This window comes from Furipterus horrens, unplaced genomic scaffold, assembly GCF_987537825.1.
Source record: "Furipterus horrens unplaced genomic scaffold, mFurHor1.1.pri manual_scaffold_7, whole genome shotgun sequence".
Lineage (NCBI taxonomy): Eukaryota > Metazoa > Chordata > Mammalia > Chiroptera > Furipteridae > Furipterus > Furipterus horrens.
The window spans coordinates 5,308,227-5,588,752 of record NW_028327177.1 but is presented as its reverse complement, the minus strand read 5'-3'; the positions used below and the strand labels follow the sequence as shown (position 1 = coordinate 5,588,752).

The window sequence follows — 280,526 nt, the reverse complement described above, 5'->3', positions numbered from 1 at the left end:
CCATTTTATAGATTAACACTGTGTGCTTTTGTATGAAAAATATATATAATTGAATAGTATAAGAGAAGAAGATATATATTCGTTTGCACTCACGCAGAACAGACTTTGCTGTACAGAACTCCATGGTTCTCTGTGATGTATCCGTGCATGTTCTGCATGGAAAGGACGGCCATCTCACCTAACGCCTGCCGCCCCTTTCTCTTGTCTGTTTGTAAACTGTTGTTGGCGTTTTGTGGGGACCCAGTAGACCTCTGTATACCCTAGGTTACAGGGCCGGTCTTTGTAACAGTGATTCCCAAGAAGTGGGTCTTTCTCTTGGTTTGCCCCTCCCAGGAGGTCCTGCACAGGGTGGGCGTGATACTGTATTGTGGCCAGTTGTGAGGCCGGAAGTGCAGGACTTGCTGATGTCCGCTGTATTGCCATATTTTTGTAGATGTATAAAATTCTTAATAAACTGTTCGTCACCCTCGTGGTGCTGTATACTGTTGCTTATACCGCCCTTTTTTCTTAGCATTGGATAGTTAACGTTTAAGTCTCCCTCCTATGCTGGCCTTGTTCTCGCTCATAGGAGTTTGATCGTCATTGGAGCTGGCCTGCCTGCGCGCGCGCACACACACACGCGCGTGTATGCACACACACAAACACACACACTTACTGCCTAATACTTCAGAACTCAATATCTTTTAGAATAGCTCAACGCTTTACCGGCAGTTAACTTCCCCTCAGAACAGTTCTCGTTTTGTCTGAAACTGGGACTCATTTGTCTTATCCACGGCAATATATGTAATAAATTTAATGAACTAAGTTTTTGAAATGTAGGAGTTCACTGTGCAATTCATATGTAATCAATAAAACAAAGTCAAAATACTTGTGCACAAGTACGTTTTTATGATAGCTATTATTACATTTATTAAATAAACTTGAGTATTTTGCTGTCGTTAAACATGAAAAACCTCAGTGAAAAATCAGGTGACCACGTGGGTTCATCCTCACCTCCCCAGCAGGGTCCGACCAGGGCTGCTGGCCGCGTGAGGCCGGACTAAGGCGACGTTGGGGTGGGGACTTGGGAGAGAACAGCTCCTCCATGTCAGTCTCCACGTCGCTGTTCACAGCCCCCACCCCCCACGTCCTGCAAGTTACATGAAGCCTCCCTCCCAAAGAGTGGCTGCCCCGGGCCCTCTGCCGCCTGCGCGGAGCAGTGAGTCTTCACCGTGGCGGGACGAGAGACTTTGCTTTCACTGTCTCTTCCCATCTCACTTTGTAATCTGTTCATGCACCAGTAGCCACACTTCTTAAAGACGCGAAGCCAGAGGAGGAAAGAAACATTGATTCGCATGTTTATTGAGCCTCCGTAGTGCAGGGCAGGAAGTAGAGAACCACACCGGCTCTGCGCACCCCCCCCCCCCACGCACATGCAAACGCGCGCTGAGGAGCACCCGAATGTCTGCGCAGAGGCCTCGCTGCCCCTCCTTCCCTTGGAGCCTCTGCTCAGAGGAGGACCGAGGAGGAGACGGAGGCCCACAGACGTCACGTAGCGAGAGAAACGGGGTGCGCTCGCCACCTTCTGTGGGGCTCTATCTGGGGCCATGTTGTGGTCTGGCCCCCGCGGGACCCAGGGACTTCCCCAGAAATCTCCTGGTCCTTCTCAGGGGCACCACGTGGGGCAGGACCTCCTCGCTGTTCTCCTCGGAGCTGGAGCCCAGGGAGGACGCGGAAGGCCGCCCTTGCACGCCGTCCTCGCAGGGGAGCTGGCGGCCCTGGCAGCCCGGCCGGCCCGCCGACTTGAGGCTCTGGTTGAAGAAGGCGGAGGCCATGCACTCGGCCGCGGTCTGGTCGCAGGCGCAGAGCAGCTTGGCGCACGGGCTCTGCCCCACACCTGCGGGGCGAGCACAGGTGGCAGGCGTGAGGCGCGGCGCCCAGCACACCCCGACTCCGCGGCTGGGGCTGTGCCCCGCTTGCTTCTCCTGATGGCCGCCCCCTCCTGGTCCGGAAGGCTTCCTTGAGCCCCCAGGCTCCATGGAGCATCCTCCCTGCAAACTCGCCTCGATTGAGTCCCTACCCTAGTTCCTTTTTTCTTTCCTACCCTCTCTCTTGAATGTTTTGGTTGCACTCAGTGGGGGTGGGGGTGGTAGCATGTGTGGCTCATGCGGAATGTGTTTCAAGGTGCTTAGACATAGGTAAGCGTTCTGCAAATACCCTCGTTATCTGGAGTTTTCAAAGATGTGTCTGGTCTGTGGCCTCGTTTTCACCTGACCCTGCCATGCGGTATCCATCCGTCAGCTCGGCCAGGGGTTTTCTCATCGCACTGACCCTCCAGATCTCGCACACTGGCTTTCACATTGACCCCAGACACGCGTGTCATGTCAGCAGCAGGAAGAGAAGCTCAGAGTGACACGCATAAGCCTGCTTCCGGGAGCATCTCAGCCCTTCCGCCCCGTGCTGTGTCAGGACAGCACAGAGCAGGCTCCGGATCCCCTCATGTCTCATCGCCTGTCACCTGCAGCAGGTACGGGACATCGGGTTCAGAGCTCACAGGGGGTCGGACTGGTGCCCTGAAGCTTCATGGGAGTTCAAGCTCCCAATGCATGTTCCTGGATTCTGTAAGGCCAGAGGGACCGGGGAGCCTTCAGCTGGGCAGGTGAGACCTCCCGGCATGACTGCATCAAGGACGGTATAATCTGATTCTGTCACTCATGGGCTCTCAACCTACCGCTGCACGGCCCCTCGGCCCCTGTAGGACAGAATGTCAGTTTCAGTCTTGGGGTTACCACCTGGTACCTGTCCATTTCCCCAGCCTCATCTTGCACTTTAAGAGTCTCCCTGAACCCACTTTCTCGGCTGGCAACACAGAACGCCGTGTTGACCCGACATTGCCAGGAGTCCTCAAATGCCACCATGCTTCTCCCTTCCCTTTTCTTGGGACCTCCACACCAGCATGGCCATCCTGTTAAGATGTCACCTCACTGCTTTTTCTGACTCTTCCCAAATGCTCCAGCCTCACTGCTATACTCAGCAGGCTCCAACCCACTTTACCCAAGATCCAGGATACCTGTCCTCCCTGTTAGCACTTGGGACGTGAGATTAGAAAGTCACTGGCTTGTCTCTCTTCCCTCCAGGCTCTGAGGGATTTGAGGCGGGAATCGCACATGCTCACTGTTTTCCTAGTTCCTGATGACGTTTGTTGGGTAAGTGGGTAGTTGAGGGGATGGATGGATGGGTGGATCAGTGACACGTAAGCACTAAGCTCCCAGGAGGTGAGAGACACACATGACCCTACAAGGCAGGACAGACAGCACGGAGGTGCATGCAATGTGCAAAGGAAGGAAGGGGGGAGGGGGGCTGACCCCGCCAGGGGCTTCCCCATACGAAAATGCAGATGAGAACCAGCCAGGCATTTCCTTCTAAACTGCAGAGCATCCAGGAAATGCAACCGCTGATGAGGAAGAGGAAATGGAGCGGAGAATGTAGACGGGGCCCGAGCTAAATGCAAGCCTCCGTCTGCTGAGCGTGAAGATACGCAGGGGCGTGCGGCAGTGTCCAGCTGTCCCTGCTGAGGCCCTGAACAGGGACAAAGGAGCCTACAGCTTCCAGGATAGAAAGCAATGGAGCTGCAGGCCCACCTGTCCCTTCAGCCAGGGCCATTGTCCCCCCTTATGGGGTCGCTCGGCAGCTCTCCCTTGGGAAGAGGTTCTGCTTAGGAAAAGAGCTCCACTGGAATGGCTCAAGGTCTGAGGCATGTGGCGTTCCCCCCGAAGCCCAGCTCTATCACTGACTTCTGCCTGTGGGACCCGGGACCTCGTCCCCGCCTCTGTAACCTGGGGAGACTCCTAGTGCTGTGTCCTCACGGTTCTGAGGATGAACTCCGCTAACACACAGCAAAAGCTTGGAACAGCACATGGTGGGAACTCCCTGCGCACGGTGGGCACTCCCCGCGCACAGGCTTTGATATCTGTTCCCAGCCTGCACCACACCAGCTCTGTGATTTTAGGCAGCTGAGGCAGCCTCTCCAACTTGAGTCTCCTCCTCAGTTCAATAGGAGCACTAATGGGTGCCTCCAAGTTAATAATATTAGGTCATGTGTTTGATGAAAAAGTTCCCCGGGGTGGGGTGGGTGTGGGGACACTGGGGAAGCGTCTATACACACGCGCTGTGGTCATAACCTTGACCTGAATGAAGGAAGACCTCTGTGCGCAGGCCCACAGCACTTACACTTGGGTGCGCCGTCCGTGCACCCCACCGAGGACCGAGGAAGCCTCTCGAGCAGGCAGCCCAGCCTCCTCGCCTGCCGCAGGCAGCAGCGGTGAGACCAGCAGCACCTAGGACCAAGGAGAACCCTTGACTGCCCGGAGCTCGCAGCTGCCCCAGGCGCTCCGCGCGGCCGCTGCTGCCACACTCCCTGCGGCACTGAGGGAAGCCAGTGCCCCCTTCCCAGTCTCCGCAGGCTGATGTGTCCACACGCCAGGGGCCACCACGCCCGCCGCTCAGGGTGCCCGCTGCACAAAGCTGCCACCTCCGAGTGTCGTCGCTGGCCCAGAGCCAAGGCTCAAGAAATGGGGGCTCGATGCACACAACATGGATGAATAAAGTAACAAATCATGGAGTCAGGGAAAATCCTCCAGGAGCAGTAAATATAAAATTTAGGTATGAAATCCATCAGCTACACTTAAAAGTTGTTGAGACCCTCATTTTGAAGTGGCCTCTGATAGAACAAAACAAGTCAACTGGAGGCCTGACGGAGAGGGGCCCGTGTGGGCGATAAGCCCCCCTGAGTGACACAGTGCGGGCACCGAGCTCTCTGTGAGGCCTAAAGTGACGGCCCAGGCAGAGGAGGGCTGTCACCTCTCACTGCAGGGAGCATCCACGCCCCGGCCTGCCACCCCCACGGGGCCCTCTCTACCTGTCCAGGGCGTCTGCAGGTTCGCCTTGCCCCTCTTGCCCGCAGTAACAGCCGTAAGACTCAAACTCCTCTGGGCACCGGGATGTCATACAAAAGAGCATCTCTCCCAGCTGTGGCATCACCTGTGCGTTGTCCTCACTTCCCAGGTGCAGGAAGGTGACCCTGTCACACGCTGATAAGAAACAAGGACTCAGGAAAGCCAGAAACCCCAGGACAGCACTCGTGGAAGTGGGGCAGGGGACGGGTGAGAGCGCGGTCAGGGGCTTCCTTCCCCGGCCCGGCCTCCGCAGCTGCACCCACAAGCCAGTCCATCCCTGAGTCTCATCGGCAAGGGGCAGGCACCTTCAAGTGGCACCAGCCTGACAAGGCCACGTGTGTTACAGTGGCTTTGGTAAGCAGCTAACCAGAGGATCCCGAGGTGGGAGAGGACGGACACTCCTCTGCCTGCTTCTGCTCACCTTTTCCAGTTGTCAGCACGGGACCACTTTTGACAGATGACACAGCCAACCCCGAAGATTTATTGCCAGCAGGAACAACGGTGACACCTCTAGCTGTGGCAGCGACCTCTGCAAACCCTGAAAACGCACAACTTTACGCTCCGTATTCAAAAAGTGGCCGGAGAAGAGCAGATGCACACAAGGTCAAGGTCAAAGGCAGACAGGTATTTCCGAACAGCAAAGCACCGGGACAGTGTCCTCAGACTGGGTTTGCAGGCGTCAGAGCAGAGTCTCAGGGATCCGGGAAAGCTACACGGATCCCACAATTTCTGTGATAACCTGAAACCTGCCAGGAGTCTGTGCTGGACCTTTCGGATGACATCTCATGACTGAGAGCCATCACCCTTGGGCCTGCATTTGTATTGTGTTCAGTCTCATGCACCTGCCAAGTAAAGCCCCCATTGCGGTATTAATAAGAGATGAGAATGATGGAGAAATTAAGCCAACTCATGGCCCACGATAATGTGGGCAAGCAAAGCTGTTCAAACCCTTCAAACCCCACAACGGCTTCTCATCAGACTCAGAATCAAGTGCAGGGTCCCCACCGTGGCCGGCAAGGCTGCCGTGACCAGGCTCTCCCTCCCTCACACAGGTTCTCCGGCTCTCCCGTCAGTCAGCCCCACCTGCCTTCCGGCTGGAGGCAGCTGGGCACCCGGACTGGTCTGGTCCCGACAAAGGGGGCAGCAGAAGCCATGCCCCACTGTCAGCGGACTGAGGAGATCGGAAGAAAATATCTTCAAATACTGAAAGTGGCTATTTTATAATGTGAAATTGCAGGTGATGTAAATAGAAAACAAAACAGAGCTCTCTCTATTTCTTTTCAAGGCATCTCCTTAGCAGGTAAGCTTCCACTTCTTTCTATGAATGGGTCCATCTTTAAATTTCATTTGACTACCTTTTTCAGACACTCTAAAAGTGAACTGTCTTCCTGATTTCTTCCATTTTGAGTTTGGCATCTTTTCTCTAAGGCTTCCCTGGAACACACCGGACTTACACGTGTGTAAGGAGGCAGCAACCTAGTCAAAGGCGGGAGAAGCCAAGTGGGCTTACCTGGCGGGGTTGTGGTCCTCACGGCTGCTGTGCCTTCCTGGTCTTGGAGTGGTTCTGCTCCCAAAAAAGAGAGATGGGGTGAGTATCACCCCCAGCCTGTCCCACCTTCTTCTCCAGAGGCAGCTGCCGTCCACTGGGCTCAGGAGGCAACGGGGCCTTTACTCTGCCCCTGGGGGCCTCCCAGGAGAGCTGGTGTTTGCGGGGTCACCACCAAGTCAGAAGGAGATGTCCCCCCATACACACATACAGGGGCTTGCTGGAATGCTCAGCTGCAGGTAAGTCTGTTGAAATCTTTTTTTTTTTTGAACAGAGAAGAAGGAGGCAGAAGAACCTTGTGATTCCCTTAGCTTGCTACATGGCTCCAGGAAGGCAGCTGAGCCTCTGTGTCTCTGTGAAATGAGTTTGGTGTGTGTTTGTGTGTGTGTGTGTGTGTGTGTGTGTGTGTGTATGTGTTTTAAACGGTAATTAAGCTGATACTATGCTACAGACTGAATGTCTGTGTCCCGCCTGGTCCACAAGTTGGAATCTTAGCCCCTAATGCAGTGGTGTTAGGAGGTGGGCCTTTGAGGTGATGAGGTCATGAGGATGGAGCCCTGGTGAATGGTATTAGTGCCCTGTAATGGGACACCAGAGAGCTCCCTGGTCCCTTCCAGCATATGAGGACACAGCAGGAAGACAGCCATCTATGAATCAGGAGGGCCCTCACTAGACCCTGGACTTCCAGCCTCCCTGTCTGTGAGAAATACGTTTCTGCTGTGTATAAGCCATGCAGTCAGGGGCACTTTGTTATAGCAGCCTGAAGAGACTGAGGCTTACTACACGCCACATACAGCCCTAAGGGCTTTGCTCGTATTAACTTAATAACAGTCCCATGAGTGAGTACAATGCTCATCCCCTTTCAGTGATGAGAAAGGTGACACCAGGGAAGTGAGGTCACTTGCTCAAAGTCACAGAGCTAGAAAGTGGCAGAATGCAAACCCAGGTCACCTGCTAAAGTTGACCCTCTGAACCACTGTCTAGGTTACTGTTTTACTGCTGGCTGACCCACAAAGAGCTGGAGGTGGTCACTCCAAAATGCTTTGGAGAGGAAGGAAGTGCCTTAACTTCTATGTATCAGAGGTCAAGATGATGGTGGAGTTATGCGAACGTCAGTCACAGGCGTTTATTGAGGGGACACAAACACCCGGCAAAGAGAAACTGGTTAGTTCTAAGCTGGGGCAGAAGGTCCTCTTCAAAGGCAAAGTGTGGAGATTCAGAAGGAAAGGAGAACCACGCTGCAGCACTCCAGGCAAATGAGTGTACCTCTCGGAGCTTCTCCTTCACCTGTAAAGTGGGGGTGACGATGGGCCTCCCAGGACCAGGGGAGCATAACTCACAGAACGTTGTGTGTAGGGGCTTAGAAACATGCTAGCACATCAAGGTCCTCAACAATGTCACTGTCCTGTAACCGTTCTTAGTCATTAGTACGCAGTGATTATCAGTGATTTATACTTATGAATAAAGTCTCCGTGGTTATTAATCACCACAAGCAACGTAAGTGGTTGGGTTCTTCTTAGCTTAGATATTTTTAGGCTAGGGATGGTTCTCCGTGAGTCCCTATCATATAATGGAAAGAACACAAGTCTTATAGCGTTGTGGCTGGGGGGAGAGACCAGTCCGATGAATCACTTGCTGAGTGGCTTGGAACTTTTAACCCCCCAGAGCCTCGGTTGCCTACCTTATCTCCAAAATGTTACGATAATATTTTGTCAGGGTCCTAACAGAGAATGGTCACTGAACTGAACACAAATATTTATTTATATGGTGTTTCTCCTCTGCTGTCCTCACGCTGAGGTCCCCTTGACTTACTTGTCCTGGAGATTGTGGTCACTTGGTCACCTCTGGTCTCAGCAGACACTGCGAAGAGAAACCACCCAATCATCAATCAGTTGTCAAGGATCAGTCCAGCTCCGCACCGTAGCCAGGCCGGGGTCCCCTGTCAGCAAAGTGGGTTGGGGGCTGAGGGACGGAGGAGACAAGGTGGCCGTGGCAGTCTGATCGGGGGTTGGTCCGTCTGCACATTGGTGCTCAATTCAGGTCTGATTCAGTGGGCAAGGGGCCAGATTGGGGTCAGTCTTGTGTTCAGGTTAAGAAACCAGCCAATGGGAGAAAGAGCCATTATTTACCCTGATGGGGTCAGAGCCTTGGGCAGGGAGTTTATTCTAGAAGGAAGGAAGGACCCATCGGAGGCCCGAATTCGAGCCCCACTGCTCGGCACCGTGTCTTGGACAACCTCTTTCTCCATCCCAATTGACCATCTCAGTGTGACGGTTCATAAGGTTGGGGGGCATTAAACGAGATTCTGTGTTTTAAGCGAGTCACCTAGTGTCCTGCGTGTGGTCTGGGGGCATGGGCTGTTTTTACAGTTCCACTAGAATTTCTGGAAGAAGATGTTGGTTGAGAATCTTCCCATACTCTCTCTCATTTAATCTTCTGCCACAGTAAAGGCCAAGTATAATCGTCCCTTTTCAGGGGTTAGTTAACTATGGTCTGGCCCTTGGCATGTTTTTGTAAATAAAGTTTTATTGGCACATGGCTGTCTGGTTACGGATTGGCTACAGCTGCTCTCCTGCGACCAGGGCAGAGTGGAGTCACTGTTACAGAGACCCTATGTCTAAAGTATTTGTTACCTCACTTTTTACCGAGGGCTGGCCGACCCCTGCTTTACGCTTGGAGAGGCTGAGCCACTCTGCCAACGTCACACGGGTGAAAAACGGGAGAGTCTGGATTCTATCCCCGATCTGCCCGCCACCAACATGTAACTGCTTCATCATGTGGCAGTGACAACACCTGCAGGCCCTACAGCTTTTCCTCACAAACTGTCCCACCTGCGCCCAGGTGCCTGAGTGGTGACGCTGCACTTGGGCCGCCATCTCCCCGGGAGGGCATCTGTGTGCGTTGGGGGCAGAGGTGCACATGTCCTGTAGGTGTGTGCAGCCACTCCCCTTCCCCAGGGACACCCCGGATGCCTCGGGGAACCTTGTCGCCTTGCTGTGTTTCCCAGGTTCGTGCTGAGGACTGCGGAACGTGTACCAGCTGGGGCTGATTTGGGGGTTATCTGATGGGCCGCCAAGCCTGCAGCATCTTCCTTAATTTAGAATGGAAGTCGCTGAGCGTGGTTACCGCTCGGGCAGGGCGTACGGTGAAGCTTTGGTGTGGCGTAGGGGCCACTTCTCTGGGCCTGGGGCCCCAGGCACGGGCTGTCCCGGAGCTGCTGAGGACGAGCTGCCCGCGGACACGGACCCAGTCGGGGGTGAGCCACACCACAGGCCTCTGCTTCTGTCCTCACTGCGGCCACAGCAGCCGCAGAGGGGAGACATAAGCCAGCGTCTAGGGGGACGCTGGGCATGGTGGTCTCCCTGAGGGGTGGGGTTGCCAGACTGAACAAATAAAAACAGGATGCCCAGCTGAATCTGGATTTCAGATGAGTGACGAGTACTTTCTTCATCTAAGTGTGTCCCGGAAGTGGCACGGGACACACTTATACTCAAATGTTGTTTTCTGTTCATGCGAAGTTCAGCTTAGATGGCTGAAGGCGGGCGTTCTGCGCCTTATCTGACAATCGTGCTGAGCTGGGAGTTGGCGTGCGGAGAAAGCTGAACGAGCAGAGGCTTGGGGTCAGGAGGAGGGAGCGGAGGTTCTGGAACGTACTGAAGCCGATGCATTGCAGACGCAGGCAGGGGCACTTGAGGGGAGGTAATCCAACGAGCAGCCTGAGGCTACAATCAGAAGGGGCATTGGGGTCACACGCCTGTCCTTCTGCGCTCACCTTCTCCTGAGAGGGCCACCAGGCTGGCGTCTGTGGGCTCCGCAGGTTCCCCTGAAAATAAGAGAGCCCCCCATCAGCAGCCAGTGATGGACACAGGGTCCATGCCAAGGTCCAAGGGTCTCAACCAAGGACAGGCTGGGCGGGGCTTATGAGACCCAGGGCGGAGGGCGCTGTTCCTCTGTCTTAGGGTTTCCTGCCTCTTCTGTGCCTCCCAAGGGTGCCCCCAAAGCCCAAGCTCAGGAGGGACTCCAGGTGGCTCTGGGTTCTGGTAGAGGACGTGACATTACTGAACACAGGCTGTGACGATGGAAGGGCTATGGGCCCTGAAGGGTGGTGGCTGTGGAGCGTGCTATCCTGACTGGGGAAGATCTCTGTTCTAAGGGGAGGCGGGATGGCAGAGAAAAAAGATGCTGGACGCAGAGAACACCTGGAGATGCAACACACATGCACAGATACATGTGACCATGTGTACACGCCTATGTACAAACCCACACCCATGTGCACACACACGCATGCACATGCCACATCATGTGTGCACACACCCAGAAAGCCAACACACCTGCCCATATCCGCTCCCTCTTTACCAAACGCTGCAGGGCGATTTCCGAGAAAACAAGGGACGCTCTGCAAAGGTGCGCCTCGAACTCCCCACCCCTGCTGGGACTGAGGGCTCATGGGAACTTTGGTAAACAGGGAATAACAGGCATATACTGCATGGGTACCAGCCGGCTCCCATCAGTAGTCTGGCCCCTCAGGAGGCCTTACCTCCGGGCAGAAGGGTCGTCAGCTCCTTCCTGCTGGTTGTCTCTGCAAAGGAAACCCATAGAGAGCAGTGGGCGCGTGGAATGTGAGGAGGAGCTGGACTTGGCATCTGAAGATACACAGCACCCACACGAGGGCCCCACACCAGCTCCTGCCCCCAGCGGCAACCCCGCCAAGGACGCAGGGCCAGGCCCTTCCTACCCGGAGGCTGAGCCAGGCAGAAGGAGGTGTCCAGCAGGTTCAGGGAGGAGTTGATCGTGGACTGGGCCAAGCACTCTATGGCAGCCTTGTCGCAGCTACACAGCAGGTGCTCGCAAGTGTCCCTGGACTCTGTGCACGGAGCGAGGACAGTGCCGGCTGGAAGACCTCCCTCGGAGTCCCAGGAGGTACTGCAAGCTCTGGAGCAGAACCCTTGCTCTGCCCCACTCACACCCCGCGCGTGCTGTGGCCTCCTCATCTCCTATACCTGCTCCGTCTCTCCAGCGGCCGGGAGGGGTCCAGTCTGGGCCCATACACCCCCCTTTTCTTTCACACACCGGACTCATCGGGCCTTCTTGTGGGCTCTGCCTTCAACCCGTTTAGAGTCTGTCCACATATCCCCATTTCCACGTCACTCTCCCGAGCCACTCCATCGCATCTTGTGTGGGTTACATCAGTGGCCTCCTAACAACCCCCCGCCTCTCTCCCCCCACTCCCCTGCTGCTCAGGCTGTTCTCACCAAGGAGCCAGAACAGTTCTTTGGAAACTCGGGTCACACCATCATGCCACATTTGTGTGTGTGTGTGTTTTCAGAACCTCCCAACTCAAAGTCAAAGCCACTGATCCCGCTCCTTCTCAGATCTCATGTCTTTCTCCCTTACTGCCCCGCCCCCTATTCCTGACTCACTGGCCCCTGTTTCTCAGACACACCAGGCATCTCGAGCCTCAGGGTCCCCGTATGCTGTTTCATCCATCCGCACAGCTCTTCTCCCGGATTCACCTCATCTCTGCCATTGCTCAGCTGTCAGCTTCTCTGGGATACTTCCCTTGACCTTGCATCTTACCTAGGTGCCTCCCCACCAGCCTCCCTGTGCCTTTCCCTGATTGATCGTCCTCCACAGCCCTTGTCACTGTCTAATAGACTGTATCATTTGTTTATGATATTTTCAGTGTTTGACAACCATGGTGAAATTCCAGAATGTCAGCATGTCCACAATGTCTAGACACTTGTCTTGGCCTTGGTGTAGGTGCTCAGTACATTCCTGATGAATGAATGAATGAATGAATGAATGAATAGTGCTTTCAGTGTTCACTGTGGACCTCACCTAGTGATTTACACCCACGACTCTCCTCACATCTTTCTGGAAGCTCCTTACTCCAGCTCGGCCATGTCACCTGGCCTGTGGAGTCAGTCTCACCGGGAGTCAAACCCTGGCTCTGGCACTTGACAGCTGTGTGGCTTTGAACAAGCTACTTAGCTTCTCTGTGCTTTCCTCTCCTTCTCTGAAGGCTGGGGACAATGACCCCACCTAACAGGGTTCTCTAGGAGATCAGAGTTGCTGTGTGCAAAGCAGATGGCACACAGTAGGCACTTATTCAGGGGGGCTCCAAGATAGTGCCCCCAACACGCCATGATCCTCTTTCCTCTCTGCCTTTGCCTGTTATGCTCCTTCTGCCCCAAGACATGAAACAAAATTCCTGGAGTCACACAGCGAGCAAGGTGGACAGCTGATTCCTACAAACAACCATGACAGCCCTCTTCATCCATCACGGCGTCTCCCTCCACGTCCACCACTGCGTTCTTAACATGCACCAGTCACCATGGTAACCCTTTTAGGAGCATCATTTAATTTTCATAACAAGTCTCTGAGGCAGATTTCCTCCTCCCCATTGTGAGGTTCAGAGGAGGTAATAACTGCCCCAATGTCACACGATACGGGAGTGGCAAACTATTTTCCCCTCTCAAGTCCCCAGGGTTGCTACAGGTACCGAAGTGGCGAGTCAAACCGTCTGCTGACTAACTATTGTGTCAACCCGAAAGGCGTTTATTGCACATCTGCCGTGCAAGGTCAAGATGCCATGGAACCAGCCCTAATGAAGCCCTAAGTGTACATGATAATGATGTCAATGGTGATGATGATGAAGGTGAACTCCAGGAGCCCTTGGCCTGGGTCACTGGGGCCTCTGAGCTGTCACCTCTCACCAGCCCCCCTGGGACACCTGGAAGTGCTCACCGCATGTGACCTTCTTGGTGACACAGTTGACATCTGTGCTAATCTTGGTGGGGTCCTGCAGGCAGTCCATCTCGGCAGCCTCCTCATAGCACCTTCGGTGCTGGAAGCAGCAGCTGGGGTGGAAAGGGCAAGGGTCAAGGTGGAAGTGTGGGCTGGGGTCAGGTCAGGAGGGAGGCAGGCAGCCTGTGGTTGCCCCATGTGTCTGGACGGTTCCTGGCGGTGACCTGTTTCAGACACTCGGTGCGCTCACACACACATGCGCATATGTAATATTTGAATTATATTGCCTATGCAGCAGGTGCTGTTACGATTACGAGCCTTTACATATGTGGGGACTGAGACACATGGGACTCTGTAACTTGCTAAGGTCAAGGTTGGTCACAGAGCGTGGCTGGCATTCAATGTGGTCAGGTGGCACCAGCACACAGGAGGGCGCTCAAAAAATGGTAGCAATTATTTTTTGCAAGCTGGTGTGCAAGTCCAAAGTGGCAAATAACCCGTCCTCCAGGAATTTGAAAATCCCCAACCCCATCAACTGCGCTGTGTAACATAATTGAAGTTGAGCAGAACCCACGATCCTGCCAGTTCCTCACCATCAGCACTTTGATCATTCTTTTTGGGTTGGAGACAGTTGATGAATTACTGCTTCATTTCTTTGACTCCTAGGTTTTCAAGGTGTTTTAATAATTAAAGGAAGTGGGAAGGGAGGACCCAAAAGGAAAACGTTGCCAGAACCGGCCCTGGCACCCTGCCCCGTACAGAACCAGCCTCTCCCTTTCTGAATGTCACTGAACTGGCTCCAGGAGTTGGCTTGCTCACGGTCCCAGAAGTGGGACACTGCCCTTGTGCTCCAGTGGTGACCTGTACCCCCTCTTGGAGATTTGGAGATGGGACAGAGCTGTGTTTTAATTCCAAAGCCATCCGTCCTTGTCAGTCAAGGACATATTACTTTCTAATCAATTCATTTATTTATTTTTCAGCTCCGAAAAGCAATTGGAAGTTGACCACCTAGTCAATCCGTTAATTGATTGAGTTCTATGTGCCAAGTGCTGGGGTCCGTGCTGGGCCACAGAGGAATACTGCTGTGCAGGTCCTCCTTACAGGAGGTTGAGTGGAGTGGGAGACAGGTGTGTCCACACAGCCTCCCATATCACGGGAGCAAGAAAGGAGAGCCCAGATGTTTGGGGAGCCCAGAGGTTGCCCTGGCGCACTCACAGGTGGGTCCTAGAGGAGAAACGCCAGGGAGAACACTGGCTGCTCCGTGGAAGTGGGGGTGTCCTTTCCACTTCCGTGAGTCTGCGTAGATGAGAGAACACGCACACCCTCACACTGGGTCTGGGTACCAGCGGGGCGGGGACGTGGTTCTTGGAGCAGAGTTGAGACCTGGGTCCAATTTCCTGCTTCCATAATACTGCTGCTGCTGCTGTTGCTATGGTTACAGCTACTGTTACTACTAGTAGTAGTAGTACTCCTGCTGCTGCTGTTGCTATGGTTACAGCTACTGTTACTACTAGTAGTAGTAGTAGTACTCCTGCTGCTGCTGTTGCTATGGTTACAGCTACTGTTACTACTAGTAGTAGTAGTACTCCTGCTGCTGCTGTTGCTATGGTTACAGCTACTGTTACTACTAGTAGTAATAGTAGTACTCCTATTGCTGCTGCTGTTGCTATGGTTACAGCTACTGTTACTACTAGTAGTAATAGTAGTACTCCTATTGCTGCTGCTGTTGCTATCATTACAGCTACTGTTACTACTACTAGTAGTAGTACTCCTCCTACTGCTGTTGCTATGGTTATAGCTACTGTTACTACTAGTAGTAGTAGTAGTACTCCTCCTACTGCTGCTAGTACTGCTGCTGCTGTGCTGGCACTACTATCACTACTACTGTTACTATTAAAGTGACAGCAGATACTATGCCCGCTGTTACAACCAGCACGTGGCGTTGGATGCCCATCACTACCACTGCTCCACCACTACGGGTCTGCAAAGATGGTTACTACGGCTGCTGCTGCTATTGATACTGCTGTCATTAGTGACTGTCGCTGCTTCTACTCCAGCCCTATTACAGCTCTTCCTGTCACTCAATCACTAATAGTCTTGAATTCTTAATCAGCCAGACAGGATCCCAAACTCTTTCACTTGTATGTGGCCATTTAACCCTAAATGAGAACTTTATCATGTTGGCATTATTATTATCTCCATTTTATAGGTAAGAAACTAGAGCACAAAGAAATTAAATAATGTGCTTTGGGTCACAGAGCCCATAGGAACAGAGGATTGGAATTACTGGGTCATAGGCCATATATCTAAAAACTAACAGATTCCACCAGTTTTTCCTAAAGGACCCTCCTGCTACCAGTGTCTGTTTGGCATATCCTTGCTAACACTTGATGCTTCTAAGATTTTAAATTTGATCGCCAATCTGATAGGTAAAAGATGGTATCTTGTTTTAATCCATTCCCCTTGTATGTGGGGAAGGAGGACACCCTTATCGGGCACTTATTTATATTTTCCCTGTATTCCCACTAGATACATACCTCTTTGAGGCAGGGATAGTGTTCTGTTTATATTAAGCATGGTGTTCACATATCATCGGCATGTGGTACATATTTGTTGAAAATTGAGCAGAAACTTAGCCTGAATTAAAACTAATTCTCGGGGTTTTATTATGCTTAAGAGTCACCTGGACAGCTTGTTTAAAATCCAGACTCCCAGGTTCTCCCTAAAGGTGATCTGAGCCAATAGCCCTGGGGTGGGTCTCTGGAATCTGCGTTTTAGCAAGCATCTGGGTGGCTCTGGTACAGCTGGACCTATACTCTGAGAAACTAAAATAAAGCTTTGCATATCAGACGCCACATAGGATCTTGATGACATCCTAGGACATGAGCAGATCACAGATTAACTGCAATTTAAGGATGAGAAGACAGCCACCTGGCAGGTAAGTCATGGAATTGAGATACCGTCTGAGTCCCCAGTCCAGGGCGCTTTCTGTGTCCCCGCTCTGCCCAGTGCCAGCCGGACCGCTGCACCCCCCGCCCCCCGCCCCCGCCGGGGTCCCGCTCACCTGTCAGTCTCGTCCACGGGCAGCCCTTCCATCTCAAACCTGCACGTGCACCCATAGTCCTCCAGGTCTCGGGGGCAGAGACCGGCCACGCACTTCATGCCGCTGACGAACTGGAGCAGCGCGGGGAAGTTGGTGAAGACGGCCTGCAGCCAGGTGAAGTGGGAGCCCAGGCAGTCTGCGGGGGGAGGGCAGGGCGGGCGCTGGGGGCGAGGGACCCCGACCCGCGGCTTCCTACAGCCGGAGCGGATGGTGCCTCGTCCACCTGCTAAGTGCCTACGGTGTACTCAGGCCTGTGCCAGACTATTCGGGTGAAGTAGGTTTATAAGATGGGGTCCCTGCTGGTTGCCCACCTAACAGGTATTATCCCTTCTTCCCTCCCAACCAAACTGAGCAGTATTCGAGGAAGGTGAGTCATCTCCCCAAGTCCCTGGGGAGGTCACACTGTCACTCTCAGGTGGTCATGGTCATCCCATGCTTCCATGGTACGCTAGGGCTGAGCATGGAACCCAGATCTAGCCAAAACGACTTAATGGAAAGCCTATTAGAGGCTTTGGAAAATATTGTTTTCCCTAATAAAGAACAAAGGCATTTAAGAAGATCCTTTTCATCTACACTGTTGTCCTTCCTGGAATGTGGGTGACGATACACTGGCTGGAACTGCAGCAACCACATTGCAACCATGAGGTCCCAAGCCTGACGCTGGGAAACCCATATGCCCAGGGGAGCAGTGGGGCCGGACAGAAGGCACCTGCTGGGTCCCAGACCTGCATCAAACTGCTGCCCTAGTCCTGGTACCTTCGGATGGCTTATGTGAGATAGTTAAATATCTTTATTCTTTAAGTCACTGTCAGTTCTCTGATGAATCCCAAATGATGGAATGCTGCCACCAGAGAACTGTAAGTCAGTGCAGGAAGAGAAAGGGTACAGACTGTAGTAATTTGGGGCACCTACCATGTCCCCCAAACTGTTCTAGAAACAGCACAACAGAGTGATGCTCTAGAAAGTATCCACTTTGTCTCCCATCTCATAAACCTCGTGTTAATCCCATACTGTCACCTCCATTTCACAGGTAAAGACACTGAAGGTCAGAGCCACGCCCGAGGTATCCGCCAGCAATGACGACTTGCCCTGAACAAAAATGCTCTTGAAAACAAAGTGGCAAGAAGACGGTATCCAGGTCTTTGGTGCTCGACCCCGTGCCCACCCCGTCTCCACTCTCTGCCTTTCTGACTGGGAGGGCCATTGAGGGCGAGTGGGGTAATCCCATTGCTCTGACTGCAGGGTGCAGGGTCGCAAGAGGCAGCTTGGGGGGACCTAGAGATGCCTGTGAGGACCAGTGCCACCATGACGGTTCCACTTCCTTCCGATCTCACTGGAACTTCCTTCCCATGTTTTATTTCCGAACACCCTAATCAAAAGCACGAAGACATGATTCTACGCTGAGGAAAGCCACTCTTTGTGTGTGTATGTGTGTGTTTGTGTAAATACACATTTTCACTCAAACATAGGCACCTACACGCGGTCACATAGACAGTTCGGTGCAGTCTCTGCCCAGGATTGCCTAATACAGAAGCAGTTCAGGATCTCCTGGCTCATGTCCTTCATGTTATAATCTTATAGTTTGAGTAATTTAAGTCAATGATAGAAACCATTGTGATAATTAATCGTTGCTTGGTAGCTATATTATTGATAAGTGGAGTACTTGACACCCATTGGAATTCTTAGTGCTTACGTATAGTTATTAGTTGGGGAGAGAAAATAAAATTACGTCGGTGTAGGGAGACTAGGCTCTGGACTCAAGAGGAGAACTCTGTGGCCTTGGGCAAGTCACTTAACTTCCTTACCTGTAAAACGGGGCTACCGTTCCCCTCCTGACCAGGCTGTGGTCACACTAACCTATGAAGTTACCCTACAACTCAGGGAGGCGCCCTGCTATAAGATGGCACTTCTCTGCTCAGAACGAGGATCACACTGTTTGGAGCTTGCTGGAGAGGCCATGGGAGCCCCGAGGGCAGAGACCAAGGTCATTTCCTGAAATTCCCCACCCCCCACACACACACACGCGCACCATGCTCGGGCACCTGGGGGACCAAAGCAAGCTCAGACTTACCAAAAATTTCAGTCGTACTTTCCACGTTTTTAAACATGCCGTTGAAGAACGTGGTATCTATGTGGAAGGAAGAGAAAACCAATTACAGAGCCTGGTTTCTCCCCTTGCCTGCCCACCCGCGGGGTGAAGAGTAAGTAAAAGCCCTTTCTCTTTCTCTAGGGATAGATTTGACCTTGGGCTAACTTTCTCGTGACACAAGTTACCATAGAAACCTGATAAGATGAAGCAACACCTATGTTACCCGACAACATTGCTAATGATTTAAAAAAACAAACCTGGGTGGTAAGATGTACCTGGGCTGGTGGGAACTATAGGTGAACTGTGAGTACCAGATGGGGTGACTCTTGCCATTAGGCATGTCCTGGGCATCCTAGAACCTGTAGCTATGACGTTGTTACGAGAGATACTGATGCCTCTGGAGAATGAAGCTTCTAGGCCAGGGAGGGCCCTGGTGCGGCTGTTACCTGGGGCTCCTGGACTCCGTGCTGTGTTGTCACTGTTAGGCTGCTGTCCCCAAAGAGGGATGGCTGCCATGACCTACTGGCACAGCTTCCTGGCCTAGATCCTTCTAAGTGCCAAGTGTGGCCCATGAGTTTAAAGGCCTACTTAGGACCCCTGGTGGGCACTGCACTCCCCATGGGGATTATGCCATTGGAGAGAGAGGCCACTTGTCATTTGGGTCTGGGGGGGACCGATCACTTCGCCCGCAGGGATCATGCACGAATCATTTGGTTGGCTCAGCTCACCTCCTGAGAGGCTGGATGTGAACCTCTAATTCAGGGCTGACATACAGCTGGTTCACTACGCACTAAGTTCTCCGGTGATATCCATGTAAGAACCTGCCTGAGAACCCCTCATAATCCACCCCGAGGAAAGCATTCCCTTCCCCAAGGGACGTTATGGGTCCTCTGGTGACAGTCCTACATCATCTGTCCGTGGTCATTCTGCTTTCAGAAGCTCAGAGCTCAGTTTGGAGCTAAAATACCAGTTACCTCTAACCCTTGTGATGGGACTATTCACTTCCATCTAGGTTCCCCTCCCAGCTGACATCTCTCTTTTGATGGGAATTTTTAGTCTTTTGTCTCAGGAGAGAGCCACGGTGGGGCAGACAGCAGGGCTGACTGTTGAGGGAGAGGCTTTTGAACCCCGTTACCTGCAGACGTCACAGCAGTAAGTGGTTGTAGGGATATTCGGAAGGGGCTGTTTTCTCTGCCGATAGCTAGACAACTTTCTACCGAGCCCGTCTCCTAAGAAAAGTTCAAAGAATACTTACTGAAAGTTTTTGAGAATCCTGGAGGCAGCTCCTGAGGACGGTGGGGCGTGTCCAGAGGGTGGCTCCCTGGGGAGGGGGAAGGAGGAAGCAGGATTGTTAGAACGCTGTCCCCGCCAGGCGGCTGGGCCAGGGCTGGAGGTGACAGCTGGCTGGTGGCTGAATGCACGTCAGTGCAATCCTTTGCATATCTTTCCAGTCCCTGCCATGTGCTAGGTCTTGGTGGTAGCTGTTGAAGAAACGCAGACTTTCCAAGCAGGTGAGGACTTCAGTTCCGTCTGAGGGCTTGTCCCAGAGTCCAGGGAATAACTGCCCAGGAAACCACCTGATAGCTTACCAGCCAACAGCTAATACTCCCGCAGCAACGGTAAAATAGCGCTGCCCCTTTGATCATGACTTTGCTGGTGTTCCTCGTGCAGCGGGTCATTACGTTCCTGTTCTGGAGGGGAGCAGTCGGCGCTATCACGGACATGTGCCAATAGGGGGTTTGGGCCCCCACACACTCCTCCCTACTTTCAGGATATGGACGCCCACACGGTTTCATTAGCAACCGAGAAAGTCACCCTGTAATTTGAATTGTTTATCTCAGAGGGCTGGATTACTTCACTCCAGCATCCCAGAAGGAGGGGGCTGGGGGGTGAGGAGACTGGAGGTCAGAGGAAACTAAGGACAAACTTCGCCAGAATAAAATTGGTTCTGGTTTGGTGAGAGGAGAAGGGGACTGGCACTCAGGCTGTTCCTGCTTCCGTTTGCACACGCCACTGCCTCTCGCCCTCTGCCCGACGCTGTGGGTGCGTGTTACAGTGTTTCGTGGACAATGAAGTTGAGGCTCCTAGGCTCTCCTTGCTCGGGTCCCGCCCAACTCTGCCGGACCTCCTCCTATCTTGACCCTTATCTCCTGCGATGCTGAAAAGCTTACATGGATAACAAGCGATCCTCTTGTACTGTCTATTAACTTGGGTCATAGTCAAAATAAGTGATCAATAGAATTTGTGGATCCATTCCACCTCACTCTCACCGTTGTGTTTGGAAGGGGACCTTAGAGGGAAGGACCAGTGTGTTGGTCTCGAGTTCACCTGAATACGGGGAAGGGAGAGAAGGATGCCTGGGTAGCCAGTGATGCCCATTACTGCAGGGCCCAGCCCGCTGCAGGAAGGAGAGCAGTGAGCTGGGGCACTGGAGAGCTACACAAGCATGCAGCCGAGAAAGAAGATCTGATGGCACCAGAAGACTCAGATTCAAAGCCAAGACTCCAAGTGAACTTGAAATTACTACCCCAGGCTGCCAAGAAGTTTGCTTCAGTGACCAGATTTTGGTGGCATGGGACCCAAGTTTAGAAACGTGGGGGTGCAAGTTTTCACTGGCCATACCTACAAAATGGGAAAATTAGCTGCTACCTGTCAGGAAGGCCACTCCAAGGTCACCAGCAAACCAAGGGACAGTAGCCCATGAGCAAAGGGGAGGGGGACGCTACCAGGTAGGGAGAAGGTTACTCGCCTTACCTTTGGTCTTCCTGGTTCTCTACCTCATCTTTCATGCACTATGCAGTGTGCTCAGAAGTATCAGCGGAATTTAATCTATAGCTTATCACTAATGTTTGACTTCCATCACTCGGTAGGTAAGGGGATAAAGTAGTCATGAGCGGATCAGATGAAACTTGACAATACGTCCCAGAGTTTGGGTTAAACATACTAAGCCAGAAGTACAGTGTAAAATACCAGGACTCACCCACACCTGGGGCCACCAGCATCCCTAGGAGCAGAAGCACAGCCATCGCAGAAGAGCACAGAGCGGGACTGAGGTGTCAACAGGAGCAACCTGCTGGGGGAGAAGCCAGCGGAATGTGACAGGCGTGCTTTCAGAGACCCCACAGGTGCCCTGTCCCACCAGGCAACGAGGTCAGAGGAGAGAACCTGAAAGGCTTTCAGTCCCAGCTATGCCCCTAACGAACGCTACGCCCTCAGAGAGACTCAATTTCTCCATCTGGAAAATGGACACTTCACTGGGTGCTCTTGGAGGACATGTTTCATTCATTCGTTCATTCATTCATTCATTCACTCATTCATTCATTCAGTGGTCCTTTATTGTATGTCGGACACGTTGCAGGGACCCGGAAAAGCACGGTGAGGAAAACACACGCCTCACCTGTGACTTGTTCACAGGCTAATGGGGAAGGGAGGCAATTTAGCAAGTGCTCTACTTTGACTTTGGCCAATTGAATTTTAAATAACCCATGCACGACGGTCCGGCAGCATTCTGCATACCTGTGTAGCAGGCTGACTTTGAACCATCGTACCAACATCACATGATGTGAATAGATTTGGCCACGGCGTGGCAGTGCTGCCTGGTAGCAAATTGTTCTCCACCTCGCTTCCTTCCCTCGGTTTTTCAGCAATTGGGAGGCCTCGCTGCTGTCCCAGGGGTTAGAGAGATGCGACTCGGGGGCAGCCAGCAGGGAGGCGGCGCGGTGGGCAAGGTCCAGGACCCCGGCACACCTCGATCGCAGCTGCCCTGGGCTCAGGTCAGCGGTGTGAGCTCCAGGGGGCACGTGGTGCGCTCAACAGTGTTTCATGGTAAGGAGCAAATGTAAGGAGCAGAGGGATTTGGGAATGATGGTAGCTTCCCGCGAATGTCACGCCTTGAAGAATGTTAGATAGTTGACTGTGACTATTCCGCTTTCGAGCATAGTTTTAGGACCACGTGTGAGTGACAAGGCAGCGGGGACCTGATACCCCGGTGGCACGCGCGGGGCTGCTGGGTACGGTTGTGCATGCTGTGCGATCAGCAAAATGTCGCACCGAGCGAGCGAGCGAGCGAGCGAGCGAGCGGGGGCTGAAATGCAGCCGGTGCTGCGCTCCCCGGCTCGCCCCCGGCAGCCAGCAGGGAGCCGAAGTTCGCTTCCCCCACGGCAGAGGCTGCCCGCGCCCCGCGGCCACGCGTAAGCACCCAGGGCTGCGGCGCGCAGGCGGCCCGGAGGGCGGGGCTGGGTGCTGAGGAAGGCGTTCCCGAGGGGTGGGGGTTCCTTGGGCTCCTCCCTCGGCTCAAGCCCTCGCTCCTGTTCTGGTTCTGAGCTGACTCTGCTCAGGCGTATGCTCTGCTGACAGCCGTTTGGAGCCACACGATTTCTTTCTTAGGGCAGGTTAACCTTCAAGGTTAGGCAGGCTCTCTGTTCTGCGGAGGTTCAGGTCTCAACGACTCCGTGCCGCGGCCGTGAACCCAGGCTGAAAACCAACGGCCGGGGCGGGGGCGTCTCCAGGCGGAAGGCGGCATGCGCTGGAAAGCCTGCGCAGGGGCGAGTGGCCGCTGGCCTTTCAGACGACCCCATGGAAGTCCCACCCATTTGACTGAGGCCGATGTCCCTCCCTGGCACCTCGAAGTCAGGGTTTTTTTATTGTGACCATCACGTAATGAAAGAAGCCAGGCTGTCTGCGCTCGGAAGAGGCACTGGAATCATTTAGTCCAGACTCTCCCTTCCCCGATGAGATCGCTGGGCGCAGAGACTGCGAGTTAGGAGGGTAATGCCCCCTTCTCAGCCGGGGCTCGTTATCACGACGGTACCCGCCTATCAGGTCGTGGGGGGACCTGAACGAGTTAATCCAGGCCGGACGTTTACAGCGGAGCCTGATGGACGGCGATGGCTCAGAGAGCATCAGCCATGACAGCCGCTGTGTCGGGCACTCGGTGGCGATTCAATAGCTAGTAGCTGCGACCCGAAACCCCCAGTTCCCTGTTTGAGTTGGAGCCCCCGTTTGGTGACACAAGGAGGGTGATCAGTTTAGTGCAGTGAGTGACGCTCATCCCAGGGCACATTCCCCTGGTGTGTCCTGATGCCCGGGGGGTGAGGATTATTGGAATTGCAAATATGTTTATTGGATTTTGAGGCATATATTTATTAGAATGCAAATGAGGAAAAGTGACCTTACTAGAGACACAACTCCGACTCAGCTGTTTTTTGTTTTTTGTTTTTTTCCTTTAATGGGTTATAGGAGAGCGGAGTGGGAAGTTAGTGTTTAATGGGGACAGAGTTGCAGTTTGGAAAATGAGGAAGTTCTGGAGATGATGGTGGTCACGGATGCACAGCGCAGTGAATGCACTTAATGCCACTGACCCGGACACTGAAAAGTGGCTAAAATGGTCAATATTTCACGCATATTTTCCCACAAAAAGAAAGAATTCAGACCTTATTTCTCTAAACACGCCCTTTCATGTCCCGGGCTCTTCTTGGTATTGGGCGCTATCTCAAGCTTTCTCCACGCAGCAGCTTGTAAGGAAACTAGAACTGGGACCATCACACACCTCACTGTTTAGATGGGAAGCTGAGGCTCAGAGAGGCCCGGTAACCGGCCGAGGCCGCCTTCACCGAGAGGCACCATGGCAGGTGCCCCAGACTCAGGATTCTAACTGAGGACAGCTGGTCCGTGGGTGTCACCCTGAACAGCCATGCTGACCGTCAAATGCAAAACCGGCAGCCGGGCCATTAGGCACCATCTTGGGTGACACTTGCTTGGGGGGCCCCTCAGGATGGCCTGCCAACTCGATGGGACATAGTGCAACCCTGAGGCTGACGACCCCAGCTGAGAGCTAAGAAAGGAGGGGGGGAATGTGGGTGTAGCCGTGAGCAGCCATGTGGGAGGCCCCTATCAGGGGGACATGCACATTAGGGTCTGGGGGACAGACGGCCAGGGCAGCTGCTGAAAGCCAGCACCTTCTGTTGGTTGATTCAGGGGCCCTCGGGTGCAGGGCTGTGTCCACCTGGGGGAAGGATGCCTTTTCCTCATTTGCCCAAGGAAGCTGCTGAGCTGTTGGGGGCCCCAGTGCAGGGCAGGGGGAGCGGTGCTGTCCTGTGGGACGGAGGGGTCCCCAGGCCTCCCCTGGGTCTGCATACACTGCAGCCCTGGTTCACCAGGCTTTACCTGATGACCGATTCCGCACAGGGCAGGCACTGTCTGAGAGCAAGGCCTTTCTAGATGGGCAGACCTGGTGGGGTGGGGGGGCCCAGGCTCTGCCTTTCCCTCCAGGGCCCCGGGGCTGCCTGGAACTCACATTATGGGCAGTAAAATGCCCCCGTGGTGGTTCTCCATCAGGGCATCGTGAGGGTTAGCTGGATAACCCTTGCCCATGGGGAGCACCGTGCTCAGGAAGGCCAGCCGTAATTAGTGAAGATTCTATTTCCACACAGGTGCCCCGGGGGTAGTCCATGGTCCACACAGACGCAGGACCCTCATGGGCAGCTGTTTTGCCAGGTAATCCCACTAAGTGTCGCTTCTCTGGCATCACCTCTCCCTTTACAAGGGCTCAGGCTGCCTGGGGTTCTAGCTCCATCCTCGAGTGGCAGCCAAGTCCCAGATGCCCTTTGAGAGGGTCCCCCTCTCTCCTTTCTCTGTCCAGCTCTCCGTCCTTCTCTTCTTCTCTCTTTCCTTCCCTCTCTCCTGACTCCCTCTCTTCTTCCATCCACCTTTATTCTCCCTCTCTGTCCTTCCCTTTCTTCCTCCACCCTTGCCCCCTCCCTCCGTCCCTCCCTTCCTCTATGGCTCCCCAACCCCATCAGGAAAAGGGGTGCCTACCGTGCAGGTCCCACTGGAAAGCAGTTGGATGTATGATCCTCGGCTTGAAACAAGATGGACACTGAGTCCTTTATACGCCAAGGAAAGACCCTTGGTCATGTGACCCCCCTCCCCCCCTCTCACCTACAGGGCAGCCTTTCATGAACACCGGACAGGTGGGCTGCCTCTGAGGGGGAGGAGGCTTCATAAAGCTATGGCTCGGAGCAGGTGCAGGCTCCATTGTAAGAAGCCCCATCCAGAGCCTCAGGGAAACCCAGGCTCTAATCAGAGAACAAGGGCTCCCCTGTTCTGCGCCTCCGCACCTCAAAGGCTCAGAGGCCCAGGGATTATGTCTGGGGTCATCAGGGGAGCCTGGGGATGACAGGTGGATGAAAGTCACCCAGGCGCTCCTGCTGGAAAGAGGGCTGGCTTTGTCTGGTCTGGTTAATTCTTCAGCAAGAAGATTTCTGGGGTAACTCTTACCTGTTCCTGGCCTCAGGCCTGGGAATCTGATACCTCGCTCCTTTAGGGGTTTTCTGCCCAAGCTCTGGGGTGGAGTGAGATGGGGCTTTATAATCACACATCTTAGGTTCCGCTGGGGGGCCTCGTTACTCATTGCCTGTGGGACCCTGAGCATCACCGCTCAGTCTCAGCTCCCGAGTCCCTTAAACAGAGACAATCCCACTAGGATGGTGGGCAAGAGGTGAGCCAGGCCAAGTGTGTGGGACGGTGGGGGTGCTCAGTAAGTCTGAGCTCCTCTTCTCCTCTTCACGGCCCCTATGAGCACGGTGCCCTTTCCAGATTTTCCCAAGGAGAGCAAACGTGTATCGAGTGCCTGTTATGTTCTTACAGGATTTTGTCCATACCGTCCCTACAGCAGCAGGATGGAACCTCAGCTCCATTTCCCAGAAGGGACAAATGGTGTCATCGAGGTGGAGGCGTCTGTCCCAGCGCACAGGTGACGGGACCGTCCTTGGCTTGGAGGTTAGCCTGGCTGCGAACCCTGTGAGTTGTTCGGTACCATCAGCTTCCTGGACCGCCAGGGCTTGTCCAACGGTGAGGTCTGGGGAGAGCTGCGCCCTTACAGAGAGCACTGAAGGGTTTCTTTGGATAATTAACTGTCCTTGTGCATTGAAGTTTTTGTTTATAGATCGCGGATTGTTGTCCAGGACATCACATGCTTTCAGGAATGAAGCTACGTTGCCCCAGTCCTTTCTCACTAGCAGAGAAGACACACGATCTCCAAAACCATTTAGTCAGTGGGGATATATGGCCCCATGAGCAAAATTCATCCTTCGAGCATCTTCAGAGCAAAACTCCTGCTCAGGGCTAAGGCATGACAACAGCCTGCACAGTGATGTTGTCCCAGACATTTCGTGGGATTTGTGAAGGTTCATTTCTTCCCCCGCGTCTACAACAGGATATTTCAACCCTGTCACGATCGATAGTTTGGGCCACATGATTGTGGTGGGGGCGTCCTGTGCATTGTTGGACGTTTAGTGGCATCCTGGTCCTTTACCCACTAGATACTGGCAGGTCTCCCTCTCCAGGCTGTGACAGACAAGAGTGTCTCTAGAAGTTGCCAAACGTCCCTTGGGGTGCAAATAACCGCTGACGGAGAACCGCTGGCCTCCAGTGTCTCCGGAGCTCTGGTCTTCCTCTTCTCTGGGCGGCATAGGGGGAGGGGGTGGGTTTGACAAGACCTCAGGCCTGAGAGAATAAAGGCTGCTGCATGAGAGTTTAAAATTAGAAACGGTACCAGGAGAGCTCCTGATTCTGACACGAACCCACAACACAAGGGCCCCTGTTCAGAAATAGGAAGACGTAGCCCGGTGCGCACGCGAACACACGGGAACTCACACGGGGACTAAGAAACGCACTCATAATAGCTCTTCCTCCCCTCCCCCTCTCCCCCTCCCCCTTCACCTGCTTCCCCTTTCTCCTCGCACATCTCCACCACCCCTCTTCCCCGTCCCTCTCTCCCCTTCCTTCCCCCCCTCCTCCCTTGCCTATTTAGCTTGTCTTTTGGGCATGAATGATACGGACAGACGTGCACCTGCGCCTTTGTCTCCAAGAAGAATCCTGTTTAATGATGTTACACGTGTAGCTGCAGTCTGTCATTAGCCGGGGACAGTAACTGTCCCATCTCTTCTACCTCATCAGTGAAGCCCTGGTGGGCACACATGCACGAATTAGGAGGCACTCTGGTGTGGTAGCACCACATTGCTTTAAGCATTTCCCCAATCAGAACGTATGCATCTCAGAATGGAAGGGCACCCCCTCCCCCTTTAAACTCAGGGAGACCATGGGCTCCAGGCTCTGGTCAGTTTGCTTTGGCTGCAGTTGTAAGTGGCTGGTGTGACCCTAGCAAACCAGTCCCTTGTGGTCCTCTGAGCCTTTGTCTCTATGCGAGGTCAGACCTCTGCATGGGACTCAGAGGTCCTCTACCCTTGGGCGTTTACAAGTTATAGACATGCTCACTCATTATCCCCCAAAGTATGGGGCAGCAGGGCCCAAGCAGACTTTTCCCACAAGCAGAGAGCTGGGTGTTGGGACTAAGTCATCAGTCCGTCCTCCACACTCCCCGATGACAAATTACTCTTGGGGGAACCTCCAGGATCCTTTCCTGTAAAAGGACCTTAACTAATAGACACTTCATCCTTCAGAGAGGGTTTAGTCAGGTTAACCCACCCCTGATGAATGGTGCTGATTCCTATCCAGAAATGGGTCCCTTTGCCCTAGGAAATTTATTCTCTCCCCCTTGGCTTTACAAACTAGGGAGTCCTTTGCAGGCTGCCAAATCATGACCATAGGTATTTATGTGCTCAATATTTGAATCACTCTGAGCATCTCTCAGGTTCTGGAGATTAAAAATAAATTTTCTATGTTTGACCAGACATGGAAGTGTCTGGGTGCTTCTCTCCCCAAACTTCAAGCTCTAAGTTCTTAAGAACCCCTGTTCACAGGTAGTTCAGGGGCCCTCAAGTGTCTTCTGATGGGGGAACATTGCTTCTACTTGGATGGCAAATGGACAGTGACTTTTCTAGCCAAAGGGCAGGCCTACATCATAAAGGGGTGGAAAATTGATGGCTAGGCAGTGTGCTAAGGCAGGAGACTGTGTTACTGGAGGAAGACCGGTCTGGAAATAGGTTCTTCCGCAGTATCACAGGAAAGGAGTTTCAGGGACACCAGGCAGGAGGATTTGTGCGACAGTGGCCAGATTTATTAGCGCGACCTTGAAAAGACGGATGCGGTAGCGAGGCACTTCCCCCGCACTCCGTTGGCAGCCTGCGTCCACTGACCCACGCACGACCAAGAGGTTCAGCCCTGTCTCGCTGCAGGAGAAATCCAGCTTCCAGGGCCGCAGGCCTGCACCCCTGCCCGCCAGCACCAGGAGGGCGCAGAACTGCGGTTGTCACCCTGGCACCCAGAGCTCTGGTGGCCCGGCAGTCTCTGCTCCAGGCTGCGCTCTGGCCTGCGGGGCTGACAAAAGGAGACTGGGGTCTTCGCTCAGCTTCCCGACATTTCCCTGGGCTTCGGGGAGAGCAGGCTTTCTTTCCAACTCTCCGGGCTCTTTCCTGGCTTTTCTCCGGCTCGCGTCCTTATCCTCTCTGATCTTTTCCCAGGTTTCCCCAGGTTTGTCTGCTCCCCACCATGGTCGCCATCTTGGCTTCTACGGCACATGTTCCCTCAGCAGTTCCCCCTCCCCCTGGGGTGGCTGCAAAGCTGCCATGTCCTACTTAATCGGGCTTAATGTCTGATTCCATTGGCTCCATTCCTTTGTTAATAGCTAACTCACTAGCTAACTACTGTAACAATTGGAGCAAGACCCAGAGGCATGTTGAGGGGAAAGCTGTCCCCATGGTGAGGAACTAAGGGGTCCTCTCAGAGCCACTGGAGAGAACAAACCTACTTAGTAGTGCTCTGCAAAGAGGCTGGATCGAGGGGCCTGGTGTGATAAAGGGGACACTTTCGTGTGTGGGTGTGTCAGCATTGCTAGGCATTCAAACCCTGCAGCTTCCAGAAAGGTCTGGCCTTGCGCCGCCGCTGGGAGATGACCGCTAACGCTTGGGACACCCCCCTGACGAGAGCGTCCGTGTGCCTGGGCCTTTGGGCCATGCCGGAGAAGCTGAGCTCACAGTGTGACTTGCAGTGGGGGCCCTGGGTCACGCTGTGGTGGCCTGACCTCCGGAGCGGCTGGAGGTCGGGTAACTGAGGTCAGCCATGGGGGCCCTTCATGCCTACATGGATGGCCCCCAATAAAAACCCAGGACACTGTGGCTCAGATGAGTTTTCTGCTTGAGGCTACTCCAATCATGTGGTCACACATCACCGCCGGGAGAATAAGTCCTGTCGGAGAAGCTCTGCCGGGCGAGGACAGCTCTCCGCCCCTGTGACCCTTGTTGATCTTGCTCTGCATCCTTTGCTGTGATAAATGGTTAGTGTCAATACAGCCACTGTCCTGAGTTCTGTGAGCCCTGTTCGTGCGTCGCCGAAGCCGAGGGTGTTTGTGGGGACCCCCACACACAGACGAAGAGTCAAGATGAGACACCAACAAAGACAGCCCTCTGCACCTCCTCCTGAGGGAAGAGCTCCATCACCTCCAACTCTGAGGGGCTTGCAAGGCTATCTGGGTGCCGTGGTACCACAAGCCTGATGAGCTGTACGTAACCGAGTCTGAATGAGCTGCGTGGAGAAACCCCATGCGACTCTCACCAGAACACGGGTTCAGTGTTCCTCACTCAGCCTTTTGCTGACTCCCTAAGGTCCCAGGTTTAGCTCACTCCGGGTGCTGTGTCAGTCCAGTGCCCAGGCAGGTTTGTGCATGCTGGGGGGCGGGGGGGTCCCCTTCTGCCTTGTCTCCAGTCTCAGAATTGCTGCAAGCATCTTGGGAGTTTCTTGAGCACAGATAGTAGGCTTCTATGACCTTGGGCAGGCAGGAGAGTTGGCAGGATTCCTTCCTGGGAGCCGTCTAACATGTGCCCTTGCAACTTCAATATCTTCCACGGATTCGCAGGAGAGAGAGGAATGCTGTTTCCACAAAGAACCTCTTTCAATTAACTGATAATCTAGCTGAAGCCTGGGTGGGTTCTTGCAAAGGCAGCCAGCGGGGGCTGGGGCCAGGAGGAGGAGACGTTGCCCACTCTATTGTTAGGGCCTGGTGTGTTTTCAAGGCCTCACACAGACTTGCAAATATTCTCAAGGCATCTTTGTCTTAAGGCTGGGGGAAACAAAGAGAGAGAGAGAAGAAGAAGATGGAACTCAAGTACTGAGAAGGAATTTCCACAAAGATGTAAATCCTGACAGCACCCTGCTCTTCCGGAGGGCAAGTGTGTGCAGTGCTCTGGGCAGGAGCTACCCAGACTCCGTTCCTTCCACGTGCACAGTTAGGAAGAACGGGGGCAGGATCCCCTTGCTCGGTGGCAGCTGAGTTGAGCTGAAAGCAGCCTCCATTTTTCCGTTCTCTGTCCAGCAATGTTTTCTAATACCCGGCTGCACCTACCTCATCTCCCTGGTGGGCATAAAACTAATCTAAACTCATTCCTGCATCGTTCAGTAAATGTAAGATGTTGTTTGTGCAGTGATTTTAATGTGACAGGAACCAAAGAAGGGCTATTGAGTTATAAGTAGTTGGCAATTCCTCAGTTCTGCCTACAGCAAGTGAGGGAGTTCTGTTTGACCGCTGAGTCCCGGTGCTCCACTCCCAAGGCTTGGCTTTTGTGCTGGGAAGGAAAAATGGTGATGATAGGAAGAGGAGGCAGGAGAAGTGGGGGACAGATTTGCATAAGAAATAAGCGAATGAGTCCCTGGCTGGGTAGCTTAATTGGTTAGAGTTAGAATGTTGTCCCTATATGCCAAGGTTGCAGATTTGATGGCTGGTCAGGGCACATGCAAGGATCAACCAATGAATGCACAGATCATTAGGGTACATTGGTCTCTCTCTCTCTCTCTCTCTCTCTCTCTCTCTCTCTCTCTCTCCCTCCCTTTCTCTCTCTCTCTCTCTTTCTCTCTCTCTCGCTCTCTTTCTCTCTCTCTCTCTCAAATCAATACATTTAAATAAATTTAATGAAATAAGGGAATGTGTTTGAGAGGAAAGAAAGTATAAGGCAAAAGAAAATGAAAATAAACAGAGGATGCATCTGGAAACCAAGAGGCAAGCCAGAAAGCTTGATGTTAGGGGAGTTGTTCAGAGGTAAGTTGGGAAGCAGAGCTTAGCTAAAGGCTTTGAGATCGTAGCTGTAGGAAGTGAGAACTCAAGGGGGCAAGAGAATAAGAAGAGTTTCTAAGAAGTGCTGACATGGTGTTCATTTGTTGTTCCTTAAGAACAACAAGGAAGGAATTGGCCACTGAACTTTCTGTTTATGTAAAGGTTGCCCAAACGGAGCCATGTGAGCACCTGGCGTATGTCCGGGTTACCTTAAAGAGCCATTGTTCAGAGCTCACTCTAGTTTCATGACTTTTAGAAAAGCAGAGGCCCTTGACCATCTGGGTAGATGCCCCAGTGAAATGGCCAAACATTGGCTTTAAGACCGGGTAGACTTGATCGGCCATGTGTGTCTGCAGGAGCGGGAGAGAAACGAAGCTGAGGCCATGCGCCTTGGCGAGAAGTGGCTTCGATGCCACGAGGACGTGTGGAGAGGCACCACACACCCCCGCCAGCAGCTCACGCTGCCTCTGCTTCCTGAATCACTTGTACACACTTGCTTTGGTCAGGAGTTGGAGCTTCTCTGTGGGGGTTGTCTTCCATGTGATTCTTCAGTGTTTCTTTGTAGTTTTAGCTTACATGGGACTCAGGAAGGAGAGAGTCGTGCACAGGAAACAACAGTGCTTGCTCTGGCTAATGCCTGCTTTTTTTTTAATACCTTATTGCAAACATCAAGCTGTTAGGTGAAGGGGGATCGGTAATACCTCTGACTCTTTTTGTCTAGATTAGTGATGACTACTGAGTCACTGGCCCCTGCTCAAGCAGGAAAATTACTCAGAGTTCTAGAACCTTGTCACAGATGCATGTATTACCGAGTTACAACATAGCTGAGCTGTGTACTTACTGCGGGAATAGGACACCCTCTTTGCCTTCTGACAGATGTATGTCGCGTTCTTCAGAAACCAGGAATAGTATTCCAGGCAGTACCTAAAGAGTTAAACCAGAGTTGAGAGTCAGCACTCTCTTCTGTGGCTGTGGGAAGACAAGCAGAATTTAAAGTCATAACGGACAATTCCTCACAGCAAGGAACCCCCTCTTCAGCTTCACAGGGTGTGGGAGGAGAGGTACAGAATGAGTAAGAAAAAGTGTGAACTTTGGAGGCAGAAACTCTTCTTTTCAGTCCTAGCACCACTGCTTACTAGGACTTTGGGTTGACGACTTAATTCTCCGGGCCCTAACTTTTTAAATCTATAAATGAAAGGCAATAACAGAATCTACACTTGGGAGGATTAAATGAGATCACATTTGCAAAGTCCCTGTGTAGTGCCAGGCTTGTCCTAGGTGCTCAGTGAAGAAGGATCTCCATTTCTTTTTTTTGGGGGGGGGGGGGGGCATTATCGTTAAAAATGCAGCAACTGCTCTGCACAACAATATCCTGCTCCCAGCTGGTGCCCGCACAGCAGCTTCAAAGGGCGGCAAGAAGCCAATATCAATCACAGAATCAGGGGGAAGGATTTGCATGGCAGGCCACGTGGCTCGCTCACTGTGGACTCAGAATCTACTTCCTTTTCAATCCCTCGCCTGATATAAGAGGAGGGTGGGCCCAGGGTTCTCTAAGTTCTCTTCCATCTGCATCATTCTGTGACCCTAACACACTCTGGGGTGCAGCTAACGACTCAAGAAAGTTAGCTGTAAAGATTTCCCAGGTCTTCCACCCTCAATTTAAAACCGAGGAAACTGAGGCTCAGAGATAAGTGCATTTGCCCAAGGACACTTTGCTTTCAAGTGGGAGAGCTGGATTCTTTCCCAGGAAAGCCACTCCGCTCCAGAGCACACTTCTGTTCTACTAAGCAGCGAGACCGATACGAGTCAGCAGCCGGCCGGGAAAAACAGAACCCAGGTGGTTCTAGAGAGGGAATTCAATACTGGGAATTAGTTGTGAAGGGGTTAGAAGAACTCTGACTTATAAAGGGGTTAGAGAAAGACAAAAGGGAAATGTTGTTTAAAGTAGAAATAAAGGGGGAGAAGATCCTTGGCTTCTCCCCTCCTCTGCCCTTCAGTCCCCTGCCAACATCATCCTCTGAATGACCTTCCAGGAGGCGGGCTACAGAGGCCTTCTGGGAAACGTGAAATGTACCAGTCAGCATCCCTGCCCCCGCCACATTGCAGAGCAGACCAGAGAAAATGCAGAGTGGATCTGAGCGTTGAGTGGCATTATGAACATCGCCAGGGCTACTTCTGTGGCGAGTGTGTGACCTCATACTCTCAAGGCGACATCTCAGTACCTTGACATATCAAGCTTGGTCAACAGCTGCCATGACCGCTGGGTATCAGGCTACAACATATCAAGGATGCTAGAGGCAGGGTTCCCACGTGGCTGTGAGAGTGGAGAAGGGGCAACGCATGGCCCAGCTTACCTCACAGCCCCCACCCTGGGGTCCCTCCTCTGGCTCATGCAGAGGCATTGCTGGAAAAATCGACACAGCTCCATCAGGCAAGGGTTGAGCTTCTGGCCGGCCAGGGAGACAGGAGCAGCTGTCATGGCCCCCTCCCTGAGCAGCTGCCGAGGACACCCTGGAAGACACAATCCTAGACCACTCAAATCAACAAACATATGAGAGCTATCTTCCCTCTGACTGATATCATGCTAGGAGAAAAGAGTCCTGCCCCTGATCTCAGATGGCTGAGACACACACGTGAGCATGGCGGCGCTGCACCGCTGCCCAGCAAAGCTGCTGTGGCAGGTCTGAGACACAGAGGGGCGGGAAAGGGGGCAGGCAGGTCCTGGAGGAAATCAGAGGAGGTTTTCCTGAGGAGTAAGTACGAAACGAGGACCTCAAACATCGAACAGGCTTTGGAATTAGGTAGCTCTGGGTTCCACACTGAGTCACTTTTCCATATGTAGGACTCAACTAACATCGCTCAATGAAGATAACATGATCTATCCTGCAGAATCATTGCACAGGAGTAAAGATAGGCCTACCCCAGTGCCTGGCACACAGTGAGAACTCAATAAATACTTATTGAGTGAAAGAATGAGTGAATTTCAAAAGCTTCGTGGCGCACGGTGCCTGTGAATGGGCAGAACCATTTTCTGGAAGATGCCAGAACCCCATTATTTTATACTTTTATTTCCCTTTAGATGGATGGGTGGGTGGATATATATTCAAATGAAGATATACTCATATAGATCCAGGGAGGTATAGAAGGCAAAGTTCTTTGAAAAAGACAGTCACTCTGGGAAAAATGGAAGGCAGCAGGAGAAGGGGAAGAGCAAGGAGGAGCTGGCCTGACGCCGTGACAGAAGCCACCAGCGGGCGTCCGCAGGAGCTGAGCAGTAAGAGCAGGGCCTGTGGACCTCGCTCATTCACGGGGTTGCCGGGAGTCGGAGCAGACTCAGTGGCGTGTAACAACGAAGACACAGATACAGAAACCTTGTTTTCTCAAGGTCAGTCCGACAACCGCCGCCATCTGCATGGCGAGTGGGTTTGTTTCGCATCCCCTGGGGAAGAAAGGACTGTAATGTCCTACGGTGGCATCAACGTGTCTTTGTGTCTGCAAGGCCTGCTCACCGCAGCGGAGAGCGGCTGCGGCCGACCTGGGGTGATAAGGAAGAGGAGGCTGTGTGCAGGCCCCGGCGATTTAATAATGCCCTGTTGACACACGACTGAATGGTCTGGGGACATTCAGGAAACCAGGTAGAAAGGCATCCAGGACTGGGAGGGGCCTGACGGCCCAGCCAGCTGTGAAGGCCTCACTTCGTATCAATTTCTCCCTTATGGAGACTGGCTCAAAGAAAGAGGAGCGTGGGACTTCCCAAAGCTGGGGAAATGCTGCACAAACCAGAGAAACAACTCAGATCCAAGCCCAGGAAAGGGTTTCCTCTAGAATTTCAGAAGAATTAAGGGTGCAGGGGTGGGGAAGACTGGGTGTCCTTTAAAACAGAAAAAAAAAAAAAAACCGAAAACAAAAAACGGGCGTTGCATTTGGAGTCATTCGCCCCCCCCCTGCTTCTGCTCACATCATGCCCATGAGAAAAACCACCTCCATCTGCAAAGCCCACAGCATGTTCTCAATAGGTGTTCACTCAATACAAGTTGACTGAATTAAATTATACGGCGCTCTATAGTTCCAAATCACTTCCACGCACATGATCTTGCTTCAGACAAAGCCCTGTGGGAAGGAGGGACACCCTTAGTGCCCATACGATTAGTATTCTTGCTCTACAGCCGAGGGCACTGAATTCTGGAAGCTGAGTGCTGGGGGCCACCTCACCAGTAAACAGACCTACGATCTGGGTCCCAGCAATCTGACTAAATTGATCAAACAAACCTTTTTATTATACTGTGCAACCTCATTCAAAACATACAAAAGCAACAGGAGTGGCAGGGCGCTGGTACGTACTTGAAACTTGAACTTGGTGGGGTCCAGGGACCAGGGCTGGCTCTTCTTCAGGGGCAAATGGCCGTGGGAGATCACCTACAAGGAGCAAGAATGGCCTCAAGAAATCCGAATGATATGGCCCTAGCTTATACACACAAGCAGAGAATCACAGCCCCTGAAGGGTAAAGAGTTCTTGAAACCTGCAGGAAAATTGTGGCCAGGAAAGAGTAGTGCTTTATCCAAGATCTGAGGGCAACGAAACAGCATAGCAAGGCTTAGCTCTCCTGCCTGTTCTCCTGATAGAACCAATGAGGCACCATCACCAGCTTAGGCCGCCTACGGGCACCCCATCCCACTGCTCCCCTGCCCCTAAGCTGGGTGTTCTTGACTGTGGTATGGGATGGCTCTTTCCAGCACAGGTTCTTACCTGTCTGTGGGTACCTGGGGGCTGGGGCCTTGGTCGGACTCGAAGTCTGCGTGCCAGGGGTGACTGTCCCTGGGAGGAGAAGAGAGAGAGGTGAGCCTGTGCTTCTCAGGACACCTGACTGGGAGCAGAGGCCCCAGGCCACCGGCCCTGCCCCGTGCATCCCATGTTGGTTATCAAGCCAGGTACCAGGCAGGGCACTGAGGACACAGCATGAGTAGGAAATGGGACCCACAGCAGAGGCCAGTCCCGGCAGTAGCTGCAACAGCGTGCGCTGGCACCGTGGGAAACCCACTAATGCTGGGCACTGCGCGGGGGGTGCCGTGGTGCTGCCCAGGCGGGGTCCAAGCACGGCTGCTCCTGGGCGAAGAGGAGAGGGCCTGCTTTTCGTTCCCCTGAGTCTCGTGTACACACTCACTCCATCCCCACCCTGTCCTCTTCGTGGCAGAGCAAGGGTGCGTCTGAACGATCCTTTAGATCACAAAGTCCTGGCTTAAGGGTCACAGGCCACGACCTTTGCTGTCACGGTCCTGGCCTTTGGCAAAACCAGCCAATCAGCCTCCTCAGAGGGAATAAGGGAGAAGAAGCCAAAACAGGCAATGTCACTGGTGGTAGGGAAGGGGTGAGGCTGGCATGCCATGGGAACACGGGAGGTGGGCACCCAGTTCAGCTGGGGTGGGGGTTTGGAGGCAGGTGACATCCTCTTTGAGACAGAAGGGACACATGGATTAGTGAGGGGATTCTGTCTTCCAGGCAGAAGACAGGGAGCAACAGCAAAGGCCCAGAGAAGGGAGCGGGGCATGGCTTGGCTTGGCTGGGATCTAGCGTGTGATGTGGAGGGGCGAAGTGGGGGGTCTGAGAGTGGGGCTAAGTGACACTGCTTAGTACTTCTGCTCCTCTGCTGGGACCGTGGGTGAGGCAGCGCTGACTTTATCTGACTTCTGCTCTGTGTGGCCCCTGTGTTAGCACAGAGATGGGCAGCAGAACATATCTACCAACGATGACTACAGGCCCCCTCTGGGTCATCAGCATCTTCCTTTGCTTCCTGTGAGCCCCTGAACGCAGAAGCGGGCAGTGGGTGCTTGCTGCCTGGGTGTGTTTCTAGAAACTGAGCAGCCTTAACAACACCCCAAACGCAGAGCTTCCCTGTCTGTGATTGTTATTTACAGTTTGACTAAGTGACCGCAGAATCGTAGAGGAGTCAAGCTGAAAGGGACTTGGGGTTACAAGCAGACTCATGCTCTCTTTTGGCAGGTGTCCTGCCTGTCGCTATTCTCTCCAAAGTGTGTCTGCGGCAGCCGGCCACCACGCTGCTGCTGCGGGTGCAGAAATACAGGTGGCAGTTGCCCTTGACTGAGTCATTCCACGATGCTGCGTGCTGATCTGAACACTGCACAGACGTCACCTGACTCAGTCATCACAGCCACTCTGGAAGGCTGACATCATCTCCTCCGTTCTGAAGATGACAAAACGAGGACTCAGAAAGACCAAGAAAACTTCATCAGGACACAGAGCCATGGCCGAGTGAGGATTTCAGTGTGGCTGTGTCAGAAATAAAGACCAGAGCTCACGCGCTCAGGGCTGTGCTGGCTGCCGCTGGCCCGCGCACGTTAGCCTTTCTTTTTCCCCATCAGTTATGCAACTCACCACTGAAGACTCTCATCCTTGTTTTTCCAGATCTATCTGTGTAACTGACATTCTGAGCGTGTGGTCAAAGCTTTATATTTATGCCCATTAAAAGTCATTGACTCCTTCCCGTCCCTTTCTTAAGAAATTCAGGTAATTCCACAAACTTTTAAGGAAAACCTAGTGTGTTTCAGGGGAACTGGAGTTGAAGAACACAGGCCCTTGAGGAGAGCATGGCCCACAGGGGAGGAAGGTCAAGTTCACGGACACTGACAGCCAGGAATGGTGACCTACCTTCCACTGACTGGGAGCGTGGCAGGAGGGCCTCTTGCTGCAGATACCAGAGGTAGTGAGTTTTAAAATAAATAAGCGTTTTTTGTATAATTATAGGATTAGAAAATATAGAAAATTCACAGCTTTGGAGTGAAGAAAAGTGAAAATCTTATCTACTTCCCAGATATAGTCAAGGTTAATATATTATGAATTTCTTTTCAGTCTTATTTTGTTTTGTGTTTTATTTTCTCTGTATTTTTATTACATGCACACATACATACACACATAAGTACATATACATACTAGAGTTAAATCCCACTTGTTAATTTTTCAAGTGCCTTCAAGAGCCCAACCCTTCCACGTATTACATGAGTATATATTAATGCTCTATATTTATGTGTGTAATTAATGTATATGTGATATTATACTGCATGTACATGATATATATGTAATTGATATAATAACATTAATATATAGTATTTCCATGCCAAAAAGCAGTTGCATTTTCTGGAGTGGACAATGTTGGCTTCTTGTGGTCACTCACTCAATGGACAGTGAAAAGGTGAAAGGGAGAAAAAGTTGGCAAGAAGGCCCATCAAAGAGAGAGAGGGGGTGACAGGGTCCTGTGAGGAGGGGGTTTTCATCCCTTCCTTCCTTCATTCAGAGGTGGGAAGAAAGGGATGGGGTACAGAAAAGGAGAAGAGAGGGTTTGCACTGTGATTATTAACTGCGTTGCTAACTTATACACCATTACTTTTCGGCATGTGTATTATATTTCACAAATGTAGAAACAGGTGCTAAATTTAGTTTAAAAATGAGGCACTTGGGAGGGAACAGCCCCCCTTACCTGAGGTTGGGGTGGTCCGGAACGGGCTGCCCTGCGTCCCTGCAGGGGGCTCAGGAAGGCTCCCTGTGGCCCAGGTCTGCTCAGGTGGCTCCGCGTGCTGCGTCTCTGCAGGCGATGTCACCTCCCTGGTGGTCTGAGCCCAGGGCCCAGGCGGGCTGGAAGCCCAGGCCTGTCTGTGGGCTGTCGCCCTCCCGGTAGCTGCACAAGGGACAGTCACAAGGCATTTATGTGCTTCACCACTTTGGTGAGGATATAAAATGGACAAGACACTGAAATGTAATCACAGGGTAAATGCAACGTGTAGGCAAAATATAGACAATCTAGGGCCTTCACCACAACCAAGAATCAGTATAAATGGACCAAACTAAACGTTATTTTTCTAACTACCAATTTGTTAAAAATCTCCAAATCCCTGGGACACCCAAGAGATCAGCTGGAGTGTGTGAGGACAGTGGGCTCTGGCAACATGATTTCTAACCATGTGGTGCAGCGGAAAGGTTCTGGGGTTCGAGGTGATGGACCTGGAGGAGTGAAGTCTGCTCCTGCTTCTTCCATGCTGCAAACCTGGGGACAAGTTACTGAACTCTTTTTAGCTTTATCACTGAAATGGAGCTGTTAAGAATAATATCCGACAGCATCGCAGGACTGTGATTAAGACAAATCTTCCCTCACAGGGCTTTTAAAGAACTGCCAGAGTCTCCCTTGTTCATGCCCATGGTAGGAATTAAAGTTCACTTTTTCAAGTTTTACAAAACGAATCCCCGTGGGGGATTTTAAAGCTCTAAGTTGAGTTGAGAACAGTTGCCATCTTCAAAATATTCAGATATCTTTCCCAGAACATGGTATATTGCTTCACTTATTTAAATATGCTTGATACTTTCATTAAAGTCTTGTAGTTTTCCTTACATAGGAATCTAGCCAGGGATTTTATCATTTCGCTTGCCTTTGGCAATCACACCTTTATTACGCTGTCAAGCTTTCTAATTGTGCATGTCATGATGCTGGCTGTGGTACTAAGGACTTTTCTAGTTAATGAAGTTGAGTTCTGTTCCCCATTCTTGTTTCCCTGCTGCTTTTTATTGTTTTCATTTGAGACCATAATGTATTTCCCCCCCTGATCAGTCCACCCCTATAGCTGCCTCGTGCGATAGTACAATAACCGCCTCTCACGGTAGTAGCTGCTTCTCACCTTAGTGCCTCACAAGGACCCTCTGGCCTTCGCAGCAGCCTGTTGTCACATTATCTGACTGGGTAGTTGCCTTTCACGTTATTGCCCAGCTGCATGGCCGCCTGGCTGCCTGGCATGGGATTTGGGGGATTCTACCGGAACATGTGTGTGCATGTTTTAACCTGTGATTGAATTTATTTGGGTTACATTAGTTAATGAGATGATATAGGTTTCCGGTGAACAGTTCTATAACACCTCGTCTACATAGTGTGTTGTGTGTTCGCCACCCCAATCAGGTCTCCTTCCAGCATCACGTGTCCCCCTTTACCCTCTCCTACCTGCCTCCCCTCCCACCCCTTTCCTCTGGGAATCACCGCTCTATTGTCTGCGTCTATGAGGTGTTTCTGTTGTTTTATTTATTTATTTTTTGCTTCCTCCCTTCACCTTTTTCACCCAGCCCCCCTCCCCCTCCCCTCTGATAGCTGTCCGTCTGTTTTCTGTGTCTATGAGTTTGTCTCTAGTTTGTTTGTTAGTTTATTCTGTTCATCAGGTTCCACATGTAACTGCAATCACGTGGCGCCTGTCTGCCTGTCTCTGACTGGCTCGCCCCACCCAGCACAATACTCTCCAGGTCCATCCACATCTCCGCAAAAGAGTTTCTGCTTTTTCACAGCTGCATAGTATCCCATCGAGTAAATGTACCACAGCTTTTTATCCACTCATCTACCGATGGACACGTGGGTTGATTCCAGACCTTGGCAATTGTAAATAATGCTGCTGTGAACACAGAGGTGCTTCTGTTCTTTTGAATTACTGTTTCGGGTTTCTTTCAATAAATTCCAAGAAGTGGCATCACTGGGTCAGAAGGCAGTTCCATTTTTAATTCTTTGAAGTATCTCCATACTTCTTTCCACAGTGGCTGCCCCAGTCTGCATTCCCACCAGCAGTGCAAAAGGGCTCCCCTTTCTCCACACCCTGGCCAGCACCTGCTGTGTTTTGGTTTGTTAATGACGGCCGGCCGTTCTGACAGATGTGAGGTGTTATCTCATTGTGGTTTGAATTTGCAATTCTCTGATGACTAGTGACATTGAGTATCTTTTCATATATCTGTTGGCCATTTGTCTGTCCTCTTTGGAGAAGTGTCTGTTCAGGTCCTTTGTCCACTTTTTAATTGAATTGTCTGTATTATTGGTGTTGCGTTTTATAAGTTCTCTATAAAATTTGGATAGTAATCCCTTATCAGATATATCAGCAAATATGCTCTCCCATTCAATGGGTTGTCTTTTCATTTTGTTGACAGTTTCCTTTGCTGTGCGAAAACTTGATAGTTTGGTGTAGTCCCATTTATTTATATTTCTCTTTTGTTTCTCTTGCCCAAGGAGATACATCAGAAAAAAAATGTTGCTGCGAGAAACGTCTGAGATTTTACTGCCTATGTTTTCTTCTAGGTCTGCTGCCTGACTCTTCATCAATTCTTACCTCTGTGGGGAAGCCCTTCCCTGCGTTCTGCAGGACAGTGACTCTTTTAGGCTGGATCATAACTATCTGTTTACTTGCCTACATCTCTTTCCCTGGCCTGTGTGTGGGCTCAGGAAGGAGAGGGAGCATTGACAGAGCTGTGCTGTTAACAGCTAGCCTGGGAAGGAATGGATGGATGCGTGAATTCTGCTGGCTCTGGCCCATGGCTGGGACTCACTGAGACAGTCCTCACTCTTGCTGAAAGAGTTAGCTCAGTTGTATCTCATTCCCAAATAGGATAAGCGCGCCTTTTGTGTCTTCGGTGACACCACTGATCGTGTCCTCAGAGATGGTGGGGAAGGAGGAACCCCCTGGCCCACCATCAGCGGTCGCTTTCCACGCCGGCATCATCATGAACATAGTCTTGGCATCATTACCCAGCCGGCCACAAGTTAACCTACCCCGGCCATGAAATGTTGACTGCACTTCACCATTCAGTGTGAATGTCAGGAGAGCTGTTGCTGAGTGCGCTTTGCGGAAATAAAAATACCTTTTTTCTACAATATAGTCCAAGTATGTAAGATATCCTCATTGGGGGATGCTGGGTGAGGGTCCTAGGGAACTCTGTACTATATTTGCAACTTCTTGTGAGTATAAAACTATTTCAAAGTTTCAATTATTTCAAAATTTAAAAAATCATACAAATGAATGTTAGAAGAACATATATCCATACTTGTCTTGGCTTGTTCTATGGAACCCATAGTGGCTCATGTTGATGTCTTATTCAAGGGGGACTGAAGAAGAAAGGGGCCAGTAAAGAAAGGGAAAGGGGGGGATTTCACTCCTTTAGGGGAGGGAGCCTAGAGGGAACAGGGGGTCAGAACAGGGTGGGAAAGCTTCTTACCCAAGCCTGGGAGGGTGGGGGAGATGCTGCCTGGCGTGGCTGTGACCTTGGTAAGAAGTTCCGGCAGCCTATCTATGTTCACGGTCTGCTCTCCCTCTGAGGGATGTGTTGTCTCCATCCTGGGAGAGGTTCTCAGAGAAGACACACTGGTGCTCCAGGCTGTGTGTGGAGGGCTTGTCCTTGGTTGTGTTTGCTCACTGGTGGGTGTCAGCTTGGAAGTCACGGCCGCCCCTCTGGTGGCTGTACATTCAAGGAGACAGTCATAACAGTTTTAAAATATTTGTCACTTTGGACATAAAGAACTGTTGTGTCACTGAGAGGTCATCCATCCCACAGCAAATATTCAGAATGCAGAGATTTGAACCTTACTTGGACCAGCGCTGTTTGTCACCAAAAAGAGGGTTTCTTTTTGAATGACAAATTAGTCTAAAATATCAGTGTCTGAAAAAGCCATGTGAAGAAGCACAGTGAACAGAATGCAGAGTTGTCAGAAAAAAAGTGTAAGGCAATAGGGAGCAGAGAGGACTATGGAAAAACAGGGGAAAGGTGTCCCTCCTGCTGGGGGCAGCAGCTACTCAACACCAGTTTTTTTGTTGCCATGGGTGAGGGGAGTATCCAGGGTTGCCAGATCTTTGGATATATATATCGCAACATATATATATATTCAAACATGTTTTAAATGGTAAAATCCTTCTGTTTTCACACAGTATAGCTAAATAAAATACTGCGGGCAGCAGTCTTCAGTTTGCGAGGAGGAACCCTGGCCTGCAGACTCTAGAGCAGGAGTTTGGGAGGTTCACACTCACCCAGGACACCAGACAGGCTGCTGGTGAATGTGTAACTGACAACCGGAGACTCCTCCGCCATCTCCCAGAAGTCAGAAAAGTTCCTTCCTGCAAAAACCCCACCAGGAGGTTCCATCTCAGGCTTGTCTGATGGTGGCTGGGTTTAATTTTCAGCCCAGAGAGCTTGTCAAAGACTAAGCTGGGGGCTCACCCGACTTTCCTGTCATCACACAGATGAAGATACAGTCGGATTCATTCGTCTGACTCACTGTAAGACAAGAGCACACAGCAACACTTAGCAGTGGGTCTGGAGATGGGAAGTCTTCAGTCGAAATGAAAACTTAGCTAGAAACTTGGGGGCAGCCTTGATTGTCTGGGGGTCTGGTGGGGTGCAGTATAATGTAATGGCTGAGGGTACAGACTCTGGGGTCAGTCTCCTCAGTTACAACATTGCTCAGCCACCTACTGGCTATGAAACAAGAGTGAACTGCTGGGCTTCTCTAGGACTCAGTTTACCCATCTCTAAAATTACGAACGTTCTAATCCCACAGTCCCTTATTTGCAGTTTCCAAATTCCCAAATCCCTGTGAGATGGAAGGTTTTGTGTCATTTTGGTACCAAAACTGATTTGGTGGCCAAAGCTGACTTGACAGACATGACTGGTAGTCTTTATCCCACGTGGTGTAAAGGGTCAGCCCTTCTGCTAAATTAATACGGTGTCTTGATGGCAGTGTGCTGTCCTGGATGCTGTCAGAGGTCATGGGTGGTGCAGATACCCTATTAGACCTTCAAAAGTCTGAAAACTTCTGAGTTCCTAAATCTGTGGGTCCCCTTGGGACTGTGGGCGTGTAGCCGCATCACTGACAGGGCAGCTGTGATGACCCAAGGACACGTGCGTGAAGCTCTAAGTTTGGTGTGTGGTATATAGAAAAGCTCAGTGAAGTCATAATAATTATCATTGTTGCCACGGTGCTACTGTTATTCTATGAATTCGCATAGTGACCAAGAGCATGAACCTGAGGCCCAGATCGCCTGGGTTAGAATTCTGTGTCTGCAGAATGACATTGGGCAGGTTACCTAACACTTCTGGGGCAGTTTCCTCACTGGTGAAGTGGGGATCAACACAGTAGCTATGACCTGGCAAGGGGGTAGTGGGGTCCCAGTGAGGGAAACACATGGTAAGCCCTCAGAACAGGGGTCCCCAACACTGGGCCTGCAGACCAGTACTGGTCCGTGGACAGTTAGGAACCAGGCCACACAGCGGGAAGTGAGCGGTGGGCTATTGAGCGAAGCTTCACTCACCTCCTGCCTCCCTGGACCTCCCATCCCCCACCTCCACCCCACCCTGCCCCACCCCCATCTGTGGAAAAATTATCTTCCATGAAACTGGTCCCTGGTGCCAAAACTGTTGGGGACCGCTGCCTTAGCAGACTCCCTGGCACTGAAGAGCATTTATTATTTCTTCTCTTTCTCCCTGTCTCCCTCTTCTAAAACAGGAGCGTCTCCATTGCGTAGTGAACTATCCTGCTGAGACCAAGCACTGGACTGTGAAACAGATCTGTGCTTTGCAAAGTGGGTCCCCAGGGGACTGGGAATTGTCTGCAGGTTATATGGAGCCGCCTTACAAATGAGGAATGTCTTCGTAGTACGTCAGATAGGGCTTTAGGCTCCACATACCTAAATCTGAATTCTGAACAACTTTGGAGCAAAACAGCCAACCTCCCTGAACCTCAGTGTTCTCATCTTTAAAACGGGAGCACAACACGCTCACAGACACTGTCGTCCTGAGTCCGACTAGATTTCCACCAGCTCTCGGCCTTGGGCTGTTCCTGCGATGGTTTGAGCACCAGGAACAGCTCCGATGGGAAGGGGGAAACCTAAGATGCTGGCGATGGAAACTGGACAGACCGATTGTCTAAATAAAACTTCCACCAACGTTCCTGGCAGCCTGGCCTGCGGCAGGGGCGGGGGAGCCACTCCATCTGATTACACTCCATGACAGACGCCAAATCCCACATTTGCTGAGCATTCTCCAGGTACACACACCTGAGAGGATGGAGGTTGACTTAAAAATCTCTGTGAGGTAGCTGGTAGAGTTTCCAATGAAGTCCACCAGCAGGGCTGTGAAGTCTGCAAGACAGATGGAGGAGGTTTACATTTCTGAGACTTGGTTTCCCTTTCGGAGACTTGAGGGGGACGGATGATTGAATTGGGATATTTCGGAGTAGATTTTACAAGTTTGATTTAGTTCCATGATTTGAGGACTATTAACAATGATAGAGAGGACTTCCGGCCAAGATGGAGGCTTAGACAGACACGCTAGGTCTCCCTCTACAACTAGAGAGGAATACAACTACTTCAAAACAAAGGATAACTAGAAATTCCAGAAAATAAAACTACACGGAAGCCCAACATATGAAGTTATAAACCAGCGGTGCCATTCGGGCAGGTAAGAGTTAAAGAGGGCAAAGCTGTTTGCGGAGCGGAGGGCGGCGAAAAATCCCGGCGGCAGTCAAGCCCCTGGCGGTGCGAGACCCCAGCGCTGGGGAGAGCGGCCACCGCATCGCCTTGAACAGTGAGGCCCAGGGGGGCGGGAGGACGGATCCCGGTCTCCTAGCGGAATATCTGTGTGAATCCATTTTGGACCCCCGCCCCCAAAGAAAGAAAGCACCACAGGGCTGCGAAATAGGTCGCAGACAGGCGCCAGTCGCTGACTTGTGACGCCAAACGGCGCCGGTCGCTGGGTCATTACGAGTACACAGGCACTGCCCCCGACAGCCGGCCCAAGAAAACAAAACGCATCTGTCAAAATGAGGCAGACAACTATAGAAATACCGGTGACACAGCTCACCAGGCAGCAGATAGAGAACCTGACAGATGAACAGATAAGAAACCTGTCAGAGGCTCAGTTCTGGGCCATTGTTATCAGGTGGCTTACAGAATTCACAAAAGAGCAGGAAAAAGATAAGAAAGAAGCGAAAAACATTCATAACGAAAGGAACAAAACCGCATACGAGATAGATGGTGAGAAAAAAAAATCCAGAGTTCATTTCAACAAACTGGAATATGGAGAAGGAACAAGCAGTCAACCAATGCAGCGAGAGGAAATGGGAAGCAACAATGAGAGGATCAGAAACCTCTGGGACAGCTATAAAAGGTCCAACATAAGAATCATTGGTTTGCCAGAGAATGAGGAAGATGAACTAGAACTTGAAAAATTGAGTGAAAATATAATAAAGGAGAACTTCCCAGACTTGGGGAAGGGAATAGACTTGCAGGTCCAGGAAGCAAGGAGAGTTCCCAAGAGACTGGACCCAGGGAGAACCACTCCAAGACACATTATAATCAAAATGTCAAAAATTAAAGATAAAGAGAGAATCTTAAAAGCAGCAAGAGAGAAGAAAAGAATTATGTACAAAGGGGTCCCAATTAGACTATCAGCAGACTTCTCAAGGGAAACCCTACAGGCAAGAAGGGACTGGCAAGAAATATTCAAAGTAATGAAAATCCAAAACCTACAACCACGAATACTCTATCCAGCGAAACTGTCATTCAGAATAGAAGGACAGAGAAAGTGTTTCCAGGACAAAATAAAACTGAAAGAGTTCATTAGATCCAAACCACTGTTATATGAGATGTTAAAGGGACTGGTTTAAAAAACAGAAGCTAAGGAGATGAAACAAAGGCAAACTAAACAGGCAACGAGAGTGGAAAAAGAACTGTGGGTACGGGAAGCATATTGGGGGGAGGTCAACAGGGAGGGGGAATGGGGAAAGGGAGGGAGATGATATAGGAATTGGGGATCAAGGTAGGAGGGAATGGAATAGACGGAGAGAGGTTGGGAGGAACTGTATGCACAACTAATGGGCATAATCTAAAAGGGGGGGACAACTGGAGTGAGGGGGGCCACCGGGTGGAGGGGAGCAGAGGGAAGGGAAATTGGCACAAATGTAATATTTTAATCAATAAAACACATTAAATCTGAAAAAAAAAAAACAATGATAGAGAGAAATACCATGAATTATTATTTTTTTAATCATAATTTCAGGCAGGCAGAAAACTTCGAGACCCACCATGTTAATCTCCCCTCTCCGCCATTGCCCTCTTCCCGCAAATCCTTCTCTGCCAATCCCAGACTGCTGGTAGGGCCATGCTGTTGAATAATGGCTTTTCTGATTTGTGCCCCGCCCCCTTTATCCCATAAACTCCTATGTGATCTGCAACACCCTCCCTGTCTCAGCCCACAATTCCGAGCTCATTTCCCGTGACGCTCCACCCTGGTATACTCGCCCCAGCACACTGGCCCCTCCACTCTCCCTCTGCCCCCTGGGCTCTTGCCTGGAACCCTCTGTCCCCAGGTGTCACGGGGCTGCCCGCCCACTTCTTACAGTCACTCCTGAATCGTCACCTCATTAAAGAAGACTTCACTGGCCACACACAGCAGCCCTCCCCACTACACGTCCCTGCGCACAAGGTCTCCTGCTGTATTGTTCTCATTAGCCGACATACTGTGTGTCTGCTCTTTATTAATTTATTCTCTGTCCCTCCTGCAGAACCCAAGCTCTATCAGAGTGGGGGTGCCCTCTTTGCTCAGTGTGGCACCCCCAAATGCACCAGAGTATCTGCATTCAATAAAGAACAGGTGAATGAATGAATTAGTGGTGAGAGAGTCGTTTTTAGTTTTGTTTTTCAGGGTCGTCTAAATATAAGAAACATGTAATACTTTTCACTTTTAATTTGAAAAATTTTACATGACTCTCAATAAAAAAAATAAGGTAATCCAAGGCCCCCTTGCTCCATACTTTTCCACTCAAAAACACACACTCCAATCTTCTCCTCAGAGGTCACCACCCATCCGGTGTCCACATATGTATTTTTTTTTCATTAGTGGATCTTGCATTCTGCGTATTATTCTGTAACTTTCTTTTTCTAATTCAAGGTGTCACGGAAGTTTTTTCACATGGAGGCCAAACCTGGCCACACCCCTTCATTTATATTGTTTATGATGGTTTTCAGAGGTGTCTACTGCAGATTATTTAACAATTTTCCAAAGGACGGATACTTCGCTCATTCTCAGGTTTTGCTATTCAAATAATATGCATGAGCATCTTGTTCTTTCTGCTCTGTGCAGACGTAACTTGCTGGGACAAATTATTTAAGCCTAATAGACATCGCTTCATTTTTCTGTCTTACTCTAAGAAGAACAAAGGAATTCCAATATCTCTCAAACAGCACACGTGGAGTCAGGAGAGCAGCCAGCTTCCTGCATCGTCCCTCCCACCTGACAGGTCGTCCTCGGTCTGCTTCTCCACCCGGGAGCCCACCTGACAGGTCATTGGTCCGGTTGTTCACACAGTAGCAGTACCGCATGGGGAACTTGGCCGGGTCCACCGTCTTCAGGTTGGAAACTGGGAAGAGAAACAGTCTGCACAGCAGTCCTGACACACAGCCTGACCCACCGCTCACCGTTGTCACCACCAAGAGGCACTTACTGTTGTAAATGGCCACAGAAAACTTGTGGAAGGCGAAGGAGCTGTAGGAAGTGATGCTCAGCAGGGAGAAGAATTTCTTGTTATCTGCCAATGATATCGAAATAAAGAAACAGACAAACATCTGCTAACAACAGATAACAAATTCGCAAACATCATAGAAATGAATAATACAATGAACACATAATAAAATAGCCATACAAGTAAATCACATAAAAGCAAGTTAAAACATGCAGAAGCACACGTCACTTGGCTATGTGTCCTGCCCTGTCAGGAGGCTCTGGCAGGTCTCTCTCGAGATAGTTACGTTCAGCAACGCTGGCACCTGTGGCTTGTTCAGGACACAGTTCGCTCTCAAAGTGCTGGTGAACCTACTTCCTCAGGGGGTTTCCACTCGGGTCGTGAGTCAGGCAGACAGCACGGTCTCCACTCTGAGCACAGAGACGCAGGGACGCGGAGGAGTGGCGTGTCTGGCCCACGTCCCAGAGAGCCCAGAAACGAAGCTGGCCCGAGGACCCAAATACGCCTGGACCACCCTCTGGGGAGAGGTTACCTTTTAAAGCTCTGCTCAGCATCCCGTTCACCACCTGCGTGAGGTTCAGTGCAGACAGGTCGACCGACCTCGCAGGCAGCTCTGGAAGAGAAACGGGGTCCCCTCATTTCCAGCGCCCAGGCAGGCGCGCCCCCTCTTTGCCCATGTTCTGAACTCTCCTCCAGTGCCCCTTGTGCTGGCACTAGGAGCGGGCAGGGGAAAGGCAGTTCCTGTCCCCAGCAGGGCACAGCCAGCAGCGTGCACTGTGACGAGTCAGAGGAGCGAGGTGGCATCTGGGAGCAGCACAGGAACACGTACTGTAGGGAACACTTTATCCCTGCGTTGGAGAGAGTGGAGATCGGCGGGACATGCTTACATGTGTATAAGGAGAGGTCAAGGACACGGCTCAAGTCCTCGCTATGCTGGATTGGGAAGTAACCACCTTGTTCGACAGAGGAGCTCAGACCTTGCTGGGCATTGGCATCCCTGGGAAGATATATATTTTTTTCATACCAGAATTCTGATGCTTGGGTTCCATCCACAGGGATTCAGATTTAATAGGGCTGCGATATGGCCCAGATATCAATCGATCGACCAATCACTCATCGGCCCGACATTGGTAGTGTGCAGCTAGGTGGAAAGAGGCTGCCGGGTCAAAATCTGCCGTCGCCCAGCTCTTCCCTGAAGCTTTGGCAGCAACAGCTTTTACTTAACATTCAGACAACCATGTGGCTAACGCGGTGGGAAGTTTGGAGCAATGCTGTTTTCTCGCTGTGGGGCTGGAGTGGGAGGCAGATAAGTGGGGCAATTCCTGTGGCGTCCTGGGGACTTCGGGGGGACTCGCTATGGTACCCAGAAGATCCCCTCCCCCCACCTCTTCCTGCCTCTCCTCTCCTCTAAGGCCAGACGCTGGGAAGAGAAAAGGCTTCCGGGAAGAAATGGGGGCCCCGACCCCGAGCCCCGCTGTCTGGAGGAGCCCAGGAGGCCCCTTACTCCAGGGTCCTCAGGTCAGTGACCAGGAGAATCATGGGGGACAATGTGAAAAAGCTGAGGTCAGTCTCTGCCCGAGATTCTAGTCTCCCTGGGCTGTGTGTGGCCTTGAAATGCACATTTTAATAATAAGAGAGGCGATTCCAAGCAGGGGGACTAATCCAGCCCACCCCTTTACTGAGTTAGGAAATCGGGGCTCAGAGAAGAAAAGAAGCTTGCCCAAATTTGCACAACTGAGGAGTGACAGAGGGGTCGGGTCCCACTTCCTAGACCTCAGAGCACCGGCCTTTCTGAAACATCAGGCCACTTGCCTGCTCAGAAGAGTTCAGGGCATCAAAGTGTAAAAGATCAAAGGAAATTTTGAAATGCCAAAGGCATTCAGTCACTCTTTATTCATCCAATAAATGCCCACCCAGAGCCAAGGGGAGTCCTAGGTGCTGGGTGTAAGAGGCCAAGGAAAGGGACCAGGTCTCCACCTCTGTGGCGCTTCCTGTCTGTGGCTCCGGTGGGAGGAGGGGGAGTCCCGTGGAATCGCACGTGAGGAGCATCAGGCAGGCAACAACGAAATGCCATGAGCACCTCTGTCAGGGCACCCCGCCTGGTCAGAGGCCCCCATGGAAGGGACAGAAAGCCGAGACCTGGAAGGCTCACTGTTTTAGATGAGACGTCATTTAATCACAGAGCATTTGTTACAATGACAGTTGCCATGATTAGTTTTCATGCTGTATTCCCATGGGGAAGTGCCTTATGCCCATTCTATAGACGGACAAACCAAGGCCCAGAGAGGCTGGAAAACATCAGGGTTTGAGGCGGGTCTGGTTACCTGTTGCACCGAGGAAAGCTCCAGTTTTTTCCTTCTGGGCTTCTTTATTTCCAGACCCTGAAATACAAGTTCTCATGAATAAAACAGTATCGTGGAAGCACAGCCTCGCACAACTTACCGCATTCTGACAAGTCATCTTCTCATATTTCCTTTAAAGGGTGAGGAGACTGAGAAACAGGAAGTGACGTTCCTAATTCCCACATCCAGCTGGTGGCCCTGTTCCCCACCCCCCCAGCCCCTGGCACTCGCCTTTCTTCTTTCTGCTTCTATGAGTTTGACTATTTTAGACCCATGTGAGTGAAATCACATATATTTGTCCTTCTGTGTCTGATTCCAGTTAGCATAATGTCTTCCAGGTCCACTTACGTTGTTGTACATGGCCGGATCGCCTTTTTTAGGGCTGAATACTATTCCATGGGGTGTAAATACTAAGCTTTCTTTATCCATTCATCTGTGAGTGGACTCTTAGGTTGTTCCCTGCTTTTCAAGTACCCTGTTGAAAGTCAGGTGCAGTCAATCTGGCGTTTCACTGATTACCAGGCTTTCTGGTTAAATACTGGAGCTTTGGGTTTAGAGGTCAGTAGGGGCTGTGGATCCCCTTCTTGACAATATGGCCCTGGGGGATGCTGGCCCTGTGACAGCATCTGAGCCATGCACTTACGATCAAGCGGCTCAGGATGAAAGCTGTCAAACAAGCTGTGCTCTGGTGTGAGAGAGTTTGCTCTCTCCTCTCAGGGGCTCTGAGTGGCACTGGCCCATGTAGTCCACAGCCTCGGCCACGGTGAGACCTCGGGAGGCACTGACCGCCCTTGCTTGTTACCTGGCCAGGAAGCAAGGACCTGCAGATGAGGGACTGGGGTCGTCTGGCGTTCGGGATCTCCAGGCAACAGGGATGCTATGGGTTGCGGGGCCTTCAGAGTCCCTACACCTGTCAAGCTGTCTTCCTTACAGAGCTTTTCATAAATGCAACTCCTCTCCCCCAAATAATTATTTTTACTACTCTTTTTATAATTACAAACCCGTGGGTGGGTTTCGATAACAATATTTGAAGTGTGAATTAAACACCCCTGAAGCAGGGATTTCTGAAAGGATGTTATGCAGAAGCATTTTTCAATAAGTTTTCAGACAAATCCTCTTAAACTATTCTCTTTTTGGATTAAAATACCACCATTGTAGTAACTTTAAATAGAAGGTATTGGCACTTTCCGTACTTATTCAGCCTAGTGTTGTCACTGCCTTTATCCTTTGATTACCTGTAGAGCAGAATTGTTGTTAGCACTTCAAGAGGAGAAAATCTGAGGCTCAAGTAGAGAAAGTATTTATTGAAATTACTCTCTTTAGGCACAAGAAATCGGTATAACTAGTATCCTAGGGGGCAGGTGTGGTGGGTTGGGGAGTCATTTTAACTTTATATACTTTGTACCATCTGCATTTTGAACCACATAAATGTATAAATTAAAAATAAATGACAGTTTTCTTCTGGCCAAGATGGAGGCCTATACAGACACGCTGCATCTCCCTCCAGAACTAAGAAGGAACACAACTACCTCAAGAGTAGAGACAACCAGAAGTTCCAGAAAATCGAGCTGCACGCAAGTCCAACAAACAAAGATATAAAGAAGAAATACTCATCCAGACAGTAGGGGGGTGGAGCCGGAGCGGAGAGGATGCGGTGTGATGGCGGCAGCTGTGGGAGTGGCAGGCTGCTGGAAAGTGCAGTCACACATTTTAAAAAGTCAGGAGGGATACCTGGGGAGCACTCCCAGCTCCTCACTGGATCGTGCAGCTCATGGTCCCAGCACCAGGGAAAATCAAGCCTCATTGCTTCTGACTGTGCAAACCAGTGGGGGTTGGGGCAGAGGCAGAAACTGCCAGTCTCTCAGCTGAGTCCGCTTGTTTAAAGGGCCCCATAGTCCTAGAATGTCCGAAGACCCACCCACTCCAGGGATGACGGCCAAGGCAACAGCAAGAGACATGCCAGTCCCATACGGAAGTGGGAGAAGTGCCTGGAAAAGGGGTGAGTGCAGAGCAAGTGGCATTGTTTCCTCTCAAACCCCTCCCCCACACAGTGCCACAACATGGTGAAACAGGTCACCCTGTACTGACCAATCCCTAAGGCTCCACCCCTTACAAGTAACAGGTGCGGTAGCTCTACCTAAGACACAGAGGTAAACAGATATAGGAGCCTGTCAAGATGAGGAGAGAGAGAAGTATGGCCCAAAAGGGGGAATGGATCAAGGTTCCAGTGGGAGAACTAAGTGAGGAGGAGATAGCCAACCTAACAGACGAGGTGACAGCTAACCTAACAGATGCAGAATTCCAAACACTGGTCATAAAGATGCTCACAGACTTGACAGATATGCTTGAGTACGGCAAACACATAAGAGAAGAATTGAAGGCTATGCTAAGTGAAACGAAGGAAAATCCACACAAAACCAATGGTGAAGGGAAGGAAACCAGGGTTAAAATCAATGATTTGGAACATAAGGAGGAAAAAAATAGTCAACCAGTACTGAATGAGGAAACAAGAATTTTTAAAAAATGAGGAGAGCCTTAGGAACCTCTGGGACAACTTTAAACTTGCCAACATCTGAATCACAGGGGTGCCAGAAGGAGAAGAGGAAGAGCAAGAAATTGAAAGCTTATGTGAGAAAATAATGAAGAAAAACTCCTCAAATTTGGTAAAGGAAATAGACATACGAGTCCAGGAAGCACAGAGAGTCCCAAACAAGCTAGACCCACAGAGGACCACACCAAGACACATAATCATTAAAATGCCAAAGGTGAAAGATAGAGAATCTTAAAAGCAACAAGAGAAAAGCGGAGAGTTACCTACAAAGGGGTGCCTGTAGGACTGTCAGCTTATTTCTCAAAAGAAACTTTGCAGGCAAGAAGGGGCTGGCAAGAGGTATTCGAGGTGATGAAAAGCAAGGACTTACAACCAAGACTACTCTGTCCAGCAAAGCTATCATTTAGAATGGAAGGGCAGATAAAGTGCTTCCCAGACAAGGAAAAACTAAAGGAGTTCATCATCACCAAGCCATTATTATATGAAATGTCAAAGGGGCTTACTTAAGAAAAAGAAGATTAAAATTATGAACATTGAAATGAGAAAAAACTCACAACTATCAACAACTGAGTCTAAAAAATAAAAACAAAATCCAACTAAGCAAACCAGAACAGGAATGGAATCACAGGTATGGGGATCATTGGAGGGTTTATCAGCTGGGAGGGGGAGGGGGAGAAATGGGGAAATGGTGCAGGGATTAAGAAGCATAATTGGCTGGTACAAAATGAACAGGGGGAAGTTAAGAATAGTATAGGAAAGGGTGAAGCCAAAGAACTTATATGGACGACCCATGGACATGAACTAAGTGGGGTGGGATTGCTGGAGGGAAGGGTGGTACTGGGCAGAGGAGACCAAAGGAAAAAGAAATTGGGACAACTGTAACAACATAATCAATAAAATATACTTTGAAAAAATAAATGACATTTTAAAATTAAAGAGTAATTCCTATCTCATGTCCCCAAAGCAAAATCAGGTAAAAAAAATATCCTGAATGTTTAGCAAAAAGTTTAGAGCAGAAGCCCAGCCCCTCATCCTCAGTGTCCTCTACATTGAAATGTATTCACCATCTTGCTGCCCAGCCAATTCCAGACCATCAAAAAAGAAAAAAGGCAAAGTAGGATGAAATTATTACAAAGGTGATGATGGCATATAACAATACCTCCCATTATGAAATCTTTTATTGCTCATAAAATGTCATGTTCTTCGTGGATTCAATAAGGTCACAAGAATCCAGGAGTTCCATGAACCATAAAGCAATGAGCAGCTCATACAAGCTGCCACTCTGACTGTTAGAGCTTGAGCTATAGATACAGTCCCCATTCTACAGGCAGAGAAGCCAAGGAATTGGTGGCCCAAGGCAGAGTGAGCTAGGGAGGAGCACCTGCGCATTTACCTGTTGTAGGTAGGAAAGTCATCGCCTTTTCCTTCTTAGCTTCTCCTTTAATAGCAGACACTAAAATAAAGAAAGTTTTCATCAGAAAAATTATAACCCAGACACAACCTTAGAGAGAATTAATCCAAAATACTCATGTTAAAGATGAGAAAATTATGATCTGGAATGGTGGAGCAACTTGCTGAAAATCCCACACATAGTTTGTTCATTCATTCGATCATGCAGTCATCAAATATTTATTGGCCAACTCTAATAATACTAATTATTGGATGATTTCAGGAGAGGGCAGAAAGGAGGGAGGAACTTGGAAGGGGACATGATGAGATTTATGGAAAGATCAGGCAGGCTGGTGAGTGGGGAATGGATCACGGAGAGACGAGAGGAGAAGCAGGAAGGGGAAGTGAACAATGGGACAAGATTGGTGGCAGTGGAGGTGAAGGTGATTCTGTCGCATAAATGACACTATTGCAAAACGTTAAGGGAAAAAACCGGAAATGGGGACTTTCTTATTGCCATTTCAGTCAAGCTCATTTAGGCTTCTGGCTTGAAATATTGGGTGGCTGCTGCCAGTCTGTAACGCACAATGAATGCCCACACTCAGGATAGAGAGCAGACCCTTCTGGAACTCTGACCAGACCCACCTGTGTTCCAAAGGGACAGGACACATGCGAGGCCCACGCACAGCCTCCCCGGAGCACCGTGGACCAGGAAGCCTGGCATGTTTGTGATAGTCTCAGTCTCCTGGAGCCCAGCAACAAGCAGCTGGAAGAAACAGGGCGGATTCCTGTTCACATGGATTCAGAATACTCTTGAGGACACTGTGTGAGGAGTCCTTAGCAATCCGTTCTGAAAAGGCTCTGTATACTTAGAATAGGTAAACAGGTGACAAATGAACCCCCTAATCTCATTGGCTTCATTCAACACCAAAAGCTGATGTCTTGTGTGTAGCCCACAGTCGCCGCAGCATACTGCTGGGGACTCGGCTCCGTGCAGGCACTCGGGGACCTTGGCTTAGGGGGCCTCTGCTGTCTTGTCTGTAGTTCTCCACCTGGTCCTTGGGGCCTCTTTCATTACTGACTTATTGTGCAGCAGGAGGGAGAGAGCTGGAGGGTCATGTACCAGCTCTTCAATGCTCTGACAGGGAGTGACACACTCACTTTTATTTTTTTACGGCCCAGGCCAGAATTACTGAGGTGGCCCCGCATAATGGCAGGAGATCTGGGCACAGAAAAGGGGTGTGCCTGCCTCTTCAGGGAGAATCGATGTCTCTCCCATGGTTTTCCAGCTGTGTAGGTGGGAAATACCCTCCAAATACAACCGCTTATACATAGGAAAACATTTAATATATGAGAGTACGTGAGTGCTCACACTTTCTTCTCTGCAGCGCTGCGTGTCCCAGCGATCCTCCTGGGAAGATGCTGTGCAGACTCAGCATGACAGGCACAGCTGCAAAGCTGAGACTAATGAGGATAATGGTGACAACTTACTGAGTGCCTTCTGAGTGCCAGACACCACACAGAATGCTGTCTGATGCATCGTCACTTAAGAACCACAACATCTCTATGTGTCAGTATTAATGGAATTCCTGTTTACCATACAGGCTGCACAGACTTGACTTGAAAAGAGCAGGAATTGGCCATTGGTGGAGAATGAAATAGATCTGGAAGGTGAATGGGGGAGGGGAGAAAAGTCAAGAGAAAGGGGAGTTGAGGAAAATGTCACGGCAAATTACATTTTAAGGAGTTCTGCTTTCCGTTTGGGATGGACCCACCTTTGGAGTTTTATTGAAAGGTCCTAGTAAACATTTAAATTGCTTTTTAAATTATTGGTAGATAGCGGTGTCCAGATGCCACCCTGGCAGAGACAGGCCTTACAAGGCAGCGAGGGTTTTAGATGCATTTGGTCTGTAAACCTGTCTTTTGTCAGTTGAATTTGCAGGCCCTTTGCCTCTGAAGCTAAGAGCGCAGAGGAGACTCTCCAACAGTATCGTTTTAGCCTTCATTTTTAGGTCTCCTCTTTTATTTTCTTCTCCTTTCAAAAAAAATTCATCTCATGGTCATGTACAGTAACGGGCATTTTATGGATCTAGTAAGCTACGGCTATTTCAATTTCATGTGCATTTATCAGAATTGTGTTCACTGGTGCCTCACAAAATGCTCAGAACTTTTAAGTCACATTTATTACGATAAACATTTAAAATAATTGTAGAAAAAATTCCTCTCTGTTACTTTACTTTCGCAATCATCTTGTGAGAGAGACACTGATACTCTGATTCCATAAGAGAAGGACCCGGGAACAAGAGGCGGAGCCCCTTGCTTATGGTCACATGGCTCCTAAGTGGGGCAGCTGGGCTTTGAACTGGAGTCCCTCAGATACTAAAGTGCGTGTCCTTTTTCACCACGTATCACTCTATTCCCCTGCCCATCGAAATACCATCCTGGACTCCCACCAATGGGCCTGGTGTTGAAAACAGAGTCGATTATTGCAAGACACTTCGGGGGACGGAAGGCATTAGAAGCGCGGTCACACGCCCAGAAGAAGGGCTGCAAAGTGCCGCTGTGACCAGTGAGCCAAGAATCCGCCCAAGAGCCTTGTGAAGCGAATTCACAGGCTGCCCGCGTTTCACTGGCAACAGCCCTGGGGCTGCGGGTGTGAGTCGTAAGAACAAAGCCTCTGGAGCAGCGGTTCTCAACCTGTGGGTCGCAACCCCTTTGGGGGTCGAACGACCCTTTCACAGGGGTCGCCTAAGACCATCGGAAAACACATATACAATTACATATTGTTTTTGTGATTCATCAGTATGCTTTAATTATGTTCAATTTGTAACAATGAAAATACCTCCTGCCTATCAGATATTTACATTACGATTCATAACAGTAGCAAAATGACAGTTACGAAGTAGCAACGAAAATAATTTTATGGTTGGGGGTCCCCAGCACAGGAGGAGCTGTATTAAAGGGTCGTGGCATCAGGGGGGTTGAGAACCGCTGCTCTGGAGCCTTCATGAAACATGGTGCTAATTGCAATTCACAAGGACCACCCAGCAGCCCTGGGTAGTTTAGCCGATCAGGTAAACCTGCCTTCTTCACAGTGCTTCGCAGCCAAAGGAAGGATGCCCGAGCAGACGCAGAATAATTACAGCGTTCAGTGGAGAGGCGAGCGCGCCTCCCGGAGCTCCATCTCCGGCGGGCCAGCCACAGGGAGAGGCTGCACCTGCTCGGGATGTCACGATGGTCCATTCATTCAGCAGCGTCAGCCTCTGCTCCCTCTACCTGAGGAGGACCCAGGGGCTCGGAGATGCCCGACCACTTGCCCACGGTCCTCAAACAGGTGAGTGGCCGCCCAGACCTCACACCCTGGCAGCCGGCTCCCAGGCTTGAGAGTCAGCTCTGGAGGGGGAGGTCCTGCCTTTTTTCAAAAATAGTTAATGTAGAAAAAGGGGGGAAGAATCTAGTGTTTGTTGACCGTCAGATATACCAGGAATTGTCCATGTGGTCACCCACTGGTCCTCGAAGAAAACCTACTTAGTTGCAATTATCCTTATTTTATAGGTTGAGGAAACTAAGACTCAGACAAGTGAAGTCTTAGCCTAAGTCTATGTAGATACTGGGGTGACAGAAACACCCAGATTCCTCATGTCTCTCAGCGTCCAGGGACCCAAAGCTTGGGCACGAGAGCAGGTGTGCTCTTAGCTGGCTCCGCGCTTTGGGGAGGAGAGGAAGCCAAAGGGTTTTAAAATATTGACAGTATATGACTTACCTGTCTCCCGAGCAGGATAATGACTTCAAAGAGTTTAAGCAGCCAGAAGGATTAACAGCTAAGCCAGAGCTGCGGGGTTTATATGAGTTCTTAGTGAAAGATACAGAGGATGGGGGTAGGGGAAGACTCAATAACTTTGCTTTAAACCCTCCAGGAGGGTGAGAAACGGAATAATAATCCTACCAAGAACTCAGAGCGGGGAAACAAGATCAAGTCCATTGGCGAAAACCCCCGTGCTGTGGGCTGAATGGAACGGTGAGTGGAATGACAAAGCAGCGATTCAGCAGAGGATGGGAGCTCTCTTCTGACGGTAATTACGGGTATTGAAGGAGCAGAGCAGGATAACGAAGTGATGATTTCCCCTTCCTGTTGTAAAGGTCTGGGAACCAAGTGTCACCTGGCCTGTGGGCCAGCTGAGGCCCTGCTTGTACCTTTTAGCAGGTGCTCAGAGCAGAAGGACTCAAAGGGGTTTACGCTGTTAAAGTCGGAAAAAGTCAGAAGGACGGCATTTAGTGACACATAGAAATGATATGAAATTCAAATTTCAGCACCTACAAATAAAGTTTTATTGGAACATTGCCATGCTCATTCATTTGCATACTCTCTAAGGCTACTTGTGCTACCTCGGCGGACTTGTGTAGCTGTGACAGAGGCCCTGTGGCCCACACAGCCTGAGATGCTGACCCTCTGGCCCTTTATAGAACAAGTTCGCCAACTCCTGGCCTAGAAGAGCCTGCACCGTCAGATGCCTTCTGCTTGTAGCACCCAAGTTCAAGGTTGGGCTTCCTTGTCTGGGCTTCTGGAATTCTTGCTAACTTGTCACCTCCGACCACTCTTGGCTCCCTGAATGAATGTCCCTTATATCAGCCACAGAGATCTTTTTTAAACAGCTTTGTTGAGGTATAATTTACATACTATTAAATTCACCCATCTTAAGGGCACAATTCAATGGACTTCTCTAATTTGACAAGTTGCATAACCATCCTCAGGACCTAGTTTTAGAATATTTTTGTCACTCAGTAAGATTCTTTGTGCCCATTTGAAGTTCATCCTCTCACCCATCCCCAGTTCCAGGCACCCATCTGCTTTCCATCTCAATAGATTTGTCAGTGACAATATCCCTCCTGACTCATCTCCCTGCTTCTGCCCCTGCCTCCTTCAGCGTTCTCCATACAGAAGCCAGAGAACTTGTCTTTGTCACAAATCAGATCTTGTCCCCCTTCCCTCAAAGCCTTGCAGGGACTTCCTGTCTGACTCAGAGTAAAAGCAAAGATCCTTATAATGGCCCAGGAGGCCCTTCATGACCTGCCCCTGTTACTACCCTAATTTTATCTCTTGCTCCTCTTCGCTCTGCTAATGCCACTGGCCTGAGGCTGACCTGCCCGGGACCAGAAGATAAACTGCGGGCAATGTTTCCATATTTGATGGGCAGGCAGGACTCAAGGACAATTGGACTTAGCCCAGGGGAGACCTCAGCTTACATGTCTTCAGTGTGGGGAAGTCATTGGGTCCTGGGTCAACTGGATGCTCAGGCTCATTGTTGGAAAGCAACATGAGGAACAATAGCTGTTCCCAGGGGTATCTGGGATGTGAGGCTGTGAATGGACTCGCCCCATTTGTGCAAATGGAAAGGGATTTTCTCAGGGATATAACTTGTAGGCTCTTTCTTAGTCTGTCCTGCAGAGACTGGGGGTGGGGGAGTTCTGCTGGGGAGGGGGAAGTGGATGCAGAGCAGATGCTCCTCTCGTAACGGTGAAGTCAGCCACAGGCCTGCGCTGTGACTGATGTGGACCTCAGAGCTGGATCATGACCTTGAATGAGAAGAGCAGCCACCTACTCTGGTTCCTAGAGGCTACAAGCACTGTTTTACCAATGAATCGTGCCCATGGGCATCATGATGAGCCTGCTCAGTGCTGGCTAACTTTGTCCTTTGACCTAGAGCGTGAATTGTGGCAACCTGGCTGGGGTTTCGTTTACCTTTGTGTATGTAGGGATGGCACCCAAACCCGAATGCCCTCCGCCCACCTGAGCGGCTCACCTGCAGTTGCCCTAGACAGGTCATAGCACACTGACAGCCCCCCACCTCTACCGCTCATGCCTTCCTGCCCCTCTGCCTTAGGGCTTCAGCGCCTGGGAGCGAGCTTGGCTGTCCCAGGAAAACCTGATGGAGGAAGACATTTAAAGCCCCAGGGGCATCACCTTCAACCCGAGAGGAGCAGGAGTGAGTGGGTGAATGGCCCAGACTCCTGCCTCAAGGTGGAAATTGGCTTTGGTACATTTACGTGTTTTCTTAGAGGGCTCCTGGTAGATTGGGCTGACTCACCCTCTACTGGCCTTTCCACTCCCTGTCCCATTGGCCCTGCTCTCTCAGCTGTGTCTCCTGAGCTCATTTTCCAAATAAACTATCGTCACCCAACATCTTTCCTCTCTTCTTGCGGCAACCCAACTTAGGCAGCCTGGCCTGTGGGCACAGGATACTGCCCAAAGCTGTCACTCGCTGACCCTTTGCTGTGCGCTGGATCCTAAGGTCTCTACCGATGGCAATCCAGATAATGACCTTTCAAGGTAGATAGTATTCTCCCCACTTCACTGACGATAAATTACGGCACAACCATGTTGAGGAAGTCTCCGAGGTTCCCCACCCACCTCCCTCTTCTCATGAGGAAACACCCCTCCCCACTGCACTGACAATTGCTAATTTCCTCCCCACTGACAGCCTCTCTGACTCGTCCGTTCTTGTTCCTCCCCGGTGGTTCCGGAGATGAAGCTTCTCCAAGGGAAGTCCCCTGAGGCTCAGGGGCAGGAGGGCCCGGGTTCTGTTTGTGGCTCTTCCACTTACTAGGATCTGCCGTTGGACACGTCTCTTTATGTTTCTGGACCTCGATCTCCTCATCTATAGAGTGGGAGTAATAACGCCTTAAAACTGTAGTAACTGCCTAAGAGTATTATTAAACTCTGTACGCCCGCAGTCTGCTCAGGGGCTGTTTCTGAGGAAATGTGTCATCTTTCGCATTCAATTCATTTCTTCCTCTGGTCTTTACTCCGGCAATGGTTTCTTTCAGGTTTATTCTCTCCCTCGCCACTGCCTCTTTTCTCACATTTTACAAATATATTCAAGTCTTCCTTATTCCCCTCCTGCAATCAATAACAAACTGTCTTTTCTCATCAGTCCGTGTCACCATCCAAGCAAATAACATTCTGCCACATAACCATTGAAATGTCTGTTTATTAATAAGAGGTGCAATATTTACTTGTTTTGACAGAGAACATAAAAAATCAGGTAAGAATTATTTGCATAATATATATGGAAATCAACCTATTAAAGTGTTCAAATATTGGACAGAGCCGGAATATAAAGTACACATACAATTTAAAAATTACAGGAAATGACATTATAAAGAGCACTAAAGGCCACTTGTGGAATGTTCCCATGGAAGCCAGAATGTGAAGAAAGCCTGCTTGTAGCATGGACGCAAACTCAGGGAGCAAGGCACCAGAATTCTATGCCATCAAAGGGGGTTGAAGAAATTACAAACCAAAATCAAATACAGTGGATTCATGATTTCTGTCGCTGCTACATTAGAAAGAGGAAAAGAAAAAGAATAGCCATAACCCGTTGAAAGCCACGTAGAGAGCAATTAATGATCGACAACTCAGAGGAAGTTGGTGTCCTACAGCGATTTTCAAGATGGTGCAGAACCTACCTCGTGTCTCCAGCAGCAAAATCTCTGACACCTGACAAAGTGGATTCGCCAGTCATGAACTCGGCCTCCCTCCTGGCCTCGTAACCCTCACGGGTGGAGAGTGGAGCCACTCTCCCCTCCCTTGAAAAAGTATTCAGAGGGGGAAGAAGCACCCCGTTACCAGATGAGATTGGCTTCCACTGGGAACTTCCATTTCTCACCGTTGAGAAAGAGAAGCACAACCGACTGTTCTGAGTGGCCTCCCAGAGCTCCGAAGACTCACCTGTGTCCACAGCTTTGCAAAGACCTGAAATAAAGGTACAGTCTAGAGATAAAAGACCAGAGTCAGGAGGGCTATTTGAACTTGTTTGCTTAAGACAATGACAGGAGATCCGCGGAGACTGAGAAGAACGGGCGCTTGAGGGATTATCTGCAGCTACACAGAACTTCAAGAGCTAATGGGCTCCAACATAAAGCAGGTAATTTATGTGGCATTATATTCTGTCACCGACAGTGGAATCACTCAGAGGAACGGGCAGGACCCACTGACTAGCCAACGACCGGAATCACTCTTGTCTCCAGGGAAGCAGGGGGTCTGTGATCATTTTACTACAAAGTTGACCAGACAGAGGAGGGCAAGGCATGGTCAAGGACCACAGGGCACAATTTGGGAGCATTTCCATTGACCTGGGAGGCTCGGGTGGGGGGAGAATGAGCTTTGGGGGGACACGGGCTTTGGTTATGATCCCAGATCTATTCTTACAATGAGTGACTTCGGGCAGGCTGTTTTCCCTCTCGGCTTCAGTTTCTTTATCTGTAACATGGCAACAATGCACCTCCCCCAGGGGGCTGCCGTGAGGATGGCATGGAGTCAAGAGAGAGAACTGTCACATTGTAGGTGACTTGTAAAGAGAGCTCTGGGTCAGTCTCTCTCCCCTTCCCTGGCCTTCGTCTTGCCGGCAGAGGATGGAACAGTGAAAGAAAACAGGCTCAGTTTTCCGGACTCCTAGGCATCAAATTTTTGTTCATTTGACAAACCTAAGAGGAATTACAAATATATTCCTAAGCGCTGGGCTAGTCTTTTGACTGCTTAATTGCTATACTCAGGTTATTCGTCTATAAAGCTCATTTTGCCTTATTTTCCCTGGAAACTTATTTTAACCCCAGAACAGTGCTATGTGGAGGATAAGAAGACTTCGGGGGGAGACTGCTTTTAAAATTAGTGGGTCAACTACCGCTGTCCACGAAGTTGACCACTCTTTTGTCCATGTCTTAGGAGTTTCTAGTTCGGTCTGATTTAGGGGATCTGAACTTCCTGCTACTGGGGTTAACAAGGGCTGCTGGGAAGCCCGCCAGACTCTGGCACATCTCTTCCAAGAGGAACATAAGTGGAAACCACTATGGAAATCCACCTTTGAGCCGACAGAGGCCTGTTTACTTCCTAAAGTGACTTCCTAGTTACACCGAAGTAAGATGCCTTACATCGAATCCTGTTTGCTTCTTTGCAGCTTTTGGCGAAGACCTCAGTGTACCAGGTTGTGACCTGGGCAAACGGGGCCTTCTCTGGGACAAAGCAGGAGGAACCAGGCTGTGCTCTGGCGAGATCAGAGATCCCAGCACAAACAACATCTGTGGTAGAACCGGCAACCTGGGGTCACAAGTATCGCCGCCCCCCCCCCCAAATCACATCCCATATTCTAAAATCAATCCCATCCACATTTTTAAAAGGGAAAATCCTGTTAAATTGGCTTATAGACGAGGATATCGTCTGAGGCATCACTCTGGAGCTAAATGAGCCCAAACAGTGGGCCAGAGAGCTGAGCCAGTCCAAGCCTGGCAGGGCAGAGTGGAGGGAAGGGGAAGGAGGGACGTTTCTTCTGCCAAGTGTAGGGCGGCCAATTACATTGCAGAGAAGTCCAAAGGAATGTGTCTCAGTTAGCAGTTTCTAGAGTGGCCAGGGAGGCTTCCTTCATCTCCTGGGCGCAACAGCAATACTTGGTTCTCACTGTTATTTCTCTTCTAGCTTCTGGTCCCCAACACCTGCACCAGGCGTTGGGCGATGTGGGTTCTCTCGTCACTCTGCCGCCCCAATCACTCCGCCATCACTGCGGGGGACTCTCTGTGCTCGACCTCTGCTTCTGCACCATCAACGTCTCCTCTTGCATCTCTAAGAATATGAATTTATATCTCCCTGCATCTATGCTAATACATCGCACTACCAGTTACAGTTTCCCTCCAGGGTTGCTGCTGAAGTGGGGGCTGTTAACGCCTGTGAACAAAAGCCCCTGGGGATAGTTTGAGAGAGCAAGCTTGGGTACTTCTGGAAGTGCTCCGTTCCCTGGTAGGGTGTTGTCTGACAGACAGCGTGGCCTGGTTGGTTTTCCTCATTGAGACCACTAGTTCCTTTCTATTTAATTCTTTCTGTTATTTGGCTTTACCTCCTACAAATCATCCTTTGACAGAATGGTGCAACACCTGGTATTTTATGTCCAGTGGGATGGTTACAGCCCAGCCTCTGGGATGCAACAGGTCTTCCCTTCGTTCCAGCATCCCGCTCTCATTTGGATGGGAAAGTAAACACTTTTATTTATAAAGACGTACTTATTTGAAGAGCAATTGTAAAAGTGCCCGATTTTGTTATGTAATAATTGGGATTGTATCTCTGCCACTGTTTATGAAAAAAAATGGTGTAAATTTCGAGTTTAAAATTAATAGCAAAGACTGAGGCAGTGGAGTCCACACTGAAAACAAAGGAACACGTTTAACAATCCCCAGTATATGGCTGTCACTGTACTGGGGGCTTTATATATATTGATTGTCTCATTGAAAAACCAAAACAGGTCAGAAAAGTCCAACACTTCTGAATGTCCAGAAACTTACATTTCATCCAAGTCATCCCTACATCCTTCCTACCTCTCGGACATTTCCATGACTGGTTTCCAAGACCACCCGAGCTATGCAGATACCCTGGTTCCTAACATGTTCTAACCTTGGGCATCGGTGAGTTGCTACCTGCTGCCTTGTTGAGGGCATTGTTAGTTCGGTTTTGAATACCGTAATACCAGTAAGACATTTGGATTGATTTGAATACAAGAAAGGACTTAGAGTCTTTTAAAAAGTTCATTTTGAAATAAGCAAGCCTTCAAGGACTAGTAAGCATATGGGAAAATTCTTAAGAATGCCTGGGGTTCAGAAAGCAAAAGAAGTCCTTGTGATTCTGGATGCCTGGGGAGCACATTCACAGAAAACAAAGACCAGCTCCGTGGCACCTTCCGGGGCACCCCCAGGGGCACACACCTTTCTCTTGAGGCCAATGCTGTGTCTTTGCTGGTACCATAGCTGTTCCTGGTCAACACAGTTGGATGAAAAGTAGCCCAGCTGCTGGCCTGAACTCAATCCTAGTAGGGACTGAGAGAGGAAGAGGAAGCTGTTTTCTAATTTTTCAAGAACCTTTCTAGGTACATTAGAACCTTCTTCTTGTACATCCTATCTGGGACTATCAAGTCCAAAGCATGGAACTCAAACTCAAAGTCCCCATCCAATCCATGCAGTCTTCCTTGAGTTGACGGGGTCATTACTGTTTTGATACTGAATTTTTGCTCTCAATTTCTTCCATGTTCAGCCTTCTAATGATTCCAAGCTAGGAAGCATTCCTCTCTGTACAGAGCTATCTTCGGTGGTGAAAGCAGATACTTGCCACTTTGGGCAGACATTATCATTTGAAGGAATCTCTGATATCTGCAGCTACCAAATTTCTAGCTTTTTGATAGCAGCAACTGTGGTTTCCTTAGTTCTGAATTTCAAATGTGTTGCCTAGTGCCTTGTGGGCAGCTTAATAAATTTTGTGAATGAATAAATAAATGTTTTTATTACATTGTCATTACAGCGGCATCAAATAATGAAAATGATTTTGGCAAATTATGAGTAGATCCTGTTCATTAGGATTTTCTACAAGTAATTATTCTTTCAATTTACAGTATCCAAGACCTGCCTTGAACAAAATAGGCAAGGCATAATGTCTAACTGTCCCTCCATTAGTTAATTTTGAACTAGAGCATACCTTGGGGCTTTCTAGATATGTTTTCATGAAAACTAGAGCTGCATAATAATGTCATGTCTCATGAGTCTAAGCTCTCAGTTCCCAGAAAAAGTATAGTTAGTGAACAGGACTTTTTCAATTTGGTGTTTTTCTTTCTTTTTCTCCTACAACTTTTAAAACCTTTTTTGTGTTTCCTTGTGTGCTGGTATTTGATAGGCAGAACTCACACTTGGTCTCAAGTACTTTCTTCTCAACCCAATAAACCCCCCTGTCACCGACCGTTTGGAAAGTAGATTGAGCTCATTTGGATCCTGCTAAAACATGGCCTCTTAAACTCTTCATATATCATATTGTGACACACAGAGACTGAGTACATATAATGAGATCATAATTTCACCGAAGAAAATCATCCCTAGTTGTTATGATAGAATTAACTTGTCACCATTTCAGGGGATTCTGCCCAACCCGCAATTTCCCGGGCAAACTTCAGAACCACTGGTATATCTGAAAGAGTATAATCTCCATGTTATTAACCAAGTCTGCTGGGTCGTTGCAACAGATCATGCTGTCCTTCTGTCTGACAGAAAGATCTCTGTAGCGGCAGACATTTTCTCCCCATAACTATGTTCCATCCTAGACCTTGAACTTCTTCATCAATGCCAGCCACATTGGTGATGTTGTCTAGGGGCAGGTAAATGGAGCAGGTTTGGTTTGCTCTTCTGGGAAGACACACACACACACACACACACACACACACACACGTATGTATATATAACTGCATTAATATGAAATATCATCATCATCATGGTATCAGGAAAAAAACAGATATATATTTTAAATGGGATATCAAAGCAAAATATTCCAGAAGATCATTTTTCTCTTGTTTTCTTAGATGGGAAAAAATAGCTCTCAGGAGTCTTATCCCTTATTCATTCATGAAAAAGGTACCTGGTCTGTGTCTGCACTGATAATGATAACATACTACATGTCAGAGACATGGTGGTAAGAAAACAAATCCAATCCCTACCATCCTGGCCTTAGGATCCAGCAGGGAACCCAGCCTGCCCCCTGTGGTTTGGGAAAGAAAACCAGCTCCAATCCTTCTCGGTTCTCAGAAGAACCGAAGGCAGTCCTCTCTGGGCCCCTGGTAACTATTGTTAGCTTGGGGGTGAGAAAGCCTCACTCCTCCAGCCGAGAACTCCGCTGAGTTCCTGGAGAATGCATCTCTTTGTAAGATATGAAGGCCAGTAGGTTCCGCAAGAATATGAGTAAGTTAGGAAAAATAATGGGTGCCCTTGTGGGGTGTTTGATTCATCCTCCATTTGTTGTTGTTACAAATAACTCATATATATAAAGAAGAATGCAGTAACATGTTAGATGGTAGGTGGCTCGGCCATTTCTGGTGAACGATTCCAGGAAGGTTTGAATCAAGAACCAAGCCCTAGGGAAGGGGCATAGGATTTCTTAGGTCAGCAACTCTGGTGGCACTTTCAGGCATATTGAAGGGCGCTGAGAGGGGAGCCAAGTGATCCATGTCCTTTGCCTTTCGGATTGCTGGAAGTCAATGGCAAATACAGGGGAGGGAGTTTCATGTCCGAAGGGCATGATCATCCTGTGTATCTCGCCCCTCAGACTTCAAGATCAACACTTATCTATTCATAGGACTCTCCATGTAGAACGCCCTTCCTACCTCTCATACCGCCTGCCCTTGGCCAGCGACTCAGGCTTCGGTTGCAAGTTCCAGAAGTCAGGAACTAACCCTTCATTAGCACTGTATTCTAAGCCTTTTGTGCGGTACCTGTTGCGTTATAGAAGTGGTTCCTCTCTCCCACAGAATACAAAGGCCACTGCATTAGGTAATGATGAAACCGTCAACCAGATGTCTGCCACAGCTATGCGGACAAGACTATGAGGACGCACAGCGGTGCACTTACATGGAGACATTTGTTTAGGCCATTTCAATCAGCTTGATGGTTACCATGGTGACCATCCACAACCAGTGCCTAGCTGTGCGGAAGGGGGAGACAATCATACTGCAGAAGAGTCATTTAGCTAATACAGCCCGAACCTAACAGGAACCATTTCCATCAAAGTGTTTCAGAGAGTAGCAGAAGCTTAATAAGTAGTTGTACCTGCACACTTGACCACAGTCCCCCAGGTTGTGCGCTGACACTTCAGCTAGTCTTATGGTTACATGTACTTCAAAGATCTGGAGGAGTAAAAATGGATGGTTCTGGAAATTTTGCCTATGTGCATATTAATAAATGTTGTCGCTTGCTTGTATTCTCTTTTTCTGGGTCCCAAATACAATGCATCAGTAAGCACATTTTGCAAATAAAAGCTGACCACCCCTCCCCTTGGCTAAATGTGTGGTAAGTACTTTCCACAGGACGTAGCGTACGGGTACCCTGGTATAATTTCCGGGTCCCATTGCATAAAGGGTGGGGTGGTGTGGTCAGAGGAGACCAGGTAATGGCGGAGTCAGATGACTAGGTTTTGAGTGCCAGCTCCCCAGGGAACAACGGGGTAGCCCTGGGCATGTCACTCTACCTCAGCTTTACACAGAGGGATGTGGGCCAGGTCATTCCTGTGCCCTTCGATGCCAATTTCTAGTTGAGATGGATATTTTGTCTAAGGTTCATGGGGAGAGATGGGAGTTGGAACCTCATTCTGAAGGCATTGACCTTAGCTCCTGCACAGAGGGCCACCCCGCTTCAGATAACTTTCACAATCTTTGGCTACCCGAATTGGGGACTTTCTAAATCTCTTGTGTGTTTTCTCCCTGCCAATTCATAACTCCTCTGAAATGCTACCTCAGGAGTACTGCCACTTTTGTTACAGATGAGGAAACTGAGGCATGGCACCAGACAGTGGCAGACCAACTGAGGTCCTTCTGAGGGCTTCTAGGAGGTTCTGCCAGTTTTGGCTTTAATAAAATCATGGTTAAGATTCTTGGTTTTGGAGATGTGAGACGCTCTCACTCCTTTCCTGACATTTTAGCTCAGGAGGCAACCTCACCGGTATGCAATGTGTTTCTGTTGAGACCATTATCTGCTTGCTTTGTAAAACAGTTAAAATCAATCATCGGCATGTTTTACAGAAAGACGTGGGGATCTGAGAAATAACGTAAAGCACTTCCCTGCTTACGTAACCAAAAACCAAACCAGCCAACCAAACGGACAAACACAACAGCTCGTCATTAATTTCTCCCTGCCCTGGTCCAATCAGGAGTAAGCGTGTGAACGGCAGATAAGTGTGATCCTAGAAGAGGTTAGCAGTACCATTTATATAGTGTACAGTCATGCAAACCATGCGGCAAAGGAAGCGGCTTCACTGTGGTGACGTGGGGGATAGGCCATCACGTGCATGCACATGTTCGATGCAGCCACTGGTGACCTCACTGGTGCGTGTTGCATGTGAGAGCAAGTGAGCTATACAAAGTCTGTCTACATTACAAGGAGTCAGCCCAGGACGCCCTTTACGTGGGCTTGGTGGGAGGGGTCCATACGGAATCCGAAATCCCGTCCCCTGTGGACGACAGAGGCATGGAGCCACTCGGGGTGAACGGCTCTGTGTCTGTGTCCGTCTCCCCCTCGGCGAGGTACCGTTTCTCCCTCATCCAGCTCGAGCCCCCGCTCGGGCCAAACACGTCGTCTCTGTCTTGGGAGATGCTGAAGCCACTTGGAGACCGCTCCAGCTCCTCGTGGTTGACTGACATGAGGGACAGGGGTGTGTCGCTGTCCCGTGTGATGCTGCGTCTCTGCCGCGGGGAGACCCGGTCCGAGCAGGGGTCAGCTGGGGACGGGTGGCTCACCCGAGAGTCTAGAAGAGTCACGATGGGCAGGACAGTGGGCCTTTCCACAGACGGTGCTGTCAAGGAGCCCTGGGCTGCCTGACCCCTCCCAGAACTGGGTCCTCCTCGGGGCAGGTTCACGGGGCCGTGGGCAAAGAACCCACAGGGGCCGACTCTGTCGATGGGCACCTGGTGGCAGCTGTAGGGAGGCTCGGGGGGGCCTGTCTTGGAATAGTTGCAAATGATGGTTTTCAAGTCAGAATCCCTGTCGCCCTCTTTCTTCTCCACGGCCGGTGAGGAGGCGCCCCTGGTCGGGTCATACTCCGTCGCGTGCACCTGCAGCCGTTCCATGTGCTGCAGGTGCATGTCCACGAGGAAATCCAGCTTCCTCCCCATGTCATGGACCTGGAAGATACAAGGAAGCAGGCGTCACTGCTCTCTCTGGGCGCCGGGAACTTGTCCTTGGTTGGGAGGAAATACAACAGCGGTTAATTTTCAGAAAGGGAGAGTGTTCTTGCAAGTCCTAACACTAACGGCAGCTAATGGCCCCGTGACTCCTCATTTCAAGGCCTGCGCATGTATCAGTGCAGATCTAGAAACAACCCAGGCAACCCGGGCAAAGGCTGGAAGCAGAGAGAGTTCGAGGACGAGCGTGACAGGGCTTCTTTGTTCCCGAGGAGGAGGACGTGGCCTTGAAGCTGGCTGTGTGGGTTAAGAAGCGGGAGTCCTTGGTCTGCAAACGTTCCCTTAGACAGAAGCATGGGGACTGTTAGCATGACGCTCCTGCGTGGTGATGGTAGCCGCTAAGGTGCGGGGCAGCGGTGAGCGAGGACTGGGCTGCTCAGGCCTAGCAACGCCGGAGGAAACTGTACTGGGATAAGCTGCGTCTGCTCCTGCCTTGCCATCTGGGCATTTATTTAATCTCTGTGAGTGCATATCCAGGTGTGTGTGCAGGCGTGCGTGCGCGCGCGCCCGTGAAAGAGACGTGCTCACCCTGACAAGGCATACTCACCTGCAAGCAATGTGGGCAGGTGTATCACCCCCTCTAACAGAATTAGGTAATGGCTGAGGTGGTATCCGAGCCTAGGGGTAACTACGGCCATTATAGCAGTTAGCAAGTCTCTGACTCTGCTTTGTGCACTTTAAAGATATTGCTTCATTTAATTTTTCACAACCACCCTATGGAGTGAATACTATTATTATCTCTCTTTTGCAGATGAGGGAACAGAGGCACTAGCAGATGAAGTAACTTGTCAAAAGTCACAGAGCTGGTCAATAGAAGAGCTAAGATTTTTAAAAATATACATAAATTAAAATTTAAAAATGAAAAATGATATTCTTGATAGGCCAAAAAAGAATAATCATGGAACTTTTCTCTCACCTCTCCTGCACAGATCCAATTTTGGGTTATGAATCAAATAAAGGGATGGACAGGAATCCTGATGGAAATCGACAGTACCACTGACCTAGTGTAAAGTCTGGTACCCTGGGCTACAGGATCCAGGGAAAGGCGGGAAGGGAATGAACATTTTTTAAGGGAACACCGTGAAGCCCGTGAGAAGAGCGGCGCCCGTTGGTTAGTGCATACCGCACGCCAGCTGGTACTCTAGGTAACTCATTTACTTTTCTCAGCAGCTGTAGGAAGTGCCCCAATCCCCATTTTACAGATGAGGATACTGTGGCCCAGGACAATGTATTAATGTGCATGTGATCGGCCAGCCAGTAAATGCGAAATCAGGCACGGGATGTCTGCATTCTTTCTGGAATGGTAGATACCCAAGTACGTTACCGACCTACGGGGGGAAAGGGATGCTGGGAAATAAGTTGTATACGCTGGTTCCTTAGTGAAGGAAAGGAGAGACTTACCTGTCTTTCAACTTTCACAAACTTGCCCATCATGCTTTGGTCTTCGGTTTCTGATGTAGCTGCTCTGGCTACATACGGCTCGTTCCTAGGAAAGAGCAACAGCCCTGTAAGACTGTTAGACATGGTTTTGCTTTGCAAGGTCATTTCAGCTCGGTGGGCTGTGGTCCCCGGAGACAGTATTCCCACACTCAGCCTTGTGCCCACCCCATTCTGGAGGCACACGGGAGTCAAGTCACTGAATAAACCACCTGACTGTGCCCCAGTGTTGACTCCTTGAAATGACTTTCCTGTGCCTTCCGTCTCAGATTGCTGCTTGAGAGCGTGGTGGGCTGTGGGGAAAGGGCGATCTAATCTCTAAAATTCTGTACTGTGCGGGTCAATATTTCATCGGCTCCACTTTGTTAAGAGTGGAAATCAGAGGCAGAATCTAGAAAAGGGTGTGAAAGACCCTGGAGGGACTGGGGCCTGAATGCGTGCTGCCTCTGCGCCTTGGCAACGCACAGGTGACCTCTATCAAAGGGCCGGTTGACTTTAATGTTGTTAGGCTCCACCTGTGGGGGAGCCGGGCTCCTCCTGCTCAAAACCACTCATGGGAGCCACTTTCTGGGTGGCTGATTTCCTCCCCAGGCTCCCAGCCCCTGCTCAGCCCGGGCCTCCCTGTGGGTGAGCCACCTTGAATTGTGTCCCCTCCAGCCCACCCGTGTTTTTCTCATCCCACACAGGGCTCTACAACATTTAGGTCATCTCAGAAAAGGGGTTTTCACTTAAAATCTGGCTAATCAGCTTTTCTTGAAAAATAGACCATCTGGAAACAGGATCATCATCCGTAAAATTAGCAACAACTGTACAGAGGGACGGTTACCTCCTTTGGATGGGAGACGTGCCTCCTAGATCCTCCCAGTCCACCATTTCCAATCCGATCCCCAAGACTGATGCTAAAGGTCTGATGTTTTGCCTTTCTTTATACCAAGGAGCCTTATTATTATGTGGTACCTAATATTTCTTATGCCTTACTCCCTTTACTCGTTTATATTATCTTCCCTGACGACATCTGGGAATGAAGATGTGTATATTCGACTGAAGATGGTGGCCAAGACATGGAGTCAACCTAAGTGTCCTTTGAGGGATGATTAGGTAAAGACGTGGCCCGTGTATACGACGAGACACTCCTCAGCCACAGGAGAGGATGAAACGCTGCCATTTGTGACAACATGGGTCTTGAGAAGATCACGCTAAGGGCAAGGACCATATGATTTCACTCATAGGCGGGGTATAAAATAGAAAGCAACAAATGAACAAAACCAGTCAACTCACAGAGACAAACAGCAGTATGGTGGTTACAGAAGGGAAGGGGGTAGGGAGGAGGGAGAGGGTGGAGGGGGTCAAATTCATAGTGACAGAGGGAGACGTGACTCTGGGTGGTGGGGCACACAGTGCCATATACAGATGATGTGTCACAGAATTGTCCACTTGAAACATACAATGTTATTAACCGATGTCACCCCAATAAATTTACTAAACAAAAGAAGTGTGAATACAGGCAGTGGACTTTCTAAAAGATGCTCCTTGTTCTTCAGGACCTATAAAAGGGACATTTTCAAACTGCCTGGGCAGAGCAGAGCTGCTCTGTGGAGGGACTGAGCTCTGCCTGGTTCATGGCCTGCGGGCCCTGACAGCTGATACCCTTCTCCAGGTTTGTTCTGGGATGAGAGTCAATCCCTCGCGGCAACTACGCAGGAAAAGCCAGAACAGCTGACCAGGAACGCCTCAGGATCTGCTAATCTGAAGTATTCTTTTGGCTCCAATAAAACCCATAAATATCCTCTCGTTTTTTAAAAAAGAAACCATTATTTTCATTTTCAATAACCATAAAAATGTATCATCCACGAGGTCTGGGCAGAGGAACGGTAAGTCTTGCACAGAAACCTTTAAGAGAGCCTTCCAACTCTCTCCCTTTTATCTGGGGGACTGGCAACCTCACTCAACGATAAAGGAATCATTGAGACTTGGGGGCGGGGACACGCCCCGGGCTGTGGCCCCGTACAGCCTGTCAGTCAATGTCCACAGACCCCACCTGGGAGACTGCTGGGACGGGTAGGTGAACGCGGCCCCTTTCTGAGACTTCTTATGTTTTGGAGTAGACGGCGGTCCGGGGGTGAAAATCATATCTATTCTGGAAGAGAGCACACAATCAGGGAGATTAAATGATGATGAGGCTCACATGTGCAGAGAGGAAAGCCATTCGTTCTGATCGCTCTTTGGTCAGGTGTGGGGTTGGGATACAGAATTAAAGGGAAAAAGAGAGCGGGGGACAGAGAGAGAAACAAAGAAAGAAAAACAGAACTTCTCATCTCAATGCATTATCGTTTTGTTGGGTTTTTTTGGCCCGGGGGTGCCAAGGGCATGTCCCCGCCCCAGGGGACAGAGAGGCAGCCAACCCATGGAGACAAGGTGGGGGTGGCACCTCATTTCGTGTAGGAAACGTCAGGTGTGTCGCTGGCCTGTCTGGTCTTCCAGCTCCTTTACGCCTCCCCAAAACGGCCAGCGAGGCAGCTTTTCCCGCTAAACCCTGGGCTCGTTCTCAGCTGTGCAGACCTCTGCTGCTCGGCAGGCCCCTCTGGCCACGGACACTGGCTCCGCACCCCACTTCCCCCACTGCGTGGGGCACCAGCTCCCCGTCCGTGCAGCTCCGAACACAACAAGAGACAGAGGTCCCCACGAACTGCAGAGCTGAGCAGGGCTGGGACGTGGGAGCAGCCCTGGAGGCTCGTCACAGGCCCGGGACCGCTAAGCCCAGGCGTCCCGACGGAGCCACAGTCCGTCACTCGGTCGGTGTCCGCAAACCCAGCTGATCCTCTCCTGACGGCACCAGGGGCTGGATGGCCCTTCCTTTCTCCGCGGCTCCTCCACTGTCGGTGTCGCTGGGACCACGCGATTAGTCACCCAGGCAGTCAGCCTTCAGCCAGGACTCACGGAAACATATTGGCAGATAATGATCAAAAAGTGTAAAGGTCCACCTTCCGTTCAGATGGGCTGATACTTTGGAGTTGGTACGACCCGGATGCCATGCTCCTCTGGTCTCTCAGAGAAGCCATATTTGCGTGAGTCACAGCATGTTGGGCTCAGAGCTTGTTCACACGCCCACGTGTCAAGAAGGCACTGAGTAGCGATGGCCCAACACTATGCTAGGCAGTCACAGCTGCTTCTTCAGTTCAAGGTGGTAAAGCAAGGTCACAAATGAGCATTCCTCTATCCAATGGCTTTGTTAACTTCCGACTCATCGAGTGTGATGGTCCTAGTGACTCTATGGGACACCCCATGCGAGGTGAAGAAATATTACTCAGATGAAGAGACCGAGGGCCAGAGAGGACCTGACTCATGTCCATTTGAAATTTCAGAGAATGAGCTTCAAGTAGGACTTTGTTTTCCTAACATCAGCTCTATGGCTCCTGACAGCATATTCTCCTTTATGTTTTACATGGTTTTCCATTTTTAAGAAGATGTTACAATTAATTAAAAATTCAATAAATCTAAGAAGTAGAAAAAAAATCACACATGGACTCACCACCTATTATACAGCCACTGAAATCCTTTGGGGGCAATCCTACTCCCTTTCTCTAGGCCCACTAATGGGAGAATGTGTGTGTTGTGTGTATTATGGAGTAAAAGTATGTGTGTATGTTTTTGTGATCATATTGTACATATATTCATTAATATCCTCACAAGATCTAGGCATAGTGTGTGTGTGTGTATTTATATATATATACATGCATATATATATAATGATATATATAACTTTAAATATAATTTTTATATACAAATATATATTCATATATAAGTATATATAAGATCGTCGTCGTCGGCAGCCGTCCGTCTCGAGAGACGATGGTGTAGCTTCTTAAGAGTCTATCTGCACCGCCGAGAATGGCTGTGCAGTCCGACTCGGGAGTGACATCGTATCTGTCTCCTCTCGTGTTGAATCGACATCTTGCGATGACGCTGAAGCTACAGAGCCTGGGCAGGGTGATATGGAGGGTCTGCTGTTGCCCATGCAGCAGACCCCCCCTCTCTTCGCAGCTGAAGGGTCCAAGGGAAAGATGGAGTCAATACAGCTTGGCTTCAGGTGCGCCGCAGGAGTTGCCGGTGTTGACTACAACGTCAAACCGCCTTAGGGACTCCGGCTCCGGATTTTCTGTCAGGGTTTACTCCCTTAGCCTTTCCCCTGAAGAGGTATGCCGCAAGGCAGCGGAGGTTTTTTGGAGTCAGAGTTTTCCTTCTCTGATGTGCCCTGACTGGAAGATCGAACCAGCGACACTTAGCTCGCAGGCCGACGCTCAATCCACTGAGCTAAACCAGCCAGGGCCATATATAAGATATACTTATATATAAATATATACTTATAAATAAATATAATCATACATATACATATGCACATGTATAAGTGTGCATATCTCTGTATGAGTGTATTATTAGTAATTATGTTATGGATATAGTCACAGATTATAAAATGTTTTCACCTCTCTCTCTATTTCTGCAAATGTCACTTGATGGCTACATCCCTTTAAGGAGAGCAGGTGCTGTGCTTTCCTTGATCATCATTCTGTGACGGAGGAGGTGCGGTTGTCAGAGACAATAGGGGCTTTGTAACCAGGCAAACGTGGTGTGCACATTCCAGCTCTGCCACCTACTAGCTGGGTAATTTTGGGCACGTCCTTTGTGCTTTGAGCTTTCGTTTCATTGTTGGTAAAGCGGCACCTGCAATGCACTACCTTACGGGGTAACAAGGGATTAGACACAGGTAGGCAGAGCACCCAGGTGGTCCACAAAAATGGTGGCGGTTGGGTATTGATGCTGTTGCCATAGTTTTGCTATAGTAAATAACACCTGATGCACATTTTTTTAATATGTTGAAAAATTTATGTTTAGAATTAGCCAGGTGGACTCAGTTTAGATGATTCCGATTTTGCTGGCAACATCCAAAACATACCAGTCAGGGGCCGGCCGGACACTTGCGTTCTCGCCATGAGGCCTCATCAGGATGTTGCCCTTGGCCATGCCAATGTCACAGAGCTTTCTCCCAGCCTGGCTGATCTAGAGCTGGTTGGCTCTGACGTCCACCATGTCTCGTTGGACATATTTGTTCTTAACATTTCTCCCCTGCATGTTGGATTGTTTCTGAATGCCTTTCAGCCTCCACTCTCAGGGTCAGAGGGCTGATTCCGCAGCGGTCAGGATGCAACTGTCTTACCTCATCTGAAGGTACTTGATCCTGGAAAGCATGTCAAGGTGTCCTGCGGAATACTGCTCAATCACATCCTTCACGTCGTAAGGCCTCAAAGTCTCCTTGAATTTTTTTTTATAGAGACGGAATTGTAAAATTCTGTAAGGTGAAGTAGAGACATTTGTGTGTCATGTGTAGAGATGGAAGGAAAATGTAAGCAAAGACTAGCAAGCTCAGGGGTGGTAGGGGAGAAAAGAACCAAAGAGAAAAGGACTTCAGGCTCCAATTCCTGGTCCGGGTCCTAGCCTTTCAAACCACACAGAGTAGGCTGGTTAGAACCTTTCCTTTGTGACCACTTCCCTTCAATCACCTGTATAATAACAAAATCACAGTAACACTAAAAGCTAACATTTACTGAGCATTCATTGCTGACACTGAGCTAAGTATTCCACGAACAATCTGCTAATAGATCCATTTGGGGGTGGGGAGACCGAGGCCCAGAGGGCATGAGCATCTTCCCAGGGCCATGTGCTAATCACGCCGGAGCTGTCCTCGCACCCATGTCTGCAGGCTGAGAAGGTCGTGCTCAGAATCACAGTGTCACACTGCTCGCTGTCCCTTTGAGGACGGATGACAGCTCTCTTCCTGAATAGCCTCTTTAATTCTTTGGCTGGTAAGCTCCTCATAAAAAAAGAGAAACTATCAAAGGGTAGCTGAATGAATAAGAAAACAGGATCCATATATATGCTGCCTCCAAGATTACTCTATCCAGCAAAGCTATCATTTGGAATGGAAGGGCAGATGAAGTGCTTCCCAGACAAGATAAAACTAAAGGAGTTCATCACCACCAAGCCATTATTATATGAAATGTCAAAGGGACTTACTTAAGAAAAAGGAGATCAAAATTACGAACACCAAAATGACAACAAACTCACAACTATCAACAACTGAATCTAAAAGATAAAAACAAAATCCAACTAAGCAAACCAGAATAGGAACAGAATCATAGGTATGGGGATCATTTGGAGGGTTATCAGCTGGGAGGGGGAGGGGGAGAAATGGGGAAATGGTGCAGGGAGTAAGAAGCATAACCGGTTGGTACAAAATAGACAGAAGGAAGTTGAGAATAACATAGGAAAGTGTGAAGCCAAAGAACTTATGTGCACGACCCATGGACATGAACTAAGGGGGGTGGGATTGCTGGGAGAAGGGGGGCACTGGGCAGAGGGGAGCAAAGGGGAAAAAATTGGAACAGCTGTAACAGCATAATCAATAAAATATACTTTTTCTTTAAAAAAAAGAGAAACTGTCATCTGTTCCCCAAGTTCTCTCAAGGGACATCCAGAACTCATAGATGGTAAATGCTTACCTCCACCTTCCCGGGAACCAATAATGTCACCCCAGATGGCTAATGCTCATTGACAACCCCATCCTGAGCTCAGCTGTCACTGAGACGGTGCCAACTAACACCCCGAACCCCAGGTCAGTGATAGGAACTGCCACCGACCCCGGGTCCTCCCATCTAGTGCTTGCACAGGCCTTTATTTATTTTTTTTTTAATAATTTATTTTTATTTGTTTGTTTTCCGAGAGAGGGAAAAGGAGAAAGAGGGAGAGAAACATCACTGTGTGGTTGCCTCTCACTCCCGAACTCAACTGGGGACCTGACGTGCAACCTAGTCATGTGCCCTGACTGGGAATCGAACCAGCGACACTTGGCTCACAGGCTGATGCTCAATCCACTGAGCCACAGCAGCCAGGGCTTTGCACAGGCCTTTTTTATGGTACATTCAAAGTGCATTTTGTTTGTCGTAGCCCATGGCTCCAGCCCCTAAACACTATCTGACGTGTTGATTAAACCATCCAATTTCCTAGCCATCCTTTTCAATGCTGTGTCATTTAATGAGCCTGCCCTTTGCATCCCTCCATCTACAGGGGTGTCAGAACTATGGCTCGAAGGCCAGACCTGGCCCACTGCCTGCATTTGAAAGTAGAGTTATGTTGAAGCAGAGCCACACCCATTCATTTATGTTCTGTCAACAGCACTACAAAGTCAGCGTTGAATACAGGCAACAGAGACCTTTGGACCGCAACGCTGGAAATATTTATCGTCTGGCTCTTTATTAAAAAAAAAAATTGCCCATCCTGAACTAAGACATCAATGACGATGCTAAAGAGGACAGAGCAGAAGCCAGACCACGGAGCATCCCAGCAGAGGGCGAGGCCTCCCTCCTGGGTGACGCACATCCATTCCATGGATCTTCTCTGAATAAGCTCACTGAGCCGGTTAGGAAGCCAGCCACACCTCTGTCACATTGTGCCTGACGGTGTCATGAGAAAGCAGGTCAACAGCCTTGCTGAGGTCCACATATTATAGGACCCCCGTGTTTCCCTGATCGGCTGACTGGGAACCTTGCTGCAAAAAGCTGACGAGTTCTTTGAGAACCAACATAGTTTCTAGGGTTCACTGCCACCATTGTGGGATCCTTATAAGCCCAGATCCTGATCAGAGTTTTTTTGAGGAGTAGCATGTTTTCATGTTCATATAGAATTCTAAAGTGAAACAGAAATAGCCAGAGGGGAGTCTAGTCTCATCTGATACAGACAAAAAAAAAAAAAAAAAAAGAAAGAAAGAAATCCGATAATTGATTATCTTGCTAAAAATTCAAATTAAAAAGAACTAGACGGATGAAGACCAGAAAAGCTATTTTGAGTAAGAGGCCTATCCAGGAAGAAAATTCCATATTATCATACCCACTGCCCCCACCCCAACATCCTTTAAGACAGACAGTGGCCAAAGCCAGCAAGGAGCACAACAGTTGGAAATAGTGTCAGGACCCCACGGGGCACTTTTGTCAACCAGCGAGCAAGAGCCCCCCATGATGACCTGCTGATGTACAAATCGTTTGCCCCCAGGCAGTGCCCTCTGTAGGATGTTGACCTACTGTCGCATCTAACGCAGGGGCTTCCTGACCGCTTTCCCAAAGCCAAGAGCACTTGACAGAGCCATGGCCTGTGGTGTGGAGCTGGGGCCTGGGGAGACCCACAGGGAGGCAGGTGTGGGGTGGCCTTACCTGACAGCTCGGATAACAACCTTCAGGGTGGGGATCATGTCCTCAACAGCAAAGTCACCCCCGTAGTCCCTGTCTTCTGCCGCGGGATCGCCTGTCCCGGCATCTGGGAGGGAGACACGTGTATCAGTGGCAGGCCACAGCACCTGGAAGGGCGCGGGGACCTAGTTTGGTCACAGCCTTCCACGCTCAACCTCCAGGGTCTTTGTTCCCACTTCCAGGGACCCTGCAGCATTCTCCAGCGGTGACATCGCTCAGTCTTTGCCAGCAGCCCCCTCCTATGACCCAGGAGTCCCAGTCCGAGGGGCCCACAGTTCGGAACTGTTGGTGGGGGGAGAAGCCCGGGAGGGAGGCGACGTGAGCCCCGGGTTCCAGAGGGGCTTGGAGGTGGCAGAGGGTACACAGGCCCACCTGCGTTAGTTCGGATTCTTGCTCAGTCAACTCATTAGCCTTGTGACCTTGGGGAGGTCACTTTCTGAGCCCTGCTCAGCTCCTACAGCCCTTGAAGGGGTGCTAAAGTCCCTGGTCCCTCTAGGGGTGCTAAAGTCCCTGGTCCCCATCCTTCAGGAGGACCTGCATGCCAATGCACTCATCACTGCCACCCTAGCAACCTGGGTGAGCGGTCCGTAAGCTCCCTGCCGGGTCTGCGCAGATGCACGGGGTGATTACCGCCAGGAGAACAGCCACCTGGGAGGCCCCTGCGCTGTGGGTGGTGGGGACAAGTCATAGATGCCTCCAGCCCAGGGACAGAAATGGGATGAAGTGGAAAGCCGGTTCGGGGAGGGTAGGGACTGGGTTACTTTGCAGACTGGAGCGTCCGTTGGGGGCGGGGGAGGGTGGGAAGGGGACTGGGAGCCCCGGTGTGGTCTCAGGGCAGGGGGAGAGGAAGGAAGGCCTTACCTTCGGAACTCTGCCAGAAAGCGTAGGCTTTCATGCGGAAGGCAGTGCGGAAACGCTCTTTATTGTTTAAGCCCACAGGCTTTGGTTCTTTAGGAGGGCTTTCTTCTATGGCATCTACATTCAGAGGGGTAAATAGCTTTCCTTTAGTATTGCTACCACGAGGATTAGAAAGCCGAACCCGATCCAAGAGACCCAGCTTTTGGCTACAAAATAAGCAAAAGTGAACAATTTTCCTCCTTAAGTGCAGGCTCTCGGAATTCCCCGTCCCTCTCCACAAAGACTCTCACACTCTCCTCCACGCCTGAATGGACGGGTGCCCTCCATGCTAACTGGGGCAGGGCTGGGTTCGGACCCTAGCTGGACAGTTTACTAGCGATTACGCTGGGGCATGTTTCTGGACTCCTCTGGACTTGGGTTTCCTCCTATGTTTAAGCGGAGCTTCAACGAAAAATGCTAACTTGTAGTCACATGCAGCAAAGCTCCATCCCTTCTCCAGTCCCACCGCCTCGGCCTCAGCAACTTCCTGTGAACGACACGCTGCCCAGACAGCAACTTGCCCAGGAAAAGCCTAATCGGATATTCCTTGAGCAGAATTAAGTAACATAAATTGCATGAAGCTGGTACCATAACCTGGTGTCCACAGACACCCTTCCACGTATAGAACTTAGGGGGTGTCCATAAGCTTGGACGGGGAAAACAGGGTCCCTTCAACTGACTGACATCTAACTGAAATTTAGCATGTCTTTCCCTATTACGATGTAGGTAATAAGCCCCAGTCATATCCTGAATGCCCCAGTCATAAGCTGTGACTTCCCACAACAGAAATCACAGATCACGTCCTATCCTGTTATCTCCAGGGACTGCTGTGCTTGTCACAGCTCCAAAGTTACAGTAGCATTCAGCCTGCCATCAGGCGTTGTCCCCAGATTTGTTGCGGAGAAGCACGTACATACATGATCACATCTCGGATGTTTAAATATTGTGATGGTTATGTTTCAATATAGTGTTGCCCCCTACACACCTTGGGTTTAACGGTGCAGGTTCACGTAGAGTGGATTTGTAAAAATAAATATACAGTTGGCCCTCTGCATTCCCCTGGTTTCCCCTCTACAGATTCAACCGACTGAGGATCAAAACAGTATTTTTGATCTGTACTTGGGAATCCACAGATATGGCGGGCAACTGTGGGCGCTGACCTTTGCCATTTCATATAAGGAGCTTGACCTGGAACCGATCCCCGTGGATACCAGAGATGACTATGGTTACATTTTGGGGAGTCAAAAAGTCACATGTGGATTTTTGGCCATGAGGGTCACATACCCCAGCCTCCGTGCTATTCAAGGGTCCACTGTAATCAGTTTCTTTGGTAACCACATGCATTTTATTTATGGATTCAAAATTGTTATTCTGAGAAAGGGTCCCTGGACGTCGTCCTACCGCCCAAAACATTCTTGGCACGAAAAAGCAGTTAACGAGTCCAACGCAAAGTTCTCCTGGTGCAAAATGAGCTGTGCCTTGAAGTCCGGCTCTGCCCTTCAGCATCTGGGTGAACTTGGAACTTGGGCACATACATCCCTGAGCCTCCGTTACCTCAACTTGAAAATAGGGAGAAGCACTCCTGCTTCACCCGATTGCTATGGGATGATGTCGGTCAGGTCTGGGCTTAGAGCCTGGCACATAGTAGGTGCTCTATAAATATGAATTTCTTCCTTCTATTTCTCAGCCCTGCGGGCGGGAGGAGTGAAGTCCTTCGTGTGCGGTACACCCCAGAGAGGAGCCACACTGCACGTCTTCACCCATCAGTGTACTCAGCTCAGCGGCTGCCCTTCCGTCACCCACACAGGCTTATCCCACAGTAGGGGCGCCATGCAGTCGTGGAACGATGGCACAAGCAAATGAATCTGCACTGACCCGAGGTAATTTGGCGTTTCTAAAGGGGGTGTCTGGTTGTCACAGCCGTGTGCTTAGTGCCAAAAGCTGCTGACGTCTTTGTGCTGTGGTGTGGTGAGGAGGTCATGGGTGCTGGAGCTGCAGAGGAGGCGGGGTCACCCCCCAACCAAGCAGGTGCCCGATGCTCTCCGAGTACCAGGTCCTCGTGCGCTAAGTGAGTCTAACAACACCTGCTTCCTAGAGGCCTGGGGAGCGCGACACAGGATAGCACCCGTCATGTCCCTGGCCTTCAGCCTGGCCCTGAGAACGCACAGATAAATGAGTGAACAGACGCCTGAAGCCTTGTTAGTCCTGATCTCCTTGGGGCTGCTCTCTCTCCCCCAGCACTGCTACAAGAATAAGCCGCCCGGCGTCAAGTCAGAGAAACTCCAATACTCAGAGAGTCCACTTTCCCTGACCTGAAGTCACAGTTTTCCAACCTGCTTTCCCCACCGGAAGCAGATGAATGGCTGAAAATATCAGGGTCCGTGGGCTAAAGAGTGGATCAGGCGGGAACTTGACCGAACACACACGGAAGACTTTCCTACCTGCGAGTAAGTAAAAGGGGACTGCACACCAGTCACTTCTCAGGCCCCCTTCTTCCTGGCCGCTGCCTGCATGTCGTGAGCGTCTGTCATCGTCATCCCACGCTCACCAAGCCCTTGCTGGCCCCCCCAAGCCTCCTCCTGTGTGGCTGGGTACACACAGGCCCTACAGCCGGTCACCCACTTCTTGCCTTTTCAGAGACCTCGTTCTCCTCTGCCCTTTAAAACTGCCTGAGCAGCAGCCCCTTGGATATTATGAACCCGCCTCTGCTCCAAAGACACGCTGTGCTTTCCTCTGTCACAGAGTTTAACGTCCCGTGGGGGGACAGTGCATTCCCACGTCTGCCCCACCCCACTGGATGGTGCGGTCCCACCAACCGAAGACTCTGCCCGCTTGTGTCTCTGAACCCAGCACACGCCCCTGCTGGGCACAGCCCAGTGTGCCAGGCGCGGCAAAGATCCTGGGCTCCAGGGCAGTAGCAGCCCGGGTGGGACAGTCCTGAGGAGGACGTGCCCTAGGACACCGGGCTCCTCCTCTCTGCTTCCTCTCATGCACGACAATGACAATCGGCCCCCGCTTCCCAGGGCTGATCAAGGGTTAAGGGAGGACTGCGTGGGGAGTGCTGAGCCACTGCCCAGGATGCGAGGAGCCTTCCAGAAGACGCTGGCTGTCATCATTGTCTCCGTAAAAAATCCTCTTCCCGCATCGGCAGGAGATGGCTAATGGTGTGTGAAAAGGATGGATAAAATTTCCCAGGCCACAAAAAAAAAAAGGTCATCTTTTTTTAATAAACTGAAATAAGTTCTTAGGATTTATGTATTATTTTACAGTCCTCCTTTTAATTTATTTTTATTTTTCTATTAAAGTTGACGACATTCTGTATCATATTATTTTACAGTACGCCTTCACGCTGGTCTCAGACACTCCCCATTGTCACTGATCTTGACCTTGACAGGAGATAAGTATATGAGGACTTAATTCCAGATAAACTAAGCAAGACAAAGGTAATGGCAGCCACTCTGTCCTGACAGGAAATCTCAGCATAAGTGCTGACTGTGGGGAAGATAATGAGAGGAATCTCTAGGTTCTATCTGGGCTGATTTCGGGTTTCGCTTGTTTGGCATTTAAATGGCTCATTGCAACCTCTAACAGTCTGAACAGCTGTGGCTGCATTCACTTAATACCCCGCTGGTCACAGACAGTGGGTTCCGTCAGCAATCGGAGTCTGGATGTGCTGGGCACCATTCAGAAACCTCGGCTCCAAATGGTCGCCATCGCATCTAAGAGGCTTGCGGAATTCTCCCTCCAGCAAAGAGGGCGATGCGCTTACTTCTTAATTGTGTTGCCTGAACTCTAAGACCCCACGCGATAATCAGGTGCGAGGCAAAGTGCACCCCTGAAAATCAGAACGCATCTCTGCCTCTCTCGATATGGATTCACACTGCCCCGTTCAGGCCTTGGGCTTGGAGGTGCGGCTAGTCTGGCAAGAAACTGACATCAGATTTCCTTGGAAAGCCGGGGTCCCTGGTTGGTTAAGTACAGACAGACAATTTTAAAACATGGCTTAGAAAAGCTGAAACTAAATGGATTGGGGATAGAAAAGTAAAATCAGGATCTTCTGTCCTGGCAGAGGTAGCTCAGGTCCTGGACTCCCAGCTCAGGTCTCAGCCCCAGGAAAGTCCAGCCACAACTCTGGGCAGGTCCCTGACTTCACAAGTCCTGGCCTTTGCATCTGTTGGGACCTGTCCCTAAGAAAACCTTCCTCCCTTTTTCATCTGCAGGACTCTGACGCTTTATCTGACATTTGGCCAGACTTACTAGAAAGTACTGAGGTCTCCCCAGAACCAATCTGCTTCTCATGGCCCAGGTAGCCTGCAGTTTACTCTCAGAAACTCCTGTGTTTAGTTTTCAATCAGTTCATAATCCAGAGGGAATGGGATGCTATAAATCAGCACCCCACCCCCATGTCCCAAAGGGAAAAACTGAGACTAAGCCCTAGGACAGGTTGGGAATCACTCTGAGGTCAAACAAAATTGGTCCAAGTATCGTCTCTGCATCTCAGTCCCTCACAGCCTGGCACCGGCGCTGCAGAGTCTCGATGGCGGAACAAACTAAGAGTGATGGGATTGGGTCCAAGGCTCTTAGCTTTGCTCTGGGTAACAATTTTCTCATCAGTAAAATGAGGGGCTTGGCTTAATTGAGCTTCCCATTCCTATATACCTCGAACAGTCATTGATTCGAGGGCACGGAAGAGATTTATTGCCAACCTCATTCTATCACACCGTGAGATGAATTTCACATGGCTGATGTCACCGGGGGAGGCAAAGTGTGAATTACAGCGTCTGACCAAATACGCCTTCACTCCATAGCATACCCTGGCTTTGAGCCGTTCCCTGCCTCCACAGCTCCCTCTCACGGTAGGGACTCCAGCTACAGGAGCCAAGAAAAGGCAGGAGAACACAGAACAACGGACTGGGTTAACGGTCCCCAACGATTGTGAGGATCGGCACAGTAGCTGGGTCCAAGAACTACACAAATGGACCAACTGGATCTGAGTCCTACACTTACTCCAGTCTGAGCTCCAAGACTTTGAGCAAGTCACCTGCCTCTTGGAACCTCAGTTTTCTCCTGTGAAAGGAGAATTAAAAATAGTGTCCACTCATGGGCTCACTATGAGGGCGACATGTGTTTAGGACTGTACCCGGCAAACGGTAAGCATGCTTTATAAATGATTGTTATTATACCTGGATTCTCTGATGCAAAGAATGACCGTCTACTAAACTTGACAGCTTTGCTTTGGGAAAGACATAATGCAAGACAGGATAAAAAAGCTGCTGTTCAGACTGAACTGTTTGAAAGTGCAAAGTGAACAACTGGGCTCAAGCCAACAGTTATTATCAACAGTTGCAGTTTTTAAAATTCGAAAAATGCTTGTTTCTATCAGACAAATGCCCCTACTCATCAACAGCGCTGCACTTGCAATGAATAGTTATGACTGATGTAGAAAATGATGCACCTACCACAAAATATCAGTCTTTCCTGGTATAGTCTATAGAATAAACGAGGCTCGGTGTGGTTGATTGCTGATGTCCTGTAATGCAATATTATTCTGAGGGAATGTGAGATTTCATGGGTAGAACCGATACCTGTCAGGGGCAACTGTAATTTTTGTCTGCTCTATGTTTCATCTCCATCCCTCAGGAAAAAGGACCGTATTCTATTTGGGAGCAGATTCCTCTCATTTCAACCAAGTGACTAACAGGAGCTGCCAAGCGTAGCACTGTGAGCTCACCCCCTCTCGCTCTAACAGGGGAACACAGGACCCAGAGTTGGGCTGGCAGTAGCCTCTTACTCTCTGAGCCATTGGGATGGTCCAGGGTGCACACATGACACACAGTGGGCCCACCTAAGTGCTCCCCTGGGAGTTTGTGAACTGGAGCTGGGTGAAGGCAAAGGAAATCGTGTACGATCCTGGGGCTGCCTGCACCCACACTTCATCAGGATGGCGAAAGCCAGCTGAAAGAGTGAGATCAAAAAGAGAAGCAGGCGAGAGAGAAATCCCAGGAGGTCCCACTCCTTATTTCCCAGGGCTCCCATTGTGTCTGATGGGTGCCCATGGAGCCACGACCGATTCCTCCTAGTCCCAGCTGGATTAAGTCGGGTGTATGACGCTTGTAGGATAGAGTTTGTCCACGCATGCATCCACCCGTCCCTCCATCCACCCACTTTTTCCAGTAAGCCTCCCAATGCATCTCTCTGGGGCTTCATATACCCAGTGCACAGTGCTATTTTGCCTGCATGGTCCAGTTTGGCTGACTTCTGTCCCTGTCTGTATAGAAAAGTCTCTAAAGACAGATTTAGTAATTTGCAGTAGCAACACCTGGGTGATTTAAAACCCTGCCGGGCATGAGAGAAGGATGGGAAAGGGCACCCACTGGGAGGCCTGAGACCTAGACCGTGCAACCCTTGGAGCTGCTGGGCTCTGTAACTTGGGGTGATCCTCCCCATTGGGAGGCCTTGGGTTCTGTAAAAACGCCTGGAAGAGGGTCTCTGAGGTGTCCTTCCACTCTGCCTTAGCGAGCCACGAGCCGCTGCCGGCCCTCTAGCGGATGTCCCTGATACGGCCATGGCCAGTCCTCCAGCCTCCTCTACAGTCTCCCCTGGTGCCCCTACATCCCAACAGAGTCCAGGGGAGAAATGCTCATCCATTTGAAACGGGCGCAAAGAAGGCAGAAGCTGAACAGCGTTCCTGCGTGGGAGTGAGCCGGCTCTGTCTGTAACGTTCTTCAAGGTGGGGTTACAGAGGGGATGGGGCACCACGGGCCCCCTTGGAAAGGACTTGACCCTGTTTCCCAAAGACCACTGTCCTTAAGTGGGTCCCCTACAAGTTGGTCCAGGGTCCTGCCACCTCTTCTGCCCAAATCCCATCAGATCTGGAGAACCGCAGTTGACCTTAATGTCTAGAAGACTCATTGCAAGGTCCCTGAGAAGTTTGTCCACAATAATAGATTATAAATATATATGGTTTAATGTGATGTTGGCAGGAGATGGTCTTTCTTTACAGTCTCAAGTGGGATCCACGATCACCCTGATATTGTGGCATCTTCTTGAGAAGGACAGAGAGGAAGGGATAGAGAAGCACTCAGAACCCGGAAGCTCCACCTATATGAGTGTGCTTCACTGGGGAAACTTCCAGTTGTGGGGACCATAAGTTATAGTCTTGACTCACTGTTTAAAAAACAATCTGTGAGCCCCAGAAGTAAATGAAGTGAAATATCATGGTCTTAGTATTCGGACCTGAGTGTGAATATTGGTCTTTCCACTCAGTTAGCTGGGTGACCCAGAGGGAGTAACTCACCCTCTCCGAGCCCTAATCTCTTCAGCCCCAAAATGAGGAGATAAGGATGCACTGTGGTTGGGAGGACCAAGTGAGATAACATGGACAGGGCTCCAGGCACAGAATCCGGCCCCAAGGGGAAACTCAGGAGGTGGCTGTTGCTATGATCACTGCTAAGGTGTCCTCAGGTAGATTAACATAAGGATGGCACAGGGAATCGTGGTCCCCAAACTGTGTGTGACCAGCATGGCCGCCCGGGAACCTCCACCGTACAGAACTGGAGCCTCGCTCCCCACACAGTGACGGGAAGAAGAAATTCATAATCAGAAACATACCTGGCTGCCGATTCCAGCTGTTCTTTCCTGTAAGGAGATGAGGGGGAGAAAAAATAAAGCATAGATTACATGGAACCCTCTCCCCCAAAGTCGCCCCAAAGCTCCCGTTTAATGAAGATAAAGGACAGAGTGGAACTTGAGGACAAGATGGAGAGTCTGGATGGAGGGGCTCCCCATGCTAGACCCCAGGCCCCTGCTGCTTGGAGCTCCAAGGTTCCCAGCTCTTCATTCACTTACTTCTCCGGAAAACAGTGGCTGAGAACCTTCTCTGCCCCAGGCCTGGTGCTGAGCCCAGGGGACAGGCCAGGACACTAGGAATCTCACAATTTATCAGCTACACACCCACCACTCTGTCAACACCATCACAGTCACAGCTGACATCATCATTGCAAATACTACTGAGCAATAATCCATGGGCGGATACTATTTTAAGTGCTTTTTATGGAACAACTCATTTAATCCTCACGACAACCCTAGGAAGTAAGTATTACTACCATCCCCACTTTCCTGATGAGAAAGCCGAGGCACAGAGAGGTTAAGGAAATTGCTCAGGGTCTCACAGGTAGGAAGCAGCAGAGCTGGGACTCAAACCCAGGCCACAAGGCCTCACGTGCTAGGCCTCGAATTCCCTGCCTCTTCTCTCTGCCTGGGATAGTGGTGCTCACCCTTCCGGTTCCATCCTGCATTTCTTATCTCACTCCCCAGGGTCTACACTGAGCCCGTCCCGTCACATGTGGGACTGTTCTCAGGTCACAGTGTGTTGTAATTACGTGGTAGTCCATGAACGGTGGACAGAGTCTGTTCTTTTTTAGTTCTAAAATCTAAGCATCCCATACCCTGGCACGTGGTAAGTGCACAATAAAAACTGAATAAATAATTGGCCTCGCCCTGGGACCTGAGTGCAGGGAGAGGAGTTGGGGAGAAGAGAGGCATCATGACAGCGGAGTAAAGGGACCAGCTGGAGAGTGAGAAAGTTCTAGCTCCAGGTTCAGCTCAACACCCAGGTCCAGTGTGGCCTTGGGCCTCTGACCCAGTTCCTCTCCTGAAGCACGTGGACGGAAAACGCTCTGATGTTCTAGAATTCTCTGGGCCTCTGACCCCAGGAGAAGTAGAGGAGGAAAGGGTGAGGGGACGGGCTGGGGGACGGTAGGAGCGGAAGGACTGGGGAGCAGTGTTAAAGAATGAGGGGCCTCGCCCCCCATGCCTTCCTCTTCTCCAGGACAATGAGTTCACTCATGCCTCCTCTAGCATGCCACCTCCGCACCTGCCCACCTGCCCAGCCCGTAGCCCCCACTCACCTCTCAGTGAGATCTGCCCCAGGGTCCCGCCTTGAAACCCATCTCTTACCCCTGGCCCCACCCTCTGGCTTCCCTCTGTGCTGACTGATGAAGGGTCCCTGCTCTGACGACAGCCAATCCTCGGAGCCCACGGCCTCTGCGCTGCTCTCCGCTGGTCCTCCCCTCCCCACTGCGCCCGCCCTCATCCCGCTCCGCTAGACCAGCCACAGCCGCCACCTGCACTCGCTGGCCCCGCCTGCTCACTTCCATGCCACTCCGTGTCGGGTGGCTTCTGCGCCCACTGCTCCACCGACATGGCCCCAGTCAAAGCCCCAACGCCAAGTGGGAACATCCAGTGGGCACTCCTGGGCCCTGTCTTCACCGTCCTTGTCACAGGATGAGCACAGGGACCCCCTTCCTGCTCGCTGTTACATCCCCAATGACTCCCGCAGTGCCTAGCACATAAGAGGTGCTCAGTAAATCCTTGCTGAATGAGAGACTAGAATCATGAATAGGAGGCTTGTACCCAGAGAGGGTGGTCTAGACCTGCTGTCATTCGCTTTCTAGGGCCGGAACTGGGGGGCTTAGTGTCCCCCTTTCCCACTTTGTCTCCTTGTGCTGTAGCACCAGCTTCCTTCCAGAGCCAACCAGCAGAGATTAAGCACCTACCGGGGGCCAGGTACTAAGACAGGTATTTTCCCACATTTTATCCAACCCGACCCTCCCGGCAATAATCTTCAAAAATGGGTACTATTCTCCCACTAAGCCTTGCTGCGTCTTAACTTTCCCGTTCTCTCCGTAAATCACCCTTTCATCTGGGAGGATATAATGGCCTTTGGCATCAGAGCTGGGTTCTGATCTGTGTTCCATCGCTTACTAGCCGGGTGACATGAGAGAAGCTAATTAATCTCCAGTGCTTCATCCTATAAAAGCTGGGATTATGAAAAACGGACTTATCCATTCTGCTGTCTTCCAGGACATTCTAAAGACGAAACGAGACAGCAGGCGTGACCGCAGAGCCCACATTACGTGGCCACAGGAAGGATTACCGCATACCCTCCCCTCTATCCACCGCCAAGCACGCCAATAATCCTGACCCTGGTCATCCGGAACAAGTCCTGGTTACACAATGAATTAACTGGGACATTTTGATCAAGTCACTTTTACTTCTTGGGCCTACGTGTCCTCTTCTAATTTAGTTCCAATAGCGAAAGATTCCAGAGCTACGCTTTTCAATATGGTGGCCACAAGTCACAAATGGCTGCTAAGGTCAGAATGAAGCAAAATTAAAAATCTAGCTCCTCAGTTGCACCGGTAACGGCCGGATGCGCAATAGCCACATGTGGCCACGCGGTCACCACGCTGGGCAGCACAGCTGTAGACGGCCCTCCCACCGCTGTTAGGGACCCGGTCAGTGTGCACGCCCTCCTGCTGATGGAAAGCAACATCTGGTTTTCAATGTCTGCTCCCATCTCTACCTGCACAAAGGAAGGGTCAGTCTGTCAACCCCCCAGTTGCACCTTCTCAGACCCCTGCTGCCTGATTGCACCAAGTCCCCCCAGCCCCCCTGGCCAGCAGATCAGGAGACCTGGGTTTGGTCTCAGCTGTGCCCAACACAACGTGTGGCCTCGAACAAGTTCTTGAATTTCTGGGGACCTCAGTTTCTTCTCATATGAAATTGGATTCGGCCTTGAAATGTTCTGAGGTTCTTTGCAATTCAAAAACAATGAGTTTATAGACTTTTAAATTGTAAGAAAAGAAAAACAAAAAGGGACCAGCATCGTCCATCACTTCCAGCCCCAAACACATAGACACTTACAAATTAACAAAGGACTACCCTGAGCTGGAAACTCTGGTACGCACCACTCCTAGAAACGGGTGCTACATCTCCCTCATTTAACATCTTTGGGAGAACTGTAAAAGGGTGCAGCCACCATGGAAAAGAGTCTGGCAGTTTCTCGAAAAGTTAAACATAGAGTAACCGATTCCACTCCCAGGTGTACGCCTGAGAGCATTGAAAACCTATGTCAACCCAACATCATAGCCAGAAGGTGCATGCAGCCCACACGTCCATCAGTTGATAAATGGATAAACAAATGGGGCATGTAAAATGGAATATTATTCAGCCATAAAAAAGGAATAAAGATCTGATACACATGATAACATGGGTGAAACTTGAAAACATCACACTAAGTGAAATAAACCATACATAAAAGGACACATATTGTGTGGCTTCATTTTTGTATGAAATATTAAGAATGGGAAGAATACACAGAAGATTGATTCACGTTTGCAGGGGCTGGGTGGGGGGAAGAGAACGCAGGAGTAACTGCTATATGTATATGTGAATACACTAAAAACCACTGAATTGTCCGCTTTATAAAGTAACTTCTATGGTATGTGAGATATATCTCAATAAAGTTGTTATTTTAATAAAAACATCATTAAAAACAAAAGCAGTGTATGATCAACCACTTCTTTGCCATTAAACATGTGGAATGAGCTGGAATTTAGAGGTATTCTTTTGGAAGGGCCTGCCTTGTTTCAGAATGGTTGATAAGTGAATTTCTCAAGTGACTTTACCCTTTTGTCCTTGAGAAAAAAAAAAGAAGAAAGAGTGTTCTCTGTTAGTTTCCAAGACGTTCTCATATCACAGCAGCTGTCTGCAGCACACTGCACTCCTCCAAGTCCCTGACAGCTATGTCAATACGTTGTTTATAATAAGTCAACCCAAAAGAATGGGCCTGTTGCCAAGATCTTGGTATGCATAGCGAATGGAAATCATCTTGGTTCTGTATTCAATGTGGCTGCACATGTTGTTTTTGAGTTCAAGGTCACTCTGTTCTCTTAAGGAGGAGTCACCTGCCATCCTAAGGAGACTCTTGCTACACTAAAGAAGACTGATTCTATGCCAAACCTGAGAAGGTTACAGCAACGATAGAACTTTAGAATCAAAAGGAGCCCCGGAGGTCATTTCTGTGAACAAGTAAGTCTAATTACAAGTAAGAAGACACAGGCAGGAAACCCACACTTGACCGCTCATTTACCGGAGCCTCGTTTCTCCTCATCTCCTTCACGCTTACAAGTCATCAGTCCCTGAGTTATCCCCCCCCACCTTTGCTTGTTCCCTCTCAGGTCCTCTCTCTACCTAGTGCTTTTCCTTTGGTCTAAGTCCTTATTTCCTCTCACCCTGAATCCTGCAATCATTTGCTAGCTGATCTCCTTGCCTACAATCTTGAGCTTGTCTAACCCATCCCACACTCCTTCCTGTCATCTTCCTGAAACACAGATCTGGTCATGTCATTCCATGGTCTCGTGACTTCCTTTGCCTTCAGGGCCAAGGTTAGACTCCTTCACAAGTTACCTGGGGCCTCCGTGGTCTGGCCTAGCGCTTAGCATATACAAGGGGCTCAAAAATAGTGGTTGACTGGATGCTCAAATACAAAGAGTCCCATGCCCCTGGAACTTCTGGGGAGGGACAGAATGACCGCAGGGGAGGCAGGAGATGCAAGCTGGGGCCTGACCTTTCAGGCCGTGCGGGGCACAGTCAGGATTTGAATATTTTTGTCACGGTCGTCTACTGGAAGGTTTGATGCAGGGAAATGAGTCAGCTGAATCCAAATCTCTTGGGTTTCCTTAAATCTTGACCACAACCTGGGGATGGGATGAAGGGGTAACTCAGGCCAAGTTCAGCCACTGCTCTTGGGTTCTGTAATGAATACGTGGGAGGGCGGGATGAGAACAGAAGGAGCCACCTGCCTAGTACTGGGTCACACTGTGGTCCAGGAAACCAGAGACGCTCGGCAGAAACGCACTTCAGAGCAGGCCGTAGCCCCAGCTGTGAAGCTGAGGGTCCCTCCACTTTCCCTCCCAATTCAGGAATGTAAGCGGTCCCGCACTCTCTCCACGTACTCAGACACCCGAGCTCAGGATTGCAGTATCTAAGTCCTGGAAAGGAACCCTCTGTTTCAGCGGCCCACGGGGTGAAAAGCCATGGACTGGGGGCCTCCAGGTGCGGCTGCTCTGTGAAACGTGGGCCGGGAAGTCCAGCACTTCTGAGCCCCAGTTCTGTCATCTGTGAAAGGCGCCAGGTGACACCTGCCCCTCAGCCTGCCTCCATGGGCACACCCTGGGCCACCGTGTCGGAATCACCATGGGACTTGTACCACACCAACGCCACCTGCATCACATCACATAGCCTCCCACTTCCATGGGAACGCACCTCACAGGTGAGAAGCTCTGACTTACTGCGTCGGGTGCCAGTGAGGATTAAATGAGATCGGACCGTGGAGACTTCTCCCCCCTGGCCGTTCCCAGCGTGCAGTGTGGCAGCGGGCGTAGGCTGGGCCAGGTGGGGGGGGGGGTGTTCAGAGTTGCTAGGGCGGACCCTCACACTGACTCCCCACTTCCTCAGCCTCTGGTCTTGCTCAAACATTGATCAGACCTTCCCTTATTGGCCACTCCACGTGGTCTAGCTGGTAACCCCAGGTGACACTCTGCATCATCCGGGTTTTTAAAAAATATATTGATGCCGGGTCCCCTCCCTGGGGATTCTGATGAATCACCCCAGAGTGTGGCCTGGGCACTGGGACTTCCTCAGCTCCCCGGTGATTCTACTGTGTGGTCCGCGACACCCACGCAGACCCACAGGAGGGTGGTCGGTCACGCCCTGAGTGTGCAGGGGGTCACCACTTGCCTGAAGAACGGAAAAGAGACGACAGACTCATAGAACCTCCACGTCGCCACGAGGTCAATTCTGTTGGGATTGGTAGCGTAGTACCTCCAGGCAGCCTGGGGGTGGGGGGAGAAAGGAGGGACCTGGTGTCACCCCAAACTTTCACACAGGACCGCATAGTCTCAAGACACAGTTTAAGCCCTTGACTCCTGAGTGTTTAAATGAGCATTGGGGCCACACCCAGAGAAGCCAGGGTCTGGCTTTCTGTAGCTCCTCCCGGTAGACAGACTTGCTTACCCCACCGTCTCGGAGCTGCCTGAGGTAGGGGCGGGCAGGGGGTGAGTTGCCGTGGAGGGAGAGGAGTGTGGGTACCAAAGCCCTGAGAGGGGCAGGGACTACTCTTGTTGCAGGTTCCCCAGGACACTCAAATAGGTAGGAAGACAAATTTTGTCTGTTGTGCTGCTTTTGGGTACAAGAGACAGCTGGAGACGGAGCTTTGAATAACATGCCGGAACCACTGGGATACTGGGATGGTTTGGGGTTTGGGGGATAAGGGGATGGACTCTTGGTGACTAGGAATGGCCTGGAAATGACAGTGCGTAGGGTTACACCACACACCACTCAGCATCAGGCCCACAGGGACACTCACTATAACTGGACACATGTTCACGAGGGGGCGGTCATGCAGACGTGCAGTCCCATGTGGCGACTGTCCTGTCCTCTGTGCTCCCAGCAGCCCGCAAAGCCATGGAGCAGGAAGTCCCCCTGAGGAGGGACTGCTTCTGCCTTTGTCCCCAACCCCCAGCCCATGATGGGGGAGTGATGGAAATGGAAAGCTGGCAGGCACCCAGCAGGACGAATGGGTGAATTGCCCGATATTTTGCGTGTGTGAGGCGTCTCTCCCCGTCCTGGGTTATGGGCTCTCTAGCTTTGGCAAACGTGAGGGGCCACAGCTCCTCGTAGGTGACTGGCTAAGCTCCTGGACTCTACTAGGCCGACTCTTCCTGGTGCGTCCCCAGATCAAGACTGGGGTGGGGAGCAGCAGGAGCCAAATTCTCCACTGCAACGTAAGATGTAAAATGGCAGATGGGTTGGTGTCTGAGTTCTGTGTCTATTTCCTGATTGGCTTAGAACCTGAATGGGAGACTGATAGGGTTGTCACAAAGTATCCCCAGAGACAGGCCACACAGATAATCACAGAAACACCTGCAAACCACTCACAAGCACGCACGGTCCTGGGTCTGGTCCCAGTTCACCGGCATGCCCTCTCCTGCACACACAAACACACAGACACACACGGGCACTCACATGCATTCACACGTGGCACACACACACACACATGTGCATGCACACACACACCACACATACCCACCCCACAGATCTTCATCCATCCAGTCCCCCCCACGGGCCTACAGACAGACCTGAATGAGCTCAGCAGCGGGCTTCCTCCTTTTCTCAAAGTGCTTCTGGCGGTGCTGCTCCTGCACCTTGAGGGCCAGCCCGGAGCCCAGGATGCCCTGGAGGGAGAAGCCGGGCCCCGGGTCAGCCCCAGCGGACTCTCCGGGCCCCACGCCCGCACCCAGGCCCGCAGCGACAGCGCCGAGTGATGGGGAGCGGGGAGAGACCCTTCCTTCTCCTGCGGGGAGTAGGTGGCTGAATGAAGTGGAGCCTTGAAGTCAGGAAGGCCTGCCTCTGACGCTTCAGTGGCCCTTTGCTCGGCCACTTCGGCCACTCGGCCACGGGAGACCCAGGGCAAGCCCGCTCTCTGCTGCGGCTCTGGTTCCTGCCCACGGAAGTGGGTGACAGCACCTGCCTCGGGACGGTGGGAAGGAACAAGTGACGTGGCGCGCAGGAGGCGCTCAGGAGCTGCCTGGTGAGGGGCGTGACAGGGCACCCGTGCCCAGTGAAGGGGAGTGGAACCTAAAAGCACTGTCCCGCTTCACCCATCACATGAGGCTCTTCCTAGAGCTGGGATTTCCCAGAAGGGTGAGGTTTTGATGTCCGGGGCAGACTCGCATGTGGATTAAATGCATGAGCGCACATCTGCTTTGACTTGGGGGACAGAACAGCATCTCATTCCCACAGCCCCGCCCTCACCCGGGGCAGGTGAGGAAACGGACTCAGAAAGGTCACGTGCCCAAGGTCAGGCAGCCCCAGGGAGGGCTGCAACGGAGGGGGAGCATCCCCAACCCCAGGACGGGAGGGGAAGGGGGTGGACGCGGACCGTTAGCTGAGAAGGTTCTTCACCTCCGAGAGGAAGAGCCAGGGTACAGGCCCACGACCCAGGGGCCTCGAGACCTCAGCAGCTTTACTGACCCAGTGAAACCGCAGGCTTCTTGCCTGGAAAATGGAGGGACGCATAGCACCAACCCCCTCGTGTTGTCATGGGACTCAATGGGGTGGTACAAGGGGACGCATTTGGCAGGACTCTGGCGCACAGGAAGCCCCACGAGTGTCCTGCTTGTCGTGTGTGATTACGCTGATTTCACACTTAGGGCCCTGGGCTTGGGGAACTAATGCTATTGGGAGTCAAGATCGCTTTGAAGGAAAAGCATTTTTTTTAACATAAACAAGCAGATGACGGGGCTGGGGAAGGGAGCGCACCGGCAAGGACCGGCAGTGTGCGAGAGACACATACTGTGGTAACTGCGGTGTCACACGGGTACTAGACCTCGCGGGGTGACCACTGACACGGCTCATCCCTATGCTGCCCACCTGAAACTAATGCAATAATATATGTTGACTGTAACTGAAAATTAAAAAAAAAAATTTAGAAGAAAAAATAGGTGAGTGAAAGACATCGTCTCAGCCCCCAAGCTGCTCAGTTTCCCGGGCAGGCAGGTGGGAACCCAGCAATCCCAGCTCGGGGTCAGAGACGCCTGTCCGGGGTTGCGCCCTGAGCAGGGAGTGGCTGACCCGTCTACAGAAGGCAGTGCCGGCACGGGGCCTCGGAGGAGGTGCTTGGAGTCATCACTGCCGGCAAAGGGGCCCGCACAGCCCAGGGCGACAGGCAGGGTGCCCGGCGCTGGGGGGTGGCTAGTGAGTGGACGGGGCTGGACTTCAGGGCACGGCAGGACGGCAGGCGAGGCCGGGGCCAGCTGGGAGGGCCGCACACTGACGGTACTCACCGCTGGAAGGGCAAAAAAGGAGACGCCGATTAAGGAGAAGGTGGCCGCGATCAGACGGCCCTCCCACGTCTTGGGTGTCTTGTCTCCGTAGCCGATGGTGGCCAGTGTGATCTGAAGAGAGGAGGGCTCGGATGTAGGGCTCCCCAGGCAGAGGGAAACTGGGGGGCTGTTCACTGAGCCCACCCATGGGTCTTTGTGCTGAGCCAGGTGGGCGCTGCAGCCGTTGAGAACAGGATCCCCGCGGGACAAAAGCTACCAAGGAGGAAGGAGCTGCCAAGCGGGACCTGAGGCCTGTCTCTGAGTTACGATTTCCTGCCTATAGTCAATCGCTCAGCAAACATGTCAATGACCGCAGGCACGTTTGCGCACATACATGCACACACATGTATGTGTTTGTGTGTGGTTTTGTAGGCGGCATGTGTGCTTGTGAGTGCATTCACATGTATTGTGTACATACGTGTGTGTGTCTAATGTCTGCTGTGGGCCGGGTATCCCTGTGTGTGCTTATATGTGTCGGTTATCAGTGTGCATGCCCTTCTGAGCACAGAAGGCAGGCTGTCAGAGCAGGCAGTGGTGAGTAGCCTAGAGTTCAAATTCCAGGGCAACTCCTAACTGGCTCAGCGGTCTTCCTTGGATTAGCTACTTAACTGCTTCATGCCTCAGTTTCCCTATTTTTAAAAAGGGTCTAATAACCATTGCTTGAGTTTAAATATGTTAATAAAGGTAAAGCCCTTAGAGCCAGGCTCTGGAGCGAAGTAGCCTTCACTGGGTGCTACCCTGGTACCCTGTGTCCCTGCAGCTGTGGGGCTGTGCATGTTTGAAGGTCAGTGTCACGTGTGTGCATCTGTCACTATGCCTACACATGCGTGGCTGCTAACAGCCTACAACTAATGAGGTGAGGTCTCTAGTGACCATGGGACCAGACTCTTCCGAGCCCTGGCTTCTTACAAACACTGGAAATCCTGTTTGTTCACTGTTCACAGCTGGTGGGGGCATCTGGGTGGAAAATGGAGGGTGTCCAGCCCCCACCTGTGGCTGCAGAAGGCAGCTGCCCAGGCGGCCCCCACCTCTCTCTGCTGTAACAGTCCACCCCTGGGTGTGTGTGTGGGGGGCTTTGACTCACAAGGCCCCACCAAAGGGCGTCTGCATAGGTCTCAAACTCCTCCTTCATCTCTCCTCCTTGCGCATCCACCTCCGGCACGTCTTTCTCGACCAGGTAGACAAGAAATGAGGACAGGATGAGCGTCAGGAACCCAATGTACCAGGCGGTGATGAGCTCCTGGGGAGCAGGCAGAGGACAAGGGAAAGGCTCACAGGTGGCCGTGGGATGGACGCTGGAGGCAGACACCCTGGAGCTGGATGGAGTCCAGCTTTACCAGCTCTGTGACCGTGGGCAAGCGATTCACCTCCTCTGGCCCTCGCCTCCCATCCCTGTAAAATGGAGTCACTAACATGGCCGCTGTTTGCACCATTCACACAATGAGGGCGTGGCTGTCAGAGGAGAGGATTTCCTCCTGCGGGGACCTTGCGAACACAGCTCAAGAGGCTTCCCCAGGAGGCGAGAAGGCCTAACTGCGGCCTCGGAGACAAGGCTCAGGACCCGGGAGACTGGAGTCCATGCAGGGCGGGGCAGAAGCGAACTCGGCTCTCCTGGGAAACCAACATCAAGGGGCAGCGAGCGTGTACAGTAGACAGAGCTGCGGACAGGGCCCCAGCCTGCCACCAAGGGACCGCAGGACCCCGGGCAAATGACCCCTCCTCCTCAGCCTCAGTTTCCTCACTTTTAAATGAAGTTCCAGAAAGTAACATATGTATTGCTGGTGGAATGCACAGCTTTTGTGTTAGTCACTTATTGATTGAAATCATATCAAAAACCTATTAGGTCATGCCTATTAGCACATGATCGACTAGGACACATAAGAGAGAGCTGTCTGCAAAAAATATATATTAAGGAATAGTAAGGACGGCAAGAGGATGGCAAAGACGGCACCGGGAATTTCAGACACTTGGCCGTGACCACCTCTCAGGCTGTTCTCTCATTCCTTTCCAACGTCAAGGCCGAGCGTGGTGGCTCGGGCGGGAAGAAAGTCAAGGTTATTGGCACACACGATCTGGAGATTAAGCCTGTCGTTCCTGGTGAGTCCCCAGAGAACAAAACTGTTCATATCAATAGACTTCATCTCTCTGACTGTCTGCGGCCAGTCACCTGGCCTTCTGGGTCACTGGGAGGTCGCTGGCAGCTCGCTTCCTGCCTCCCTTTGTGCCTTTGCTGACATTGGTCTCGCTGCCTGAGCTACTCTTCCCCAAGGGACCAAGCAGGGCGTCATCGTGCCACCTTCAGGCTCCTGTCACCTCCATTGTGAAACTGTCCTGGATGTTTGCTCCCCCAAGGAGAGACGGGGTTTATCCCCAGTCCCTCTAAGCCTTTGCTCTTTTCCAAACAGGCTTCTCTCAGTGCCTAACACTTCGTCTCGCTCAGGTGCTGTCGGGTCTGAGTTCCGCCAGGGCCTGAGTGCACGGTGCACACGTGTGCGCTCACGTCACGGCAGAGGCAGCTTGGTGCAGAGGGGGCACGCGACCCGCCGGCTGTTCCCCTCTTCCGGTGTCTGCCCTGCAGGGGGTCCAAGAAGGGAGGCACGAATGGGCTCAGCCTCCCACACTCATGTCTGAGCACGAGCTGCCAGCCTTGCTGCACGTGGTCTAGTGTTCCTCTGCGTTTTCCTATCCCCTGACCCCTAAACGTGTCAGAAGGTTCAGCTGGTGCTCAACCAGAGAAGCAGCGTATGCACAGAAAAACTGGCTGTGTTGGACTATAAGAAGCGGCATAATGGTCACTGATGAGGAGCAGACATGTGTCTCAGTTCTGCGCTCTGCAGTCCTTTACAAGGCTATTCGGGGCAATTCTGCCTCTACGTGATTTTCACCAGCAGCTCTGTGGCCGGGTCTGTGGCTGGCTCCTGGTGTCTGGCACATACCCAAGCCCCCTGCAGTCAGGTTGGGGCTGGGGGACTGGGGTCTAGCCACCGTGGGGAGTGACGGGCACAATGTCCATCCCTCAGGATGCTCCAGGCCCCTCTTCCCTTGTCTCAGTGACGCCAGGCTCACGTTCAAGACCGATGGGGACCACCCAGCCCACATCAGACATTGCGTGTTTGAAAAGTCATCAACATTTTTGTGCTTGGTTGTGGAGATGCCAAGGTTTTCCCTGCCTGAGCCGGGACACGGGGTTCTCCTTCACTCGCCAGGGCCCAGCGAAGGCAGGGATGTTAAACCAAAGTGGTACCTAAGGTTTGGGCTGACAGGGAGCCCTCTGCCTGCCTCAGTTCCCATACCTGCTCAAGTGCAGGGGACTCTGGGAGGGGCCCAGACTAAGTCCCCCCATCCTGGCTTCTCATTTCCCTTGGAGAGGTGAGCTCCACCATGACCAGCAGCAAACCACGGAACGTGGGCTCTGGAGCCGAACTGCCTGGTGTGTGCCCCTCTGCATGACCTTGGGCAGGTGCTTCCTCCTTCTGAACCTGCTTCCTTATCAGTATAACGAGGAAACAATCACGCCCGACTCCTGGCGTGAGCTAATCCGTGTTCTAGGTGCTGATCTGCAGCAGCGGAACCACCTCCATGAGCCGGGTGTGGCCTGAGTGCTTTTCACCAGAGGCGAGGGCAAGATGGTTCCCCTTTCATCCATGCAGGAACCAAGCCCCAGAGACGTTACAGAAAATCTCCGAGGGAACAACAGTGGCATTTGGATTCCTAACAGTCTTCATGATTCCGGAACCTTCTCCTCTCATCCCACGTTACCTTGCATTAGCTTAGTCCATCCTCTCAACAACCCACAGGTAGAGGCAGTATGATCCCGTGTCAGAAATGAGGCAACTGCAGGTCCAACAGGGTCGGGTGACAGGTTGTTTACATCTAGGGGAGCTGAGACTGGAGCCCGGGCCTGCCTGCTTCTGCCTGCGGCAGAGCACCTGCTTAGGCCCCACCCCCCTCCCTGCCCCTCACTGTCATCATCTGCAGTGTCACAGAACACCCCCCCCCCTTTGGGAACACCGTACTGGAGGGGACGCCATGGAAGGGCACGGGGGTGGGAAGCCCACGGGATCTCGGGGCCTCTCCGGCGGGCACCTACTTTGCTGTGGGCGCAGATGGCCGACCCCAGGAGCTTCCAGGTGCCGCCCCTCCGGTCCATCCGCAGCATGCGCAGGATCTGCAGGAAGCGCAGGCTCCGCAGGGACGTGGCCAGGACATTGCCCTGGTTGCCCACGGCGACCACGGGCACGGAGGCAATCAGCACGAAGATGTCTGGGAACAAGGACAAGGGGCCAGTGACCAGAGCTGTCCTGGGCTCCGGCGGTGCCATCGCAGCACCCAAGCGTGTGGCAAGCCCTGCCGTGTTAAATCATGACATCAACCCCACATGGTAAGTAGGGTTATTCTCCTGTGACAGAGGAGGACACGTGGGACATAAGGTGGAGTTGAAGCCACCCAGCACATTTTGCTGATGAAAGGAGAATCTGCTGGAACGGAGGGGAGGAACAGAATGGCAGAACTCAAACACTTGGAGGGAGTCAGAGCAGTTACGATGAAGCAAACACTTTGACAGGTAGTGAGCGCCCCATGGTTAGAGGTATGCGAGCAGTCTGCGTGGCCGGCTGAAGGCTGCTGCCAGGGGACTGGAGGGCATGTTGGGCCAGAGGCCTTTGGAGGGTCCTTCCAGCCCTGACATTCTGTGGCCCTGCAACTTCAGGCATCCCTGGGATTTGATGCTCTGAGTCCCCAAACCATCTCTGCAGCAGATTCTGTCAAGTCGCCCTATGATTTTAGTAGGATCTTCAGATAGGAATGTATGGGCCCACATAGCACCAACAGGGTGAGGGAGCGTTTTCACCTTCTCTGCCACCAGGGTGCCTGCACCCGAGTGACGGGGCTCAGGGACACGGCCTCAAAGCAGCTTTTGGGTCAGACACAGCGGTGTGGTGGTGGTGGGGAGGGCACCAGGTTTATCCAAACCTGGGCGTCAGGATGGAATAGGCGACTTCCTGCCTGTGTGACTGCTACATGACTCAGCTCCGTGCGCCTCAGTTTCCACCTCTGGAAAATGGGCATAACACGTTCCTGCAGAGGCAGTTCTCAACCTGCAATGGTGTCACGCCTGCCACCCCCACTGCGACCAGTCTGGAAACGCACGGGCAATGGGTCGTCACCATGACCGGGGTGCTGCACGCTTAGGGACTGGGGTGTGCAACACCCAGCAACGGGCTGGCCTTTTCACAGCCCGAGCACCAGGAGGGCCCCCAGCCCACGAAGAATCACTGCCCTGTGCTGTAGTTATGAGGAGCAGGCACAGAAAGGGGAACTCAGCAGCCGGAAGATGGGCGCTCACAGAGGTGGGGTGAGAGGCTGGCCTGGCCTCCACAGAGCCCCATGAATTCCCAGAAGCCGAGTGTCTGCTGAGAACGTCCTCAGAAAAAAAAGGCACCGATGGACGGGGACTCGGGCCCCGGCAGACCCGGGCACGGGGCTTACCCAACATGCACAGGGGCTTCCTGGCAAACTTCAGCCGTCCCCGCCAGCCTTTGTACCGGCAGCAGCAGCCCGCAGCCCAGATCCTCAAAGCAAACTCGGCTCCGAAGATGAAAATCGCGAATGTCTCCTGCGTTGAAGGAACAGGGAGAGACGCGGATTACCCGGGACCCAGGCGTGGTCACTGCTCTGCTGGTGGCAGGGAGAGGGGACAGGTGTCCTCCACATGGGCGGGACAGCTCCTGTCTTCATGCCGACGGGCTAACGGTCCCTAACATTCGGGCTTGCAAAGGGATTACTCATTCTTTTCCCTATATTTCTGTCCCAATGGATCATTTAAAAAATCTCTCTCATGTATTAAACGTCTCTAAGAAGTGCAGTTGGGTTGAAAAGAGGTTTCAATGAAATTGTCTACTGACCTCACCAGCGCCTGGCCCCTGGTACTGCTAAGTGTGGCTGATGTCACTCAGCATGGCTCCTGGGCCAGGTGCCACCCGCACTGAGTGTTTCATATTATCTGCATTTTACGTTTTGAGAAACCAAGGAAAGGAATGTCCAACAAGTTTCTCAGGGCTCCGAAGTGGCCAAGAAAGAACCCCAGGCTGGGGCCGCAGCTTGGAGCTCACAGCGTAAGCCCCAGGCTGCCTCCTAGGACGCCGGGTCAGGTCCCCCCCTCCTGTGCCTTCTGTTGGTCAGGCAGGGCACCTTTGCCCCCCTCTCTCTGTGGTAGCCTTTCTGGGACCCTGGGGAGTTTCTGCTCCACAGTGACCCCAGCAACCTAGTTCCCGGGAACTGGATTCACCCATTCAGGTCAGCTACAGGCCATGAGGATCAGACTGTAAACACCTGCCTTCAAGAAACCCACTGTTTTGGGGGGCCAAGGACGGTATGTCAGCATGAGGCAAAGGTTCTGCTATTCCGGGAGCCCTAACTGGGGAGGGGGGCTGGCACTCTCCCTTGAAGAGGTGGGCTAACTCCTCATTCAGCAAGAGTGTGGTCATTCAAAGGGCCCAGGACCCGTGCTCTCGGGGGCTGCAGAAGGAACCGGTCCTTCCTGGGGCCTCTGCCTGGTGCAGAGGAGGCTGCATCCAGCCCATCAGCCTTGGCTGCTCACCTGACATTTTCACGGATTTCAGGCGAGGATGTGAGGAAACTGAGTTGGGGCATTAGCTAACTGGCTGAGAATGCTGGTCCCACTCTCTCCCCACCCCCCAGGGTGGAGAATGGAAAGTAAAAATAGGCAGAGGACCTGGGAGGGACGATGGGAAGTTTTATGTCAAAATGGGATTTGCACTTGGCCTTGCATGGAGTAAGAGATCCTCGGGGTTTACGAAGAAAAAGCAAAGTCTGGGTTTCCAATGGAACGTGCCTTGGTGTTCCCTCTCGGAGGACTGCGAAGCTGTGCTTTAGAATTTAACGAACGTGCATTGGTTTTTGCTCTGATCTTATCTCTGATCTGGAATAAGAAATGGCACTCCCCACTCCACCTGTGCCCCCGGCAGACCTGACTGTTTGACCCCGGCATTGCTTTCTCTTGGGCCTGGACTTGGCCGGAGGCCCCAGGGAGCCAAATCCAACTGGGCAGAGCTGCACCCAAAGGCACCCTCCTTGTCTTCGCTGTGGAAGTCCAACCAGAAGCATCGAGCCCAGTAGCACAGAACCACGGCGGGTCTGCGGTCTCACCAGCAACAGAAGCCAGTCTCCCGAAACAGTCTCGTACTCCTTGAATGTGGTCAGGACGGCCAGAATCAAGCACCCCAGGACGATCAGGAACCTAGAAGGGAAGGAAGAAGAACACTAAGGTAAAGTGTCGAGTCCTGGCTGCTCTGTGGCCAGACAGGGGAAGGTGACAGACGGCAGGATGAAGCTAGAACCTCCATCGGACATGGCGTGGGTTCTGTGCGATTCCATTTAACTGCCCAACAAAGTGTAAGGCAGGTCGGGTTAACATTCCAGCTAAAGAAAGCAAGGTCGGGAGGGGTCAGACGCTGTGCATATTTCTACTTTACCAGCGAGTGGAATCGATTAGTTTGTTGGCATTCAAACTAGGTCTTCTGGTTCCAACCCTAGGGGTTGCAGACCCACCCGCCCCAAAGACCAAAAGTTATCACAAACGTTAGTAAATCATCAGGAATGTGAATAAATTAATAACATATCCTGCACTTATAGGGCAGTAATTTTCAAATATATGAAGAAGTTCTTGGTGCAAAGAAAACACAAACTCATTCCAAAAATGGATCAGTTCAGCGAAGGCCTCCATCACCCGTCTTAGTGTGTTTGGCTGTTGTTGTTTTACAGTTAACACGTCTCAAGGGAATAAGCGCTTTCCACTGGGGAATCTTCAGAAGTGTTTGTAAAATTACAAAGCATTCTTCGCACTAGAAGACATTGGAGCCCCCACACTGAATGATGCAGGACGCTGGTCCTTGGCAAGTCACAGAGGAGCAGCCGGTTCGTGCTCCTGCCCCAGCAAAAGCTCTTGGGCACAGAACCTGGTTTGATCTTCTCCTTTTGCCAGGGGTATAGACCTTTCATGACCCGACCTTGCCCTTCTCACAGCCTTGTTCGCTGCTTCCCCCTCCCAGGCCGGCCCTACCCAACGACAGCATTTCCTCAAACTCTTCGAGCCTGTGGGCTGTTTTGATGCTTCTCTTCCCCACCCACTGCCTCCACAATCCCCTTCCTCCTCTTGCTAATGTCTTGGGAGTGCCAGTCATGATCGCTTCCGGATCTTTTCATGACCCAGCTGCTCAGTGCATGTTTCCCTGGGGGATCCCTCCCTCGACATCAGAGAACCCCTGATGCGTTTCCATTCCAGTCCTGACAATGACCTATGACCGCTTTATAATCATTTGCTTGCACTGTGTAGTAAATGAAACATACTACCCTAACACCTGACACTGGAATCCCTCGTAGGGCCTTTGTCTAGTGAGACAGTTTATGCATCCAGATGAGGTGGAAGTCACAACCCTAAAGACACAAGACTCACAAACTTCTCAGCAATCACAATTAAGAAGTTGGAGACAGAGTTGGTCTTGAGGGCTGGGAATAATAAGAGGATATCACCTAGTCACATGCTGAAGATTCTGAAGAACGAGATTGTCTAAAATTTTAAGTTTGTGGTCCCGCAATGCAAACCATCGACCACCAGCCCTGTGTGAGTGGCTTTGCCTTCAGTAAGTATCAAACACGGAGCTGAAGCCTGTGGCTGGGGAGGAAGAACAGCTCAGTGACCCGCAGCTGACTAACTCGGAGAGAACTGAAGCCAGACTATAAAACTCTATCTACACCTCCTATCTGGGACGTATGTAAATCCTGGGAAGAGTCTACGGGGTGTGTGTATGGTGGGCATACCCTAGGGTTGCTCCCAATGAGTCATGCCCTGGTATCAATATAACCCCCGTCCTTGAGTGCAGGTGGCACTTTTGACTTGCTTCTAACAACAGAAGAAGGCAAAGATGATGTGCTGTCGCTCCTCGGTTAGGCTGCGTTACGCAGCGAAGGCAATGAGATAGCACCCTGGTGATCGCGTTCCTTTATGTGAGACTCAATCTTAGCAGAACGGAGCGAGAGACTCTCGTGCTGGCCTTGGCGTGAGCTGCCATGTGGTGAAGGGGCCAGGAGAGCCGCAACGCAAGAAACCGTGGTGGCCTCTAGGACCCAGAGGAGCACCCAGCGGATGGCCAGCACGTAAGTGGGACTCAGTCTTACAACCACAAGGACCAACCATCAGGCGAGCTTGAAGGAGAACTTCCAAGCTCCAGAAGGGAACACAGCCCAGCCTTTGTGAGGCCCCAGGCTGAGGACTCAATTAAGCTGTGCCCAGACGCCCAACCCATGGAAACGGTGACATAGTAAACATGTTTCATTACAAGTCACTAATGCATCCAGCTTTATGGAGCAAGGTAACCCCACCCCACCCCGTCCATCAGATCACGTCTGGGCGGCACTCGTGTGTCCCGTCTATGAGACGTCACTCCGTGGGGACGGAGACTGCCTTCTTTCTCTCTGTACGCCTGCGACCAGCTCAAAGTCTGCCACTTGCTAAGAACCCGCAAGTGTTTGGAGAATGGATAAAAACGACTTCAGAGATGAGCAACTGCCTTTTTGTCAGGAAAAATGCAAAAGGTTTAAGGTGGTTCTGGAGAGACCGAGGGGATTGAAGGGCTTTGCAGGCCAAATGAAGGGTCTGGACTTCATTCTGCAGATGATCTTTTAAATATATATATATATCCATATCCATGCCCATATCATCTATATCTATATTTACATTCATATCTATATCAACATCCATATCCATAGCTATACCATGCACATCTGTATCTGTATATACATGCCGATATCTCTCTCTATATATACATCATCTACATCCATATCCATATCTATACCTATATCATGTACCACTGTATCATATATATATATATATGTATATATATATATACATATATATATATATATATATACATCGGCAGCGGCGGCAGCCGTCCGTCTCGAGAGACGATGGTGTAGCTTCTTAAGAGTCTATCTGCACCGCCGAGAATGGCTGTGCAGTCCGACTCGGGAGTGACACGGTATCTGTCTCCTCCCGTGTTGAATCGACATCTTGCGATGACGCTGGAGTGTCCTCTCCAGTGAAGCTGAAGCTACAGAGCCTGGGCAGGGTGATATGGAGGGTCTGCTGTTGCCCATGCAGCAGACCCCCCCTCTCTTCGCAGCTGAAGGGTCCAAGGGAAAGACGGAGTCAATACAGCTTGGCTTCAGGTGCGCCGCAGGAGTTGCCGGTGTTGACTACAACGTCAAACCGCCTTAGGGACTCCGGCTCCGGATTTTCTGTCGGGGTTTACTCCCTTAGCCTTTCCCCTGAAGAGGTATGCCGCAAGGCAGCGGAGGTTTTTTGGAGTCAGAGTTTTCCTTCTCTGATGTGCCCTGACTGGAAGATCGAACCAGCGACACTTAGCTCACAGGCCGATGCTCAATCCACTGAGCCAAACCAGCCAGGGCTATATATATATATATGTCAGTATTTTTATTATCTATGTCTCTATTGACGAAGACTGCCAGCAGTCAGAAGACTGCTGTCACAGGCTGGTGAGAGAGGATGAGGGCTGAACTGGAGAGGTGACAAGGGCCCCGGTGGTCCCAGCAGGACTTGCGACTCCTGGGATGTGGAGGCCCAGCAAGAGGAGCACCTGCAGGGTCTCGGGCGTGGGTGACCGGGGGGACAAGGGCTGGTCACAGACATCAGGACCGATCAACCATACTGTGGACCTGATGAGTTTGAGGTCCCCGTGGAAAGAACCAGCAGGCTGATCGAAGAGGTCGGGGTTAGGGTCCTCCATGCCACCAGCATCGGCGGGGAGGGTGCAGAATCGGGCTTCCGCCAGCGGGGGGCAGCAAACGCCCGGCGAGCTCCCCATTTCCTCACCCACAAGGAATGGAACCTGGGGCTTCGCTTCTGAGATCTGGGGACAATCATTCATTTATTGAGCCAAATGCATCAAGGAAGTTCCTTCACCCGAGAAGAGGAAGCGCTTCTTGGCTTCTTGCTTACTTCAATTTACTCTTAAAATATGAACTTGATTTCAGGGTGGAAGCCAGCTCCGTGTGGCTGGACGCAGTCACCCCTCGCCTCCTGTCTGGCTCCCCGCGCCTCCCCGATTACTCCTTTCCTCCTCTGGCAGGTCGGTTTCCTTCTCTGCGTCCTGACTGTTGCCTTCGCCCCCCTTTTCTGTCACTGCCCCCTATCCCTCGCTTCTTTTCCACTCCTTCCCGACCCCTTCCTCTCTCCTCTTCCTCCTCCTTTCCTCTCTCCTTGCCCAGCACCTCCCTCCCCCACGCCCACCTCCACCCCAACCAGGACCAGACGGGCAGGACTGAGCCAGGGGCCGTGGGTGGAATCTTGGGCAGAGCCAACAGCTGCCCTTCTCTCTGCTGGGTCCTGGCTGTCCTGGCAAAGGAGCCAGCCAGTCAGGGTCAAGGGTCTCAGACGTGCCCTTAAGCCAGACACAGCCTCCTACACACTCCCACCCAGGTGGGGGGCAGAGGGCGGGAGGAAACGGACTGGAGAAACAGCCCTGTAGCTGCGCCTGGTGTCTCCAGGGTAAGGTCCAGGGCCCGGGACAAGGATGGGGCCGTGCACAAACTCTGCCTAGCCAGGCGAAGACAGGACCGACGGCGGGACAGCCTGTCCTGATCCTCAGCCGCCACCACGGGTCCCTGCTCTCCAGCAGAAGACGAAACCCACGGCTCCGCATGGGAAATGCCTCAGAGGTAAAGCACCCACTGGGCGCCAGGCACTTCCTTGTTTCCTGCGTCAGCACGAGCGCTTCTGGGAATCACACTGCCCAGCCCGATCTACCTCCAGCTCTGCTGCGGGTGACTCAGGCAGGAGCTTGGAGAAGCCCCTTCCTCTCCCCAGGCCTCTGTGTCTGCGACTGTGACAGGAGAGGATTGAGAAAGATGATCCCAAAGGCCCGCAGGGCAGTACCTGGGGGGTCCAGCCTGGGAAGACAAACAGGCTGGAGTTCCCAACTCGGGGGTCAATCGCCACCTAGGGGGCTGTTTCCTCACCTGTAAATGGGAATGACCAGGGCTCCTAACACAGGGTGTTGTGAGAAAGAAAGGAACTTCTGCCATCACTCACCACCTAGGGGGCTGTTTCCTCACTTGTAAATGGGAATGACCAGGGTGCCTAACACAGGGTGTTGTGAGAAAGAAAGAAGCCGATGCTGGTGCAGGACGCAGGCCAATGCCTGCTAGCGATGGCAGGAGTGAATCTTAGCTCAGAGGGTCCAGCCGATGACTGAGGCCCACGTGGCTGATGGAACGTTTGCCATTTCCTCAGGCCTGGGATTCCTTATTTATAATGGGCAAATCAACTAAAACCTGGAAGAAGCCGTAGCTGGAGGCTGTCTGCGTCCCATGATGCACTGCACCATCTACACCAGTCTGAGTCATCACCTGGCTGCTTCTGCGGGACTCCTGGTCACTATTCTTGGATCCATCCACCCTCCAAAAGAAGACCATGGTCATTCTGGGGGGCTGGGAAGGGCGGAGGCCTCTGCCTGAGGACAGGGTGATCAGTCTTCTCCAGAACAAGCAGTTCTGTCCCATGCCTCTGGCCTCCTCCACACTAGCAATATCATCAGCTGAAATACACAGTCCCATTAACACCGTTGCCAACACACCCCATCCAGCACCCGTGTTCAAGTGACACTTCAGATACAGGTGATTCTATCCAAGCTCTGGCAGGTCACATTCTTGTCTCCCTAAGGGCTGGAGATAGGAGCCATTAGGTCCATACTGCCTACTCCAACAGGATACGTGGGCCAGGCTGAGTGGCAAACAGGGAGAGCCAAGCAAGTGGAGAGATGCAGGCCATCTCTCGATGGTTCCTTTTTCCTTCCAGAACAAGCCATCTCTCGATGGTTCCTTTTTCCTTCCAGAACAAGCCATCTCTCTGTCACATCCTGAGATGTTAAGGTCAAGCTGGTCCCCAGCCCCCTCTCCCCAGGAATGGCAATCAACTCATCCTGAGCAGCAGGCTTCCCGAGTATCGGGACTTGCTAGGGACTGCTATATCTGCAAAGCATGCTTACCAACAGAGCACTTTTAATCAACATGTAAAAACTGTATTTGAAGACGGTAGGCGCCATAAAGTGATGTGCGGTTGTATTTCGAGCATCTTCTTCATGTTGCAAACACCTGTCACGTTCTTCTCATAACCAGCACTGAAAGGGAAAAAGGAAAGATCCGGGGATCTAATTGGACCAGGCAGACTTGAAGATGGTCTCCGGGGATCCTCGCCTCCTGCAAGTCGCACATGTGGTTAATTCCCACTGCTGAAAGGTGGCTGGGACCTGGGATGAGTTTCTAACCCGCAGAATACAGTGGGATGTCATTTCTGTGATTAGTTACAAAAGCTGTAACTGTCATCTTGCTGGTGGGCTGTCTCTTGCTGGTTTTGACGAAGCAAGCTGCCGTGCCATGCTGGAGAGCCCACGTGGTGTGGAACCAAATGTGGCTTTCAGCCAACAGCCAGCGAGGAACGGAGACGCTCAGTCCAACAGCCTTCAAGGAACTGAATTCCTCCAACAACCACAAGAGGGAGCTCGGGAGAGAGTCCTTCCCCAGTCTCGCCTTCAGATGCACCCCCAGCCCCGGCTGATACCCTCACTGTAGCCTTTGGGAGAGGCCCTGGGCACAAGACCCAGGTAAGCCGTGCCTGGATTCCTGATGCACATAAACGGAGGTAATCAATGTGTGCGGTGCTCAGCTGCTAAGCTTTGTGGTAGTCTGTGTGCAGTAACAGAAAACTCACCACCCGGGAGCCAGATAACCTTGGGCAGGTTTGTTTTTCTGAACCTCAGTTTTTCACCTGTAACACAGGAGTGACACCTCAAAGGATTTTCATTATCTTTACCCCAGTCCTTGGAGCTCAGAGATTGCACAGCACAGCGAAAATCCTTACGGCTAAAAAGCACTTCTCCGGAGAGGTATCCTTGCAAACACCCTTGACGATTTCACAGCAGCCTGGATCTTCAGTCTGCAGAGCTCTGCAGGTCAGTCCCTGCCTCCCCATGAGGTACAGCATCCAAAAGTACAGTGTGAACCGTGTGCAGAGTCCAAAGGCAGAACGTACAACAGAGTCAGGATGTCATGGAGTCGATGGATATGATGATGAAGAGCTGCCGTACATACAGCAAAGCCATGAACATGTGTCAATCTCCCCGGAACAACGGAAGACAAATCAACCGCTATTCCAAAGGATTGAAGTTCCCATACATTCCTTCCTCCCGAATGTTGAGAAAACAAACGGTTAAGTCATATTGTATTATTGTGTCATTTTGGCATAAAAAAAAAATCTCTCCAAATTAACACTTGATTTAGTCTTTGTTCATGCTAACAATTAGAGGATTGTTACAATTATAACCTAAATTTTGTTGACTGTGATACAGAATCAACATTTTCAATTACATTTTTGTGATAAAGTGCTAAGAAGATGCTTTTCTTCACTGTCTGGTATGAAGTGTGGCTCCATTTTTGGCAGATTCCCTTTAAGTAAATAGTCACCGATTCCCATTAACTGTGCAATAAAGAGACCCTCTGAACCTACCTCAGGGATTAGCATGTGGATCAAAGGAGAATCACGTGCGTGAACCGCCTAGAATTCTAGCCATAGGAGGCGTTCATCAGATGCTACTTTCTTACCTCTTTCCTTCTCACACCTAAGGCTTAGAGAGGAGAGTAAAAATATTGCCTGTACTCACCCTCTGACCCACGCGTTCCCCATCCACAAATTCAGCCAACCATGAATCAAAAATATTTGGGAAAAAATGTTAGGTTGTTGCTGACATGCACTATGTAGTGAGGCCTCCCATCTCTGTGTCTGTATTAAATACATACAGACCTCTTTCTTCTCACTATTCCCTCAACAATACAGTCTAACGACTATTTACACAGTATTTACATTGGTTTAGGTATCGTAAGTAATCTAGAGATGATTTTAAGTATACCGGAGGAGGTGTCTCTGTTATATGCAAATAGTGCATTTCCTGTAAGGGACTTGAGCATCCCTGGGTTTTGGTATCCACGGGGGTCCTGAAAACAATCTCCTACAGATGCCAAGGGAAAACTGCATATAGCAAAAATCGGTTTTCTCTAAAAACTTCCATATTCTTGAAATGAGCCAAGAAAATAAGAATAGGACTCATAAATAAGCATTCACAAACCTCTGTCTGGATCTTTATCTATACCTATCTCTGTCCAATCTGTAGCTACCTGCTTCTGTCTGTACATTTTCTGATGCCACAGCCACTGCTCTTTGATCATATATGGACTGTGGCTGCTTTTGTGGCCTGGGGAGAGTAGTTGCCCCAGAAACCATCTGGCCCCTGAGCCTGAAATATTCATAATCCATCAGTTCCTTAAGAAAAAGTCTCTTAACTACTGATCTAAGCTAGAAGCCAAGGGCATTTGAACTCAGTCAGCACCATGGAAGGCATGGTGCGTGGCTCATGCGGTGCAGAAAATATATGCACAACTTAAAAATAAGAGACTTCCTCTTAAAAAATACCCCTGTTGATTGGATACCAAAATATTTAATACAACCAGAGGAACAAAATAGGGGCATACTGATGTTTGTGGAGGCAAAGAAATACACATTTAGGGAAAAGAATACAAATTACGAATAGAAATTAGCACAGGGCCTGCATCGTAAGCTTCGTTAGTTTCATGGTCAATCTGCCTCTGGAAACATCTGTGCAAGTTTCATGGTATAACATTTCCATGCACTTCTTGAGTGTCCCGTCTCCTCATTAATGGTTTTTAAACAAGTCAGCCGCCCTCTCTGAACTCACAGTTACTGTCTCAGGAGCATATTCATGAATGATACTGTGTTCCTTTAGGCTTCAAGGAAAACTTCACAATGTGACCAAGGGTCATGGAGACCTCCTGTCAGGGAACAGCCTGGGCCCTGGGGCTAGACATGGCAGGGTCTCAAGTCCAGCCTCACCACGGGGTTTCTGCTTTCTCATCTGTAGTAGGACTAAAGCGCCTGACTCCTAAGAGGATTCAGTGAGACAAGAGATATAAAATGCTACAGGCAGACAGTCACTGGTCCTTGCCTTCTCATTGCTGACACTCATGTCCACTTACAAAATATTTTAAATTGAGAGCATAAATTTAGAAATGAATTTAAATTTTGACTACACTATTTACTGCTGTGTGGCTTCAGGTCAGTAACTTAACCTCTCTGATCCTCCAATCCCTTGCGTTCATTATGGGGAAAATTATTCAACCTCACAGGGTTGCTGTGAATTCTACATGTGCCTCAGTTTCTACATCTGTAAAATGGGAATTATAATATGCTAAGGCTAGTGCTTGATAAATGTTAGCAATTATTATTATTACGAATATGACTGTTTTTTTTTTTTATTCCATAAAACACAGTGCCTGGGAAATTTATAATTTCTCAATAACTAGAAACAACTGTTATTATTACAATACATTTGGAATTCATGAACCATGTATCATCTTTAGTTAAGTCTACCAAGAAATACTTACCCTGGCTGGTTTGGTTCAGTGGATTGAGCGTCGGCCTGCAAGCTAAGTGTCGCTGGTTCGATCTTCCAGTCAGGGCACATCAGAGAAGGAAAACTCTGACTCCAAAAAACCTCCGCTGCCTTGCGGCATACCTCTTCAGGGGAAAGGCTAAGGGAGTAAACCCCGACAGAAAATCCGGAGCCGGAGTCCCTAAGGCAGTTTGACGTTGTAGTCAACACCGGCAACTCCTGCGGCGCACCTGAAGCCAAGCTGTATTGACTCCGTCTTTCCCTTGGACCCTTCAGCTGCGAAGAGAGGGGGGGTCTGCTGCATGGGCAACAGCAGACCCTCCATATCACCCTGCCCAGGCTCTGTAGCTTCAGCTTCACTGGAGAGGACACTCCAACGACATCGCAAGATGTCGATTCAACACGGGAGGAGACAGATACCGTGTCACTCCCGAGTCGGACTGCACAGCCATTCTCGGCGGTGCAGATAGACTCTTAAGAAGCTACACCATCGTCTCGAGACGGACGGCTGCCGACGACCAAGAAATACTATAACTTTTCATTCCCTCTCAAACACAGTTAATTGTAAGACTCATAACTGTACAGACAACTGAAGAAAGCAAAACTGCCCATTAAATCATTACAGTCATCGACTGTATTTCACCGTCCTCGTTTCAGAGATGTTAAAATGGGTGCAAATATGCATTTAGCATTGATGGAACAGAGGCAGATAACCAAGTCCTCGAGAACAAAGCCTTCAACTGGACTAGGTGCTAAGATGACTTTGGGTGTGTGGGAGGGACTGGGGGCTGCTCCTACATCCCCAGGCCCAGCAGGGCACCAACATTCAAGTGTGGTCCCACATTTATCTGGCCCACACCCTTCTATTCTTATCGAAGCTGTTACAGCCCTGACTTTGTTTGCGTCTCCACACATTTCACATCTTCCATTTCACAGGAACGAAAAGTCCCATGCTTTCAGAACTAAACTTCTGGGGCTCCCCTGGGGGAGCAGAATGATATGAGCCAGGTGCTGGGATTTGGGGCCCCTATAGGTGTCCCTTCATTTCTGGATTAACCCTAATGGCACCTCTATTTATAAAGACCTGGCTTTGAATCGGATTCTCTTTCTTGTGAGCTGACTTCCAGCAAGAAACTCCATCTTTTACAAGTGAATGAAGCCTTCCACCAAAGGACTAAGGTCCCTCTTCTGGGGCCTCCAGCTGAGGTCCAGAGGTTCTGGCAGATAAGGGAGCAAATCTTCCCAGCAGCTCTGAAATTATTGCAAGCCGGCATTCACCTTGGTCACCCGCAGAGGGGCCAGTCCTTCCGGCCGCCTTCCGGCTGCAGACCATGGGGAAGATGCCAGTGTGGAAGTGGTGGGCTACTTACTTCTCTTACCATACGTACCCTGGAGACTTTTCACATTCAGCTATAACAACGGGTCCTCTCAGACCCAAACCAAAAGGCGTAAACATCTTATATTTTCCGATCCCATTAGCATGTTCCTACCAATGTCCCCACTGTTTCTGCGGAGAGCCAGGCACAGATGCAAAATAATATCTGGGTCCTCTGCTATTTTCCCCCTCAGATTTGTTCTCTCTCTCTTTTTGGAAATCTCATTAGAATGGAAACATTTAGTGGCTTCAAGTTTCCAAAATGAGAGTAATTAAAAAAAAAAAAAACCAAAAAAACAGTGTGCTTCACACTGGTAATGTCGTGACAGACACATCTGTCTGCCCAGCTGCAGGGTACACACAATAGCCATCAGGGCTGATTGTGTTTCGCAATTTCCCTGTCTCCCTGAGCCCCAAGTCGGTATATAAATGCTCCTGGATTTTATATGCACTCACTCCGTCCTTCATTCCGTGCACGTGCCTGGGGCAATCACTCTGTACCGAGCCCTGTGTCAAGGTACAGAGCGGACCCGGGACTTGGTTCTGCCCTCGAGATACTTCTGGTACATACAGATCAATTATTCCAGGGGAGGGACCCCAGCATGCAGGTGGCGTGGATGAGGATGGTCAGGGGCACCTTAATAAGTTCCTAGGGGTTACCAGCTCTTAGCTACAATTTCAAAAACACACAGTTCCCTGGGGCTTTGAGACGCCCTCCCTGTCACTCATTTCCAAGGTCAGTCACTTAGGGCATAAAAATGCAAGATCATTCACCAGCCATGGGGCTGTTAGGAGTTACCTCAAGACTGGGTGCACCTGGCTGTACTGATTCCAATGCCTAGGACCAACTCTGTAAACTGAGGCACACTATTTACTCTGGGTGGGGGTGCTGAGGACATGAGGCATGGTCGGGCACGTTTTCTGACATGGAGGAAAAGAGGGATGGGGCGGGAAAGGGTTACTAGGGTCAGGAAATTTGGTTTCAAGTTCTTGCCACCAACTACCTGGGCGATCCTGGGCCCATGGACTCTGAGCCTCAGTCTCCTCCTCTGCACAATGGGTCTAACCCACCATTTTGGAAGATGGCGCCAGTCGTCTTCCCCAAGTGCTCTGGCAAATGCTGCTGGACAAGAAAAAGGGAAGACCAGGAAGGGCGGTGTGAGGTCAGAGAACCAGGAGGACACCTTGCAGAGAGGTCAGAGGGTCACTGACACGTGAGACTCACAGGGCCAGTGACCGCGAAACCCCACTGCCTGCCATCCTTAAAGGAGACGGGTCTGACAGAATGACTCCCGCAAGTCGCCTGTCTGCCCCCTGCTGGCCCCCATGCCCCTGTCACTGAACCCCGAGGCCCTGCTCTGTGTACGCTCAGGCCTGTCCGCCTCCTCTCCACGTGCTTGAAGGCCCCAACGCCCCTGCTGCAAATCTACGTCACTGACCTGTTCTAGATCCGGAACGTAGAGAGAGATTGGATGGACCTGAGATGAAGACCCACTATGTGCTGGACAATGTGCTGGAACTGTGCACACGTGCTCTCCTTGACTCTCCCACCAGGGCCCCCAGATTTCTCATGATCATGTTCTTTAACCCCGGCCTCCTAAGACAGAACTTCAAGCGTCTTTGCCGTCCTGGTCCTTCTCTGCTGGACACGTTCCACCCTCTGTGTACACTGACTCAGTGACCCTTAGGTCCACACGTACACACAAGGGTGCTCTGACCACGTACAGTGCAGGCCACACGCCCACTTCTGCGTGGCCAGGCACGACGGTCCCTTTTAGAAGAGGACCCTTCCTGGGTAAAGACTCCCCTGGACACCTTTTCGGGCTGCAGACAGGTTCTCCTGTCCTCACTCCGCTTTATCTCCATGGATGTCACCGTCCATCCCCCTGGGCTGTGACACCAGCTTTTCCCACGTACTTGGGGTGCCTCTCTCTGCGCCTGCCCCACCCCTGGGATCTGCTCCATACACGACCCTGCAGGCAGCCACCGGGTGACGACCTGGGGCTGGGGACAGAGGACTCCTGCGTGCTCCTCCTTCTGGTCACACCACAGCCTACTCTGACAGCTCCTGAATTTGGGGCCCGTGCGTGGCACTGGTGACTTTTCAGACTGAACTCATGGGACACTGACCCAGATTTTTTTCACATTTATTGTGAAATCGTGAGTCACTTACCAGGATGTGTGTAAGTGACTTCTTCCTGAACCTTGGCAGAGGCCTTGGCATGTACCTTAGCTCAAGTTCATCTGCTTCGCCCTCGCCCTTATCGTAGCTGCTGCCGTCCGCTGGAAACTCAGTTCTGCTGCGGGAGCATGAACTGTCCTGTCCAGTGTCGCTATCTGAAGGTTTGGTCATCTTCCCACTGATGAAGGAGCTGCCCTCCTTCCTACCCAACCCTTCCCGGGGGAAGAAGGATTCTGGCCTGGGTTTCTCCCTCCCCTCAATCCCCCAGAGCCTGTCTGCTGGAGACAGCTTGCCAGCTTGGCAGGACTGGCCTTTTCATCTTTCCGTGTCTGAGAGTAGCTGCTGGTAACACGCCAGGATCAGGGCTCACAGACCCAAACGCATGCCAGTCACGGTCACTCAGCTCCTGCGAGGCGACATCATGCCCTTGACCCTGGGCCGGTGGCAAAGCTGGCCCTTGGTCTGTCTGTCCCTCACTTCCAGGTCACAGGCTCAGAGGATGTGGACAGAGAGCTTCCCAGGGGGGCCCATCCGAAGGCCAGCCACCCATCCAGTTGGCTGTCGCAAGCCCTGGTCTGAAACCACCCTAACTGCAGTGATGAAGACCCCGACCCACTTCTCAAGGCCCCCGCCACCCCACAGGGCTCTGAGGGAAACCGAGCAATCAGTGTTCGTGGAGGCTGCGTGATGGGGCTGCATGGAAAATGTGTCGTGAATCCATCATTTCAAATAGAATTTTTTTTCTCTCTCTTTAGAGATGAGGACACTGAGTTTTCTCCTTGAAATGAGGACGAGAGAAAAACACACAGACAGAAGGAAAATATGCAGAATGACTCAGAACTGAGGTGCCCAGCTAACACACTGCGCGCAGGTAAAGATGAAGTGAGGTGTGGGGGGAGGGGCAGTGAAGAGACCCTGCAGTGGAGGCAGGGACCCATGTTCTAGTCCTGGCTCTGCCCCGACCACCCGGGTGACCCAGGGCAAGTCACTTTACCTGTGTGAGTTACAACTTCCTCCTGGCAACTAGAGAGTTTCTGTAGACCCTGTCCAGTCCTAATACTCATACCTAGACCACAAGCTAAGTGACAGCTGTGCTCCCCAAAACCTGGCTAAACCTTTCCCCCACTGAAGCTGATTTTAAGTAAAATGAGCTAATATTTCTTCATCTTTTTCTCCCCCTGCCCCTCCATTTCCTTCCCTCCCTTCTCTTGTTTACTTCCTTCTTTTAGGAGCAAAATCCTTTCTTCGAGAACAATGTTATGCTGAAGGCTAATAAATATAACAGAAGAAAGGGAGGTGGCTTTCTGGGGGGAATGATCCCTGTTTGTCAATCCCTGACAACCCCCGCCTCCCTTCCCCTCATCCCTCCACACACGCAGTTGGCAGCGTTTGCAAAAACACTCGAATAGGCTATTTCCTTAATTGAAAGAGTCCTTGTTTGGATGAATGTTCTGCCTGGGAAAGCAAAAATGGCTTGATCACATGTGGGCTCCCAAGGAACTTCCACGTCATTAACTCATTTCCTCTTCTCTAGGAGCCCCTCAGGCTGAGGGATTTGCCTCATGCCACAGGTGAGGAGACCTGGGTAAGCAGCCCATGGGAACTGCTTTATCTGTGATGCAGCAGAGGGCAGGAAGTGCCCACCGGGTGGGGGCGGGGCTCCCCAGTGACCGATGGGTGGCGTGAGATGGGTGAAGACCCGCTTCCTGGCTGGGTCGGATCAGCTCTGAGCTGTAACTCACATTCCGGAGCTCCCTGTGGGATCAGGTTGAAGCTACTCCCTTAGGGGATGTTACTGAAATTGTCCCTTGGTTTATATTCCATACCTTAGAGTTGGATTTGGGGGACCCTGATGTAAGATGAAGGGGAGACTTGAAACTGAGGGTCCATAATTAGCAGTAAACAGAACGATTCTGAGAATGTCAAAAAAAGCACCAATAGCCACATTTCTCTGTGTAAGGAGTTGCATTTCACAGAAGAGCTGTGGGCTAGGAGGCCTGAGAAAGGGAAGATGACAAGCTTTAAACAGGAAAGAGGGCCGGACCACATGGAAATATAAAACAATGACGACAACAAAAACAGCAATAACAATACACTTCAATCGTCCGGAAGCTCAGGAACATTTGCTCCATGCCCAACTGCCTTGTGCGTGTGGCATTCCGAAGGGCGTCAGGGGAGAAGGGTGCTGTGCTCCAGGTCCGGGACGTCACACGCATCAGTGGGGAAACACCGACCCCTTCACAGGGTGGCGTCTGGGCAGGACTTCTCCGCCAGAGGACACCAGGCAGACATGGCCAGGCTCCAGCCCCATCCTTGAGCAGCGCGGGCGAAGGGACGTGGTGTTACAGGGTTGAAACAAATTCTACTGGGGTCTCAAAGAACAGGGAACCTCAGCTGACACCCGGTGTCGCAATTTTGATTACAAAGACCCCAGTGGAAAGGACAAGTGCACAAATGGCTCTTAATGGGGTACCGAGAGATCGTGGAGCTTTCTGGAGGGAGCGAGCCCAGCCCTTCATTTAGAGATTAGCATCTTAGGAAGCCTTTAGTAGCTCTATCCTCCCAGAAAGCACAGAGAGGGCAGGTGGAGAGCAGGAGGCTGGTGGTACTCCAGAGCATGCATGTCCTAAATGGGTTAAGAAACAGGGGGGAGCAGGAGCCAGGTCATAGGACCCTCAAGAGCCAACTGCTAAACCCTCAGGCATTTGGGGGGCTGCAGTGAAACACAGCTGGCATTAAAAACTAAGTTATGTCAACTTGCAGTGAAATTAATTGTATTAAAACGAAGGTGATAAAGGCTCAAAACTCATCACTACCTAATTATTTGACATTTCACTGTTCTCTGTGTCACTGAGGTTATTTATGTCCCGGGTGAGCAGTATGGCAGACATATAATGATGCATATTTTTTTCCCTGTGTTCAGTGGTGTCATGCTGGTAGTTTGAAATTGACCATGGTGGGATTATTTATGCCACAGAAATCAGCAAACACAGCACATCAGGGCTCTGCCCTGACCCTGCTCAGAGATGGCTGTTGGCTATTTACCAGCATACAACAGGACAAAGGTCCTAAATGGTTAACCAGACAGTGTGCAGAGGGAAGAAATAAAATGACATCATTCTTTCACCCAGCCCCTCTTACTGATAACCTACTGTGTGCAATGCGTGGGGATGTGCAGTCACGGCTTTTCTGTAGCTGGGTGTAGCTCAGTCGATGCTTACTGACTGGGCTAACTGGGAAGGAAAATCCTGGGTGTTCCAACTATTGAGCACCTTCCATAAGTACATTTCGATGATTTCCCACCTCATCTGCAACTCTGGCTCCGACTAATAGTTCACAAGGAGCTGCCAAGGAGAGGCCCGGCCAGGGCCGCTTCAATAAATAGATCAGGGTCATTTACAAGCAGCCCACTGAGGGTTTGCATGTAGATGGCCTTACCAGGCTCCTTGAGAAAGAGTCTGGTCTCCTAAGGGGGTTAAATTTTTTAGTCTTGTTTGTGGTATTAATCTGCTTAGCCAGGTGTGTAGTTGTGGGTGCAAAGACCTTGCAAAATGGGTCTTTTTCTTGAAACCTAAATGAGGGAGGTTTCATGAACCCTATCAAAATGACCATAGCCTTAGCCGGTATCCCAAGGAAAATATATCTCTGCCCCATTGAGGTCCGTTAACCCTGGTATAACCTACCCGATGGGGAATGGAATAGAAAAATGGATAAACACCAGGCATGCTGCCCACATAGGAGGTGGCGAGCACAGGTGGAACTCACAGGATGGGGCATACAATCAGAAATGAACAAGCCCAGTCATGGTGCAGCCCTACCGCCCAGGATCGCACCTGCCCGTGCCGGGTGCCCAGCACTGCTGCCGAATGAATGAACGTTCCTACGCCATGATTCTAGCCACGGTTTGGATGAAAAAGGGTCTTCTCGGGACAGTGGACAGAAAACAGTCATAGAAGAAAAGAAGGGAGGGAGGCGGATCTGTAACAAGAGTTAGACTCTCTCCATATATGTCTCATGGAATCCTCACAGACATCTGGGAGGTTTTATTGCCCCCATTTTACGGATGAGAAAAACTAAGGCCAATCAGCCTTCCCAGTGCCTCACAGGTAGGAAAGGCAGAGGGCAGCCAAAATCTGGTCTGTTTTTGCCTCGAAATCCATGTTCTTTCCATGTACTATGAAATGGTGAACTTCTCCTGGAAATACCCAGTTTAAAAAGAAAATATTCCCTCGCCATCCAGAAAATATACATTTCCCTTACTGGGGAAACAGAATATTAACACATCACACCAGAAACACAATAACGGCCGGACAAGCCCTCCTCACTTCCCTCCCCTTTCCTTGACCACAGAGGAATGGGGTGTGTGTGTGTGTGCTGCTGACTTTTATTTTCTGAAACACTGACTTCTGCTTCAGCAGTAATCTTGGTGCTAAACTCTGCTGAGAGCATCTCTGTGCCAGCCGCCTCTCTGTCAGCTGAGTCAGAGGCCCCCGCAGGAGCCTGAGAAAATGCAGAGAGGAAAGCGACTTGGCGGAGGTCAATGCCGGCAGACAGAACACCAGGGGCCTGAGTGCAGACCCCCGTCTCGAAGCCGTTTTCCCTCTGACAGGTCCTGCAGCCCCAGCGCGCACAGCGAAACGCACATCTGACTCCGCAGGCCTGGGGTGACGCCAAGGTCTCAGGTGGCGAGGGAGGAGCGGGTCCCCTGCGCGCTGCCTGAGTCGGGCCCAGAGGCACTGCTGAGCCGGTTTCCTAGTGCTCGTACCCCTGGGAGGGGTCGGTTTTCAGTTCACGCTCTTGGTTGGTAGAATCTCCAGCTCCGCAACCACGCTGGGGACCGAACCCGCGCGGTGGGCGCCGTCCGTCCCTGCTGGGGTCTGGCTGGCTGCCTCCCGCCCTCCCCTCCGTCTCTGGGCCATGGTGCTGCTTCCTCGGGAGCTCCGTGACTCCCCGGCTCTCCTCTCAGCCCCCACACTGCAGCTACCACTGCGGATCCATGGTCTCCGAGCCCGCAGTCCTGGCCCCCCAAAGCCAGCTGCCACGAACAGTCACTGGGAGCTGTTTAAATGTAAATCTGATGATGTCACCCTAGTTCAAACCAGGGGAGGGCAGCAGCCCCCTGCCTGGCCCCAGATCCTCTTTAACAGAGAGCTTTTCTCTGCTGTGGACATGGTGGCGCAACCCAAGACGTAATTGAAAAGAAAACAAAAGATTGTGCTGCTCAAAAGAAGGAAGAATGGCTCTGACCAATCCAATGTGCTCATTTTCTTCCGTTTCACAGAGGAGGGGAGCGACTCTGCGGGAGGCCCCCGCCCCCGCCGGGGGTCCCGGGAAGTAACCGCGGGAGCAGCTTGCAGCCCCAGCCCCCGTCGGTATTTCCCTCGGGGCTCTGGTTCCCCCTCCAGCGCACCAGCTGCTCCTCACAAACCACGTTCTTTGCATTTCCCCCGGGGCCTGCTTTCCTGAGATCCACCAAACGAGTCCCTGCACTGGCCGAGAGCGAAATACTCAGGCCTGCGTGTCCCTCCAAATCTGCTCCCTGCGATTCCAGGCACGGAGAGGAGCAGAGAGGCGTGCAGACTCCGAGGCTGTCTTCATAAGCAGCCCGTCGTGGACTTGACCCGCGGCTTGGCCATGAGATCCCAAGCTTAGGGACAATGAGGCATAAATAAGCAGCAAGGACCCCAGCCGGCACTTGCTGCCTCAAACTGGAGGCAGAATCTTGAAGGCTTGAGAGAAGCCCCATGGCAAAGGTAAGCTGCTGCTCAGGATAAAGCGAACGCAGAAGCTGAGAGAAATTAGTACTCTGGGCCCTGAGCCGATGGACGTTTTTTTCCCCAAAGTATTACTCTTTTCAAAAAATATCAAGAATATTTTATGATGAGGGAAATTCCTCCTTTAATCACAGAGTTCATCAAAGAAAGCCTTTGTTTACCTAATTCATAGAGGCTTACGAGACTCCCTAACATTGGTTAATTCCCACATTGGCCCACTGATCCCAAAACCATCCAGGATAAGCTTGTTCGCAGTGGCTCAGTGAATATTCTTGGAGTGAATACGGATGTAGTGAAGCAACAGTAGCTACTTGGTACAGAACTGCTTGCTAAGTTGAATGGTCAAGTTAGATCTAGAGAAGGGAGGCTCAGGGGGGCCTTACAGGAGGGAGGGTGCTCTCCCCGGGCTTTGGGCTGGTGGAGAAGATTGGGAGGAGCCCAAGAAGAGCAAGGTCTGGAGGCAGGGAGACGTGTCTCCTTTGCTAGAAACAGTCAAGGGCATCTGGCTGGAAGAGAAAGCCAAGAGCCACGTGTAGGACAGATTCAAGTCTAAACCAAGCACCCCAATGCCAGTGCACTAAGCCATGGGGAGGCTCAGGACAGTAACTCCTACGGGCGGGACGTCCCTGTGGGTGGCATACAAGGGGACTTCAGTCGTGTTAATATCATTATGCGTTTAATGTGGATTTGAAAAAACATATCATTGGGCACATCAGATACCTAACTTCGAAGACAGGACTCCGTAGGTTCGGGCTACAGTTATGGACACAAGAGCCAGTGCACTTACATAAGAAGAAAAATAGTCAATCAATACCAGCTTGAAGGTGACAAAGATCATAAAGATGAGCAGGAGTGATCGATAACTGACAAACTTGTCAAAGGACAGGCTGGGTGTGAAAGAGCTCTGCTAATTCTGCCTGTCCACTCACAGGGTGGGAATTCATCCGTCCACAAAACAGAGGCATGAGATGCTACAGACGACAATGACTGACTTCTCGGGGAAGGAGGGAGGGAGGGAGGGAGGGAGGGAGGGAGGGAGGGAGGGAGGCAGCAGGGAGGGAGGGAAGGAGGGGAGGAGGGAGAGAAGGAGGGAAGCAGGGAGGGAGGGAGGGAGGGAGGGAGGGAGGCAGCAGGGAGGGAGGGAAGGAGGGGAGGAGGGAGAGAAGGAGGGAAGCAGGGAGGGAGTTTTCTAAGGACCTAACAGGCACCAAACAACGAGGCGGCCTGGGGATTCAGAGAGCTGCGAGCTGCCCAGGTTCCTCTCTAAGAGAGCTTGCTGCCCCGAGGTGGCAGGCCGCTTTGCAGACAGCTGCGATCCCAGGTCAGAAACATTCTTATGGAAATGTGACCAAAGCACAGGGACCCGTAGGAGCCATAAAGAGTGAGGACAGCTTGCAGAGGTAGAGACACTTGAGTTTAGCCCCTTTTGCCAGAAGGGGCTATGGTTTGCGTTAATTACAGCTAAGGTGTTCAAGGAATCCTAGTGCATGATTCCCAAGGTCCTGTGATCACTGAGAAAGCCCACGGGTCACCAAGTACCATCACCTTTTCCGCAGTGAATGACGTCAACCTTTAGTGCGCAGGACCATGCCCTGCAGAACTTCTTTTCAAATGGTACAACCTACTGAACAAAACAACCCAATGAGCAAGACAGAACCAGAGGCATGGAAACAGGGAACAGACTGACAGTGACCAGAGGGGAGGGGGCAGGGGGAGAAGGGGGGAAGGAAGGGGAAGGGTCTAGTCAAGAAACAAGTATTAATGACCCACGGACATGGACAATGGGGTGGGGATTGACTGTGGGAGCAGGGGTGGGAGGGGAGGGGAGGGCAAGGTGAGAAAATGGGGACAACTGTAATTGAACAACAATAAACTTTGAAAAATGAAGGGGAAAAAATGGCCCATTCTGAGTCTCCCCTGTAGACTCTGATACTGTGCACCAGGAAGGCGGTTGAGTTCATCTGAAATTTTAATAGGCCCTGAGGGACTCCGATGCGCTCCCTGGCACCTCCACACTTCCACAGACAAACTGCAGAGGGCGGGGACCTGATTCTGATGCCTCAGTGTGGGGCACAGTGACTGGCCTATGGAGCAGGTGTTGAAGGAATGTGGCTAAACATAAAAAGATCAATAAATTATTAAAATCCAATAACAAATCTCAGTCCCAGATAATATTGTTTCCAAGTGAATTTAAGTTATTGATTTAAAATTTACACTAGCATTTTTCCAGAAAGTAATGGAGATGGCTCATAATTAAAATCTCAACACACACAGATACGCACAGAATACACTGCTTTTTAAACTTTAATTTTATGGACTGAGTAGCCCAGGCTCAGGCTGAGGGCTGGTGGGCCTGCCTTCTGGCTGTGGAGACTCTAAGGGTCCACGTGGCCTTGAAAGTGAGGAAACGTTCTTCTGAAGGACAGCCTACCTCTCCCCGCCCCGATTCTGCCCTGGCTCCCTACATCCTGCTCTCAGTTAAGAGGAATCTAACACACTAACTTGTCCGTCTGCAGGAACATCGTGTGCCCTCAAGAACAGACCTGAGGCGTGCTTTCTCATCCTGCCATTCTGTCTCTGAAAAGTGTTAAAATTAGAATTATTATGGCTACTTGTGTCAAAGGGAACAGGATAATCCTTTTTCTGAGTGGCTGAAAAATGAACTCATCTGCAGTCTGTGTGCAACTCAAATACCTGGATCCAGATGCTTTCTGAGTTTTCAACAACACTCTCTGAACTTCCTATTCTCCCCACTAGAATCTTCTTGGCCTAGCATCAGCTACAGGAAAGTCATTCAATTAAGTGGAATAAGGAAGGAAAGAAGGAAAGAAGGAAGGACGGGAGGAAGGAAGGAAGGAAGGAGGGAAGGAAGGGAGGAAGGAAGGGAGGAAGGAAGGAAGGAAGGAAGGAAGGAGGGAAGGAAGGGAGGAAGGAAGGAAGGAAGGAAGGAGGGAAGGAAGGGAGGAAGGAAGGAAGGAAGAAAGGAAGGAAGGAAGGAGGGAAGGAAGGGAGGAAGGAAGGAAGGAAGGAAGGAAGGAAGGAAGGAAGGAAGGAGGGAAGGAAGGAGGGAAGGAAGGAAGGAAGGAAGGAAGGAAGGAAGGAAGGAAGGAAAGAAGGAAGGAAGGAAGGAAGGACAGAAGGGTTAGGTCCAGTATTGAGTGTCTACTGTTCCAAGCACTATGCTAGGCACTAATAGGCTGATGGGCAGAGCAGACATGGTCCCTGCCCTGCCTGGGCTTACAGCTTTCAGGACAAGGCCGCACTAATCAAGTATTTATGGCAAAGATAGAAACAGGATGGACCCACCAGTTCGTCCACTGTTTGCCCGTCAGGAAGTGACTAGGTGTGATTCCCAGCAGCGCGTGCTCTGTGTGAGCCCCAGGAGGGAAAACTACTCTCTGTCGGTAGAAGCAATGGCACGCCTAAATGAAAAGAACTCAGAAAACATCTTCACACTTCTAACGGGGATGGGGTGCATCCCACACAAAAGTAGTGAGTGCAGAGAGCCGCGGGGGGAGTATTTACGCCGCAGAGAGTGGCAGATGTGACCAGTCAGGGCCTTTCTTCGAGACTAGTGATTAAATACTGACCCATATGCTGCTGGCTCCAGAGTCCAGGCAAACAGCCTGAGGGCCTGAGTGGATCCAGAATCTAGAACCAGAGCTGTACTCGGGAGGTAATGTGGTTCCCCCGCCCCGCCTGACCTCAGCAGGGAGATCCAGCTGTCACATAGGGGGGATGGCAGCCGGGGAAGAAGCACCCTAACGACGGCTTCCTGCCCTGAGGGTCTATATCCCTACGCTAGAAGGAGTCATGCAGGAGTTTAACACATTGTACGTGGGTGTTTTGTGCCACACATTACGGTGGGAGCAGGAAATGTTTTGAAATACGTGCGTGAATTTTGTCATTACGTAAAATCACTATCGATTGAGCACTACTTTGAATGTTCTTTATGAAACTTTGATTTTCTTACCTTAGAATGTACTCTCATCGTCATTATGAAAGCTAAAGACACTCTATGCACCGTTGGCGAAAAGTGTAGTTTTCCGTGTCCCGCGTGATGAAGACCGTGGTGGGGGAGAGTGCGCTGTAGCCTAGTACTTCCTTCTCCTGTGTGCGTTGTCCCCACTGCCCTGAGGCTGCGCGGTTTTCTTAAACGAAATGAAATATCCCAACGTCCAGGTGTTCCGTGCCCCGCGAACTTCAGATATTGCTTAGACTCAGAGATGTTCAGAGGAGGCACGGCCAAGTTCACACAGAAATTAAAAACGAGACTGTGTTCAGGGCCTGCAAACAGTGACTAAGGCGCATCTGATGAGCTCTCCCCCGCTCAGACAAAATCATGTTGACAACGTCAAAGCCACTGCCATGAGCCAGAGGGAACGCCTATGAACCTGTCTTACCTTCAGTGAAGAGCCAGGCAGGTTTGCCTCTGGGGGGCCTTGTCTGATTTACACAGACTAAGTTCACATGACTTCGCTACCATTGGGTTTTTCTTTTCAAGAGTCCAAAATGCTCAGGCCTCAAAGTGACAGAGAAATAATTTTATTGAAAAGTGTGGACATTGAGCTACCATCCTGCATGAATAATTCATTTATTTATCCATCCGGTCATTCATTTATTATGGCAAAATATTTTCAGAGCGCCTACTGTGTGTCTGGCATAGCATCAGTCCCAGGACACAGAGTGCAAGAGAGACGGTCCTTTCTTTCAAGGAGCTTACAATCTAGCACCTGTTTCAGAGAGTTGTTGGGGCTTGGCAATGAATTCCTTCATGGAAACTCTTAGAAAACTGTAAAACCCAGTGAACACTCAAAAAAAAAAAAATGTAGCTCTTACTCGTATTGGGTTCTGACCAAAAGTGAGACAAGAGAACCTTTTCAGTTCGCTGTGGGCAAAGGCAGGAGGAGGGTGCTCTTGGGGGCAGTACTGGGGGAGGGATCTGTCCCAGCCACGGGGTGTCTGGCAGTCCAGGAGCATCCCCTCAGCTGACCTGGAAAGAAGGGAAGAGGAGGCGGACCGAGAAGGAAGAAGAGGAGTTCTGTGAGTCAGAGCTGAGGAGATAGAGGCCAAGCCCTAAGGAGCCCTGTGCGTCCTGCTAAGGAGTTGAGCCTTTATCTTGCAGAGAACAGGAGGCCGTTGAAGGTGATGGCATCCAGGACACATCTCTGTGACATCAGAAGTCACTTGGAGCTGAAGACATTTGAGAAGCGAAAGATGCAGAAAAAGGCTTTCTCTGAACACTGCCCACCCTGCAAACCTCATCTGCCTGGAAGCAGGGCTTTCCAAAAGAATTCAACTGCCCTAAATCCTCCTTTAAGAAAAGCTTCCCGTTCTGGGGAAAAGATGAAATCCACCACCAGAGACTAGAATTCAGCATTGAGGGGAGAAACTACATAAACAAACATTGTCCCGAAAAGATCGCAGCTGCCAGCTAGTCTCCTAAGGGCCCATTTATCTCTCCCCAAGGTCACTTCTTTTTCCACAGGGGCCCTTCCCCCCTCTCCCGTTCTCCTATTAAGATGGTATATAAGCCCCACTTTCTTTGAGCTACATGTTCTGCAAGCTTCTGCAGAATGCAGGAGAAAGCTTGTTTTTTCTCCTGTGAATCTCAGGTACAGAAGCTAAGAGGGTACAGAGGAAGCATTCCCTCCCCGACAAGGGGTTGGAAACGGGGAGAGAGAGAGCAGTCGGGATGATGTTTGTGTTTTCTAACCGCCTTTCCGGATGTGGGGTTGGGCATAGTCAGAGCCGCTGCTAGTGGGCAGTCTTTCCCAGGAGACCATGGCTGAGGGGCTCAGCCAGGTCAGTGGCACCAGAGAGCAGCAGGAGGCTGTGTCAGTATATACACTGCGCACTTGACGTTAACATGGCTCACCATCTCGGTGAGATGGATGGAAAGTCAGTCACAACAGGGACTGGAGGCTGGCGTGACCAGCAATGGCCCGTCGCTGAGTTTTTGGTACAGAAGCAGGTTTGGAAGGAAGCTGATGAGTTTAATTTTGAAGGTTGTGTTCATAGTGCCTGTGAGGCAGTTTCCAGGAGGTGATGGCCCGGCAGCAAACACAGGCTGGAGCTCCTGAGAGAGTCTGATCTGGAGCTAGACATTTGGGAGTCCTCGTCTCATAGGTGGTCCGTAAACCATGGGAATGGCTAGGACCGAGCAGGGCATTCCAGAAGAGCAGAGGATGTTGGGGAGACCCTTCTAGACCTTCCAGGAGGGATGTTCTTATCACTAATTATGCTGAGAAATTGAGCAAATATGCTATTGCCTCCAGACTGAACATGACTGGGTAGAGAGGAACCCCAGGCAGAATGCATTAAGGCTAAGAATATGCCACATTCTCCTCCAAGGAGACTGGGGAGGAGGGAGCTGCTAACTGTATCAACTCCCCTAATTGGCATCCTTCGCAGAAGATCTAGTGCAGAAATGTTGCTGGCACTGGGAAGGCAGGATAGGGTCTGATCCCTCACTTCCATCTGGGAGGCCAGCTCTGTCACTAACCTGTTTGTTTCTCTGCCTCAGGGTCATGTTGGAACTAGCTTGCCTGTTTACAGGTGACAGGACCCCCCCGCTTCCCCCTCAGGCTGCCTCTCCAGGGGCAGAGCCAATCCTCATTCCAACCATCCCGTTGCAGGGCTCACGGCCCTCATTTGCACACTGACAGCTCCCCAGGCCAGGATGAGAACAGCTCCCCAACCTTCCCCGCCACCAGGAAACAGAGAAATCACACCCACACCCAGCCGAAATTCATCTTTCACTTTCTCAGTCTGTCACCGCTGAGAGAGACAGCGCGGATGCCACCGCAGGCAGAAGGAGAAGACAGAAAACCCTCCAGGCTCCCACCATATTAAGTCACAGGAGTTTTCTTACAGGGTGTCTTCCTGCCACTCACTCAGGAAGGTCCCTGTGACATGATTGTGAAAGTTTCTACAGAGAGTAAGGAGATGAGAATTCATCCCAATCCACAGGCAACTGAGCAACGGAAAACATAACCCTTAAGACTCATGCCCATGCTGGATCTTGGAAACAAAGCACTAGGTGTCACTGGCTGTTTCCATCCCTCTGTTCTCCCCCTCTTTTTCTATCAACATTTAGCTGTGGCCATATATGCAACCGTAGGTTTCCCCCAAAGCTTCGGACACCTCACTCCTTCAAGAATTACATTCCCTTTCACCAAGAACATTGGTTTTGTACCGTTTCCCCGAAAATAAGACATCCCCCGAAAGTAAGACCTAGTGCAAATTTTTTCAAGCTTAGAAATCTAAGACCTCCCCTGAAAATAAGAGCCAGCAGGAGTCATTGCTACAGCTCTCCCCAAATTCTTGATGGAATTCAGAGTCTGGCTGGTTATGCTGATGTCTGTGATGGCATGACTGCAGTGTATTAATAAATGTGGATGTTTTGTTCAACAATAAATGTGAATTCTTGTTCATGGAAAAATAAGACATCCCCTGAAAATGGGACCTAGTGCGTCTTTAGGAGCAAAAATTAATATAAGACACTGTCTTATTTTCGGGGAAACTGGGTATTATGGGTATAATTTTTGTCCCCCTTTTCTCCCAGACATGTGGAAGTCCTAAACCTCTGTGGCCCTTTTGGAAACAGGGTCTTCACAGAGTTAATCAGGTTAAAACAAAGTCATTGATCTAATCTGACTGGTGTCCTTAGTTTAAAAAGTACATGCACAGAAGGAAGAATATGTAAAGATGCACAGGGATAAGATGGTCACGTGATTGGAGGGATGCGGCTACAAGCCGAGGAGTGCCAAGGATTGCCATGAACACCAGGAGCTGGAAGAGGCAAGGAAGAGTCTTCCCCGGAGGCTTCAGAGAAAGCACAGCCCTGCCCACACCTTGATTTTGAACTTCTAGCCTCCAGAACTGTGAGAGGTTCCATTTCTGTTGTTTTACACCCAGTTTATGGCACTCTGTTATGGAAACCCTAGGAAACTAATGCACTTAGATAAGTGGGTCCCCTTGAAGATGCCTTTCAGCCCTTCCTTGGACTGGTGATGTCCAGCCTAATTCTCTGCCATGTTCCAGGCCAGGGTCATGCTTTGCCTGACGGCCCCAGGTCATATGTTCTTTAGCTGTGTCCCCTAGTCCTCAGCCATGGGGATCCTGATGGCTGCCCAATAGTTCTAATGTTGAATATTCTTAGAAAGCAAATTTTCAGTGATTGAGCTCAACACTTTCCATGCCCTGTCCCTCACACCCCCCCCCCCCCCATGGGGAACAGCCACCACCGTCTCAATAATTTCCAGCAGAGGTGACCGAGCATCAGAGGCCAGGTAGTTAATGAGGGTCATCCAGCTGGGAAATGGAGAGACCTACATTTAAATCATAGACAAGTGACTTCTGAGCATATGTTCATTCCCCTGTCCATGGGAAAGTCTACATTTTCCTGGTCCAAGGCTTTGTTCCTACTCCTGCATACGGGACCAAGCCACATCAAGACTTCCTGTAACACCAAAGCTCCTCAGTATCCAACGTGCACACGAATCACTGGGGCATTTTGCTAAACAGAACATTCTGATTCAGTCGGTCTGGGGAGGCCTAAGAGACTGCCTTTCTGACAAGCCCCTGTAGGATGCTAGCCTACACTAGAGCACACTTGGGCGGAGATCTCTCTACACCACAGGCCTCAACAGCCGATAGTTCCACGCTTTCTCTTCTCTCACGTGGGCAAGTCCTTCACCGCACACCTTCAGGGTTTACTCCGCTTCTAGCGCTGTGTTAGGTAATAAGTACACGCAGCAAATTAACGACTTCACTTTCAATGCCTTAAGGGCATTGGCTACTATTGGGATGGCCAAAAAGCCTGTATGGCTTTTTTTCCGTAAAATAAAAGACACGTTTTTCATTTTCACCAATAATGTTATTGATTTGGATACTTTTAGTATGTTGGCTACCTTCCGCATGGCGGAACGTTGATTGTTCTCAATTAACGCCTCCATTTGATTGTTATCAACTTCAACTGGTCTACCAGGCTGAGGTGTGTCATCCAGCAAGAAATCTCCAGCACCAAACTTTGCAAACCACCTTTGACACATTCGATCAGGTACAGCCCCTTGTCCATACACTGCATAGATCATGTTTTGTGTTTCAGTTATCACCTTTCTTGAAATAATAAAGCACAGTATGCCGAAGATGTTGCATATTTTCTTCCATCTTCAATATTAAAATGGCTACACAAAAATTCACCAATTTTGATAAGTTTTTTTTAATGCGCGTTGATATGACAGCTGTCGCAATACAACCTAGCAAGAGCGTGTCAAACGATGTTGAAGACAACTAAGTGCTCCTAGAGATGCCTTACAGAAAAAATAATAATAATAAACAAACTTTTTAGCCAACCCAATATGCTGACTTCTTTTCCTTGGGACAATCGATGCAGTGGGCACATAGGAAGCCCTGGATCAGCCCATGTTCACATGCCCACCTTCTAAAATACAGCACTTAAATCACCAAATCATTATGGAAATTTGCCCAAGGGAGATATTCTTCATCAAAAACTAGCATTCATTCTCCCTCCTCTTCACTGCTGATGGCCACGTCATTTCATTAAGAGCAGCCCCAGCCACGGACTCCCACACCCGCCCCTGCAGACTGGTGATTGTGCGATGTTGCTCTGGTCACTGAGAGGTGGCAGGAAGGCGTTTGCTTTCCCCTTAAGGAAGCTTTCCGGTATCTTCCTTCTTCTGTGTTGTACATGGGTTTAATGAACGTAGACACAGTGTTTTATCGCAATGAGGCAACAGACACGAGGCAGAAGCCAACATAATCATTCAGACATTGGCTCTCAGGTTGCTGAGCGGCTGAACAAATTGTAGCAGCTGCCCGCCTCATATATCTTGTTATGCGAGAAAAAGAAATAAAATCCACTCCTTGAAGCCAGCCTTTTGGTGACCTGTCCTCTAGCCCGAAGTGTCATGACACCAACTGCGGTAAGACTCGTCTATTTAAACGCTAGAAGCAAAACTGTGTCAAACAATAAAAACTCATGTTTTCCAAATCAGTCCCAGCTAAATACCAACAAGACGCATATTCCGTGATGGGATTTGGATACCCTCGGGAGCAAATCTTCCGTCCTGCTTTTCTTTCTCCTTGCTTCTCATCCAGAGCCTGTCCCTCCATCTCATAAAATGATTTAGACTCAAATGCTGGAATGCGAAATGCAAAATTCTGGGTCTGCTGGGAGTTGCCAGCACCACCGGGTGCTCTGCCAGGGCGTGTGGGAAGCCCTGCGCATTTAGGATGCATTCCGGGTTATCTCCGAGCTGCAGGCTCAACATCAGCGTCGGCTCAGAGCTAATAAATCACCTGGACAGCCTGCTCTAAAAGCCTCAGTGAAAGTTTGGTTTCCCCCTTCGACTTCTGATACTGAGGAGAGGTCAAAGCAGAAATCGCCATCCTGAGGCCTTCCGTCCGTTCCCACACAAATACATCACTCTTCTTCGCTGCTTCAGAGGGATTCCGATTTACGAGGCCCCTCTCTGCCCTCTGTTTCAGTCTGAGGGCACAGAAAAAGCACTTGCCTTTATTATATTTTATAGAATCCAAATGCAGATATGTAAGGCAGATCAGGTACTTCGGCATATACAAGGGATCACATCATCGTGACCAGATTCTAATGACAGAAAAGCAGGCAAAAATTCCCTTAATAATAGTAATAATAATAATAATAATAATAAACCACCCTTGAAGATCTCCCATATTGCTCTTAAATTTTTCAGAATGTCACACTTCCAGTGTCTTAGCCTAAGTGATGAAGGAAAAGGTCCTGTCTGCCCTGTGGGAAAAGCGGTGGAGTGAATAAGTTGAGTGAACAAGTAATTTATTGTCTGAAGCAGACCACGTTTGGCACTCAAAGGTGGAGCTATAGCAATTATGCTGGGACAGCAGGTGTACATGAGGACAGACCTGGATAAAGCAGGACATGTGCTCATGCTGTAAACGGGGACCACTGTCTTCATTTTCCCCCAAGCACCCACAGCTGACGGCTGGTCACGGACAGGCACAGAGGAGATAATCGCACTCCCTACTCGCAGATACGGAAAATGCAAATGAGCCATCTCCTTTTTACAGTCCCTTATAACTCCTGTAGCATCTCACATCCAGGTTTCACTCGGTCTTCCCTTCCTAAGGTGGGGAAACTGAGTCTCGGGAGGTTTGTACTTGTCCAAGACCACAGCTTGGTGCAAGGGAGTCAGACCTGTGCACAGTCCTCTCATCTCCACGAAAAGTGGCTTTTCCTTGGTGTCGTGGGTAAGAGGCCAAGCCGTTTTTCAGTCCAGGTTTGGGAAATTAACTCTGTGTAAAGACAGCGGAGAGTGTGAGCAGAGTTCTTGAGAGCCAATGTCAAGGCGGGGCTCCCTTCTGATGGTGGCTGAGGGCCGGGGGCAGGGAGGTGGGAAGATCCAACCTGGGAGGTCTGCAAACAGAATACACACCCTATCCTGGGCACTGTGAGGGGACGTCTGGCTGTTTTATTGTGTTTGGTTTTAAAACAACACGTGAGGTGGTTGTCATGTTCCATTCCTGAGGCTGGGGAACCGAGGCTCAGCTCAGGCGAGCGACCTGCCCACGGGGAGGAAGGTAGCAAAGAGGCAGATCCAAAGCAAGATGGTTCAGCCCCGTCCTTGTGGTCCTGTCACCATATCGGGTCGTCCGATTTGGAAAACAGGAACCCTCGGGACCGTCTGCTTCTCCCCGTCATCGCTGCGGCCCTGGTGCAGCCGCCATCCAGCCACTGACCCGGCCCACTGCCGGAGCATCCCTGCCTTGCCCCATGTGGCCCATCTCTGCGGAGGGACCAGAGCCATCATTTAAAAAGTAAATCAGATCTAATGGCGACGGCTGCCCGATCCTGTGGATATACTACATACACGTCACTGAACTGCATACTTACATTGGTAAATTTTGTGGTACGTGACCTATACCTAAAAATACAGATGCTGAGCAGCCGATAAAACAAATATATATATACATATATATATGTAATATATAATATGTAATAGTCTGATCCTGCCACTATCCTGCTCAACACTCTACTGTGCCTTCCCACACAGCACTGGGAGATATACACAGCACTTGGTGTCACATGAAGCCCGAGGCGATCAGCCCCTCCTAGCCACCTACCGCCTTGACCAGCCTGCTCCGCTGCACTCACTGGGCCCTTGTTCCTTGAATGCAGCCTATGAACTCCGGGTTCAGGATGTCTGCCTTGACTCCACAGGGTGCCTGAACTGCTCTGCTCGGCTCTGGAGGGCTGGCTCCTTTGCACCCTTCGGATCTCAGCCAGAAGGCCATTCCTTGGACTGGCCTGCTCCATCGAAAGTGAGCCAGCACCTCCCCAAGCCACTCGCAATGACAGCATCCTGTTCACTTCTAGATGGCACGTGCCCCTGTCTGAAATCATCCGCTGTGTGGGTTTACACGGCATGGTCAGCCTACCCCACGTGGCGTGGGCTCCGTGTGCATGGGGCCCACGAGGGACTGCTTCACAGCTGGGTCTCTGTGGCCCAGCACGAGGCTGGTAGGGAATGGCAGACAAACGGGATGCTACTCCAGAGGCATCCGTTACCAAAGCCCGATTCTCCTCCACGCTGCCGCTCTGTAGCAATGGGACCCGGTAAAATTGGAAAGAGTGCAGTTATCTACTTGGCCCTTCTTAATGCCACTACTACTGGCAACAGCTTGAGGAGCCCAGTGACAGCATCGTGATTGCAGAGGGAAAACTGTTCTCCTTTGGAAAATATTTGATTCTACCTGAAAGGGAATAGTTTGAAAATTCTTTCCTAAGGAACAACTGTTTCCCAAATTGTCCCAGCTTAACCGTGACCTCCACCAAGTTACTCAATCCAAACAAAGGGAACAACAAATCTTTGACGCTTGCCGAGATTCAAATGTCTTCTTGTAACTTAAAAACTAAAAGGCAATGTTGACACCGATGAGGCAGAAGCCCAATTGTGAACAGGAGAGATGAGTAAGGACGGCTGCTGCTCAGGGAGCCTGTGCCATGTTCCAGGTAGCAGGCGCACAGGTGTGTTCATATCACCTTATAGGCCAGGATGGCAGGTAGCGTTCTAAGGTGGCAATAAGACTGCCTGGCCCCTGCATAATTCCAGGACTGTGAACTCAAAGGCTTTCACTGTCGTGATTGGGTTATCTCGTGTGGCGTAGGCGACTTGGAGAACGGGCAGTGACCTAAGCCTGACCTAATCATATGAGGTCAGAAGAAGTGAGAGATTTGATGCCTGAGAAGGATTCAGCACGACAGAGACGCACCATTGCTGGCTTTGACAATGAAGATGGCTGTGTGGCAAGGAATGGGGGTGGCCCCTAAGAGCCGAGCGTGGCCCCTGGCTGACCTCCAGCAACGGGGACAGAGACCTCTGTCCTACAACCACAGAAACTGAATTTTGCCAACAACAGGGAAGGGCTTCTAAGAAGACCCTGAGGTCCAGGTGAGAAAGTCACGGGTGAAAACCTTGATTTCAGCCAAGGAGCTTACAAACGGGTCAGTCTCACTGAAGCCCCTAAGTCTGTGGTCCTCAGTTACACAGCAAGGAAAACCCATCCGCTCACGATAACCTTCCAGAGAGCACTCAGTCAGATTATAATGGGGAGTGGAGAGCAGCAACGAGGATGAGGAGGACGACGATGATGATGTAGAGCGAACATCTGAGTTCTTTGCCACGTGCTTGGTGCTTAGCACACATGACCTCAGTTGATCCTCACACCGGATTTTACAAGACTTTGAAAATGCTAGAAAAACTAAGGCTGCCACCGGCCCTACCCCAGTCCACCCTCCTTAATTCGATTCCATGGACAGATCCCTCCTGCAAACACATCCTGCTCCTGGCAAATGACTAAATCCAAGGAGGTATAATCAGCCCCATTGTTACACATGAATAAATAAAGGCCATGTGAGACACCGAGGGAATTTAACACGTTGGTAAGTACTGTTAAGGCTCCTGTTTGGAGAAGTAAAGCACATTTCACAAAAGCCGCTGATTAGAAAGCCGGTGTTGTGGAGAATGACAAAATGAGGCTCCAGGTAATTTGAGAAAGGAGGAGGCTGGGGGAGATTGCTAGTCCCCCAGAAGCCCTGGACACTTACCCCAGAAACTGAGAGATTGCAAAAACTAAAGTCCACGCTCAGTGCTGCCCTGTGCCCGTGTCATGGGTGACTCAAGCAGTGACTTCCAGTGAAATGTGACATTTAAGAGGCTCAAATGACTGAGCTAGACCCTACAGAAGGCCAATTATAAATCGACTGTAGACAAACTCTAACTTGCAGATAACGTGGCAATTTCTGAACTTGAACTTAAACATTCTGAGCCTGTTTCTAAGTGGAGAAAATAATACCTGTGTTGTGAATATTTAAAGTTCTGATGTCGTGACACAGAGAACAATCTTTGACACAAAGGCGCTAACAAATACACGCCAACTTCCCCAGCCCCCACTATGGCCCTGGTATTTAACTCCTGGCTGTCACTAATGGTATTGCCCTGGGAATGACCTAAGTCTAAAGGAAATTTTGCAGCTTGAACGTAAGGCACCACTTCCAGGTGGGCTGGGAACACTGCAGAAATGCTGTCCTCACTCCCAGCTCCTCGTGCTACTAAATGTTGACACGGATTGACAGAAGGAAACCAGTAGCCACGCCCACAAGTTTTAAGTCCACTCACCTCCATCCTGTACCATGCTCACGTCCCCTGTGTACTGACCCCAGAAAATAAAGCCGACTTTCTCCCCAGCAGGTATCCAATACCTGCTTGATGCCGTGACCATCATGGAAAGCCCATAGATGCTAACTAGAAATAGCGTCCCTGTCCCGGCTCCCCATGAAGGCAGAGACTTTTGTGGGTTTTCTTCAAGGATGTATACTGAGCACCTATTCAGTCTTGGGCATGGCACATAGTAGGCTCTCAATAAATATTTGATGAATAAATGAATTAGTTGATGAGAGTTTACTATGTGCCAGATGCTGTATTAGGCATTTTACATGTATTAATTTCTCAGGCTTCCATAACAACCTTATGAAGTCGCTATAATTATTATAAATATTTAACAGATGAGGATACAGACTTAGCAGTTAAATAAGTTAACCAAGGACACACAGCTGGGAGACTGCCACAGCTTACACTTTCCCTGCTTCTGAGCACTATGCAAAATGTTTCTTACTTTAGAAAGACATAATGAAGTGATATTATTTTAAATAATCATTTTATTATAGTTACTACCCATCAGCTCCCTTTATCTTTGGGTAAACACTGAGCCGTTGAACTAAGAAAGGTTATTCCCATATTTTACAGAAGTGGAAACTAAGAGGGAATTGAATTAACTTCCTCAAGATGATGTCAAGCGTTATAGAGTCAAGGGCATCTGGACATATCAAGGATACTTTAGTACAACTAAGACCTTAGCCTTCTCCACACAACCACTTACCAACAACGCCAGGCTTCTTCTGATATAAGAAGGGAACTCAGCTCATTTCCTTCTGATGCCTGAGTGGGAAAGAGACATCTCTGCGAGCCGCGTAAAACGGCAAACACCTTGTATGTAGGGGGCGTGGGGCGGAGCTTCTCACCTGAAACATGGGCAATGCCCTTGCTTCTGCCCAGTAACTTTTCACTAGTAATCAACAGGCACTTATTGAACACCTACTGTGTGCAGGATGCTGTGTAAGGAATTATGGGTGGGTGGTGGAAGGCACTCCCAGCTGTGTAGGAACGGGAGGGGTGGTGACATCCATGGACCACTCACTGTGCTGGCAACTTGCATACCTTGTCTCATCTGACCACCAAGACAACCTCCTGATACTGGTCCTGTTTATGCTTAGGGATATCAAGGGACCTACCCAAGGCCACGCAGCAGGTAAGTGGAAGAGCTGGGATCTGAACCGAGCCCTCTCTGATTCCAAAGCTTCAAGGACGACCTCTGTACTACTGCACCTTCAACAGCATAGCATCTAGTTTTACAATGACCGATTTTCTTGTTTGTTGTCCTGACTAGGAAGATGGTAGAAAACTTGAGTTGATCTATATGCTAATAACAATGTAAATGCCACGTCTATTTCATTCATGGCTGGATCTCCAGCACCTCGGACAGCACCATGCGTATTGCAGGTACAAAAGGAATATTTACTTAATGAATGAATGTGTGAGTGAATGAATGAATGAATGAATGAATATTTGACTCATTTTTAGTATTAGAATCCCCAGGGCTCAACATGCTACCTGATATTGTATTTGGGGGGGAAAGAGAGAGAAAAGGTAGCTCATAAGTGGTAGAGAAGAGTTAAAAATATACAACACTGGATCCCCCTTCTCTTATCTGCGGTTTTGTTTTCCATGTTTTCAGTTATACGTGGACAACCATGGTCTGAACATATGAAACGGAAAATTCCGGAAATGAACAATTAGTAAGTTTCAAACGGCAGCCGTTCCGAGTAGCATCATGAAACCCCACAGCATCCCAGTCCCTCCTGCCTGGGATGTGACGGACCCCTTTGCCCAGTGTATCCACACTCCCGCTTGTTAGCAACTTAGTAGCCAACCCCGGTGCTCAGATCCATACACCGTTGAGGTATCACGGTGCTTGTGGGTTCAAGCCGTTCTTATTTTACGCAACCACAGCCCCAAAGTGCTGGGAGTGAGGCTGGCAGCTCGAGCGGGCCACACAGAAGCAAACAGCGCTTCCTTTCAGTGAAAAAGCTACGAGCCACAGGGTTTGGTAGTATCCGCGGTTTCAGGCACCCGCTGGGCGGGTCTTAGAATGTATCCCCCATGGATAAGGGGAGACGGTTGTATCCCTTAACTGAGACTCCCTCCTTTTAAGCTGAAAGACTGAAAGAAGAGAAAGGAAAATCCTCTTCTACTATGTGACTCAAGGTTACCTACTGCCCTGCTTCTCCACCTGCTTTCTGAAGCCGTCCCGTGGACAAAACCCGCGGTGGGGAGAACGTTGAGCCAGCCCCTCGATGTGCAGTGGGAGCCCAGGGTCTGGCCTGAGGGCGTGGAATTCCCGTCCCACTGCCCAGATGTGAGCCCAGGGTTCTCTGCTCCGTTCCCCAGTCTGCACAGGAGCCCAGAACACGGTGTGTCTCTCGTTTCTGCCCGTGTCAGCTTGTAATCATTTATTAGAAGCTCGGGAGCAAAAAGGACTTTGTTATAAAAGTAACGTAACCACAGCCCCGGACATAACCAATGAAAAGAGATAGAAAAGCTGCCCACAATCCCACTACCCTGTCCCTTTTGTGCCTTTTCGGTCAGCATTGCATTTCCGCATCTATTTACATAACTGCCATCACAACAGGCACACGTTTATTTTCTAGCGTCTTGAGTCGTATCTGTCATAGTTCCTGAGGGATGCAGCTGTCACCTCGAGCTATAGAGCACATGCCTGTCCACATCCAAAGCCCTGGGAAAGAACTGAGTTTCCTCTGAGATTATTTTCAAATGTCGTCGGTCCCTCAGTGTCCTCGTTTGTAAAATGGGTGAGTGATGCTAGCATCCTTACTCAGGGGCAGGTCTGAGGATTCAAAGGGATGGCGTATGGAAGGCACTTAGAGCTGGGACTTGCATGCAGAAGGCGCTGTATGTAAGCGTCTCCTGTGTTGTTCTTACTCAGTGGACCTTTTCCAGGCCACATCTGGAAGTCGGCAGACCTTCGCAGGAACCCAGGGCTGACTTTGAACGTTGAGGCGAATTCAGCTCTGCTCCAAGTCCTTCAGCGCTTCCTCCTGCTGTGCAGCTCATGCTAGCACGTCCAGTCCTCGGAGAGCTAATCCGTGCCCACCGTCCTCACGTGTCTCCTGTAGTGTCTTTCTATCTGTAAGCATGTTGCTTAGTTTCCACATTCTGGAAAACTCCTACCCATGCGTCCAAGCCCTATTCCCATGTGCTCTCCTACAGGAAAATGCCCCTTCTCCCTGCAACTCTCCCCTTTTATATTATGTCTGCAGCCTGTACATGCATCTAATGTGGCGTTTGGCAACTGAACTCTAAAAATACAAGCGTTATATGAAAATGATTTATTGGTTTAAAAAAATTACGGATGAGGTTCAAACTTTAACCACCCCCGTCTCTCCCTGCACACCAAGAAAGTAACTCGGTTGCTTCTTCCAAGGCACTCATCCAAGTGGGATAGGTTTCTACTGTCTCTTGCATAATTGTGTCCTGCTTGATGGGCTGTTTCCCTGCACAGCCTGCCTCAGACATGGAAGCATATTGGAACATGCAGCTAACCCCGTTCTTTCTACCTACAGCGCGATACTTCCCGGCATAAGCTCGTCCCACTGTACTTTGCTCTGCCCCAGCATACCTGTGGCTACACCCCTGCACACATTTTCCTGGGCAGGTACCATTCGTGTGCTGGTCTATTCCGTTAGCCGGTGAGTTTCTTGGGCAGAGAGGCTACAGTTCACTAATCTCAGTAGCCCTTTAACCCGAGCAGAGTCTGTTACAAAATGACCACAGAGTTGTTGGTGAATGAATGAAGGGATGAACATATGAATGAAGAGGAAATCGAAGGTTCCCTCTGGAATCCAATGTGGACCTTGAGAATTCAGAGCATGGGCATTCACACGGGCCCCCAATTATTTTAGGGGAGGTCAGCGGCTTACAGGAAACAAATTGCCTGTCCCAAATTTTGATTCTTGTGCAAATACCCAGAGCCTTTGGGCACAGGCAGAGGGGATTTAAATAACCCTAGGAAATAAATAAATCATTGCTTCAAAACAGCCAAATGGGAGACTTCCAACAAATCATTTCTCTATGAGAGAAGAAACATGGATAGGAAAAAAAAAAAATGCCCAAAGCAGCAAATTTATGAAGAAGCTGTAAAGTTAATGGAAATTGGAGGTTTGCAGAGAAATTAGCTTTTTTAGCACCCCAACTTCAGGGTATTGCTGGGGTGCTGGTTTCTTTTGTGAGGCAACCATGGAGTTGGAAATATAAACAGCACTTTGTTTTTGAAGTTCTATTCATTTTTGTTGAATTTATTGGGGTGACATTGGAAATAAAACTATATAGGTCTCAGGTGTACAATTCTATAATACATCATCTGTATATTGTTTGCGCTCACGATGCCAAGTCATTCAGCAAGAGGAGAGTAATTTCTTTGCTTAGGCAGTCCTGCTCGCTGCCTGACGCCGGCTGCTCGTTTGTTCCCTCTCTCTCCCCGAGAAGCTGGAAGGATTTGATAGATTGTTACAGTCTGTGCATTTCCCATTACATCAGATTATTTAATGGAGTGTTCCATTTCAGAGTTGAGACAGCACCTTCTCTCGCCCTTCCCTGCCTTTGCCCACTCCGGCCCTTCCGTCCTGGAAAGCCTTCCCCCCACCTCCGTCTTCCCTGACCACCTCCACTGACCCTCAGACCTCAGCGCGAGCACTACCCCTCCCGAAAGGACTCAGCGCCTTGGAGACGTATACCGCAGAGGCCCTGTGTGTGAGCAGCTCTGCAGGGGTTTCAGCCCTCTGAGTCCCTCCCACTCGCTTTTGCGTTTTATAAAAGATGTAAGCGATTGGTACCCACCTCATAAAGTTCTTGTGGGCAATGAGCTGTTTATAAATCCCTTGCCCACAGCCCCTGTCCAAGACCTTACAGTCACGGCAATAATACCTGTTATTAGCCTTTTTGCCGCCGGGTGTTCCACCTGTCAAGGTTGAGTTGGGGTCCCTCCTCTCTGTTCCCTCAGCAGCCAGTGAGCCCCCCGTGGTGGACCTTACTGCACTCTCCTGGGGTCATCTGTTTACCTTCCTTGTCCCCCTGGAGAATTCAGGTTCGCCAAAAATGCCAACAAAACTAACGTTCACCGAGGCGCATGCATTTTCTCTCTCCTGTCTTTTATTGTCGGCACAATATTCCTGGAGGTTAACCTGCCCAGGTTTCATGGTTTCTTGGGACAGAAGAGGAAATGAGGTTCAGAGAGGCTGAGTGTCTTCGCCAGGGTCCCCCAGACAGGGAAACCTCCGTGGCCACAGGACGACGGTGTCATCACTGCTCACTCCCATCAGCCTCCCCACGTCCCGTTTGCTAAAAGGCAAGGGGAATGTCCGTGAAGAGCTAAGAAGGTTCCATCAACATTATTGTTTGAACGAGGAGGAAGAAATGAAAATAATAGTAGCAAACGCTCATCTACCGCGTACCACGTGCCAGACACTGGCCCAGGCACGTCACAGACATCCGTCACTTCAGCCTAACCCAAACCCTGGAGCAGGCACGGTTCTCCCTGTAGTGCAGAGGTGGGAGCTGGGGCCGCAGACAGTTGACCAAAGGCCACACAGCTGGTAAATGCCAGCATTCCCTGCGCTTCCCCCACCGGACTCCACCTTCGTGGCTCCTAAAAGCTGATCCACAGACCTCTTCCAGTCTGTGAATGTCCTTATACAGATACAGCTATAATATAGGACTGACCGTGTTCACCAACATCATCAAGCAGAGATGTGGGTAGAGCACTGATTCCCGCAGACTGGCCTCTAGGGGAGCTCTGCCCCGTTCAGAACTCACCTGTCCAACACCACGGGCAAAGGGAAGACAGCATTTGTTGGTCCAATTCTTCCAACAGCGGCCCCCCAGTATTCTTTGCTTGTCCTTCCACTCCCACGTACTTGGCCCGTGTGAGTCACGTGGGGCTTCCCCACCCCCAGCAGGCATGGGCTCAGGCCCCAGATCCAGGCAATGAGCAGGGTGATTGCAAGTGAGCTCAACAAGAGGCGGCAGAGAGGGGCGTTCGCTGGAACTACTGGGAAAGAAATCGCTCTCTCCCCTGGGTGGCTCCTCGCCGGGACAGCATCCTGGGCTGCTGGTTGGGGTCTTATTTCCAGAAGGAGAGAGTCTAAGAGAGGATGGAGCCAACGCAGAGCCAAGCAGAGCCAAGAGACAGAGAAACATATTCCTGGCAACGCCATTTGAGTCCAGTGGTTCCACCTGGTATGCTCGTCCTCAATTGGCTAATGAAGAGGCAGAAGGGCCGAGCCCATGGAATACCGTCTATGAACGTGACCTGTGTCTAGGCTGAAGTTAACTACCTAGGGAATAGTCTGTGGCTGTCACTTATATGGGGGGGAGGGGTATACTGTTAAACATTTCATAAAGTCCTAAATTTCAGGGGTGGGCTTAAAGAGGGTTACACCTCTGTGAAAATACGAAGTAGACATTTGAGGGTTTCAACAGCCTAGTTATATGTGAACATGGGCAGAGTATTAAGAGCAATTGCTGAGACTTCTGGCCCATCCGTGGGCCATTTTACCGTCTCCAAGAGGAGTGGGCGGACTCTGAGTTGGGCACAGTCCCTCTGAGACACTTGCCGTCTCACAGAACGGCACCAGCCGTGCCCCGGCCACTCCTACCTGGCAACATGCCACAGCTGCCCCCAGGTACCCTGGGAGGGGACCTCGGACTCATCCCTATCCACTACCTACCCAAATTCTCGCAGAGGGACGTTATTGAGGGATGATTTTGTGAAGTTCATCAATTGCTCCAGGTATTCTAACGTCAACCCCTGGACCAGAGAAGAGCAGCAGAAAGACGTGCCTGTGCACTGCCCTCTGAAAACCTGCTTCCTCTGACTGGTGTGGGGGCGAGCTGCATGCGGGGTTTTCTCCTGGTGGGGAGCCCCCCCGGGGCTGCACAGGGTCCCAGCGGCCAGCACCTGCTCTTTGTCTCCAGGCCCTGGGGAGGCTCTTGAGCTGCTCCGATCTGCCTGGTCTGAATGGGTCCCTTTCTATCACAGCGCCCAGGCACCTCGGGCGTGACACTGCTCCAGGGAAGCCATTCAGACATCCTCAGCAGTGGGACAGTGACACCGTCTCTGGAAAAGCTCCTCTCCACTTCTTCAGAGACAGGCTTTACCAAAGCTCCTCCACTTCTCTTTCCGAAACTCACCCACCCCTCTGGTCAAGCAGGAGCACATGCTGATGAAGGGCTTTCCATGTACCACCACGCTGGGGGTTAACCCCCACCCAGAAGTCTGCATTCTTGCAAAATGTGGGGGCTCACTCCCAAGAAGCATGACAGCAGGTCTGGAAGCGAGCTGTGTGCACCACTCCTGCCTCTGATTGATCCCAGCTGCCAACCTTGGACAGGCCACCCTCTCTAGGCATTAGTGACCGGTCACCATGCCTCCCCCACAGAGCCAGGAGAATTAAAGGACAGAATAGATGGCAAGGACCTAGCAAAGTGCCTAGTGATAAAAAAGAACTAACGTGACTAAGCACCTACTGTGTGGCAGGGAGTGGTATGTATTGTAGGTGCTGAGGTTATCCCCGTCTTACAATAGAAGAAACGGAGGCACAGAGGAACTAGGCTCGGAGTCACGCCACCATCCAGGAGGGCTCCTGGCTTTGAGCTCAGGCCGCATGACTCCAAACACAACCGGCTCTCTTGCAGCTCCTGAACCGAGGTGGCCCTCCAGCGTTTGCATCCTCCTCCCTCCTCTTCCTCCACTTGACACACTCTGTCTCTTCTCTCCTCCGCGGGCTTACAGAGAAGGGTGGCAGAGATGCCCGGCCTGCCCCGTAACCGCTCGGTGTCTCCTGGCTTCCGCTGCACCAGGACTCAGTGAGCGGCTCTCGGAGAATCCGACCGTGACTGATGGCACAGTGACCTGCAAATCCCATCTATTCCTGGCCTCTGAGCAGAACCCCCAAAAATTTGTGGTAGAGGATGAACTTCTCCACTCTAAAGTCCCCGAAGAACAACCTGCAGGCTCCCTCTGGGACCCACTTTCTGGAGTTCAAGTTCATACATAGTCCAGGTGGAGAAATCAGGCAGGAGACGCAGGGGGCAGGTTCTGGAAGGCCACAGCTGCTAACTCTTTAGGACCTTGCTGCTCAAAGTGTGGTCCACGGACCAGCCCTAGTTGGGAATGTGGTAAAATGAACCTTAAGGCTCACCCCAGACCTGCTGGCTCAGAATCTGCACTGTAATCAGATTCTTGTGCCAGCCGCCATGTGAGGAGGGCGAGTTACGGGAGAGAGAGAGGGAGGCACCGAAGGAGCAGGGGAATGCCACCCTCTCCACTGCCTGGCGATGGGAGCAGGTGCGCTCCCTCTTAAGCAAATGAGTGACCGGCAAGCCAGAAGTACAGCAATAGCAGGGGGTCTTTAAGAAACAATTTTAAAATTTGCACAGGCAAATCTGCAAAAAGGGAGATGTGCTGGCCTATCTCCTGAGGATACCAGCATGAGCACAGGACTGCCAGTTGCATCTTTATGGTACATGCCTCTCTCGGTGCTTTGTCACAGCACATTACCCTTACATGTGTCTGTCTCCCGTAGACTGTGAGCGTCCTGAGAATAAGAAGTGCATATGAATTAATCTTCTGGAGGGTGGGCCCCATGAGTACCGGCTTCCCCCGCTAGATGAGTGTCCTAGGAACCCACCTAGATCAGTGTACCAGCTGGCGTTGTTGTGAGAGGTTGTGTCTGGCTTCACTGAATTTTTTTTTTGAAATATCTTTGCCCGTTTCATGATGGGTGATTTACCAGCGCCCCTGCCCACACCACGCTGAGTGTTCAAAAACCACATGACCCCTATGCCCCACTCTCCTTATTTACCCAATCTCAACCCCAGCAACTTATTTTTGTTCCCCCAGATGCAAAAAGTCCTCAAGAGAAACGTTTTGCCGATGTGGAAGAGGCGAAACAAAAAACGGCAGAAGCACTAAAAGGCATCAAAATCGATGAGTTCAAAACTGTTTTGAGCAGTGGAAGAAATGTCTCGATAGGTGTATTGCATCCAATGGAGAGCACTTGGAGGTGGCTGAACTTTAAACATGTAAGAAAAAATACGCAATTTTTTATAAATAAATTCTGACTATTTTTGGATCCTCCACCCCCCCCCCTTATGAGTTTTCGTTGCAGTCCCAAAGGCTGATGGCGAAGGTTCTGAGAAGAAATAAATGGAAAAGACTTCAGGAATGACAGAATAAGGACCCTCTGAGGTCCTCTCTTCAATAAAGGCAGTAGAAACGAAAGTCAACTTTTCAGAGCCCTGGAAATTAACCCACGTCTTGCATAATCCAGGAGTATTTATTCAAGGAAAACAGCTGAATCTCAGCAGCAGCAGTGATCTCAATTGCCCGATTTCCCCTTCCCCAGCCCCATGATAGTCTGAAAAATAAATGATCCTGCAAATCCAAGTGAAAGCCAGCAGTGGAGTAGCCTCTGGAGGGGACAGAATGGGGCTGCAGTGCCTTTAAAGCCCAATTCCCAGGGCGCTGTCATTACCTGATCTATTTAGCAGGTCCCTAGAAAACCCCATGTTCAGGGCTTGTCTTTATGTGACCTAACTCACAGCTTGGCCAGGGGGAGCAGCGTGTTTTCTGAGAGGATTTTGTTGACAACAGTCGGTGGGTATTGTTACATGTGGCAGCTGCCCAAGGTGGCGATACCAGCTAGGGAAAACAATAAGCTCACTACAAACCTTAAAGAAAAATCTGGGCCACAGGGGCTCCTGGGAATCTAGACCCAAGCACAGACACAGGATGTGCTCATGCCCAGGAAAGACCCCAGAAGGCCGAAGCTGGCACTTCTGGCTCATTCTGACGCTCTGAACAAGCAGGAAGTGAAGACGAAGGTGGACTTATAAACTGCCAGCCTAACCATGGAGGCATCCCCCCTAACACACACACACACGGTCCCTCAACACACACAGGGGGACTTGCTGGTCCCAGGGAATGAAGGAAACCCCTGCCCAATCCTTCATTGACTACTAAGCTACCTGTAGACAAAAGGAGTCACTTATAAAAATACAGCTTTTATAAAATCAATTCAGAAAACTCACTTAAAAATCAAACACCAGCAACAACAACAACAACAAAAAATAACAGCAGAATAATGAATTCTGGTGGTCTCTGAGATCAAGGGTTGCCTCTTCTATTATTTAAAATGTCTAGAGTCCAATATAAAATATGAACTATGCAAAGAAAGCATTGCTCACGCGCAGAAACAAACAAACAAACAAAGTCAACAGAAACTGTCCCTGAGGAAGGACGCTACCACGGACACAGGACTCTTGGCTATTTCTTCACAGTACATACCTCTGTTGAGGAAGCCCGGGTGTAAGACTTACTAGACCAAGCAGTTAAGTCTGCTATTTTAAATATGTCCTAAGAACAGAAACCACATGTAAAGAAATAAAGGAAAATATGAGAACAATGTCTCACCAAATAGAGAATATCGAAAGAAAAGATATATACCCAAACCAGGTAAAGACATCAAAAGAAAACTACAGATCAATATCCATTATGAATATAGATGCAAAATACCTCAACAAAATAGTAGCGGACTGTACCCAGTAACAAAGGAAAAGGATTATACACTATGACCTAGTGGAATTTATCTCAGTAACAAAGTTGGGTCAACATATGTAATCAGTCGATGAAATACACAGTATTGATAAAATAAAGGACAAAAAAAAAAAAAGAAAACCACAATCATCTCAATAGGCACAGAAAAAACTTCTGACAAAATGGAACACACACACACACACACAAAAAAAAAAATTCAACAAAGTAGAAGGGAACTTCCTTAATCTGATAAAAGGGATCTACAGAAAGCAAAAACAGAAACACAGCTAACAATATACTTAATGTTCAGTAAAATAAGGGACAAGACAAGGATGTATTCTCTCACTACTCACTTGTACCAATCCTACTGAACATTCTACTAGGGCAGGTAGGCAAGAAAAAGAAGTGAAAGGCATTGAACTTGAAAGGAAGAATTAAACTATTTGCAAATGACATGATCTTATATATAGAAAATCCCAAAGCATCCACTAAAAAAACAATCAGAACTAATAAATGAGCTCAGAAAAGTAAGAGAATACAAGATTAATATCCAAAAATCAATTATTTTTCTATATGAAAAATTAATTGACAATCTGAAAATTAAGTTAAGAACAGAATTGCATTTACAGTAGCATCAGAAAGAATAAAACTCTTAGAAATAAGTTAATTGAATAAGTTCAATACTTATGCACTGAAAACTGTTAGAACATCATTGAAGTTATTTTTTTTAAAGTTAAATAACTGTTAAGATACCCTGCTCAAGGACTAGGAGACAACATTATTAAGATTAAAAATACCCCCCAAAATGATTTACAGATGCAGTGCAATCCCGATTAAATCTCTAGCTGTCTTTTTGTGCAGAAATTGACAGGTTGACAAGTTGAGACACCTGGCCCCAAGCTGACCTGTATTCCCAGTTTTCCTCTCCAATTCCTCAGGTGGATTCCAAATACAATGAGGAGGTTGCACAAAGCGCATGCTAATATGTTCTATGAATTTTCTCCCATCTGAACTGTGGGCATAGAAGAGCTTTGTCATCCTTTCCCACAAGGAATACGAATATTCATTCACTTGCCCATTATTTACTGAACAAGTCCCAGCTGTCACACGCCGCTCTTGGAGCTGTGCAGCCGTGATCAGAGCTGGAAAAAGTTCCCTCTTCTCCAGGAGCTTTCATTCCAGGGGGAATATAAGCAATTAAAAAAGGAGCAATCGATGCACATGATGTCAGATGGGGAGAAGTGTTACAGAGAATTATTAGGCGAGATCAAAGGGGAAGGGCGGGAATGAGTCTCTGGCGGGGCGTGCAGGATGCCTGAGCGCTGGTGGCTGGGGTTAGCACTATCTGGAAAATTGTTTCCCACGATGAAGAAGGCTTTAATCCATGATATTTTCTGGCTTCTCACGATGGGCTGCTCCCCACCCTACCCTGGTGCTAGTAAAACAGCAGCTGAAGTGAGATGCTATTTCCTTGGATCCTTCACACTTCCTGTGTCCACCTTGGCCTTGACCCGTCCAACACTTCATCCACCAGTGCTCCGTCCAGCCCTCCCTCGGCCCGCCAACTGCCCCTCAACCCTCTCTCACTCTGTCCCACCTTCCGTCCACCCATCTCATTTTATACTCATCCTCTCAGGCGTTATCTCACTCTTTTATTATTAAGACACGATTCACATACCATCAAAGTCATTTTCACTGGTTTTTAATATATTCTTCAAGTGGGGCAGCCATCGCCACTATCTATTTCCAGAACATTTCATCACCCCCCAGAGAAAGCCCACCTGGACTCACCATTCCCAACAGCCCTAAAATTGAGATCTCTGCTAAGGGGATCAGAGGCAGAAAAGGGACTGGGGCCTAGGAATGAGCGTGCAGCCCAGCTCTGTATCTGGGCCGAGAGAATGAGGGAACGGTCTGGGGTGTTCTGAAGCCATTGATCTGTGCTGTAGCTGCGTCACCATCTCCTTTTATTGTCATGCTCCCTAGTGCGCCCACCTGCACACATGGCTGCCTCTCTGCCTGATCGAGGCTGCCCTGCCCCCCTCCCCGCCCCCCAGCAGGGCTCCGCTTTGCTACATGGACCTGCTCAATCTGATGGGACCCCGCTGTCTCTGTCTCACGGTGCGATCCGGCCCCTGCCCCCCTAGGCATTCTTCTGCTCCCCAGCTGGCCCACATCCGCACCCTGAGCTCGGCAGCAGGCTTCCCAAACGGCGGCGGATGCTCTGCAGCCTGGAGGAAATGGCAATACGCAGAGCCTCTGCTTTCTGCAGAGGAGAGGCGAGTGGCAGGGTGTGTGGGTGGCCGACACAGCGGGGACCCAGCAGGCAGGAGACACAGTGACGGGGAGAACAGGGGAGAGTGCAGGCGTGATGGTCTCAGGGCAGTGGGAGGTGGGGTCGAAGCTGACCTCGCTGCCCCCACTGGGCAGCTTCCTGTTTCCAGCCTTCACCTGCACAGCCCCTGGAGGCCAATGTCAGCGCTCGCGAGCTTGGGGAGTGAGGCTGCTCTGCTCGGGTGCACTTCAGCCACAGGATCAAACTCTTCATGTGTAGGAACAGGGCTGGGACTGGGCAGCTTCTCTGTCTAGGGACTGGGTTCAAAGAGCCCACTGTCTCACCTGGCATGTGAGGCAGTGCACACAGGTAGGTCAATACGGTGTGATCTGCGGCACCATACGTCTGAATCCTCAATGGGGGTGTCAACAAAGGCTTGTGGGGGAAGTGACGGTGGCGGAAGGGCACCCAGGTAGTGGAGTACTGAAGCCACAGAGGCAGGGACCAGCAGATTGCATCCAGCGATGGGACATCTCGCAGGCATCTTCTACCACGATCTGCTCTTGAGGACAGAGACAGGTCTTAAGGAAGGTGGAGGCAAAACTGGAAGGCCCTGTGGTCCCCTTTGACACCCTGGAGCTGCCACACCAGTCTGGGAGATGCTACGTCCAGACTTTCTGTACATGAGTGAAAACAAGCTCGTCTGTTTCATGCCCCGGGTTTTCTGTTTTATACGTTGGAGACTCAGCCTAACTGAATCACCAGCGCTGAGCATTTATTGAGTCCTTCCCGTGGATGACTGGATAAGTCCTTTGGATAGAGTGACTCATTTAGTTCAGTAACGATCCTGTGAGTGGGTGTCATCATTGGCCCCATTTTAGTCAAGGGACCTGAGTGCTGAGGTCTGAGTAATTTGCCTGACTCCACAATCACTGTGAGGAACACCTGGCATTAATCTTCCACGTGACCCCGAAGCCGCTGCTCCTTCATGCTCCTGGGTCCCACTGAGCTGGCTTCACGCCCTCAGCCTGCTGGTCTGGTGCTGACCCTACTGCTCATTCAGATGGTGACTGGGGACTGCTCGGCCTGGCTGCGCCTGCTCTCAGAGCTCAGTTCTGGGCCGGGCATCTGCCTGGGAACCGTCTCCTCGCAGGCAGTGAGCTCAGACCTCAGGGTGTTCTCCCTGGGCTCCCCTAGGAGCTGGTTTCAGGGGCTGCCACCCCATCTCCGGGCCAATTGCTCTGATTCCCACAGAAAGACTGATCTGATACTGACTTGTGGGCCTTGTCTCCATCCATAGCCAGGTCCCTGAGGAGCAGCCCCAAGGGCACTGACCCAGCAAGTTGTTGCTAACATGCCTCCCAGGGCTGGGGCGGTTGGGCCAGCCAATTATCCTAAATGGCCAGAGGCAGATGGAGTCAGAGGTCCACTTAAGCAGACTGTCAATGTGAAATCCACCATTAGGTTTAAAGAAAATCTTGTTGATGAAACCCAAAGAGACAAGTCACTGCGGAGGCCAAGAATAGAGAGGGAAGTGACATCAGGAAGAAGGAAAGTGGTTCCAGGAATTTTGTAGAGAGCAGGACCCCCTTAAATGGCTCTCAGGTTAGAGCAGCGGCCTTGGCACTCAGCTGGCCTATAGGGACATCTGTGGCTTCATCTTGGCCTGCCAGAGCTGACACCTCACTTTGCTGGTGCCCAGAGACTGCCTCATCCCTTGGACATTAGGAATGATCTCTTCTCTCTGAAGTAAAGGGTTGGATGGGCGATCAGACTAGTATAGACCCGCATGAGAGAATTACAAGGAGGGGAGCGTGGATGGTTTGGAAGAGATGGGCCATCTACCTGAAGACGGTAGTGGGGGAGGGTATCTGATGAGGGTGTGGGGATAGAAGGTATCTCAGGGAAAGTGCGTACCAGGCAGAGGGAACAGCAGGTACGAACGCATGGAGGCCATTTGGAGAACTGCAGACAGTGAAGGGTGACTGATGTATCACATTTGAGGTGCGGGGGAGGGTCACTGTAACACGCTAATTCAGAATGTCTGGAAGAGGGGTCTGCAGATGTTTAACATTTTATTTACTTTTTATTTTCATGAAAAATGCATTCAGCGGCGCAGAGTTCAACTGGGTGTAGAACCAAGTCTCTCGCCTACTCTGTTACTTCGACGATGGTTCCCCTCGCTACCACCAACCGTTGTTTCTGGTTCTTCTGTCTCCCTCCAGGCTTGTTCTGTGCAGATGCAAGAAAAATATGCATTTTTTTTCCTCCCCAAATTTTTTGCCACACCAATGTTACCAGACTACGCACTTTCCTACACTTCACTTCATCACTCAGAAAGCTACCCTAAAGGTAGTTCCCCTGCATTCATTTCCCATGGAAGCTGGATCCTGAGAAACTCTGATGGGCGTCCAGGGTCAAGGCCCCGGGGACAGCTGGCTGTTTATCTGCCCGCTGGGCCAGCAGCGTCCCCGGCAAATTCTGATCGGATGGACGAAGGGAATGAATGAATAAGTAAATGAGGTAGGAGAAGAAAAAAAATGCATTTTCAAATGTGATAAGGATGAAAAGAGGAAGGAAGAACCCTGTTAATCTTTACCCTGGGAGGCGCCTGGCTCTGAGGTCTGAGAAATGGCACGTCCTCGTCTGGGAAAATGGCATATAATTAGGGAGGGGCCCGTGGCTTTAGCCTGCAAGTCCCATGGCCTCCTCCAGAATGGGGCACACACATTTTTAAAAGTCTCAACCCAACAACACTTCCCTGCCTCTCTGAGAAATGAAGCCATTTAAATGCTGTTTACAAGGTTACAGAATTGAGCCCAAGGCCAGGCCATGATGGAAGCGCTGCCTCTGTTGGCAGAGGGGACTTGGGCTTAGACAGAGGCCAAGAGCCTTTTTTCTCTGCCTTCTCAGAACTCCCGTCCCAGCACCTACAAGCCCCAGCTTGTCTATTATCCTGTCTGTTTCCCCAACCAGTGGGAAGCCCTCTGTGGGCAGGGACGGCACCTCATCCATCATCTCCTACGCCGTCTGTGACATAGTAACACACGGGATCACCCGAGTCCTCCTAGAATGGGGGGCGGATTGAAAGAACGTGTCTATGAAGGGAAGGGAAGGAAAAAGAAGAGGAAAAGACAAGAATAGACTGTGGTTTGTTCCATCATGAAAAGTGACAGGTTTCTGCATTTAAAGCCCTTTGGTGCCATGTCACGTGGTGGAGTGCGGGAAGCGGGGGCCGTCCACAGGACAGGAGCGCCCTGCTGAGAGATAAGAATACGTGGATTTGTGCCACGGTGTCTATTTTTGTTCCCAGTAGGAAGGGCTATTTCGGTCTCAACATTTGTGGGGTTGCGGAAGGCAGGCACACGGCAGACTCGTGGTCTGTCAGACAGTGGCAGCTTTTAAAAATGGGTACCTGCTGAGAGGTGTCCCAAAAAGCCTTTCAGGGGCTTGAGATGGTAGCGGGGGGCCCGGAACTCTGGGACACATCAGCACTTGGCACCGTGACCCCGTCACTGTAACATAACCGGTCTTAGATCCAGGCAGGCAGGGGGGCGCCGTGGTTTCCAGAACTAGCCGGGGGTATTCATCCCACTCACCATGCACACAGACAGATCTCGTGGGGACTCCACCCCAGATACTGTGTTTTTAGCTGAAACTCAAGTAAAAACGTTCACGGACAGGGAATCCGTATGCGAACTCCCTACTAGGACCTTAGTGGCCTCATTGGTGGGGGCTTGGGATTGGCAGAACTTTGACTGAGCGTGGGGCTTAGAGAAGACAGTGAGCAAGTGCTTTGTCACCTGGGAAGCAGGAACAAGGGCTCACGAGCCTCAGAGCGGTGATGATGACTCACTAACTTGCTGCTATAACAACACAGGATTAAGCCCGCCAGAGAAGAAGGAGAGCTGTTGCCGGCCTGGCCATTTTTTCTTCCAACTTTGCTGGAGAGAAGGCTCACAGTCAACCCCAGTGCTTAGCAAGTCAGACGACAAGGTGATGGGCATCACTGGTCTCTCCTTCTTTCTACACCCTGTGTGTCCCTCTGATATCCAAACTCTCCCTCCACACACGGCCCCCGCCCAGGCAGACCCCGGTGTCCGGGTCCCTGGGGGCTGCCCCAGTTTCCCAAGAATCCCAAGCGCACAGCCCAGGCTTTGAGCCTGCCCACCCATCATCCTTTGCCTGTCTTATGCTTTGTTGCTTCCCACCCGGGGCACGTAAACACAGATCTCCTGCTCAAGAACCAGCAAAGGCTCCCTACTTCCTGATGCATGAACTGAATTTCCTCTCCAGGCTTCCAGGCCTCCCAAGCTGACCCTTTGAATGAGTCTACCCACTCATTCCCCTCTGTCTACGCACCCCGTGATACCCCGCTCCAGCCTGGCCAGCACCCTCTCCTTGCTATAAGATGGTCCCTGCTCACTGCAGCCACCACTCCACTCTCCCTATCCGTCACACCTTCTTTTGCCCTTTGCCAGGCCCCCAGCTCCCCAGCCAGTACTGGGTCCGGCTCAATTCCATTTTCCTCAAGGAGTCTTCCCTGATTGCTGCAATCCTCGCTGTGCAAGTTACTCCAAGCTCTTACGTGATAACAGGCCCATAATTAAGCAATTCATTAGAGAAGCCTTTACTGGCCACCTAGTTCTAAGGAACAAGAGGGCCAACTGAGAGGGGGGTGACTGAATGGGAAGATTGAAAGGAGGTCTTGCTTGGTGGCTGACGGGACTAGGAAGGTAAGGAAGATGAAGGAATATAAAAGGACTCCCCCATTTCTGGCCTGACAACTAGGGGAAGGTGCCATTCACTGAGACGGGACATATCAATGGAGATGCGAGTCAGTTCCAATGGGGACACTCGGAGTCTGGGGCTGCTGCGAAATGCTCACAGTCCAGCGGAAAAAGTCGGTGATGCCCCAGAGCTCACGAGCTCTCACATTGAGGAAACCCAAAAATGAGTCTACAAATTAGAACGAGAGGTAGTAGACGCAATAAACACGGTGGACACAGAGAGCCCAGAGGAGGGGCAAATGTCCAGGGGTGCCGGGAGACTTGCAGAGGAGGGAGCACTTGACCTGGTCCTTGAAGGACCAGAACCGGTTTAACACGTAAACAGAAGGGACCAGAGATTCTGGGATGAAGGAGCACCATGAGCACCCACACCGAGGTGCCAGTGAGAACAGGGCACTCCCACAGTGGCGAGCTGGGGCCGGCGCAGGGCAAAGGCTGCAAAGTAGCCCATGGACCACATCTGGCCGGAGAGATGCTTGATTTAGTCTCCAAAGTAAGAAACTAGATAGATTACACCCAAATCCAGATTCCCCTCTTCTACTAAAAGAGAACAGAGGGCCTAACTCTCCTGCCTGCATGTGCCTGTGGTCAGTGGAGCAGGAATCCTCTTTAAACAGCCACGGGCTTTTGGGTTTACCAAATTTCCCAGACTGCTACTCCTGATATCATCCACCTGGCCTTCATTGGCATTTGAGACTTGACCTATTGCCATGGCTGGAAAACAATGCCAAGGAGTTTGGACTTATTTCTGAGAGCAATACAAAGCTGCTGAAGGCAAGAATGGTCACGGCGGACAAAATAATGAAGACACAGAGACAAGGGCATCTCCTCTGAGTCTCTTCTCCTGAAAGGGTTGACCACACACTGGTCCTGAATAGACACCATCAGAGCATTCTCTGGTCTTTAGCGTCAGTTTCCTGGAACAAAGCTTTCCTCTCTCTCCTGCCCCTTCAGATCCATTTGTAACAATGTTGTGTCCCTGGTAGGAAGTCAGAATGCCTCTCTTTAATTGGGCCAGGGAATTCACCCACCCCAAGACCCCTCAGCATAGCAGTCCTTTGGCCCATGGTGGCCTGGACATCCGGAGATGCATGTGTCTGTCTGTCCAGAAGTCAGCGGGCCATGCTGCTCCGGCGCACCTAGTGAATTATATATCACAATCTTCAGGTACCCTGCTGGGAAGGCATGCTGGGAAATGTATGACGGCTGGAAGAAGAAAAGCCTCATGGCAGAAAGACAGCAGGCTCAAAATACTCCATGCCAGAGCTATCTGTCACCCAAAAACAGCAGTGTGGAAGGAGCCCAGGAGGGGGGCAGGCAGGCCTGAGTGTTGTCTCAGCAGAGGTCTGGTTGATCTATAGAATTCAAACCTGTGAAGGAAATCGATGGCATGAGCCCCCCCAGGCCCATGCGGCAGCGCTGCACCTTCACGCTTACGACACTCACGGAGCCAGCAATGATGATCACGCGCTCAGTGGCTCAGCTTTTTCTTTGTACCTACTATGTGTCTCCCATAAGTGTCTCCATTCCTGTCCTCCAAGACCTCACACTCTATGAAGACACTAAACAAATAAGTGCAGTACAATGTGAACGTATGTTGATTGAGGTATTTACTAAGTATAAGGGTGACATGCATTCAAAACTTTGCTTGAAGATTATGGAGAGTTCTGGAGGAAGATATAGGTGAGCTGAACCTTGAAGGATGAGGAGGATTTAGCCAAAAGTCTGAGAAGCACATTCAGGAAGGCAAAGCAGTTGTGTAACAAAACTGAGTGCCTTTGGGGTCCCTGAGAATTGGATGCCTGTATTGAATCCATCATTTACCAGCTAGGCGATCATGCACGTGTTACTTAACTTCTCCAGGACTCAGTTTCCTGATGTCTACAATGTAGATAATACGAGTAGCCCTTACAGGGCTATTTAGAATGGCACTGACCAATACAATCGCCATAGCCTCTTGTGTCTGTTTAAATGTTAATGAATTAAAATTGAATAGAATAAAAAAGCCAGCTTGTTATTCAAAATAGTCATGGTACAAATGCTCAATAGCCACTTATGTCACATGGGTCCTATATTAGACAATACAGATTATAAAACTTTCAGAAAGTTATGGTGGACAGTACTGATTTAAAGGATAAGACTTCTGGGTATAAAAGACACCCTGCAATAGAGATGGCACATAAACATGTTCAATCACATCATATATGATAATACTATTATATTATTACAATCCATATATAATTATAATTTGCACAGGCTAAGAGCAGTATTTCTAAGAGTGTGAAATGGAGGGATATGGATCGGGGAGAATTAACATCAGGTGGGAAATAAAGCAACGGGGGAGGGAGAGAAGAGAGAAAAGAGGGCAGGCAGGCCGGGGAGGGTGCTGGCTTTCTGCCTTTGTTCCCCAGAGCCATTTCTCCTTTCCCTGTTCTGCTCAGCGCCTGGGAGGCTGACCTCGCAGACCAGACCTTCCCCTCCAGCCTCCCCTGCTGGCTGGCTTCTGGTAGGGTTTGGCTAATGCAAGTGAGACATAAAACAGAAACCAATTTGCACACTGAGCAATGGCCAGGAGCAGGGATAAACTGAACCAGCCAGTACATGCACAGATAAAGTTCTCAAAAGACACCAGCTCCTTCAGTCCCAGATATTCCTAGATAAGACCACAAACGGACTAGCCATAACCCCTATGAACTCATATGGTTCACAAATTCTAGGTAATCTCTGCTCGGGCCACTTACTAACTTCTGCCCTAAAAGCCTCCCATGACTAGCCTCAGCCCAAAACCTTACAAGTACCCTTCCTAAGGTCTCTCCTTTGAGATAATTTTGAAATTCTGATGCAGAGCTGCTATTCCTTGCTCAGCACATTTAATAAACCCAGCTTGGTTTATTATACCAGGTTTCGCTGCTGGTGGGGGCTTCAACTGCAGGCAAGGGCAGGAGCCAGGGGGGCAGGAAGGGGGATTGTGACTTCCGGACTCTCCACCCAGTTTCAACACTGATTTTGGCAGTAGCTGTACCTCCAGCCCAACTATAGTTTCAGCTTGGTGGCCCCCACTTTATGAGCTCCAGTAACACACTTTCCTCCTCTTGTCCCTTCAGCCTGGGGGTGCTAATGGCTTTTGAAGCTACTAGCCTCTGGGTGGCTTCTTATTCCTAAATTGTCCCCTTTACTGTGCCTGTGATCTGCACAATATCCTCTCATTAAACCGTCTTTATCTTCAGGCCTAGTTTCTTGATGACAGATACCCCAAAGTGCTCTTTATTGTCAAACAATGCGCTAAGCTCCCTTCCTCAGGTTGTTTCCTTAAATGTGCCCAACAGGCACCAAACCCCATTTTCCAGATGAGCACACGGACTCAAAGTTGCGTGACTGACCCAAGGCCACGCCCATCAAAGTACAGGGCAGAAACACGCACCTTTCAAATGCCGGCATCTGTGTTCTTTCACTGCTCTGCACAGCACCCGAGCGTGGGCGACTGGGAAATGGCTCTCTCTTTCCCTCAGATGAATGTTTTGTTGGCTCCTGGAGTTGTTCTCAGCGTGCTGGGTTTGGGTTTGGGTTTTCTTTCTCTCTCTCTCTCAATCCTGGTAATACGTTCCATTAAGCTTTCACAGCTTCCCCTCAGGAACTGACATATTTCTCTTACTGCCTGTAAGCAGCAGCCAGGCAAAGGGATCATTTATTCGCCATGCGGCTCCCTGACCATCCATCCCAACATCGGCCAGGCCGTGGCAGATGCTAGGGCCCCGAGACCCAGCACGCCAAGGCCACAGGACGGCTTCGAGGAGGGAGGGTCTGTCTACTCAACACACAAATCTGCTTCCAGCGGAGTGCATACAGGTCTGGCACAGCTAAATAACAACTATACAAGCACATTGGAATTTATGCCAAAGGGAAATTACTATATGAATCAGACAAGTAAGAAATAATGTGAATTAGAAGTTAGCATAAGAGTAACAGAATCTTCCCAGCTAGCTGGAACAGGTAGCCTTAGATAGATGGAGGTGGGAGGGGTCCTCATGAGTGACATCCCTTAGCTATGTACACATACAAGGAATTATCTGGTTTAACGAAAGCAGACCCTTGACACCATCCCTTTATATTTTGAGCTAGGAGGTGGTAGAAGAATCTGCAAAGAGTCAGTGTAATTATAGATGGAGAGAAACCAAGACAGGACACAAAGTGGCTTAGAGATGATGGCAGTCTTGCTCAGTGACATTGATTTAACACATGGGTCACAGAAGGTGTGGGGGAAGGTTCGATCCTGTCATATAGGTAGTTAAAGCTGACCCAGACACCAGCCACGAATTATTCTTTATCAACATCTCAGCATAAAAGCACAGAATTAAAGAGGCGAAACAGTAGCACCCACGTGTGTGGCACCCTGGAAGCAAATACAGGATTTGGGTGGGTCACCCATAGCTGCCGAGCTGGGCGAGCAAGCAGCCACGGGCCTCTGGACGGTGCGGGACCTGTGTTCCACAGTGACACCGTGTGGCCACGAGGAGCCACAGCAAGCGGGGACTGAGGAGACTCCTTTTTCTCTCCCCGCACAGGGAGCATTAAGAGAGGACTGGTTCCGTTTTGAACCGTGTAAGCCGCTTGAGATTGCGGCAAATTCAAGCGGGAGGGTCTGGTCTTCCTGCCCATGAGCAACAAACCGGGGAGGCAGAAGCGAAGTAGGTGAGAGCGACCACTTCGGGAAACCTCGGGCTTAGTTCTAGGCGTGTCACTTGCCGTGTGTGACTCGGCCTGCATCGCCGTGCTTCTCTGGGCTGACGCGCCTCGTCTTTAAAACTTGCTTTCTGGATCTAACGCGCCTCCGAGGACCGCAAGCCCCACAACGAGAAGGCTCATGTTTTGCGGGATCCCCAGAGTCCAGTGAAGGCAGAAAGCACTCACTTATAAACACTTGTTTAATTGAACTGAATTAATGATCTCGAGAATGATCTAATTCTCTCTCAATAAGCTGAGCCTTGAGGTAACTGCAAGAAAAGGAAAATTAGCGTCGAGCCAGGATGTTGGGCACTCACGGGATCATCACGGTGCTGAGTGCAAGGAAGATGGCTGAGAAATGCCCATCCCTTCACCCTCCCCTCCTTCCTGACTTAGCAACTTTTAGGGGAATTTTAGTGACATTCTTGAGCATGGAAAGAGACAAAAAAATCTCATTCGGAAGCATTTCAAACTATTTAAAAGCCAAATCATTCTATCACCTAAAAATACAGAGGAAATCTCGACATGTAAAACACTTTTAGTCAAAGCTATTCTGATTGGTGGAGTAAGAAGGGAGAAGAAGCCTCTGTGACTGGTGGCATGAGAAGGGGCGAGGCCTCTGGTTGATGGTGCGAAGAGAGGGGGTCTCTGATTGGCAGGGTAAGAAGGAGAAGGGCCTCTGTGATTAGCAATGTATGAAGGGGAGGGGCTTCTGTGATTGGCAGGGTAAGAACACTGTTCTTCCAAAGCAAGCCTTAAGGAAGAAAGGGAAGGTCAGAGAGATTGTGTTACTCCTGGGGAGTCACAAGCTCCCCTTAGGGCTCTCTTTATGCTCCCTGAAGACAGGAAAGCATCAGCCAGCGCCGCCTCTTCCTGGGCCAGCTGGTTCTTCCCATGAGAGCCTGTGTCCTCCTCTGTCCCCCTGAGGATGGCAACATTGGCCACCTGTCCCAGAAACAAGTGCTAAGGCTTCCTGGGGCTTCCTGAGAGTTCTCAGGCCCACAGGGAGCCCCAGGCAGGAGGGCGAAAGAATGAGGAAAGGCAAGATCTCTAGAGGACTCTACAGAGGCTGAGCCAGGGTTTTGGTTGAATAAAAATACAGCTGGCCTCTGTGGCTGCACTTGGCTTTGAGCCCGGGTCCTTCCCTTCCTCTGTGGTCTCCTGGGTCTCTGGGCTTTCTGTTTTATCAGTGGCTCCAACTGCAATCGGGCCCTGGACAAGCCACTCCCCTGAGGAGGAGAGCAGACAAGAGGTGACTCAGCGTCCACAGTGACAAGCACCCCTGGAGGGAGAGGGGTGCACCGGGGCTGCAGGAGCACAGAGAAGGGGACGATGGACTCAGCCTGGGGAAGGGATGGACGAGGGACCCGGCTCTGGAGGGACGGTAACCATGGACGCCTGAGCAGGCATTTCCGTGGAGAATACAGTAACGGGGAGAAAAGCAGCGCGCTCAAAGCTATTCACCAAGGGTTCCTGTGGGAGCACACATGACACAGGCATGCAAATCAGGCACCGCCATTCAGGCACTGCCCGTGTGTATTTTTATGATCATTATTATTTACCATCGGTGAGAGTATAATAACCACAAGAGGTAATGTTTACTGAGTGATTGCAGCATCAGGGTAGGCATGGTGATTAACATGGTTTCCTGGCTCATAAGAGTCACATAAGTCTCCCAATAACCCCGTGACTTAAGAATGTCATTGTCCCCACTTTACAGACCAAGAGACAGAGGCCCACAGCTAGTAGGTGGCAGAACGAGGATTCTAGACCAGGTCTCTCAGACTTGTTAGCTAGATCGTCTCCTGCTGCTCATTCATGCATTCCACAAATCTTTATTGCTCTATGCTAGGCACTGTATTTTCTCATGTGGATTCCTGATATTTGCTTTAGAGGTAAATTTCCTGGGCACAGCCGCTGTATGGAGCCGCGTGCACACTGGCAGAGCTGTGTGAGGTACAAGGAGTGATTCAGCTTCCCTTCAGGACTGGCACCTCAAACCTGCCTGCATCATGAGTGTGCCCCCAGAAAGCAAAGTCAGTTCCCGGCATGATTGCCAAGCAAACTGCAACACCAGATAGCGAGAACCACATGCAAGAAACCCGGCTCTCGCCATGTTCCAGCTGAAGGAATGAATTGGTAACTGCATGACCAGGATTTTGCAAACAAAGAGGTGAACTGAAGGAGCCTAAGACGGCAGCACAATATTGAACTTGGAAAGGCCCCAGAAACTTTCCAGACATCCTATCGCCATCATTGCCTTACCCAGGTACTACCCATCCTAGTAATGACTTTAAATTTTTTAAATCAACTTTCTTTCCCATTTAAATCTAATTAAAGCATAAGAAAGGGAAACTTGACATCACAACCTTTATTAGGAAAGCCAGATCCCCTCACATAAATGAGTTACTATTTTAAAAAAAAATGTGCTGGCCCCAGAATGCTATTAGTTTCAAAGTAATTTGAAAGCTAAGGTAACAAATCTGCACGGCCCCCATATTTGGAGGGAGGATGCTGAGTGGCCGGGACTGACCATGGGACCTTGCGTCCTCGCCATGGCTTCCTTGTCCTGCCAGCCTGCTGCTCGGTGGCTGATCTTTCCCACTTAGCGGCTGTCTGTCTGCATAGCTGTGCACCCGCAGGTTCATCTCAATTTAACCTGAAAATCTCCCAGCGCCCACTCACTGTGGGCTTCTCCCTGTTGCTGCAAGAATCTGCTGCCCGGGCCGCTTATGGCCCTTTCTCTCTGGTCTCCACGGGGAGCTCTGGGTTGAGGGCAAAGTGCTCCACTTGTCACCATGGCAAGGGGCTGGGAAAGAGTCATTTACATGAGGTGCAGGGGTGCTGGGGTGCTGGGAGGTGACCTACTACCTAGAGGTGACCTGTGTGCTCCTGTAAGTGACTGATGTGAGGCCGGAACGTTCCTCCACCCCCACCCCACTAAAGTGGGGGGTCAGATTGCACAAAGGCTCTCTGAGGTCAGGTTGGGCATCAGGGCTTCACAGCTGAACGTGCTGATTAGGCGGGGAGGACGTTTCCCGGGTTTCTGCATTACGGACTTGGGGTGACTCAGGCAGGGGAGCCGGGAAGGGGAGTCCAGAAAGCCTGCCTAAAGGAAAGACCCAGAATGTTTGGAAAAACAAAGTACTAAGAGGAGCCTTGCTCTAAAATAAAGATAGCTCCTGGGTACCTTTAATAATCAAAACAGAACAGTACAAGAATTGTAACCAGTGTAGCAGGAGCTGTCGGGAAAAAAGCAACAGAAAAGAAAAAACATGAAAAGAGGCCCCAGTCCCATGCAATTTACTGACGGGAAGGGAGTATCAGAAACAAGTGAGAGAAAGAATGACCCAGTAAATGTTGTCCAAAGTAATCAGCAAAGTTAGATATTTCCCCCCACAAAATACAGGAAGTCCTAACAGGGGGTGCGATGTTTGAGGAAAGTCTGAAAATATGAGCAGGATTAGGTCAGAGGCACGAGCCAGGGAACAACGCACTCATCACGGGCAACGGGTTAGATGCGGAAAGCCAGGCGCAGACGCTCGCAGGAAGCTGAGAGACTGAGGACAGGGTCCCAGGGGCGGGCGCGGGAGGGAGAAGCCCGGGAAGGTAAATCGACGCCACCCCACAAGTGATGGAGCACCAACTGCGGAATGGTTGTAAGCAGGTAAGAGATTGGGCAGCTTCGTCATTCGAGAAGCTAACGGAGGAGAAAGCGGAGGAATGGAAGCGTGCGCATACTTAGCTGGAACATACTGAAGGTGTGGGTAGGGCGTGGGGAAGCAGACGGGACAGGACTGAGCTGCTGCTTGGGGACGGGGAAAGAGCGTAAGGATGAGGTCTTGGTTTCTGGTGGGTGGCAGTCAGGGCCCCTGATGGCATGAGGGGTCCAGGAGGCAGAGGGTTGATGGTCTGGAAACGTTTATGTGACGCATGGCTGAAGGGGCTGTGACCCTCTGGGGGAGTCAAAGCTCATACACTGCCAGGGCTGGACTTGTCCAAGGTGTGTGTTAAAAGAAAGGCTGTGTGTGTGTGTGTGTGTGTGTGTGTGTGTGTGTGCGCGCGCATGTGTGTTTTCTGGTTCATTTTCCTTTGGGGTCCTTTGTGTGGCAGCACCAGCTTCCTTCTGTAAATGGCGTCTTCCAGTTTCTTCAGGTCGGAAGACAACTTATGACTCCTGACATCTCCGTTCTTGTTTGTTTTCCCTTTACGAGGGCAGACCACCTCCTTTCTTTTCCCTATATGTGAAATGTTCCTATTCAATTAGCGAATTTCTCCCTGAAGTCACATCCTTCACTTTAATAAGAGGAAAAGGAGGCTGCTCTATGTATGATCAAACTTCATTTCAGGCTGAAATGGAATTAAAACTAGCAGAAGTTCCTCTCATGTATCACAGGTTATTGGTCTGTGATTCGCGCTTCTGAATGGTCTTCCATCTTTTGGAGGCAGTCGGGGGAACTGTCTTAAAATAGACTAACAGCGCGAGAGACACGGAAATAAGGAACAAACTGACAGCGACCAGAGCGGAGCGGGGAGGCGGGTAATGGGGGGAAAGGGGAAGGGTCTAGTCAAGGAACAAGTATGAATGACCCATGGACATGGACAACGGGGTGGGGACCGACTGTGGGAGGGGACGGGGGTGGGGGTGGGGCCGGGGAGAGCAATGGGGGAAAGATTCAGACAACTGTAATTGAACCACAATAAAATTTAAAAATAAAAATATCAATAAATACAAAAGAGCCTAACAGCAGCTCCATGGATATTTTTGAGAAGTCTATAATTTTGGAAACTTTCATAGAAACATTTTTACGAACAATGATCCTAGAACAGAGTCTGCTCCAGGCTTTGAACATGTGAGTTACTGTGTTTCTTGGCTTGTTTTCTTCTCCTGAATGTTAGTGGCATTTTAAAAGACTGCATTTATGCCCAGATGAGGCGCAGTGATTAATAGGCCCTTTTTATCCAAACTTCATGATTTCAGCAGTTCATTTTGAAATAAACTCTCTCTCAGCTTCAGCCTGTCCTGCAGGATTATATTTAAAAGCTCAGCTCGCTTTATCTGCCTTGAGAGTTTCTAACTTTTCTTCGGAATCAGTCTGACTGTTCACCTACTCACCACCTCACAGAGTTGCTTGTTAGGAAGGATCTGAGATACCATATAGGGGTTGAGAATGAAGTTCTGCCGTCAAGGCAGGTTAGATCCCTGGCTCGGCCCATTCCTGAGCTCTGTGACTTGGGGGTCAGTTCCCGATGTCCTCCACACTCTGTTTCCTTATTTGCAAAGTGAGGAGATCAAAGGTGCCTTCGAGAGAGGCCACTGTGAGGTTGGCTGCGTGACCCTGGAGGAATACTCGTATGGCATCCAGCCCGGAGGCCAAGCTCACTCTCATACATGGAGACACGGCTTCGTGCAGCCTGGGGTCATGTACTGCTGCAGAGTAGCTGTGTGACCTCGGGCAAGTCACCCACCCTCTCTGAATCTCAGTTACCACCATATCAAAGTGGCAAAATGAGGGGAATGGATGTGTTGATGCATTTAGTCACGGACCCAATTTGCTGGGTGCCCGTGCTGCTATGTGGATACTGTGCTGGGTGCCACAGAAGCAGTCACTTACCCAGAGCGGATGGCCCCCAGGGATCCTGGGCCCTCCTCTCTAAGGATATCTAGACCCCATGACCTCACAGAAGGGCCTCGGATTGGCAGGAGAAACATTAGGGTATGAGCGCAGGAGGCTGCCAAGGGTTGGAGATGCAAACAGAGATGAATCCTAACAACAAAGGACGAAGGTTTCAGGAAGACTGCATTTTAACAGGATAGAACTAGGCGTCCTTGGATACCCCTTGAGAAGTCAAGGTCTGGGCTTGTCCAGGGCCCTCTAGAACCGGGGGGGAATAACAGAAAGGGCATGATAACGGGATGGCACTAGTTCTCCTTTTAAGCCCATATCAGGAACTGCGATAGAAGCCCGAGTCACTTCTGCACCTCCGACTGCACAGGTTCCAGACTGCGGGGCAAACGGAGGCTCAGAGAGGCGGGCTGCTTGTTCAAGCTCAAGATCACACAGCTGATAGGATGGAAATTTGACCCTGGGTTTGTCTAACTTTTTCTATTAGACATTCTTCTCCCAGATCCTGGGAAACTAAAAATATAAAATCACAGTGTGGCTCTCCTTACCAGGGCAAGTCTTGAACATCCCATCGAATTATGGGGGGAGACTTCTTTCTAATAACCCACCTTACCATAAAGCCATGGCCCCATGGTGACGCCTATCGGTGGGCTTGTTTTTATCCTGCATTGTGGACCCCCTGAGGACAGGGACCTTGTTCTCCTTCGTCTTGTCTCCCAACACCCAGCAGGCTCAGTATTATTTGTCCAGTGAGTTGAAAGAATAAATCAACACACAGGCGCCTTAAGAACATGCCCACGATCAGAACAGAGAACAGGCAGACTTCTTACTGAGCTGAGACAGGCTGCTCAGGACTGCAAGCCCCGTGGTTGGTCTGCCCCTGGTCTGAGGGCCCGCTGAGCGCCCACCGTGGAGCAGCTGCCCTGCCCGGAGGTGACGGATGACGGCTCTGAGTCCCGCTGGACTCCTGCATCCTCTCGGGCTCATCTATAATCCTTGGATCACTGACGCAGCATGATGTAATGGGCTTTCCATCGCTCTAATGGCCTGGCTTGTCACAGTGGATTTATCACAACATGCACAGGGACGCAGGGGCCCGCTCAGGGCTCTGCAATGGAACTTGCAGCGAGGAGAGAGTTTCCTTAGGCCAACCTCAGCCTCACCTTCTGAGCTCCCCAGAAATGGCCACCCCTCTCGCCCCCACAGCACCGATGACAGCCAGACCCAGATGCCTTCTTGAACTACATGATTAATGTATGCACAAAATAAAAGAAGGAGTGAATGCCTGCTGTGATTTCTAATGAACCTACAAGACTTTACTTCCAACAAAGAAGAAAGCTGTCCATTTGCAGAGGACAGTCCTTAAAAAAATTAATATACCGGGTGGTGCAAAAGCAGGTTTACAGTGGGGAGTACACGAAATACAGACTTTATTCTTGTATTATTATTTATTAATTGCTGTAGTATTTTCCATATGAGCAACTGTAAACCTGCTACTTCCCACCCTGTGTGGTTGGGTTCATATTGTTCTCATGTTCAGTCATTAAGACTGTGAGCTCTGGCCCTGGCTGCTGTGGCTCAGTGGATCGAGCATAGGCCTGCGAGCCAAGTGTCGCTGGTTCAATTCCCAGTCAGGGCACATGACTGGGTTGCACATCAGGTCCCCAGTCGGGGGCGCGAGTGAGAGGCAATCACACAGTGATGTTTCTTTCCCTCTCTTTCTCCTTTCCCCTCTCTCTAAAAACAAACAAACAAACAAATGAATAAATAAATTAAAAAAAGAAAAAAGACTGTGGGCTCCTAAGTCTGAATGTTAAGCTGCTCCCTCTGGTGGCCTCACTACAGTGACCTTGGACAAGTGACTGGACTCTCAGATCTCAGCTTCCCCGTCTGTTAAGTGGGATGATGGTGCCCAGGTGCACAGAGCTGATGCGAAGAATCACTGAGTAAACAGAGGTCAAGAGCCTCATCCTCACATTTCGCCTGAATGCTGGCCTTGTCTATGGGAAGGGCACTACCTGCCCGTTTCCTGGATGAAGCAACTGAGGCTCAGGGGGACCACATGGTTTTCCCAAGGTCACCAGGACATCCAGCTCACCGCCGTACACCAGCCAGAGCCACCTTTCCTTCTGAAATTTACCCACATTCTTGGTGATCTGGGTCATCCTCTCTGACCCTCTTGCCCCACCAAATTCTGAAGGCAGAAAGCAGCTTACACTCCACTGGGAGGAGTAGTGGGAACTTGACCTTCCAGAAAGAAATCTAATATATCCTGACAGCCCCAGGTGCTCGGAGCCGGGGCCCCCGAAGCCGTGTTTGGCACCAAGCAGCAGAGGGTAACATCAGCGAGTCCACACGTTGGTGTTATTCACAGCAGATGAGGAAACAGATTAACGCAGGGGAAGCTTTAAACCTTCACGACTTTCTGCCACTCCCACGCAGACCTGTCGAAGCCCCTCCGACCACTGTAACTGTGGGAACGACCTCTTCGCCCACATTCCGTCTCCTAAGCGGTCCAACCTGAACGCAGACCCTAACCCGAACCCCTCCCAACTCCTGAGCCAATCACAACCAGGACACTGAGCAGCCCAGAGCCCTCTGAATAGACTCCCTGAAACATCGACACCCCCAAACCAGGAACCTCCTACTTTCAACACTCTCTAAGGAAGCTCGGTCTCCTGGAATCCTCTTCTCAGCCACTGTGATCCTGAACGCCCTCTTCTCTCCCCGCTGCCAGTTACAGCCCATACACTGGGGACGCCCAGTCTCGCTCCTTAGTCTTGATCACTGCTGAGCTCCGGACTCATAAACCCAACGTGCTACTGGATTTTCCCACTTAGCTAGTCCATTGGCACCAAAGCTGAGCCTGCATGTGCCTGAATTCACCAATCAGATCCCTACTCTCTTCTTTCTGGGTTCGCCATCTTGCGGAAGGTTCTACCCATAGGTTCTCTCATACACCGACTCACCTGGACATGTCCCAGACTCTATTGCTCCCCCCCACAAACCTATTCCTAGTCTGCTTTAGGAGGTGGCGACACCATGGACCTTGTCATCTGCATCAAAGTTTGGGCCTGCTCCCTGACTCCCTGACTCCTCTGTCCCCAACACTTCTTACACCTACTCAGTCGATGTGTGTCCTCACTCCATCTCCATAGGGCTAGCGTTTTCCCTTTCTCTTGTCCCAGCACAGCTCAGCTGGGCCACTGAGACGGCCTCCGCCGCAGCCTGGCCCAGCTCGCACCCCCTGCCGCTCTGAGGCAGACGTTTTCTTGAAAACACACCCGGGTGTGTCATTTCCTCCTGGCCACTTCCTGTGCCTGCACCCCTTATACAGGGAAGCACAAGCTCCGGACCTCAGCACCCGGGGCTGCCGTGACCTCATCCCTGACACTCTCTCCAGCCGCCCCCCACCCCATGGTGACGTCTGCATGACCGCTTATTTAGTCTCTGCCAACCGCACGCTGCTGTGGCCTCTCTGGGGCTGCTGCCGCACCTCATGCCCGCAGCTCGGCTCTTCCAGCTTCTCCTTGGTTCTACAATAATATGCTTGCGGATCTCTTCTACCTGAGGTATCCCACGCACCTTTCAGTGCCATGTTTGTGTCGTCCCAATCCCAGGCAGCCTTCCCTGATGCCTTGTGTGTCCCCAAGCACATGACCAATTGACTTACCCCCCACCCCCATCTCTACAGTCTGCCTGTGCTTCAGCTTTACACTTGGACTTCATTATAATGTCTTTCATTGCCTTCTCTCTTCTCGGAAAAACTATACAATTCTTGAGAGCAGGGACCTGATTGCCTTATTTCTGTTTCCCTAGTCTCTACACACAACAGCTCAAAATCAGTAGATAGTGTGAATCGCGTTAAGTGAACAAAACACATGAATGAATGGATGGATGGATGCAGACACATCTTCCATCCTCACTTTCCTGTCTACGAGACTCTGTCCCCTCTCACCCTTTCCTTATCCCGTTACCCTGCCTCTACAGAAGGACCACCCCTGAGGAAAAGGGGAAGGAATAGGGTTTAACATGAGGACTGATTTCCCTTTTTTATTAAGGAACCGTTTATTGAGCACCTACTAGGTGCCAATATTATGCCAAGTTCATATGTTATCTCAAATCACCACACTGGCATTTTTATAAGACCAGAAAAGTGAGGCGAGATGGCGATTTCCCCAGGGTCTCCCAGTGGGCAAGTGACAGCACAGAGGGTGGGGCCCAGCTGCGGTCATGACAATGAGTGACCCTCGGAGCTTCCCTGGGATTGAAGTTCACTATCATTCCATCATTTTGTGAAGCAAAGTTAGAGGCTTCCCTGCCTGCACAAACCCAGATTTAAGTTGTATTCACTGTCCTAGTTAAATTTTTTTTGTAATAAATCAGGCCAGCATGTTCCCTGGCCGGGATCCCACTGCTTCTAGGATCGCCACACACCACAGCTCAGTAGGTGCCCCGGAGTGGGCAGAGCCGACGCCCACACAGTGCCAGACTGGCTTTCTCCAGCCTTTCCTGAGGCCCTGGAGGGATGGATGGGGGAACAGTAAAGAGAGGAGAAACCCAATAATTGTGAACGTGGCGGGCAGGTTTTGGGAAACATCTGCCACATGGATGGAGATGGGAGAACAGTGTTTTGAGGGCGAGAGAAATGGGTCCCTTTCAGGCTCCAACAGAGACCTGGGACATTGGTCAAGATCCTTCCCTACTCAGGGCCTCGGTTCCCCCATCTGAGAAAGGAGATGGTTGGCTGGTTTCATGGGCTGAGTTATGTCCCTGACCCAATTCATATGTTGAGGTCCTGCCCCTCAGGACCCCAGCATGTGACCATGTTTGGAGACAGGGCCATAACAGGGGTAATTAAATTAAAATGAAACCACTAGGATGACCCTGATCTGATCTGACCGGTATCCTTACAAGAAGAGGAGATCAAGACCAGACATGTACAGAAGGAAGACCCTGTGAGGACCAAGGAGATGAGCATTGATAATCCAAGGAGGGTGGCCTCAGAAGGAACCACCACGGCCATCGCCGTGGTCTCAAATTCCCAGCCTGCAGAACGGTGAGCAAACCCGTTTCTGCTGTGTAAGCCCTGCAGTCTGTGGCATTTGTCACGCAGCCTGCACTGACTGATACAGCTGGACACAGAGATACCCCGTTTCTGCTCCAGCTGTGGCCCTTGGGTGGCCACATCCAATAACATGGTCCCAACTGAAGAGAACAGAATTATGAGAGGACTGGGAAAACTGTTAAGACAATAAATATTTGTTGTTTTTTTAAATATTTTATGTATTTCTTTTTATAGAGAGGGGAAGGGAGGGAGAAAGACAGGGAGAGAAGCATCTGTGTGAGAGAGAAACAGCGATCGGATGCCTCTCACATGCCCCAGCCGGGACTGGCCCGCAACCCAGGCACGTGCCCAGACCGGGAATCAAACCCGTGACCTTTTGCTTTCAGGGTGACCCTCAACCAACTGGGGCAGAGGCCCCAGCCATCCATGGGGCAGAATGTCTCCTCAGTTCAAGAACGGCAGTCAGCTCCCACCTTGTGAACGATGGGCTGGTACCACAGAGCCTGCGTTGGACAGTGGTCCGGGACTCATAATGCACGTCTGCAGACACACAGGTGACCGTGAGCCAAGAGCTCCGCACGACCCTGGAAGCTGGGGACTCTGCCGTTCAGGAATCACAGAGCGGACGTTACGGCGGTGTGTAAATGCATTTGGACTCAACGTGAGGATTAAACCCAGAAGGCCTGGGCCTGGCATATAATAAATACTCAAGCCACACACACCCCTGCCCGTTTCGGGGCTGGTATTGTGCCATGAAGCTGAAGTTAGGAATATGACCGTGGAGGAATGAGCTTTGCAAAATCACTCTCCAAGAAAGGAAGCTCATCAAGCATCCAAATACGTTTCTAAATCGCCCTAATGTGGGGAGGATGGGACGCATCTCCGGGCTCATAGGGCTGAGCCAGGGGAGGGGGTAAGTGTAGTAGTAAACCTCAGGGGTCAAAGGATTGGAAAAACGAAGGGCTTTCATAAACTTCTTTCTTTGCAAATTCATCGAGGCCCTTCGGGGTGCTGGCAGAACGCAGGAGAAGCACTTTCTCAGAATGCCCTGTGACGGTGGGGCTGACCACACCTAGGAGACCCTGAGGAGGTGGCATGGGCATGACCCCAAGGTCACACACTAATGGGTAAGGCAGAATGAAACCGACACCCAGAGCCCCGGCTCCCTGCTTCCACTGCCTGATGGGGAGCACAGATCCTGGAGTCAGGCCGTCTGGGTTTAAGCCCCTAGCCACGTGCGTTTGGACAAGACCCGTGCCATCTTCGAGAATAACGGAACGGAGGTCAGCGCGGCCCCCACATCGGAGGGTGGCTGGACGATGATCTCATTGCTGAGAGCTTAGGAGACAGCCTGACACGTGCAACTGCTCACTTCACTAGTACTGCTGTCGCTGGCAGCACGGCCCTTGGCGAGGCCGTGGTTTGCCAGTGTGTGCGGAGCGCAGCCCGGGGGGCGGGGGACCGCGAGCAAGCATCAGCCGGGATCGCGCCCACCCGCTCGCCCGCCCGGAACTCCCATCTGTGCGCCCAGGAACATGCCGGCTGTTTGTCAGCCGATGCCCTTTTCGGTGGCGGGTGGGGACAGAGAAGCCAGCTGCTTCTGGCAGGAGACAGCCAGGGAGAAGCCGCTTCTGGGGTGCGTGATGGCCCAAGGCGGGCTGGCTGGTTGTTGAGACCTCAGAGGGGCGTGGACTCCGAGGCCTGCATCCCCTCCTCCAGGCGCTCCCAACGGGGTTACGTCATGTTGGGGGAGGCTCGCTTAGCAAACCTCACAGAAGCCAGCGCAGGGTGAGGGGAGGTGCCCAGGGCCAACGATGAAGGGAGATGCACACCGAGAAACCCCATTTCCCACATTACAAGAGCTCCTGGCATGTGCTGGAAAGGCATCAGAACCCGAGTTGAAGGTTCTAGACTCCAGCTCCCCTCCCAACATTAACCAGGCAGCTGCGTGGCCGCGGGCCAGACTCATTCCTTCTCTGGCCTTCAGAAGCCTCCTCTGAACAATGTATGGGCTGGACCAGAGCCCAGACTAGGGCCTTTCCAGATATGAAATAATAAATTTTTCAAGAGAACAAGAATCTAGGTTTTATATTATCTTTTAACTCTTTCCCTTCATTCGCCCATTTGCTCATTTATCCATTCATTCCACCAATTCAAATCGGGCAACCTAGAGGACCCCTCACCCCTTACAAATCCCAATTAAACAAGCTTGTCCTCAGAAATCACAGGTGCCTGGGAATTTCATGAGTTTCCCGGGAGACCTGCTGCTGTGGTCTGAATGGGTGTGTCCCCAAATCCACATGTTGGCATCCTAATACACAAATGTGTTGGTATTTGAATGTGAGACCTTTGAGAGGTGATTAGGTCATGAGGGTGGGGCCCTCATGACTGGGATTAGTGCCCTTATCAAGGGATCCCAGGGAGCTCCCTCACCCCTTTGGCCTTGTGAGGACACAAGGAGAAGTCTACAACCTGGAAGAGGGCCCTCACCCAACCATGATCACAGACCTCCAGCCTCCAAATTGTGACAAATACATTTCTGTGGTTTATAACCATTTAGTCTGGTACTCTGTCCTCGCAGCCTGACAGGACGAAGGTACCCGCTGATCCCCAGGGCTTCCTGCTGGATGGGGTCTTCTGCACCCCGGGTACAATGGTTGCCCCTTTGCTGGTTTCTTAAAAAAATCCACTCCCATCAAACCCTTGATCAGTTTGGATATTTAAGACTCGGGGGAGGGGGAAGGAACTATGGGGAAAATTCTGTGAGAAGCAGATGCACCCTGTCTCCTAGTTGAACTGTCCCCACTCCAGCAGTGCTCTAGCATCACTGCAAACCCCACATTTTTATGTCTTTTAAGCAGTGTGGTTCCCCCTTCCCCCAAAGCCTGGGCCTCTGGCTGCACCCAGATTTTGGAAATATGAACGGGACACAGGCAAACTTGTAAAGACAAATGCACAGAAGGGAAGGGGGTGCTCAGCAGAACAAAGGTTTTTCTGTAAAGACGCTCCCTCTTCTTAAATAGTAGCCAAGATTTTACGCAATAACAAAAACAAGCCCACTTCACTGCACCTATTCTGAGCACCTACCAAGTGCCAGGAACCAAGGAGTTCTTGTTCTCGAGCTGTTCTGTCCAGCCCAGTAGCCACCAGCCACATGTGGTTCTCTACATTTAAACCAGTTACAATGAAATCGAACTTAACGTCCACTCCCTCAGCCACACCAGCCCCATTTCAAGTGCCAATAGTCACGTGCAGCTCGTGGCGACAGCGCTTGGTAGCACAGATATGGAAGGTTTCCTTCACCACAGAAAGTTCCACTGGGCAGCTCGGGTGGAGAGGAGCAAAGAGAAAGGGAAGGGAAAGCTATGCCAACCAGGAGGCAGTGCCTCAAACGTGGGCGAAGGTGTATCCTTGTCCAAGCCCAACATGACTGCCTAACTGCCCCGCAGGTAGGAGCCACTGATAAACCTTCACGAAAGAGGCACCTGCTGGGGGGTTGGCACGGTCCAGTCTTTTTGAGCCTTCAAGTAAGAGGGGAGTACCAGCTCTGCAGCTGAAGGCAGATTTTCTCCACCTGGAGAGGTTCAACCCGAATTCCTCCTCTTCCCAGATGCTTCTCCCCTGGACTCCTGAGATGTTCATCTTTAGGGTCCAGCCACACCCATGGACACTCGACCTTGGGTCACAATCAGGCATGTATGTGTCTTATGGTCCCATTCATCTGCGAGCTTCTTCTTGATCCTCAGCTCTTTCTATGGAAATCTGATAACTGAATGAATGAATGAGTCAGTGAAAAATGAGTGAATAAGTGGAAGAATGAAGAAATGAATGGAAGCACAGCCAACAGCCAAGTCGACAGTGGGCTGAATCCAGACCTGGTTTCTCCGTTGTAAACCCATCCATTCTCTGTTGAACTTGGAGAGTCTAAGGTTCTACATCAGCTGTTTGGCTACCATCTCTCTAATCTTAGAAACTGTGCACAAAGAGACACACAGGGCTTATCCACCCCTGAACACTCTGAGAGATGCCCGTACAAAACTCACATAAACCATACAGTTTTTGCTACACAAAAATAATGCCATGAGTCGCATTTTTTCTTTCTATAAATGGGATGGCTTTGCATGCACGGAAACATCCTCTCTTCCTATTCTGGCTCCTTCCAGACTTGGAGGAGAAGCGTCCTTCTTGCTGTCAAAGCAAAACTCTCCATGTGTCCTTGATCTCATCAATAACCTCCCTCTATTGCTGTCACCTCCCCTGCCCCATCTCTCATCCTCTCTTGTCCACGGCTGCTTGGCTATAAATTCAGGTGGCGGATGTGGATCCCTGAGCATCTTTCTAACATGCCCTGAATGCATCTGATGGCCTCTAACTCACACCCAAACCATGACCCTTTCTCGCTTTCTTTTCTCCACCAAATCTTTTAAAAGAGGCACTGTAGTTTGGATCTTAGGACCATAGATTTGGAAGAAATCATTCTCCCCATTCTCATTACCTAACTCCCTATCAAATTTCTTAAATTCTCTCCTTCTCAAGTGTCATTTCAGAGTTGGGGGGGGTGGGCAGGATAAAGAAGACAAAAGGTGGTCACAGGCATCCTGCCGGCAGAATTTCACCTGTGAATAAGTATGTTTTGTTTGGTCGATAAGGTATTTTATATTTATCTTTAACATAAAGATCCTGACTTGCCCCCTCTTGTGACAAGTAAGATCATCGGCAGCCATCCGTCTCGAGAGACGATGGTGTAGCTTCTTAAGAGTCTATCTGCACCGCCGAGAATGGCTGTGCAGTCCGACTCGGGAGTGACACGGTATCTGTCTCCTCCCGTGTTGAATCGACATCTTGCGATGACGCTGGAGTGTCCTCTCCAGTGAAGCTGAAGCTACAGAGCCTGGGCAGGGTGATATGGAGGGTCTGCTGTTGCCCATGCAGCAGACCCCCCCTCTCTTCGCAGCTGAAGGGTCCAAGGGAAAGACGGAGTCAATACAGCTTGGTTTCAGGTGCGCCGCAGGAGTTGCCGGTGTTGACTACAACGTCAAACTGCCTTGGGGACTCCGGCTCCGGATTTTCTGTCGGGGTTTACTCCCTTAGCCTTTCCCCTGAAGAGGTATGCCGCAAGGCAGCGGAGGGTTTTTGGAGTCAGAGTTTTCCTTCTCTGATGTGCCCTGACTGGAAGATCGAACCAGCGACACTTAGCTCGCAGGCCGATGCTCAATCCACTGAGCCAAACCAGCCAGGGATTGACAAGTAAGATATAGTGATACTAAGCTTTCATTCCCACCTGGCAGTAATTAGCAGAAGCAGTGACTGCTCCGTTGGAGAAACTAGAGGTTGTCAGTTCCCCACAAGCCCCACTACTCCCTATTGTCTCATATTAGTCATGTCACTCATTTGCACTATTTGCCAGGGCCCTGCAGACATTTGGGTTTGTAAGTGCTGGAATACAAAATTTCAAAATCAGAATAATAACTATTTTTTTTCCTTGAGGTAATTTTACAATAAAAGTGTTGTGATGGTTTTGAAGACATAGTCATAAAAATCTAAACATCACTGAACAAACTGACCGTGGATTATCTGTTGTTCTTGCTCCTGAGAGGTGGCTTTTCTTCCCCCGGCACCTCCAGCTCTACCATCAGAGAAGGACCCCGGCAGAGCTCTCTTTGTGGCTTTCTCGGAACGTTCCATTGAAAGGCTGTTTTTCTAGCTATTCCTACCACACAGGAGAGACTTCCTCCATGATTTCTCAAGCCAGAGGTGATGCTGCAGTGGGGCCACCATGCGGTACCCTGGACGACGTTGCTTGTGCTTCTCACAATCTGACCACATGCGGCTCTCGGTTCCATATTTTTCTCCCACCCCGAAATAAAAGGCCATTGGTGCACATCTTCTCAGTGCAGGGGACAGGAAATGAAATGAGATGTGAGGCCAAGATGCGAGTCCTCATTTCTGCTGACCAGAGGAAAGATATTCAGAGTCACTGCGCTCGCTCTCTGTGCTTCCATCAAGCTCACTGCTGGTCAGTCATTGGCCTGCGGACACGATGCTTTTGATGGGCTACTCAGGCCTCTCTGGGGGCGTGATCTGAGTAAGGGGTTAAGTACATTATGGGAGACACCCAGGGACAAAAGAGGATTCTCTCATAATACACTTAAGCCATCTGATGGTGTCCAGGCAGTGAGGAAATCTCTACTACTGGAGTATTGTAGGATAAATATCCTATTCTGTAACCATATAAATTTAGAATTGACCCTCACATTTGCTAAACACTTAACAAATAGCCTTCCCAGTAACCATAAGTATTTAACAAATGTGAGGGTCATGAATGCATCACATACAAAGGCACCACCAAAGCGAGGTCCATGCACAGGAAGCTATCTGCCAGGTGTCGTTAGAGAAAACCGTGGGGCCCTCCTCCCTCTTTCTGTACACCACAGGCATGTATCTGCTCTACCAGCAGGCTCCGGTGCCTAGAATTTTCGCCCAGAGATTCTCTTTTGAAAACCCTTCCTAAAAAGAGAAATTGATGAGTCCATTTTTTACAGGCTCGTGACATTATACAGAGAAAAGCAAAAAATAAAACCAGGCATCTTCAATGAGTTAATGAATTCGTTGCTGAATAGGATGAGAAAAGCATGGTACTGGAAGGAGACAGATCCGGATTGGAATACAGATAATTATAACTCTCTCCTGTTGCTGTGGCCTGAAGGAGGCTGTGTGTGCACAGCACAGATCACATTTTTAGAGTTGGAATAAGCAGCGACTCACTGAATTTGTGGTAGGTGCCACGCACTGCCCTGGCCACATATATATGGACTCACTGACTTCTCAGGAAAACCCTCCGAAGTGCTGTGGTTATGATCCCCAGCACGCTGATGACGGAACTGAGGCCTCCAGAGCTTGGGAAATGTACCCAGCATCCCAGAGCTCATCAGAGTCGAAACCAGAATTTGCGTGTCCAGAGCCCAGGTCGCCAACACATAACCAGTGCCTTTGTGATAAGACTATAATATGGGCCACGGGTTCAGGGAGGAGATAACGGATGGGGTCACCTGCACGGAGGTGGTGGACAAAGTCAAGTTCAGTGTAGCAAGAGCAAAGGAGATGGAGGAAGAACAAGATGGCGGAGTCTTGTGGTGAGGAGAGTGCTGGGTGCCTGGGGGTAGGGGTAGACTTGATGGCAGTGGGTTTCTGGAGGCTTCAGAGAAGAGACAGAGAAATGTCAAGAGACAAAGGATGTGAGGTAACCCAAAGAAAGGGGCAAGGAGTGCTATAAAGTGGTCCATTTCCCAAGGTCAGCCTAGCGGGCAACATACAGCTCCGCATGGTCCGTGGTGCGTGTGCCCTCGGTCCGTGTCCCCGCTGGTGGGCTGAGCAAGGGGCACAGCATGGTGACTCTAACTCGCTCAGAGCCTTTGGGTGAGTCCCTGCTCCTCTCTGGAGCTCAGGACCCTGACATTTAGAACAGCACTGAATCAGGGGTCAGAACTGAAGACCTGGGTTCTGGCTAAGTCACAGAGTAGTAACATTCACTGTTTCTCACATGAGTCTACAGGAGTCATTCATACCCACCCTGTCTTCCTGCCTGAGATATGCCTTTCAGGATTAAAGATCATATGTAAATAAATCTGGACCCTTGGAAAGAATACACAGAACTAAGAGAGAGCGACGTTCCCAGAATTTCTTCAAGCAACTAGTTGGTAGTGAGCACCTACGTTATGCCAGGTTTGGCTGGGCACTGGAGATGCCGCAGGGAACGGGGTGCTCCCCTCCTGTGAGACTCCCCTCAGGCCAGGAAGATTGCCACGACATGAATAATCTCCTGAATACAGCTGAGCTAAACGATCAGAAGGGATAATCCAGTGTGTACTTAGAGCACACACTTTGGCAAAATTGGTAGTCTGGATTCAATCCTGTCTTGACACTTTCCAACTGGGAATTATATATATATCTTTGTCCATTATAGAAACCACTCTGAGCCTCAGTGCAAAAGCCTTGGAGAGCAGTGGAGTGATTAGCATAGAACTCAACACATGATAGGAGCTCAACAGTTACTATTTACTATCAGTAAAGGCTATAGGATAAATGAAGAAAAGTATTATTGGAGAAGGGGACTTCCAGCCAAGATAGAGGCCTAGAAAGACAAGCTGCATCTCCCTCCACAACTAAGAAGGAACAAAACCACCTCACAATTAGAGACCAGAAGTTCCAGAAAATTGAGCTGCATGGAAGTCCAACAAACAAAGACATAAAGAAGAAATACTCACCCAGACAGGTAGGGGGGCAAAACCAGGTGGAGAGGAGGCGGTGTGGTGGTGGCAGCAGAAGCAGCAGGCCAGTGGAAAGCGCAGTCACATATTTTAAAAGTCAGGAGGGACACCTGGGGAGCCCTCTCAGCTCCTCACCAGACCACACAGCTCACAGTCCCAGCGCTGGGGAAAATCAAGCCTCATTGCTTCTGACTGTGCAAACCAGTGGGGGTTGGGGCGGAGGCAGAAACTGCCGGTCTCTCAGCAGAGTCTGCTTGTTTAAAGGGTCCCCACAGTCCTAGAATGTCTGCAGACCCACCCACTATGGGAACGACGGCCAGGGCAACAGCTGGAGAGGCGTCAGTCCCATACGGAAGTGGGAGAAGTGCCTGGAAAAGGGGCGAGTGCTGAGCAGGTGGCATTGTTCCCTCTCGGACCCCTCCCTCACATACAGCACCACAATGTGGTGAAACAGGTCGCCCTGTACTGACGCATACCTAAGGCTCCGCCCCTTACAATGTAACAGGTGTGACAGGTCTACCTAAGACACAGAGGCAAACAAACACAGGAACCTTTCAAGATGAGGAGAGAGAGAAGTATGATCCAAAAGAGGGAATGGATCAAGGTTCTAGAAGGAGAACTAAGCGACGAGGAGATAGCCAACCTAACAGATGAGGAGATAGACAATCTAACAGACCCAGAATTCAAAACACTGGTGATAAAGATGCTCACAGGCTTTTCAGATACACTTGAGTACAGCAAACCCTTAAGAGAAGAAGCGAAGGCTATGCTAAGTGAAATGAAGGAAAATCCACAAAAAACCAATGGTGAATAGAAGAAAACTGGGGTTCAAATCAATGATTTGGAACATAAGGAAGAAAAAAACAGTCAACCAGTACAGAATGAGGAAACAAGAATTGAAAAAAATGAGGAGAGGCTTGGAAACCTCTGGGACAACTTTAAATGTGCCAACTTCTGAATCACAGGGTTGCCAGAAGGAAAAGAGGAAAAGCAAGAAATTGAAAACTTATGTGAAAAAATAATGGAGGAAAACTTCCCAAATTTTGCCAAGGAAATAGACATACAAGTCCAGGAAGCACGGAGAGTCCTGGGCAAGTTGGACCTAGAGGGGACCACACCAAGACACATCATAATTAAAATGCCAAAGGTGAAAGATAAAGAGAGAATCTTAAAAGCAGCAAGAGATAAGCAGAGAGTTGCCTACATAGGGGTGCCTATAAGACTGTCAGCTGATTTATCAAAAGAAACTTTGTAGGCAAGAAGGGACTGGCAAGAAGTATTCAATGTGATGAAAAGCAAAGACTTACAACCAAGATTACTCTATTCAGCAAAGCTATCATTTAGAATGGAAGGGCAGATAAAATGCATCCCAGACAAGGTAAAGCTAAAGGAGTTTATCATCACCAAGCCATTATGATATGAAATGTCAAAGGGACTTACTTAAGAAAAAGAAGATCAAAACTATGAACACTAAAATGACAACACACTCACAATTATAAACAACTGACTCTAAAAAATAAAAACAAACTAAGCAAACCAGAACAGAAACAGAATCATAGGTATGGGGATCATCTGGAGGGTTATCAGCTGGGGGGGGGAGGGGGAGAAATGGGGAAATGGTGCAGGGACTAAGAAGCATAATCAGTTGGTACAAAATAGACAGGGGGGAGTTAAGAATAATATAGGAAAGGGTGAAGCCAAAGAACTTATATGTACAACCCATGGACATGAACTAAGGGGGGTGGGATTGCTGGGGGGAAGGGGGGTACTGGGCAGAGGGGAGCAAAGGGGAAAAAATTGGAACTACTGTAACAACATAATCAATAAAATATACTTTGAAAAAAAAGGGCTATAACAACATTGACAATGATGATGTTGTGGTAATGATTGTAATGATGGTGATGATGATGGTGATGGTGGTGATAATGATGATGGTGACAGTGATGGTGACGATGATGTTGATGATACTGACAATGATGGTAATGTTAATGTGAAGATAGGGGTAGTGTCACTGATAATAGAGTAATGATGATGGTGGTGATGACAGTGATAATGATGATGGGGGGACAGGTGGGGACAGTAATGGTGAGCATGGTGGTGGCAGTGACGCTTACATCAGAGCAGGACCGTACCCGGCCCCGCTCTCCCCCGACAGAGGACCCGCAGGAACTCCCCTACAACTGAATCTGGGACTTGAAGCCATGTGGGTGCCCTGCTCTGGCTGCCAGGCTCCGAAAGGGGCAAAGTGGCATGACCACACCGGTTTCCTCCGGCTGCATTCCTTCCGCTGGCCTCTGCTCCTGTGACGCCCACTCACGGAGGAGACGCCAGCCTCTTCGAGCTGAGTCGGAGCCTCGGGAGGCGGGGGCAAGAGCACCTCCAAAGGGCAGGGTGACTCAGCCGTCTCCTGAGAAACCCGGGTGCTGGGGACGGTGACAGGGTCAGCCCGGGGAGAGACTGAGCTCTCCGGCACCCTCCCCACTGTGGTTAAGAAGCCCAACGCGCCCCCTCTTTCACCTCCGCTCTGAGCCCAATGAGGGAATGCAGGTGACCTCTGCTGTTGGCTGCACCTGAGGCCTCAGCGCCAAAGCCACTGAGCAGAACTCCCGGGTCCTTGCTGGAAAGTCTCCGGGAGGCCCAGGCGGGAAGGTAAAAGGTGCCCAAGAAGCTGCAGAGTCTCCCCCCAGCCAGCCTTACTCAGCACGCAGACCAGAGCCCGCAAGAGGACCCCCGGAAGCCACGTCCCCCAGCGCTATAGGGAGATGGCTGAGTGTAGAGCTGTCCCCAGCACGAAACAGCTTCTCCTTGAAAAGGGAAGCTGGGTACACTTCCGGAGATGCTGGGGAGGGAAAAGCTACCAGCGCAGAGCAGGCTGGACTAAGGTGGGGCCTGCTGTCCAGGCCAACTGGTCAGTCTTGTTCGGACCTAGTTGGATCGAACCTCTCTAGGTGGAGATACTGGAGGTTTTGCCAGCATCCCCTACTGTGGGTGCTGGGAGACTCACATGTGGGTGGTATGCGTCTGCTGGCCCTGCACACATCTGAGTTTGGAGCCCCTAAGGGTGGCTGATTGTAGGGGTCCCTTCTGTCCCTAGATTACGTGGTTCTCAGAAACAAGGTGTGGTGGAAAGAAGCCCCTGCACATCAGGAGGCGTGGGTCCTAATCTGGACTTGACCACCAACACTGTGTGTGACCCCACCAAGTCCCTGACCCTCTGCATATTCATGAAATGTTTCAGGGCCTGGTAAGCCCCCTTTGTGGCACGGTAGTCCTGCAACGGCGTATCTGTGTGCTTTGCTTTTTGTCCCCATCATCCTCAGTCCTCTCATGCTGGGAGCACCACAGTGAACAACATGGTTGAGGTTTCTCGTCCCGTGGAATTATCAGCCGGTGGGGGAGGGGCACAGACACAGCATATTGGTCAAAGGTGACAAGTGCTGTGAGGTGAAAGGACAGGACCTTCAGTATCATCTTCACAATCCACACATCATCATCACCGTCATCAGTACTGCCATCACCAGCATAGTCACCATTATCTTTATCACCACCATCATCACCATCACCACTGTCGCCATCACCATCACAGTAAACAGCATCATCACCATCATCATCACCACCATGTCATGACTATCATCATCACCACTGTCACCATCACCATCACAATAAACAGCATCATCATCACCACCACTGTCATGACTATCATCATCACTATCATCACCACCATCATCATCATCACCATTGTCACCATCACCATCACAGTAAACAGCATCATCATCACCATCATCATCACCACCTGTCATGACTATCATCATCACCACTGTCACCATCACCATCACAGTAAACAGCATCATCATCACCATCATCATCACCACCTATCATGACTATCATCATCACCATTGTCACCATCACAGTAAACAGCATCATCACCATCATCATCACCACCATGTCATGACTATCATCATCACCACTGTCACCATCACCATCACCATCACAGTAAACAGCATCATCATCATCATCATCATCACCACCATGTCATGACTATCATCATCACCACTGTCACCATCACCATCACAGTAAACAGCATCATCATCATCATCATCACCACCTGTCATGACTATCATCATCACCATTGTCATCATCACCATCATCATCACCATCACCATCACAGTAAACAGCATCATCACCATCATCATCACCACCATGTCATGACTATCATCATCACCATTGTCATCATCACCATCACCATCACAGTAAACAGCATCATCATCATCATCATCATCACCACCATGTCATGACTATCATCATCACCACTGTCACCATCACCATCACAGTAAACAGCATCATCATCACCACCGCTGTCATGACTATCATCATCACTATCATCACCACCATCATCATCATCACCATTGTCACCATCACCATCACAGTAAACATCATCATCATCACCATCATCATCACCACCATGTCATGACTATCATCATCACCATTGTCACCATCACCATCACCATCACAGTAAACAGCATCATCATCACCACCGCTGTCATGACTATCATCATCACCATCATCATCATCACCATCATCATCACCATCACCATCACAGTAAACAGCATCATCATCATCACCACCATGTCATGACTATCATCATCACCACTGTCACCATCACCATCACAATAAACAGCATCATCATCACCACCACTGTCATGACTATCATCATCACTATCATCACCACCATCATCATCATCACCATTGTCACCATCACCATCACAGTAAACAGCATCACCACCATTGTCATGACTATGCATTATCATCACCATCATCATTACCATCATCACCACCACCACCACCCTCATCATCATCATCATCATCATCATCATCACTGTTGTCATTGATGTCAAGGATGGCCACATCAAAGATCCTTTTAAAATAAATGATGTTTAAATGAAAGCAGGAAGAACTGGGTAAGTTATCCATGTAAAAACAGAGGGACAATGTCCCAGCTGAGGGGAACACAGTCCATGTGGATGCGCAGGGGCGGGGAAGGGCTGGTGGCCTCTCTGAGCCCCTCCTTTCCTACATTGTCACTTCCCTTACGATACTACATCATAAACACTGTGATTTGTCCCTACACATTTCCTCTCACTCACCCCCCAGGAGAAGTGGATGGCTATCCACAGCTTCCCGTCAGGAACCGTTGGGGTTGCTGAGCCGGGGTGTGAACTGCTCTAATTTGAAATCCACACCCGGACAGGTGGCTCCTTAGTACTTAAAATCTCTGTGTAAATTTGCACCAGAGGATTTGCTGGTTTGCATAAGGGCTGTGAGAAATCATTTTTCATGGGCGGTATTTACATTAGAATGTGGCAAGCCCTCCACTCTAGGGTCTCCCTGCCGCATGGACGGCAGTGCTGCCCTGTCCAACAGAATTTCTGTGAGGAGGGACACATTCTCCAGCCATCAGGGTGGTGACACCGGCTACACTGGACTGCAGAGCACTCGGGACGAGGCTACATGATGCAGAAACAAGACGCTTACATGTACTCGGCTTTAATTTAAACGGGAACGGCCACCTGTGGCTAGTGGCTACCCCCTGGGACAGCGCAGGTCCACAGCTGACCAATCCACCGTCCTTCCCCTTCCTGGAAGTCCCCGCCCTCTGACCGGACCACAAGACTGGCAAGTTCTGCTTCAAAATATCATGGTGTCCTCTCAAAGTAATCTTTTCTTGACTTCCTAAGCTACCCGTTTTCAGCGCTGTTCAGTTGTTTGCTTTGCTTTGTCCACGTGTGGCAGGGAACGTTCCCACGCTGGGAGAATCTGCTCCTTGGGTTGCTTTCACGGTGACATAGCATGTGTTGGCGAGGCTGTACGGAGGGGACACATAGCCCCGCCCCCCCATCCAGGTCTCACCTGTCACTAACCTCACGGGGCTATTACATTCACCAAAGAGTCTGACACGGGCAGAAGAGCCGGACTGGACTGGATCTGCCTGCAACAGCCTCGGGTCCCTCACCTGCACAACCAGCGAGGGGAGCGAGGTGGCCCCTGAGAGCCCTGCCACCATCGCACCCTGGGAGCTCACCCAGGAAACTCAGACTGGCAGGGCTGGAAGAGACTCAAGGAGCCCCCTTATTTTAGGAAAAGCTGGCGTCCAGAGAGGAGGAGTGACCACCCAGGGTCAGCGAGCTGGGACTCAGGTGGCGTGCGTGGCCAAGGTGACTGGTTCTCGTTTCACTTTCATGGGGAGATGGTGAAGACAACTGAATATCAAATGAGCCTCTAATGAGGGGCAACCCATTCTGTCATAAGCCTGGACACGAGGCACACTTCTCCTCGCCTCACGGACGGCGGGCGGGCAGACAGAAAAGGCCGAGAAAGAGGTCAGCCATCCCTGGGGCCTCCTCGTGGACCAGCGGGGCTGCCCCATCCCTTCAGGGCGGTTGTCACAGGACTTGCTTTAGGTAACGTGAGAGGTGACGCATGCAGAGGCTGGGGACATGCCAGCATGTCTGGGCACGTCCTCTCCTGCCTCTGCTACACCCTGAAGAGAACATGCCCCGACACGTCCACCGGTCCAAGGGGAATGAAGGACCCACCCGGCCAACCTGCCACCTGCAGTTTGAAGTGGATTCACCAGCTGAGCCCAGTGTTGATCAGCCAGCCCTGCTGCACCTGCAGTGAGCTCGCCCAGCCGAGGCCAGCGGGAGCCCGTTAGCCACCTGCACATGCAGAGAAGCAAAGGCTGCCCCGAGCCCCTGAAGGTGGGAGTCAGCTTGTCACGCAGCATTGGTGTGGCAACAGCTGACGGATGCACTCAGAGGTGAAGTGACTAGCCCAAGGCCACACTGCTACCCAGTGTGTAGCTGGGATTCTAACCTGCCTGAAGTGAGAGCGTCCTTCGCAGATGGGGAGACCATACCTCTAATCCTCTAAGCGGAGCCTCGTTGGAGACATCAGAATGTAATGATTCCGGTTCTGACAGATGTGGATTTAAATTCCAGATCTGTCCCCTGGCAGTGGGCACATGGCCTCTACTCTCTGTAGCTCCAACCCTCCCCTTCCATCTTGAGTGGGATCCAGATGACCCACACCCCACCCTTCTCAACAGAGGAAGGAGGTCAGTAGTTTTAGAGTCACCACAATAGCCAATAATAATTCAGAAGATACCACTTGCCATGCTATGGTTTAGGTCCATTTTCTGAACTAAGTCATTTAATTCTAACCAAACTCCTATGCACTGTGAGGGGGGCACTGCTATTAACCCAGTTTCAGGTGAGGAGGCTCAGAGAGGTTAAGTAACTTATCCGAAGTCACAGAGCAAGGAAGCAACTAGTCTGGGATTCTCTTCCAAGCAGGGCTTCAAGGCAGTGGTTCTCACCAGGGACAGAGGGATGGGAGTGGGGACCATGGGTGAAGGGACGATTATGCCCTCCCAAGGGATGTTTAGCAAAATCTGAAAACATTTGTAGTTGACACAGTTGAGGGGAGGGTGCTACTGGCATCTCATGGGAAATGGCCAGGGATGCTGCCAACGAGTCCACAGCGCATAGGATGGCCCCTCAGCGGAGAATGATCCGTAATAGTGCTGAGGCTAGAAAACCCCGGCAATTTAAGGAACACAGAGAAGACTCGTGAAGCTGTGATGATTGTGTCCCATGCTGGCCATGGGCAGCGTCATGTCTAGGCGGACATTTAGGCAGCGTCATGTTTAGCCCTAGAAGTGACAGCTCAACCCACAAGATGGCACCAGGAACTAACAACAGTTACATCACGTCAGGGTGCTCATCTTCTCTCTCTGACTTTAAAAGTTTTCATTCTGGTGGAGATTATGCCATTTTAACCTGTTAGGGCAGAAAGACTCAGTGACTCATGTGTCATGATTTGCATAGCTGAGTTTACAAGTTTCTGGCAGCTCTATAGTTAGGACTGTTTTCTCTCTCTGGGGAGTTTGGGGACCTGTGTCTGCTCCCCACAGCCCTGACCCTGGTTGCACACTTGGCGTGACGTCTGAAAAATGCTGGTTTGGATCCGTGGAAGCTATGGCAGGAGAGCCGAGCGCAAGAAGCAGGATCTTGACCGGCAGACCCGGAGGACGCGGAGGGCAGAAAGGAAGTGCAGGAGGAGAGGGAAGGAGAGGGGTGGGGCAGGGGGAAGGTTGTCAGGTAGGAGGACGATCAGAAAAAAATTTTTTTTATGGCTGGACAGCTAGGGGCAGTGACCGGCACATGGAAAGGGTCAGAACTGGGGAGGTGGACAAATGGGTGTTCAAATCTTGCCTTTTTCAATGACAAGGGACCTTGGGCAGAACGAGTCATGTCTTCCTGTCTCATGTCCTCATATAATTCGATTTAACAGTACCTGCCTTGATCAACTTTGAGTTTTTAGAGCAACACAATGAGATCACAGGCAAGCGAGAACTCTGTGAACACACAACACACAGATGGCGCGTTACAGAACGGTACACCTGAAACTTACATGACTGTACTAACCATGTCACCCAGTGACTTCAATGAAAAAGGAAAAAAATACAGGTGGCTGCAAGGGGAGGTGTGTGTTCCCTGTCTGTCTACTGGTGCCCTGGGGTCTGGGACCCTGTTCTCTGTCCCTGCAGCAGCGCCTGGCTCAGGGCTCCAAACGGGAGAGGGCTCAAACGTCTGGGAGACGCAGGAGCTCATCCGCTTTTCCTCCTACCGCCTCGCCCGTGCCAAGCACTCACTGAACTCCCACTACCCAAGTCTGAAGGAAAGCTAAGGAGTCTCCCTACAGGAGAGGCAGCTGGCTGCTGGGTGCTCTCACAGGCTAGAACTCAGCATGTGGTAGTGGCCACTGTCAGGGCGTCCCCTCCCCTAGGCAGACTCGCATTCACCGCACTCAGAGAGGCTGCTGTATAAACCAGCATGCCAAATGACGGCCGCACAGCAAGAATAACTGCCACAGATACCAGACAGCAGTTCCTTAGGTCAGGAGAGCCTCTCCCTGCAGACCAGCTATAACCTGGACGTCGGCTTAGCGAGGCAGAGTCAAACCAGGAGGCGGGGGTTACATTATCTGAGTGTGCCCTGACACTGGGGTCCCAGCCAGCCTGACATTCCCGCCTCTCCCACGCTTCTGGGCTCGCAGAGGGGGTGCGGCACCCCTCTTACTCCCTGGTAGCCTCTGCCCTGCCATTTCTCAGCAGGCAGCCTTCTGAGCTGGGGATGTGTTGGGGTGTGTGGGTTTGGCATTCCTGCAGTATGCCTGGGGTCTCACCCCGACACGGTCACTGCTCGTGTCTCAGGGGGCAACCCCAAAGGGCAAGGAGCAACGGTGGCAGCTCTAAAATGGCCCCGGAGTAGCCAAAAGCTCTGGGTGAAAACAGAATGGGCCTTTCCTTTGTGTTGCTTAATTAAGAACCGATCTCTCTGTGGAAGTGACGCAAAGCACCTCCAGAAACCAGAGTGAGGTCGGGGTGGTTAGAAGGCTCCCCTTTCCCTGACTGCAGAGCTCTGGGCTTGGGGAGCATAAATCATGGCTATAAAAAACCCTCAAGGCTCTTCGTTGCCCACGGAGCGAGGATCACACCTCTAGGAAGAGCGCTCTCCCCGGTTCTAGCAGGGCCTGAGGGGTCAGCCACCTCAGTGCCCCCCGCCCCCTGCACCATCACAGGCTTCCTTGGAGACCTGCGGCAACCCTGATGGAACTGCCACTCTCTAGGGTCCTCCGTGCAGGGACAGGCCCCTAAACAGACTGGGCCAATCAGAATGCCCCCCGCCTCCACCATAGTGACTGGGCCAGGGACTGGCATGTGACCACGAGCCTGCCAATCAGAACCCTTCCCCGGGAATTTTCAATGAGAGTTGAAAAGGAAGCACCCAATGGGATTAGGAGGTGAGTTTTGAGCTGAAACTGGTAGGAATAGTCTCTCCATGTTTATGGGAAAGTTGGTCTGAAAGAATGAAGTGGGTATGTAGGGGGACATGGGGCTCGGACGGGGTGCCGATGGGTTCTGAGGGTGTCTCTGGTTCCAGCTGAGCCTGCCCATCACGTGGTCTGCTGACAGGAGCTGACACAGTCCCATTTGTGCTTCAGCTGGTGCACGTGAAGTTTCTGTCACTTGCAACCAAACAGTCTAGGCTCACGGGACTTCAAAGGAACATCCCTGGAAATGTTAGAGTCAGAGTCCTCTGCCGACCCTGGTCCTGAATTTACCTTCAGAAACCAAAGACTTCACGGATTTGGGTAGTCCTCTTGCTTCAGGGGGAAAGGGAACAGAGACAGGCAGACGTTGCCTGGATCCCAGAAAGTCAGGAGAACAGGGCTTTGAGGGCAGGCCGCCTCGGAGTGAGTGGCACTGGGTCCCTGGAGGAAGGTGATCACTCAGGGCATCGCACTTCCTCTCTGAACCTCAGTTTCCTCGTCTGTAAAATGGGACATCACAGGGCCCCTTCTCTACAAAGCAGGAATGACATCTTACAGACCACACACACATTATCTTCCTCCTTTCGGCATCTGGGCCTCTGTACCTGAGAGCGGTCAGGGGAGCCCTGTCCCCCACAGGTGTGGCCAGGCATGGGCCCATTCTGCAGAGCATGCTCTCCCCCGAGGCTGGTCGGAGAAATATTAGGAAGCTCCTCTGGCTCAGGACAGAACCCCATATCCTAAGGACTGGCACCAGAAACAAGGCGGAGACACGCCCCTCTCTGACTTCTGTGCTGTTTCTCAAATGCTTTACAATCTAAAGGAAAGAAGACAGGCATTAACGCTCCTCTCACACACACCAGCACGCAGCACTTAGCAGATGCTAAATAGATATTTGTTGAGCTGGTTTGTTTGTTGAGTGATGGCCTAGGAACAGGATGGTCTGTCTGTGAGATGATGAGTTCCCCATCACAAGAGGAAACACAAAAGAGGACAACGGCCACATAACAGAAATTATACAGAGAGGCAATTCCAGGATGTTTTAGATTGGATTTGATATCTTTTAGAATATGTTTCAGGTCTGAGGTTCTATGATCCTGTGGCTCAGGAGAAAATGAAGTAAATCCAAACAATGTTGTTAATAATAATTCTAAAAGGCCCTGGGATTCTAGGAGTTGAGTCACTTGTGCAGGAAACACCAAGAACATCTTGAAAAGTATCCCTTTTTAAATCAGCCAGAGACTCCTGTGTTACTCACCAGTCAGACCAGCTGGCATTAGCTTCGCTTGACTTCACACAAAAACAACACCCGCTTTCTCAAGTGTCCCTGTCTTAGTGTGGGTTTCCCCCGCAGGAGAGCCTGAGGACAGGACCTGGGTGGGCGGTTCATCTGAGTGGTAACTCCAGGAAGCCAGAGTGGAGGAGGTGGTGGGCGAGGGGGGCAGTCAGGGAGGAGCGCCATGAGAGCTCTGCTGTGGGGCCTCGTCCCGTGAAGACCACCTCAGGGACTCACGCGACCTTCCAGAACTGTCCACACAAGGGACAGGAGGCAGGAGCCTTTCTCCAGGTCTTCTCTCCTGCACTGCTCCAGAGGGCCCAGGGTCGTCTGCTGCCCTGGACCGCGGACTGAGCTGGCTGCAGGCCACACAAGGTCCAGTTGCATGTGCGAGCTGGCATGGGGCTGCCAGCTGCCACACCTGCAATGGCTTTGAGATGGGGGACGAGGGGCAGGGACGTGGGCACCAGAGGCCACCACAGCCTCAAGCTCTCTGCCCCATGTCGAGCTCCTCACTAGCCTCCAATGCTCCAAACTCACAGCGCTGCACACTTACTGAGCTGAATTGTCACTTGGGCAAGTGTCAACGTCCCCACAGAAAAGGAGCCTCTGGAAGTCAGGGACAAGCTCTTCCTCCGCGCACGGGACCTGATGGGAAAGCAGACCGTGACTGTGCGTGAGGAAAGGCTGACTGATACACTGCCGTCTTGAGCACCTCTAGGACTCGGTTCCTTGTGCTTCAGAATGAAGAACGGGACTAAGTGGAATCTGAGTCTCCTGAGAAGCCTTTGCCACTTCCTGAGGGCCAGGGACTGGTGAAGAAGTTGCAGTGCTGCTCTGCTTTATCCCTGGTTGATCTTCTGTTTAAAACTGGAATCTCTTGCAGAATCCAAACACAGATGTAATTCATCCTCTTCTTTCAAAAGTCCTCGTGTGTCACTGAAGTTTGCGTACCGCTCTTGGCCGCGACGTAACTCACCTCTTCATTTGTGCCTCTGATATTTGCGGAAAAATATTGTCCCCAAATGCCATTAGTTTCAAGTCCTCAATCCATCTTTCCTGACACTTAGTCAATGAGTCCCCGGCTCTCATTCATCATATTGGACATAATGCAAAAATTGAATTAAAACATTTCAGGGCAGGTAGAATACAGATTATGACACAGGATATGGCAAAATTGTGAAAGGCGATGCTGAGCAGATATCATTTGAAAACATTTAAGGAGGAAATTACTTTAGGAGAAAAAGAAAAAGAAAACAAAAAACAAAAAACACCCCAGGGTAGGTCTCTAAGTGTTGGCAACACATTTCTATAACCGATAACTCCTCTTTCTGGGCTGAGAATTTCACGTTACAGAGAGACAATGGATTCCCTATGGCTTCTCCATGGAATCTGCCTTCTCACTATGAAAAAGTTCCCTATCATCCCAGCGGGAGGCCAGCTATGTTAATTACCCTGGGAGGGTTCTGGAAGTAAAATGGTGAGGGCCCAGGGTGGCGGCACTGTCGCTCCACTTGACTATAAATTCCAGCAGGAAGCTATAGGTGTATTTGACTTATCATTGTGTGTCCAGGGCCTGGCATGGGCCTGGAACAAAGTACCTGCTCAATACATATTTTACTGATGGATCCAGTGAGTGGATGGGAAGGCGGGTGGGCGGACGGAGGGATGGATAGCAGACAGGGTCAGCATGAGCTCAATACAATACTACAGGAATGATGACAAAGAATAACCATGAAATAGCGAACACTGATCAACAGCCTAGTTACTTTGGGGGGTATAGATTATTCCATTGGGTAGTAGGTACTATTATTATCCTCCTTACTTTACAGACAAAGAAACTAAGGCTTGGACTCAGAACTTGGTAAAGAAGTGATTTTCTCCTATTCTCCCCCTTTGTCTGCTAGTGAAGAATATCAGTTGATGACGATGTCAGTATCAACATGGTGACAGACAATGTCAACGGGAAGGTGACGAAGGCTATCCTAGCAGCCCTGCTACTGATTTTGTCTTATTTTTTGCTTTTGGTTTCTTTTCTGTATTCATTCATTTAATATTTATTCCTTTTTATATTCACAGTCAAACATAAAGACTGCACAGAGCAAGAGCATAATAAATCATACCGAGCCCAGCGATGGGTGAATGTGAAATCTACTCTCTGTTGGGCTCCATCCTTGCAGCTCCTCTGCATTAAACTAGATGCATTACACATGTGAAAGCATTTAATTCTTACGATTATCACATGAGGCAGTCATCTTTTCCTGCATGTGTCTATAAAAAACCACAACAATGAGTTAGATATCTACTCAGGTCTTTCCTATCGCAATATCAGCTTCCTATTCCTTCACAAGGTAGCACCAGGGCTGCATGGGGAAGGCGCTAGAGGGGAACTCCGTGGGTTTTCAGGGCGGCTCTGCCATTTCCCCAATTAAGTATTCAATGACTGAATCCACTTGTCCAATTAAACAAGTACCAGCTTGTTTACCTTGGGATTAATTTTATAGATACAGACAGAATCAATATCTTTATGTCAAGGCTTTTTAATTCAAGAGCACGTCAAACCCTCCCATTTGTTTTGGGTTTTTGTTAATCACCTTCAGAGTAGGTCAAAGTTCTTTTCATATAATTCTTGCGCATTTCTTGTTAAAGCTCTCCTTGGGTATTTTATCTTTGTTACTATGGCAAACAGGAATATGGTTTCATTTTAGTGTGTATATTCATTTCTGTGTTTGTTTGGTTTTTTGGCCTTGCCACCTTACTGAATCTCTTAGTACATTTGATTTGATTTTTTTCAAGTGTTCCAAGCATTAGTCATATTAACAGAAAATAATGATAACTTTACCTCCTCTTTCCTATATTTCATACTTCCAATTCTTTTCTCTTGTACAATCACATTGGCTAGTATTTCTAGTACAATGTTAAATAAGAGCATTGATAGTTCTTCATTCTGAATGCTTCCAGTGTTTTCTCAGTAGGCGCAATGCTGGCTTTTGAATGAAAATAAATCTATTTTTACCAGGTAAAAAGTATGCATCAATTCTAATTTAGTAAGAAAAATTTCAAGTAATATATGTTGAATTTTCCAAATGTCTTTTAAGCATCTACCAAGATGATCAAGCGCTTGTTCTCCTCAGATCAATTTACTGAGACGAAAAATGTTACATCCCAGAACAAATCCCATTGGACTGTGGAATAGTTTTTAAATGTACTGCCAAACTATGCTAATATTTTACTAAGGATGTTTGCCTTCATATTCATAAGTGAGACTGGACTGGAGTTTTCTCTTTCTATACAGTCTTCACTGAGTTTTGGCATCATTGTTATGACTGCATTATAAAAAGAATTTGGAAGTTTTCCTTCCTTTTCTTTCTGAGCTGCGCATCTTAAAGGACGAGTAGAAATTAGGCAAGGAGAGGATATCTGTGGAGATGAAAGAAAGAGATCGTGCAGAAGGCACACACATAAACAAATAGGAAGCCCTGGCTGCTGTGGCTCAGTGGATTGAGCATCGGCCTGTGAGCCAAGTGTCGCTGGTTCGATTCCGAATCACGGAATCGTGATTGCACGTCAGGTCCCCAGTTGGGGGCACAAGTGAGAGGCAACCACACATTGATGTTTCTCTCCCTGTCTTTCTCTTTTCCTCTCTCTCTAATAAAATAAAATAAAGAAACAAATAAATGAATAAATAAATGAATAAATTATTTAAAAAAAAAAAAAAGAGAAACAAAGAGGGGTAGGGACAGAGAACGCGGAGCCTGCGGCCACGTCCCACAGTCTGCCCCCTTCGCCCTCTGAACAACGCTGCTTGTTCAGAAGCAGCTGAATGCAATCATTTCTTCTATATAGTGACCACAATTATTTCCTGTATTAGTATTTTTTTCCTTCTTCAGCAAAATCATGAGATCCTTTGCTGACCCCAGAGAAGTTCTTGAGCTCCAGAAGCACCCTGGTGTATAAAGAACTGAGCTAAGGGATGCTACTCATTACGTCACTCACATGTTCATTCAGTTACTCATTGGCTCAACATGTATTAAGCCTGGTGCCAAGACCTGGAAAAATAAGACATAGCCCCCGAGAACCAGATCTCAGAGTCTCAAATAAAAAAACAAGGGTGATCTAATCCTGGTCTACATGACAAATTAAGCTGGATGAATTTTTTTCAACTGAAAAACCAATTTCCCCACACATTTTTCTTTAACACCTAGGGCCTGTCAGCCAAAACGCAAAGATAAAATCAAACAAATAAGATGCATCACCGAGAGGAGTTGGAGGAAGGAGCGGTCTCTGAGTCTCACTGCTACTTCGGGGAGGCCTCGTGCTGTGGGGTCGTCTTACACCTTTGGCTAATACCTTCTCCTCAGATAGCTCACCCGAAGGAAACATGTCATGTGTCAGTCATCATGTTCCATCAGAATGGCCTGGCTCCCAGGAGCCCTGCCCCTCTCAGACATATTTGAGAATCAGAATGTCAACTGCCCAGCACCGTGTTTAAGCAACAGCAGGCACTTAATGCACGTTGGATGGATGGAGAGGTGAGTGGATGGAGGGACGGATGGATGGAGGGATGGATGATGGATAGATGGAGAGATGGGTGGATGGAGGGATGGATGGATGGAGAGATGGGTGGATGGAGGGATGGATGGATGGAGAGATGGGTGGATGGAGGGATGGATGGAGGGAGGGATGGAGGGATGGAGGGATGGATGGAGGGAGGGATGGAGGGATGGAGGGATGGATGGAGGGAGGGATGTGTGAATGAATGAATCGGTGTATCTTGCAGAAACCCGCCCCACAGAAGGAACAGCACAGTAAAGTGTGTTCTGTAAAGCTCTCTGAGGCCTGGCTGAAGCACTGAGTCCCCAAGGCCCCGACGGGCCATAGCTAGGAGGGGCATCTCTGCTAGCCACTCGCCTGCCCTCCGGCAGGTTCCCTGTGCCATTAGAGCCCTATGACTTCTCTCTAGGCTCAGACAGACGCAATGAATCAGAGGAGAGCAAAGGGGCTTGGCTGAATTAGCAGCAGAACAATGGGGAATCCAGTTACACAGTTGGCAAGATAGAGAACCACTCACCCCTAACCAGGCCAGACGCTGAGGAGCAAGAGCCCTGCCGGGAATTTCCTTCTTACTGGCAATGCTGCCAATAACAACTGTATTAATAACAAGAGACAGCATTTCTGGACACTCAACCACGTCCCGGGCACCGTGCAGAGTGCTTTTCATGACTGGTTCCACCGACTCCTCACCACTGCCCCACAAGACCCGAGTCACCGTCTCCATTTTACGGGTCAGGACACCGAGGCACGAAGAGATCACGTAAATTCTCCAGGATTTCGGAGCCAACAATTTGCTAAGCAGGGATATGAGCTCCCAAGTTCAAGCCCTTAAACTGTTTACTACTCCGGGTCTCGGTGCCCTTCCTGTTCTGCAAATTCTCAGTGTGGCCCCTTGTTTCCCAGAGGCCGTCCTGATCACCCCCAGCTGCAGGTCACTAACTTCCAACCACGGAGAGATTTGTGCTAATAGGCATCTCACAACTGAGCCTCCTCTCCTGGCTCCGCGTCTTCAGTCCGACTCTCCTTGAGGGCAGGCTTTGAGGTTTCCTTCTCCCTCCAGCATGGACGAGGCCCTCAGCAGGCACCTCGCACACCGGGCTCTTGTCGTTTTCCGAGCGCCCTGTGCCTCTAGTCTCTGGCCACTGTGTGGAACTGCAATGTGACCTGCTGGAAATGACACTGAATCCCACAGCAGGCACTTCATCTACGCAGGTGAGTCATTCCCTCAGAAACCTTCTCCTTGCTCCAAATGGGACAAACACCCTCCCTACCTCCTAGGGTTGTAGAAGTTAGGCCTGCAGGGGGCAGACGCGCTAGCCAAAGGCTTCAATAAAGTGCGGGGAAGGCAAGAATTCAGGAGTGCAGGTGCAATGGAATGCAGGAGGGAGGCACCAAACTAGCCTGGGCAATCAGAAAGGACTTCCTGGAGTAGGAGACACCTGAGAGGAGTCTTCAGAGATGAGCTGGAAAAGGCTGGTGGGAAATAAGTGCATTGATGGCTACCTTCAACACACGGGTCCCCACAAAGAGCAGGATTTGTTACAGACTAACCCTCTCTGAGAGCTTGCCTTGCTTAAAGTAGGAAGAGCTATTTCCAGAGATATGGAGGGTGGAAAAACCAAGACCACCCCGCAATGAAGAAAATAAAGCCCTACTCCTTTAAGACTCGAGAGGCACAGGCTGGATCCTCCCTAAGAAGGGGCTCCGATGTGAGGAGTCAGTAATTCCAGAGTAAATATCAATGGAGGCGCCCGGTGACTCTTCAGTCTCCCTGGGCACACAGCAAACGCATTATGCGCCTGCCCTTTGGTGACACCGGCCTGGAATCTGGTCTTGAGAGCCACTCTGGTGGGGGTGGGAGGGATGGTTACTGACATTTAAGGGATCATTCTGTACACCGCAGGTACAAAGCCAAAGTCAACCCCTGAAGGAAAAAGCAGCCAGCCTTCCAGGAGCATTTAATCCCAGGTCTGCCCACGGCTGCCCGCTCCTGCCTGGCCCCACCTGCCCTCAGTGCTGAGCCTCTGTCCTGGCTTCACGAAGGGCACACGCAAGCTCTGGAGTGGTTTGGCCTGGGGCTGCCTGCATCCCCTCTGCATCATGGCTTCGAGGTTCCATCCGTAATGTAGACTTTTTTTGTTTGTTTTTTGCTTACCCCTCCAAGGCCCAAGACTATAGCTTAACGGTGGGCCCCAGAATCAGACTGTCTTTGCACACTCCTGCTCCCGACACCCACTAAATGTCCTCGGGTGGTCCTCTCCACCTTTCCAGCTCTCCAAGCCTGGAGAGAGCGCCTCATTTGCAAAATGGATACCCATTAGCACCCACGTCCCCAAGGCTGTCCTGGGACTGCTGTGAATGAAAACACAGATGCACTTAGAACAGAATGGAAGGACGGGCTCAGAGGCATGGGTCACTCCCCTAGGCAGGACCTCGTGGCTCCTGGTGGATGCCGGAGGCAGAAAGCCACCAAAGAGGGTTGCCCCACTCCTGGGAGGAAGCCCTCGGTGAACATGAATGGCTTCTAAAGAGCAGGAAGAGAAGATGAAGGAAAGCACAGAAAAATGAGCAAAGATGTAGCTCTCACAGAGGTGCCAGTAGTTGGGGTCCCGGGTCTCTCTTTGGGGTGAAGGACCCTCTGGATCAGCCAATGCACTTCCCAATGGCACCCCTGCCCCGGTGCAGTCCTCTTAATGGAAGCACAAGAATGTGGGTTCCACGTCATGCCAGCACCCAGGGCCGCCAGCACCAGACATGAGCCCTGAAAAGTCAACTCCCAGCAGAGTGACTGGATGGGGGAGACCTCGGCCCTGCAGCCCTACAGTTGGGGAAGTCACTTAACCTCCGTTTCCTTATCAAAATCACTGGGGCAATAAGGAAACAGCTCACATGCAGGGCTGTGGTGAAGATGGCATCGCACAATGTGCCTTAAGCGGCTAATACAGGCTAATAGCACATATGAGTCTTAGTATGTTAAGGAGTGTAGCCCTGGCTGGGTGGCTCAGTTGGTTGGAGTGTCGCCTGTACACCAAAGGGCTGAGGGTTCGATCCCCAGGTGGGGCACATGCAACAGGCTGGTGTTCCTTTCTCACATCGATATTTTTCTTTTTCTTTTCTCACCTTCCTTCCTTTCTTTCCTTTCCTTTCCTTTCCTTTCCTTTCTCTTTCTTTCTTTCTCTTTCTTTCTTTCTTTCTTTCTTTCTTTCTTTCTTTCTTTCTTTCTTTCTTTCTTTCTTTCTTTCTTTCTTTCTTTCTTTCTTTCTCTTTTTCTCTCTCCCTTCCCTTCCTCACTCTCTAAAAATCAATAAACATATCCTCAAGTGAGAATTAAAAAAAAAGAATTGTATAATAAAGTGTCAGGAGTGACGTTTGCTGAGCGTTTCCTATGTGCCAGGCCAAGACCTATGTGCGGCCTGCCCCCAGGCCACGCGTGGAGAGGAGCTGCCGTAAGCCGTGGCTCGCACACCGGCCGCCAGGGCCGTGCGCTGCCCTGCTCACCTCTTCTCTGCAGCGCTAACCGCTCGCTCTCGGGGAAGTAAGGCCCCAGCTCCCCTGCCGGGCCTCAGGCCGCCCTGTGCTGGGCTCTCCCTGGAAACAATAGCCACACCTGCCACCTGTAGGCGTTTGCTTGGGTTAGTCCCCTCCCTGCCCAGCCTCACCTGGCCCACTCCCTACCCCTGAAGACTCCCCACAGGTACCACTTCCCTTAGGGATTCTCCTCTGAGCCCTCCCACCCGCAGGCCAGGTAAGCGCTCACCTGTGCTCACCTAGCGCTCTGCGCACCTCATCCTAGTGCTCACCACGTCGGAGCGGGTGCTGTAGCTCAGGAACCAGGCTCATTTACTGACTCTGAGCCCTTCAAGGGCAGGCGTAGGACTCGGATCACGGCCCAGGGCCTCTCTCCTGCTAGACCCTCACGGACCGGCTGTCAATCAGTGCGTTTTAATCTAACTTGAACTTGCCTAGCATGCCAAATAGATTTTCTTTCTACTTACCTTCACCCCTTCAAATTCCCATTCCCACAGCTATTACCCTAACTCTTCAATTCTAAAAGAGACTCTTCTTTCTCCTCGCATTATCGTATTTCTGAAATCAGCATGTGTCACATCTATGTGTCCATTTAGCGTGTCTGATTTCTTGTCTCAAAAACTTGTAGCTCGATGGGTGGTCTACCTTACAATCGGCAGCATTTTATTTCATAAGGAGTATAATTACCGTATTCCAAATAGGATGCTGGCACTTCACAACTGTGCGTTTAACTAGGTAATTCCACACAGTCTTCCCAGTGTCGTGCTGATCACGCACCGTGCCCACAGGGCCTCACTACCGGGGGTAGTTCTGTGCTGAGGAGGAAGGGGTGGAAGGATTTCAGGCGATGAAGCCTAAGTGCAGATAACCGAGGAAGAGAGGAGGCACCATCTCGCCCCTATCACTTGATCTAGAAAAAAATCGTTGCTTTTGCAGACGTGACTGTACAGATGCCAATGAGGTTGGTTCCAACCCATTTGGGGTTTTTTGGAGGGGTTGTTATTGTTTTGAGGAGATGGAGCCTCTCCCCAGAATTGAAGAATACAGTAAGCACAGCGCCATTGACTACAGGTAACTGTGCTGAATTGAAATGTCCTGCTCACTGATTAGTAACTCCCCATTCCCCTCCCCTGACCCGGGAGACCCCCATTCGGCTCTTTGGTCCTCTGAGTTTGACCATTTTAGATACTTCATATAAGGCATTTTGGATACAGTATTTGTCCTTCTGTGACTGGAATATTTCATTTAGCACAACAGCCTAAGGGTTCATCCATATTGCCACATACTGCAGAGCTGCCTTCTTTGCTAAGACTGAATAATACTCCAGGGTCGGGGTGGACCACATTTTCTTTATCTGCGCATCTGTAGAAGGGCGTCTGGGTCGTTTCTGCGTCTTGGCCATTGGGAATAACGCCGTGAGGAACAGGGAAATGGCACATATCTCTTCAAGATCCTGATTTCGATTCTTTTGGATAAATACCCAGTCGTGGGGTTGCTGGAGCCCATGGCAGTTCTACTTTTAATTTCATATTGGCATGTCTCTTGCCTTTTGGTCAACGGCTTCTATATCCATCAGGGCATTTGATGGTCCTAGCAATCCTGCCCAGAAATCAGAGTGAATTCAGCTTCTCATTTCACAAAAGAGGAACTTAGGGCCCAGAGAGGTGAAGGACAGCAGACTTAGAACAGGGGCCGAACCCCCAATATTAGAGCCCCAGTCCTGTGCGCAAGTCCTCTACCACACACTACAGAGGAAGGGAAAGGAGAGGAAGAGAAAGTGGCGGAGCTATTAAAATGGCGGGAGAGGAAAGGGGGCGCGAAGGCCAAGGGCAGAAGAAACCAAGGACAGCGGTGTGGGTGTGGGGAGCAGGGCAAGGCTGAGTCCGGAGTCTGCAGGCCCCCCTCACACCCCACGGTGGGACTCAGTGCACGCTTCTGCAATCCCTGGTGTGCTTGTTCCCATCTCTGGCTGAGATGATCAAATCCACTGGGATGGAGATTCAGTCTGTCATTCGTGCTTTTCGTCTGTCCTCGGAGCATAGCACAGCGCCAGGCAAACAGCAGATGCTGGATGAATGCTCGCTGACCAATCTTCCTCGGTGTCAGAGTAGCTCTTAGATCCAGAGTACTGGACCAAGCATTTCCCTCCCTCTGACTCCGTTTCCTCACCTACAAAGTGCCTGGGACCTGGTAACAGCGGCCATGGCTGGACTCTGGGTCCCAGCATTCCAGCACTATCCCCGTGAACAGGGCCCGCCCGTGGGCAGAGTTACCAAGCGCATGACACAAATGGGAAGGCAGTCGAAGCCCGGAGGGGAAGCACAGCACCGCAGCTACGCACAGGGGCCAGACTGGGAACCCAGGTCCTTCCGTCTGGGCTTCTTCTCCACACCTGCAGCCCCCATGATTCTCCCTATCACTTACAGGGCTGATAGGCCCCCTGTTTTCTCTGCGAAACACAGCCGTCCCCAGAGACGGCCCAGGCCCACCCAGCAAGGTGGGGCCTTTCTCCCCTCCAACCCTCTTCATATCCTTCCCAGCCGGCCCCCGGAGTTTGCAACCTCCTAATTCCCCTGCTTCCTAAGTACGGGAAACAGTAATATGCACAGACTGCTTCCTCCTATAATCTCACGTACCGGGTCCCCTCAAAGAGGAAACCCCTGCTTTAATCGCATGTTATGCTCCCCGTCTGAGGGCAGACAGCTACTTTTCCATCCGGCTAATTGTTTGAGAGACAAAGGCAGGGAACACACTGCACCGAGTGAAGTATTTGCCAGTTGCTGTTACTCCTAGGGCTACATCACACCCCCTTGATTTCCTTTATAGGAGCTCCTGAGGAAATCTTGGCATCTTTTAAAAAATATATTTTTTTTTGGCTTAGCCTACCTATGATTATATCAAGGCCAACAAGTCCTGGAGTTGTATTATTACCAGCTATGATGATAGTCATTAAAACAATGTGAAGATGTATAGCCAAAAGTTTTACTAAAAAGAGGAAAAAGTACAGAAATAGTATTTATTAAATGCCTATGGTGTGCCTAGCACTAGGCTGGGCATCATAAAAAATTCACCCATTTCCTCTTTCTCATCCAAGAATTACTTAAGGAGATGATAATGATCCCACTCTTAGCTCAATGAGAACTGCCAATCAGAGAAGGAAAACGTCTTGTGGGCACCGGGCACACGGTGGGAATCACATGCTCTTTCCTGGATGCCACTTCCCCCCTCCTTACTCAGTCCAGGGGAATGAGACAAGCATCTCAATTCCTACTTTGTACATTTCCCAAACACCTGAAATTATCTTCTGGGGGTTGGGCCACGTAGCACAGGCTTCCCCTGCTAGGTGGGTGTTCTAGGAACCCATCTGGATCGGTGTACTAGCTGGTGTCGTTGTGAGAGGCTGCGTTTGGCTTCTGTGAATTTTTTTGAAGATTCTTTCAGCACATTTGCCCACTTCGAGATGGGTGATTGACAGAAGCGCACCTCCCCACACTGCGCTGTTTAGTGGTTTTGGACAAAAAAAAAAAATGTAATGATCCCTGTGCCCCCACCCTCTCTTTTGTTTGCTTCCTCAGATGAAAGAAGTTCTCAAAGGGAAACATTTTGCAGATGTGGAAGAGGTAAAATGAAAACCGGCAGAAGCACTAAAAGGCATCAAGATGGATAGGTTCAAAACCTGTTTTGAGCAGTGGAAGAAATGTCTCGATAGGTGTATTGCATCCAATGGAGACCACTTGGAGGTGGCTGAACTTTAAACATGTAAGAATGAATATGCAATTCTTAATAAGTGAATTCGAGGGTTTTGGGGGGTCCCCCCTCATATGGTATCACCTTCTCAGACAGGAAATGATCTTCCTACTCTGGTGGATCAGCTGTCTGTCACGAGCCAGATGAAGGGGCCAGGACTCCCCCAAAACAGCCCCCGAGACACAGACGTGCACCTGCGCCCCGGCCTGGGCCTCTTCCCATGCTGCCCAGGCCAGACAGTCTTAACACTGTCCCTGCCCCCTGCACGTCCCTACCCTGAATATTCCTACACAAGCAGACTCACACGCTCACACACACTCACACACACACATACACACACATGATGCTGAGGGAATGTGAGCCACACTCACCAGACTGAAGACTCTGGCTTTTTCCTGGGGAGTTAGTTCTATAGCCGAGTGGGTACAAAACGTCCAGAGGGGGACCATTGGTTCGTTTAGCTCACACGCACTGAGCACGCACCTGGTCCGGCGGGCGGGCCCTGTGCATACAGAGGTGGCGCAGCCAGAGCTCTGGCCTCACCGGCCCCCAGCCCTCGGGGGGCCTTCTCCCCGCCAGCCCTCCTCACGTGGCCACAGCACAGCTATAAGGACAACGGGGCAGGGACGAATGCGCCCCTGCCACGAAGGGAAAATGGAAGCAGGCAGACTTGGAAGGGGCAAGGGTACCAGGCATCCAGATAGAAGCTTCACCCACATTTCCACCGACAAATGGCAGCCCTTCCCAACCTGTTCAGGGTACTAGGACCCCAACATGTGGAGAGCGAGCCAGGACTGGGATGCCGCGGGAGGACAAGAGGGCTTGCCTGCAGATGGAAACCTCCCTCGGGGCTGACCCCTACTGACCTCCCTGTCGCCTGTAACCGGGGTCGCACTCAGCAGGTGCTGACGGAGCTCTATGTGCTCGGGGTTACTGTAGGCGCCCGGCATTTGTCAGGGACGCAAACAGCAAGCGTCGGCTTTGTGGCAGTGACGCTAGTGGCCCCGCCCATCTGACACTTGCGTGGACCCCGTCCCCTTCCTTGCGCTCAGCCCTTCCGTATACAGTGGAGGCTCAGAGAGAACTGGGGGGCCCTGTCCGCGATCAGGCTGAGCTGAGTGCCAGAACGGCGGTGAGAATATTCTGGACGCGTGAGTGGAAGCCCGCTGAGCTGGGCAGCCCAGCCCTATCTCACTACAGGCCTGGAGGCCCCAGCCGGGTGAGCTCCGCCCCGTCGCTGCCCGCCCTGCACCAGCCAGGCGAGGCTTGTCCAGCTCCCATGGGATACCAGCCAACACAGGGACGGGCCTCAAGGAAACGGCCCAGGGGGAGCTGCTGTAGGGCGTTGTTTCCCGTCTTTGCGCGTTGTTATAAAACCACAGCTTTACTGAGATACTATTCACATACCGTAATGTTTATAGGAGTGTGACCCAACTTAGGGGGAAGGTCAGGCTTTTGGAAGTAAGAGAGGGAGACTACAGGCAAGGCCTCAGGGGAAAGACATGCCTTTATCCCCAACAAAATAAGTGCAGACTCAAGCGCTGCGCTGCTCAGGCACCGGGGACAGGGTGGGAGGAGACGGTGGGTGCATGCCACCCCCCCTGAAGGGTGATACTCTGGAAGGCTGGGGCCCACGGGGTCAGGCGGACTGCACCCAGGTCCTGGCTCGGCCACGTCTCAACTCTGTCCACCTGGTAAGGTACCGACCCTCTCTGAACCTCAGCATGCCCACCTGCAGAATGGAGCTAAGGCAGGTGCCTGCCTCGGACAGCTGTTGGGGGGTGAGCTGGCTCCGGGCCCACAGCACCATCATTCTCCCTAAAATTCTCTCATTCGAAACAGGAGAAAACCCATCCTCTTGTCTTCTAAGGGCCCACAACTTCAAGCACCCCTTGCCCAAACCGTTCTTGCCTTCCTTCCCCACAAATCCCGCAACCTTCCTCGGAAGACCAGGTGCTGACCTGTCCGCGAGGATACAAGGCAGGTGGGGTGGGGAGGGAAGTGGGGGGCGTTACAGAGGAGCGCCTCCAGCTGCTGCCAAGGCAACACGGCACATAGGGGCTGGGAAGTCATACGTTTTCTAATAAAAAGCAGCTGGTGCAGTGTGTTTTATTGGCAGAGCGCAGATTGTCATGGTGACGGGGGGGGGGGGGGCACTGCCCGCCTGCAGGAAGCAGGGGGTGTGTGTTGGGTGGAGCGCAGAGGTCAGAGAGAGCCCCAGGCTGCGGGAGGGGCAAGGAGCCCAGGAGAAGGGAGCGGGGATTACCGCCAGGCGGTCAGGCCCCCTCGCTGAGCCCTGCGACAGACAGCATCCTGGCTCTGCTACACCACGGATGAACCCCGCGTCACAGGACATCAAATAGCATGACGATGGTCAGGCTCCTCGGAGCCCTCCTTCCCACCAGGCCTCGGCCTTGGCCCCTGTCCTGCCCTTGGCCTGCTCAGCCCCGTCTGAGCAAAGAATGCTGCTGAGTCTGTTTAGCAAGAGCCCCCCCCCCCCCTTGATTTCTCTGCCTAGTAGTTTTGCATCTACTGACTCCCCCCAACCCCTCCCACTCTGGCCACAAATCCTCGCTTGTCTTTGCATTCATTGGGCGCTGTTGGCATAGTCTCGAATAAAGTTTTCCCTGCTGTTTTAACAAGTGTTGGAAGGGCCCCCACTTTGTTCATCTCAATGGCCCACAGTCCCTAAGCACTGCTGATACACAGCACAGGCAGAGGATGCACAGAGGGTGGCTGCGGGCAGGGGCGGGGCAGAGGAGGAAGGAGGCTCTTCCCTATTTCCCAACACGCGTCAGGTCAACCTCTGAGGCTTTGGCTTTGCCTTTCCCTCTGGCAACCAAACTAACTGTGCCTCTGCCACTTCCTGGCTGTGTGACTTTGGGCAAGCCACATAACCTCTCTGGGCCTCAGTTCCTCCGCTGAAAAATAAGGATGGAATGAGTGAATAGAAGTCAAGTATCTAGAGTCTCTGAGTTAAGCACTAGCTGCGATTAGCCATGGTGAACTCTGTCAACCTTCCATGACTGAGAGAAAAAGCCATCTAGGGGGACTGGGAGTCACTGTGACAGCTTCAGTCTGTCACCTGACAAACTCCTATGCATATTTCAAATCCCAAATCAGAGCTCACCATCTACAAGAAGGCTTCCCTTCCCTAAGGCCTCCTCCCCAGGCTCAGGAGTCTTTTCCGGGTCTGTCTCCCAGCACACGCCTACCCCAAGGCACTGTGTTTTATTTCCTCATCTATCTCCTCGATCCGGCAGGCTGCTGTACCTGGCTTGTCTCGCAGCACTGTGTATCCACCACCCAGTATTGTGTCTGGTAGGGACTAACGCCAACACGTTTTGAAAAACGAACAAATGAAACAACAACTGAGTGATCTCCCCACGTGGAGAGCAAATACAAAGAAAGTAAACGCCTTGAAGTAATGTGATAGCATTGTTGAGATTCCAGGGCAGAGACAGACTCCTACAAGCATACAAGCAGAAACAAAAAGGTCGCGTCCAATGCAAGGTTAAAAGGACTGGGGCCCTGGGATCATCGGGCGCAGAGCATTAAACTGTAACAGGGAATAAATACTTTATACTGCTCTGCCTAACTGTAAAATAGAATAAAGTGTACTAACGGACTTATAAAAAGCTCACATACTAACAGTTTCCTTGGGAGCACACGGCAGACACCAGCAATTCCAGTTTGTACGAGGAATGGCCTTGACCACAAGACTTTGGCTGACACAGATCGCCCAACGGCAGGAATTTGGCTGAGGCTGGCCGGTTCTGATATGCTCACATTAAAGTTCAATACCAGGACCAGCAAAACACTGCCTGCATATCAACAGCCCCTCCCCCTGGTCTCTTTGTTCTTCTTTCCCTCTTCCTCCCCATAAAAACACCTGCCTGCCCTGAGAGGTTAAGATGGCCTTTGGGACAGGCGCCTGCCACCTTCTCAGGTCACCGGCACCTGAATAAATCTCTTTCCTTTCCACCAGCACCTGTCTTGCAAGTCTGGGTCTCGTGGCAGACGGCCAAACCTGCATTCAGTTTTAAAACCTCAGGAGGCGTCAGAATGTTCATGCAAAAGCTTAATGGAAAAAGGTTGCAACCCCAAAACTCTGTACCTGTCAGCTGGTCATTCATGTGTAAACAGCAACGTGAAGGCATAACCAGAGAGTTGTTGAAGAAGACCAGGTTCAAGAAATTTTTTTAAATACTTAAAAGTAACTGCTAAGGAAATCGAGAGCAAGGTTTGTACCTTGTAAGTCAATAGAGGCAGAATATTTCAGTTGGACTGGGTGTCAGTGACAATATTGCTTCTCAATGAACCAGGCAAGATCTTTAATCTCTTGACACCTCACTTACCCATCCATAAGATGGGGACATTTGACAGTGCCTACTCCATGGGACACCTGTGACAGTTAAACAGGATAATCCGTGTACACTGTGAGGTACCACCCAGATTCCCCTTCAGGAACAAGGGATCCCCCCCCCACCCAGGTGCTGGAATGCCACTGGAACACCTCAGCCACCAGCTGGTAGAGGACTGCCGTGAACAAAATTCCTCACCCAAGATCATACTTCTTTCCAGAGCTGGTGGTTCACAGCCAACAACAGACGAACTCAAGGGGACGAAGGCCCAGGCCCCCTGTCCTAAATTGGGACAGTTCTGAAAGCTCATTCCAGCTTGAAAGATCTTAGTGGTGTTGGCTAAGGCCTTTGTAGGGGCTGCATAGATGCTCTGTTCCCCCTCTGCTCAGTTCTGCTTCCTTCTCTCCCTTTGCACAGGTGTTTATTTCAAGAGCTCTCCCTAACAAATGTCCTGTAGGCTACCGTCCCTCTCAGAGTTTGCTTTCTGCAGAACCCAGCCTACCAGCAAAGAGACCTACACAGAGAGTCTATATGCCACCATCATCTAAGAAGGCCAGCCAGCCACTGGGAGGAAACGTGGGTACATTGCAGCCCATCTATCCAGAATGAGCAGCCATTCCAGTTGACACACATCCCGAGTATGGGGTCCCCTCTCTCCTGCCTTTGAGATGTCAGCCAGTACCGTCACTGAAGAACTTGTAGGGTGTTTACATGACCAGCATAGATTCCCACATAACAGCATGGAAGACCAAGAACTCTACCTTGGAGTAAAAGAGGTGCAGAAGGAGGCCCATGGAGGGGGGTGGCGTGTATAATATACAGACACATAAGGTAAAACAAGACGGTGACGATGACAGATGAGCAAATGTATAACAAATACAAGTAGATTAAAATCTCCATAGAGTACTTGGAGACGGTAAAAAACACAAGTCTATTTACTGTCTATTAGAAACACACACCTAAAACAAAATAACAAAAATAAATAAATACATGCATACATACATACATACATACATATATAAAATAAAGGTCTCACGGATGGGTTTGGGGGTGGAGCGGGGAAGACAGACTTTCAGGAATTTCTGTTGTTTGAAAAGGTCCTTTAGGTGACTTTGATCTCTCTCTTCCTAGGGGAGCACACTCTCCTGACTGAAATGAAAATGATAATGAGCACAGCACATCAGAATTTAGGGATGGTATCCAAAGCTATTCTCAGAGGAAAATGTATAGCCTTAATGCCATCAGTATTAAGGGCAGCTAGATTAAAATAGAGTGAGCTTTCTACTGAAAATAATTTTTAAAAAATGTAAACAGTTTAATAGAATTAAAAATATAAAAGCACAAATTAAGAAGGCATTTTAAAAATAAATTCTAGAGCTGGTTAAATATAAACAAATAAAGTTTTAATGGGAAGCTTTTATAATCACAGATATAGATGCATTTTTAATCACAAAATATGTTTTACAGTTAGTTCTGTGCTAGAATTTTTTTAAAAATTTTATTGCTTCTAGAGAGAGAGGAAGAGAGAAACATCGATGTTAGAGAGAAAGATTGATTGGCTGCCTCCCATGTGTGCCCTGACCAGGAATGAACCCTCAACCCTTTGGTTACAGGACGATGCTCGAACCAACTGAGCCACACTGGCCAGGGCTGTGCTAGCACTTTTAAAAAGTTGATAAATAGATTATTTCAGAGGGAAATATGAATTACCAAAATTAGTTTTAGGAAAAAAACCTCAACACAGCAGAAGGATACAATGAAAAATTAAAAGTTATTTTAAACCATCAGAAAGGGATCATGAATCACTCCTCTGCTTCTCAGGAAAAATAAAAGTTCTCCCAATACATTTTGGCAAGAACAGCATCATGTTGAAAAGCTAACAAAAATAAGATTTAAAAATAAAAGAAAGAAAGAAAGAGCATTCCGTCAAATAGTTACAGAATTAAAATTCCAAAATAACATCCAAGGAGGAGAGTCTAGCAGCATGTTAAAATATTAAAAGAACAAAACTTATTATGTCCAAATAGGACATTATGTCCAATAAGGCCAAAAATAGTAAGGCATTCATGCCAAGAACATGGAAGATAATCTACCATTAGAAAAGTAATTGATGGGAGTCATCACATTAGTAAATCAAAGGGAAAAATCCACATCATTACCTCAACAGACGACCAACGGTAGGGAACTGATCAAGTTTGATGTCTGTTCCTGATTTTTTAAATTAGTAGCATTGAAAGAAATCCTTAATATGGTAAAAATTATTTGAAACCAACAGGAAACATCTTACTTAATGTTGGCCATCTAGAGACAGTCCCACAAAGACAATAAAGGGAAGGCTTTAGCCAGCAGAAACTCAAAAGATAAAATCACAGGAAAATAGCTCAATAGGTTTTGCACATAACGATGTAAAACTTTTGAAGAAGAAAAACACAAATAAGCCTTTAAAGACAAGTGACAGTTTGAGGAATGTATTTGAGAGATATCTGATAATCGTACAATAATTCATTCTTTATTTCTCTCAAAAAAATATAGATTAAACATCTGCCAAGTGCCAGGCTGTGTTCCAGATATTGTCCAATAAAATAGACGGAATTCCTGTCTTCATGAAATAAACAAATGTGGCTCTTTCTGTGTGGTGGGATTTATAGTGGTTTTCATGTTTCTCTTCAAGATTTTATACTTGTTCCCAAATGCTCTACATGATTTTACGCATACTGCAGTTCTCAGGCTAGGCTATAATTTGGGTTTTGCTGGGAAGTTTACACAAATACACCCATTTTTCACACCAAAAAAGTGAAACTGACCTCTACCTCATACTATACACAAAAAGCAATTCCAGGTTGACGGTAAACCTCCCCATAAAAGATAAGACAATGAAACTTCTAGAAGAAAATAATGAAGTTGATTTGCATGGCTTTTTCATAAGGGAAATACTTCATCAATTTCACTGCATTAAAATGAAGAACTTTTGTTCATGAAATAAAACAGTAGCAACAAAACTATTAAGAGAGAGAAATGTGAAGCCACTGAGTGAGAAAATATATTTGCGACACACACAACTCCTAAAAGACTTTTTATCCAGAATATATAAAGAAATCACCGGCAACTTGGAGGGCCCACTTCACAAAATGGCTTTTCACCAAATAAAAAGTGAGCGACCTCCTAAACCATCAAGGAAATGCAGATTTAAGCCGCAGTGACCCACGTCTACACCGATCTGAATGGCTAGCATTAAAATGGTTGACAATATGAAGGGGTGCTGAGACACAGTGTGGGGGGACGGCTCTCCTATGCTATGGCTAGGACTATAACGTGGGGTAGTCACGTGGAAAACAGACGTGTCCTGTATTTGAGGGTGAACATACCCTATATCCTACGACCCTGCAAAAGCATGTATGTATATGCATGAGAAAGCACATACAAGAAAGTTGCCAACAGCATTGTTTGTAATAACCCAACACAGGGACCAACTCAAATGCCCGTCGGGGGTGATACAATGGAATTCTCTACAGTGATGAAAATGACTCAGCTACAGCGACATGCACTGACAGGGATATAGCTCACAAACGTGAGCCCGAATGAAGACACTAGACACCAAATAATACCTTCTACCTGGTCCCAGCTACATCAAGTCCAAAGGCAGGCGGAGGTTAACGACAGTGCTTGGCAATACATACTTAAAGGAAACGCAAGAAAACGATACTGTCAAAGTCAGGAGAGTGGTTATCTTCTGGGGAGAGTCTGGGCTGTGAATGCAAAGGGACAGGGCAGGAGCGTCAAAGTCCTGGGGAGGTGACACAGCTGTCCCCTTCACATGAATTAATTAAGCTGTACGTTTGTGTTACGCGTTTTTTGTCATCAGTGTCATGATCACAATTACAAAGGTATTAGAGTACCAGCGGCAAGAATACTGATGCCTGGATCCCACCGCCGACTAAGGGAACAGAATCGGAGCGGGAGGTGTGGCATCTGTGTTTTCCAAACACTCCCAGGGTGGTGCGGGCAGGAAGATGCCGCGTGCGGGCCGGGAAGACGCAGCGTGCGGGCGGAGAAGCAGCCTTGGTGTAACAAGCTGCCTGTTCTGTGGGCCTAAACATAAATGCCACCTCCATTTCGCCTCATCTCTGTGACCGTAAGTGCTTCTCTGTGTCTCGGTTTCCCCTTGGTAAAATGGGTGCAAAAACATTGTTCCTAAGTATGCTCTAAGGATTACAAATGCCAACAACCATGCGGAGTTTAGAGTCCTGCCTGGAACATTTTAAGTTGCCAATAAGGACGAGGCTGGTATCTTTAGGGTAACAAAGCAGCAATACATATTGTTTAATGAGATAATGTGCATGAAGGGGGCACTGTAACTACAAACACTTAGTAGGCTCTTTAAAAAGCGTTATTACTGCTGAATACCTGGTTTCCACAACCGCAGGATAAATTAAGATCATCCTCAGTTGTGAAAAACCTTTATCCTTTGGGGCGGAGGAGAGGGGAGAGGTGGAATTTAATTTCAGAAAATACCAGATGGCATTCAGAATCCAGAGAAACGAAGTCACTGTGGGAGTTCTGCCGGTTCCCCAGAGACAAAGCCTAGATCCTCTTCTCGATGAGCCGACAGTGGCTGCAGCGTCCCCTGGGAGCGGGGACAGGCACCGATGCCTGGCTGCAATGACGCACACTGGCTCTATTGCTCAGAAACTAGCCCTGCAGGCAACGGCCTCCGAAGGCCCGATCTCAAGCACCCCCTCCACCTTTCCCAGGCTGCATGACCTGGGGCCAGGCACCTCCCCTCTGCCAGCCTCAGTGTCTGGGTCTGCGAAATGGAGAGGGTGACAAGGGCAGCTCTGTCACCTGCCCTCGAGATGTTTTGGTGAGGCTGCGCTGAAATTAGTGATCCAAAGCCCTGGACATACACACTACGTGCTCCGCTAAAAAAATGCGTCACACCCCTCATGGCCAGCAGGTGGCTGGGACCGACACGGATAAAACAAATTCTGCATGCCGGTCTGGACTGGAGGAGCCTGTGGAGCTAAAACAAACACCACCCAACTGCTCGCCGAGGGAAAACGGAGCTAGAAATATCCTTCCCTGCTGGCCTACAGCAACCAGAAGACAGAACACATCTTCTCCACGCACAGCAGGAGACACAAAAGCAAAAACCCCCAGAACCCCGCTCTCCGACCCCTGGAGACTTGTCTCAGCCCAACGCCAGCCGGCCCCGGGCCACATTCTGTGCAGGAGCCCCGTTCTGAAGCCTGCCGCCTCCCGGATGATTTTAACTGCTTCCTCTACAGATGCACACAGCGCTGTCTTGGAAACTGCCCCCTGTGCCCAGAGAGGTTGGGTGTGTACACGGCGTGTTTTCTTGAGCCAGAAAAAGGGAAATAATAATCCAGCCTAAAGCCACCGCTGCTTACATACTCCGACAGGAATATATGAACAAGGTGCATGTCCACATACCACACCTGTGGATGGGGGGGTTGTGTGTGCTTTTGTGTGTGTGCTGGACACTGTCACAGGCCACTGAGGACTTTAGTTACCCAGCTGTTCCAAGCCAGATCCTTTTAATGCCATCAGCTTTCCCCCTGGAGAAACACGTCTGGTGATGGTGTAATTCCTCAGACCCGAATCGAGTCCCTTTCTCTCCACGGAGAACAGTGGTTCTTCAGCACTTGGGTCAATTTTATTGACTTGTCTCCAGTGCAAACTCTCTGGCACTCATCTCTTGTTCCTGAGGTGAAAGTCTCCCGCAGGAGAATTTACCATTTTTCCTGTGATCTTCAACATAGAGACTCTCTGCTGGCCCCTGAGCCCTACTGGTAACTCCTCACCTATGTGATCTCAACTACTGCCACTCAGCATCTTCCTCAACAACGCCAGGCCCATTTCCACCCCAGGGCCTTTGCACAAGCTGTTTCATTGGCCCAGAGTTGCTTATTTCACATGGCTGATCCCTTCATCTCCCTCGACTCCTTACTCAAATGTCACTTTCCCAATGATGCCTACACTTCTCTTCCCTTTAAACCTGCAACACTCTCCCCCACCCCGCTTTGACCACCCCCAAACCCTGATCTATTGTATTCCACAGCACTTTTCATATTATAATTTAAGATGTAGGGTTTTTTTAAATTCTTTTTTTGTAGTTCTTTATTATTTCCGAGTTCCCACGTATTTTAGAATGTAAATTGCATGACAATAGAAATCTTCCAGTTTTGTTCACTTCTAGACCCTAACACAAAGCACACAGGAAGTATTTAAAGAATATTTTTAGAATTTTTATTGCTAGCCCACCTTTTCCTCACTGAAGTCTTCTGTTGATGAAGAAGCATGTGGCTTCCCAGGTGGACCTCACTCTTCAAACGTCACATCAAGAGAGAGGCCACCCTGCTTAAGTAGCTCCCAGCCCACCATCACTTCATTCTCTCCCTAGAATGTATCGCCCTTTGACCCTACACAATGTCAGGAGGACAGGGTGTCACCGTTTTTATTGTTTACGTCTCTATCCCAGTCACATAGAACTGCATTCAGCAATTTTTTCCTTATAAAAAAGACCCCGAAAGGAATTATTTTAGGCTTTGCAAGCCATACTGTCCCTGTCTCAACTACTCAGCTCGGCCTAGTAGCACAGAAGCTGCCAGACACAATATGAGCAAAGGGGCATGTTGTGTCCCAGGATGAAACCTCCTCTGCAGAAGCAGGTCATGGGCTAGACTTGGCCTGCAGGCCTCAGTTTGCCGACCCCTGGTCTTGAACAACGCCTGGCACACAGTAGGTGTTCAATTAGCATTTGTTGCAAAGGTGGATGAACTGAATAATTCATCGAGTGCCCACTCTGTGTCAGGCCCCATGCTTGAGTCTTTTTTCAAACACGCCAGTCCAGCCACAGAGCCACCTAGTCAGCTGAGGATTGCTAGTCCTGCTTTAGAGGTCAAAGGACAGAGGCTGAGGGTAGTCCTGTGATTTTTCTTAAGGTCCTGCTGAGTAATTGACAAAGTGGGGACTGTAATTCAGGTCTTTCAGGCCCTGGCTCATCCTGCCCCTGGACATGCATCCTCCATTCTTGTTACACATCTCATGAAAATGCCAAGTCATGCTGAAGACAACGGCTGTCGTTCTCCATTGCTCACTGGGTATATATTCTTTCCCCGTCTGTCCGGCCAGGCTGTACCCAGTACCTACCATGCCCCTGGATCTGCTCAGTGTAAAACAAGCACCGGGTCAGACTCAGGTCTGTGTTCAAGCAAAGAAGCTGCCAGCATGTGGCAAATGTGGAGCACAGGCCAGACCACCAGGCCATGGGCGTGCAAGAACCTGATTCTGACTCGGAAGGAAAGGCAAGAAATGCAAGTGCTCTGAGGGCCTTTCTCTGTGCCAGACACTACGGAACATCCTTCCTGCCACACTCAGAAGGTGATGGGCACCATTAGAAGATCCAGACAAAGCTCAGGGGAGCTCTGAGGACAGAGGTAGACTTTGACCTTGAAACTCAGGAAAGGCTTTAGCAGAAGGTCACAGTTGAGTCATGAGTGCTGCTGAGTCATAACTTGGGGACTAAATTCCATTCTTGTCACTTAATGGAGACTTTGGGTCCTTGACTCAGTTTCTCCACATCTCTAAACAGTGATAAAAGTAGGACAAACCCCTATCACCAATTAAATGGGCTAATATGCGTTGAGAGATTGCCTGATCCAAAGTAAGTACTTAAAACATGGCCACGGCTATCATCCCCGTCATGGGGATTGGATGGGTCCTTGAAGGGTGAAGAGGGGGTGCTCAGTATGGTGTGATGAGCGTGAGGCAAAGGGAGAAGCTCTGGGTCTGCCCAGATCGGAGGGCCCCTGTTAATGAGCCAGAAAGGTCCCCAAATCAGATCATTTGCTTACTTAACCAGCACCGAGCACCATGGAGAAACTCCATCTGTTGCTAAGAGGCGGGGGTGTGCACCTTGGCCAGGGTTGTCTGGCTGTCTTGCGAAGACAAATGGTGCTTCTGCCCAGAGATACAACTTACATCACATCCAAGAAGCAGCTCCAATTGCACAGGATATGGAAACTGGGCCGGGGTCTGCCGGTACCGGGCTTGCCTCCCTGGCCACCAACCCTGACTTGATTCGTCAGCCCAAGCGTCAGTCACTGGGAGCGCACAGATGGGAGTGCCCTGCTAAGGGGTGTCTCGTTGATATTCCCTTCCAGTCCCTGCTGTTTTTCCTGCAATTCTCCATCCACACCACGACCTAGGAGAAGCCTCAGAGTCTAACTCATTAGCCAAGAGTCTGATTTACATAATGCAGCTTAAGTCAAAGGAGTTCCCCACTCCATTCAGTACATCTTTACAACCAGTTTTTAACTTGCCCAAGGCAATTCAGAAACATAAAAACAAACCCAAGGAAATGGAGAGGCTTTTAATCACACAGTAATAACACCTTGTGTTTATCTAGCATCTCGTCCTAAGGAGATTTCTGATTCACGGAGCATTAATGGAGCTTCTGTGACATGTCAGGGGCTTTGCTAGATGCTCCCTCATTCCTTCCTTTCAACCTCCTGGCAGGCACTGGCCCTGCCCTTACAGGGGCTGAAGTTCAGGGGGCTTAAGAGACTCAAGCCACACAGGGGAATTGTGGCAACTCCAAGGGGAAGACACATCTCACCAGACGCCAGGGATACTCATGGGGATGAGAACTGGCATTTAGCGACAACCTAAGCTAGCATGCTCATTGCAGAGATGCCCGTCCCCAGCGGGGTCAAGCCTCAAGGTCAGCCCCAGCCCTTCCACTACGGTCTCTCTGGGCTTCAGGAGGTTACCTCATTTCAGTCCTTTCAATGTCTTCCTCTGCTACTGAAGCTAACTCGAGTATCCATATCTGGGATTGTTGTGGATTAAAGGAGAGTCCCGGAGAAGCTCTCAGCACACGGGTCTTATCTGCAGGATCTCACCCACACCCATGGGTCCTGGCTGCTGATGGCTCCCAAGGCCATGTCTGCCATCCAGCCCACTCCTTCGAGAGCGGGGCTCACACATGCACCTGCCTACCTGACATCGCCACGTGGGTGTTTCAATGGCATCTTTGACACGCTCAAAATGAAACCTGCGATTTCCCTTCCAAAGTTTTGAACCCTAGACTTCCATCTCGGGAAAGACCACTAGCTTCCTCTTTGTTGCTACAACTGGGACCTAGGAAATCAGTCTCAATTCTTCCCTCCATCTGTAGTCACAGTTAATCTGTCACAGGGTCCTTGTGCACCATCACGGACATACCTTTCTGCCACTGACTTCCAGTCATCCTGCCGTCTAAACTATGGTCTCTTGTCTGCCCAGGTGTTGGGATGACAGCAGAAGTCCCCAGCTTCCTTTGTAAAATAAATCAGCGTAATAATTAGATTGGATAACGCCTAACAAGTCGTTGGCATAAACATTCAGAACGTGTCCTTACCTATAAGGGAAGAGGAGCCTAGGTGAGTAAGGCAGTGGGGTCGGGAGAAAGGAAAAGCACAAAGAAAAAAGAAACAGGTGGCACTGGGAGTAAGAAAGGAAATAAAACAAGATTAGGTTAGAAGAAGAAGTTCCTTCTGGATGTTAGCGTTTCAAGTTTATTTCTGCGTTCCTTCACGACCAAGGCAAAGGGAGAAACAAGAGTTACAAGCATCCGGTCCACAAGACAAAAACTAGGTGGTCACAGCGCCCTCTCCTGGGCACCTGTAGCAGCGGGACAGTCCTGCAGAACCGGGGGTGTGAAGGTGGGGAGATGATCCATGGGAGGGTCCCCATCTCTCAGGGTGCCTACCTTCTATTAACACGAGCGCAGACCCTTCACAACAATTCTTGTTACTGGCGTTTAGTTGATTCTAAGAACAATTATGGTTGTTATTATTATTATTCCTATTTCTTATTGTACAGCCTTCGCGTCTCGGATGACTGCCACCTTCGTTTCCCAAGTGGTTTATTATTATTGCTGTCCTTTTCATAAAAAGCCCCGCTGCCAAAGACGCACATCAGACGTGGTTGATCTAGTTTGATGGTGGCTTAATGGGCTGAAATCTCATTTTACCAAATCACTGCCTGAAACCGCACTACTCGGTCTGGAGGCGGAGCTGGGCTCCCGTGTCCCATGTGATCATCCTGCCTGCAGTGGACGGGCCAGCCCTCGCCGCCTGACTTCGCAGCCCAGGCCGCGTCATGAGCTGGGAGGGGCAGGCCTGAGAGCCAAGGTCTAAAGAGTTACCGTGGGTGAGGCCAAACCTCCGTAGCCCATGGAATCTTTCGCTGGAACGGTCCTTCCTTCCTACTCAATAATTATAATTTCAAATCTAACTTACATATAATTGTATTAATAATATAATTAAAAGTTTAATTATTTTATGATAATTATGCAAGTCATATAAATTTATAATAGGTTAAAGAAATATAAAGGTCAAAGAGATAATTCCCAGAGAAAGCAACTTGTTCAAAGGCACGCGGGTGATACAGGTCTCAAAATCATGATCCCCTAACTCCAGGTTCAAGAGTTTGTTTTCCTTATAGTTAGCTAAGTATCAACGACCTACCCATCTGTCTGTCTGTCTACCTATTTATCCACCTATCACCTTAGGATCGTCTTTTAAGTAAAACTATATTTGCTATTTAAAAATCAAACAAAATAGTTACTCCCTGTGCAATAGCCTCACGTGGTCATTGGGGATTGGGAGTGGGTGTGCGTGTGTGCACGTGTGTGTGTCTAGGTGGATCCTCAGGGGGCACGGGGGGAGAGAGAGGGTGCCAAAGGCAAGTACTGAGACTCAAACTCCAGAGTCACACCAAATTCCCCAACAGTTATAACAAAATCAAGTTTCTAGAGTAACGATTGGTCGCCACAGCTGAGCAAAAGTCCCAGCACCCCATCTGTGCTCTGTGGGCGGTCAGGCCGTGATGAAACACAGAGCCATGAATGGGCATCAGGTCCCTGCCGTCCTTTGACTCCTTGGCTCATTGGTTCCTTTTTCTTTTCTTTCTTTTCTTTTTTTTTTGTGCAACAGAGTCCCCCCAAATTTTGGAGCTTCTTGCTTTTGCTTTTGCATTTTTTTTGAAAATATGTCAGAATCAAATAGGATGGGAGGAAACCAAATAGAGTGGCTTTTTTACTTTTTAAGTAGCATGCTCTAAAATGGCTTACTCATTATTCACATTTTCTAAATTCTCTATGTACTTTCCTCTGTCAAAAAAAAAAAAAAGGTTTCAAATGTCAGAATCTTATTTGGGGGGGCCCCGAGAACTCAACATTTAATTAAAGGTTACTTGCATAAGCCTTTCTCCCTATTAATACGTTATTTTAATTTTGCTAGAGATGTATTGATAGTATAAATAGTACAGGTTAAGTGGCTGGGTACAGAGAGGCAGGAAAAGATGGGGCGGTGCTAAGAATGCAGGGTGTCGGGGGAAGAAACGGGAAGATGAGCTGGAAGAAAATAAGCGACGCAGTGTCTGAAGGACCCAGTGGGCTGCCTCAGAGCCCCAGGTGACGCTGGCTGGTCCCCAAAGGGAGAAGATGAACACCAGACCACACACCCCGGGCAGCCCCTGCCCTGGCCCACACCACCCTGACCACAGGGTGAGGCCACCGTGCCCTCCACACCTAAAGAAACATGCAGTGCCCCCATGTGTCATTGCCCTTTAAGCCGGGCCACCTTAGAAATCCACCAACAAAATGGAGTGGCTTCTCCAGGTTCCTGTCCAAACCATGGAAGGTGTCCACAAGATGCCGGAGCACACACTAATGGCATACTGTGACATGTGACTTATATGTTTATCCCTAAGTACTCTCTGTATATGCAGTAGAATCAACCTGCTCCACAGGTTTTTATGAACAACAATGCAATAAAAACTCCTTTAATGAGTCACAGAAATAGCTCTCACCTCTGCGCCCACAGAGCAGCCGGAGCCTCAGCTTTTCCGTAGCAGTTTTCCTTCCATTATGTTTGAACGTTTTTGCATCTCATAAGAAGCTGCTATATTAGCAAGAAAGCAACCGGCTGCCTGCCCCTCAGGAAGATGTCTCTCCCGATGCACCCAGTCCCCGTTTCTACTTTCTCTTATCCCAGCCCTGGGCTGTCCTGGTCTTCAGAAGCCACTTTGTATCTGTGGCCCACAGAGCTAGGAGAAAGGAGAGAAAAGGGGACAAAACTCCCCTAAGATTTCAATAATTGTTCAAAACATCAAGTGTCCATAGAGCTGGAAAACCCTTTGGGACACCCCACCAGGGTCATCATTGCCACGCACTATTGCATATGTGACTGTGTCCACAGTAGATGGTGAGACACCTGAGGTCAGGATACTCCTGCCCATCTCTAGGTCCCCAATGCTCCGTTACCCGCTCTTTGACTTCAGATGAACACTGAGCCTCAGTTTTCACGTCCGTAAAATGGGAACATTCTCACCTATGGTCTCTTTTCAATGTAGGGACCATAGAGATGCTATTAAACCCAAGTCAACTCACGTCACTCCTCAGAAGCCCCCAAAGAGCTTCTGGAATTCCCCAGCATGGAGGTCCAGGCTCATGGAGTGCTCCCAGTGATCCCCCCACTCCAGATTCCCACTCCACTGGGGCAGAGCATTCTCGTCTTGTCTGGTGATGAATTTCCAGCCCAGCATCTCATAGATGCTCAATAAATATTTGCTAGAGAGCAAATAGGTACAGGCCCCAATTTCAGAGCAAATATCAAGGGAGAGACGTTATTGTGTAATTTAGCACTTTGACTCTATTTTGCTTTGTGGTGTTCCTAATTCTTCTCCTAATAAGTCATGGCGGATTTACAGCAAAATCATGTTTTCTGTCTCTCTTAGGTCCACTGAAGAAAATCATCTTAGTTTCCAGAGATTGATTTGCTCAGCCCAGTTTGGCTTCAACCAACCAATCACTCATTCACTCACTCATTCATTCATTCATTCATTCATACATTAGCAAATAGTTTCCTGTCTACTCTATGATTCCTAATAGGAGTAGCCCAGGGAACACGGGGCTGTGAAACTCTTCTGTATGATACTATAGACATCGTATGATAACAGTGGACACAGGACATTATGAATTGGCACAACCCATAGAACTGTGTGACACCAAGAGGGAACTGTAATGCCAACTGAGGACTTCAGTCAATAATAATGTATCCATATTGGCTCATCGATCACAACGAATGCGCCGCACTAATGCAAGATGTTACCAGGGGAAAGGTGTGGAGAGGGAATGGGGTATAAGGCAGCTCCGTACTCTCCGCTCCATGTCTTGTCTCTCTAAAACTAAAACTGCACCAAGAAAGTCTATTCATTACAAAATTATATTTTTCCCAACACAAGAAAATGTCCACATGAGGAACTCTCTCAAATAGAGCCATGACTTGGGGCCCCCCTGTGGGTCCGAGGAACCCCCAGGGGCCACTCAGGGACATCCCCAGGCCCCGTAGTTGACAGCCTTGTGTATTGTGTATGGAGCTGGCCCTTTATCCTCCCCGAGGCCCATCCCTGCCCCTCAGGGAGCAGGCTACTCCATGTGCTTCGTCTGGCACATGCGAGCAACAGTGACTCTGGGTTCATGAACTAGTAGGTGGGGTGTTTGAGCAGAATGCAGACACAGCTGCAAGCGTGCACCCTGCCCCCCCCTCCATCCTTATAAGAAACACCCATAATGCACCCCAAACCCCATAGATGGTGAACTCTAAAAGCCTCAAGGAAAAAATATCATAATTCCTTTTCCACTGGCCAACATCTATGAAGCCTTCAGAACTCTTGGAATATCCCATCCCCTGGAAGCTCCCACTACCCCCCTGACATGGGGCTCAATGTCCTCCTGCTCCATGACCTCAAAGGCTGCATTCTCTTGCCACACCGAGGGCCACAGTCAGGGGAGACGGGTCCTGGGCAGAGTGGGGGTGATGCCGTAAGGGCACAGGGACATGGTGGGAGCAGGCGATACATGCCCCTGGTTAGTTTTCCATTCCTTGACCATTTGCCACGGAGCTGCCACTGGAGGAAATTTCAAGAAGTAACCGTGGAAGAAGCACTGGCCAGTCCTGAATACAGACCAGGAGACATCAGAAGAGACAGGCCCCGCCCACGAGCCCTCTGTCCCCGCCCAGCTGCATGAACTTGCCCTTCCCACAAAGAACAGCCCCAAGAGTCCCCTGTTGCGAGGGCCCTATCTCCCTGTCCCTCTCCCTGTGCTACTTTGTGGAACTGAACAATACAGATTGCTCCGAATGAGCCCTTCCTGCATTTGGTTTCGGCCTGAGCTCGGGCTCACTGTCCCGCTATGTGGAATGTGAACCTCCAGACGTGGCTAATGATCATGCCTCTCCACCAGAGACCTCTGGTAGCCCACCCCCTCGGTGCCAGGCGCTGTGCTGTGTCACCAAGGTGGGGCGCAAGGATGAGCAGACAGCAGCCCTGACTTCCAGGGCTTTGTAACTTACTAGGGTGGAGACGGATGAGCTCGATACTAACTCTGGCTGGCTCCAGGCAAGCTCCATGCTGCAGCAGGGTCCATTCATTTCATGTTCCACCAGTAGATCCTGACGCAGCAAACGCTATGGACTTGGCCTTGCAATGCCTCCACCACGCGGCGGGGTGTGATGGATGGCACAGTGAGGACGGGGTGGGGGTGGAGGTGCTCTCCGTGATGGCGCCGCAGTGGGGGGATCTTCAAGGGAACAGCTCCTCCCTGAAACGTCACGGCTTCTTTCGAAAACCGGACTCCCAGACAGCCTCCCGGTCAGGAGAGGCAACACGGAGCTGAACACAGAGTCACAGAGGACGAAAAACCAAGCAGCCATGTCCCAGGGGGGGCGGCCATGTGTGAGCGACTTAAATTCTCTGGGCAAAATTTTATGTTTGCAAATTGGGACTGTTAATGCCAAATTTTCCAATTTCACAAGGCTAGGGAGATGATTAAATCTTTTCATTAACGGAATTTAATTTCAGAATATTTAACCCCAGGTGCTTCATGGGCACAGATTAATCAGAACAGGTGGTGGCCTGTGGGGGGATGCGTGGGTGCCGATTGTCACACCTCCTTGCTGGGTCAGGTGGTGCTTGGGACAGGAGGGTTAGAGGGTGAGAGGAGGAGCTGGGACCCACGAGCTGGGGCAGCAACTGCTCCCAAAGCCACACAGAAGCACAGAAGGACGTCAATGTTTTAACAACTGGGGTTGTCCCCTGACTATCAACTCTGTTCCAAAGGCTTCCCTGGGTCTAAGGACAAAGGGAAAAAACAGTAATAAGTTTTATATGGCCACAGAGATCTGGCCCTTCCTACTATTTAGGTGTCATCTCCTCCACAACTCTGTCCCTGAGCCCCATTCAACCAACACACATACACACAAACTCGCACAGAGATACATACATGCGCATGCACAAGCACACGTGTGCACACACACATATACAGAGGCATCTGTGATACAGAGGCATCAGACACACATGAATACACAGAGAGACACATAGGCACACATGTACAGACACACACCAGCAATTCTAATCTAGCTGCCTCAGCTCAGGACACCCACCAATAAGTATAAGAAACACCATCAATTTAACAGTGGGTCAGAACACGGGGGCTGGAGCAGAAAAGCAGATGCTGCATTAAATATACAAATTGATTTCAGGAGTCAACTTGGATTCACAGTTAGACCAATGCTTCCCAACGTTAGCAGGCTTACAATTCTTTTTTAAACTGTGTGTGTAAGTGAGAGAGAGGACAAGATAATCTAATGTCTGTGGGAAGATCATTGAATGAGGTGACTTCTGGGGAGAAAGGAAAACTGAGGGGTAATGTCTCCTCTCCTTTGACAAGCCAAGCCGGCCCCCCTGTGCTCCCAGGCCCGGCACTGAGCGTCCCACACCAGGGCAAGCCATGAAGGCCTCCACCCAGGGAGGAGACGGACCTGGGAGGGGAGCGGTGACTTCCACAGGAGACAGGGACCTCCCAGTTGCACGCCAGCAGGTGACAAGAGCCAGGCTCGGCAGGCTGCCTCCTCAGATGGATCAGTGGCCTCACTCCCGTGGCCTCTCTGTGGCCATGGAGGTCCCTTCCTGAACACTCAGGTTCTGGGACTACTTCTGATGGCGAGGCAGAGGCACTCCCCTAAGGAATCGTAACTGATTTTTCCCTCCGCCCCGGAGAGCAGGGGCGTGCGTAGAGCCAGGGTCAACTGGAGTGAGCCGGGTTAACTCGGACTCAGAGCACGTCAATGCGCGCAGCGTTCTGCACCCAAGAACCGGCGGGCGGTGCTTATTCAGGTGGGCGTCGCTTCAGCCCCGGAATCAAGGCAGCACCCCATTTTTAGCTCCTGGCCATCTTCCTGGCTGTCTTTGTTTTCTCCCTCCCCTGGCCTCCTCTGCTATTGCTTCTCCCTGGAGCAATGTCCCACCTCCTGTCCCCAACACCTTCCTCCATCGCAGCAGTGAACGCATGTAAGGAAAGTGCCTGCCTGCTGGCCCGCCCCCCACCCACCACTACCAGGCTAGCAGGTCTCCCACTGCCCTCCATGACCTAGAAATCTTGTAAAAAAAATACACACTCCTGGTGCCACCTCCGGACTGTCTAATTCAGTGGCTCTGTTAGCAGAGTGCAGAAAGCTGCATTTTTCACGGGCTGCCAGGTACCTGAAGGACAAGCGGCCCCCAGAGCACCAACTCCGGGCTGAAGGCAGGGCCCAGGCCTGTCCGGTTGCCAGTCCCCGTCACAGCACGGGGGTGACCTTTCCATGGAGAGACGGTGGATTCTGGCTGGAGTAAGTCACTGGGCGGGCAGGTAAAAGAATAAGTGAGTCAATAAATTAATACAGTAATAAAGCAACTTTTTCACTTACCCACCCGTCCACTTAATCAATCAAGCTCCATACCTAAAGACGATAAAAAGTATCGTGCCTAATGCGACTGCCAGGCAACATCTTTTTTTGATTCAATCCTCATGGACTAAATTCAGCGATCCGCCTCTTGAATGCTCCATGTGAAACGGTTTCCCCCAAATCCTCCCTAGAAAAGCTTTGGCATAATATTTTATGGAGATAGCTTCAAGAACCCAACAAAATCTCAAGGCTGTTTGCCAAAAGCTGGTGCCGTGAGTCTGAGCCTTCTGCTCCTGCAGCCTGGGGCGCCTCTCTGGGTGCCGGCATCTCTCTAAGCCCTGCTCTGCTCCCCCCCAAATCTCCTTCACCTTCAGTGAAGATGGCGTCTGGCCCTGCACCCTGTGCCAGCACTGGGGACCCAGGGGTGAATTAAACATGGCAGGCGGACTTCCCAGGCGGCCCAAGCCCCCAGCCCCTAAGTGCATGCCATGTGTAATCCCCTCTGAGTGGGAGCAGGACTGTAACCATGATGGGATGGCGCTCCCGCGCTTATGTCCCCTCGGGTGGCAGAAGGGAGTGTGAAGATGTAATTAAGGCCCCAGGTGACTGAGTTAATCCCAGGAGAGAGGAGCCTGGGTGGGCCTGGCCTGATCTGGAGAGCCTGCAGGAAGAGGTAGGGGGGGCTGGCTGCCCTGTAACAAAGAGGGCTCAGTGGTGAGGTAGGGGTGGGCATCGAGGAACCCCAGTTGATAGCCGACAAGAGAGCAAGGCCTCAGTCCTACAACCACAAGGAACTGAGTTCTGCCAAAAGCCAGTGAACTTGGAGGAGAACCCTGAGCCTCAGATGAGAGCGCAGCCCTGGCCAGCACCTGGATGTCAGCCTTGAGATCCCGCCCGGAGAACAAGGTCGCATCGTGCCGGGACTTCTGACCTACAGAATCCCTAACATAATAAATGAATGTTTCAGGCTGCTAAATTTTGGGAACTTGTGCACAGCAATAAAAAACTTAATACTACCTCTTTGCCCACGGTGCTCACAGACACCAGAGACAATAAACATGAGCAAGTAATTACGATGCTCTTATCATTTGCAAGATTAGGGAAATTCTTAGCTTTATTGCTTTTCAAAAGGTTGAGCCCTGCATGCATTCAGAAAATGTTCCCAATTATCTCAAACCCTGTCTGGATGTCCGCTTAATCTACACACGAGTGGGGAGCTCCCACTCTGTGCCTGCCACTGTGCATGATCCCAGGGACCCAAGGTGACCCAGTGACAGTTCCTGATCCCCTGGGCTCTAGTTTCTGGCCCCAATGTCCTCCCTTAATGTTGTGCAATCTGATGACACCCAACCGCCCGCCTGCATGCTGCCTCCGGGACCGGAATTCCTAGACGTCCCATCAAAATTAGCTTCATCCTCAGCGTTTCCACCACAAGTTTCATGGCTCCCTGCTCGTCAGTCTTTGGTTCCACTGTGCGTCTGACCTGAACAAAGGCACACGTATCTCTCTGCTCCCTGGGGCCTCCCTGCTCCCTGGGCGGGGACCACGCCACCTCCTCTCTCTCCAGAACCCAATGTCTGAGACACAGCAGAGGCTAGATAAAGGGGTGTCTCATCTAATTCACCCTCACCCCCCCCCCCCCACCTTGCCACATAGCCCTCAGTCCTACATGTTTCAGAGGGCAGTGCATTTTGAAGCGAGGGGACGTAGCTCGGGGAAGACACCGAAACCGTGGCACCTGCAGCCACTTATAAGACCGGTCAAGCCTGATGACCACAAATGAGACCACTGGCAATAATTCTCCTGGGGCGTGACTACAGGCACCCTCTGCTTATGCGGAAGGTCGCTTTCAGAAATGTTATGTCTACGCTGAACGTTTGTACATCGAGCCGCATTTTAAAAGCACTGGGATTGCTGTGTCCTTAAGGAATCATTAGAACGAGTCTCATTTTAAAGCGAGGAATCGCCCGTGTTTTGATCCCACCACTAATTTTCGAAGGATACAAGGTTGGTGACAACACAGAGCAAACCTGACCGTGAAACTGAAGATTTTCAAAAGGGGAGAGGTCAGACTACCAGGAAGGAGGAGAAAGACAGGCGGGGAGTCTGGTCTCAGCGCGCCCCCGAGCTTCCTGACGGCCAGGACTTCCTCCCTGTCGCCGTCAGATGCGGAGGAGCAAAGGCACCCACCTGAAGACAGACACCTGTCCTTGGGGCTCAGTTCCGAGAGGCTGCTGGGAAAATCCCACGAGAAAACGGGCGGCAGGCAGAATGCTGTCACCGTGCGCAGCACAGAGGGAGTCCCTAGTCACGGCAGCGGCATCCCTGCTCCCGTGGATTCTTGGAAAGAAAACTGGACGGTCTATGACATGTCGCATTTACCTGCACCTCGGCAGAAACTCAGGGTCAAATGTTTCTAACCAGCTGAGTCTGGAATCGACTGAGCCACACGGACACCACGGTCGCCTGAAGAGATATTTTTGGAGATCGTTTTGCCAATGGACAGCTAGTGAGACAGATGGCAAAGTGGGACTTGCTTGCTGCGGTTTCAGCCAGGCCCGCATAACACAACTACCACCTGCCCGCTTTTCAAAGTGACACACAGACCTGTGCCTCTCTGACCTTCCTGGGCAGACAAAGCGCCTAGCACTTGTTCTAGGGGCTTCTGATTCCTAAGGTGGCTGTGGGCCTGGGAAGCCCCCCTGGCTACCAAGCTGCAGGAGGTCGGAGGGGCGGCCACTGTCCAGGGCGGGAGCTAGACAGCCACGCAGGCTTGCGAAGACAAGCTGCTGAAAACCCGTGTGTAAAAATTTCTCCTGAGCCCTGGCCGGGTAGCGCGGTTGATTAGAACATTGTCCCAATACACCAAGGTTGCAGGTTTGATCCCCAGTCAGGGCACATACAAGAATCAACCAATGATGCATGAATAAGTGGAACCACATATCAATGTTTCTCTCTCTCTCTCTCCCCTTTCCTCTCTCTCTCTCAAATCAATAAATAAAAACGTTTTTAAAAAGACTTTCTCCTGAGAAGGTAACAGTGAGAAAAAGTTGTTTATTTTTTAAAAATAAATCTCTTGGCAGCTTGAAAATCCAATATCCTCTGGGGTGATGGGAAGGGCTTTACCAGCTTTACCTCCTCTCCCTCGTGAGGACTTGAAGAGACCACCTGGGGTGTGTGGATGTGTCCCCTGACATTGGAGGCCCAGGAAGGGAGGGCACTGGGAGGGGCTGGCAGGATGAGGGCACCTGCAGAGTCACTGAGCTGCCTCCAACAGCAAACGGTGCGTGGTCCAGGGAGCTGAATTCGCGGGGGCGGGAGTGTGGGGCTGGGCAGGCAGGAATGCCCCACTAGGGATGCTGATGGGGCCCCTGCTGGCCGGAAAGGCTGTCCCAGCAGAGAGGCTAAGTGGCACTGGGGTGGAGCAGCCGATGGGACAATACTGGAGATGCTCTGTGGGAGCTGGAGGGACTGAAGAAGGACAGGAGGTGGTGGCAGAAGCTCCCAGGAACCCAGGAAAGGCCCATAAGAGGAGGTAACCTCTTTGAATATCTGCCACAGCCAGAGAAAAAGAAACAGAAACATCAGGGCCACACCAAGAGGCCTCCTGCTCACCACCTCACTTCCTCTCCCCGATTCTACCCCGGGGGAGTCAGAGGCAGCCCTGGGCAAGGGGCATGGCTTCCCAAAATGAGACCATTACAAGACTCTAAATGCCTGAAAGACTTTTGATTCTCGAAGTGTACAGATAGGCATGGGCCTGCTGAGGTCCTGCAGAGGGATGGGCCCCCCACTCCAGAGGACTGGATGAAACGGGCAACCGGGGATGATAATGTAGCTGCTGCGCATGCCCCAGGCTTCGCCCCATCCAAGAGCCACGTCACCAGCCACTTTGGAGCACCGATCCAGTGCTAGCGTGCAATTCAGACCTTTACAGGCCTTCGGTGACTGGGGTTGGAACCCCAGCTTCACCCTTCCAGCTGTGGGAAACAGGGGGCTCACTCCACCTTCCTCTGGTAGAGAATTAAGGAAGCCCACCACGTGGCAGGCACTCAGAAACAGCCCCTTGCTGATTCCAGAAAAAAAGCTTTGCGCTTTAAAATTGGTGCTTCTCAGACATGAAAGAGTTTCAAAAGCTCCAGGGTGGTGATTAAAAATGCAAACTCCCTGTCTTCCCTCCAGGAGATTTTAATGCAGTCTGCGTAGGGGGCCCAAGTACCTGCTGTCTCCCCGCATCCCTGGGACTCTGACTCAGGTGGTCCACGAAGTGCCTCCTTTTGAGCAAAGGATGCTCAGGGAAGATATCAGAAGGGGAGGTGGCAGCTGAGACATTTCTGCCTCAATGGAGTACCACGGTGTCTCCAACCTGGGTTCACGCAGGACCTCGGGGTCTGGAAATGTTTTAGGGACAAAGAGAGAAATGCTTTTGCAAATGTCACTGGCCACCCGAGCGATCCAAAGGTGAAAGGTGTTTACATGTAGGCATTCCACATTCCAGCCCTCCGCCAACAGCAGCGCCACGGGAAAGACATCCAGCGGCTCCCCAAACAGAGGCCCGTGGGCTGGGAGCAAAAGGAGGACCGCAGGCCCGCCTTCCTGTCCCAGCACTGCCTCCCCCCGCCCCAGACCCGCCTCCCTGCCCTGGGGCAGCACTTGGAGCACCGCCAGTTTCTGTCCAGCGCCACTACCGGAGTGGCATGCAACCTCTATGGGTGGATCCCAACTGCAGTCAGAACCCTGATGCAGGTTCCAACTGGACCAAGAGCTTAGTTTTGTCGACCTCATTCCTTTAAAGCAAAAACGATCCTGATCTGACCCAAGAGGCAGGCTTGGCTTCCCCATCCCTCACCTCTCAGCACATCAGCTGTGTGGCCACCTCACCCCACCAGCACCTCAAAGTGTAGCACACTAGTCACTCGAGAAATATTTGCTGTGTGAATAAAAGGACGAGTGGATGAATGAATGGGTGAGGAATGAGTGCACATAACCTCCCAATCTCCAAATGTCCTTTGCTCAAGGCAGCCAGAGTACCCTTGCCGTGATACAAATAATACCAAGTGCCATTCCTAACCCACACCCGTCAATGGCTCATACCAGATCAGCAGCAAACCTAACGAGGTGCGCTAGGTCTACAACAGCATTCATGCCTATCCTTCAGATGTTCCTGTACTTAGTTTCCTGAAAACACCATTCTTTCTCACATGATCCTCAAAATCCTCCTTCATCCAAAAACTCCAGGTCACTCTCCAAACATCCATTGAATTGTCTTCTCCTCCAGGAACCCTTCCCTGACTGCTACAGACTGAAATAAATAGCTTTCAGTTGATGATTATTTGTTCATTCAGCATAGGCTGGTCAAATGCCTAAGCTATGTCAGCAACCCCCTTCTTCAAGTTTCCATGATATTCTGTGGATTTCCATTTCTCTCTGTTCTCCCATGCCTAACACAGGGCCTGGAAGCCAGTAGGGATGAAAGGCTTGACTGTGGAATGAGTTAAATAAATTGATCCTATGATTCCCAGAAGACGTGTGTGCCCCAACAGTTAACAAACATTATCAGACATTGTCAAGGATGCGGCAGGATGGAAAACACCCCCTTTCTTCCAGAACAGAACAAAGCTTTTGCCCCATATGGCACGGCAGCAGATTCTCCGCATCCATTTTCAGAAGCTGAGGTTCCTGCTTGTCTCCTCCAAGAAGCAGGGCTTCCTCCGCATGTGTGTGTTGCGCTGTCTGCAGAAGCACGTGACTGGGGAATCCCATCTGCTCTCTCGCACGCCCACCCATGACAAGAGAATTCATCTGCAGTGTTTGCCAGAGGCTGCTGCTTCGGAGCAAAGGAGACCGGAGATGAATTATTCATTCCGAAGAGAAGCTGGCCCCAGCCTCCTGGACTGGGTGCAGCCAGGAGAAGCGCCTCCTGTGATGCCCGGGCATAGGTCCCATTACACCAAATAATAATCATTAATAATCACAGGAGCATCTACCTCATATTGAGTTCCCACAACATGCCCTGTTGGCCGCGTAGCCTATGTTATTTCACTTAATTTTCACAACAGCCCTGCAGGGTATGAAATAGCATCATCCCCACTTATAGGAAGGAATCGGCACCACAAGGGGGTAAGGCAACCAGCCCCAGGTCCTGCTGGTTTCCCGGGTCTCTAGCATGTCTCCTTCCCCTGCAAGAGAGAGGAGCATTGGGCAGGGAGCAGGGAAGCCCGGGGAAGCCCCAGGGGAGGATCCCCACAGGCAGAGCTGGGAAGTGCCTGGCTCCCCCCCACCCCTGGATTTAACATTCGGAGCGGCACCTGTAGGCGGGATGACTCTGAGCCCCCACCAGCCCCAGCTGGGTCAAATGCAGCTGCTATTTCCAGCAGCTTCCCTGCCCGAGAAGCCCGGCGTTGTACGAGGCTGACTGCATGATCTTGGAGAAGGGTCGCTGCAGAGCTGGGGAGGAGGGTGGTAGAAGCAGCTCTTTAGGTCAACCCTTGACACCATTACGAGTGCCCAACCCCAGGGACTGATCGCGGGGAAGCGGAGGGGACAACTCTTAGGAAAGGCATGACAATGAACGGTGGGCATGAAGCGATGCAGGGTATCAGGGGCCCAAACAGACATATTGCTTGCTATGAATTGACGACCCTCCTTGTTCCACGAAGGGGCTGGAGTCACGTACAAGATTCCACACACCGTGCAGAACAAAACCACACAAACGAGAAATGAGAGGAATGCTGAATCACGAAAATGAACAGCGAGGCCAGAGGAAGGAGGGATGGGGAGCAGCCCCGGCCAGGACTCCTGGCCCCAAACCACGGCTTGGGAGAGGCCGCCTCTCTTCTGTAGAGACACTTGGCAGAGAAACGGCGCCCGTCTGGCGTTCTCTGGCCAGACTGCGTCACTTCCTCGGGGCAAATGAGAATAAAGGTCCCCAAAGCCAGAGCAGGTGCAGAAGTCCCAGGGTGGGGGAGCCTCGTGGGCGGACTGTCAGCCTCCCCCTGAGCCACACGTCCTTCTAGGACTCAGACCTCAGGCCACTTCCCTTGTCCTCCCTTTCTGGCCCCCCGCAGGCAGTGAGCATGAGGTCCCCCACAGAGCAGCGTCACGGGCACCCCCAAAGGGTGACCCTGCCCAGGGTGGTCCTCTCCCACGGTCCCCAGAAGGCAGGTCCCTGCTGCTCACTGCTCCGTCCTCCCCAGGAGTCAGAGAGCCCCCGACTGGGGGACTGTCCCATCTTCCTGCAGATTCCTGGTCCCCAGCTGCTGAACCAACCACAGCCTCCATCTCAGCAGGGACAGGGAGAGGGACAGGCCCAGAACCCCTGCCGCTCTGCAGCCTGACCGCGGCAGGCTCGGAGAGGAGAGGACCCCCTTTGTGTCTGCCCTTCTCTGAGACGGCAGACGTTTCCAGCGCAGCGTCAGGCCCTGCCCCTCAGGGCCCTGGTGCTTACATGGTCCCAGCCCTCCTGTGGGCCATCAGAGAGGGAAGACGCACCAAAACCAAGCGTTCCCCATGGAGCAAAAGATGGTTTGGGGAGCGAAAAGTATCTTAGCTACTGCAATGGCCTGTGACCCTTCAAATGCAGTATTTCTATAATATTAAAATTCCATGGGATTAGGGAAAAAAGGCCAAAAGGTTCTTATGGAGGTGATAGCAAACAAAAAGCTGAGAAACACTGATCCCTACGATTCACGCGTTGTCACCAAACCAAGGTTCATGTGCCCGATGCTCCAAAACGCCAAACGTCAGAACATCAGAGCCTGACGTCAGGAAAGGTTTATTCACGAGAAGGTACCCACCGAGAAGGCGGGGGATGTAATGCTGCCTCCAGTGCATCTTGCTCGCTGAACTAGGTGAAGGGACCTTCAGGGGCTGGGGGAACAGGTAGGGAGGACCGCTGGAGGGGCGAGTTTTAAATGAAGGACCTTGGGACTTTCCCTTTGTGTCAACGCGGCGTCTTCCTGGACAATAGATCCCTGGTGTCGGAATGGGTTCCGGTGTTCAAGTTCCAATCGTGTCCTAGCCCTCTGGTTCCTCGGGCGGGGGGTTGGGGGGTAGACTTTGGTTCCAGGTGTAGCCGGAGGTCAGAGTTCCCTCCTCTGCTCATGCGTCGGCTGGGGGACAAGTGGTTTTCTGGTCTGGTGCCTCTGGAAAGCAACTCAGTCTCTCGTTCAATAGGACAGGGCCATTTAAATCTGGTTCTGTGGTTAGAATAGGAGGGTGCAGCAGTCGGGCCTCCCAGCCACACCGCTCATGTCCCAGAAGAGGAAGCGGAGGTCCAGGGAGCCACGGGACCCACCCAAGATCGTGGTGGCGCGGTGGGACCAGGACTCGGGCCTGGAGGATGCTGGCTCCATGTCGGGACCCCTTCCATCTGAATTCGCTTTTGTTTTTTGACTTTGATGTTTGTAAGCAAAAAAGGATTTTCTTAAAAAAAAAAAAAAAAAGATCTATACCCATTGCTGAGATGGCATTTCTTGCCATACATCTTGCCTTCTTTTTAAAATTCCAAACTGGGCCTCTGCGGTGGAATTCGAAAATTGGCCTTCTCCTTGGAATTCCAAACTTACCAGCACGTACCTTCGAGAAATACGTTCGTTGAGTAGCTAGTTAGCCTCATGCTCTGAGGCTGTAGAGGAAAAGGAGGTTGAGGACCTGAGCCCAAGGGGCGCCCAGTCCAGGGAGGAGGGGTTGTCCTGGGCTGGGTCCCCTCTGAGGAAAGGTGACCTTGGGAAATGGCAGGTGCACAGAGGAAGGCTGGGAATCACAGGACACTCTGTCTGGGAGCCATCTCCACACAGAAACTTAAAGAGGGGGCAGGGGTTCCCTGGGGATCGAGGCAGAGCCGCAGATCCTAGCGGGGGTGGAGGGGTGCCCTGGAGCACAGGGGTCTAAGTGCCAGGGAGAGTGGGGGGCTGGGGAGAGAAGCATACAGTCCCCAGGGGAAAACCTACGTCTAAGCAGCCGCCGCCACCACGGGGTCCGCCCTGGGCCCAGAAGAGAAGCCCCCATTTGACATGGGAGGCTGCATGGGAGACGGTCCCACACACTCAGGAGCAGAAACTGGAGGGAATTCAATCAAGGAACTGTGCACAAAGGTGGGCCACAGAGGCAGGGGAGGGAGCCAGGGAAGCTGTGACCGTGCAGGGGCTCCTGGGACCCCCACCAGCCCAGAAGGAAGCGACCGAGCCCCCTCCCCCAACTCCCACCTCGATCTCCTCCTGATGCCTCCATCGCCTGTCCCCAGCCAGGAGTCAGAGGTGAGCGACCCTTGGGGAAATTCACGACATTAGTCTCCTGTGGGGACAGAGCAGGAGGAGAGCGGAATTGGAGAGACAAAGAGAAAATGCTCCCAGGCAGCCGCGGGTGGACGCCCACTTCTTTATTAGTTGGCATGTGACCTCTGTCTCGGTGACGTGCACATACTCCATGTGGCTGGAGAGGGAGCTCAGCCCGTAGCTGTGGCCCTGCCACGCAGACCCGGGCACATCTTTTATCCAGCCATTCCTTCCTTCATTCTGGGCACCGTGCTGGGTAAGAAGGACACCCCTGGGAACCAAACCCTCCTGCTTCCTGGTAGAACCAAGGCCTCCCGCATGCAGGCCAGCCGGGCCATTCCGAAACTCAGTTCCTGAACCTCTGTGGATGACGACAGGAAGGAGGGGCTCTCCGTCTGTCACCTTGGCGTCGGGAGGATGGAGGTCTGGAGACCCCTGAGCAGCCCAGGAGGGAAGCACGTGAGGACCGGGGATCCACGGATGGGCCCTGAGCCCCCTAGTTCACCGTCCAAGAGCCTACTTCTCCACTGAGCCATCCTGCCTCACCCCGCAGTTCCTCAGCCGCCTGAGATCCAGGACAGGCATCCTGGTCTCTAAGGATTGTCATGAAGGCAGCAGCACGGAGCATCTCTGGCAGCCGGCGGCTCGAAGGAAAAGTGCTGATGCTGGGTTTTCTCTGAGTCAGAGCGTTATTACCCACATGGAGCGCCCCACGGGAAAACGAGGAGAAAACAATTACTCTGAGGCCCCAGGACAAGATAAATAGATCTTAGGAAGCTCAGATCATAGCTTTCTGGAGAAGACTGCCATGCCCTGGCAGCGGGCAGAAGGGATCCGCGGTGGAACTTCCGTGGGGGTCTAATGAGGTGTGCTCGGGCAGAGCAGGAGAGAGCAGGCTCGGGAGTCGGGAGTGCTGGGTCCCAAGCCGGGTCTGCTCCGAGCTGCCTGCAGGTTTAGGACTCGTCACTTACTCCCTCCCCACTCTGAGTTTTCGCCTCCTCGTTTGCTAAATTTAAAAAAGTAAATAGCTTTAAGAGGGCAGGTAAGGAGAATGGTGGCACCATGGCGGAAGGGCCTCTGGAGTCAGACCTCGGGTCAAGTTCAAATTCGGCCTTTAAAAGCACATAACATCAGGCTAGTTCGTCTTCAAGCCCCGGTTTTCCCGTCTGTAAAATGGGTGTAAGAGCACCGCCATCAGAGCATCTTTGTGACGGTGAGCAGATAAACAAAGAACATCATGAAACAGAAACAAAAGCAGGGGGGTCAGCAGAACAGAGAAGTGCTCAGTCTAGAAACGTCTGTAAGGTGCCTCCTAGTCCCAACTCCTAATGCTGTGGCCCTGAGGTGTGGTGGCACTCTCTGCATAAGGAGGACATTCCTGCCCTCCCTTCCCAAGCGCTAGGTGTTGTGGCTGCTTTACTCCAAATCCTCATAATAAATCTGTGGTGGTCAATGCTATGAGCCCATTGGACAGATGAGAAAACTGAGGCTCAGAACTCCTTCAGTGGCCTGTCCAAGGCAACACAATAACACAACACCTGTAGCAACAACAGCGGAGGCCTGCACTTGAGCTCAGTAGTGTCTGGCTGGGGAGCCTGTGTTCTTCCAAACATGCTATTTTCTAGGGAAAAAGAAGAAAGAAAAAAAAAAGAGCACAAAGCGCTGCTCAGTTGGAATATGTGCGTGTCCACCCAGGGAGACGAGTGTTTGGCTGAGGAACTCTGATGTATCTAAGAAAACGTCAGTCTTGACACCACAGTGTCACGGGCACAGACAATGGGCCGCCCGGCAGCCCTCTGGGCTGTCACAGTCAGGAGACCAACCTGGGGACCTCTGCAGCTTGTCCCTCTCCCTTGAGTCGGAGGCACCTGCCATCAGGCTCGGACGTCTCCTGGGCTGACACCCGGAAGCACGTGGGCTGGGTGCTTTATTCGAGAAGACAGAGATTAGCCAGCTCCTAGGCAACACGTCAGGAGGTCACTGTGGTCAGAACAGGCGTTCTCTGGGCAAGCACAAGTGTTTATTTAACCGCTTTATGCCTTGATGAATAACTAATTTGCATGAAACCGCAGTGTACTTGAGATGCAATGATAAATGATGCGGCAGATGCATCCCATTCCTGGGCCTTCCTGTGTTTGCCATGCCTGGCAGCTCGGAGAACGCCTGCCTCCCTGGCTGTGGCCTCGGACCCTGGCAAGCCCAGCGCAGAGGCCTCTGCATTTCTCCAGGAACCCCAAGAATCATGCCTCATCCCCCTCTGTAACTCCAGCCCCCCCAACCAGCACACAGTAGGTGCTCAAAAAAAAAAAAAAAAAAAAAAAAAAGCTGCTTGGGCCAGCAAGGAATAAATCTGCATTTTAATCCAAACAGTAAATATGTTTGAAAGGTAACCTAGAAGGCAGGGCTGGTATATTCCAATCGGAGGTTTGAACAAAGATAAAAAGGGATTGTTTCAAAGGTCCCCACAGTAACGTGTATATTGAGGAGGGTCTCACTGCACTTTCTAAATACTCTGATGAGACACATGCATATGTGTGGATGTACTGTATTGTGCTCACTGTATCTGTAGATATTAATAATAATATATTTTTTGACCACTAAGCATATTCATACTTGTGACTGGCACACAAGATGCTCTCAGTAAAATGGGAGTTTTGATCTGCTCCCAAATAAAAGCTCCAAGAAAAGAAAATTCCAACAACTTGTCAGAGTGCTCAATACGAAGTCTCAAGGAACCAGTGTTGGGAACTGGGAAATGCTCTCCAATAACCATCAATTACAAAAGGGCAAGTGAGTAAAAAAGAACAGGAGACATGAGCCACAGGAGGCATGTTTAAAAGAGTCTCAGATCGGTAGGAAGAGCAGGAGGAAATTGCAAACCCAGAAGGAGCCGCAGAGGGACAGCAGGGATGACCCAGAGCGTGCTGGGGGCAGATGGCGGCCCCGTCGCCCAGGAAAGGGGAAAAGCGGTCCTTTTCACCTCCATTGGTGATTCTGTCTCCAGCCAAAAGAACGTTTTCCAAGCTGCGAAGGGAGGAAATAGGAGTCAGCTGGAAAACAGGACACACTACTATGGTGCATGAGGCGCTGGCCAAGGCAGAGCCTCCGCCCAGGTCTGGCTGCAGAATCTCAAATGGAACTTGATTTTGAGAACGGGGCGGGCGGGAGGGGCCTGGGCCCTCCTGGTGGGCAGGGGCTGGCCCGCTTCCCCAACCGGAGCCAGGATGAACCCAGGGTCAGACCGTCACACCAGGGCCTGCGCCCGTTCCACCGTCTGCCCCTTCTCCCAGCAGGAGCCTCCGCTCCGCTGCCCCGGGACGGCACCTGCAGCCCCGGGAAGAGAAGGTGACCCTCCACCCAGCTGCCTCCTCAAGGCCCCACCAGCTGACACCCTGCAGACAAGGAACACCTACCACCTCTAAACAGGACCCTGGATCTGACCTCCAAACAGCTCTTCTCAGGAAATGGCTCCACCCCCCAACCCATGTGCCGTCATCAGAGACCCGGAGGCATCCTGACCGTTCCGGTCCTTTATCTTCACATCTGCTCCAGAAAGAAATCTAGAACGTTCCCAGTTCCCTTCCCTTCTACACCCTAGTGCAACCCCACCGTCACCTCCCGCTGACAGCCCGGCCGCGGCCCCGCCCCCGCCCCCCACCAAGTCTATTCCCAACACAGCAGCCAGGGGAGCCCCCGCAGCACCCAATTTGCCTTTCTTTGCACTTCATAGGCACTCCCCAAACTCGCCTCCCACAGCGGCGCCCACCAGCATGACGCTCCAGCGCCCTCACTTCCTGGGACTCGCGGGCTCTCCCACCCAGGACCTCAGCACAAGGTTCCCTCCAAGAACCTGGTTCTCTTCCACCAGCCGCTCTGCCCACTCCAGCCCGGGGCACGACGGAGTCCTCACCCGACAGCTCCGTCCCAGGGGTGCCCTGCTCCCCATCCTGCCTCTCGCCCGCCTCTTTGTCTCCAAGGCTACTGCACGAGTATTTGTTCATTTAGTCGTTTGTCTGTCCCTGTTACTAGAATGTCCAGAAGGGACAGGTCTTTAAGCCAAGATCGGAGGAAGCAAGGGAATCCCCGGGGCAGATGGAGGCGGGAGACAGGGAAGAGGCCTTCAGGTAGAAGGAACAGCATGGGCGAACGCAGTCAGGAAAGAGACATACTGGGAAAAGCCAGCCCTAGAGGAGGGTGCAGGGAGATGGGCTGGGTACGCAGGGAGGGGCTCAGGAGACCTCCCTTGCTCAAAATGGGAGCCCCTTCCCAGGACGCTAACATTTCAGCTGCCCCGTTGTTAAGAGGCCGGCCTCTCCTCCAGGGCAGGGAGAAGCCAGAATTCTCTGCTGAGTCGGTCTGATGAAATGGGGTACTACCCCGTCCCTGTCTCTCTGCTGCCTGTGCGGAGCAGGAGGACACAGTGGGGCCCTCGCGTGACACAGAGCTGCCAGGACCAGTCACCGCGTCCACTTCTGGGAAAGGACGGCAAAGCTGCCCACTCAGCATGACTGACATTCCAGGATTTTAGCCCAATTCAGTTGAATTGGTCCACATCCTACCTACCCACCTCTCTCCCGGAGCGTGCAAGGCTCAGGTTCTTCCACCAGGCGGCAATCTCACGGCCAAATACCCACCCGGCTGTGCCATTCCACGGCCCTGAGATATGACCAGGAGGCAGTGACCTACCCGCCGCAGGTACCACGTCGTCTCCTGTAACCGGAGGTCAACAGCTCTACCACACGGGTGCTGTGAGGATTAAATACGAAGGCCTTTGAGGAAGACCAATTTATACCCACTTTGCAGCTGAGTGAACTGAGGCTCAGGGAGGTAAGTCACCCCCCCCCCCAACATCACACAGCAGCAAGGGACAGAGCCCATGCCCCTCACCTCACCTCAGAGCCACCGTGACCTGCTCAGGTTTCAGGTGACCCCTAACCCTGACCCACCCTGTCCATCCACTCCTGGGACCCAAGCAGCTCCAAAGGTGGTTTGGGGACACAAAAATCATATTGTGCTTCAGCTTGGTTAACTAGAGCCAGATCCTGAGCACAACTAAAACTAGGTCAGAAGAATTATTTCTGGGATTTAAAAAAAAAAAAAAACACTTGCAGGAATATCCTAAATGTGTCTCATCACTTGCAGCCAAATGATGTCAAAAGGAAGGCTTCTTGTTATCCGGGTTCTTCTCCACCATGTTAAATCCTCGTTCCTGACTGGAATGAGCCAGTTCCAACTAGCATCTCACAACCCTAACCCCCCCCCTCCCGCCCCCCGCAGCGGTCTCCTGGCACAGCCAGGTGGGAAGGGGTGGGGGAAGCTGCTGACTCAGAGGGCCGCAGACACCGCGACTCTGCCCAGGTGGCACATTCCAGAGGGGCAGCGTTGCCTGCGGCCTCGAATTCTTCCTCCCGTGTCTGCTGTGGTCCAGCCTCCACCCGCTTCTGGATGCTGCAGCTACTTGAAGACTGGGTCGCTGGCAATCCCTCCAAGGACTCTAACCATGGCCTCAGGTCGCCCTGCCCCTTTATTTCATAACCCCCTCCCCTCCCTCACTTTACAGGTGAGGAAACTGAGGTGCAGGCTGTCCCAGGGCCCACAGCCCATTAGGGACAGACCAAGGCGAGAACCCAAGGCTCCTGGCACTCGGCTGCTCATCTTTCTGCCCCACCAGGAGAAGGGGGTCTTGAGACACCCGGATGTACAGTAGGTCCCCCTTCACTGCAGGAATATGCTCCATGACCCCCAGTGGATTCCTAAAACCACAGATAACACCAACCCTATAGGTCCTTTATTATATCTACAGAGCCCCTTCTTCCAAATAATGTGTTTTTTTTCCCATACATACATGCCTATGCTACAGTTTAATGTATAGATTAGGCACAGGAAGAAATAAACAATAACAAGAAGATGGAACAGTTATAACAATATACTGTGATAAAAGTTATGTGAATATTCTCTCTCTCTCTCTCTCAAAATGCCTGGAATTTTCAAATTAATATTTTTGGATGGAGGTTGACTACAAGTATGTGAAACCGTGGAAAGCAAAACCATGAATAATGGGGGACAGCTGCATTCGTTTCCTGGGGAGGCCGTAACACATTAGCAGAGGCATGGTAGCTTAAGGCAATAGAAAGGTACTCCCCCACGGTGCTGGAGGCTGGAGTCCAAAGTCAAGGTGTCAGCAGGGCCGCCTTCCCTCTGACGACGGCTCCAGGGGAGAACCCTTCCTTCACAAAACAGTTTCTGGTGACTGTGGGGTTCCTCGGCTGGTGGCTGTATCACCCCAGCGTCTGCCTCAGTCCTCGCATGGCCCTTTCCTCTTCTGTCCTTCTGTCCCTGCTCTGAGTGCCTCTTATAAGGACACCTGTCGTTGAATTTAGAGCCCACCCAGGTAATCGAGGAGGATCTCACCTTAAGATCCTTAATTATATCTGCAAAGACCCTTTTGTCAAATAACGTCACATTCACAGGCTCCAGAGGTTAGGACCTATCTTTGGGGGACGACCATTCAACCCACTACAAGGAACTTCTCCTTGCAGGTTCCGGGGACCTTTGGAAATCAGGAAGTATAAGCACAGCCGTGGGGCGAAGACCCTCCGATCCACGTCACATCTGCCCCCAACGCAGAACAGCATGTGAGTCTGCAGCAAGGACCTGCCCTCCTCTGGACGCCAGCACACTGGCCATGGAGTGACCAGAGGGACACGCAACATACAGTGTCAGGATAAAGAGATCAGCTCCTTGCATCGCAGGCACTGTGCTGAATTGTCACACCATCCTTCCATCCTGCCACCGCCCTGCGAGGACAGTACCATGTCAATTCCATCACTTGCTCGCTGGGCACCTTCAGACAATTCAGTTCTGCAGGTTCCAATGTCCTCGTCTTAGAAATGGTAATAATAACACCTGCTCTGAGGGGTCTTGAGGAAGGTAAAGGAAAATATGTAAGGGAAATAGTGCTTAGCTCAAAGGCACCCACAGACACCCTCAAGGGAACTTGCCATCATTATCATTGCCACCATCATCATCATCACTCCCCCCTTTATTCCATTTTACAAGCCAATGCTATAGCTTCTTTCCTAAGAGCTGTGACCCCCAAACCCCCACACTGCATAAACAGTACTTCCCTACGTACTCAGAGTGTTACTTTAAATGCACCAGGAAGTTTGCTGTTCAGAGGCACCCTCGGGGGACCCCATCTATAAAGGCTTAACATCCTCAGGCAGCATGAATGTCAATGGGACGGTCATCGGTCCTAGCATGTGTGTGTGCGTGGTCACCTCAGAATGGCTGAAGCCGGGCACAGTCCCCTGCATTGGGGTCTGTGGCCTCCACCCTCAGTTGTCTGCAGCCCCCAGGACGGCTCTCCTCCTTCTCTGAGTCTTAGACAATTATGCCTGAGCTCATGGAGAACATCTGGTTCCCCCTGACCACCGCAGTGTGACCAGCGCGAAGAGAAATGGAGAGGGAAGTGAATTCTGTCACCACACAACGCCCAGAGGCGATGAAAACGAACACAGAGCAGCACCTGGCGGGACGGGCAGGCCTAGAAGCTGGGAAGAACCATTCACGCGCTGCAGCGCAGGAGCCTGCGTGGGAGGTGGACAAGATCACAAGCTCTGGAGCCTTCAGCTGGGGGTTCAGATCCCTGCCTATTCCCCGCTATGGTGAAAGGCTCAAAATTAGGGCCCAATATGATGGGCCGCCATGACACCAGGGGAAATCAAAGGGCTTTGAGCAGCCTAACCTCCAGTCCCCCTCTACTCTGTTCCCGCAAACAAGGTCACATAATGCCCCCTAGACAAACAACCCTACCTGTTGAGGGGACCAAGCACAGTCCCCACTTGTCCCTGAAGAGTGGGTTTTAGTTTCCCGCCAGCCCACGGAGTTATTTACACAAGTCACTGACATCTTCCTGCAGGATCCGGGGACACCCCGCCTTCATGTCACTACAGAGCCGGTCCCCCACTGCCCCTGCCTGTTCACAGACGCGGCCCCCACGCAGCCCCACGTGGTGTATGGTGTCCTCCTCCCCGGCTGTGAGCCCGTGTGAATAATAAACTAGTGCACCCCACCTGCGCAGGGCTGGGTGCTGTGTTTGGCCTTTCCTACGACCCTGGGTCCGGGCTCCCTCCTTCCCCAACGGGGTGAGGAGAAACCCAGCTGTGTAAGCTCAGCCAAGGGCTCTGACCGGCGGTTTTCTCATCTTCCGGGACACAGTGAAATCTTCCGTGCAAAAGACCGAAATACAAATTCCTGTAGAATCACTGTAAGGGCCCCCTTGCTCTCCCCAATAAAATAAACAGAAATCAAGGAGATAAGCAACCACAGAGACTGGACTATACTGTACACTCCCTACCAGTGATCCCTATCACTCCCCCACTTTCACACGAACTACGTGTGAATTCTCGAGAAGGGCCTGATTATAGAGTTCTTCCAACACCAGCATTATATGTGCTATTTTTAGTCAGTGGGTAGTGGGCCACGGACTAAAACCAGAAAGCTATCTACACAAGAAAGAGACCTAGGCCGGCAGGGAGCACTGTGCTGCGCAGGGAGGTAAGGAGGACCCACCCCCCACGTGCAGAATCTAAATGATTGCGGGTGCTCCCCGAGCACTACCTGCAAAGGCTCCGCCAGCAGAGACCATGATTGATTGGTGTTGCTGGGATTGATCAGTGATGCCTGCCACGGGCAAGGGCGGGTCAGGCAACAGGATGATGATGGGTTGGGTGCCCACCCCTTCTCCCTCCCTCAACAGGAGAAAACCTGGGCTTCCAGTCAATCCCCTGCTCAGGGCCGCTTCTTCTTTGTGAAATAAAAAGAACTGGCCTAGATGATCTGTGAGCTCCCACCTCTTTTTCTTTCTGTCTCCTTCAATTAAATTAATCACATGGCAGTGAGGGCCCAGGGTGTGGTCTCTGATCTCAGGAAGGGACAGAAGGAGACCATTCTGACGATACTTCTGGATAACTGTACTATTTCTTTATTAACCAAGGGGGCTTCTTGAGAAGCAAAGGAATTTCTACAAACTGTATTTGCTCTCTGCAAGGGCCGTTTAGGATGAAAAATTAACACTCTGTTCCAGCAAGACTTAGGATCCGAGCACCAAAGCCAAAGCTGGGCCCTGCGCACACTCCCTGCTGAATTACCTGGGGAGGGGTGGCCCCAGCCCTGCCACCGGCAGGAGGGGGAGAGGGGAGCAGATCCACAGGTCCCCCCCAACCTAGCTTCACGCACGGTCAGCTGAGGCAGCAGCTGAGCCCAGGGACAGACAGTGGCCCAGGCTCGTCGCTCTTCACCAAAGAGGCCCAGCTCTCTTTTCAGTAAAATGGACTTTAATCACTTTAAAGATTTTATTAAAACTTCCCCCCAGACCAATTGTAGTCAATGCTTCCTGGCCATGATCTGTCTCCCACACGTGCCCATGTCTTCTGAAGCCTCAGCGTGGGGATGCTCCCTGGGCCTGCTCTCTCTCCTTCAGCTTCCCCCAGGGTGTCTGCCTCGGGTCCCTGACCCCAATGTGCGTGTCCCTGCCTCTGCCTGTCCCTCCACACCTGTCCCCAGCTCTGCATCTCGGCCCTCTCGTCTACCTCCCATCCCTCGCTTTGCTTCTCCTTCTCTCCAGCTGCCTTGCGCACTCCCTCTCCTTGTGCCATTCCCTTCCACCCTCCTCCTCTCTGTGATCCTTCCTCCTTCTCTCAGGCTGTGTCTCTTTTCATGCTCCCTGTCTTCAGAGAAGTCTTTTCTAACATCGAATGACTGCCACAGCCAGTCAGGAATTCCCTGGAAACACACCCTCCAAGAGGATGCTCATGGGGCAACCCTTAGGTCGGAGACCTGTGCATGGACAATATCCAAAGGTGGGATAAAGATGGATGACTGGGCCTTGGAAACCAGGGGAGGCTTCAGAGAGGAGGTGATCCCGGAAGCAGCTGGCCCTTAGAGACTGGGGAGCCGTCACTACCACGTGGAACCAACACGAACCTCTGTAAGTTTTTCTAGGTCTGAAGAGTTTCTGCTCTCTGGACTTACCTACGGCCTCATGTGGGTGGGATTTATGAGTTCCATAAATAGTTAATAATCATCCACCAAGTTCCAGGGGACAGTCTACAGTGTGCAAGGACAAACCAGCACGGGGCCAGGTGAGACACGGGCCCACAAGGCAATAATTAAGAAGGGCTGTGAGAAGGTCAAGGAGCAGTGCAAGGGCAGCCGGACACCCACCCAATGACAACGCACGCCTGAATTTGCTGCTCAACATTGTGAGGCGCTGCTCTCTGCTCCATTCACCAGAAACCGGGGCTCCAAGTTACACGACCTTTCCCCCACCACAGGGCGTGCTCACACCCCCCTCTGCCACGTACCAAGCACCAGACGCTGGGGGTGGGGTATCATCCAAGCTCTCCTGCCTCAGCTCCCTCCCTCCCCTACAACACAGAGGACAGTACCCTCAAGGGACATTACCCTGAGTGGGGACCTGTGGCCCACAGTGCCCAGCCCTACCACACCCTGAAAGGGTGACAGTATTTGTCAGGGATCGTGAATGACATTCCAGTCTGAGTGACACCACCCTGCTGGAGGGAGTCGAAATTCCGCGGCTCCCTTGTGAAAGGCTCCTTTCTGCCCTGCCAGACCCCCCACGGGCTCCCCCTCCTCATCCCACAGAGCCACCCCCAGGGGGGTCAGATCCGCCCCACCGCCCAGCCAAGACCACCGCTGTCAGAGCGGCGTGAGCTGTCCAAAGTCCTGACTACCGTGTGTTGCAGCCAAGGCTGGTGGTAAGGGTCTCTACCTGGCCCCCTCCATCCTGTTCCCAGCACCCTAAGACCTCAAAAAGGGGACCACCTTCTTTCTCCCCAACTCGGCTCCAATGTCTGCAAAGCCCACTGAGTCCCCAGGGAGCTTCCTGCACCAGGCGTCTCTCCTCTGGGGCATGACTGGTCATGACTTTGCATTTATTGTCATGATTCTATGAGTGGCATCTGTCCTCCCAGTAACTATAAGCTCCATGGAGTCAGAGAAGCATGGGGTTGGGGTTCCCTGTTGGCTCTGCCGGGGCCCGTCTCAGAGCCTGGCACCAAGTAGGTGCTGAATATATTTGCAGGACGAACAAAGGGCCGCAAGACCAGGCTCTCTACCCTCCAACACCACACTTCTTGAATGCCGGCTTCAACCAAGACGGGCTGGATTCTCTTTCCGTTCATTCCCCCAACAAGCCACCTGCAAGCCTGCTCCAGCTCTCAGCCTGGAGAAGACACGTGTGCTCCCAGTGCGGCCAGTGAGTGTGCAAGTGACCCTAGGAAGCCAAAGTATCTTCCAGCCCCGAGTACACGTCCGGGGCAGGGAGGCCGCCGCGCCGTGCTGAAAAGCACTTCACGCTCTTAAACATCATAGTCCCGCTTCCCGTTTTATTCATCACCAGGCAACCTGATGTTGAAACAGGGTCTGTTTTTCTTTCCTCTAGCTTTAGAGAAAAAAATATATACTTGAGGATTTTTTTGTTAACAGAGAACACCCAGCCCCCACCCCGCCCCCAGCCTCTTCTTCTGAATCTGCTCAGACATGGCATCTGGGCCCCAGAGACAGGCCTCCACCTCAGAGGCGGGAGCAGCGCAGGCCATAAATCTCATCAGGGGCTCAAACCATAAATCCTCATCTTTGGCTGCTAATCCACATGGAGAGGAATGATAAATGCTCTATTTAGCCCTATTTCCAAGGAAATTAGAATTACAAATTGGAGCCATCACTGAGGCCTGCTTGCGCATAACCTTTGGAAATAAAGGTGGGGAGGGGGACGGGAACAGACTGGCCTTTGATTAGTTCGGTGTTGGCAGGTTAGCCTTTATAGAAATGCTCCCCACCATGGACATCGCTCCCCCTGCTCCCAGGCCCACCCATTCGAGCCAGGGACCCTAGAGCTTTCACCCAGCTTTGTTCTCTGCTGAAGGCACCACCAAACCCTGTAGGCAAGCGGTCACTTCTGGGCGGAAGACAGAAAATTGCTTCTTTAACCGGGTAGATTCTAGGGCTCAGGATGACTTCATTGAAAAACAGCATTCATGAGAACGGAAGGAATTTGAAAAGGGGCTGGGACAGAGATGCCACAGGTCAGAGGTGGGGGGGAGCCTGGGTTCTTGAAAGGCTCTCATCTCAAACCACACACAGCCCCTGGGGAAGACTGTGTTTCCTTTTATTTTGTTTTCCTGATTTTGCAGCCAGGTATGAAATCCAAGACAAGGAGGTTGGATTTATATGGCATGGTGCCAGGAATGCTGAGTTCAGGTCTTGCTTCTGTTCCATTAGGACCCCAGTGAGACTCTTTTCCCTACTTATTGGTTTTCTTCATTTGCTTAATACCTAAACTTTCATCACTAAGTTAGCCAGGCAATATTCTCAGTGCTTTACGAATACCAAGAATTTAATACTCATACCGAGTGTGATTTGTATCCCTTCTTCAGATCAAAAACCTGAGAAGTACAGAGAGGTTAAGTAAGTTGCCCAAAGTGACACAGCTGGTAAGTTCCAGGACTGGGATTCGAACCCAGGCCATCTGGCTCCAGAACCCACCCTCTGATTGTAACATGGAGATGATACTATGACTCCACCAACTCCAGCTTCCAATGGGGTGAGAGAGTTGAGAACGTGAGGGCGAAGCACTAAGCCAGTGTTTCTCCCCTTGGGTTAACCCCTGCCCCTTCGGGTGCTTTCTCTTCAGCTCCTGTGTATCCCATCCTGCCCACACCAGCCACCACAACCTACTCCTAGCGTTAAGAACTGTTTCCACACTGGGAATTCTATCTGTCATCATGCTATAATTAGGGTCATGTGTCCTGTCCCTGGTGGAGAGTGTCTACACTCAATATAACAGCATCATTAATATTATCCCAAATAGTTGGGCATCAACTCGTAACGAAAAGACAGCACTGTGTACACACAGGCTAAGAGCAAGAACTCCACAGGCCAACAGCCTGGGTTTAAACTGGGACAAGTTCACGTCCCTTTTCTGCACTGCCAGGTCCTTATTTGCAAAATAAAGAAAGAGGTAATAAAGCCTACATCACAGGGCTGTAGCCATAGAGAGAATTAAAATCAGTAAGGCCCTAAAGAACATCACAGGCAACCTGGCGGTAGACACATGCGTGGCATTACCGTCAGTACCGTTACCGTAGGTGAATGTTGGCTGAGGACAGGGTGTCACTCCGCGAGCCTTCAGCCCCTGACCAGCATGGCTTTAACTGCGGCCAATGAGATCAGTGCCCAATTAATACCTAATCTGGGAAGCGCTGTGCGAAACAGCTTGGCATACTGCATCAGGCCACCACGACTGGCAAGGGACAGAGCCAAAGGTATGACCCAACAGAGCTTGGGGCACCCAGGTCTCCTGTGCCAATAGTACACTGTGTGTCCTTAGGCAAACCTCTCTGGGCTCAGGTTCTTCACCCCAAAGCCCTTCTCCAGCTCTAAAATTCTATGGCTCTGGGCCACCATGAAAGCCACGCGTCCCCATGTCGGCAGAAATTCCCAGGGAGCATGTAATTACTAGCACTTAACCAACCTGTAGTTAACGCCAGGTAATTTCCAGAGGATTTACTGCAACTCGGAAAGCTATTTTGTAAGGGAAGCGATGTATATTCAATATTGACGGTGCGAGAGCTGAGTTCTCTGTCCCTAAGCCCATAAATTACCCAGGGTGTCAGGAGGACAAAAACCACCAATGGCTTGTTACAAGCGGGCTCCCTCCCAAACAGAAATCAGGATCTATAGAAAGCTGTAAAAAAAAAAAAAAAAGGAAGGGAATAATTGAAAGCCAGAGTCATGTGAGTGGTGTGTGTGTGTGTGTGTGTGTGTGTGTGTGTGTGTGTGTGTGTGTGTGTGTGTGTGTGTGTGTACATGTCTACATATCTATATGCATGGCCTCAAGGAATCAGAATATGATAAAAATGTTTAACGCACCTAATTACGTGGAATATGACTTTCTGCCCAATCCCACTCACCATTTCCAGAGCCCTCCAAGGACTAGGCGCCCTGCTGGAGTCGATGTGGGTGAGACCCATGCGACCTGGTCCTGAACAAGCTTATGCATGTGACACTCCCTCTCTCCCATGTGACACTGAGTCCATCACAGAATCCTTCTGATGCTTGGTTCTCTCACCCACAAAATGAGAACCCCCAAAATGTATGCCATGGGGTGTTCCGAAAGCTTCATAAGGTAACATAGGCAAGAAAAAGATTTTTAAAAATTAGTGATAACATGGCTATAAATAACTCTAATATCGAGCAGAAGGAGCAGGAAAGGGTCCTAATAAAGACCCATAGACCTAACCAGGTAGATTAGTAGATTAGAGCGCTGTCCTGCAACACCGAGATTGTGGGTTCGATTCCCGGTCTGGGCACATACAAAATCGACCAATGAATGCATAAATAAGTGGAACAACAAATCAGTGTTGCTGCTTTTTTCTCTCTCTCCCTTCCTGTCTCTCTCTCAAATCAATTTTTAAAAAAAATGATACCCCCTGAAAAGAGGGTTGCTAAAAGTTTCTGGAAAAGGGATGTGGACAAGAAATGGTAAGAAAACAGAAAAAGGAGAGCGTGGAGAGAAAAGCGGGGAGAAAGTGCCTCTCAGTGGGGGCGGAAGGACCACAGGGTGGTCGCAGGCGGGAGGGGAGAGGAAGGCGAGGCTGCAGGAGAACGGAGGGGAGGGCCGTGACTGAGGCCGAGGGCGCAGAGGGAGCCGGGTAGTGGAGAAGAGAAGAGATTTTCAAACAAACAATAAGGAGCAGGAAATCAATAAAAATGCCTAAAATTGCATCATCTCAAGGCGGCAGCAGCACGTGCACAAGATTTAGAGACGGGAGAGACCCAGCAGGAGGCTGAAGAACAGACAGAATGACAGGCGTCGCCTCGGCTGGTCGGGGCTCGGGGTGGTCCCGACGGGCAGGGCTGGGGCTTTTCCATTTAAACCTGCGGGTACAATGCGGCGCTAGGATGACATGCATATTCCTTTGATAAAAATAAAACTAACTGAAAAACCTTTTGAAGGGATGGAAGTTACCTCGGAGCAGATGCGACAGGCTGAACACGGCTTTCAGCTCCTTACAAATAAATGCTCTCTCTTTTGCCGTCCCCATGACCCCACAGGGAAAGCAAATCCTCTTTTTCATTCCCATTCCGCGGCACCACCCACGCAGCTGCTGGGAGGATGAAGAGTTGACACAGGTGAGCACGTGGGGAAGTGCCTCCTGACATGTAAAGGCTCAATACTGGGCAGTTTCTAATGTCCAAGGTTTTCAAAAGCGCTTTTGGGGTCAGGTGGGTGACTGTTCCCTGTTTGCGGTAGCTGTCATGCTCTCTTGGGATCCTTACCCCAAAGGACACAGGCTGGGAAGGGGTATCCGGAGTGGGCCCTGACTCCCTCCCTTGAGAGCCAAAGAAGCAAGCTGCGTCCCCCTCCAGGGACAGAGGATGGAAGCCGAAAGGAAAGGAGACAAACAAGAAATGAGAGAGTCTGTAGCGCTCAGACCATGGTCCCCACCACATGGGAGAGTCTGCAGGTGCCAGCTCATGCCTGGGAGGCCCTCCAGCCCCTGGCTCCAGGTGTACCTCCATCAGTCCAGCCCTTGGTCTCCCTGGGGGCCCAGGAGCCAAGCTCCCTGGCATGGTTCCAGTGGGACTGCCTTTACCAGCCCCCAGAGGTGCCGAGAGGCTTCAAAAACCAACAGCATGTAGGTCTTTCCAAGACCTTCCAAGAGCATGTGGCTGAGCCCTGGGTCTCCTGATGTGGAAGAAGAAAATTTAAAAAAAAAAATTTTTTAAGGAGGAAGAATGTGCATCCAGGGAATTCTGCCTCTGGGATGCTATTTTATAGCTAAGGAGAAACTCAGCAAAGCCACCTTTGGTCACAGCTAGCAAACTAATCTTCGCATTTCCATCTTTCCCACCCACGATCTGTGCCATTTGGATTTCATGGTCTAAAAATATCTCCCAAACTTCCAAGTATGTTGGCATAAGCTGGTGGACTCATATTTTTAATCCACTTGCAAATGTTTCTACACAGCTCTTTTTTCCCCCTCAAATTCTATTTTATGCTGAATCACTTTCATCATTCGGGCTGACATTTATTGGGAGCAGAAAGGAAGTCATTTTGAACCCAAATGTCAGCGCTGGCCTTGAAGTCTCCGCGAGGGCTGAGGAGAGCGTGAGAGAGAAAATAAGGGCCCCCCTAGTTGGGGAGTGAAGAGTGCAGCCCCTGGGATGGGGGGGGGGGCACCTCGGGCTTTGGCGCTGGCTCTTCCTGGCTGCATCTGGCTGTGTGGCCCTGAGCAAGATACTGGACGTCTCTGAGCATGAGCGTGTTCCGTCCACTACGATGTGGGGATAACGCAATGCAGTAGCAGAGCTGCTGCAGAGAGTTGATGCGCTAGAGAACCATGTGCACCTCCTAGACCAAAGCAGGAGCTGAAGGAATGGCCCCCTTCTGAAGTGTGGTGCCATCTTGGAACGGCTAACCGCCCCGTAGCTCTGCACCCATCCCTTCTCCACCCAGCGGCAAAGCCGTCCTTACAAAACACAAATCTGATCGTCATGCCGCTCCCTTCTGGGAAACCCAGCAGCCTCACAGTCAGACACCAGTGTTCACTGTGGTCCACACAACCATGCCGAAGTCCCCATCCCCACCGCCTCCTGGCCTCTCCAGTGCTTGCCCTCCAGCTGGCGAGTGGTATGTTCCCACGCGGCCTCACGTGGTTTTGCCTTTGATTTGGGCTTCTGCAAATTAGTCGCTTCCTTCGCCTCCCCCACACCCTTGTCCCACTTCTCCAGACCCCCACTCATGCCAGCAAAGATTTCACACCCTCACACCACCCACGGGAGAAAATACCTCCTTCAGAATTCCCTCTCAAGTCCTTCAATTCACCCTCTCTGCTCACTGGCTCTGACTGGTGGCGTCTTCTTTCCAGTACCCACCGCTGCCCAGGGGAAGTAGGCTGACCGTCCGATTACAACTGGGGCCAAACAGTGTGGTTAGGAATAGAGAGTGATCAAGGTCCCAAAGGAATCAGGGAATGGGGTCAGTGAGAGAAATGGGGGCTTAATGCGGGAAGCAAATGATGAACAGTCAACACCTGTTCCCACTGGTTAGGGAAGGCCAGCGCCATAGAAGGTCAGAGCCAGCGGAGGCCTTGAAGGTTCACAAGCAGGAAAATTAAGGACCAGCATGGGTGGAGGACTCGCCCAAGTCCACACTGGGGTCATTGCTAAGGGTCCGGACCCCCCACCTCGACGCTCTTCCCACTCAATTATGAGAACACCCATTGCCCCCCAGGAAAATGTCTTCAGAATTCAATCCATTTCAGGCTCAGAAGGTCCAGCCACAGGCTTCATGAGAAGAGATGTGAGGAATGGCTATGAATGTGAATTCGGAGGACCAGGGGGCTTGGAGGGGCTGACCTGGCACCGTCTCCCTCAAGGAAAGACCCGCGGAGGAGGTTGAAGAGGAAGAAGGAGCGGTGGGATCTTTCTCCTTTAAGGGCAGGGTCAGCACACACGGTGGACTGGTTACACTCTGCTAACTTGCTGAGATGGTTAAGAAAGTGGCAGTTGATCTGACCTAGACCAACTAGAGCAAAGGACCTTCTCCACCGGCCGCCAAGTCCCCGTGGAAGTCAGCCACGCTCAGTGTTCCAACCGCAGCTTTTGATGCCCGTGTTCAGATGGCGGCTTTGTTTGGAACTCAGCTCGGGAGCTGCAAGGTCAGGGGGGTCAGTCAGCCGCATCTGTGACACATGGACTCCGTGCCCAGCGTCGGGCCTGGCACTGTCGATGAAAAGAAAATATACCAGGCGTGGCTCTTGCCTGCGACTCAGCCGCAGCCGGGGTGGCATACTCGTGGCAAACCCCGCCAAGGCAGCGCTCACGGAAGGACAAGTTGGGGAGCCAGGTCGGCGGGAGCTCAGAGAGAAGGGTCCGGGAGAGGACTGGGAGCAGAAGTGTGGCTTGTACTCAGGCCCACCCGGGCTTCTATGCAGCTATGTGCCCGGCAGCAAGTCACCTAACCTCTCTGAGCCTCCACTGCCTCGTGTCCACACACGGCACGGGTACCACGAATACCCCGTTTTACAGATGAGGAAACAGAGATCTAGACATGGGTAGTTGGCCTGAGACCCCACAGCTGGGCTTCAGAGGCCCCCTGCTCCCGCCCACCTTTCTCGCCTGCAATGTCAGCCACCGTTGCATCCACCAACCGCGTCCCTGTCCAGCCCGAGGGCCCAGACTCCTGGCCTGGAGCGCCCCGCAGCCTGGGAGGAGCCGTGTGTTGACGAATACCCCAGGACCGCGGGCCCTGCTCTGCCGTTTCCAACGTCAGCATTTTCCAGCACTAGTTTTTTTCCAGATGGAAGCAACAAAGTCCCCAGCTTAATTTGTTTCATGCAGTGACACTAATTAATGTTCCAAACACTGGCGCGTAGGGACGGAGGGGGGCGTGTGTGCGTGTGCGTGTGTGCGCGAGCGCACGTGCACCGCATGTGATTTGTGTTTGGATAACTTTCACGTGTCCGACGTCTGAAATGATGGAGGTGGGTATTTTCCCGGAGCCAGACCGTGAGCTCAGAAAGCGAGTCAGGCTCAGGCCACGGGTCTCATCAACCCTCCAGCCCCTGCATCTGGGTCTGCACTTCTATTCCTCACCGAGGCGGGGGCATCAGCCACAGAGAGATGGCCCGTGGTGGCCAGTGGGTCTCAGCTGGGGCTGTGCCCCCGCCCCGCCCCCATCAGAACCTTTGGAAAAGCCCAGGCGGTTTCTGGTTATCCCAGCTGATGGGTTCTCATGGCCTCCTGCAGGCAGGGCCCAGAATGCCAAAAACCCTGCAAAATGCAAGGCATTCCTGCGCAGTGAGGTCTTGTCCCATCCCTAATGCAAAGAGCTTCTTCATTGAGAAACTACCTGAGTTTTTCAGGGAAGAGGGAAAGGCACAGAGACAGGGGGGGTTTCTTATTCAAGGCTGCACAGCAACTCCACAGTTTAAAAAGGCCTGACCTCTCCCAGTACATCTCCCATTTTACCTTCTCATGACCCAGCTACCCCGCACCCACCCAGAGAGCCCCCAGCGTCAGTCACTGGGAAGGGGGGGGGGGTCCCACCTGACTCGGGACCGCTCAGCATTCCCTCTGATGCTCCAGCATCCTGAAGGGGGATGTCAGTGACTCCCCAGGAAACCGGAAGCAAGGCCCAGGGCGGAAGCCTGGGCCCCACACTTCACAGCCAAGATCCTGCCATTTTCTCAACCAAAGCTGTGTGCGTAAGAGGAACTGCAATATTCATCCTGGTCTTGTTTGGAAAACGCTAATGTTTCTCACGTTATAAATTAGTACGAGTCTCGTTGGAAAGCATCACAAAAGGCACAGCAGGACTGAAATTCTTCACGCTTCCTTAAAATAATTCTCAAAATATAAATAAATAAAATAAAATAACTCTCCTGCTTTATTTGGTGAGAATTGCTAATACGTGAACACGACAGAACTACAGTTAGAATACAGCTCCTCACCCCACAGGACGAGGCGGACGACGGCCAAGTTTTAGGGCGCTTTTGAGAACTCTCCAATCCTGGTACACACAAGAGTTCAAAACGCTAAGCTATCAGTAGATACCAAGCACAGAATCGACCTATTCACGAGTACCCGTAATTCAGACTTTTTTCCTCGATGACTCTCCTAAATGAAACATTAATGAGGGGAGAAAACACTACAGAATTACTGTGACCCATAAGCCTGTGCTGAAGAACCACTGAGAAAATGCAGAAACGTGGGTGAACCCCAAGTCACAACATTCCCGTCACTGACGACCATGACAACATGCAGCAGCGCTATGGGTGCCTTCCCGCGCCTCCTCAGCACCCACCCCTGGCACCTGCCAAGGTGGCCTCTTCCAGACAAACACCTTCGGCCAGCACCCCATGTTTTGTCTCTGAGAAGAACTCCCCGGGCAGCAGCCCTGACCCAGTGATGCGTGGGGCTCCCCACTGCCCTTCCAGGCTCCTCAGGAGGGCTGAGCGTCACCTGTCCCTCCTGGTGACCTGCCCCATATGTGATGCATCCTTCCAGTCCACGTCCACTTTCCTGTTCCCCCAATTTTACTTATTTCTCCAATTTTCCTTGGTGTCGCCCCCTTGGCCATGCACTTACGCACGATTGGGAACAGTTTGGGCTCCAAGGGGGCAAAATCAGCTCTTGGGGGAGGGGGGGTGGAAGGCATGGGGGGGATCTTACTCTTTTATATGTCAAGCCCAGAGATACTTACAGCACAAAAAGAGAAACACCCGCTCTCTGTAGCATGAAAGTGTCACGGCGGGGACCACGAGGAGAAACATTGTCTGAAAAGACTCCTGGAGTGGGGAGATTACGGAAACCAGACTGAGCTCCCTCGTGTTAACTAGGCCTCGCACACCGAGCTCCACCCTCAGGGGGCTTCCAGAGACCAGACTGACACGGAGTGTTCGCACCCCGCCGGGCCCTTGTATGAGTCACCTCCTGTCGTCCTTTCAGCCGCCTGTCAGGCCGGGAGGAGCAGGTCCATTTTCTGGGCGAGGAACGGAGGCTTTGCCAAGTAACATGACCGTTGAAGACTGCAGAGCCCCATCAGCACATCACCCAAGGTGAGGCTCTGTTTCCCCGTGACCGGTCTCTCAGCCGCACCTTAGCAGAACCTTCTAGAGCGCACAGCCCAGTAACTCTATGCATGTCCGTTACTGTTATTCATGGCAATGAGTCAGGTTTCCATAAATGGAACAGAGGGTGGTGCTGCCCCACAGGTGACGTGATAAACAGCCAAATGGATACAAACCTTTGTTACCGCTACCGTGAAGGGTTTGAATGGGCCAGCTCAATGCTGAGCTCAGTGGCGATCAGAGATTGTTTTATGCAATCCTTGGTAAAGGACGGGCGGGGGAGGGTCAGGGGTGTAGAGAAAAGGGGATCCGGACAGTGAGTTTCAGCAGGTGCACAGCCACTGGAGCCCGAGGATGGACGCCTGATCGGCCGCACCTGGCTTCGCTCCTTTTTCTGTCCATTGGATCCAGACCCAGCTAAGCCAGGGCGACCCAGAGGTCTCACGCTGTGGGTAAAAGGCTCCACTGATGCAGAGCTGTCGGAGGGCCACCACGGGACGCCGACGTGGCTGAATGGACCAGCCTCGGAAGAAGACACGAGTTTGCATTTTCCCTTTGATCCTCAGTGCCCTGGGCCTGGGTTCCCTCTTCCCTAGAGCTCCCTCCAGCTCTCACGGCCTCTAGTTTCTGTCATCTGCCGAGTGACTTTCAGCACCGGGTCCATCAAAATCCCATAAAGTGCTGTTAAGTCTCTGTTGATAAGTCTGATTCGAGTTGCGGATGACTAAGTCCTGTTGGTTTCATTTTCTGGACCGACGTCACTGAGTGAAGAAGCGTCGTTGGTGACCCATACATGTGGGTGAGATAAAGCAAAAGCCGGAATTGCAGGACAGGGCCGGACAGGGAGATCACTCCGCGACAGAGCTAAGTGATTTTCCATTAGCGCAGACGCGTGCTCCCCTGCTCAGATTTTCAAGTCACAGCGTGTAACATTTCCCCCTGCCCCCTCAAAAGCCATCCATGTGGTAGAAGCAGACTTAAGCCGTGGTGACAAGTTTACAAAGCATCAAAGGGGTCAGTGCCAAAGAAGCTCGATGTCCAGGCTGCCTGTTCTCAGACACAACACCGGCTTAGGAAAACCAGCCTTGGTGATTTTTAAGGCACCTGCTGTCACAGCTATTGTTACTAACACACACAAAGCAGGAACCCTGGTGATGTTGCTCTAGGTTGGGGGTGGAATATAATAAATAAATATAATAACTCTGAAGCAGTGTAGAAACCTTGGCTATTATTGATATGCTGGTATCATATGCCCCAACTCAACTGTAACACTCTTACCCGGGCCAGATGATTTTGTGTCTTTTCAGGCTAGAAAGGAGCGGAGGAAAACCATATCTCAGCCCTGAGAGCCTGACAGAAGCGCACAGGATGGAGCCACGCAGGACCTGTGTACGGGACGACCCATGGGCCAACTGCATAAGTATTGACTCCTTCTTGTTATTCATAAACTGTGTGCAAGAAGCCATCTTGTTCCTGGGTTATCACCCAATTTGTCTTCTCAGGAAAACGTTTCAAACCAACACCTTTATCGCTTCCATGGGAACAGTTTGGATGGGACCGATGCGCATCCTATGTCACCTGCAGAACTAGAGGTGGCCTGAACCTCGATATTGACTTTAGTCTTTTGTCATCTCCAGGTCATTTTCCTTAACACAGCACTAGCTCAACCGGTTCAATTTAGCTGTGTCAGGTCTGTCTCTGTGGGAAAAGAATGACACTTTATCTCCCTCAGTGGCCTCGCACACGGCTCGCCACTTGACTCAGCATTCATGGCCTTCAAGTGAATGTACCTTTTTACTACATATTTGTCATTACCTGGACAAAGCCCAAGACAGAGAGGAAGCTTGAGACATGGTCCATGAATATAATGCAGTATGTTCATCGTATATATGCATCACTTCTTTATTCAATCAACGACTGATGGGCACTTAGGTTCCTTCCCTGTCTTGCTTAATGTAAATAATGCTGCAATGAACACAGAGGTGCATATATTTTTTTGGAATCAGTTTTGGATTTCTTCAGATAAATACCTAGAAGTGGAATCGCTGGGTCATAAGGCAGTTCTATTTTTAACTTTTTGAGGCATCTCCATACTGCTTTCCACAGTGGCTGTGCCAATATATATTCCCACCAGCAGTGCACAAGGGTTCCCTTTTCTCCACACCCTTGCCAACACTTGTTTGTGGATTTATTGATGACAGACAGCCCTTCTGACAGAGGTGATCACTTTGTAGGCTATATAAAGTCTAATCACTGTGTCGTATACCTGGAGCTAATATAATATTGTATATCAACTGTCATTACATTTTTTAATTATTAAGAAAAAGAAAGTGTGTTCAGCTCAACAAACACTTTTCCCATAATGGCTGCACCGATTTACCACCATCCCAACACTGCCCAGGGTTCCTCTTTCTCTACACCTTTGCCAACACTTACCTCTTGTCTTTTTGATAAGAGTCACTCTAATGGGTGTGAGGTGGTAGCTCACTGTGATCTTAACTTGCATTTCCCTGGTGATTAGTGATGTTGAGCACCTTTTCAAGTACCTGTTGACCATTTGTGTGTCTTCCTGGAAAAATGCCTATTCGGGTCTTTTGCTCTTTGTTTAAATCAGGTAGTTTTCTTGCTATTGAGATGTATAAGTTCCTGCAATGTTTTGGATAGGAACCCCTCGTCAACCATATGGTTGTAACAAAATAAAAAGGCAATCCATCAGTATTTCTTGTGATTGTCTCCCCTTGGTCTGTCCGGAGATGAGCAATAAATCCCACCCAGTTGGCCATGGAGAGCCAGTCAAGGCAGCGGGATGCTTGTGCAATGCCCACCCAGCCACAGTGCCGAAATAAGCCAGCATGTCACCACAAACAGGCTAGGAAGGAGAAGTCCCCAGACAATGTGCATGATGTGAGGAGACCCCTATTCAAAATCAACTAATGAATGCTGAGTGCCTGGTGTGGGACTAATTCCATTCACATATACTATTTTCTTTAAGTCAGTAGGTCATCGCAACTTGGCTCATGCCAAGTCACAGACTCAAGGCCAGATATGAACTCCAAGTCCAGTGCATTTTCCATAACATCAGAATCCTTTCAGACACAGAACAATAAAAGCAGAGTGGTGATCAGCCTTGCTGGGCTCTGAGCATGGTCTCCCTCCTTTCCCACTCCCCAAAGTCTATTTCGAGACTTCTGAGAGCCATTCATATCATTACAGCCCTACAATGCTGACCTTGGCGACTTCGTACTGTTGTAGTTGTGATCATAGGAAAGCCACACGGCACACAGTTTGACTTAACCTGAGAGTCGCCTTCCGTCTGTCCGTTCGGTAAATGCTCGCTGAGTAATTACCATGGCCCTGCAGCCTGCTGAGGGCTGATAATCCCAAAGAACATCACAGTCCCTACTCTCAAGCAGCTCAAGTTCAATGGGGAAGATGAGCAGGCAGATCAATTCAATGCATTGTGCCAAATGCTATAGCCGGGGATGCTGCAGAGAGAGCACAATTCTAGCTCCGTCTGGAGGATCAGGGAAAAGCTTCTCCCAGAGAAGGTACCGCCAGAGCTGGGCCAAGTGAGTAGCCAGGAGAAAGTAGGAGAGGAGCATTTAAGCCGAAGAGAGCATTGTTGATGTGTGTGTGTTGGGGGGAAGCTTTGATTTCCATATTTGCTGTATTCTACCTTTAGAAGAGAGGGGAGAAAAATCACATCTCATGGGTCTGGTTCATTTAAAAAAATGCAGTAGACTGTGAGTCTGCCGTTACTCCAATTTCCTGGCCCCTACACCGTAAGCCACAGCCCAGAACAGGATAAATGGATGGTTCGAAGCACAAATTTCAGTGCCTTGCAAAATCCTGAATCATCAATGAGAGGTTCTGTTTTATTCACTTTATTGGACTTCCTCCTAAGCTGGAGGAAGGATGCACAATGCCTCCACTACCCAGGCACACTGCAAACCCGGGAGCTCAAACCCAGCCCAGCACGGGCTTTCCTGCACCAGTCCTCATTCTTGGGAATCCACATGCCCACCACCAGCCCAGCCCAGACCACACTTCCCTAATTCTTCCAGCCCTTGTTTTGATTCTAAATTCCATCTCTAGCCATTTGCCAACTGGGAGCTGGGAACGGGAGGCAGGGGCATTTCTAAGAGCCCTGCATTACCAATGGCACCAGGGGCACCCAGTGACACGTAGTGCAATACCAAGAGTCCTGCCTTTGTTGGCAGAGGGTCGGAACCAGGGTCTGGGCTCAGAAATGGAACTGACCCATTGCATTCAGATATGAGCTCCAGAAACGTTAGTTCCGGGATCTTGGACAAGCAGTTTTATCTCTGAAAGTTTTCCTGTCCTCAACTACAAAACATAGATAATAATTCCCACCTCATAGGTCCACAGTGACAATTTAAAGGTGCCTGGCTAAATATTCAATTCTTCTTGTTTCCACAGTCGTAAGTTTTCCTGGATTCCCTCTGGGTGCTTCTGGGTGGTGTAATAATTCTAGAGAAGGATCCCTGAGACTCTGGCAATCAGAGATCTTAGCCATCCCTTCCCCAGACTGGGCAGGCCTGGGGTTCTGGCTGGAAAAGGTGGGAGAAGAAAAACTAAGCCCACAAGCTCCAATGGGGCCCCAGGTTCAAAAGTCAGCCAATACGCACTGAACCTCATTTATGTGCAAAAGAACACATGGCTCTGTGTATGTTTTTGTGCACTCAAATAATTTCTGTGCCTTTTTGATTATCTCTACTCCAGTATTAACTTCAGTTCAATTTAACTAAATACAGAGCTATAGATAGAGGGATGAATGTATTTTTCATCCCTTTTTACCACCTGAAGAAAGCAAATGGAAAAGCAACAATTGCTCACCCTTCTCTCCATCACTAACACCTGCAAATGCATGAGGGCGCCAAAGGCTGGACCAGCCCAAATCCATGCTCCTGGCTGGAAGTCCCCTCTCTCCCTCCTGCCAGATTCTCCGTTTCCAGGGAGGCACCCTCTCCAGGTGTCAGTAACCTCCCTAAGAAACCTGTTGCCACTCAGAGGCTCTGCGTGGACTTCCCCACCTGGTGGCCAAACCTGGAAAAGCGTTGCAACCAAGGAAGATGGGCAGGTGGTTCAACTCCAAGGCTTCGCGAACTCCCTCAGGCCCCATCAGTCATGGAGGAGAGCAGAAAGGAATAGCCAACGCAAAACGCACGAGGGGTCAAGGTCATGGCCACTTCTCCCCCCAAACCAGGGTAAGGTACAGCCTCTAAGAAGCAGCGATCAGGACGACGAAGCCACAGACAGGAGGCCAGGGATAACGACGTGCCTTGCCAGCTCTGAGAGGTGAGCCGACAGCCCCGATCTGCCCTCCTGGTTGAGGAACGAACACTACCATCGCCTCCCTCTCCCCAAGTACACGTGGATTTTCCATCCAGAGGGTCAGGTGCAGGGGTGGGGGGAGTTCCAGCTTCCTCTGGCCTCCCGTTTACACCCTGACTAGCAAGGAGACTTTTTCTAGGGGAGGGATGCCTGGAGGCAAAGCTCCAGCCCCGGCCCCTTCACAGCCCCCGTGATTCTGCCCAGTCAAAGCAAGAGAAAAGGCGCAGCTGAGGCTGAGAGGACCTCAGGGCGACGTCATAGGGATGTTTTCGCCAAAATAAGCCCCCAGGGCTCTCACCTCCAGGCACTGTTATGCCCCAGCCTCTCAGTCTAGGCTTAAGATTAGCCTGAGGTACACACTCTCTCTACCTCTCTTATTAACTTCCCTAAAAAGAACCCAAAGACGTGCATTTTAACCAATCTAAGTCCCCAGTTGGAGCAACACCAGGATCTTTTCTGGAGTCCTTTTCGGGATCCTGTCAAACCAGCAATACACACGCACACACGCAGGCGCGCACCCGCACACACACCGCTGTGGGCAACTCCCACCCCAACTCCAGGAGGTATCATCCAAACTCAGTTGCAATCCCGAGAGAAGGGACCCGCCCCAAAGCAGAAACACGGCGCGCAAGGGAGGCTTCGCTCTATCCAGTTCAACCTCCACGTTAATTGGTAAATCACCTACTGCTTTTCAGATTTGAGAGCAGCATCCGGAAAAGGTGCCACAAATGCGCACCCGCACGCTCTTAAACAGGCCGATTCAATCCCCAAACTGTCGGAGGAACCATGCTTGGACCTGTTAAGCCTTGGGGTCCAACACCCAGAGTGGTTCACAGGCTCACATACCTACCCAGCAGAGACACACGTACCGAGGGCAGGCTAGTCTCCAACTCGATTTAAAGCCCCAGAGCCCTCCGCAGCTCCAGCCTCCACCCCGAACCCCAAGCTGCGCCGCCGTCAAGGGGCGCCCCGAATGCCAGGTACTCACACAAGCGCGTGGTAGAGCAGCGCCCAGCCCCGCGGTCTCTCCAGGGCATCGTAGATCAAAGTTTGGATGCGTCGGTACTTGGCGTTGTTCCTCTTCACCGGGCGGCTCAGAGGGGTCTTGGCCAGGAGCCCGATGCCCTGCGGGGCCCTCCGCAGCCCCTCGTCTCGGCCGCCGCCCTCCAGCAGCAGGGTCCCGTCTTTGTCAGCTCCGGCCCCAAGCGCCAAGGTGACTTGCTCCACCTCCCCGGGCGCCAGCCCCACTTTCTGCTCCTCGTCGCCGGCCGCTGCTGCGTCCCCTCCCGCCGGGTTAGCGGCCCCGCCGCCTCCGTCGCCCCCGTCGCCGTCGCCGCCGCCTGCCGCCCCCGCCGCCCTCCGCGCCTTGAGCCCCATCTGCCTCGCCCCCGTCGGCCGCTTCGCCTTCTCCGCTGCTGCTCCGGGAAGAAGGGGCGCTCGGGGTGCGTGGACGAGGCGGCGGCGGCGGCTGCAAGCCCGGGAACTCTAATGCCATGATCCGCGCGCCCCTCCCCACCCACCGCCCCAAAAGCAGGCAAAGGCGGGCCCCCGGGGGGCAGGGGAGGCCGGGCGGGGGGAAAGGGGGTCACATCCCGCGCGGGTCGGCTGCGGGACCCCGGGGGTCGCGGGCTGGGGACTGCCGGGAGCGGGCGAGGCTGAGCGACGCTGGCGCGGAGGCGCTAGGGCGCGCGGCGGCTGGAGCCTGGCCCCGGCGCTCCCGGGCGACCGCGGCGGCGGCACCCAGGCCGGCGAGCCCGAGACAGCATCGCAGTTTATTTACAAGCCCGCTGCCAGCCGCCCTCCAGTCCGCCCGCCCGCAGCCACACGCGCCGCCGCCGCCGCCTCCCTCCTCCGCGCTCCCAGCGCACCCCTCCCGCCGGCTCCAGCCTCAGCCCCGCACCAGCAGCCGCCTGCGAGCGAGCGAGCGCCGCGGACCGAGCTCACACAGCCCCGCTCCCTCCCTCGTGGGGTGGGGCCGCGTTGTCCCGCCCCCCCGGCGCCCCGCCCTCCCCGCGGCCCCCGCCTCTGCGCGCCCCGCCGGCGGGGTATAGCCTGGGCCGCTCCTCCCGCCCCTTCGCGGCGTTCCCCGCGCTCCGGTGGGCGTCGGGCTTTCCCCGGGCGGGGAGTGGAGGTGGGGGTCTCCCTCTCAGCCTTCCCCTGGCCACTGCAGCTTTACGTTTATGGTCACCTCCCAACCTGGTTTCTGGGCTTCGTAAGTGAAATCCAAGGTGCTGCTGGTGTGGCCGCAGCCGAGAGTCCCGCGAAGCCCCCGCTGCGTGGTAGCAACGTGGCTCCAGTTCCCTTTGGCTCACGGCTCTGGCGGAGAGTGCGGCGCGCACCTGCCTGGGCCCTTGAATAGCAGCCCCTTCGCCAGCCCAGCGGGACAGAGGGCTGGGGAGGTAGGAAGGGCACGGAATTCGAATCCTAGTTTCCTGCTTGGCTCCTCACTTGTGCTCTAGGCCAATCGTTCCCTGTCTTGCCTGAGTTTCTGGTCTCATTCACAGAATCCGTTACTAAGCCCAGTAAAGCGAGCTTCTACCTACTGAGAGGGGTAGTTTTCCCAGACCAGGCCACCGGAGGTCCCTGCGCTCATATAGTTTGCATTCCCGTGGGAGCTGGAAGATGGTGATGGAAAAACTGCCATAACCCCAGTGATTGCCAATATTGGTAAATGCTGGGAGGAAACAGGCTAGGCTGTTGTGCTGGCAGGGGGCAGCTTCTTTACCTTGGCCTGTCCTAAGCGGCCTCACTGCGCAGGTGCATTTGGAGGTGAGGCCTAAATGATAAGCTGGATCAAGGATGCAAACGTCCAGAAGAGCCTTCCTGGTGGCAGGGTGGGAGGTGCGCAGATGAGGGGGGTGTGTTTTGAGCTCATGGAACAGCTGAGAGCGGAGGAAGGTGGGGCCCCAGGTAAGCGACAAACCACAGGCAGAGAACAGTGAGGGTCCTGCACATGGAACCTAACTCCCCCTCCATCCGGCCATCGCCAGGAAGGTGAGTTAGAGAAACCCTCCAGGCCTGCCGTACAGGTACCTCCTTTCCTTCCCACTGTCTCCCCTTCTGTCTGCTGGCTTGGGTGGGGGAGGGGCTGTGAGCAAGGCCATGCCAAGATTCTATCTCGAGTATATAAAAGAGATTGGAAGGCCTGCCTTGGAATGCCAGCTCTGGATTTGCCTGGAGGAGTTGGCCAAGGAGGGTGAGAGAAAGAAGGGAAGGAGCGGGGAGCTAGGAGCAGGGAGAAGGGATGGGGAAGGAAGAAGGGATGGGGGAGGGGAGGAGAGAAGGAAGTGAGAGCGTATGGGGTGGGGAGCGGTGCCAGAGGAGGACCCTGTGAAGGCCTGTCAGAGTGGAGAACCTCAGCAATTTCAGAACCAAGAAGGGGGGCGTTCGAGAAGGGAGTTAAACTGGACCGCAAGGCTGAAATCATTAGGACCGTTTTATACCAGCCCCAACATAAATTGCTTGATGCAACAGAATAGGTTGTTCAGAACTTGATAAAATAAGAATCATAACAACCCAATGGAGAAAGGTTATTCCTCAGTCCGTGGGCTGCTGGGTGGCTTTTGTGAGGTTTACATCCAATAGCACAGTGCTCCGAGCCCAGTAGGACCCCACCGATGTTTATGAATGAGGCTCAGCAGTGAGCTGGAGCGTGATAAAGCAGCTCGAACTCCAGGAGGGAGCACAGGCCCAGAGAAGGGGAACCACCTGGGTTTGAAAAGCTCCCAAGGGCCCTGGCTGGTGTGGCTCAGGGGATTGATTGAGCGCTGGCCTGTGAACTGAAAGGTCACTGGTTTGATTCCCAGACAGAGCACATGCCTGGGTTGTGGGGCCAGGTCCCTGGTTGGGGGCATGCGCGAGGGAACGGATTGATGTATCTCTCACACACTGATGTATTTCTCTCTTTTTTCCTCCCTCCCCCTCTTAAAAAAAGAATCTCCCAATGGAAGCTGGGTACCCGAAAGCGCGCCTCCACCCCCAACACACCAATACATACATGTTACTGTCCCAGCCCAGGAGCAATTCTGCCCTTCCTGTTTGTTGGAGCACCTTTTCTAAAGTTGTCCTTCCTCCTCAGTCCAGCCCTGGTTTACGTATTCATTATATTTATCGTGTTCGCATTTTGTTTACTTGTCTCCTAATTTCTCACTAAAAAGGAGCCGGGACTCCGCAGCCTGCCCCCAAAGCCTCGAAGAATGCCCACTACGTAGTAAGCGGTCAGGACTTACCTACAGCCTGAATGAGTGATGAAGAAGTGAATGCAGAGTGTAAAACCCCCAGCCCGATGCCCGGCGCCCAAGGAAGCCTTCGCTTTCTGTGTGCGCATGAGGTTTTTGTTTTTGTCTTGTGTCGTTATGAAAAGTCTGTATTCTTAGGAATGTTTAATACTCATTGCAACTTAAGTAACGTGGTGACAAAAACATTTTGACAGAACCTAGAAAGCCTCGGTAGATATGCGTGAAAGCCTAGTCAAGGGCCACACGGAAAGAAGACAGGAGAATTCATTACTGGGCAATTAAGCAGAAGTTCAGGTTTGCAGAACGGCCGTTTTGACCCCCGGGGCACACGAAGAGGCTCCTATTCTGGTGAGAGCTACAGACTGTCAAATGTTAATGTTTTAAGATCAAGTGCAGGGGCTACTTTCATGCCTCTCACAGAGGGTAAGGTAAAGTCAATAACAAATTCACAGCCCTGATTCAATTAAATCTGATGACAGGGAAACTGTGAGGGTGTTGGGAAACTGGTTTGCTTCAATGGTTTTAGAATCCGATAGAGAGCTGTTCAGACAGGGGGCTTGGAAATGTCAGGGAAAATCAGGACTGCCATTCGGGGGACTGTGGAGTCACAACTCTACAGCACAGACTCCAGGTAGTAGAAAGCAAACGTCCGATATCCATCCCATTGGAAGGAGGCTGCTTTGAGGTTGAAACGCCCTGAGAGCCTCAGGTACCAACTGGGCACGGTACCAAGACAGTTCTGTGACAGGGTATTCACAAGGGCCAGGCTGGGGGCAAGGTACAGCTCCTGCAGCACACCTGACCTGCAAACAGCGGGACCGAAGGTGAGCCCCCAGGGTTGCGCCTTCCCGGGGGTGGGGGGCACAGGGGCGGGGTTCAGCGGTCACCTGGTGACAGGTTGATTACATTGGACCTTCCAATCCTGGCTGGGGGAGTGGTGGCGAGTCCTCACCAGAATAGACGCATCACCTCGATACAAGATGGGGCCTCATCTCACTCCACCTTAGGGCAGATGAAACCTCACCCCTGCAGGTGAGAAGCCTTCCTGGGAGGGAACAAGGAGAGAGATGCAAAATGTCAACGAGAGGATGAGGGCACTTTCAAGTGTGGAAGTTAGACCCCGACCCAAATTCTAGTCCTGGCTCTGGGACTTGAAGCGAGTGACCTCCGGCAGTTTGCTAGACTCATACCCAGCCTCAGGTTCCTCGCCTGTGGAATGTGATCATGTCTCCTACCCTCACCGCCGCAGCCCGGGTCTGAGCGCCACGCAGAGGCCCGTACCGAGGTAGAGTTCTGCAGCCTGCGAGGTCCTGTGCACATGTACTACGTCACTCAAAGGCAGCTCAAACCAGGGTGACGGGGAGGGGATGAGCTCCCGCCCAAGGGCGCCCCGCTTCGCCCCAGATGGCGGCAACTGAAGGACGTCGCTGAGACGTTCTCCGTTGGAAGGGGCGTTTCTCCTCCCTGCCTTACAACTGCAGTTCTTACGTTAACCTTTAAATCTATTCTGTGTGTTTCTTAATGTCGTTCTTGTTATTTTCTTTTAAGTGATTATATTAGGTAAAATATTCAATTCATCCATATAATGAATTCATTCATTCAGCTTTTCCGGGAGCATTGCTGATTGCCTGCTTCATGCACTTACGTGCTCTCTCTCTCTCTCTCTCTCTCTCTCTCTCTGTGGGAAACAGGAGGAAAAAAAATAAAATTGAGTGATTAATTCCATATTTACTTGAAAACATGAGATAAACAACGCAAAGCAGTGTATTCCTCTGTCCTGTCACTGCATTTCAGTGACCTGGCTCATCAGAGATGCTCACTCATCATCACCATTACTTACGTTTATTGAGTGCTTACTGTATGCGTGGCCTGGGCTCGGTGCTGTATATTTATAGATTTCATCCCAGCAACGAAGTTATGGCCTAGGCATTGCGGCCGTTGCTCTCTGTGTGAACCATGATGAATCGGCCCTGAGAGAGGTAAAGTGCCCTGTTCAGGGTTTCATGGCTACGATAGGACGGCCTCAGGACTCAAACTCAGGTTATCTAACTCGGTAGTCCGTGGCTTTTTCATCGCTAAAGTCATAGTATTTGCTGCGCATGCTGTGCCCCGTGGAAGTTCCTGCAGGGACAATGGCTCAGCGTCAAGGCAGAGGGCGGAGTTTTGGGGTAAGCGGTTCAGAAGGCCAGAGGCAAGTGTGAATGCAGCCGGGGTCACGTGGGGCAGGCTTGCCCGCGTACCAGGCTTACGAACTTGGGGGCTGATCCCAAGGTGCTCTAAGCGTAGACTGATGCACCCCCAGGTGGTTTCGGGAAGGGCTTTCTGCTGCCTGAGTGGAGGGGCGGCTGGGAGTGGGACGCTTGCATTCAGTGAGAGCAGTTACCAGACTATTGGTGGAGTCCAGCAGGCAGCTGTTGAGGTCCAGCAGGTCCTCGAGAAAAGGGGGGGGGGGTGGCTGCAAAAGTCTTCAGGAAGGAGAGTCCCCAAGAACTGGGATCTGGAAAGAGAAGGGCTGGGTCACGGGTCGTATGGCAATTTGGAGGCATAAAAAACCCACCTAATGTCCCAGGCTCCCTCCAGCCTGACCGGGTCCCCTCTAAACTGAGCGGTCCCCCCTCTGGCTACAGTAATTGGCTCCCTGGGAAGACTGTTCCTTTTCTTTCCATCAAATTATGCTCCTTCTCCTTGGGGCCTTGATTGTTAATGCAGCCTGTTTGCCTGGGCCATTTACATGTTCCAATTACCCACCGCCGCTTCCCGCTAACAAGCCCTTGGACCGGCATTCAAGGGCATCTGGCCGGAGCCTGTCTGTGCAAGGGGGCTGAAAGCAAACTGCAAAGACATTATTCAGGGTGTCTTAAGACACAGAGTGCCGGGTCATTTTCTCACCGCCTTCTAGTCCTGATGGACTAGACCTTTGTCTTCATCACCTGCCACCATGGGCATCCCAATGCTCCGTTTACCCTGGAGACAGGAAGGAAAGCCCTCTGCCCATGGGAGAAGCGCTCTTCCTGAGATCATGAAAAACCCATTGTACCCTGAGTGAATCACCATGCACAGAGCCATATGGCCAAGGTCTCCCTAATTTCCACCACTGATTCTTTGCAGAAGGCAAGCTGGTGCCTGGGTGCTAAGTAACTGGACAGAGGATTATGGGTAGCTGCACAATGATGCCGAGGAGGGAACACTCAGGCTCCCGAGAGAGTCTGCTCTGGGCAGCAATCCTGTCCCTGAAAAAATGCTCAGCGTTCGATCCCAGATAGTTCAAATAACTAGTCTCAGCCTCACCTGGAAAACAGGAAGAAGAATAATGACCTTGAGGGGATGTTAACTGGTACCGTACACCCTGGGCACTTAATACATATAACTGATATGCCATGAATAGTAACATATCAATTATAATACTTTTTATTACTATGATACTATGAGGTATCGAGTCTGGTGTTGTGCCACCTACGGTGACAGTGACATCTTACATCACAACCCAGTCCACATGATACACGACATACATACCCATCGTGACTATGATGATACCTTCTGATTATAAAGTGCCAATTTCAACATGTTTGTTTACTCGTGGTGCCAAAAAAACAAAACAAAATCTGCCATAGACTGGGTGGCTTCAACCATGGAAATTTATTTTCTCACAGTCCCAGAAGCCAGCAGTCCAAGATCAAGTTGTCAGCAAGGCTGGTTTCTCCTAAGGCCTCTCTCCTCGGCTTGCAGAGGAGCTGCCTTCTCTTGGGTCCTCCCACCGTCTTCTCTCTGTGAGTGTCCGTGCGTGGTGTCCCTGGGGGTGTCCACATGTCCTCTCCTTATGAGCACACCAGTCAGAGCGGGTTAGGGCCCCTCCTAACATCCTCATTGTAACATTATCACCCATTCAAGGGTCTAACCTCCAGAGATAGTGCCACCCTGAACTACCGGAGGGAAGGCCCTCAGCGTGGGACCTGGGGAAAGACACAACTAACAGCCCATAACAGGAACCCTCTACAGTAATGTCACCTTCTAGGAAGGGGTCATGACCCTCGCCTATAAAATGTCAGCCCAGTGCAACCTATAGCCGAGTCCTTTGTTTTCCACTTGCGTGTGTATCTCCAGCAGGTTGCGCCCCACGGAACCCTGTTGAAGAACAGAGACACTCGCCGCTTACTGAGCCCATGCCATGTGGCCAGGCCCTGTGCTGGGCACCTCTCCGTCTTGGCCCCATCAGTTAGGTGTCACCACTGCCTGAGGAAAGGGGCATTTTTACACAGGTGTATATTTAAGAATATATGCAGATTACCCGAAGTCAGGGGACACCTGCTGGGCAGAGATTCAAACCCAGGTTCTTCTCCCTCCCCTAGAAGACGGCGCTCCCATACTTGGAGAGTTCTTCGTGATGATATACATTTTCCGCAGGTAATGCGCCCCTGAGGAAGTTGCTAAGATTTGGGTGTTTTGTACGAGGGCAGGGACAGCCCAGGTTTTGGGGTGTGAAGACCTAGGCTTCAATCCCAACCTCAACACTTCCTGGTGGGTGGTGGCCTTGGGGGAAGCCATGTCAGTTTCCTCACGCTCAGTTTCCTCTTCAGGAAAATGGAGATAGTAATAACACCTATGTAATGTGGTTGTGGTGAAGTTCAAAGCTAACTAGAGAGACCCAAAGGACTTATTCTTGGTTGCAGATTTTTTTTGGGGGGGAGGGCAACATTGTTATTATTGTCTGATCTATTATTAATCTCCAAGAACCTCATTTTCCATTATTATTATTATCCCCATGTTCTATATTAAATATTACATACATAATAACTTCCTCAGAAGTCTTTTGAAATATGAGGTAATTAATTTAATCATCTTGACTTTTCTTTGGATGCTACAAACTGATTTTTTTTTTAAATGAAAGAATACCTTAACATCTTCCTCAAAAAAAGAACAGCCAAGATTCCTTATCTTGAGTTAAGACTTCCCTTTTAGTTGGGTGCTGGTTTGTGAGTTTTCTGAGACCATCTTAAATGGGCTTCATGTGTGGGATTTCTGGCCAAGATTACAAATCCCTGTGTCAGTGCGGAAGGACCAGGCCGTTGACAAAATCATGGAGCTTATGTAAAGTGTAGTTCACAGCACCTAACACAAGAGGGAGCAATTCATAAATGTTCTATAGCCGTGGCAGGTAGTGTGGTGATGGTGATACCAAGCACCTAGAGGAAGAACAAAGAGAGTTAAGGGAAGAAGGGGGAGACCCTTCGCCCCCAATTCTGGGAAATAAATGCTCCCCCAACTTGTGCCCTATCTGCTAGACCTAATAAAGGGCCCCACTTGGACTGAGCCCTGTTCTAGGGGCTGGTTCCTTGTTCTATGATGGTGTACTTCCCACCCTGGTCTCCGCTTTGTCTGTGGAGATGCCCCACGTGGTTGTTTCCCTCCTTCTTTCTCTTTGGTCACTTACCATAAAGTGTCTTCCTGGTCGTTCTTTGTGGCAGAAATAAGAGTTAAACAACATATTAAAATAACCCATTAAATATGATATACTGTTTATCATTTGCATGTGCCAGATTATAGCTGCCTTCTTTTAATTTAAAATATCTCTCTAAAATCTTCAAGTAAAACGATCCCTCGGGATGATGTGCTGTGAGTATCCTGTTATTCTGTTGCCCACCTCACTCCTCGCCCCTGACACCATCCTGCAACCCCAAAGGACTAGACGTGCCCTACTTAAGAAACATAGTCCTCAACCGACGTTCAGTGGCCGGCATTCTTTCGGCATCAGTACCTCTCCTGTTGAAAGATGATGTCACAAAACCAAGTGTCTGAATGAGCTCATTTCTAAACTTCACCTTTGGCTGGCCAGCCATCTTTTCCTCCACGTCTGGAAAAAGGGGGCAAATAGCCATGACAGGACTCAGGTCCACAGGGACCAAAAACTATAGCCCTGGGGAGCCCAATTATCAGCTGAAAAGAACAGAATTATGGTTAAAAAAAAAAAAAAAACACAACCCATCCTTAATCAAGAAATTGCATAAATCCTAATTTTGAACAACTTAATGGGAAGTGGTGTGTATTTCTGTGCAGCTCCAAAGATTGATGTCAGTCTTAATGGCTGGAGACGTCCTTCAAATTTTCCATCTGCCTTAGAATAGGTCTAATGTGATAACAAACAGGAAACTGACTAGCTGAGGGACATGCAGTTCTGTTTGGAACCGTAAAATATACAAGGCTGCTGACATTGCATATTAATTAGCTGATCCCTTCCTTTCCAAATTAAGAGCTCAGTTTTATATTACTTGCGCGGATATAAAACTTGGCTCTGTGGTTTCGGATGCAGGGAGATCTCATTCTCTGGGTATTTTTGGAGCACCTAAGAGTTTCTAGGATCTTCCAGGCTTGGCAAGGATCGAGGTAACATGGAACCTAAACTGTGGCAAAGCTCTCACTATCTAGGAAGATGATGGAGAAGGATAAGGAAAGAATAAAAGTGATTGCAAGAAATGGTTCCAGGAATGTCTAGGCTTTTCCAAAGCATTTGTGATGATTTCATCTTGCAGTCAGTGAGAATCTGGTGAAACTCATGTTTCCCTCTTTGCTTTGGCCAGAAAAAGGCTAAGACCTGATTTTTCCTGCTCCTTATTTCTGTGTATATGTTTAAAAACGCATTCATTTATTTCTTATTGAGCAACAACTCTACACCGTGTTCTCTACTGGGTGCCGGAAATACAGCTACAAACAAAACAGACAAAGGTCCCTGCACTCGGAAAGCCTATATTCAGGTGAGGAGATCGACAGTGAGCACAACAAATATGTAAAAAATGAGGATAAGATGTTGCTCCATGTTCAATCATCTGTTGCTATGTAACCAGCCAGCCCAAGTCCGCTGGTGCGAAGCAAGAGCCCTTCTATTATTCTCGTGGCTTCCGTGGGTCAGGGGCTGCGTCAGAGCGCAGTGGGGACAGCCTGTTTCTGCCCCATAGTGTTGGGGCCTCAGCTGGGAAGACTCAAATGAGTGGGGCCGGACCCTGGGGGGTGAGAGGGTCCACCTCCAAGAGAGCTTTCTCACTGCGGTTGGTTGGAAGCCGGCGGAACATTTGGCCCAAGCGCCCACCCATGGCCCCTCTGGGGGGCTCACCTCAGGACAGCTGGATTTCTTTCATGGTGGCAGGTGTGCCAGTGAATGAGGCAGAAGCGGCATGGCCTTCTGGGTCCCAGTCTCAGAAGTCACACGGCGTCACTCACAACATACTCCATTGATGGGAGGGGTCAAAGGCCCCTCAGAGTTGGACACTGACGCAATGAGAAGTGTGTCCAAGGGTTAGTGATGCTTTTCAAACCACCCCATCACTTTGGGGCCACTACCTTATCGTGGCGGACGACCTCAGATTTAGGGCCTGTCAGACCGGGAGCTGAACTCTGGGTCAGACGTGCGTTCATTTATTTGGCATGTGGTATGAGATGCCTACAGTGTGTCTGCCACTGTGCTGTTGCTGGGGGCTCCTGTCGAGCAAGAGACAGACCCTCCCATTTACAAAAACTCACAGCACAGCGTGAAAGTCAAGCGACAAAATATGTGCTCAAGATACCATTGGGTACGCGCTGTGGGACCTCACAGGGGGCGGGATTAGCTCAGTGACCTTGGGCACATTATTTAAAATCTTCCTGCCATTGGCTTCATCGTTTGTACAATGGGCTCCTAAAATCTACCCCATAGGATCAGCAGAAGAGTTTGGTGTGATAAGTAACCCCAGGCAGCCCCCAGTCAATCTCCTCACAGCACCCTATTTCGGGTCTACGTAAACCATTGGTTCCTATCTGACCTTGTTCTGGTTTTCTTGTTTGCTTGTTTAGCTGCTTATTGCGTGAACTCCAGAGGCTAGAACGTCAGCTGCGCAGTCCATGATGGTGGCCGCTGTACAGGAAACGGATATTCTCGGCCTAGAAAGCTCTCTGCCTGATACACGCATGTGGTGCGCTTTGCCACCTTTTCCAAGAATTGCTGAAATGTTACCTGATCAGCAGCTATAGCTGTACCTTCTAACCCTTCCTGTGATCCCTGCCTCCCTCTTATTCCGTCCTTTCTTCTCCCAAAAGCACTTACCACCTGTGACAGACTCCTTAAGTTTTACATTTGTCATATTTATTGTCTTGCCTGGTACAAAGGTAAATTCCACGGGACGGGGTCTTTAAGGGTTTTTTTCTCCCTGACACATTGCAAGTGGGTAACACGATTCCCTTCGTGTAATGGAATAAATGGATGCGTTGAGAGGGGGTAGAAGGAGGTGTGGTCGGGGGTTGGGGAGTGGGCAGGGGTCTTTGTGAGCCACGTTCAAGAGTCTGGCTTTTTCTCTTAAATCTCACAGATAAACACTGTGGAACTGCATGAGGAAGAGTGACGTGAACTGATCTATGCTGTTATGTTATCCTGACTGCTGCACAGAGAAAGGACCATGAGGCCAAGACGGGAAGGAAGGCAATGAGCCCAGGGCTACCTCGAGTGTCAGGAGCAATGGCGGGGGCCTTGGGTCCAGGTGCTGAGACAGGAGACGGTGTGATGCGGACAGAATTAGGATATATACGGAAAGGAGGCTGACCGGGCAGGCGCACGGGGCAACGAGAGGGGGGCCAGAGAAGGGTATTGAGGCTAATGAGTCAGTTTTGGGCTTCAGTAATTAGGTACAGTGTGCTGCCATTCATGGGTGAATACAACTAAGGAACAGCAGATGGGGTGTGTGGGGGGGGTCAGTAAATCAAGGTCATCTGTTGGCCTTGTTGATAGTGAAATGTGTATCAGGCCTCCTGGTAGTGGGCTCTCCATCTAGAATCTATCCTAAGGAAATAACCAGAAATGCCCACCAAGATCCACAGCGTTTCTTCATGACACAATTTCTACATCGCAAACTGGAAGCTACCACGGCGTCCAGCGTTATGAGATTAGAGGACTGGATATCCTTCAAAGGGCTGCCGCTGAAGATTATAACGAGACTGGAAAGTTCTCATTCAATACACCAGTGAAAGAACGGGTAAAAGAATGTGGTATGAAAACCATTAGCAGAGAAACATCCATATAGTAAGCCCTGGCGATCAAGGAAGAACCCTTAGAGGGGGGCATCATTTTGGGATTCCTGCTCCAGGTGAGAAAAGGGTCAGTGAAGGCCAGAGGGGCTACACAGGTCCTTGTTTAGGCTGTGAAATTAGACCCTATTAGTGGGAAGAGACTTGACCTGGGAAGGACCCCACGCCCTGCTACTTAGCTGGGTGACCTTGGGCATATCCTTGAACCTCCCTGCGCTCAGTTTCTTCACTGTTAAAGGAGACGTTGGCTAAGCCCTTAGATTCCTTACTTCTCTAGTGTCCACGCTCTGGATGCCACAGACTCTTCTTACAGTGACGAGGGAGAAGCCTTTGGGTCTGTCCCTTCCGGCTCACTTATAGTTCAGCTGAGGTGCGGAGGGCACCCTAAGGAGACCTTCCCAAGGGGACTCACTTCTCTAAATCTCCGTGTATAGACTTTGGCGGGAGACGCAGCCTCAATATGGCCCCCGGAAGAAAAACTGATGACAAAATAATCAATTCACCTTGGTCTCAAAATAGTCAACTGCAACTTTAATTGATTTCAAATAAAATATGTCTAGCTTTATTTATGAGGTCTATTAGACTATCGAAAGTTATATTTACATCAGACACTAGGGCTTACTAAGGAAAGCTGGGCTTCTGCACACATTTTGCTTCCCCTGCCCACTCATCTTGTCCCCACTGCTAGCTCATCCTCCGCAAAGTGTACCCAAAGCAATTTTCCAAAATACAAATGTAATTATGTCCATATAGTCCTGCCACCTGAAACCCCTGCGCTTGAAACTGTTCCGTGGGCCACCATTTCCTGTGGGAAAAAGGCTAAGCTTCCCAGACCTGCCCCTCCTCCTCCTGCTTGTCCTGCCCTCCCTGTCTGGTCCCGTCCCACATGCCCACGCCTGCCCTACCCTGAACACGTCAGGTCGCTTCTCAGCCTTCCTGTCTCTGCTGCTGCTCTTCCTTCGTCCTTGAATAGCTTTCCTCACCTGACTCAACAGGCGAACATCTCCTCATCTTTCCAGACTCAGCTGAGCGTCACCTTCTCTCCGAAGTCCTTCCTGACCTCTCTCGTCCCAGTCGGAGGTGCTGCTGTCTTTCTCCTTGGCGACTGCTGACACTGTGCCCTACACGAGCCGCGAGCCTCCCCAACACAGCGATGCACGGCATCTACTTCTTTACTTGTCTAACCCCCAGTCTAGACGAAAAGCTCCTTCGAAGGATAAAGCATATTATTTCACCTTGGAATCCCCGGTGTCTATCCTGATAATTTCATTAACTCACAGTACAAATTCACTGAGTCCCCTCTCACTCCTCTGCGCTGTAGTAGGTACTGGGAATGCACTAGAGTAGCAGAGGCTGTAATTGTTGACTTAAACCCCCTTTTTTATTTGGGTGCATAGACACCCCACTAAAGAGTGCTTTCGCAGCCTCCCTTGCAGGCGTGCAGTCATGTGACCAAGTTCTAGCCAATGGGATATAAATGGCAGCGATGTATTTACCTTCTGGGTCATGATCTTAAAAGGAAGGGGAGCCCTTCCTTCCCCGCCCCCTTTTCCTGTCTGTTTGAATGTAGACATGACAGCAGGAGCTGGAGTAGCCACTTTGGATCATGAGATGGCAGGACCGGTTAGAAGTCAGATAACTTCCCTTCACCATCAAGCCCTCACGCCATCTCTGACCTGACTCTAAATTTACATGAGGAAGAGAAGTGAATGTGTGGCTTGTTCACACCAATGTATTGAGGTGGGGGTTCATGTCCATTCAGACTGCTATAACAAAATCACATAGATCGAGTGACTTAAATAGTAGAAGTATATTTCTCACAGTCATGGAGCCTGGAAGGCCAAGGTAAAGGCTCCAGGAGATGCAGTGTCTGGTGAGAGCCCTCTTCCTGGTTCACAGCTGGTCCTTTTCTCGCTATGTCCTCATAGGGTGGGAGGGCTGAGAGAGCTCTCTGGGTCTCTTTGATAAGGGCACTAATCCCATTCCTGAGGGCCCCATCCTCATGGGCTAACCACCTCCCAGGACCACACCTGCTAACCCCATCATATGGGGGATCAGGTTTCAACTTATGAATTTGGCCGGGGTGGAGGACACAGAGTCCACGGCAGGACCTCTTGGTGACAGCAGTGTATCCTATATCTTGCTAAAATAAATGGATTCTCTAAAACAGACATTGACCTATTTACTGACTGACCTTGCTTAACATAGACTTGGAGCACATGGCTTAACAAAGTGAGTGAGTGAATGAATCATAGTTGAAAGTATGACCAAAAGAAATAATTCAGAAATTTGTCACAGTGGGCAGATAGCATTATGTGCTATGAGGCTTGAATTACCTGGGGCCTGTGCTTCAGACAGTGAGGCTATGCATTCCAGCTTCACCGTTCCATCTGCCTTTCCCTCAGTCTGCAAAGCCACCATGGCCCCTTAATTCTCCCCGACACACCGCTCTTCTGCAGCTCCCTCCTAGCCTCTCCCAAAGCCGTAGCTGTAATTCGGCTCCTCGTTACCGCTCACCCAAACCATGGACTAGTTACTGAGCTGGGCCTCCACACTCCAGGCTTCCCCAGAGTTGTTGCCATGGTAATCTCCCCGGCACAGTACCGACCAAAACCTTTGAGGGCTCCCCATGGCCTTCAGGTAAAAGACCACCCTCCTGAAATGAGCTCTGTGCCCTGGCACACCCCACCGCTCCCGCCTCGTCTCCCACTCACTTGCTTCACCTCCACTGTCACGGTCGCATGACGCATTTGCCATGATCCCTCTCCCCAGAATTCCTCCTCCATCCCACCTCCTCCTATCTCTGCCTATTAAAATCCTACCCTTCTTTCCAAGTCCAGTAAATTCTTTTTCCCGGTAAGGCGATTTTATGTTTTAGGATCAGAAGGATTCTGCCCTCTCTGTGGACACTCCCAGCCTTCTGTAGCATTTCCCACGCTTGGACTACGACTGGAAACCCACAGCGACCATATCCGTAACAACAATAATAACGATGACTTGCTGAGGGTTTACTGTGGACCAGGTCACCTCCCAAGGGCATTAACTACATTAAAGCCACCGTAGCCTGCAGCCACCCTGTGGGCTAGGTGCCACTTCTCCACTTCCTAGACTGAGGAAGTCACAGGCACAGAGAAGGTAAGGACCCTGCCCAGGGTCCCACCGCTGGGATTTTGAATCTTGACCTGACCACTTAGGGCGCACATGAACTTAACAAGTTGTTTTACCTCTTCCAGCCTGAGTGTCCTCACCTCTCAACGGCTGCGTTGAGACAACGGCATGACATGCTGTCTGGGAAGGACCCCGACCAGTTCTGGGTACTAAGTAGGTTCTCAACTCTTGCTGTGCTCTCGTCTGCGGGGTTATAGCTTACAAGTCCTCTTCATGGCCTCCCCTACATTGCCCCGTGCAAGGCAGGCCCCTGTGAAATGTCTGTTTATGATGCGGCTTATGCTTCTCTCTTAGATGTCAGGGGTCCTAGTCACGCTCTGCCCGATACCTCTCGGGTGCAGGTGGGGCAGCCAAGAGGCCATCCACGAACTCTCCCAGTTCCTGTTGCATTAGTCACCACAGTGAGGTGTTGCCCCTTCCCCGTTCCTGGGACAAAGATGTGATTGACGGTCAGCCCGCGAGGGCCACGCAGATGGGGCCACCCCTAGAAACGGCTGAGTGACAGGAGCCCCATCCCCGACAGCTCACGTGAAGACTGACACACGAGAAGAACGGACTTCCGACTTGTCTGAACCAGGGTGTTTGAACCTCTGTTACGGCCACCAATCCTGTGTCTTCCCTGGTGTCGTCCTGCGGGCCCGGGTGAGACAAATGCATTGCTTGTTGGCCGAGTGACCCTGGGGAAGGCCCTTACACCCTCAGTGCCCCGAGCCCCTCAGCCTCAGGGAGAGGGGACAAGGGCACCTGTGCTGCGGGGTCGCTGGGAAGGTAAATGAGGTCACGCAAGTCGCTTACACAATGGGCGGCCCACACTAAGAGCTCCCTGAGTTTGGTGATTACCGTTATTACGGGGCAGCTTTCCAGGTACCTCCCTCCCGCGGCTTCAGGCTGGGGTGCTGCCTCCACTGCCGAAATAACCCAAGCACTGGCCTCCCCCTTCTGTGTTTACAGAATCGGCTGCACCCCTCCGTCTCTCTCCAGTCCCTCCCACGGAGGTCATCATTCCCCTCCCTCCCTTTGCCTTGTGCAGAGCGTGGAGTGGCTCATCCGGATCCCAGCAGGAGAGCCGAGAGGCAAGCCACGCCACTGTCACCACACGCCGTTCTGACTCGGCTGGTGGGTCTGAGGGACATACACTTTGCCCAGCAGGGGGGTCAGGAGAGAAAACACGTTTTTACTGCGCACCCTGATGGCCTGGAACTCTCACGGGCATTGTGAATCTCACGTGATTTTCATTTGCCCTCTTGATAAAATTGCACGGATGTTACAACCAGGGACCAGAGATGAGAAATGATTGGTTGAAGGTCATGCAGCTGGACAATGGCAAGGAATGCTATAGGAGAGCGCTAACCTCACCTAGACTAGCTTGCCAGGAGGACGAGAGCACACCCGCATGCAAAAGTGAGTTACTTGGGCTTGGGGGGTAATTCCCTTCGGAATAATACTTCTGCCCTCTGCCACCCGCTTTTAGCAATGAAGCCCTAGGAGGTTCGACTGCCAGCTCGTACCCCCAGGGTCATCCAATTGCCGTCCTGCAAAGCTGTCCCCTTTTTTAGCAACACGCTCTCCTGCTGTCTGCGTTATGGGGTGCTCCCAGATTGTATTTAGGTTTAAGTCAAAGAGAATCCAGATTTTAGGAATGGATATTTCCTTATATAAAAACAAGCGCAGTGTTGTATAAATTGCATACCTGGGCTCGGGGCCTCTGGGGGACAGTGCTGGGGTCCTGTAGTTTGTCTGGGGGCCCAGAGGAGGGTGCCAGGGCCATCATAGGAGGTGGAAACAGGAGGACACCGGGGTTCAGAGAGGTCACACAGGCAAGGCGCTGTGCTCCTGGCCCACCATTCCACCCTAGCAGCTTAATTAATTATGTTTCCTATATTGAGATTTTATTTAAAACCTCACCTGTCTACTGCTAGGAAAAATAACAAACAAAAAAGTGTCAGAGCCATTAGCATATTAGAAAAATCACGGGTAGGGGTAGGACAAATCTCAGTCTTAAGCCCCATCCCCTATTTTGAGTTCTTAGGCCAATTTCCTGACCTCTCTTCCTTGTCTCTCTTTTTTTACCCATCCTCAGAACCTCAGTGGCCCCATTTGTAAAATAGAAACACCAAGTCTCCATTTGGAGGGCTGTTTTGAAAACCAAGGTCACTCAGAAGTCTGTGAACTGACCTGAGTCCTCGCCTCCTCCGCCACACTCCGAGGAAAGGAAACGAAACAGCAACCTGCAGAGGACACCGTAAAGGTTCACTGAAGTTGACCTTTCTCAGAATACTTCCTTAGTATAAAGTGCTTGTTAATAATGTAGGTTTCTGAGCTTGAGGCAGCATTGCTAAAGCAAACCTTCAGGAGATGGGCCGGGACTTCTGAATCCACATTTTAAAATAGGGAGCCCAGGTCATTCTTAGGTGCGTGCAAGTAGGAAAATTCCTGACCTAGGTGACAAAAACAGATGGTCCCTGCGCAACCCGTCAATCGCTCAAATGAAGAAGACCGACACCACCAAATGTTGGCAAGAAAGCAGACCAGCTTCATACACATTTGGGGCGGGGGTGGGAAATGGTACAAGGCCTTTAGAAAATCTGTTTGGCAGTATCTACAAAAGCTAAATAAGTAATTTTTCTATGAACCAGAAACTCCATTCCTAGGTATATATCAAGAGAAGTGAGTGTTTATGCCCACAAAAAGACATGTACAAAAGAGTGTCCATAGTAGCTTTATTCATAATCCTGTAACACCGGACGTGCATAACTCCCATGCTCTTCCACAAGCTTATGGAGAAGTAAGTTGAGGTATGTTCATATTGCCGGGAAAGATTTTCTAATACTTGGAAAAGAGCCAAAGAGCTCCCTGGGTGTCCTTTAAGTGCAGTGCTGATTTGTCTAGAAGACGCTGCAGGGTTTTTCCAGTATATCGGGGATACGACTTTCTTTCTGTTGACTATGTGACTTTACAACTCCGAGAGGATAGAAGTTACGTTATGGAAAACAGACGGCAACGAGAATGTTTTCTGTTCGTAGCAACTGAAATGATTCTTGTTCACAGCAAGGCCAACAAATTCTCTCTGGCAGGGAATATAAATCTCAGGAAGCCATCTTCTCGTTGGACCCTGCTTTTAATGTTCTACTGATTCACTCATTAATTAATGAATTGTTTAAAATCTTTGATACATGGTAAATTTACATTTGTAAAGAGAGTCACATGTTTCTCTTTGGAAAATTATAATTTAGATGTATCATTGGCGACTACACAGTAATAATATAAAAGGACAAACTACTGATATACGCTAAGATGTGGGTGAATCTCATAGGCCTTATGTTGATTAAAAGAAGCTAGACATGCCCTGGCTGGTGTGGCTCAGTAGATGAAGCACTGGCCTCTGAACCAAAGGGTCACAGTTTCGGTTCCCAGTCAGGGCACATGCCTGGGTTGCAGGCCAGGTCCCCAGTTGGGGGCGCGTGAGAGTCAACCACACATTGATGTTTCTCTCCCTTCCCCTCTCTCTAAAAAAAATAAATAAATAAAATCTTTAAAAGAATAAAATAAAATAAAAGGAGCTAGACACAAGAGCACACAGCGTACAATTCTATCTATACAGAGAACAAGAACGGGTAAAAGTAATGCACGGACTTAGAGGTCAGAGTAGTGGCTACCGCTGGTGGGTGTCATGACCGGGGAAGAACACAAGGAATCTTTGCGGTAATGCAAATGTTCTCTGTCTTCATCTTGGCAGTGGTTACAGGGGGGAATGCATGTACCTCTATTAACAAGTCATTAAGACACACCTTAAATAGGTGTTGACTTTTCTGCATGGAAGCAGTTCCTCATTTTTTTACAAGTGCCAAACATTTAAAAGAAGCAAAAAGATGATGCTTTATCATCTGTTATAACTAAGCTGCCCCAGTTCCCCTGGAGCTGGCCCAGTGGGAGGTGGGGGAGCCAGAGACCCTTTGTCGGGTCGCTTCGTCTTGAGGCCACTGCTGTGGCCAGTAACATACTCTGTCACGCCAACAACTTCATTAAAGTGGCTGAGGGCAGAAATAACCCGAGGTCCAGGCAGCTGGGAGAAGATGGATGCCACTCATTTTAAAGCTCAGTGAAATGTTCTTTAAGGGAGCCCCAAAGAGCTTCACAAGGAAAATCTGTCAAAAACTATCACAAGCATCCATCTTGAAATGGCCCTAACAGCAACATTGTTTTTACAAAATCAAATCAAAACAGAAGTCTTGCTTAGAAAGAAACTTCGGTGGAGTTACCCCCGTTTCACAGATGAGGACGCAGGAGCAGAGTTTCACTGACGCAAGCCAGCCCGCCACCTGTGAGGGGCGGAGCCAGGGTTCACAGCCAGCTCTGCCCGCCCAGGGCCGGACCGCGTGACCCCTCAGCTGGGTCCCCTTACATGACAACCCAGTCCCACCCCTGGACAGTTGTGCTGTTAGGAAAACGGTCCTTCGAACAAAGACAATCTGCCTCTCAACACGCTCCCCTGCGCAGCTGCACTGGTCGCTCTGCCTCTGCTCCCTGGAGCGCACAGCCCGGCTGTGTTTCTCTTGCAC

General features: G+C 50.7%; 3 protein-coding genes across 3 annotated transcripts; all 3 read right to left on the bottom strand.

Annotated features, from left to right (window-relative positions):
* Positions 1-1,574: 1,574 nt before the first annotated feature.
* On the bottom strand, positions 1,575-21,445 carry OC90 (otoconin 90). Its single transcript, XM_090282728.1, has 14 exons — positions 21,400-21,445; positions 19,675-19,740; positions 18,402-18,458; positions 16,292-16,466; positions 13,228-13,340; positions 11,216-11,344; positions 11,018-11,059; positions 10,253-10,303; positions 8,272-8,340; positions 6,445-6,486; positions 5,356-5,472; positions 4,898-5,069; positions 4,210-4,316; positions 1,575-1,876 (listed from the first exon to the last, which is right to left on the bottom strand). The coding sequence occupies exons 1-14, from the start codon at positions 21,443-21,445 to the stop codon at positions 1,575-1,577; spliced, it is 1,488 nt and encodes a 495-aa protein (XP_090138854.1).
* Positions 21,446-30,391: 8,946 nt separating this feature from the next.
* Positions 30,392-55,743, bottom strand: HHLA1 (HHLA1 neighbor of OC90). The gene is made up of 17 exons (XM_090283115.1): positions 55,665-55,743; positions 55,024-55,083; positions 51,062-51,118; positions 49,270-49,350; positions 48,720-48,803; positions 48,552-48,635; positions 45,274-45,357; positions 43,439-43,495; positions 43,243-43,335; positions 42,443-42,682; positions 38,913-39,110; positions 36,356-36,526; positions 36,170-36,238; positions 35,764-35,838; positions 33,777-33,933; positions 32,264-32,346; positions 30,392-30,435 (listed from the first exon to the last, which is right to left on the bottom strand). Exons 1-17 carry the CDS (start codon positions 55,741-55,743, stop codon positions 30,392-30,394), a joined length of 1,716 nt encoding a protein of 571 aa, XP_090139241.1.
* A 14,120-nt stretch (positions 55,744-69,863) lies between these two features.
* On the bottom strand, positions 69,864-260,911 carry KCNQ3 (potassium voltage-gated channel subfamily Q member 3). The gene is made up of 15 exons (XM_090283350.1): positions 260,508-260,911; positions 105,288-105,378; positions 103,608-103,734; positions 102,211-102,383; positions 99,205-99,360; positions 98,082-98,192; positions 96,375-96,470; positions 94,975-95,069; positions 89,002-89,028; positions 81,355-81,557; positions 80,458-80,560; positions 77,412-77,543; positions 74,238-74,336; positions 72,164-72,248; positions 69,864-70,702 (listed from the first exon to the last, which is right to left on the bottom strand). The coding sequence occupies exons 1-15, from the start codon at positions 260,894-260,896 to the stop codon at positions 69,983-69,985; spliced, it is 2,607 nt and encodes an 868-aa protein (XP_090139476.1). The 5' UTR covers positions 260,897-260,911; the 3' UTR covers positions 69,864-69,982.
* Positions 260,912-280,526: the final 19,615 nt, after the last annotated feature.

Bases quoted from the DNA above. Each gene is read 5' to 3' on its own strand.
- OC90 (XM_090282728.1), bottom strand. From the start codon at position 21,445: ATGGCTGTGCTTCTGCTCCTAGGGATGCTGGTGGCCCCAGGTGTGG. The intron at 11,345-13,227 runs GTGAGCACTTCC...CTCCGTGCACAG, and splicing joins CACCAAGAAGGTCACATGCG to AGTCCAGGGACACTTGCGAG. The intron at 5,473-6,444 runs GTAAGCCCACTT...GTGCGTTTTCAG, and splicing joins GAGGACCACAACCCCGCCAG to GGTTTGCAGAGGTCGCTGCC.
- HHLA1 (XM_090283115.1), bottom strand. From the start codon at position 55,743: ATGCCAGGCTTCCTGGTCCACGGTGCTCCGGGGAGGCTGTGCGTGGGC. The intron at 55,084-55,664 runs GTGGGTCTGGTC...TCTTTATTTTAG, and splicing joins CCTGTCCCTTTGGAACACAG to TGTCTGCTATTAAAGGAGAA. The intron at 36,239-36,355 runs GTACCTGGCTTG...TTCTCCTCCCAG, and splicing joins TGTCCTCAGTGCCCTGCCTG to GGACAGTCACCCCTGGCACG.
- KCNQ3 (XM_090283350.1), bottom strand. From the start codon at position 260,896: ATGGGGCTCAAGGCGCGGAGGGCGGCGGGGGCGGCAGGCGGCGGCGAC. The intron at 81,558-89,001 runs GTATGTTTCTGA...CTTATTTTGTAG, and splicing joins CAGCTGGAATCGGCAGCCAG to CCAAAAGCTGGGTCTCTTGG. The intron at 72,249-74,237 runs GTGGGGTCTGTG...GCTCTTTCCTAG, and splicing joins CCGTCCCAGCAGTCTCCCAG to GAACGAGCCGTATGTAGCCA.